The sequence below is a fragment of the Bos indicus genome, chromosome 18 (genome assembly GCF_029378745.1).
Source record: "Bos indicus isolate NIAB-ARS_2022 breed Sahiwal x Tharparkar chromosome 18, NIAB-ARS_B.indTharparkar_mat_pri_1.0, whole genome shotgun sequence".
NCBI lineage: Eukaryota > Metazoa > Chordata > Mammalia > Artiodactyla > Bovidae > Bos > Bos indicus.
This window is the reverse complement of record NC_091777.1, coordinates 54,420,841-54,707,250: the sequence shown is the minus strand read 5'-3', so window position 1 is coordinate 54,707,250 and position 286,410 is coordinate 54,420,841. Positions and strand designations below refer to the sequence as shown.

Sequence of the window (286,410 nt, the reverse complement as noted above, 5' to 3'; positions counted from 1 at the left end):
GTGATAACCAAGTAGACAGGAGACAAAGGAAGAGAAGTCAGGCAACTAAGCCATGGTGACCCCAGGGGACAAAGCATCAATCGAGAGGCAAAATAATGTTTTGTTTTATTTTTAACTGAGGTATAATTGACATGGGAGAAGGCAATGGCACCCCACTCCAGTACTGTTGCCCGGAAAATCCCATGGATGGAGGAGCCTGGTAGGCTGCAATCCATGGGGTCGCTAAGAGTCGGACACGACTGAGCGACTTCACTTTCACTTTCCAGTTTCATGCATTGGAGAAGGAAATGGCAACCCACTCCAGTGTTCTTGCCTGGAGAATCCCAGGGACGGAGAAGCCTGGTAGGCTGCAGTCCATGGGGTCGCACAGAGTCGGACACGACTGAAGCGACTTAGTAGTAGTAGTATAATTGACATACAACATTGGATTAGTTTAAAGTGTATACTTTTTTTTTAAAGCCTGGAAATCTATTTGTTAATTGTAATATGTGATCATTGTGTGTGCTTAGTCTCTAGTACAGGGATTGAACCCAGGAGAACTCCGCATCACAGGCGGAGACTCTTTAAGACTGAGTATATTCCACTGTGAGCATATACCACATTTTGCTTATCCATTCATCCATCAATAGACATTTGGTTTGTTTCTACTGTTTCGACTATAGTGAATAATGCAGCTGTGAACACTGGCATACAAATATCTCTTTGAGACACAGTTTTCATTTCTCTTGGGTAGATACCCATGGGGCAATTTGCTTTTTAGCAACACCTCATCAAAACAGCTGCCCAAACTGTGACAGAGTAACTTAAAGGGGGAGGAGAGCGGTTATTCAATACATCAGGCTCCTGGGTTTAAGGATTACATAATTACCTCCACCCAGGTGACTGCTCACCATTCACCAAGGCAGTGGTTCTCAATCCCACCTGTACATTAGGATTGTCTGGAGAGCTTTTTAGCGAAGACAGTGCCCAAACCCCACTTCAGAGACGGCTTAATTGGTTCAGGGTGGAGCTGAGACCTTGGGATTTTTACCAAATGCTCCCCAGATGATTCTAAAAGGCAGTCAGTGTGGAGAATTGTGGAACAAAGGTCTGTGTCTTGTTTCATTGTAGTCTGAATTCTTTTCCTCCTCTTCCTGTTAGAACTATGTAACTCTTATGGGGTATTTAAAAGACATGGGGGGGGAGGTATGTGTATGGCTGAGTCCCTTCACTGTTCACCCAAAGCTATCACAGCATTGTTAATCAGCCATACCCCAATATAAAATGAAGTTTTTTAAAACTTAAATTAAAAAAAAAAATAGATAAAGGACATGGGGAAGGGGTGGAATTCCCTGGCCGTCCCGTGGTTAGGACTCTGCACTTCCACTGCAGGGGGGCACAAATTCAATCCCTGGCTAGGGAAGATCCCACATGCCTGGTGGTTCAGCCATAAATAAATAAAAGACAACAGATGGAGAGAGAAATTAGGAGTTTGGGGTTAACATATACATGCTACCGAATATAAACTAGATAACTAACAAGGACTCCCTGTATAGTACAGGGAACTATACTCAGTATCTTGTAATAATCTGTAGAAGAAAAGATTCTGAAGAATATGTATGACTGAATCGCTTTGCTGTACACCTGAAACTGACACAGCATTGTTAGCCAACTATACTTCAGTTTTAAAAAATGACATCAGATTAAGCTCTGGGTATCTCTCATGGGTCTGTACAGCTTTTAATCACACTCTCTAAGCCATCTGTAGACACAGTTTCTGCTGTTTAGAGTAGAAACTATGACAGTCAAAGGATAAGTGGAGTCCTTAAAACAAATACGTTTTAATAAAAGTATACTATAACAAGGGGCTTCCCAGGGGGCACAGTGGTAAAGAATGCTCTCCTATTTCCAAGTAAGCTCACATTCATAGGTAGTAGGGATTGAGATGTGAACATACCTTCTTGGAGACACAATTTGCCCCGTAACACTTTGTACAGATGTAAATTCATCAGTCTGTATCATGTAACGTATGTACTGTATTATATTATGTGCACGCATGCTCACCTGCTCAATCGTGTCTGACTCTTCGTGACCCCATGGACTGTAGCCCGCCAGGCTTCTCTGTCCCTGGGGTTCTCCAGGCAAGAATACTGGAATGGGTTGCCATTTCCTTCTTCAGGGGATCTTCCCGACCCAGAAGTCAAACCTGAGACTCTTGCGTCTCCAGCATCGGCAGACAGATTCTTCACCACAGTGTGTGTGTTAATCCCAAGCTCCTAATTTAGCCCTCCTCTCCATTCCCTTTTGGTAACCATAAATTTGTTTTCTATGTGTGTATCTCTTTTTGTTTTGTAAATTAGTTCATTTGTATCACTTTTTACATACACATAAACTATTTATTTCAGATTCTTTTCCCTTACAGGTTATTACAAAATGATGAGCATAGGTCTTCTGCTATATGGTAAATCCTTGTCGGTTATCTGGCCATGACATTATAATTGTTTAATTTGGATAATGTATACATGACTTTCACATTATTCTTCCCTCTATTTTTGTGTATCTTTGAATTTTTCCAAAATAAAACTGTGGGTTTTTTCTTTTTTAAAACCTTGTTTTAAGTTCTAAATTCAAAGCTATTGCACTCTGCTGTGTTACTATTTTCCAATCAAAGGGGAAAATACCAAAGACAGGATCAAATAACCTCTGTGGGGAAAATGCCAAAGACAGGATCAAATAACCTCTGCGCAGGAAAGACGTTTAGAAGTCATGGAATGACTGGGCAGCAAAGGGCTATATCAAGTATCTTTTGGATAAGCCTTTGGAAATAAACACTTTTGCTGAGTTGCCTTGTGTTATTAAAGTGAACAAAGAATCCGTCTGCAATGCGGGAGACCTGGGTTCGGTCCCTGGGTAGGGAAGATCCCCTGGAGGAGGGCATGGCAACCCACTCCAGTATCCTTGCCTGGAGAATCCCATGGACAGAAGAGCCTGGCGGGCTACAGTCCATGGGGTCGCAAAGAGTCGGACAGGACTGAGTGACTAAACTCACACACATACGGCTTATAGGAAAATAAAGGAATCAAACTCTTTTTTAAAATTTCTTGATTTTTGGTGACACCATGTCTTCATTGCCCCATGCAGACTTTCTCCAGTTGAGGTCAGGAAGATCTCTTATCCTCTGTACCACCAGGAGAGTCTAAGTGAAACTTTTCTGAGTTGCAAAAACAGACCTAGAGCTTTGAATGATTTGTTAATATATTGATCTTGAAATTGACCTTAAAGATCCAGGGCATGTACTTATCTGCATTGGGTTAGGGAGTGTCCTGAGTGAAATTCATCTGAAATTCATATAACATAAAATATTTTGGACTGCCAAGGAATACCCAAATTAACCATTTTAAAGAGACCAATTTGGTGTGGGAGGGATAAATTGAAGGTTTGGGACTGAACATATATACACCACTATATTTAAAATAGAAAATCAACAAAGATCTATTATGTAGCACAAGGAATTCTGCTTAATACTCTGTAATAACCTAATTGGAAAAAGAATTTGAAAAAAATTTAAAATGTATATGTATAACTGAATACGACCAACCTAGATAGCATATTAAAAAGCAGAGACATTACTTTGCCAACAAAGGTCTGTCTAGTCAAGGCTATGGTTTCTCCAGTGGTCATGTATGGATGTGAGAGTTGGACTGTGAAGAAGGCTGAGCACCGAAGAATTGATGCTTTTGAACTGTGGTGTTGGAGAAGACTCTTGAGAGTCCCTTGGACTGCAAGGAGATCCAACCAGTCCATTCTGAAGGAGATCAGCCCTGGGATTTCTTTGGAAGGAATGATGCTAAAGCTGAAACTCCAATACTTTGGCCACCTCATGCGAAGAGTTGACTCACTGGAAAAGACTCTGATGCTGGGAGGGATGGGGGCAGGAGGAGAAGGGGACGACAGAGGATGAGATGGCTGGATGGCATCACTGACTCGATGGACGTGAGTGTGGGTGAACTCTGGAAGTTGGTGATGGACAGGGAAGCCTGGCGTGCTGCGATTCATGGGGTCGCAAAGAGTCGGACATGACTGAGCAACTGAACTGAACTGAACTGATAACTGAATAACTTTGTTGTATATCTGAAACCAACACAACATTGTAAATTAGCTATAGTTTAATCTAAAATACAAATTAAAAAAATAAAGTGACCAATTCAGTGACATTTAGTACAGCCACCACTGGAAACCACCACTTCTATTGAATTCCAAAACACTTGTCTTATTCCAAAAGTATTGGTATGCGTTTATCTCCAAGAGTCTACCATGACTTTGCTATGTACAAAATTGCTAAAGAACTGGAAAAGTTCAGCATGACAGCTTAATATAACTTAGCATAAACAGTTTTTCCCATTATCCACAAACTAATGTTGCAGAATATTCTATCATCCCCACCTCTACCTTCTAAATCTGGTAACAGCCCCCTCATTATTGTGATGCCTCAAAAGTCCACAAAAATTTCCAAAACGTCCCGAATGGAGCAATACTGTCACCTTGAGAACCAATTGACAAGCACAAATAATTTCCCTCCATAATTTCCAAAATGTCCTCTAGGGGGCGACATCATCTCCTTCAGTTCAGGTCAGTCTCTCAGTCGTGTAGGACTCGTGCGACCCCATGGACTGCAGCCAGGCTTCCCTGTCCATCACCAACTCCCGGAGTTTACTCAAAGTCATGTCCATTGTGTCCCATCTCATTCTCTGTTGTCCCCTTCTCCTCCCGTTTTCAATCTTTCCAAGCATCAGTGTCTTTTCCAATGAGTCGGTTCTTCGCATCAGGTGGCCAAAGTACCGGAGTTTCAGCTTCATCATCAGTCCTTCTAATTATTATTCGGGACTGATTTCCTTTAGGATTGACTGGTTGGATCTCCTTGCAGTCCAAGGGACTCTCTAGAGTCTTCTCCAACACCACAATTCAAAAGCATCAATTCTTTGGCACTCAGCTTACTTTATAGTCCGACCCTCACATCCATACATGACTACTAGAAAAACCATAGCCTTGACTAGATGGACCTTTGTTGGTAAAGTAATGTCTCTGCTTTTTAGTATGCTGTCTCGGTTGGTCATAGCTTGGTCCAAGGAGCAAGTATCTTTTAATTTCATTAAAAGATGGCTGCAGTCACCATCTGCAGTGATTTTGGAGCCCAAGAAAATAAAGTCTGTTACTGTTTCCACTGTTTCCTCATCTATTTGCCATGAAGTGATGGCAACCGGATGCCATGATCTTAGTTTTCTGAATGTTGAGTTTTAAGCCAATTTTTTCAGTCTCGTCTTTCACTTTCATCAAGAGGCTCTTTAATTCTTCTTCACTTTCTGCCATAAGGGCATACAGGCCCCTCCCTACCCGAAGGCAGAGAGGCAGTCTTGGACAGCCAGAGCTGGAAGGCAAGGGGCTGCTACAATCTCAGCCCCAGAGGGGGCATCATCTCCTTAAGAACTAGTTAGACACAGGTTCACTTCATAAAATGAACTTCTTTACCTCCAGCCTTCCCAATAAATCCAAGATCGGATTAGCAAGAAAGAATGTGGGAATAATGATTGGGTTGGCAGTCAGTAGGATCCAATACACCATAATGTCTCTCTTTGACCAATGGTCTCCTTTCTTCCCCAGGGTTTCCAGAAGTTGAAGCTGGAATTGCATCCACACTCTGTGATGTCTCCTCTCTACAGGACTGCTCACCTGTGGCACAAAGAACCCACCCTAAAGCCATCCCAGGAACTAGAAAAATCACATCCTTTTCCAGAATTATGATTTTCCAAGAATAACTGGTGGCTCATTCAGTAAAGAATCCACTTGCAATGCAGGAGACCCAGTTCAAGCCCTGGGTCAGGAAGATGCCCTGGAGAAGGAAATGGCAACCCACTCCAGTATTCTTGCCTGGGAAACTCCATGGACAGAGGAACCTGGTGGGCTACAGTCCATGGGGTTGCAAAGAATCGGACACAACTGAGCAACTAAACCACCAACACCAAATGGACAGTGAAACAGGTGCTATGGATTCATTGATTATAGATTTATGCACATTATAGAAGGTTCTGTCTCAGAAAAATACGGGCACCTGCCAGGTCAAAGATGTTTTGGCGATCCAGAAGAAGAGATATGTTGGAATGAATTCTTTTTTTTTTTGTCCCAAAACAAAGGGAAAGTTGCTAAAATTTGTATTTCCTCCCATCCCTACTACCAGAGAGCCAAAATGTTTGGGGGCCCTCTAGGAGTTTTGGCAGCAATTTGTATCATGTTTGGGAGACATCATCAAAGGAAATCCTAGGGCTTCTGGACCCCATGCAAGAGGTGGTTCTCTAGATGCTCCAAGATATAGTGCGTTGTTCTGTCGCTCAGTCTTGTCTGACACTTTGTGACCCCATGCACTGCAGCACACCATGCTTCCCTTCCTCCACTGTCCCCTAGAGTTTGCTCAAACTCATGTCCATTGAGTTGGTGATGCCATAAGGGAGTGGGAAATTTCCCTCTTCACCCTTCTTGAATTCTTGTGGCTAGATTCATAATAAAATTGACATAAGACAGATTAACAGGAGAAAAAGACCTGAAACCTAAGAAGTGGCCCAAACAGGCAGTAGACAAAACTTGTCTCTTTTAGTGGGTTTCCCTGGTGGCTTAGTGGTAAAGAGTCCGCCTGCCAATGCAGGAGACACAGGTTTGAGCCCTGATCTGGGAGGATTCCATGTGCCATAGAGCAACTAAGCCCATGCACCACAATTATTGAGCCTCTGCTCTAGAGCCTGGGAGCTGCAACTGCTGAGCCGGTGTGCCCTAGAGCCTGTGCTCCACAACAAGAGAGGTTATAGCCATGAGAAGCCAGCTCACTACAACCAAAGGAAGCCTCCAGTCAGTGAAACTTGAGAGAAGCCCACGCAGCAACAAAGACCCAGCACAGTCAAAAATAAATAAATTTTTTTTGTAAAAAACATATTTCTTGTAGGAAAAAAGACACAATAATTTGGCGAGAAATTGACAAGATAAACTTAGATTTGAGTGCTTTCTTAGTAAGGAATTTAAACAAAGTTTGGTTTTGGGTAGTAAGTTAGAAAAAAAAAGTTTTAATATATATTTTTATAACTGTTTTGGCCACACCATTTTAAGATTTTTTATTTTCATGTGGACCATTTTTAAAGTCTTTATTGAATTTGTTACAATATTGCTTCTATTTTTGCTTTTGGTTTTTTAGATCTGAGGCGTGTGCGATCCTTGCTCCCTGACCAGGGATCAATCCCGCATCACCTACTTACTATCCCCAATCTCCCTTGTGCCTTTATATGTACTTGTGGGATATATACTTTGGGGGTTATCAATAAAAAAATGAATTGATCAATCTAGGAAAGAAATGGAAAATTTTATTTGAGTCAAATGGAGTATTACAACCTCAGAAAGTTCTGAGACTGTTCCACCTGTTAGAGGCCAAAGCACTGTTATTTAGGTTTTTGAGACAGAGGACTATACACTAAATGATGTAGAAAGTTTGCACAATTCAAATCTGGGGTACAGAGTGGTGGGTCACGTGGTCCCTTACAAAATCAAGAAGATGTTATCTTTTAAAGAGTTGTCTTTTGATGCTGAGAGAATGTTTCTTTTTACGGTTGAGCAGATCTTTCTGTGGACCGGGGGAGGTTTGGTCGACTTCTAATGCAGATACACAAAGCACAGTACAGGGGAGAGTAAAAAAATAGGTTTAAATTTTTCTGATCTTGCAATTAAACATGAATTTTAACTCAGGGGTTAGAATTGCTGTATTTTGGTATAGGAGTACGTTCCTACACCAAATCAACTAGCCTGTATTTGATAACTGCTGGACAATGCCAAAGAATGCTCACACTATCGCACAATTGCACTCATCTCACACGCTAGTAAAGTAATGCTCAAAATTCTCCAAGCCAGGCTTCAGCAATATGTGAACCGTGAACTTCCTGATGTTCAAGCTGGTTTTAGAAAAGGCAGAGGAACCAGAGAGCAAATTGCCAACATCCACTGGATCATGGAAAAAGCAAGAGAGTTCCAGAAAAACATCTATTTCTGCTTTATTGACTATGCCAAAGCCTTTGACTGTGTGGATCACAATAAACTGTGGAAAATTCTGAAAGAGATGGGAATACCAGACCACCTCATCTGCCTCTTGAGAAATTTGTATTCAGGTCAGGAAGCAACAGTTAGAACTGGACATGGAACAACAGACTGGTTCCAAATAGGAAAAGGAGTTCGTCAAGGCTGTATATTGTCACCCTGTTTATTTAACTTATATGCAGAGTACATCATGAGAAACGCTGGACTGGAAGAAACACAAGCTGGAATCAAGATTGCCGGGAGAAATATCACTAACCTCAGATATGCAGATGACACCACCCTTATGGCAGAAAGTGAAGAGGAACTCAAAAGCCTCTTGATGAAAATGAAAGTGGAGAGTGAAAAGTTGGCTTAAAGCTCAACATTCAGAAAACGAAGATCATGGCATGCGGTCCCATCATTTCATGGGAAATAGATGGGGAAACAGTGGAAACAGTGTCAGACTTTATTTTTCTGGGCTCCAAAATCACTGCAGATGGTGACTGCAGCCATGAAATTAAAAGACGCTTACTCCTTGGAAGGAAAGTTATGACCAACCTAGATAGCATATTCAAAAGCAGAGACATTACTTTGCCAACAAAGGTCCGTCTAGTCAAGGCTATGGTTTTTCCAGTGGTCATGTATGGATGTGAGAGTTGGACTGTGAAGAAGGCTGAGTGCCGAAGAATTGATGCTTTTGAACTGTGGTGTTGGAGAAGACTATTGAGAGTCCCTTGGACTGCAAGGAGATCCAACCAGTCCATTCTGAAGGAGATCAGCCCTGGGATTTCTTTGGAAGGAATGACGCTAAAGCTGAAACTGCAGTACTTTGGCCACCTCATGTGAAGAGTTGACTCATTGGAAAAGACCCTGATGCTGGGAGGGATAGGGGGCAGGAGGAGAAGGGGACGACAGAGGATGAGATGGCTGGATGGCATCACTGACTCGATGGACGTGAGTGTGGGTGAACTCTGGGAGTTGGTGATGGACAGGGAGGCCTGGCGAGCTGCGATTCATGGGGTCGCAAAGAGTCAGATACGACTCAGCGACTGATCTGATCTGGGCTAGTTTTTAAAGTGCCTCGAGGGGAACGCCTGTGTTTCTACTCTACTAGAAACAGGATTCTCTGTCCTCTACTATCTCCTGGAGTTCGGTCAAACTCAAGTCCATTGAGTTGGTAATGCTATTTAACCATCTCATCCTTTGCCATGCTCTTCCAAACCCCATAGGCTAGGGATTTTTAGGAAGGTGTCGCTACATAGGAGTGTGTGTATTTGTGTGTGTATGTACTCAGTCGCTAAGTTGTGTCTGACTCTTTGCAATCCCATAGACTGTAGCCCACCAGGCTCCTCTGTCCATGGGATTTTTCTAGGCAAGAATACTGGAGTGGGTTGCCCTTTCCTACTCTAGGGGATCTTCCCTACCTGGGGATGGAAACTGAGTCTCCTGCATTGGCAGGTGAATTCTTTACTACCAAGCCACTTGGGAAGCCCCACTATGTAGGTATAATTGGTTAAATCATTGGCCATTGGGGATTAAGTTAATCTCCAGCCCCTCTTCCTTCTTCTAGGGATTGGGGAATGGAGTAAAAAGTGCAATCTCCTGATTGGTTCCCCTGACAACTAGCTTGGTGGCTTTCCAAAAGTCACTTCATTAACATAAACTATGGGAAATAGATGGGGAAACAGTGGAAACAGTGTCAGACATTTTTTTGGGCTCCAAAATCACTGCAGATGGTGACTGCAGCCATGAAATTAAACTTTCCTTGGAAGGAAAGTTATGACCAACCTAGATAGCATGTTCAAAAGCACAGACATTACTTTGCCAACAAAGGTCTGTCTAGTCAAGGCTATGGTTTTTCCAGTGGTCATGTATGGATGTGAGAGTTGGACTGTGAAGAAGGCTGAGCACCGAAGAATTGATGCTTTTGAACTGTGGTGTTGGAGAAGACTCTTGAGAGTCCCTTGGACTGCAAGGAGATCCAACCAGTCCATTCTGAAAGAGATCAGCCTTGGGATTTCTTTGGAAGGAATGATGCTAAAGCTGAAACTCCAGTACTTTGGCCACCTCATGCGAAGAGTTGACTCTGGAAAAGACTCTGATGCTGGGAGGGTTTGGGGACAGGAGGAGAAGGGGACGACAGAGGATGAGATGGCTGGATGGCATCACTGACTCGATGGACGTGAGTGTGGGTGAACTCTGGGAGTTGGTGATGAACAGGGAGGCCTGGCGTGCTGCGATTCATGGGGTTGCAAAGAGTCGGACACGACTGAGCGACTGAACTGAATTGACTGAAGGTGTGGTTAAAAGGGGCTTGTATGAACCTTTATCTATAACTCTTATCACTTTGGACATTCCTAGGGTTTTAGGAGCTCAGTGCAAGGTACTAGGACAAACACCAGACATGTATTTTTTGATATAAATCACAATATAGATGGTTAGACAATTCACAGTCCTATCAGCAGTTCCTGTGGCTCCACATTTGCACCAATACCTGGTTTAGTCACACACCACAATACTACACAGAAATGAGAATGAATGAACTTCAACAAAGGTCCGTCTAGTCAAGGCTACGGTTCTTCCAGTAGTCATGTAAGGATGTTGTAACAGTTGGACCATAAAGAAGGCTGAACACGGAAGAATTGATGCTTTTGAACTGTGGTGTTGGAGAAGACTCTTGAGAGTCCCTTGGACTGCAAGGAGATCCAACCAGAGGAGATCATTCCTGGGTGTTCATTGGTAGGACTGATGTTGAAGCTGAAACTTCAATACTTTGGCCACCTGATGCAGAGAGCTGACTCATGAAAAGACCCTGATGTTGGGAAAGATTGAGGGCAGGAGAAGGGGACAACAGAGGATAAGATGGTTGGATGGCATCACCGACTCAATGGACATGGGTTTGGGTCGACTCCGGGAGTTGGTGATGGACAGGGAGGCCTGGCGTGCTGCGGTTCATGGGGTCGCAGAGTTGGACATGATTGAGTGACTGAACTGAACTGACTGAACTTCAACTGCGTTTGTGTACTAAGTTGCTTCAGCCGTCTCCTATTCTTTGCAATCCTATGGACTGTAGCCTACCAGGCTCCTCTGTCCTTTGGATTCTCCAGGCAAGAATACTGGAGTGGGTTACCATTCCCTTCTCCAGGGGATCTTCCTGACCCAGGTATAGAACCCACATCTCTGATGTCTCCTGCATTGGCAGGCAGGTTCTTTACCACTAGTGCCACGTGGGACGCCCCGTTGTAACACACCAGTAAGCTAAATGACACACCCACAGGTGCTATGACAGTTCCAAAGCTGACTATAAAAGTTAAAAAGTGGCATCTTGGGATTTCCCTGGTGGTCCAATAGTTAAAGACCTTATTTCTAGCACAGGGGCCCCAGATTTGATCCCTGGTCAGGGACCTAAACTCCCACATGCTTCTCAGTTCAGTTCAGTTCAGTTCAGTCGCTCAGTCGTGTCCGACTCTTTGCAACCCCATGAATCGCAGCACGCCAGGCCTCCCTGTCCATCACCAACTCCCAGAGTTCACCCACACTCACATCCATCGAGTCAGTGATGCCATCCAGCCATCTCATCCTCTGTCGTCCCCTTCTCCTCCTGCCCCCAATCCCTCCCAGCATCAGAGTCTTTTCCAGTGAGTCAACTCTTCGCATGAGGTGGCCAAAGTACTGGAGTTTCAGCTTTAGCATCATTCCTTCCAAAGAAATCCCAAGGCTGATCTCTTTCAGAATGGACTGGTTGGATCTCCTTGCAGTCCAAGGGACTCTCAAGAGTCTTCTCCAACACCACAGTTCAAAAGCATCAATTCTTCGGTGCTCAGCCTTCTTCACAGTCCAACTCTCACATCCATACATGACCACAGGAAAAACCATAGCCTTGACTAGACGGACCTTTGTTGGCAAAGTAATGTCTCTGCTTTTCAATATGCTATCTAGGTTCTTCTGAGCACATCCCAAAAATAGAAAACAAAACCAAAATAAAGAAAAAAGTGGGCACCTTCCCTAAAACAGTAGGAATACTCCTCTCATTCATTAGCCTACGAAATTACCCACCCCTGTAAAAACTGACAACTCTCTACCCTGGTGCTGGTGTCACCTTCTGAGATGGCCCACACTGTGTAGAGTGTGTTTCTATCAAAATCCACTTTTTCCTATCACTTTTTCTCTCACTGAATTCTTTCTGCAATGAGACATCAAGAACATGAGCTTTATCAAGTTCTGAGACCAGGTGAGTGATCTCAGTTAAAAGACCACGGGTACAAGTTTGAATCTGAGTTACATGCCTTCATCAAGACCCACTTCCGTATTTTTCCTTTCCACTCTCTCAGCCCTGATCTAACTCTCCATGTGTTAAACAAAATTTTTTGGACAACTTAGTCACGAGCACGTGCCAATATTTTATTATAATCATGCATGCAAGGGAAAAAGTTCTCTTGAAGGCCAATTGAAACATTTTCTCTTGTAGGAGCATTTTTTATAGAAGAGAATTGTTAAGTAACCTTCTTAGACTACCGATTAGATCCAGGAAGAAAAGATGATCTGGTTAAAGATCAGCAGATTCTTGGCTGGCAGTCAGCTGACTTTTAACTGGGTGGGCCACTGATTTCCCAGAAGTTTCATTCCAACAAAACTCAATAGAAAATGGCTTAATCTTGTCACTTTATCAGGAATGCTAATTTCTCCCCTGAAAGAGAAAGTGAAATTGTTCAGTCATGTCCGACTCTTTGCTACCGCATGGACTGTAGCCTACAGGGCTCCTCCGTCCATGGGATTTTCCGGCAGAGGTACTGGGGTGGGTTGCCATTTCCTTCTCCAGAGGATCTTCCTGACTCATTGATCAAACCCAGGTCCACCTGCATTGCAGGCAGACGCTTTACCCTCTGAGCCACTAGAGACCGCAAATTACCCTCCTGAAGATCTTGTGGCCCAGACCTGGTTTGCAATATTTTAAAATTTTATAGTAAGATAAATATAGCAGGCGATCTGGCAGCCTCTGCCTCCAGATTCTCTCTTAATGCCACAAGGCTTTTCTTGTTCTTGGAATCTAACTGGTCCTTGCTTTGTCGGATTCTGAAAGAATCTATTTCCTCTGCCTAGAATTATCTGTTCTTGTCTCAGCTCAAACAACCTTGTCCGCCAATACAATAAGAGTCTTCATTTACTCTTTAACTTCCAGTTTCTTTCCCCTGTGGCATTATCGGTTTCTAAGCTCTATTAAGAAGAAACTATGTTCCATTCGCCCATCACAGGACTTCGACCTGTACAAGGTGCTCATAAAAGCATCCAACGAAGCTCCTCTCTTGTAAATAGCACTGAACAGAATTTTTGCAGGGGAGCAATGGAATGACAGCTGTGATTAAAACTTTGGTATGTTCCCTACGGCTAATCCTATAACCATGAGCCAATTAGCTAGATACTGAGGTTCAGTCTACATCCATCAAAGGGGCATAATGGTAGCTCCCCTTATAAGAGTTGTGAGGGTCAAAAGATTTTACGTTTTTATACTGTTGGAACCCGCTCAGCGTTCCCAAGTCTAGCTTTTGAGATCTTCTACCTACTAAGCTCAAGGTTCTTACATTCTCCCAAAGAATGACTAAGACCCGCCCTCCCGCACCGCCCAAGAATAACATTAGCGACAGAGGTCTCTAATGACGTCATCTCCGGGCCTGTTCAGCTTCATCCTCCGGAAACCTACAACTCCAGGCACCCGATCTCCAGCTTTCGGTTATTATTTTCTCTCCGTATCCCGAATTCCTTCTCTCCCATTCTCCCACCTAAGGCTTTCGACTCTTCCCGCCTCCCTTAAACCTAGCAATTTTAGGTTCTTCTCGCTTACTCTCGGGCGAATTCCTCAAAGTCTTTACTCTCGTCATTAATCGCTTCACCAGCCCCACACTTCAGCGCTTTCGGTCTATAAACCTTATTACCGCCGCCGGGCATCACTCGGCTCTTTCCGCCTCCTGCCACTCACCCTCGACACTGCCTTCGGTTCTTTCCGGATCACCTCAGATTCTTGTTATTTCCCAGTCCCGATTCGCTTCGGCTATTTCCGGCACCGAGCGTCTTCCCATTCTTTCCCTAGCCCCACCCCCATCGACAACTTCGGCTCTTCCCGCCTCTCGCGAATTTCAGCTCAGGTCCTTCCGGCTTTTTCCGCCTTGCCTCGGCCTTACTCTCTCCCTTCGGCTCTTTCCGCCGCTCATCGGAAGAGCTGTCTCTGCCTCTCTCCTCCACGTGACATGGCCTCCGCCTCCCAGTTTCCCCCTCCCACCTCGCGTTTCCTCCCGCCTCAGCCTCCTGGCTCGTCCAGGCCGGGCCGCCATTTTGTGTGAATTTCTGACAGCGGCGGGGGCCGGGCAGCTGGGGCACCTAGGCGGGCTGACAGACAGACAGTCCGCCCGTCTCTGCGGCCCGTTTCCTCTCCTTAAAACCTTTTTTTTTTTTTTAACCGCCCTCGCTCGCTCTCCTCTTCTCCCCTTTCCCCTCGCTTGCTCCATCGCGCGCGGCCCGCGCTAATTACACCGAACCACCCACCAGTGTCCGTGTCCCCCGGGTCTCCCACCCCCGGGCCCGCGGGGGTGCGTGTGTGTGTGTGTGTGTCGGGGGCGCCTCTCGCCCCGATGAGGGCCCCGCGCCCGTGAGCGAGTGACCCCGCGGCAGGCTGCGGAGTAAGCAGGCGGCGAGCGGCCCGCGGAGGCCTAGGCCGCACGGCCTACGCGGAGGTCGGCGCAGAGGTGATTCCGAAATTGAAAAAATATATACCCATTCCGATCAGGAGCCCTCAAGAGCTGAAGTGTGCCCCTCCCGCTACGCCCAAGCAGTCCTTTTTCGTGCATTAACATCCCCTCCCCCCCCCCCCCAAAGGAACTATGGAGGCCGCGCCCGGGACCCCCCCGCCGCCGCCATCAGAGTCGCCGCCGCCGCCATCGCCACCACCGCCATCAACGCCTTCGCCTCCTCTGTGTTCCCCCGACGCCTGCCTGGCTACCCCGCACCTCCTCCACCGCCTCCCGCTCCCTGACGACAGGTCAGGCCCCCGGCCCGGCTGGGGCGGCGTCCCCGGGGGGAGGTAGAGGAGGAGGAGGAAGGGGGGCGGCGGCCATGTTGGGCCGGGCCGCGGAGGAGGAGGAGGAGGAGGAGAAGAAGGAAGGGCGGGGTCGGTGGGTGTCTCTCGCTCGCTCGCTCTTTCTCGCTTGCTTTCTCTCCTGGCCTCATGCGTTTCCCCCCCCTCGCGGCGCTCGCCCGCTCTCCCTCGCTCTCGCTCTGTCTTTTTTGGGCGCCATGCTGAGGGGAAGGTGAGGAGGCGCCCCCCGGACCCCCTGCGCCCGCCCTGGGGAGGGGGCGCCGGGGGGGGTGCTTCGGAAGCCCACGGGGGTCCTGGCTGCCCCTGCGCCCGGAGCTGGCAGCCACGGGCCCGCCTGCCTGTCGCCTGGCTTCGGGGAAGGGAATGGGGGAGGGGCTCCCGGACCCTTTGAGGGCATCTGGAGCAACAGCCCCGCTCTTAGGGAGTTGGCGGGGTCTCCCAGCCCCCGGTAGTATCCTTTCTCCTGGGGGAGGTGTGCCCTGCCCTACTTGGAGAGGTACCCTAGCTTTCGTGGGAGACAGAAAGTGGGGGTTCGTTCATTTCTTTCTCCATCCTAATGGGGGGGTCCTTTTGGTTGGGGCTCTTTTACACTTTTTGGCGGGAGTTGTTGCCTAGCTATTCCCTAGGGGGGCAAAAATTGCAGGGGGGTGTTATCCCTTGCCCCTTTGGAAGCCCTTGCCTCTTTTGGGGGCGAAGACCCTTCCCCAAGCTATTTTTAAAGGGAGGGGTCCTTCTGCTTTTCGTAGGTAGGTGATGGCGTTTATTGGCGCGCGGGGTGGGGGGGTAAGCTGTTGAGGTTTGGTTTCCCTGCCTGGTAGAGGAGAGGAAGTTGGTCCCCTCTTTCTCATGGGGTTCCCTCCCTTTTCGGGCTATCATGGGGCGCCATCCCTTCCGGGAGGAAAAAAAAAAACGAGGTTTCCTTGTGCTTTGCCAAGTGGTGAAAGGGAGCGCCCCCCTCCCCTGTATTAAGTGCGAAATGGGCTCGCCCCATGCCCTTCTCTGGAGGGTGATAAAGGGGCCAGCCCGGCGCGTTTCAGCGCGAGGTTGGGGCCCCATTTCCCCTGCGCCAGCAGAAGGTTGGGGTGCGGGGTTCGCCCACTCTTCCCTGGTAGGGCAGAGGAAGAGGTGGCTAGAGAGTGGATTTGGAAATGGTAGCAGGGTTTCAGCCGGCTGGAGAGTCTCGGAGGGAGTGGGGGTGGGGAGAGGAAGAGGGCGCTGGACAGATGGCTGCCTGGTCGCAGCCCGTGGCTGGGGAGTCGCAGAGGACCCTCCCTTAGACTGGGGTCTTAGCTAGGGCTTTCCCCCGCCAGGCACCACGGCCCCTTCTCCCCACTCCCACCTCCCCTTTTCCCTTTCTCCTTCACAGACCATACTTTGCCTTTTAAAAGAAATGCCACCCACATTCAGAGACACAAGTGCAGCAGTTTGGTGAGCTTTTTACAAATTTTTTTTTGTTTTATTCTGTTTTGTTCTAATTAAATGTATCGTCCTGGGAATCGCAGCCCATCGCAGCCTGACTCCAGTTCAAGGAAATAAACAGATTAGCAAAGGTCTGTTCGCTAAGCCCACGTTGGGCTTCCGGGCCCCCTCTTGGGGCAGGTGCTTTACTCAAAGGTGCTTACACGCTTTATTCGACCTCTAAGGAGTTCTCTTATGTCAGAAGTGTATGTCTTACAATGGGTTGGGCTGGTAAGTAGCCTCTTTTATTGAGTAATTCAATTATCTCCCTCTTTTTGTCCCTTTCCTGCCTGCCTTCCTCCTCGCCTTTAGACCAAAGTGATGCTTGAGTGAGTGAATTTATATGTTCAAATCGGGATTCTAACCCTGTTGAGCCCTTTTAGACTTGCACATCCTTTCGATGTTTAGTTTTTTAAATTTGATGTACACAGTTTTCTCAAAAAAAAAAAAAAAGGTGCATTACTGTAACATGTCAAAAACCTGCCTAAGAGGCCCATGTGTTTCCAAGCCCTTGCTCTCCCTCTTGCCATTTCAGTCCATTGCTTTGTCTCCAGGCTTCATGTTTGAAGAAAGTGGATACTTCACATCCGTTTGTAGGAGACAAAGTTACTGAATTTGGTTTATGATACTTGTGTTCAAGTTAATGTTCTCCCTCCCCTTTTCCCAACCAACCCAAAAGATGGTGGTTCAAGTAGATCCTAGTTTCTCATATCTCTTATGGTGATGGACGTTTAAATTAAGCAAGTCATTTGTAAAGTACTGTTTAAGCACCAAATCTGTAAAGTGTGTCAAGCTTCAGTCTCCTCTCCCCATCTGCACTGTTCTTTGTTCGAAAGCACATGCCTGACCGTGAAAAGTTGATGCGAACGTGTTACACGCCCAGCCATGGTGGAGAGAACACTTCCTCCAGCCCCCAGTCCCCTCTCTCCTACATGTACAAAGAAAAAGCAACAGAAATGACTTGCATAACCAAACACTCCTTCTGATATGTTTTACAAGCATAAGTTCTGTTAAAAGACAAAACACGGTGAAGTTCCATTTTCCCTCTTGCCCACTTTTGGTCCCTGACATACTACTCTGTTAGAGAAAACTTTTTAACACACAGCCCTCTTCCCCTCCCAAAGATCCTGTTTCCTTTTTTCCGTTCTCAGGGGAAAAAAGTTCACTGACGTTTAGATGAGGAAACACGTAAACTGCAATTCAGTGGGCCACTTATTTTGTTCTTTCTCTCCATATGTTCACAACTAAAGTGCCGTGACGATCTTAGGTATGTAAAAGCCTTTGTGGGAGGAAGAAATGTCCACACGGTCCAGTATTCCTGCAAAAAAATGTCTGAAGCACAAACTGAACACACTTTCTAGTGCATAGGGTCAGCTGAAAATGAGCATTTATTTGAAGTTTCCCATTTGTGAAATTCCTCCTCCAGGAGTCAAGAGCAGAAACTGGATGCTAATAGATGACCCTACCAAGTGTCAAGGGCTACTCAAGTGTAGAAGGATGCTTTTTTTAAATTTTACTTTTGAAATGTGAAGAAAATTGGATTTCTTTTTTAAGTGAACTTTTTTAGCGGTCATTAATGTTAAAATCTCCTCAAACAGTGTGAAACGCTCAGGCACATCAACACAAGGGTTTGTTGTTTTTTCCTTCTCAAAGAAATCCTATCAAATCCAAGAAGCCCCAGTCATTATGTCAAACTGTATCTCAGTAGCGTTTTTGAAATGTCACAGTACTACCTTTTCCCCCCAAACTGATGTACCAGTGTTAAAATTCAAATTAATGGATGTTGCAAAAAAGAAAAAAAAAAAAGGGTGTCACTTAGAATCTCTGATTTAACAGGAGCTCTTACACACTTGTAATCTTTAAAATTTTTATATTCTCTGGGGGAGAGGTTTAATCTGAAAGCAAATAAAAAATCTCCCAGTAGAAACAAAAATCATCTGTGACCATGGAAACATGGTTATTCTGGTCATAAACTCCTTTATTTTTTTTTTAACTCCTCTCAAATTTGCTCTTCAAAAGAAAAAAAAAATGTGATTCCCCAAAAGGGCTTTCTAATTCACCTTCTACAACTGTCTCCCAGATAAGGTTTCAATTTGCTCTGAAGGTTTACATTTTTGAGTCTCAGACAAGCCAGAATTTTTTGAAAGTAGAGCTAGCTGTTTTAGAAAACCACCACTCTGACTTATCCTCAGCCAGGAAGGCTGATCCCAAGGGGACCTTGTTCTGCACCTGCAGAAATGAAGGCTTTCCCAGCTGTTGACTGGCAGGTTAGAGATGGATGTTGATTGACTTTGGATGTTCCCGTCCGGGTGAATGTGGAGAGTTTCCTATCGGGGCTTGTTGAATAAGGCCTCCACCTCCACTCTTTTCTCTTTGATCTTTTCCCTTCCCTGATGGGAGAAAATTGGGTGTCTCAGGGTTGCCTTACTTGTTCACTTATGTTACGTTCTTGTGGTTGTCAGGTCCCTAGAACATCCCATCGTGTAGGCCAGATCCAGTTACAGTAAATAGCCTCTGTGGTGAAAATTGCTAATGAAACTATTACCAAGCCTCTGTGGGTAGCTTGAGGCCAAACCATATTCCAGAGAACCTAATTTTGGTCCCTGTGGACCATATCTTCTAGGACCAGAGCAGCTGATTGTAACCCAGCTTAAGGGGTTAGAAGAAAATAATTCAGCACAAACAGTGAAGTGGCTGTGTCTGAGCACAGTGCTCACCTGTACCTTGGTAACGTAACTACTGACACAGTAGGAAGGGAAAAGAAAAAAAAGGATGATTTCTGAGATTTCTGGCAGTTGGTATTTAATAAGCTGATTGAAAGAACTGTAGGAGCAGTCTGCTCACTGGTGGAGGGAATCCTGTTAACACGGCTTGAGGTCCGTTTCAGAGTCAAAACCCAGTGAAAAGAGTGGAAAAGGCTTGGCTGTTTGGGTGGCATATAAGGTTAATTTGGGTAAGTTAAGGTGAAACTGGAAGTTGGGTATCATGGATTTGACCTTCCAGATTTATGGGCCAGGTTTTTGCTGCAGACTGTTTACTTTTGTTAGTTCACGAAGATGCAGTGTTGAAGACATTGTGCAAAGCTTTTACCTTGCTTTAGTAACGGTATGAGGTTACAAGGGCAGTTTCTTTTAATACATTTCTGACGTTGAATCAGTTGATGAGCAAGAGGAAGACACCGCTTTTGGATTGGTGTAGATGTAGTTAGGTCCCGTATTGGAATCATTTTCAGTAGTATGTCGGCTCTCTGCTCAGAGCGTAGTTTGCGTCTGCTGTCCACATTGCTGTAGGTTGAGGATCTTTCTCGTTTTTGTTACTTCTCATCTGTGTGAACTGGTGACTCAGCTCGCTATTTGTAAGGCAAGTGGTGACATCTTCTGAACATTGGAGGTGGCGACAGGATGTGAAGGAACAGCGTGGGTTTGGAGACGGATAAGCTTGTGTTCAGTGTGCAGTGGGCACTGAGGATAATGCCCTCCCCTCAGGGGCATTGTGGTCAGATGGGCATATGTAGGACACCCACACAATGCCTGGCATTCAGAGAATCTTGGCTTCTTTATCTTCCTGCTGTCCCTGCTAGAGAAGAACTCTAAATAGAATATACACTCTGGTGTGTAAACAGAAGTAGAGTAACGTCTGTGTCTTTGAAGGAAGTCAGTTTCTTACCTCTTAGGTTTCTTTATGGTCAACTCATTAAAATTGCAAGGAGCCCATTAGGGTTGCACCCGGGTGGGAGCAATCTTAAAAAGCATTTCTTACTTGCTCAGTGTCATTATTATAAGATGCTAAAACAGACATGGGCTTCTCTGGTGGCTTAGACAGTAAGGAATCTGCCTGCTACGCAAGAGATCTAGGTTCGATCCCTGGGTCAGGAAGATCTCCTGGAGAAGGGAATGGCTGCTCACCCCAGTATTCTTGAATTGAGCTCATACTGGCTACTTCCCCTATTCATCTTTTGCAGTTCAGGTCTGAGTTAAGGCTACAACTTTGGCCAGCCTCCTGAGAACAAGGGATCGAGAGGGCTATGGCAGCTCACCCACTGCTAACTAGTCACATCCCCCTAAGCAAGTCCTTCACCCTCACCAGAGTCTCTGAGAAAAATAGGCAAGGCCTGCCCCAGCTCCAAGGTTCTCCCACCCCTGATGGGAGATTTGGCCGAGCCAGTTCAGGTTCTATTCATTTATCAGCCAGGCTTGTCCCGTGCTTTTCTTGGAGCAGAACGGTGTTCACTCGCAGTGTTTAAGGAGTCCGTCTCTCCTCAGGACTTTATTTAGAGTTGGGCAAAGGTTGACACTGCCTTTTTAGCAGGCCTCATGTTACCTTCTCGTGTCTGCCCTGCCTTCTGTGGCTTCTGGCCACGGTGAACCATGGTTGCTGCGACTGCAGCTCCTGGTACCGGCTGCAGAGTAGATGCCTTGGAAATGAATTATAAGGTTAGGCTAAATGGCTAGATCCCAGGCAGAGCCATTAGAGAAACCTTGGCTCGGCAGCTAGCTGAATTTCAAGCTGGATCCTTTGTCCCTGTCAAGGGGTCCCAGAAACCCGACTCTGGAGCCATGAAGCTCCGTGGAGCCTGGATGCTGCCTGCTCCCTCCACACCAGGCTGGCCCTGTGCCCAGAGGCCAACCTGGACCTGGTACAGTATTTTTTAAACTGCAGCAGGCAGGCTTTAGTGGAATATGAAGTTCATTTATTGATTTGCCTCCTGTATTTGAGGGAAAAAAAATAAAGAGGATAGAAAAAGCAGAGTACTGCGAAGGTTAAATGTGGTTTTGTGGAAGTTTGTTTGTTGAGTTTTGTTGAAGCGTTCCTTTATCTCCGTGGTGGCTGCTTTTGCACTAAACAGCGGAGTAATTGGGACATAGACTGTATGACTTGCAAAGCCTGAAGTGTTTATTCCTTTGCTCTGTAAGAAAAAGTTTGCTGGCCTCTGCACTGGTTGTGGGCCTAGTGCCTGGAGGGCTTGCACATCAGCCACCGTTGCTTATTTTTGTGTGGGGGTGGGGAGTGGGAGGGAACTTTAAAGTCGTTGAGGGAGTCCTCTGTACTCCTGCCCCTCTATGACTTGCTGAGGGTTCCATCATTGCTGTGTTCCATACCCCGGCTTTTGAACCTTTTGAAGCAAAGGGATTTTCATTCATTAGGAGTAACTGGAGCCCTCTTGAAATCCAGCGTGAACGCGGATGGCAGCTAACCCATCCCTGCCGTGGCCCGACCCAAGGGAGCCTGGGCCCAGGCGCAAGTGTCATTTGGCTGAACGTCCGCTGCAGGTGGCTTGGATTATTGCCTTCTGCATTTTCCTAACAGACACTAGGGCTTAGGTTTCCTTGGGATTCCAGGCCCTGCCGTCGCTCAGGACACCAGAGCAGTCCCCGGAAGCGCAGCCTTTCCGCAGCCGAGGCGGGGCCCTGGCTGCAGCCCCGAGGCGACTGACTGGCAGCTGCTTTTATCTGCTGGGTTGATGTAGCAGTCACCTAGGGGCTCCTGTCCTTTACCCTCTGGCCTCTCTGGAAGCCCTCACCAAACACCTTGATGAATGAGTTTGTAATCAGAGGTCACCCCTCAGTGACCTGTTGATTACAGAGTTTTAAGTGATCCAGGTTGCTCCCTTGGAAATAGTCCAATGACTGTGCTGATGAAATTGACAAAGGGTGTGGATGGCTGAGATGGATGCCTGTTTGTGTGGACAGAATCCCAAGCACCCACCCCATCTATACCTGGCCCTGTTCTGAGCCTGTGGAAACCCAGGGATGACTATCAGTCTCTTCTCTGCCCTCCCAGAGCCCAGAGTTGACCAGAAGTTAACAAATAATTGTAAACAGAGAATTGTGTATATGAACAAGAAATCTGGGCATCCTAAGCCAGATCTCTTGTAAGAGGAAAATATTAATATGTTGTCTTGGCTAAATGGAATCAAATTGATTCCTCTGAAAAAAATTATCAACAACAAGTCTTAGTTCACAGGTATTGTGATTCAGCTTTCCTTTCTGGAATAACAGGAATCGGCTCTCTTTGGATGAGAGCCAGCATCTTTCCAGCTTTAAGCAGTCCAAAGCGTGGTTGGCCTGAGAAGGTGGCTAGAAAGAGAAGCATATTTCAGAGGTTCATCTGACAGGAAAAACTTGAATCAGAGAGATGCTTTTATCAAGAAGACTGTTTTCAGAGCAAGTGGGAGTAGGAGAATAGCTATTCAAGCCAAGAAAAGGATACTTTTGACTCAGATCCTTCCAGGAGGCTGGGTTTTTGCTCGCTCAGCTTGTTTTCAGCTCTACAGCAATGTTCTGCTTCAGAGGTTTGTGGATGCCACACACTTGGGGATGAAGCAGTCCTTCTGGAGGACTTTGGAGTTTTCTTTCCTTGGATTAATGTTGCTTTCTGTCCCTGTTGGGATAAATCCTGGTTTTTTTTTGCTAAGATTTCTTGGACCTTTCTGAGTACCTCTTACTCCTTAAACTATCCAGATTCTTTGGGTCATATTTTTGAATGTCCCAGTTCCGTTCGTTTGACGTGGGATGGCCTGGGGGGATGGGCTTATAGTGTCTTTTCATGTTGATAGATTTACTCCTGAGCCTGTATTTTGGGCCAGGTTGACGCTAAATCCTTGATTTACATGGTTTCGGGGGATTCTTCCCAGGAAGATGTATTAATACGTCCATCTCAGAGGTTCCTTTACTGCCTTCGCTTTGCAGTTGGAACAGGGCAGAGTGTTGAAGGAGCTTGTTTGGTGTCTTAGGGCCTCCCTTTGGCATTTTTTGCAGTACTGTTTGATTTGATCTATTTTCTGCACCTATGTTTTTTTTTCCAACTCAAGTTTCAACTTCAGGGTGGCAGTTGTTTGGTTAGTTGGTCTGTATAGTAAATTAGTCTCTTTTGGATAATTTCTAATTGTCTTAAGGGTTGAGGTTAAGAGCTGGCCATGGAGTCAGAAAGTCCTGAACTTGGATTCCCGTTCTGCTTCTTCCTGCTGTAACCCTGTGGGCATATTTCTTCCCATCTCTGAGCCTCAGTTTACTTGTCTGTAAAATGGGGATACTGAGTCACTACTGCATGTTTGTTCATGGGTTTCGGTGACAGGTTGTAGAGCTCAGCAGTGTGGTACTTGGCATGGAAATCACTGCTGCAGGATGTTAGTCATGAATAGTTCCTATGGCTCTTGGACTTTATGAGGCCCTGGGGTGCCCAGGGAGGTTTTGTAGTTGGGGAAACCACCGTCCAGAGGTGAGGGCTGGCGGAGGCCCTCCCTTGAACTCCAGCTCTTTGCTGGGGGGAAAGAACGTCTTGAGGACCTTGATGAGCTCTGTTCACTTGACTGAGAGGTTGTCCTCACCCAGGGCATCTTTTTTAATCTGCTCATGTTTTCTTAGGGACATTTTCTAACAAATCAGTATTTAAGAGACAAGGAAATAATATCATAGACTGCCATGTACCCGTCACCAGTTTCAACAATTCTAAACATCATTTTGCCAGTTTTGGTTCATCTCACTACCTCCCCCGTCCCCCTTGAGTAGTTTGAAGCACATCCCAGGTTTCATCTCATTTCACCCATACATTCTTCAGTATGAATCTTTAACTTAATTTTTTTTTTAAGATAACTACAAAACTTTAACCATGCTTAACAAAATTAACAGTAATTACGTAGTATCTCAGATACCCAATCTGGACTCAGAGTTCTCCAGTTTCCCCCACGCTGACTTGTTGGTGTGTTTCTCGAAGGGTCCTTGCACTGGGCAGGCTATCTCACTTCTGTTGAGAAGTGAGGGGTTCAGGGTGTGGCTCGGGTTTCTCATCTCCCAGGGCTGGTTGGTGCTTGCTGCTTGGGTGGGGTCTGTGATGTGGCCCTGTTGCCATGGAAATGCTGTGACATCACAGAGCCAGTTATGACCACTCCTGAGAATGTTGAGGGCCAGGCAAACCCAGTGCTTATTTGCTCCTGATTTGTGGTTGATGAACCTAGGTAGTAAGGACACTGAAAAACACGTGCAAGACCCAGAGGTTTATTTCCAGAATTTCCAGCCTCTGAAAATCCCTCAGTGAGGCTCCCTTCCCTGTGGCTGCTTCACCATGGCCTAAATCGAGGGAAGGTCTCCGGGGGCCTTCCTCAGGCAGGCGCCCTGAGTCAGTTTTGTAAAGGAAAAAGGCTCCATGCCTTTGCTCTTAGTAACCTACTGTCCCCCCGGGTCAGACTTGGGGATCCCGGACGTCTGCATTTAGGCCTGTCGTTAAACATTTGAAGAGGCGGAGCCTCCTCGTAATTTTGTAATTTTGTCCCTAGTTAATGGGTCATTCAGAGCCTACCCAGGCACTTTGTTGAGAGTTGGGGCAGTTAATGATCATGACCCTGACCTTCACATTAACCTAGCCGCCTCTTGTCAAGGGCCCTCATGATCTTCAGGTAATAGCCACTGCTCCCATGGGTTTTCATCTTTGTTGTTCTGTGCCAGTCTCTCCCCCCGCCCCTCTCTCTCATAAATCAGGTCATTGCATAAACCCAGGCCCCTCTAAGCTTCCATCCAGCTCTCTCATCTAGAGGATGTCCATGTTGCCAAACCTCATTTCTGTCGGGGACCTTTGTTCCCTTTTCCCGGGACTCAGTGCTCCCTGGGCCTCTTCCTCCTAGTCCTCCACTTGGTTACTTTGTTGGACCCCCTAGATGAGAGCTGAGGAAGGGGAGGTGTCGACCTGTCAGTGTCATTGTCAGAGGATGGTGCATGCGTAGACAGACCAAAGAAAGCAGGAGCTTGCTGGCCAGTGCTGTCCCTGAGGGGAGTTGGCTGTAGCTTCTGCACAGAGAAAGTGCTTTCATATAAGGATTGGCAACTGTTTAGGTTAGTCCGTCCCCATGGAGGTGCTCCTGCTGTGGTTCTTAATACCACTCGTTACTATGTGTCTAGTACTTACTCTTTGCCTTCCCGGGAGGGACATCAGGGGTTTTATACATGTTATCTCATTTAATCCTCACAACCCCCTGAGGGGGGTGCTACACTTACTCCATTCTGCAGGTGAGAAAACCAAGGCTCAGATTCCATACCAGAGCACACTCTAGGGAAGACTCAGAGCTGGCCAAGTTACTTGATCTGCAGAAGGAAGCAGGATGCCCATTCTCTAGACTGGCGGGGGTAGGGGGGTGGAGGGTGGTGAGGCCAGCCTCCTTTGAAGCGTGAGGTTTCTTTACTGTTTTTGCCAAGCCCATGATGTGTGGTGAACCTGTGGAGTTGGCCTGGTAGGCATTCCTTAGAATGGGCACCCAGATCTCTTCTTTGACCCAAAAAGAGGAATTGGCCATCACCAGCTCTGCAAGGGGAAACCTAAATGTCCTGGATGCTCAGTCCAAGAGGCACCAGGCAGAACTGACCCTACGCAGGGATTTGGCCTTTTTCCCCCCCGGTGCCCATCCGAGGTTGGTCTCCCAGCGTGGTTGATTGCTGGTCCCCAATGGCTCTGGCGGGCTGGCTGTTGTGCAGCCGTCCCAGCGTGTTGCCAGCCCAGGCCCTGGAAATCAAGCAGCCACTGCCCAGGCTGATGCTTTAGGCTTTCTCCTGCGTGCTTGTCTCAAGAGGGTTTGGCACGTCTAGATTGAAATGATTAGCGCAGTGGGGCTTCCCCCACTCTGCTTGGGGGATTATGTCACAGTCTATTAAGCATGCTCCCTCGGTATTTAATGCCACTCTGACACGGATTTTGCTGGCAGTCTGTTAAGTGGCACCACTTAAACCACGTTGCTGTTTTGTGGAGGCAGCCCTTGTGTGTGTCAGAATTTCTGCCTCCATCCCAGTTGGTTTGACCCCCCCCCCTTTTTTTTTTTCCTTCTGGTATAGAAGAAAATAGGCCCTGTATTCATGCAGGACATTTAGCTGGGAATCTCAGTGTTATCCAGGGCACCCCCTCAGGTGACCAGAGATGAGCCCAGTCCTTGGAAAAGCTGGAGAGCACAGCGTGGCCAGAGAGTGGGGAGAAAGAGCAGTGGGCAGTCAGGTGTCTGCATTCATTTCCACACCTCCTCTAGTATCCTGTTCCCCCTTCAGAAATGACCAGGAAATTTTTTTTTTAATGTTATTTGTTTTGCATCAGCTCCCAGGGAACAGAGTTTCAAGTATTTACTCCCCAGTTTGTAAAAAGTTGTAGATCTGCCTGGGGCTGTTAATGAGATGATACGGAAAAGCTGTCTTTGACTAAAAGAAGTCTTTGTAGAGTGGATTTGAATGCTGGAATTCCCGGCCTTGGATAAAGCCTGTGGAATGAAAAGGCATTATTGTGGAATCTCTCTTAAAGGTGGTTGAAGCTCTTGGAGTTGCTGGGATGGTCTTTGCCCCCCAGCGAGTGTGAGGTGTGTGTGACAGCGGGATGCAGGTGGAGGTCTCAGCTGACCCCGGGCAGGACTTGGCGCCTGCTGTGCCTGGGCGTCCTTGTCCACGAGTGTAGGGGTGGAGGAGTATCTGCAGGGGCCAGCCCCTCTGGCTCAGCTGCTGGCCCTGTATCCCAGAGGGCTCAGCTCCCCTGCCCTATGGACTCAGCTTCTTGTCATTTGTACCTTTCCCTGCAAGGGCAGCGTAGAACTGGGCTTGCTGAGACCCAGCACAGAGAAGATGCTCGGTATGCGTGGCGTCGGAGGAGGTGGTCAGTGAGCTGCTCCCGCTTCGCTTTCGATCCTCACCAAGCAAGGGAAGAGTGGGGAGCTAAGAACCAGTTTCTGACTTTTTCCATGTCACTTGTCTGTCTGGCCTCAACACGCCCTTTCACCTGCCGTCCCTTCGGTTTGTTCCTTCAGTTTGAAAACGAGAGGGTTGACGATGTCCCACTGTCCCTTGCACTCTGACAGGCCTTTGCTGGCTCCAGGGGGGCCTTTTGCTCTCTGCGACCTTTGACTTCTCATCCAGGCTTCTGGGCCCCCAGACAGTTCCTGTCTTCCCAGGTTCCCTCCCTCCTGCCCTGTGGTTCTGGGTGCTTATTTAACTTTTCCCTTTCCGGACTAAAGCGTGGAGAGTGGTGCTTTTGCTTTCCTTTTAGCTTTTCTTCACAGAGTACCAACCCCTTCCTCTCCAGTCTGTCTGTGGGCCTTCCCTAGTCCCGTAGCGTCTGTCTGTCTAGTCCTGTCTGTCCCTGTTTTTTTCTGCTGAGGTTTGGTGACCTGGCCCGTCCAGCCAGATTCTCAGCAGGGATGGGTTTGCTCTCTCCGTGTCCTGCAGGACTCCAGGTCTCTGCGGGAAGTTTGCCAAGCCCCTGAATAACAGCTTCCCCCTCAGCTCAGAGCTCGCCAGAACCAGTTTCCCCAGTCAGGTGGCGCCTTTACTGTGGGTGAGGCCGTTCCAGCAGAGTCGCCTCTTCCCAGGAGAGCTTTGCTCCCATGGAGCAACTCTCATGTGGGCCACACCCAAGCCAGGAGGTGGCTCACTTGTCAGGAATGCGGCCTTCTCCAGCCTTGACTTCCTGCGTGGCTGGCCCAGGACCGCCGGGCGGGTTCCGGGGTCACCTCACTCTATTGTTGAAACGTCAGTAGGAGTTTTTTGGTTCTGCGTTCTGTGTTTGAGAACTACCTTTGATCTCTGCCGACGGAGTAACTGTCGGCCTGGACCACTTGGGTTTTAAGCCGCCCCGACTCCTTTGAATTGAGAGTGAGAATTAATGGGAGGGTCCCCTTGATGGGTGGTGAGGCGGGCAGCACAGAGGTGCCCAAAGGGAGCCTTGCGTGTGTAAAGGCCCTGGAGGATCCTGAGAGGTCAGCCGTTGTTTCTCCACAAAGCCTCTTAGAACCTTTGAGGTTCCAGGGGCTGAGCTCCCTTGCTGAGCTTGTTCCCACACTGAGCTGGTCCCTTCTGAACACCAGGGGCCTTTTCTGCCGAGATTAGTTCCTTTTGGGGTTAGCCTTTTAGGTCCTGGGCCCTTCATGTTATTCTTTTTTATCTTTTCATTCTCTCTGTGGGTCTTAGTTAATGGAGTATTTTGTGCTCTCACACATACTTGGCAATCATCATGCATGATGAACTTCGAGAGATTTGGACTTTTTTTTACACTTGTTTATTTTTTTTAAACCAACTTCTGCATTTGTGAGAACTGTGTCTGTGGGTTTGGCTCCAAAAACTGGATTCTTTTTCCAGCTGCTCCTTTTCTTAACCTGATTTATCCCTTCACCCCCAACCCCACCCCATAGATATTTAGATGTTCAGAATGTCCTGTCGGCAGCATCTGTCCCACGCGGAGGGTTGTTTCTTAAAGTGCTGGAGATCAGGGTGACTTTCAACAGAAAGTCGTAGGACAGGGAGCCGGGGGCTGCTGTGGGTAAGGCGAGCCAGGTGGGAAACAAGGGGCCAGCGCAGGCTGGGGGGCCCTTCTGTGGGCACTGCTGCTCCTGTCATGCGGGGACCCCAGGGAGGGGTCTGGGACCCTCCCCCCTGCCGCCCAGCTCTTCACCTCTGGCCCAGAGCCGAGGAGCCGACGGAGCAGGGCCGGCCTGAGACCCGGGGACCCGAGCCTGTTCTCCACGGGCCCCCGTCCTCCGCCTCAAGAGACAGTAGAGAATGGCGTCGGTGCCGGGGGCTACGGGGTGGGGCAGGAGGCAGGCCTCGTGCCCTCAGTCCTGGGCCCTGCTGGCCCACGGACCCCGGGCCCCCCTCAGACCCTGTGCTCACTCAGCCATGGGGTTGGTTCGCAGGGAAGATGGTGAGTTGGAAGAAGGCGAGCTGGAAGATGACGGAGCCGAGGAGACGCAGGACACCTCTGGGGGCCCCGAGAGGAGCCGGAAGGAGAAGGGGGAGAAGCACCACAGTGACTCGGACGAGGAGAAGTCTCACCGGAGGCTGAAGCGGAAGCGCAAGAAAGAGCGGGAGAAGGAGAAGAGGAGGTCCAAGAAGAGGAGGAAATCCAAGCATAAAGTAGGTCCCGGAGGGTGCGCTGGGCCTGCTGGCGCCCAGCCCGGCCTAGTGCCCCGGGGCCCAAGCTCAGCTTGTCAGGCCACAGGGCACTCTTAATCAGGCTGGTTTTCCTTTCCCCAAACTGTTTAAAGACCTTTTCTGAAGAGTGGTAGCTCATGCTCCATTGCCGCTAGATGCCCCTAGGTGAGGCCTTCCGCGCGCAGCCTGGCTGGCACCCTACAGCAGCCAGGCACGTGGCTTGCCCGCCGCCAGAGCCCTGACCTTCTGCCCTGTCCCTGCAGCGCCACGCTTCTTCCAGCGATGACTTCTCGGACTTCTCCGATGACTCGGACTTCAGCCCCAGCGAGAAGGGGCACCGCAAATACCGAGAGTACAGCCCCCCCTACGCGCCGGTGAGTGCCCGCTGCCCCGGGGCCCGAGCTGGGGTCATTAGATCACCCACGTTTCCTGAGCACCGGCGCTGTGCTGGGCACTCATGCGTGGCCCTGTACACGGGTTTTAATTCCGCAGGATTAGGGGTTGGTTTTATCCCCCGCTTTCTAGGTGAGGACACTGAGACTTCGAGCACTTCAGCCAGGCTGAGGCTCCCGGGGCAGGAGCCAGGTTGAGCCCAGTTGGTGCTTCTCTAGGCCACCTCCGCAGTGGCCTTGGCAGGACTCATCGTGTCTGTCCCCTGTCTCTGAGAAAGATGTTGATTTGTCCCTGTCAGAGCTGACTTTAACTATTCTGAAATGACCTTTTGTAGAAAATGGGCAAGAGAGTGAAATGGTTATGGGAATAAATCACCTCAGATGTTGTAGGGTCTGAAGTTATATAGCACTGAGCTTAAGCATAAATTTAAATGATTTGCCCAGTTTGTGTATTGTTTTCCCCTGGCAAAACCAGTAAGAGATGAATCAGCATAGATATTTAAGGTTTTTATTGGGAGAAAAAAAAAATTTAAGTTCTTAAAAGTATCCGGTGTTCAGCATTACCCATCATAGCAGATACTGTAGATATTCGAACTGATGTTAATCTGCTCACGTAGGTTCAGACTTTAAACTTGAGGGCGGCAGGGAATCCAGGGAACACCACAAGCTTTGATGGGGAACTAGGGGTTAAGGCATTTTTAAGATCCACTTTTAGAGCCGTTTCAGTATTTAAAATTTTGCTGAATATAGTTGATTTACAGTGTGTTAATTTCTGCTGTGCAGCAGAGTGACTCAGTTACACACAAATTATATTCTTTTCATATTCTTTTCCATTATGGTTTGTCACAGGATGTTGAATAGAGTTTCCTGTGTTATACAGTAGGACCGTGTTGTTCTTAGAGCGGTTTTAGGTTTAGAGAAAATTGAGGAGCTAGGCCAGTCCCCTCCCCTCCCCACCCCACCCCACCCCCTGGTTCTCATGTCTTAGATCAGCGTGGTCCATTTGTTGTAATTGTTTAGGCACCATTGGTGTATCCTGTTATGTAGTCACCCAAGACTGTCATATAAAGTAGTTTGAATGCCCTTAAGTCCCTCTCTGCAGGCCCCTCACACTCACCAGTCTTTTTACTGTTGCTGTAGTTTTGCCAGTTCCAGAAAGTCATGTAATTGGACTTGTGTGCAGCTTTTCCAGATTGACTTCTTTCACTTCACAGGATGCCTTTATGGTCCTTCCGTGTCTTTTCATTGTTGGATACTCCACTGGAGTTGGATACTCCATCTGAATGTACCACAGTTTGCTTACCTGTTTTACCTACTTAAGGACACCTTGGTGGCCTCCATTTGTGCTATGTTTTTAAACTTCATCCAGTATCTGTCGGAACTAGCACAGTCGGAAAGCATCATTTTAAATGGTTTCTACCTGGGCCCCAAAAGTCAAAGTGAAAGTCACTCAGCTGTCTTTGACTCTTTGTGACCACATGGACTATACCCTGCCAGGCTCCTCTGTCCATGGAATTCTCCAGTCAAGAATACTGGAGTGGGTAGCCATTCCCTTCTCCAGGGGATCTTCCCAACCCAGGGATCGAATCCAGGTCTCCTGCATTGCTGGCAGATTCTTTACCAACTGAGCTACCAAGGAAGTCACTAGTTTGGGTCCCAAGCAGTCATTAATTGAATTCCAAGGTCCCAGGAGATTTCTGACTAGAGAGCGTCCCTCTTGCCTAGCAAGCCCCCTCCCCAAATGAGATTATTCTAGATCCCTGGGAAATACGCCCTTCTTTTCCCACTCGTTCTTCACGGGTCATGGGGCCTCTGTTTCTCAGCTGTCTTTACAACTATGGCTCTTCTGAAGAGCAGAGGCACCTGGGTCCACAGCCCAGCTCTCATTCAGGTGGAAGCCAGGAACCAGCGTGGCTCGGGGCTGGCCTCTCACCCCAGGGCCAGCAGGGACGCCCACACAGACGTGCCAGTTTGGGGGACAGCGGGGGTCTTGGCGGTCCGAACCGGAGGCCCCGGGACTCATGTCCTCTCCCCGTCAGTCCCACCAGCAGTACCCTCCGTCTCACACCACGCCCCTGCCCAAGAAGTCCTACTCCAAGATGGACAGCAAAGGCTACGGCATGTATGACGACTACGAGAACGAGCAGTATGGGGAGTATGAGGGGGACGAGGAGGAGGACATGGGCAAGGACGACTACGACGACTTCACCAAAGAGCTGAACCAGTACCGGCGCGCCAAGGAGGGCAGCAGCCGGGGCCGAGGTGAGACCCGCCGCTTCCCCTGGCCTGCTGGGCTGGGCCCCGTCCCTCGCAGCCTCAGGTCCGGGACCAGAGGAGGACTGTTGTTCAGGGCTGAGATGAGCATAGCGGGGGCTGGGCGGGGAGCTGCCCTCGAGCACCAGAGACGGGCTCTGCCCCCAGAGTAGAGGGTCTGTGCTGAGGCTGTGGCTGGGAGGGAGCCAGGCTGGCATGAGGCAAGGAGAGGGCTCTTGTGACTCAGGTTGCTTTTGGAGGGGGGCCTCCCCTCCCAGGGATCGAACCCAGGCCCGGCAGTGAAAGTGCTGAGTGCTAACCAACTACTGGACCCCTGGGGAATCCTCTGAAGCGTTGTTCTTTAAATTCATTTCCTGGTCAGTTCTGAAGAGATAGACAACTTTTCACACAGCTTGGGAGGGTCACGGGCTGACGCCTGTCTCCTGTCACCTGACAAGGTGTGACTGCAGCCCACGGGACTGCCACACCTCTGAACCTTGAACTGTGGCAGTTAGGAGGATGCGGGGGGGCCGTGCACCAGAGACACAGCCTGACCTCTCAGAACCATCTGCCAGTCATATTTCTCAGCCCCAGAGGGCTTCCAGAACTTTCAAGCTCAGCGGTTCTTAGTGCTGCTTGTTTAAGTGGCTAGTCATTCAGCAGTCTTTCTTGCACTTCTTTGTAGATAGGCCCCGTTCTTTGGGGAGACGCTGGACTGGCCTGTCCAACAGAAATACAATGCAAGCCACTGTCGAATTACAAATTTTCTAGTGGTCACACTAAAAACATAAAAGAAAGCATATGAAATAATTTTAAGAACACATTTTATGAGGCTTATATATTCTAAATCTTATTTTAACATGTAATCAAAATAGATGTGATTTTTTCATAAATATATATTACCTCTCTCTTGCTCTCTTTTAACTAAGTCTTTGAAATTCACTGTGCACTTTATACTCCCAGCATTTTCTTTTTTTCTTTCATTTAAAACCGTAAACGTGAACTTTTAAGCATTTAACAACATAAACTTTTAAGTGTAAAGTTATTACTACTAGTCCACAGAGTTTTAATATTTTGATCGTCTGGTTGGTTTAACAAAGAACCTAGCCAACTTTCCTCCTTGTAGGCTTTTTTTAAAGTACTGTACATATTTGCAATCACATTGTGCATAGATTCCTATTGAGTAATTTTCTCCTGTCAGGCCACAACAATGAACTGCAGATTCCTTGTTTGTAATGTAAATGATTGAATACATTTTGTTAATATGTTTTTATTCCTATATTTTGCTATTAAAAATTTTTATAACATTTCCAAGACAAAAAAAAGACAAGTTTATGCTTTGAAAAATTTATGTAATTAAAATTTCATGAAACTAATCTTTTTAGTTTAGGAGTTATTTGGATTTTGACACTGGGGTTGCACCAACAGCATCAGAAATGTAAGATGCTTAAAATTGTTACACTACTTCTGTTGATTGGGGGTTGGGTTTGAGAGTTCTTTGGTTTTATTAAAAAGCTTTTTTTTTTCCCCAAATTTAAAAGCCTTAAATGTACTGTAAGCCTCCGATTGTTGTACAGCTGGGTTGCGGGTGACTGCCCGTCTGTGTAGTGTTGCCTGGTTGCAACACAGTGGTTGGTCATGGAATAAAGGATGCATGGATCTGGAAAAAAAAAAAAAAAACCGTAAACGTTTACTGAAAATCAGTGCATGCAGGAGAGGGCAGTAGGTGTTGTGTGTCACAGCCTCTTAGTTTGGTCAGCCCCGTGTTGGGTGCTCGGTGGCCCCATGTGCCTGGTGCCCTCGTGTGGGAAAGTGCAGCAGTCAGGGTCGTGTGGGGAGCGTGCAGCAGCTGTGTGTCCATGGCGCTGAGCCAGCCCTGTCCAGAGGCCCAGGGACTGTGTCAGCCCAGAGCAGCTTGCAAGGCTTCTTGGAGGAGGAGGAGGAAGTGATTGACCTCGGGCGGACGGAGGTTGAGGTCTCCCTTGTTCACTGTCTCATCATCATGCAGGCAGCCGGGGCCGAGGCAGGGGCTACCGAGGCCGAGGCAGCCGCGGAGGGTCTCGAGGCCGAGGCATGGGCAGGGGCGGCCGAGGCAGGGGCAGAGGCTCCGTGGGAGGAGACCACCCGGAGGACGAAGAGGACTTCTACGAGGAGGAGATGGACGTAAGGCTTTCTCCAGCTCGGGGGCGGGGGGAGCGTGGCTGGTGGGCGCAGCCTCTGTTGGAGGCGGTCCCTGAGACTGCTGGGAAGAAGGCATTAGATGGCAGGTTTCTTTCTGTGTTTCCAAATGTTCCTTTGTTGTTTGAATAGAGAGAACCTTCCTGAGGTTCAGAACTGAAAGGGTTCCCAGGGCTGAGCTGTCAGAACATCCTCAGCCGCTCCTTTCTCTTGGCGCCTCCGTTCCCCATCCCTGAAGAAAGGGTTCCCCAGGGTGCTTTCGAAGCCTTTGTAGTCATCTGTTTACTCACCCCCTGCACACACAGGAGAGCTGCCATACTCATGTTCTGTCCCTGCCCGAGGTCTGGCCACGCTGCTGCTTGTTCCAGCTGCACCGCTGCCCCCTGGGAGCTGGGAGTGACGGGCTGGGAGTCCTGAGCGTACAGACCTCAGGGAAAGGACTAGGACCCAGATGCTGCCCAGGCTGGGGTGGGTGAAGAGGGGTGCAGGTGGGAGTCCCGGGGCCGCTCACTGGCTCTTCCCCAGCCTGGTGGTGTCCCGAGCGTACAAAAAGGCAGAAGGAGGTGGCATATATAGTTCAGGACATGGTTCCCTGTTCCCCGAATGATGCATTCCTGCTTTCCTCCTCTCGGGCTCCAGTATGGAGAGAGTGAGGAGCCGATGGGAGATGAGGACTACGACGACTACTCCAAGGAGCTGAGCCAGTACCGCCGGTCCAAGGACGGCCGAGGGCGAGGTAGGCAGGCGCCCCGAGGGGCGAGGTGGCAGGGAGGGCAGGGGCTCCCGCGGCAGCTGTGGGACTCAGGTCCTGGGCAGAGGCTGCGGACGGACGCCGTCTCTCTCCTCTGCAGGGTTAAGTCGAGGCCGCGGCCGGGGTTCCCGAGGTCGAGGGAAAGGGATGGGCCGGGGCCGCGGTCGAGGAGGCAGCCGAGGTGGGATGAACAAGGGCGGGATGAACGACGATGAAGACTTCTATGACGACGACATGGGCGTAAGTCGGCCCTCCGTCCCCTTGTGATGCTCTTACTCAAGGCTCCTTCTTGAAATTTTTTTTTTCTTTAAATGAGTTGTCTTCTGAGGCTGATCCCAACCCCTTGCTCCCATCAGCCGTTCCCATGGGTGAGCCTCTCAGCACTAATCAGCTCTCCTGGGTGATGCTCTTCGGGGGAGACCCTCTTGTTTTTAAAGCCACATCTTTGTAGCACCTGCAGTCACCTGCTCTCTGAGTTCTCCAGGAAGGCGCCGCCTCGGAGCGGATGCGTTCCTGCTGGTGTGTGGCACGCACATCCTCAGCTCCGAGCAGTGGGGCTCTAACCCACCCACCTGCACCCTGGATGGAACTGGCTGGCCGGTGCCCCTGTCAGCCCTGCCAGTCAGCCCCTCTCACCCTCGCAGTCCACTCTACCTGGCCTGCACAGGCCCCTCCCCGCCCTTCCTTTTAATTCTCCTTTCCATTCCCACTCTGTGTTCCCAACAGGATGGTGGTGGGAGCTACCGGAGGAGTGACCACGACAAGCCCCACCAGCAGTCTGACAAGAAAGGCAAAGTCATCTGCAAATACTTCGTGGAAGGGCGGTGCACGTGGGTAAGGGCAGTCCCAGGGCCAGGGTGCCTGGAGCTGGGACCAGGGGCCTCCTGGTCTCCTTTCATTCTGGAGGCCACACTCTCTGGGGCAGTGTTTGGGTGGGCTTGGAGTAGTTGAGAGATGCGTCGGGGGCCTGGAAATGATTGAAGAGCCAGGACGAGATTGGTGACACATCTGTGTTGTTTTGGTTGGGGGGATTTTTTGGCCAAATTTTCACCCAGTCCATGGAACCTCAAATGTTGGACCTGTTGGACCTGTCGCTAATGCAAAGGTGTAACATAGCCTGGTTGAGTTAGTGAACTTTAATGTTGGAGAGGGAGTCATCAAGGCAGAAGAGGTGGGAGTGGGAAGGGATCAGGCCCTCCTTGACCTTCACAGCAGAATGTTACGCCAAGAGATGTGCCAGTGACCTCAGGGTCCTGAAGGAAACAAGTATAATCCAGTGTCAGTTCAGCCAGCCAACTTTTTATTCAAATTCAGTGAGTGGGCAGATAATTGGCCAACATGTTCCCAGGGAATACTGTACCTATGTATCTGTGTCAAGAAAAAATGTTACTATGTTTTAAGCAAAGGTTTGCGTGTGTGCCTGTGTACGTGCATAAAGTTTTCCTTGTTAAGAGTTGCAGTTCATACTATTTTTAGAAACTTGAAATACATACAAACAAAAATGAATAGCTATTAGGAAGAGAAAGAGGAAGCAGGTATTCAACAGTTTCTTTCTTCTGTTCACCTGGATGTTTTGTTTGGATTGTATGGTTTGCAAATAGCCGAAAGCTCAACTCCACTGGCTGAAACCCATAGACATTTTGTCTCTCAGAACAGAGTGTGGGAATTCCCGGGCCGTCCAGTCCTAACAGGACTCTGTGCTTCCACTGCAGCAGGCACGGGTTTGATGCCTGGTTGGGGAACTGAGATCCTGTGTGCCATGTCATGTGACCAAAAATAAAAAGATCAAAGAGTCTGGGAGTGGGCACTACAGGGCAGGTACAGTGATCAGTGGCACCATGGGAGACCCAGGTTCCTTCCTGGCTTTTATGCTGGAGTCTTCAAGCATGTGGCTTTCGTCCTCGTGGTTGCTTAGTGGTTGCTGTGCCATCACCACGTCTAAGGGCTGGGAGGAAGAAAACTGTGTGAAGGAATTGTTGGGAAAAAAAATACCTTGGCAGTATTGTCTTCCCTGGGACTTTTATGTACATCTCATTGGGCAGAACTGCATAGGAAGCTGGGAAATAGAGTATTTTTAACTGAGCACAAACCAGCTTGGGGTTCTGTTAGGAAGAAAGAAGAGTGAAACTGAATACTGGCTGTTATGCAGCAAGCAGAAAGCAGTAAGTGGGTAAGACAGGGGAAGGCAGGAGGAGGGTTTAGAAGCAGTGAAGGCAGCAGAAGGGAGGAGGTGTGGGTGGGGGTAGCTGAGGACAAGGGGGAGGGGGCAGGGGCAGGAGAAAGGGGCACACACTTTGGCAGAAGTTTCAAGCTGGTGGGAAACTGCATTTATGGGTCAGAATAAATGCCCGGGGCTGTGTGGAGGGGCCTGTTCATTTTTGTCATCGGTCCCTCTGTGCTTCCCCAGTGACAGAGCAGTTCTTCCTTGGCGGACAGCTTACCTTTGACTGGTTCTCTTCCAGGGAGACCACTGTAATTTTAGCCACGACATCGAGCTACCAAAGAAGCGAGAACTGTGCAAGTTTTACATCACTGGGTTTTGTGCCAGAGCCGAGAACTGCCCCTACATGCATGATATCCTTTGGTGCCCACCTTCGAGTGCATGGAGGGTGTAGACCTTTTCTCCTTACTGGTGTTAACAGCTGGCCTTCATCGCACTCCCGCTTTATGCACCGACGAGGTGCCGAGAGCCCTCTGCTCGTCTCCATCTCTTTCAGCCCTCACCTTTGCCCTGCAACAGGTCTGCTCTTGCCATTCTGCAGATGAGTAAACTGAGGCGCGCATGTTATGTGTTCCCATACATATACAGTTGACCCTTGAGCGGCGTGGGTTTGAACTCTGCAGGTGCATTCATACGTGGATTGTTTTTGGTAGGATCTGCAGCTGGTTGGATCTTAAGACACAAAAATCTGAGTATAGTTTATATATAATCTATCCTCCATACTCTTGGTACAGATGGAAAACCAAGGGTGTGGAGGACAGATTATAAATTATACTCCTATATTTGACTGGGCAGAAGGTTGGTGCCCCAACCCCTATGTCATTCAAGGGTCAAGTATATTCTCGAGACCATGCCATTGCCCGCTGTCTTTCTGAGACTTTTCCAAATGGCTGTGTATCCGTGGGCAGATTATTGAACTTTCACCCTCTTCCTGTTGAATGAAGATCTGAGGACAGGGCCTCAAGGCCTGCGTGGTGGAGCAGGCTGCACTCCAGATGGGCATCTCATCTTGGCTCAGTTGCCAACCTGCTGTGCACAGCTGAACCAGTCACTGCACCTCTCGGGGCTTCAGTTTCCTCCTCTCTGAAACAGAGGGGCTTGGTTTCTGTCCTGGGGTGGGTTTCATGAGGTGAGGCATTCGCCTTAACTTGCCATGTACGTGATTTCCCGTGTAAGCTGTACCACACGACTGGGAACTGTATCAACGGCGACGACTGCATGTTCTCTCACGACCCCCTGACCGAGGAGACCCGAGAGCTCTTGGACAAGGTAATGCCTGGGCTGACGGGGACTGGGACAGCCAGGGGCTTGGCCTCCGTGCGGGACCAGGATGCCAGCTGCGTTGATCTGGAGCTGGGACGAGTTCAGGAGGGAGTGGGGACCGTATGCTCTGCAGGGAGGATGGGGGTGGTCACGTGTGTGTCTTCTCTCTGCCTGGGGCGGTGTTAACTGGGGAGCAGCTCCCTGAAAGGAATGTGGCCTGGTGTGTCTCCAAACATACCTTGTGATTTCCTAGCTGGCCTTCCAAGAGCCCAGGGAGCACGGAGAAGAAGTGAGGCTTCGGATGGCTTCTGTTTCGATGGAAAAGTCAAATGTTTTTTTCCAAGTCTTTTATGTAGTAGAAAAAGTACAGGGCATTGGGAGCTCTGAGGGCGGGGGACCCCCTCCAGTGAGGTATCAGGGCTTCCTTATCAGCCAGAGGACGCCTGAAACTCATTCTCATGTCCTTTGTCTCCCTGGGGAGTCAAGACTGAGGACTTTGGAGGCCCCGGTTCCTGTCCTTGGTTTCCTGACATCTATCATAGGGTGATGGGCTTCCCTGGTGCTCAGCTGGTAAAGAATCCATCTGCAGTGCGGGAGATCTGGGTTCAATCTCTGGGTTGGGAAGATCCCCTGGAGAAGGAAACAGCTACCCACTCCAGTATTCTGGCCGGGAGAATCCCATGGACCGTAGGTTGCAAAGAGTAGAATCGACTTTCACTTCACTCTGTCATCGGGTGAATGGGTGTGAGCAGGGTGATTGGGTGTGAGAAAATGTGTCCTCCCAGGTGAAGGCTTTCCCACCTTCTTTCTGGTTCCCAGGAGGTTTGAGGAGATGGGCTATTTTTTGATACTGGGAACAATCAGTGCCTTAGCCAGCTTCCAAGAATCCATCCATTGGTGACTTCACTGTTGAGATGGGGCCAAGGGCTGCCTGAGGGCCTCAGGGGAAGCCCTGAGCAAGCAGAGCAAGAGGACATCCACTCCTCCCTGGGAGAGCGTCAGGGAGAAGGTCCTTGTCTTTGGTGTACCTTTTGGCCTGTGAGCCTAGGAATAGGGTTTTGTAACTGGTAGCTGTCTAGAATCTGTGAGTCCTTCTCAGGGGAAGGAGTGGAAAAAGTAATGCTGGCTTCATTTCTCATTTGAAGAACTGAGTCATCTCTGACTGAGGACTGCCCCCTCCTGGAGATTCAGAGTTTGCACTCTAGACCAATGCTGTCCAAGAACACAGCAGAGCTACATACAAATTTTTCTAGTAGCCATGTTAGAAAAAAGTAAAAAGTAACAGATGATATTAATGTTACCAGTGTATTTTATTTAATCCAGTATATCCATGTCCAGAGTACCATTTCAGCAAGTAATAAACATATGAAAAAAAATTGCGATATTTTGTATTATTTTTTTTTAATATATATACTAAGTCTAAGGAATCTGGTGCTTACTTTCTACTTATAACCCCATTTCAAGCACCTGGTAGCCACATGTGACCAGTGACCACCATATTGGACAGCACAGCTCGAGACACTCTAATGAAAACCCAAAGCAAATCAGGGTGGCACATTTCCATTTCTGGCCATAAACATTCTGAGAGCATCAGTATCGTGCCCTGCCTCAAGTCAAATCTCAGTAGGTTAATAGTGTCGACACCACAGCTGGAGCATAGTCCCCGCTCACCACAATTGGAGAAAGCCCCATGCAGCAGTGACAACCCAGTGCAGCCAAAATGGATAATTTTTTTTTTTTTTAATGAGTGTTGAACCTGGAAAAACCATTCCATAATCGAATTTTGGTGGTCAGAAAGTAAAACTTCAACCTTTACGACGGGCCCAGGGTAATAACCCTGATAAAGGCGGAAGGTCAGCCGTCTCCTCCTCTCCTGGACAGAGTTGTAGCCCGACCCCCAGGGGTGCGACCTGAGGCTCCTGGGCCAGCCCTGGGGCCAGGCTGTGGTGCCACTGAGGCTGGGGCCTTCACCACCCTCTCCTCTGTGTTCTCTCTCCCTCCCTTCTCTGCAGCCTTGTTTTCTTACATCTCAGTGACATTTCTGTCTGTCCAGATACATCAGCGTCCAGCTGTCCACTCCAGGTTTGAGACACGCCTGCCTTTGGGACTGTTGGTAATGGTTCTGTGAGAGCGAGTGGCAAGAATTCTTCCACCTGAGATCCCTTGATTGGCATTATTTTGCCCCATTTGTTTTATCAGTTGCTCTCCTTTGTTCCTTGAGCCGCTTGAAAGTAAGTGGCACACACTATGGTTCTTACCATTAAATCTTTCCGTTATTGATTTATACACACACTTTCATAGGTTTGTCAAGGTATAGTTTGTATCCAGCTTAAAAAAAAAAAACACCTTTGAGTTTTGACAGATACAGAGTCATGTAACTACCTCACAGTCTAGCTAGAGAAAAGTCACTTTCACCCTCAAGACTCACCCTTTTGTAGTCAGCACCTCTCCCATCTCCAGCCCCTGGTAACCGCTGATCTGTTTACTGTCCCTGTAGTTTTGGCTTTCCAAGGAAGTCATATGAATAGATTTATATGGGATGTAGCTTCTAAGTGTGTGCGTGGTTTTGAATCTGGCTTCTCATCCACGTTGTTGCAAGTATTGGTGGTTCATCACTGTTAGTTCCTGAGTACTACCCCACTTTATGGATGATGGGAGACACTGTTTATCTAGTCACCAGTTGAACGTTTGATTTGTTTCTAGTTTGGGGCAGAAGCTTAGAATTTTTGACAGACACGAGCTTATTTCTTTGGCCTGATGAAATGGCCACATTTCTTGCCCCACACGTCTGTGTGTGTCTGCCGGTGTGGCAGTCCTTTTCCACTGACAGCACGCCTCTGAACTTGGGGAACCCGAGGATCATTCAGAATCAGTTCTGGTGGTGGGAGTGGGTTGTGGTGCCCAGGCAGGGCCTGGTGGTCTGGTGTGAGTGCCTCTTTGCTGCACAGAGGCCCAGGAGTCTAGACGTACCGAGGGACAGCCTGCATGGTTTGGGTTCAGGGTTTCACAGGGAGGGACAGCATCTCTTATGTGTCAGTGTCCGGGGCTCCAATGTGGTTCAGTGCCTGCCCTCAGGCTGCACTCGGGACCCAGGGCGGGTGGTGGGGACAGGGGTGAGCGCAAGGGGCTGTCTGTGTCCCCAGGTGGAGTCCAGCAGGGTGTTGTGGGGTCTGCACGAGGGGTGAGGGGGGGGAAGTCCTGTAGTGGAAGCCACGGTGAGGTAAGACTCCATCCCCAGCACAGGATGGGCACAGAAGCCCCAACTGCAGAGCGCAGTGGGGAAGCTAAAGGCACGGGGCCCCAGGAGGTGAGCATGGGAAAGGGGGCCCACCGCGCTGGGGATCAGCAGTACCTTCAGGAGGCTGTCCTGGGGGCCAGCACTGCGGTTCATTTAGTTGTTGAGTCCACTGTGTGGCCCTGTGTGCTGAGTTACCGTGCTTCAGGCCGGGGGCAGCAGTGAAAAGATCTCCATGGCCTCTGTCCCCAGCAGAGTGTTCCTGCTGAGTGCTGAGTGGTGAGGAGACACACAACCCTAGTCTTGGGGGTGAGGGGAGTGTGGCACATTCAGTGGCTGGCGGTGGTACCCCTCCCCGGGTCGAGAGGAAGCTCATCAAGTTTGTATCTGTTAAATGAAGCGTAACCTTGTTAGGTTTTGCCCACACCTGAGGGCACCGAGTTGCCCCTGTGAGGATCTAGCAGTGCAGGGCCCAGCGGCTCTGTAACCACAGGCCGCCCTGCCTGAGTGGGGAGGAGGCTGGGGCAGGGTCCTGTTTAGAGGTGCCGGGGCCCAGGCTCGAGGCCCCATTTGCACATTGGCCTTCCAAGAGACGCAGGCAGATCGGCGGTATCAACTTCGGCACAGGATCCCAATCCGTGGGATGTTCCACTTGAATCCAGACTTTCAAACTGTCCCTCTGCCCTGTAATAGGCCTTAGGTGGAACCTGGGGGTCTTGCCCTTGTGGAATTGGTAGTCATCGGGCCAGGAATATCAAGAGATACAACTAAATGTAAAATCTTTTTTTTTTTTTAATCTTAACAAAGCTTGGGTAGTGCTTTGGAGGGATCTGATGGTGTTCCCATAGTGAATACAGGAGACCAGGCCTGTCACTCTGAACTGACCTTTTAATAAGAGACCTCAGCAATTGGGGGGCATGGAGCCATATATGGAGGGAAAAATGAATGCCCAGACAGAGGCCCGGTCCAGTGAGGGCCCTGTTGCGGGGGGAAATGCTTAGCTGTCCGCGGGGCTGAAACACAGGGTTGGGTACTTAGGCTGGAGGAGTCCGCGCACCGCGAAGCCCTCCATAGACACCAGCCCTGCTATCTGGCCCTGCGGGTCCTCATAAGTGCTGGCGGTTTGATTGCAAGTGCGGTGAGGCGCTTAAAATCCAAACAGAACCATGAGCATTAGCTGTGAAATAGATGACACAGCTGCACCATGGGTGAACCTGGAAAACGTCACGATGCTCAGTGGAAGAAGCTAGCCACAAAAGGCCACATATTATAGGGCTTCGTCTATAGGAAATGTCCAGAATAGGCAAATACGTAGACAGGAGGTGGGTGGTTGCCAGGGGCTGGGGGAGGGGAGGTGGGGCGTGGCCTTTCCATGGGAGCGATGACTTCATGGGGGAGTGGCCTCTTGATGGGCGTGGCGTCTTCTGAGAAGGGAGTGGGGAGTGGCTGCTTGACAGGCGTGGCGTCTCCTGGGGGAGTGGCCGGGTGGTTGGCGTGGCATCTTCTGAGGGGAGAGAGGTGAGTGGCCGCTTGACAACATGGCGTCTTCTGGGGGAGTGGCCAGTTGGTTGGCGTGGCATCTTCTGAGGGGAGAGTGGTGAGTGGCTGCTTGACAACATGGCGTCTTTTGTGGGCGTGGTTTCTTGATGGGCATGGCGTCTTCTGGGGGATAGTGGTGAGTGGCCGCTTGACGGGCGTGGCGTCTTCTGTGGGAGTGGCCTTTTGATGGGTGTGGCATCTTCTGGGGGAGTGGCCGCTTGGTGGGCGTGGTGTCTTCTGAGGCGGGGAGTTGGGGGTGGCCGCTTGCTTGAGGGCGTGGCGTTTTCTCTGAGGTGACAGATCTTGATAATCGTGGCAATTGTACAACATTGAGAATGTACTTGATGTCTGAATTGTCGACCTGGAAATGGTGAAATAGTGCATGGTATGTTGCATATATTTTGCGGCAGAATAAGAATGGCTGCCCTATCAGCCGGTCACCAGGAGTGGATGCGTAGGTGGTACGGGGGCGATGATTTCTGTTCCCGAGAGGTTTCGTGGTCGGTGGCCTTATGCTATAAGGGTCTCGGGGGGCAGAAGCACTTTGCTTGGAGAATTCAGGTCTCAGCCCTGGAGGGTTACATTACCACCTGCCCCTCCCCATCATGACTCGCAGACGCCTTTGTCCTTGCTTGCAGATGCTGGCGGACGATGCGGAGGCGGGCGCCGAGGATGAGAAGGAGGTGGAGGAGCTGAAGAAGCAGGGCATCAACCCCCTGCCCAAGCCGCCCCCCGGCGTGGGCCTCCTGCCCACCCCGCCCCGCCCGCCCGGCCCCCCGGCCCCCACATCTCCGAATGGCCGGCCCATGCAGGGTGGCCCCCCGCCCCCACCCCCTCCCCCACCCCCGCCCCCCGGACCCCCTCAGATGCCCCTGCCAGCGCACGAGCCGCTGTCCCCACAGCAGCTGCAGCAGCAGCAGGACATGTACAATAAGAAGATCCCCTCCTTGTTTGAGATCGTGGTGCGGCCCACAGGGCAGCTGGCTGAGAAGCTGGGCGTAAGGTGAGTGCCCAGCTGGCCAGCATGTGGTATCTCTGGAGCCTTCAGAGCCTGGTCAGAGCCCTCCTCAGGCTGCAGGTCCCGCCTTTCTCTGCAGCCTCTCTCACAGGCACCATTGTCTCCTTCCAGGTTCCCTGGACCCGGAGGACCCCCTGGGCCAATGGGCCCTGGGCCCAACATGGGACCCCCAGGGCCGATGGGGGGCCCGATGCATCCTGACATGCACCCCGACATGCACCCAGATATGCACCCTGACATGCACCCCGACATGCACCCAGATATGCCGATGGGCCCCGGCATGAACCCCGGCCCACCCATGGGCCCCGGCGGCCCTCCTATGATGCCCTACGGTCCCGGAGACTCCCCGCATTCTGGAATGATGCCCCCCATCCCACCAGCCCAGAACTTCTATGAAAACTTCTACCAGCAGCAGGAGGGCATGGAGATGGAGCCGGGACTCATTGGGGACGCAGGTATGCGGGGCTCAGGGTGGGGGCCGACTGGGGCCTGCACAGTGGAATGTAGTCAGGAATATTGGGGTTTCCTTCCTTGGTCTGAGTCTTTGAAAACATAAATCCAACTCCATCTCTGTTCCATAAGTGGCTGAACCTTTTCAGTGATGTAGGATTCACCACCCTGTTGAGTCTGGGCGGGATGTTATCATCACTATAACTTAGTTTCTTGTAAGTTTGCTGGGTGTGTGTGGACTGGGAGTGTGGGAAGTTAGGGGGTGGATGCCAAATGGTGTAAACTTGATGGCTGAGGTGCCCTCCGCCAGTGGCCTGCTTCTGGTGGTTCTTGGCTTGGAGCTCCCTTTCGACTGTGCTCGTTCTGTTGCCACACTGACCATCTTCCTTCCTCTTTTCCTTCCTCTTTTCCTTCCTTTCTTGCTAAAATGAGAACATGTGTTGTTAACAACCTAAAGGTCCGGCTGTCAGGGTGCTTGGATGACAGTGCTGCTTGACAGGAGACGGTGTGTAGCCTCTAGGAGGATGGGAGGTGTCCAGGGGGCCAGGCGTGCTTCCAGGCCTGGGGTCAGAGCAGGCCTGGACGGCATTTCAGTGGTGAGAAGCAGACAGGAAACTTGTCAATAAGCATGCCACTCATGTTGGCGTCGGTCATTGCTGGAAGTAAAGTGGGGCGACGGGTGACGGGTGGAGGCGGGCTGGGGGCGGCTGTCCTCTGGTGTGACACCGCCTGTCCGAGGTGTAAGTGAGAAGCAAATGGGAGAGGGATGTGAAGCGGGAGGAAGGCTTGGCTTGGGGGGAGCCGCAGCAGGTAGAGGTTCCAGCCAGTCACCTTGTTGGTGGACTCCCCAGGTGTTCGTGTGGCTTGGGACAGGAGGACAGGGGAAAGAAGCACACGAGACTCTGTGGGCCATGGTGAGGTGTGCTCGGTGGAAGGATGGGGATAGCAGAGGAGCACGGGGGCCATGGGTGCTCATAGCATGGAGGGGAGTCTGGGAAGCTTGCAGGCTGCCCTGGAGTCACCCTGGGCAGATGTGAGGCAAGGGGCACCCAGGGTGACTGGGAGTCAGCAGGGCTGGGTGTGGAAGCACCATGGGGCCAAGGGGCCAAGGCAGCAGGGTTGGGTGGGGATGCCTGTGGGGGGCAGAGTCTTTGGGCAGGTGCCCCACGCTGTCCCTGGGGCTGGAGATGCTGCAGAGAGCCAGGTTGGGAGGAAGGAGGGCAGCACTTGCGCTTTGGCTGCCGAAAGCACAAGGTGCCCATTTAACACCACGTGGAGTCGACGACGGGCATCAGGGAGCTGACCAGGCTGGAGGTCGGGGTAGAGTTTACGCTGGCGTCTAGTATGTGGAGACATAAAAACAGGTGTGTGGGCAGGGCGCCAGGACAGTGACACGCTCTCACATGAGAAAAGCAGGTGACCCTGACCGAAAGGGTCTCCTCCCCCTTTAAACAATGGATGTGAGATGCATGAAGGTCCAGGTGGGGAAGCAAAAAGTCTGTCCAGCTGGTGATGATATCTCTGGCGTAATTGACTCAAATGCCCATATTGTGAAATCTACCCTTTTTGTGCCGTTCAGTTGCCTTTAATGGTATTCAGCGTTGTAAAACCATCAGCTACAGGGGGGCTGGGTGGGACTGTTGTTTAAGGAGTGAGGCTGTGGCCCAGAGCAGCCTGGCACACTGAGTTCCCATGTTCTGAACTTCAGAGGCTGGAAGAAAGTGGCTTTTCACATTTTGCTTTATACGATTACATAGGAAGTATTTCGGAGAAGGCAATGGCAACCGACTCCAGTACTCTTGCCTGGAAACTCCCATGGGCAGAGGAGCCTGGTAGGCTGCAGTCCATGGGGTCGTGAAGAGTCGGACACGACTGAGCGACTTCACTTTCCTGCATTGGAGAAGGCAATGGCAACCCACTCCAGTGTTCTTTCCTGGAGAATCCCAGGGACGGGGGAGCCTGGTGGGCTGCCGTCTTTGGGGTCACACAGAGTCAGACTCGAATGAAGCGACTTAGCAGCAGCAGCAGCAGCAGGAAGTGTTTATCTTTCTAAAAAGATTTAAGCGTTTGACTCCTGGAACTTTAGCTTAAATTACGGACTCCCTTTCTTGGTAGAGCTGGCCGCATTTCAGCTGCTCAGTAGGGGCGCTGCACTCAGTAGGTGCAGTTCGGGGCTATTTCATCATTGCAGAATGGCCTGTGGGCAGTGCTCACTGGACTCTGTCTCCAACACACACACACACACACACACACAGTCTCTAGGCGCTTCGTCACAGACCTCCACATGCTGTTCCCTTCATCCTTGGCTCTATCTTTAGCATTTGCGAAGGGAGGCGGCTAGTGCCGGACGCTGCCCACCCTTCAGGAGAGATGGCAAGCCCTTCCACCTGGTGCTTCCTAGATGCTGTGCTGGAGAAACACCCCCACCCATCCCGTTCCCTTAAACGTAGCAGCTGCCCAGAAACATTTGTGGAAGGAGAAGGAATCGCCGGCAGCCTCTGGGTGGACTTGTAGCCATAGCAACGTTTTGGTGTATTTTCTTCTTTTCTTTATGGGTCTTTGTTTACTGTGATTGAACTCATATTATGAGCTTACTGTGAGATTGAGTGTTTTTCTTTATTTATTTATTTAAAGAGACTATAAGATTAATGCTCATCAAAAGTATTTAAAACAGATGGGAAATGAGTGGAGTAAAAAAGTGAACGATGCCTCAACCCCCTCCCCCAATCTCATTCCCCCCGCTCTCATTCCCAGAGGGCCTGTTCTCCGTCTGTCTTTTCAAAGCCTTTTCTTTGCGTTTTATAAACATTCGTACGCCGTTCCGTCCTGTTCTCACCTCATGAGCATTTGCCCATGTCACTAAACCTCACCGTGAATCCCATTCTCAGTGGCTGCGTCCTAGTTGGGACCTCCCCCTCCCCCTTTGGCTGCTCCGTCCCCTACTGCTAGGGCCCCTCCCGGGAAGGGTAGGAGGGCGTGGGCTGTGCATTCTCACCCATCGCCATCAGGGGTGGTTTTCCAGCTGAGGGCACGGGTGGGTCGGAGTTGGTGCCGCACGGCCCTTCCCGACGTGAACGCTCGGTTCTTCCCTGCCACAGAGGACTACGGGCACTACGAAGAGCTGCCGGGGGAGCCTGGGGAGCACCTCTTCCCCGAGCACCCTCTGGAGCCAGACAGCTTCTCTGAGGGAGGGCCCCCAGGCCGGCCGAAGCCGGGCGCCGGTGTCCCCGACTTCCTGCCCTCGGCCCAGAGGGCCCTGTACCTGAGGATCCAGCAGAAGCAGCAGGAGGAGGAGAGAGCGAGGAGGCTGGCTGAGAGCAGCAAGCAGGACCGGGAGAATGAGGAAGGCACGTGTCCTCCCCCGGGGCAGGGCTCTCCCCGATGGGCGCGGGCCGTGGCCACCCTGTGGGGAGTGGTGGGGCGTGCCTAGGTCTGGGGTCTGCGTCAGACAGGAGCCTGTGGCCGGGAGGACCCCTGCGGACAAGGGCGAGACCCTGGTCCCGTGGAGGAGGGCAGTGGGCTGGTCCCTGGAGGAGACCGCACCCTCGCGGAGGAGGCTGGAGGGAGACACTCAGCCCCTGCTCCCCAGACTGTGTCCTTGGGAAGCCCAGAGATGAAAGCCAGTCACTGACCAAACCAGTAACAGTCCCCACCTCAGCTGCCGAGTCTTGTGGGGCTGAGTGGTGCCCTGGTGGCATCCGCCCTGGGGGGAATGGGGCAGACAGAAAAGGCATCTGGAGCGTGCAGCCAGGAGCCGGGGAGCAAGTGGGGCAGTGAGAACGGGACAGTCCCCTCCCCGGGGTCTCCGACTGCACCTGCCGAGGAGGCTGGACACGGGCCAGCTTCTGCGTCTGCTCACCTGGCCCCGCCTCTTAACAGCTGGTGACTGCCTGCCCTGGGGTGCGGGAGCACTGTGAGGGGTCTGGGAGCCCAAGCTCACTGAGAGCCCAGGCAGCGGCTGCTGCTCACGGGCACCCAGAGCAGGGTCTGCCGTGGCAGGGTCTGAGTCTACCCAGGTGAGAAGGCAGCGCCGGAGCCTGGGGCTCGGGAGTCTGAGCTCAGGCCTGGCTTTGTCCCCGATCTCGGGGTGCTGTGTCGGTGCCTCTGTTTTCTCATCTGTCAAATGGGCGTGGTGACAACGCTGTATCCTGGGTGGTTGTGGCAAATAAGGCAAAGTCCTTAGCTCGGTGCCGATACACAGGGAAGGGTCCGTCCACAATAGACAGAGACCTGCCAGGCTCCGTGCTTGGCCTGAGCTCCCTGGCTCTTCGTGCCATTCTGTGGTGGTGGGGAGGGTGAGCAGCAGGTGTTTTAAGCGAGAGAAATAGAGGTTCTGAGAGATAAGAGGTGGGGAGCAGGCTACTGTGGGATCCAAGAGGGCTGGTGGCGAGTATGGTGACCACTCACCATCTCCCTGCGCCTGTCTGCTCGCTCGCAGGTGACACTGGAAACTGGTACTCAAGCGATGAGGATGAAGGTGGGAGCAGTGTCACCTCCATCCTGAAGACGCTGAGGCAGCAGACGTCCAGCCGGCCCCAGGCTTCTGTTGGAGAGCTGAGCGGCAGTGGGCTGGGGGATCCCCGCCTCCAGAAGGGACACCCCACAGGAGGCCGACTGGCCGACCCCCGCCTCAGCCGGGACCCCAGGCTTTCTCGCCATGCCGAGGCTTCCAGTGGGTCAGGCCCAGGTGACACCGGACCCTCTGACCCGCGACTGGCTCGCTCCCTACCCAGCTCCAAGCCCGACGGTGGCTTGCATTCCAGCCCTGCCGGTCCCGGGGGCTCCAAGGGGTCTGGGCCACCCCCGGCGGAAGAAGAGGAAGGGGAGCGAGCCCTGCGGGAGAAGGCCGTCAACATTCCCCTGGAGCCGCTCCCTGGGCACCCGCTGCGGGACCCACGGTCACAGCTGCAGCAATTCAGCCACATCAAGAAGGACGTGACCCTGAGCCGGCCCAGCTTCGCCCGCACTGTGCTCTGGAGCCCTGAGGACCTGATCCCGCTGCCCCTGCCCAAGCAGGAGGCGGCGCCCCCCGTGCCCGCCGCCCTGCAGTCCCTGCCGGCGCTGGATCCCAGGCTACACCGCGCCACCGCCTCGGGGCCCCCCAACTCCCGGCAGCGCGCGGGCAACTCTGCAGATGCTGGTGCGGCCGGCTCCAGCCTGCCTGACTTTGAGCTCCTCTCGCGCATTCTCAAGACTGTCAACGTCACCGGCCCCTTGGCCACCCCTGGCTCCGGCGACAAGCCCAGTGACCCCCGAGTGCGGAAGACGCCTACCGACCCCCGGCTGCAGAAACCCACAGACTCCGCCACTGCCTCCTCCCGGGCAGCCAAACCTGGCCCCGCCGAGGTGCCCTCTCCAGCTGCCAGCCCCAGCGGGGAGTCCTCCCCGCCAGCCACCGCCCCCTACGACCCCCGTGTGCTGGCAGCCGGCGGCCTGGGCCAGGGCGGCGGGGGCGGCCAGAGCAGCGTGCTGAGCGGCATCAGCCTCTACGACCCCAGGACTCCCAACGCGGGGGGCAAAGCCGCGGAGCCGGCCGCCGACACGGGCGCCCAACCCAAGGGCCCTGAGGGCAACGGCAGGAGCTCTGCTGCCGCCAAGGCCAAGGAGCCCCCGTTTGTCCGCAAGTCCGCCCTGGAACAGCCCGAGTCCGGGAAGCCCGGGGCCGACGGGGCCACGGCCACGGACAGATACAACAGTTACAACCGGCCCCGGCCCAAGGCCGCCGCGGCCCCCGCTGCCGCTGTGGGTGCCCCATCAGCAGAGGGCAGCCTGCCCCAGCCCGGCGTGCACAACCTGCCCGTGCCCACCCTCTTCGGGACCGTGAAACCGGCACCCAAGACGGGCTCCGGAAGCCCATTTGCTGGCAACAGCCCAGCCCAAGAGGGTGAGCAGGACGCTGGGTCCCTGAAAGATGTGTTTAAAGGCTTCGACCCCACCGCCTCCCCTTTCTGCCAGTAGTGTTAAGCCGGAGTCCAGCGCTCCCCACACCCCACCCTTCCCAGGGCAATATTTAAGGGCAGTGACCAGAGTTGGGGCTTGGGGGGAGGGGGGAGGGGGTTTGGGTGTTCTTTCTTTTCTTTCTTCCTATTCTGTTTTCTTTTTTCCTCTCTCTATCTTGTTTTTTTTTTTAAGTAGTATCTTCTTTAAAACATATGAATTGTATATAACCATCTTTAACTTCTGGTCAGTGCTGCGGGGCTGCTAGGTGCCCGCCAACAAAACCTCCACGTGCATGTGAGCAGTCGTGAGTCCCCTGGGCCTCAGCCCAGCTGGCACTCCGCCTGGCCTGGCCGGGCCCAATTTTCAGGGACTCCCTTAAAGGCTGGGGCTCCAGTCTGGCGGCTGGGGGTCTGGTGGGTTTTCTGGGCAAAGCTGGGCCCCTCCTCCTGCTGCCACCCCCACCCCCCCCAACCCCACCCCCAGGACGAAGGGAGCAGCAGGCGTCAAGAAGGCACGAAGTGTTGCATGAACAAGAAGAGCTGGAGCCGAGATGGCGGGCAGGCCCCGCGGGGAAGCAGGTCTAGGCATTTCTGCGTCTCCTCTGCAGCGTGCAGGCCATGATGACCCGCTTCAGGGGCCAGTGGAAGCGAGGAAGTATCAAGAAAGAAGAGCCTTTGGAAGCTGCCTGGGCCAGGAGAAACAAAGTCCTTTCCCACTGCTGTCTCGTCTGGATTCACCTGCAGGGCCCCCCTGCCCCCGCCCCCCTCTGTCCAGAGTTCACCCGTGAACCCACGCCCGCCAGCCTGCGGCAGAAGACTCCGGGGTGAGAGATGGACCTGGAGTCGCCAGGGCTGGTGCGGGGCGGCGGCCCTGCAGACCGTGTGCTCTCCGTCAGTATTAGCCCCTGTCTTGTGGACATTCCTTTCTCCCCGCATGCCAGGCTCTGTCCTGGGCCCTGGAAGGCAGAGCCACGTGCCCAGTGTGCCGGCCCCAGCCCCTCTGGGGACAGCTCAAGGATCCGTGCGTGGCCGTGCCACCATGCTCCCGACGGAGGGAGCCGGGGTGGTGGTCGGCAAAGCATCGCCCTCTCTCCATACCCCTCATAGTGTACCTTCAGGGCCCATGGTTTTGGTGTGTTTGGTTTTCTTTCAAGCCAAAGGGGGCATGGGTTCAGAGGCATGTGCAGTGTTGGCTTTATGGCCACGTCCAGGAAGTGGGCCTGAGGACACGGTGGGAAGCTGGCCAGGGCCAGGAGGGTGACCGGTCCCCTGCTGTGAGCGGGGCAAGGACCCCACAGCCCGCGACCTGCTCTTCTCATCCATCCGGCTGAGCCGGGAAGGGAGCCGAAAGGGCTGCCCTGGGCTCCCCACCGCCCCCAGGACCCTGGCTGAGCTCCTGTCCTGTCCACAGAGCCCAGAAGAGGCCCACACCGTGACCTCAGGAGCTGGACACGGCCTGTGTTCCCACACATGCCCACTCTCTCCTGCCTCGCTCCTCATCCTGCCATCTCGGCCACCTCGCTTAAGGGCGCTGACTTCCTGCTAATAATGAGGAAGCCTGGTGTCCCAGCCAGCCAGAGGGTTGCCCCTCCCACCTCCCTGGGGTGGGAGGTTAAAGAAGGTCCCACACCCCCTCCCCAGAAAAGGAACAGTCATAGAGTCTGGTGCCAGAAGCAAGGGCTGGGGAGGCACCCCCACAGGGTCAGAGCACCATGATCAGGGGGATTTGGTTTGTCTTTGTGTCTTTTTCTGTTTTTTTTTTTTTAACAATCATTAATGAGATTTTTCTTCAGCCACCAGTGTTGGCTTCGAAGCAGAGGGCTGCAGCCCCTGGTGTTTGTAATATAAGAAAGAATACGCAGTGTGGCTGTGGTTGGGTGTTGGGTTGTTTGGTTTTTTTTTCCCCTCCTTTGAGAATTTTCTTTTGTAGAAGCAAAATGAAATACTTTTTTAAAACTGAAATCTGTGGATGAAATAGAAGCTGGAACCCTCCTCTTGGAACATTCAGCCTAAGAACCTCATGGGACTATGAATTCACCCAAAATTTTCATTTGCCATCAGGCCGAGCTTTTAAAGAAAAAAAATAAATTGTTCTCTAACCAGGATTGTAACAAAAGTGTAAATACTATTTCAGAGTTGAAAGTTGACGGTGCAAATATGTATATAACGTACTGTATTTTTACAATGATCGTCGCATGACTCTATTCCGCCCCCTTTTTGTACTCCATATCTGTCTTCCAGAAACACCACCTGTCCTTTCTCCTGTGGTCTCTTAATCCAATAATTGTATTACTGCCATTAAAGGATGCAGTTATTTTAAAAAAAAAAAACAACTAATCTACGGATCTTGTTTCTCTGTGCTGCCCCCAGCACCCTTTGCCCCAGAGATGACAAGGGGGTGGGGGGCGCAGCCTTGCAACCAGGGTCTGTCCTCAGTGGCCAGTCAGTCCCTGGGTGGCGGTCGCAGTGACGCTGTGGGGATGGCACCTCCAGACCGCCTCCGCTTCCCCCGGCTCCAGCTCTGGACACCGGCGACCCACGCAGATCACAGAAGAGGCCAGGGCTGACCTCAGGACCATGGGGCTGGCTTAAACAGGGGTCCTGACTGCTGTAGATTGAACATTTGTGTCGCCTCAAAATTCCCCTGTGGAAATCTGTTTGCCCAAGACAATGGGGTTTGGAGGTGGGGCCTTTGGGAGGTCAGGAGGATGAAGCCTTTGTGAAAGTTATTAGTGCCATTTAAAAAAAAACCCACAGAGTATCCTCACCCCTTCCATTGTGTGAAGGTGTGGCGTGAAGACAGCCATCCAGCAAGAGGGTGTTCGCCCAACACTGAGTCTGCTGCCGCTTGACCTTGGACTTCCAGCCTGCACAGCTGTGGGTTTTAGTGGACCCAGAGATTCCCCTCTTGCTAACCTGGGGTCATGCTCTGCGAGGGAGAGACGGGAGCAGGTCTTGGCCTGGAGGGTAGCCACGTCTTCTCGGGACTTAATTTGGTTTCTGTGTTTTGATGGGCCTCTCTCAGTTTTCCATGACTGCCATATAAATTATACAAGCCAAGTGGTTTAAATCAGAAACAGTGAAATAAAAAAAACAAAAAACAGGAACTTGATACCTTACAGTGCTGGGAGTCAGAAGTGTGACATAAGTCTCACTCAGCTAAAATCAAACTGTTGCGGGGCTTCCTGGAGGCTCAGTGGTAAAGACTCTGCTTGTCAACCCGGGAGATACCGGTTCCATCCCCAATCCAGGAAAATCCCACATGCCAAAGAGCAGCTCAGCCCATGCACCACAAATTATGAAGACTGTGCTCTAGAGCCCAGGAGTTGCAACTACTGAAGTCCAAGTGCCCTAGAGCCCCAGAACGTGTGCTGCACCACGAGAAAGGCCACTGCAATGAGAAGCCATGCACCGAAGCTAGAGAGGAGGCCCTGCTTGCTGCAACTAGAGAAGAGCCTATGCAGCAATGAAGAACCAGCACAGCCAAAAATAAATAAATCTGGGGTCCGATATTTGGAGTGTTTCTAATTCATTCACGTTGAGTATGGCCGATTTCACCTGTAACTCAGGACTCCCCCTCAGCTACCTTCGACAGGCAGGAACCCATCATCCCAGGTAAGAGGGTTGGTAGGGCGGGTCCAGGCTTGGTAAAGTCCAGGTGAACTCTGAATTCACCCAGGTTCAGCCCCTCTTCCACACTGCTGGTCTGGGACAGCAGCACCCCTTGTGATGGCAAGACAGCTAGAGGGGCTTCCAGCCTTTACCTCCTCATGCAGCCAAGCAAAGCAGCAGAAAAGAACCTTCCCGTGTATCTATGAGCCAGGTTCACAATTGAGAAAGGAGTATGACAAAGCTGTATACTGATTGTCACCTCGCTTATTTAAGTTACATGCAGAGCACATCATGCGAAATGCAGGGCAGGGTGAATCACAAGCTGGACTCAGGATTTCCAGGAGATGTATCTACAACCTCAGAAGGCAGATTTTACCACTCTCATGGCAGACAGCAAAGGAACTAAAGAGCCTCCTGATGAGGGTGAAAGAGGAGAAGTGAAAAAGCTGGCTTAAAACTCAACTAAAAGCAAAGATGATGGCATCCAGTCCCATCACTTCATGACTAATAGATGGGGAAAAAGTGGAAACAGTGACAGATGTTATTTTCTTGGGCTCCAAAATCACTACAGATGGTGACTGCAGCCATGAAATTAAAAGACACTCCTTGGGAGGAAAGCTATGACCAACCTAGACAGTGTATTAAAAAGCAGAGACATCACTTTGCTGACAAAGGTCCATCTAGTCAAACCTATGGTTTTTCCAGTAGTCGTGTGTGGCTGTGAGAGTTGGACTATAAAGAAGGCTGTGCACTGAAGAATTGATGCTTTCAAATTGTGATGCTAAAGGAGACTCTTGAGTGTCCCTTGGACTGCATGGTAATCAAACCAGTCAATCCTAAAGGAAATCAACCCGGAGTATTCAATGGAAGGACAGATGCTGAAGCTGAAGTTACAATATTTTGGCCACCTAATTCGAAGAGTTGACTCATTGGAAAAGACCCTGATGCTGGGAAGGGTTGAGGGCAGGAGGCGAGGGGGGCGACAGAGGATGAGATAGTTGGATGGCATCATCGAACCACTGGACATGACTTTGAGCAAACTCCAGGAGACAGTGAAGGAGCGGGAAGTGTGATGTGCTGCAGTCCATGGGATCGCAAAGAGTTGGACAGGACTTACCGAGTGAGCAACAAGGGGCAAGGAACTGCTTCCCAGAAGCCCCTCAGGCTTCCTCTCAATCACTTTGGCAGGCTCAGATTGTGTGCTCCTCCCTACCTTGGTCCACAGCAAGAGGGCAACAGAGGTCTCACGTCTGGTTCTTATACATCAAAGATCCAGCATCCTTGGCCAAGCACGTGGCTACTTGGAAGGTGAACGTGCTCATGGGGCTCATGCAGGGGGAAGACGGTGCAGGAGTTGGAAGCCGCAGTGGTGATACAGGCATCATTCAAGTCTTTAGGGCATGGACCTTCTCCAGACCAGATCCTGTCGTCGGCACCAGGCTCTAACAGGGATGACCCGTTGGCTGGAGTGAAGTCTGCAAAGAGAAGGCAGATGGCACCTGGGGCTTGGAAGGTTGGCAGGCCCTGGAGAGCCTTGAAGGCTGTGTTCCAGATACGGGCAGAGAAGAGCTTGTATTCAAGTTTCTGTTTAGTTGCTCCATCGTGTCCAACTTTTTGCAACCCCATGGACTGCAGCCCACCAGGCTCCTCTGCCCATGGGACTTCCCAAGCAAGAATACTGGAGTGGGTAGCTGTTCCCTTCTCCAGGAGATCTTTCCAACCCAGAGATCGAACCCAGGTCCCCTGCATTGCAGGCAGATTCTTCACTGCTGAGCCACCCAGGCCTCCCAGGTGACTCCCAGGTCTCAGTGGCTCATCCACGGGTCAGCAGGAGGCTCTGCTCGTCACAGTCACCCAGGGACCCACATTGGCTGAAGCACCACCCTTGGGAAAACTTGGCAATCGTGGGGGAAGTGGAGAAGAACCCACCAGCTCTTAAGTGCTTCTTCCCCACAGTCAAGGACTTCAATTCTGCTGTTTCCTTAGCTAAGCAAGTCCGGAAGCCAGCCTCACTTCAAGGGCATCAGTCAGTTCAGTTCAGTTGCTCTGTCATGTCCGACTCTTTGCGACCCCATGGACTGCAGCACACCAGGCTTCCCTGTACATCACCAACTCCCGGAGCTTGCTGCAAGTCATATCCATCCTGTTGGTGAGGCCATCTAACCATCTCATCCTCTGCCTTCCCCTTCTCCTCCTGTTTTCAATCTTTCCCAGCATCAGGGTCTTTTCCAATGAGTCAGTTCTTCGCATCAAGTGGCCAAAGTATTGGAGTTTCAGCTTCAGCATCAGTCCTTCCAATGAATATTCAGGACTGATTTCCTTTAGGATTGACTGGTTTGATCCCCTTGCTGTCCAAGGGACACTCAGGAGTCTTCTCCAACACCACAGTTCAAAAGCATCAGTTCTTTGGTGTTCAGCTTTCTTTATGGTCCAACTCTCACATCCATACATGACTACTGAAAAAACCATAGCTTTGACTAGACAGACCTTTGTCAGCAAAGTAATGTCTCTGCTTTTTAATATGCTGTCTAGGTTGGTCATAGCTTTTCTGCCAAGGAGCAAGCGTCTTTTAATTCCATGGCTGCAGTCACCATCTGCAGTGATTTTTGGAGCCCAAGAAAATAAAGTCTGACACTGTTCCCAGTTTCCCCATCTATTTGCCATGAAGTGATGGGGCCATAATCTTAGTTTTCTGAATGTGGAGTTTTAAGCCCGCTTTTTCAAGGGCATCAGGAGGTGCATTTCCACTGTGTGTCCAGTAGGCGGCGAGTTGGAAATCCTTGGAGACCCAGCATTCCTGTTTTCCACGTCAGCCCCAGCCCTCCAGCCCCAGTGCTCCCGGGCGTCCCTCATTGTTTGCAGGTGCCGTGCCACGGGCTACATCGCCAACTGCTGAGGTGTGGTGGCCTGGATCCCTCGCTGCAGGGAGCGTCGTTATCTTAAAATGTGAGTTGCTGCGTCTGGAAATAGGCCGCGGGTTTGCGTGGAGGCCACGCCTCTACTGCCTGCTCCAGCCAATGAGTGAGCTGACAGGGGCGGAGGGTGGGACCCAGGGAATGAGGGTTGGTTGGGCGGAGAGAGGGAGAAAACTGGCATCTCCTCTAAAGACCCTAATCCTATTGGATCAGGGCCCCACTTTATGGCTTTATTGAACCTTAATTACTTAAAAGTTAGGGCTTCAGCGTATCAATTTTTGGAAGACAATTCAGTTCATAGTACCCATTGTATGCCTTCTAGCATATCTCCAGTAGCTCAGTGAAAGGCAAAAACTTTCTCATTATTTCTTCTGGTGGTTACTCTGTTCCTCTCAAGATACGTCAACTTTAGGTACTTCTTGTCAACTTCCTGCTCCCTTCCCTCCCCCTTACTTTCAGGCTGCTCTTCGAATTTCAAATACCATGACATCTCTTTAGCTGAGTCTTATTCTGTCAACCAGCATTGCCCCCTAGAATGTTCCACAGTGATGAAAATGCTCTCTCTCCATGTCGTCCAATATGGCAGCCACTGGGCACATGTGGCCACTGAGCACTGGAACTGTGGCCAGTGAAACTGGGGCACTAAATTTTCTTTTTTGGTTAATATAAGTTAAGTTAGGGGCTTCACTGGTGGCTCAGTGGTAAAGAATCCACCTGCAATGCAGGAGACTCCAGTATTCTTGCCTGGAGAATTCCATGGACAGAGGAGCCTGGCAGGCTGCAGTCTGTGGGGTCACAAAAAGTCAGACACGACTGAGTGACTAACACACACACACACACATTCCACGCTAAACCCTCACTTTATATGGAAAGAAAACCAGACAGGAAACTAACTCACCTAGGGCCACCATCAGTCTTAGAACAGACAGCCAAAATCATTTTAAGGCCTCACATTCACCTGTACTAAAACAATAACCGCTAACACACACACACACACACACACACACACACACAGCACGTGAGTCAGTGTTGGCTCTGTGCTGGGTGGCTTTGCATGCATTGAAAAATTTTCACAGCTCCATGAAGTCGGTCTTATTATGTTCTCATTTCACAGATAAGGAAACTGAGACCCAGGAAGACTAAGCAACTTGTCCTAGATGGATAGCTGCTGCTGCTGCTACTGCTAAGTCACTTCAGTCATGTCCGACTCTGTGCAACCCCATAGACAGCAGCCCCGTCCCTGGGATTCTCCAGGCAAGAACACTGGAGTGGGTTGTCATTTCCTTCTCCAATGCATGAAAGTGAAAAGTGAAAGTGAAGTCACTCAGTCTTGTCCGACTCAGCGACCCCATGGACTGCAGCCTACCAGGCTCCTCCATCCATGGGATTTTCCAGGCAAGAGTACTGGAGTGGGAGATCGATAGCTACTGAGTGGCAAAGTCAGGCTCCAAATACAGACAGTCTGGCTTCAGAGTCATCTTGGGGAGAGAGCAGCTCCAAGGAAGAGATGCCAGGGTCATCAGAGAAATCCAGAGCAATGTTCTTCCTTTCCTCTTCATCAGTATCTGATCAGGAAAACTGAAACCACTCCAGGCATTTAAGCCAGAGGAAATATAGTTAGGGAATTGGACACCAAGAGGCTGGAAAGGCTGGAGGGTAAAAGAGGCATAATCGGGTTACCACTGATTAGTAGCTGCAGGAAGCTGCTAGAATTCCTAGAGTCGGCTTGACAAGAAAATGATGGGGTAGGGAGTTCCCTGGCGGTCAAGTGGTTGGGACTCCATGCTCTCACTGCAGAGGGCCTGGGTTCAATCCCTGATCAAGGAACTAAGATCCTGTACTGTGGTGTCACCTAGAGACTGCGACTGCTCTGTTGCCGAAGTAGGAACCAGGCTGGACCCCTGAACTCTCAGCTTGGCAGCTCTCTTTCAGGGCACTGCCAAAAGCAAGGGGGGAAAAGACTTCTGTGTGTGTGTGTGTGTGTGTGTGTGTGTGTGTGCCAAGTCACTTCAGTCACGTCCGTCTCCGTGTGACCCCACGGACTATAGCCCACCAGTCTCCTCTGTCCATAGAATTCTCCAGGCAAGAATACTGGAATGGATTGTCCCATTACCTCCTCCAGTTTTTATTTTTTACTGCCTTCCAACTGCCAGAAACCAATAGGAAATCAGCTGGCAAAGAGGCAGAGAAATCGTTTGCAGGCTTCTAGCCCCAGATGCAGAGAGGAAGGCATAGGAGCGAGCGTGGGTCTAAGATACACCGACTGTCTTCCTCATGTCCTGGGGCTGTCTTTGAGGGGTGCCGTGAAGACTTCTGCCGTGTGGGCTGCCACTCTTGCAGGGGACCCAGCCCTCACTCTGTTGTGTCCTCAGAGTCGCAACCCAACTATTGAGGAGGCTCAGCAGTGAAGAGGAGATGGGACAAGCTGGTAGAGGAGACGGGGAGATGACTCCTTACGCCTAAGCCCTGCTTAACCCTCCCTTTCTTCCCGGCACGTCCCAGGAATTATCAGAGTGGGCTCTGCGTCTTCCCTGGAAGGAACTCTACTTCACTCTTCCTGACACAGCTCACTTTATCCAGTCTTCTGTCTGTGTTTCTCATACACCTCATGGAGACCTGATGTGTCTTCATGAAGGGCCTTAAGACAAATAGCCAGTGCTCCATGCCAGTGGGCATCTAAGTGCCAAAAGCACAGACCGTATCTTGTGGGAGGTGAGCCCCAAAGGAAAGCCTGGAGAGGGAGTGAGTGGATGCATGGGTGTCCCGGAAGGACACAGCTCTCTGATCTCCCGGTAGGTGTACAGGACATAGGATTGCCTTGTACGGTCATGCAGGTTTCTCACTGAACAAGGACATCACAAGTAAAGGGGGCTCACTTACATGGAAATCATAGGTTTGTAAACTAATGACCATTTTCTAGCAAGTGGCAGAAAAGGTCTCTTGTTCTAACCAAATTAATGTAGCAGGCAATTTATCAGGTGAGTGGAGATTCCCCCAGTGGCTCAGTGGTAAAGAATCCCCCGTCCAATGCAAGAGACACAGGTGACTTGAGTTCAATCCCTGAGTTGGGAATATCCCTGGAGAAGGAAACGGCAACCCACTCCAGTATTCTCGCCTGGAGAATCCCATGGACAGAGGACCCTGGTGGGCTACAGTCCAAGGGGTTGCAAGGAGTTGGACATGACCGATCAACTGAGCGTGAGCATGGACACAGTAAAGGAGAGTCTTGATCCTTGGTAGGTTGGAGGCCAAGGAAGTGGGAGGGAAAGGAAGGGACTGTGTGAGGGAACCCCCAAGAATCCCAGAGGAAGACACCAAGGTGGAGGGAGGGGCAGTTTGCTGGCATAGACATGAGGTCAGAAAGGGGAGTTGCTTTCAGCAGAAAGATGGATGTACAACTCAGCGGGGTCTGAGAGGCAGGGAGAACAGAGGTCCCATCCAGAGCCTTCAAACCCCTCCATCTCATCTCCTCACATCCCTTACTCCAACAGCTGCTTCTCCAGAAGTGGACGGAAGGTCAGTGTCCACCCAGGGGCATCCAGGTTCGGAGAGGCATAGGACACTGAAGCTGTAGGGAACAGAAGAGCTCTGGGGACACTGGGAAGGGCCCCAGCTGCTCCTGTGGCTTGGCCGGCCCTGACAGTTCTGCTTTCAGAATGACGTTTCTTGGGAAACAGGTGAAGGTCCTCAACAGGCACAAACTTCCAGTTAGAAGATGAATGCATTCTGGGGACCTAATGCGTGGTGAGTCTGGGTAACAGCACTGTATCGTACACCTGAAGATTGCTAGGACGGTAGATTTTTTCTTTTAATATCTACTTATTTGGCTGCACCAGGTCTTAGTTGTGGCACACAGCATCTTTGATTTTTGTTGTGGCACACGGGATCTTTAGTTTCGGCATGTGGGATCTAGTTCCCTGACCAGAGATTGAACCTCAGGCCCTTCTGCGTTGGGAGTGAGGAATCTTAGCCACTGGACCACCAGGGGAGTCCCAAGACAGTAGATCTTAAATGGTCTCACCATACGTTAAAAAAAAAACAGTGGTACCCATGTGAAGTGAAGGAGGTGTTCAGTTCAGTTCAGTTCAGTTGAGTCGCTCAGTCGTGTCCGACTCTTTGTGACCCCATGAATCGCAGCACGCCAGGCCTCCCTTTCCATCACCAACTCCCGGAGTTCACTCAGACTCACGTCCATCGAGCTGGTGATGCCATCGAGCCATCTCATCCTCTGTCGTCCCCTTCTCCTCCTGCCCCCAATCCCTCCCAGCATCAGAGTCTTTTCCAGTGAGGCAACTCTAGCTAACCTTATAATGAGGTACTCACTTCTCAATATATATTGCATATCGAATCATCACTTTGTGCATCTTAAACACAAACGTATACACTAATTATATCTCAATAAAGCTGGGGAAAAGAAACCAAATGGCACTTCTGCCCTTCCACTCAGCCACCCCAGCTTACAAAAGCAATCTTCATGGTAAAATCTTTTGAAAAATCCCCCCAAAATGGGAAGAAGGAAATAAGTATTATCCAAAATCTCATAGGGGCTTTCCTGGCAGTCCAGTGTCTAAGATGCTGCACTTCCACTGCAGAGGGCATGGGGTTTGATCCCTGGTTAGGGAGCTAAGATCCTCCATGGCCAAAAGATAGGGGGGAAAAAAAAAAGATTACCCAGAATCTCATAAACCAAGTTATTCGGATTGTCACAGGGAGACCTGATCCTTCATGTAGAAAACCCTCACAACCCACCACCTCCTCTTCTCTGGGTTCATCTCTTCACTTTCTGGAATACATCCTTGAAGTTATTTTTACAAGGAAGAGAATACCTAGGTGTGGGAGGATATAATGTGGAGAGGTGCATTTAGTCAAGAAAAATACTATATACAAGCAGTAACCAATCAGGAAATTAACAGAAAAATCAGATAAGCTTCCCAAGAGCAATTAAAAAACCAGGAAGTAGCCAAATGAAGAATGCCAGAGAACTTTATGGAGATGTCAAATAAAAACAAATCTGGACTGAGAGAACTTTATTCAAAAAGCCCACTTGCAGTAAGGAGAATGCTCTGAGCTCAGAAATATGCAAGCTTCTCAGAATCGAACAGAAAAAGTCTTTACTTGTCTAGAGTAAGAGGGGTTCCCCATAAAGGGGAAGTTGATGAGTTGAGGAAAAGTAACCACCGTGGTTGGCAAAACACTCAGGAAGTGTGTCTTCTATGGGTCAGCGGTTCTCAGGAGAAGCTGACAAGGGGGCCAGTCCCACTCTTCAGTCCTCAGGAGGCGAGGGAAACTACATTTGAGGGTGAGTGGGAATGCAAAAGTAGGAAGTCAAGAAACACCTGGAGTAACAGGCAAATTTGGCCTTGGAATACGGATTGAAGCAGGGCAAAGACTAATAGAGTTTTGCCAAGAAAATGCACTGGTCATAACAAACACCCTCTTCCAACAACACAAGAGAAGACTCTATACATGGACATCACCAGATGGTCAACACCGAAATCAGATTGATTATATTCTTTGCAGCCAAAGATGGAGAAGCTCTATACAGTCAGCAAAAACAAGACCAGGAGCTGACTGTGGCTCAGACCATGAACTCCTTACTGCCAAATTCAGACTTAAATTGAAGAAAGTAGGGAAAACCACTAGACCATTCAGGTGTGACCTAAATCAAATCCCTTATGATTATACAGTGGAAGTGAGAAATAGATTTAAGGGCGTAGATCTGATAGATAGAGTGCCTGATGAACTATGGAATGAGGTTCGTGACATTGTACAGGAGACAGGGATCAAGACCATTCCCATAGAAAAGAAATGCAAAAAAGCAAAATGGCTGTCTGGGAAGGACTTACAAATAGCTGTGAAAAGAAGAGAAGCGAAAAGCAAAGGAGAAAAGGAAAGATATAAACATCTGAATGCAGAGTTCCAAAGAATAGCAAGAAGAGATAAGAAAGCCTTCTTCAGCGATCAGTGCAAAGAAATAGAGGAAAACAACAGAATGGGAAAGACTAGGGATCTCTTCAAGAAAATCAGAGATACCAAAGGAACATTTCATGCAAAGATGAGCTCGATAAAGGACAGAAATGGTATGGACCTAACAGAAGCAGAAGATATTAAGAAGAGATGGCAAGAATACACAGAAGAACTGTACAAAAAAGATCTTCACGACCCAGATAATCACGATGGTGTGATCACTGACCCAGAGCCAGACATTCTGGAATGTGAAGTCAAGTGGGCCTTAGAAAGCATCACTACGAACAAAGCTAGTGGAGGTGATGGAATTCCAGTTGAGCTATTCCAAATCCTGAAAGATAATGCTGTGAAAGTGCTGCACTCAATATGCCAGCAAATTTGGAAAACTCAGCAGTGGCCACAGGACTGAAAAAGGTCAGTTTTCATTCCAATCCCAAAGAAAGGCAATGCCAAAGAATGCTCAAACTACCACACAATTGCACTCATCTCACACGCTAGTAAAGTGATGCTCAAAATTCTCCAAGCCAGGCTTCAGCAATATGTGAACTGTGAACTTCCTGATATTCAAGCTGGTTTTAGAAAAGGCAGAGGAACCAGAGATCAAATTGCCAACATCCGCTGGATCATGGAAAAAGCAAGAGAGTTCCAGAAAAGCATCTATTTCTGCTTTATTGACTATGCCAAAGCCTTTGACTGTGTGGATCACAATAAACTGTGGAAAATTCTGAAAGAGATGGGAATACCAGACCACCTGATCTGCCTCTTGAGAAATTTGTATGCAGGTCAGGAAGCAACATGGAACAACAGACTGGTTCCAAATAGGAAAAGGAGTTCGTCAAGGCTGTATATTGTCACCCTGTTTATTGAACTTCTATGCAGAGTACATCATGAGAAACGCTGGACTGGAAGAAACACAAGCTGGAATCAAGATTGCCGGGAGAAATATCACTAACCTCAGATATGCAGATGACACCACCCTTATGGCAGAAAGTGAAGAGGAACTCAAAAGCCTCTTGATGAAAGTGAAAGTGGAGAGTGAAAAGTTGGCTTAAAGCTCAACATTCAGAAAATGAAGATCATGGCATCTGGTCCCACCACTTCATGGGAAATAGATGGGGAAACAGTGGAAACAGTGTCAGACTTTATTTTTCTGGGCTCCAAAATCACTGCAGATGGTGACTGCAGCCACGAAATTAAAAGACGCTTACTCCTTGGAAGGAAAGTTATGACCAACCTAGTTAGCATGTTCAAAAGCAGAGACATTACTTTGCCAACAAAGGTTCGTCTAGTTAAGGCTATGGTTTTTCCTGTGGTCACGTATGGATGTGAGAGTTGGACTGTGAAGAAGGCTGAGCACCGAAGAATTGATGCTTTTGAATTGTGGTGTTGGAGAAGACTCTTGACAGTCCCTTGGACTGCAAGGAGATCCAACCAGTCCATTCTGAAGGAGATCAGCCCTGGGATTTCTTTGGAAGGAATGATGCTGAAGCTGAAACTCCAGTACTTTGGCCACCTCATGCAAAGAGTTGACTCATTGGAAAAGACTCTGATGCTGGGAAGGATTGGGGGCAGGAGGAGAAGGGGACGACAGAGGATGAGATGGCTGGATGGCATCACTGACTCGATGGACGTGAGTCTCAGTGAACTCCAGGAGTTGGTGATGGACAGGGAGGCCTGGCATGCTGCGATTCATGGGGTCGCAGAGTCGGACACGACTGAGCGACTGATCTGATCTGATCTGGGGAGAAGAGAAGCCAGACTTAAGCTTGCTCAGAGCAAAACAGATGGTGAGGAATGAGCCATGAACACCTCATTGGACAAAATATTGAAATCTTGTTCAAGGACGACCTGAATAAATGGCTGATCTATGGGCTTCACAATATGCAGTTGTAATCCGCCTCCACATTCTGAAATGGGCTGCCACCAAAGCTTATTCTTTACCTCTTGTTTATCTCTTTGGTTTATTGAATTCACTATTGTGTCCAGAGATGTTGGAACAGTCCCTGACATCTAATCAGTTCTTGATACAAATATATTCTTTTAAAACAAATCTTAGGGATTCCCTGGTAGCTTGGGGGTAAAGAATCCACCTGCCAATGCAGGGGACATGGGTTTGATCCCACATGCTGCGGAGCAACTAAAACCAGGAGCCACAACTACTGAGTCTGTGCTCTAGAGCCTGGGAGCTGCAACTGCTGAGCCCACGTGCCCTAAGTTTGTGCTCGGCAACAAGAGAAGCCACCACAATGAGAAGCTTGAGCACCACAACTCAAGAAAAAGCCCGAGGAGCAGCAAAAACCCAGCACAGCCAAAAATAAATAAGTACAATTATTTTATTAAAAAATTTTAAGAGAATTCCCGGTGGTCCAGTGGTTAGGACTCTGCCGAGGAGGGTCCAGGTTCAATCCCTGGTCCAGGAACTAAATTCCTATAAGCCAAGTGATGCACCAAAAAAAAAAAAAAAATATATATATATATATATTTTTTTTTTTTTAGTGGAGCTATAATTGACATAGAATACTGTATGAGATTGTATTGTAACTATGATAATTTGACACACAGTGATCTGTACATACAATTACACATTGCAGTGTGATTACTACCACTATCTTGGAGCACCTCCATCGCATTATGTAATTATCATTTCTTTTCTTGTGGTGAATAAAAATATTAATATATTCACTGTAAAAGGCCACCAGTGCCTGGTCCCACCCTCCAATCCACAGGTCCTGGTGGCATGGCTCCAGAGTGGGGCTGGAGCATTAATGTTTGTCTTAACAAAGTTCCTGGACGATTCGTATTAGAACCACTGATCTAATCACAAGTGCAGAGGCCACTGGCCAGCTCTGTCTCTTTAAAAAGGATTTGTTTTCTCTTCTCTGACCCTTTCTGGTATTTAATTTCTCCCCCTCTCACAATCTGCCTAAACCATCTCACCAGCCAAGAATGTGAATAATGTGTTTCAAATATTTTCAGTTCCCATTTAAGCCCATTTAATGCTTGTTCACTGCCAGCAGGCAGACTATCTTTTAGACTATCAGCCTATTTGAACTCCCTCCCCAAGTTTAACCCCCAAGCTGCCTCTCCCTCCATAAAATCCAAGCTCTTCCCAGTGGGAGATGAAGGAGCAGAGGGCAAGAGGGGCCTGGCCCAGCAGGTCGTGTAGTCATGGTTTTAGTAGGGGGGCAATGGAAAGCTGTGGAAGGTCTTCCCCTTCATGGGAGGGTTTAAGCTGGAAGAGACATCACTAGATGCTCATTTAAAACATCTGGGGAATTCCCGGGTGGTCTAGTGGTTAAGACTCCCTGCTTCCAATGCAGCAGGCATGAGTTCAGTCCCTGATTGGGGAACTAAGATCCCACATGTGTGATGAGGGGAAAAAAAGGAATCCTACAGAAGTGAGTTAACTGGGTCGTTCAGGCTTGGGGTCTCCCATGACCTTGGGCTGGGGCCAGGATCACCCAAAGATTTGATGGGGGCTGGAGGGTTCACTTCCAATTAAATTCAATCGTGTGGCTGGCATGCTGTTGCTGGATGTTTGCAGGGAGCCTCAGTTCCTCTCCACGTGAGCCTCTCCGCAAAGCTGCTTGAGTATCCTCGAAATGCAGTAGCTGGTTTCCCACAGAAAAGGTGATTAGAGAGAACAAGGTGGAAGTCATAAAGGACCTAAAAGATCCAGTCTTGGAAGTCACACTGTCACTTCCACAGTATTCAACTGGTCACACAGACCAGCCCTGATGTGATGTGGGGAGTGACTGTATACAAAATGTGAAGATCATTGGGGTCATCTATTCTTTTAAATTTACTTGGCTGCAAGAGGTCCTAATTGTGGCAGGTGGGATCTCAACCTGCGTTGAGGGATCGAACCTGCGTCCCCTGCATTGCAACGCGGATTCTTAACCACTAGATCCCCACGGAGGTACTGTGTGTTTCTTTTCATTAGATGCACTTTGTAACCTGCATCTTGTGTTCAAAATAAATAATATTTTTAAATTAAAAAAATTATGCAGTGAGAAAATATTCAGTGCCACTGGTCAGTGTTCATTATTGACTGTTACCTGAAAAAAATTAAGTTGTCTAACGGCAATCTTTTACACCCGTCTAGAAAAAAGACGGGATAGGAATACAACAAAATATTACCAGTAACCGTTCATTGGTGGGATCAGTGATGAGTTTTACTTTCTCCTTTGGAGTCTTCGAGATTTTGCAAACGTTCTACATTAAGTACCACGAGTTTTGATTTTTTGGCCGTTAGAATTGTTATTAATAAAAACTACAAGTCCCGAAAGACATTGCGCCTCCAGCTTCTGAAGACAGGCCTTCCCTCGATGCAATGAACGCTGGGATTCGCAGTCCATCCCCGAAGCAAGGTGGGACGCACAATACCGGCACAGATGACAGAGGAGGGATCACCACCATTTCGACCAGTGAACAGTGCGTACTGGTCCTGAGTGGCGCGTGGACAACCAATAGATAGGCGGCTAAGCCTGAGTGACGTGTACTTCAGCCTACGGGCGGCCCATGGGGCGGGGCGGGGCTCGGCGACCGTAGTGCGAACCATGGGAGGCGGCTGGTGGTGGGCTCGAGCCGCCCGCCTTGCCCGACTCCGCTTCCGGGGGGCGCTGCTGCCGCCTCCGCGGCCCCGGAGCGGGGGCGCTAGGGGGTCCTTTGCCCCTGGCCATGGCCCCCGCGCTGGGGCTTCGCCGCCCCCCGTGTCCGAGCTGGACCGCGCAGACGCCTGGCTCCTCCGGAAGGCGCATGAGACAGGTCTGGGGCTGGAGCTGGGGTCAGCCTGGATGGGAGACGGGGTTCCGCCTAGCCAACCTGCCCGCGCGCACGAGTGGAGGATGGGGGTGGGATTTCTGCTGGAAACGGGGCTCGAGCTTAGAAGGGAGAAGGGCTTCCGTGTAAGCGCAGGGAAGCGGCTGGCCGTAGGAGCGCAGTCTGTGCGCACAGGAGAAGGGCTTGCGGATGGGACGGTGGGTCTGGTTTATGGGTTGCAGTAGAAATTGGAGAGGTTGGTCGGGCCAGGACAGGGAGGCTTATCCAACTGCGCTGTCTAGATGGGAGAGGCTTCCAAAGAGGGCTACGGGCGGGGGAGTTGAATGCAAGAGGGGGCCTGGTTGGAGGGGCCAGTTAGGGTTAGGGGACCACTCTGCATAAGGCGGGAGCGTAGAGCCCCACAGAAGAGGAGGGAAGTTCCGGATTGGAAGAGGGAACAACCAATAGAAGAAAACCTCTCGACTGATTGGAGGGCGTGGTGCCCTTGGCTTAGGGGGCGGGGCTTCATGTGGGCCTTGGAGGTCCTGATTGGAGAGGAGGTCAAGGTACAGGATGGGACAGGGGTTGGGGGGATTGTAACCCGACCAGTCCCGCTAGTGGCATACCAGGGACTTGAATGGATGTGAATGACATCGAGGAGGAGCATACCCACCAGCAGTGAGGTTTCAGAAAGCTGAAGGGGAGGCTGGAGAGAGGCCTGGGAAAGGGGGGGGGGGGGGGGTAACAATTTGTTGGGATGTGAGAAAGAAGTGGGGCGGGGCGAGCCCATGGGGGATACACGTGTGGCAACGACGTTGACCCACATGGCCTCTTGGGATCTTCCTGTCTTGATTTGTTGTTCAGTCGCTCAATCATGTCTGACTCTTTGCGACCCCATGGGACTGCCAGCGGGCCAGGCTTCCCTGTCCACCATCTCCCCAGGCTTGCTCAAACTCATGTCCATTGAGTCGGTGATACCATCCAACCATCTCGTCCTCTGTCACCCCCTTCTCTTCCTGCCCTCAATGTTTCCCAGCATCAGGTCCTCAGATTCAGGTTCTGAATTTTGATCCTAGATCCTCCTCAACTCATGTCTTGCATCTTTGGTGTTGCAAAGTTTGGGGTGGGGAGGGACTCGGAGATGGAGACGTGAGAGGGTTTGGGGCAGATAGACTTTGGTAGGTGGGCCGCCTGGACAAGGTGGGGATTTAGGGCCGCACAGGGTGGTAGGATGAAGAGGCACCCCTCGGTTGGACTATCCGGACTGGGGGGTTGAGGGCAGGGTTTGGGCTGACGCTGACTTTTCTGCCCTGCCGCCACCCCCAGCCTTCCTCTCGTGGTTCCGCAATGGCCTCCTGGCATCGGGCATCGGGGTCATCTCCTTCATGCAGAGCGACATGGGCCGGGAGGCTGCCTATGGTGAGTGTAGACCCCCTGCACCCTGAAAGTTAGACTCTGTCCTGCGCCACTCAGTCATCCCCCCATAGTAAATGAACCCCTCCTGCTTCCCCCACCAGAAGTGCCTCCTTCATTTGTGAGTGTCCTCCTCCCCACCTCATCCCTACCTCATTGGCACCGGACCCACCAGATGGGGTGGCTCAGGGCAGGGCTGTGGGTCCGTGCCCTTTCCAATTTGACTTCTCAGCAAAGATGTGGGTCCCTGTCTCAGCCCCTCATGCTGCCCCGACTCCCATCTTATCTTTGCTCTCAGACAGGCCTCCCCCCTCCAAGCCCTAGCCACCCCTTCTGATTCCCTCTCATGTCCCCAACCTTGGCTCTGTACTACCCTTCACCCTGCCCTTGAGTGCGCCCCATCACCTTTCTAATGCCACCAGGGCCCCAACCCCCCTGGGTCCCCAGGATCAGGCTCCCTGACCCCGGTCCCCCTCTCTGTCCCACAGGCTTCTTCCTGCTGGGCGGCCTATGCGTGGTGTGGGGCGGCGCCTCCTACGTGGTGGGCCTGGCGGCACTGCGGGGGCCCATGCAGCTCTCGGTGGGGGGCGCAGCCGCGGGCGTGGGGGCCGTGCTGGCTGCCGGCCTGCTCTGGGCTTGTGCTGTTGGCCTCTACATGGGCCAGCTGGAGCTGGATGTAGAACTGGTACCCGAGGATGACGGAACCACCGCGGCCGAAGGGCCTGATGAGGCAGGCCGGCCTCCACCTGAGTGAGCCACGGGGAATCGGCCGGGCGCTGGCCAGCCTGGCCCGGAGGACCAGGACATTAAAACCTGACCCTTCCCGCATTCCAGATTCCGAGTGGTGGTTTCTTTGGTGGGGATGCTGAGCCAAGGGGGAGGGGAGGGGAGGGGAGGGGCAAGGGGGGCACGTGGAGATAATTAAGGAGGAAGGAGAGAAGAGGAGCTCCGTGGCCACAGAGCGGGAGCAGATGTTTAATTCACAGGGGCTGAGAGCCCTGCCCCCTGTCCCCTTGGGGTCCCCACCCGTCCTCCCTGTCCGGCCACGTGGAGGGCTGTCCGAGTCCTCAATCCCCCTTCCGCTGCACCCTGGTGCCCAGGGCCCCCGGGTAGGGCAGGCCCAGGGCGGGGTAGAAGGCCTCTGGGAGGGCGGGGCCCGGGCCCAGCCTCTGCAGGTGTGGGTACGTCAGGCCCAGCTCAGCAGGGCCGTAGCGGATGGTGCCTGGTGCGCACAAGCCCCGCAGGACTGGGGGCAGGAAGCCGGTGTGCAGGAGGGAAGGCGGGGGGTCCCCAGGAGGCGCCAGGCCCCACGGCCCCACCAAATCCTGCTTCAGGGCCCCCGCCCGGATAACGGACGTGAACTCGGGCCTCGTTGGGGCCAGATGGCCCGACGGCTCCTCGTCCTCACTGTCTTCTGGGTCTTCTTTCTCCCCGGGGGCGGGCTCCATTTTGATAGGTTTGCCTCGGGGCTGGGGGGCCTCGTCCTCCTCCGGAGGGGCGGCCTGCTTTCCTTCCACTGGAGGCTCTGGCTCTGCAAGAGGAAAATTTGGAAGGGTGCTGTCCTACTCATCCCCAGCCCTCAGCCTTCCCATCTGTAGAATGGGGCCACGTTCCATGGTCCTCCGCTGGGGTGGTTTTGTCCCTTCAGGGACAGTTGGCCAAGTCTGGAGGCATTTTTGGTCGTCACAGCTGGGGAGAAGGATGCGCCTGGATCCGAGGGGGTGGATGTCAGGGATGCAGCTAAATACCATACAGTGTGGCAGGCTGGCCCCCACCACAAAGTGTGACCAGGCCCCAGAGGTCAGAGGCTCCGGTCTGGACCCAGGCCATCCAAGGGGACTTCCTGTGAGGATGAACGTGTTCATATCTGCACTGGCCACCTATGGCTACTGAGCTCTTCAAATGTAGGGAGTACGACTAAGGAAATGGAACTGAAACTACTTATGATTATTCTGTGCCACACCGTACGGCCTGTGGGGTTCACCAAGCGAGTATTAAACTCAGGCTCGTGGCAGTGAGAGCCGAGAGTCCTAACTCCTAGATCTCCAGGGAACTCCTGAGTTTGAACTGTACTTTTACTGTAAATAGCCTCCACACTGGACAGCACAGGTCCCGGAGGCTGCTCAGGGCCTCCCAGGGGCTGGGCTGGGAGGTGGGGCTCACCTGTGGGCTCTGGCTCCGGGCTGGATGCATCCTCACGGGCCACACTGGCTGGAAGCTGGAAGGCATCCAGAGGTGTCTGCTCCCCCTCAGCTTGGCTGGGAAAACACATGAAATTGGGAGCTAGGGGCCCAGGCCACCCAGCCTCTGGGGAAGGGAGCCTTCCTCCTGCCCACCAGTCTTTTTAGTAGACTTCCCCTCCCCCTCTGAGAGCAGGCACCTCCCCCCACTACAGTGACTGGGGACCCCCCCGCCCCCGCCACCGGAGGCACTTAGGCCTCATCATTGGATCCCAGACTCCAAGTTGGTGTCTAGACCAGCTTGGCTCTGTCTCCTGAGGCCAAACCTCTGCAGGATGTCACCATAAGTATCCCCTTGGGCACCGCATGCTCATCTGACCTCAGCATCCTCCTTCCAAACCTGCTGCTCCTCCCAGAGACCCAGTCCCAGGCCCCGCAAAGCCAGAGATGGCCTGGTGGCTGCCACCCCCTCCACCCGTGCTGCCTGGCATCTCCCTGTCCCTAGGCTTCCAGCCTGTCTTGTCCCACAGACAGACCTCCATCTTCATGGCAGCCAGAGGGTCCTTTCACAAAGCCGATATAACTGTGACTGCCTCCAGCTCTAAACCCTCTCACAGTTCCCCAGTGCCCCACCACCATCCTCAGCTTCGTTTCTGGGGACTCTACTCCAGCCCAGAGCGCTCGCTCCCTTTGGTTCCTCAGCTGGGTCAGCCGGGACTCTGAGCTTTGTCTGTGCTCGGCCCGGAATGTCCTCCCCACCTCTAGTTTCTTTCCATCAGTTGTTCTGTCCCTCTCCTGGATATTGCCTGCCATGGCCCCCCAGTGCCCCAGAATCCACCTAGGCCTGAGGCCACTTGGCATCTGTGTTTCTCCCTAGAAGAGACCATCACTTCCTCTCTGCCTCCTGCAAGGAAGGTCTCTTCTCCTCCAGGCCTTCACTCTCACTGGACTCCATTCCCCTTCATGTTTTTACCACCTCACCCCCCTAGACTTGTCTAGCAACCCTCCCTGAGAGCTCCCACCCAAAGGTGGGAAGAGCTGGCAGAATCTTCTGGAAGGAGTTCTGAGCTCCTCATGGGGAGAGGGGGTGGGCAACCCTCACCTGAGCACATAGCTGACCCAGAGCACATGGCGCTCTCCAGGGCTCTTCCCACTCACAGCCACGGTGGCCACGGACTGCAGCCACACGAAGCCCCCGGCACGCTGAAGCCAACGGTAGTAACCGGTCATCACTTGGCCCTTGTCCAGCACTGGGCCCAGCCCAGGGACCAGGAGAGACCGGAAGGGATGGGGTGGGGTGGGATGGACAGAGAGAGACAGGTGGACAGGGAGACAGGGGCAGAGAGGGGGCGGGTGATACGGAAACAGGAAGGGTGAGATGGTGGGGAAAAGAGAAAGGCAGAGCATGGAGAGGGAGACAGAGAGAACCCAAGTCAGAAAGACTGAGAGGGAATCTGGCATCGAGGCCCCTGGAGTTTGAAGGCTGGGTCAGAGAGACCCCAGTCCCCATAAATCCCACCCCCCGCCCAATTCCTGAGACTTTGCTCAGGGACGACTCCCTTGCTGCTCGTCCTGTGATGAGCTGGCAGCAGGAGAGACCATGGTCAGCCTCAAAGAAGGACTTCCAGGGAGCAGGGTGGTGGGGTGCTCAGGTCTAGGGTGAGGGGTTCTCACGGTCCAGGTGGCTTTGGCGGATCCTGGTTGCATCCTGTCCATGGACAAACTGGTAGCAGCTGCGGCCCACTAGCTCCGAGGGCCCCAGGTCCATGTGGTCACTGACCCTGAGGGCAGGACCAACAGAGAGGTGGGGAGAAGGGGTCCGCGACCATGGGATGGGGAGAAGGGGGCAGGGTTGGTTCTGGAGTCACTCAGCGCCCAAACCCTGGCTCTGGAGTACTCTGGGCTTCAGTTTTTCCCCCTTAAAATGGGCGGGAAAATATTTAAAATAATAGTGTACCCTTCTAGGGCGGCTATGGGCATTTGAGCAGATGGCATTCGTGGGTGTGGGGTGGCCCCGGACACTCCGGAGACCCCTGAATTGTGGAAACGATTTCGCTATTTATTGATAATTTCCCCCCCACTGCCTTGTGCGGGAAACAAAGTGGATAAGAGATGAGAGACCAGTGACGCAGAAAGAAAGAGGATCAAGAACAGCTGAGCTCTGCAGGAGGGTTCCGCGAACCGAGGACCTGGCCTGGGAACAGGACACGGCCCCGCCTCCATCCCAGAAGCCCCGCCCCAAGGCCCCGTGTCGTCCTCATAGGCCCCACCTCCATCCCTGTAGGCCCCGCCCCATCCCCGCAGGTCCCGCCTTCACTCCTCTTATAGGCGGTCCTCCGCCGCTTTCTCGCCTCCCGCGTCTCCCCAGGGCCGCAGCCTCCTGACCCCTGGCCTCTTTGACTCCCCGCCCCCCCCCCTCCCGTGCGCCCCCATCGGCCCACCTCTGACCCCAACCCCGGTACCTGCTCTCACAAGCAAGGATGGTGAGACCCAGGCTGAGTCGGAAGACGATCATGTGTCCGTGCAGCGGCAGCTCAGCCAGTGGAGCTGGCGGCAACGTGTGGCCGAGGGCCACGAGGCCCAGGGCACGGGCCCGAAGGCGGCCGGTCACGTGGATGACCTGTGTCGGGGGCGGGGGCAAGGCGGGGCCCTTGGGCGCGGGGACCACAACCTGGCCACAGAGCCTGGCTCTGACCGTCGTCCCCAGCCCCTGGGGCCCCCGGGAAATAGCTGGCAGGAACATAGGGTTGGGGAGGGGACACGGGAGACAGACGCTGGGCGCGGAGAGCTCACACCCACCTTGTACCCCGAGGCCTTGACATGCAGCCCTCTCTTGGTGAGGGTGGATTTCATGCGGATGAAGAAGGAGCGCTCCTGGACCCGGGAGGACCGGGATACCTCGGTGGGACTGGCCTCTGGGGCGGAAGGAAGGTTATGGGGTCCGGAAGCGGACACACACAGGCTTCCCCAGCCCTCTGCAGACAGAGGGTCATGACCACAATCACTCTGACACACCTGATGGTTCTACAAGCCTGCTGACACCTTAGAGTAAGCTCCCCTCCTTCTCACCGGCACCTCTTTCTAAAGCTCAGATCTGACCCTATACCTCTGCTCTGAACCTGCCATAGCTCCCTAGTACCCTTGGGAGAAAGCCCAGCTATTCACCATGGCCTAAGTCTGGCAAGCACTACCTTCTAATGACATCATTTCTAGCCACAACCTCCAGGTCTCAGTTCAGACATCTCCGCCTCCAGGAAGTCCTCCCTGACCCCCAGGCTGGGTCAGCTGCCCCTCTGGGGTCTCTCCTACCCCAGCCCTGCCCACTCTGGGCCATCACTGCCTGGGGACAGTTCAGTCTCCTCCACTGGACTGTGAGCCTCGGGAGGGTGGGGCTGGGGCTCTAGCCACCGCTGTGTCTCCAACCCTACCCAACAAAGGGCTGAGCACAGACTGGGGGCTCCGGCTATCGGAACAAATAAGCCTCACAAATACAGATTATTCTATAAACCCTGTGAAGCAGTCTTATAAATAGGCTTACACCCAAATAACCCTGTCTGGGCCTCAAACTCAGGTGTAAATATAATCACGCTTGCCAACAAGTCCCACATGTGTCACAAACATCTCCCAAGCTTGCAAACACTGCTGATAGTTGACGGGATTTTCCTTTAAAGCAAACCCCATACAAGAAAAGCCTATTTATGAGAAAGACAACCTCAGTCCCCCAATATCCTAGAGCTAAAAGGAACTTGCAGTGTAGTCTCCAACAACCTCCCTCCCCAACACGGAGTGGAATTTTCCACTGGAGAGAAGGGTTAGAAGCGCAGACCCTGAAGTCAGACAAACCTGGGCCAGAGTCCAGCTCGACCACTTACATCTGTGTGACCTGGGACACTTAACCTCTCTGTGCCCCAGGTTCCTCCTTTGTAACATGGAGATCATCAGTTTCTGCTTAGTGAGTTTGTGGTTGGGATTTAATAAAATTATGTCCTTAAGAGCAGGGCACGTGTAAATGTCCAATAAGCACGCGTTGTAAATAATAACCCACAAGCACCCGCCTCCACTCTGCAGTCAGAGGGGGTCTTTCTAAAGCTCCAGTCTTGGGGATTCAGGCATCTTTAGGGAGCTTAGGTAATTTTAGGGAGCCACGTCTTACTCCTTCAATTTAGATTCTGACTCATTCTACAAAAACTTGCTTTGCCACAACTCTTAACAAGAGTGTTTTTGTTTAAAGAAGACATATTTGGAGACATTGTACCCAGTGTCCCTCAGGCCTCTTTTTTGGGGGGCCCTGGGAATTACCGATCTCAGGCGTATCCGCAAGCGAAGAGGAAGATGAGGAGGAGGAGGAAGAGGAGGGGACGGAAGGTGGGGTTGGGGGTCCGGGGGTCGGGGCCCGCAGCCCCAGTTGCTCCAGCACCTCGGAGTGGTCCCCAGGATGGATGTAGTCGAAGACGCTGCTGCCCGTCAGCTCCACCTGCCGGCGAAGGAGGGGGCGTGCAGGGGACCGGTGAGGGGAGCGCCGTCGCTAGCCCGCCTTATAAGCAGGTGTGTCTCATGCCAGTCTTGTGTTTTCATTAGAAAAATAAAAATTACTTAAACTTTGTAAAAGGAGAATATAAATTTAGGCTCTTCCCGTGCCCTCTCACTTCAAACCCAGAGATTACTAAGGATTTTCTGCCCCTACCTCCAGTATGAAGAAGCTGGGGGGAGGGGACTTCCCCTGTTGTCCGGTAGCTAAGACTGCGCTCCCAATGCGGGGGCCCAGATTCGTTCCCTGGTCAGGGAACTAGAGCCCAGGTGCCACGACTAAGACCCAGTGCAACCAAATAAAATAAAAGAAGCTGAGGGGAGGGGGTTGGAACGGGGGTGTCATAGCCTCTGTTTACCCAGTTCCTGCTTACTCACTCTCACCCCCATACGGCAAACAACTGCGCCCTGAAATGACTCACAGGATGTCCCAGCAGAAATGGAAATCGACACAAGCAGTGGAATGGCTGTCAAACTCTTTAAAGTGTTAGAACCTTTTAATTAGATTTTTACATTCAGTTCAACCCGCAGATTTCTCGCAGCGGTCCCCTCATCTCCACGCGGTCCCCGAGCCGGCAGCCATCTTCTCCCTGTGTGCTCCTCCCCAGAGTCCTCCCTGGCTTTCTTCCCTTCAGTCCTCACACACATACCCCTCCATAAGGTACTCCTCGGACCATGGCCCTCCTCTGCTCAGAAACCTCCCATGCTCCCACTGCCCCCAGGTTTGGGGGTCGCATGCTTCCCTCTATTCTCATTAAGCACCCCCCACGCCACACACACACAAGCTTCCAGCCTTCCCTCTACTCTTATCCTTCCCTTCCTCTTGTCCATATTCCCCATTCAAGGTCTTCCTCTTCCAGGAACCTCCCTCCAACAACTCACTGAAGAGCTGCTCACAAAAGCCAAAAACCAATGCACTGAATTTTCTAAATTTGCCATTTGTCAAAATCTCTGTAAAAATGCTAAAAGTTGGCAGCAATTTGCATTGATTGGATTGGCAAGACCTAAGATGCCACAAGGAGCCAGGACTCCGGGGATGGGGCTTTGGGCTTCTCTTTGCCCTCCTTTCCCTCTCAGACACCAGCTTCAGGAGCTGGAGCAGAAACAGTGGGTTGAAATCAAGGCAAAATGCAAACCAGTCAACTCAGATGCCCCCCAAAATCCTCCAAGCTGGCAAAACCTGAGTCCTCCCAATACGAATGGCTGAAATCCTTTACAAGTGTCAAGAATAGGGCTTCCCTCGTGGCTCAGTGGTAAAGAATCTGCCTGCCAATGCAGGAGACTCAGGTTCGATCCCTGGTCCAAGAAGATCCCACATGCTGCAAAACAGGTAAGCCTGTGCACCACAACCTGTGCTAATAACCACAGGTTCACCACAACTATTGAGCCCAGGCTCTACAGCCTGAGGATCACAACAACTGAGCTCCACACACCCTAGACCCTCTGCTCCACAACAAGGGAAGCAATCGCCAGGAGAAGCCCATGCAGCACTGCTAGAGTAAGTAAGCCCCGCTCTCCACAACCAGGGGAGAGCCCAGACATGAAGAGCCAGCACGGCCAAAAACAATAAGTAAATAAAGTTATTTGTTAAAAGTGTTAAGAAGAAACACGTTTTGGTAAATATCAGTACATTTGGTGACCACTCACAGGCAAACTTACCTTTCTGCTGATTGGCTTTCTTCAAATCAACCTATTACTTTAAAAATCCTCCTCTGCATTTGGTGTCATGTTTTGTCCCAAGGAACACACTTTGGGACCCTAGGAGCCCATCCTTTTTTTTCATGCTGGTTTGGTGAGGCCAAGAGAGAGGAGGGCGGGCAAGGGAGATGGCAGCTGAGCTGGGCCAGGCAGCCTGCTGCGGGCCCCTTACCTGTGAGAGACCCAGATAAATGGAGACTGTCTCTGAGATGTAGAGGAACTTCCCTTCCTGGTTCAAGGCAAATACGAAGCCGTCCAGGGACTAGAGTGGGGAGAGAGGGGGGGGCGGTTTGTGGGTAGAGGAGGACACGGCATCTATAAGAGGTTCTGAAATCTGGATCTCTGCTTGCGATGGGTTAATCCGGGGTAAAGAGTTTCAGTGGCCCTAGGGAGGAGGAGGAAGAAAGGGGAGCCCCAGCAGCCTGCCTCCCAGTTCTGGGGCTCCCCCCAGGCTGAGGCTGGAGAGAAGAGTGCCTTTCTCCCAAGGCTGCCACCAGGTGGCAGCAAGGAGCAGCAGGCGGGGGAGGGGCCTCACCTGCAGGATGTGTCCGCCCAGGTGCTGCTCAAAGACTTCGGAGACCAGTGCCACGGGACCCCTGCGGCCTGGGGCTGGGGGGAGAGTGAGGGGTAAGGCTAGAGCCTACTGGTTTGACCCCTGACCTCTGGGAAGACCCCCAGGGAAGCAGGCTACATATCTCCCTCTCTCGTACCCAGTCATGAGGCACTGGGGGGCCTTGTCAGGGAGAGACCCAGGGTGTGAGAAGGGACAGACTGAGACACACAGAGACAGAGAGACACCAGGAGATACAGAAAGGGATTCATTCATTCATCCATTCAGTCCTCCAGCAAATGCCCTGAGCATCTGCCCTTCACTGGGCAGTGCTAGAGACAGAGTGGGTGGTGACCAGGACACCCATCCCTGCCCTCACAGGGTACTCAGTCAGGGCAGATATCAATGAGCAGGAAACTAACAAATACAGAACTATCATTTGTGACCAGTGCTAGGGAGAATTGAATAGGTGGCATGAAATAAAGAAAAATGGGGTAGGGCCTGTTGAAGGAGGGGCCTTTGAGCTCAGACCTGAAGGATGAGAATGCAGCAGAAAGGAACCAGAGAAAAAGAGACAGAGAGATAGGGACATAGAGAGACACTGAGAGACAAAGATACAAATAGATGGACAGAGATACAAAGGAATAGAGAAAGAGATAAGGACGTTACAACTCAACAACAAAAGGATGAGGAGTCCAGTTAAAAAATGGGCCAAGTCAGGAAACGCAAACAGGGGCTCTGTATCAACCTAGAGGGGTGGGATGGGAAGGGAGATGGGAGGGAGGTTCAAAAGGGAGGGGATATATCTACACCTATGGCTGATTCATGTTGAGGTTTGACAGAAAACAACAAAATTCTGTAAAGCAATTATCCTTTAATAATTAAAATTTTAAAAATGGGCCAAAGAGGAATTCCCTGGTAGTCCAGTGGTTTGGACTCAGCGCTTTCACTGCTGAGGGTGTGGGTTTGATGCCTGGTCAGGGAACTAAGATCTCGCAAGCTGCACAGCACAGCCAAAATCAAAATCGGGCAAAGGATTTGAATAGATGGTAATCCAAAGATGATACACAAACGGCCGATAAGCACATGAAAAGATGTTCAACATCATTAGTCATTAGCAAAATGCAAATGAAAACCACAATGAGAGACCATTTCACACCCACTAGGATGGCTAGAATTTAAAAAAAGAAAAAGAAAAGAAGTGTTGGCGAGGATGTGGGGAAATCGGAAGCCCTGTGTGTTGCTGGTGGGGATGGGAAACGATACTGCCAGTCTGGAAAAATAGTTTGGCGATTCCTCAATAAGTTAAATATAGAATTACTATTTGTTGTTTAGTTGCTCAGTCGTTTCAGTCTTTTGCGACCCCGGACTGTAGCCCTCCAGGCTCCTCTGTCCATGGGATTCCCCAGGCAAGAATATTGGAGTGGGTAGCCCTTTTCTTCCCCAAAGAATGACCATATAACCCAGAGATTGCACTCCTAGGTACATATCCCAAAGAACGGAAAACAGGTGCTCAAACAAATACTTGGACGTGAATGTTCATAGCAGCATTATTCCTAATAGCCAAAAGGTGGAAACAGTGCAAATGTCTACTAACTGCTGAATGAATAAGTAAAACGTGCTAAATTCATACAGTGGAATGTCATTCCGCCATAAAAACAAATGGAGTCCCGATCCACGCTGTAACAGAAAGCAACTTTGAGAACCATTATGCTGAGTGAAAGCAACCGAACACATGAGGCTACATAGTGTAGGATTCCATTTATATGAAACACCCAGCACAGGCATATCCAGGGACAAGAAGCTGATTAGTGGCCACCAGGGGCTGGAGGGAGGGGCGGGAGAAGCTGGGAGAGACTGTGAACCGCACAGGGCTTTAGGAGAGTGATGAGCATGAACCAGATAGACGCGCTGGCTGCACGCTGTACAACGGTGAATGTCATGTTACATACATTTTACCCCAATAAAATTTTTAAAAGAGAGAGAGAGCGATATATAGACACAGAAATTGAGATAAAGATAGACAAAGACAGAGAGATGTGATGAGATGGAAGGACAGGGACTTCCCCCGAGGTCTGGCGGATAAGACTTCCCATGTCCAACGCAGGCAGCATGGGTTCGATCCTTGGTTGGAGAGCTAGGATCCCGCAGGCCACCATCAGTACAGAACATTTTAAAAATAAAAATAAAGAGACGGAGAGACGGAGGGAAAGAAATGCACAGAGAGACATACGGGGAAAGTGGCAGGAAGATACAGGTGGTGAAGGAGACGGAGGCAGAGACACAGGCCGTCCATCCCCCCAAGAGTCAAGAGCAGAGGGCTCCAGACATCCAGGCTGGACCTTGCAGAGAACGACTCCCCAAGGGGCCTGTGCCCAGATCGGGGAGTCAGTGGCCTCAAGGGTCCCCAAGCACCCGGCTCCTGCTGGCCTGAGGATCCAGGTCTGGGGTCAGTCACTGTTGCCCCCTGTCTGTGTGCCCAGGGACCAGTGCCTTCACTTCTCTGGGCCTCAGTTTCTTCCTCTGTCAAATGGGTTTGCTAAGAGGACTGGCTGATCCGTTAGGGGATGTTGAGCATTCATTTCGCCTAGGGAACAGAGAGGGCCTACCAGGGGCGGGCACGCAGCAGGTGCTCCCGAAACAACCTGGGATCAGTATTAATAGCCTGATTACTATTGTGATTTCCAGACCATCAAAACACCAGGCGGCGGACCGCCACCCCCCTCCCCCCCAGTCAGGACGCAGCCCCCAAGCTCCACCCCAGCTTGGCCACGCCTCCTCCCTCAAGGAGCGACCCCCGACACCCTCACGGCTGTTCACACCCTTTTCCCACCCCCCCGCCCCCCGCCTGGAGTTCCAGGGACAATAACTGAGGGGTGGTGGTGATGATGGGGACCCCTCCCCCAAGATACAGCAGGAACCAGCCGGGTGACAGGCGGGAACAATGCTGGCTGCTAATTGTCGCAATTTTCCCCTGTCATTTTTGCTAATTCCTTCATTTTCCCTCTCACAGGATCAGCCCAGGTCAGACTGAACGGCTGCAATTAACAGCGTTAATGGGCACGTCGGGATGGGGGTGCGTGTAGTGGGGAGGGCTCAGCCACTCGCTCTTCCCCTATCCTGTCCCCTGGGTCTCTCCCCATCCCTGACTGAGGGGTCTTTGAGGGGTCTTATGGCTCCTAGCCCCATCCCGCCCCAAGTCCACCGACTCCCCGCTTCCTCCTTCTCCCCTCCCCTCCCCCGTCTCTCCCAGAAATACCTCAACCCCTGTCCCTCCCAGATCTGCTCCTCGTTCACGTCCAAACCCCAGCCATCATTCACTCTTTCAACAAACATTTGCTGCGTTTCCTATCAAGTCAGCCTCCCCTGGAATAAAACTGCCCCAGTTGTCATCTTCCCTCCAAACCAGAGGGGGCGCTGAGGGGCCGAGGGGAGAAGCTAAGGCCTCACCCGGGGGTCCCGCCCCCACCGCCCATCCTCAACTGCCCTGAGGGCTTTGCTGTCCTAGACTAGGGGGGATAAAGGGCTGGGACTTCAGGAACTTGTAGCAGTCTGAGAGAAGGAGCCCCGCTGCCTTCATCAGAGTGCCTTGCTCCTGGAAGCAAGCCTGAGGGGCTGGAGCAGGTGCATTCCTGCCTGTACTTTCCTTGGCTGCATCTGTGAAATGGGTCTAGGGCTGGAGTTGGGTGGGCTCATGCATGCACACGGCACAGCCAGCTGCTGCTGCTGCTCACTCAGTCGTGTCCCACTCTTGACCTCATGGACTGTAGTCTGCCAGGCTCCTCTGTCCATGGAATTTTCCCAGAAAGAATACTGGAGTGTGTTGCCATTTGCTTCTTCAAGGGATCTTCCCAATCCAGGGATCGAACTCGTGTCTCTTGTGTCTCCTGTATTAGCAGGTAGATTTTTCACCGCTGCACCACACGGGAAGCCCCCACCCAGCTCCATAGCTGCCCAGCAAATATTTAGTGGTCCCTCACTGCGTGCAGGGTCTATTCTAGGCTCAGCAAACACGGTGTTGTAGGGGAGAAACACAACAAACAAGAGAAGGGACTCCCTGGTGGGCCAGTAACTAAGACCCCGAGCTCCCAGTGCAGGGGGCCTGGGTACTATCCCTGGTCAAGGAACTAGATCCCACATGCTGCAGCTAAAAACTGGCACAGCCAAATAAATTAACAAATATTTTAAAAAATTAAACAAGAGAAATAAGAAATATGTAATAGCAGGTAACAATAAGTATTATGTAAAGAAAAAAGACAGAAAAGGGAGAAAGGGAGACAGGAAGTGCTGGGAGCAGGGGGTTGTAATTTTTTGTTTATTTGGCTTCACCGGGTCTTAGTTGTGGCATGTGGGCTTTTGTTGCAGCATGTGGGATCGGGTTCCCTGACCAGGGATTGAACCCAGGCCCCCTGCAATGGGAGTGCAGACTCTTAGCCACTGGACCACTAAGGAAGTCCCTTTTATTTTTAATAGTGTGGTTGGGGAAAGCCTGACTGAAAAGCCCACATTCTAAGGGAATGTGGGTTCCTGGTGGAAGCATAGCAGGTGCAAAGGCCCTGGGGTGGAAGCAGGCTTCTCTGAACAGCAAGGCGGCCAACGTGGGGCAAGGGCTTGAAGTCATTAGAGAGGTAGAAAGGTGACATTAGGGAGGTAGAGGGCAGGAGACCAGGTTTGTAGCTCACCTCCCGGGGCAGGAACTTTGTCCTGTTCTCTGCGATGTCCCCAGCCCCTAGAACACTGCCTGGCACAGTTGAATCAATGACAGTGAATGACTGATAGGAGATCAAAGATGTCTTCTCTTCAGACTCAGAGCCCCTAGGCTAGACTTCAACATTTGTGATCCCATTTTACAGATGGTAGTGTGAGGCCCAGAGAGAGGCCAAGCCCAGCAACCCAGAACCCATCCCTGGAGACCCACACATATGCCTAGTATGGTGATAGAGAAGGTGGGTGTCAGAGCCAGGCTACTTGAGTTTGAATCTCATCTGGGTCCCTTGTTGACTGTGTGACCTTGGGCAAACAGCATCACCTCTCTGGGTCTCAGTTTTCCAGTTCTATAAAACAGGGATCGAAACACTGCCTCCCTCTGAAGATTTCTAAGAGAATTAAGCAAGTGAATTTGGATTCAGTGCTCAACCCAGTGTCTGCGGCGTATATTATTACTAGTATTTTTGAGGAGAACGTGGGAGTCCCCCCTCCTTTAGAGAGCCTACATTGTGCTTTTCTCTGGCAACTAAGTCACTGGCCTCGGTTTCCCCATCTGAACTGTTGAAGCAGGTTCTTGGCCTCTTGCTGAAGACCCCGGGAGAACAGATGCCCCCATTTCTTAATTTTGGGGGGAGTCCACGCAGCTCCTCCCCGGCACACTGTCCTGCCCCACCTTCCCACCTACAGGCAAGGGGGTTGCTAAGGTCGGTGGTCTGCCCCCTCGAATAACCCATCCCGGCAAGCGGGGAAGGGGGAGTCCGGACGCCGGCGGGGCTCTCAGCGTCTCCCCCTCCCTTTCTCTCCCCGGGGCTTGGGGACAATAGACAAGATGTTTATCCCCCGCCGGCGCACATGTTGTTCGCGGTAATGACAGTAATCAGCGGCGCTAATGCCGCATTCTCTCCGCGCCAGTCAATTCGCCTAATTACCGCCTGGGAAGCCGGATTATTTAAATTTAAATGGTGATTTATTGCGAACTTAATCAATGCTATTTTCTCTCCCCCACCCTCCCCCCAGACCAGGGCAGGAGGGGAATTGGGGCCCCTCCAACCCCACCCTAAGGACAATCCATCTTGGGGTGGGGTGGGGGGCGCAGTTGCCTAGGATGCCCTGTCCCTGTTACCTGAGACCTCTGAAGAACACGATTCGCACACTTCTAGTAGTAAGAGTAAAGCAATAAAACATAAAATAGAAGTAATAACAATAACGTAACACTCTGTGTAATGAAGTCTGAATAATAATGAAAGTAGATATCTATCTATATATATATCTGTGTTTTACATGTTCTATATTTTAACATATTATAGATTGCATTTCCTTATCATGTCTTGGGGAGTAGGATGTCAGCCTGTCCAGGGCAGGGACTTTTTATCCAGTTTGTTTCCGGCTGGGTCCAGAGAGCTCAGAACAGTAGCAGGCACACAGCAGATGCTCAATAAACCTGCAGGTGCCCGTTGATAAAGGTTTCCCTGGTGGCTCAGCGGTAAAAAAAAAAAAAAAAAAAAAAATCCGCCTGCCAATGTAGGAGACGCAGTTCGATCTCTGTCTGGGTCGGGAATATCCCCTGGAGAAGGAAATGGCAACCGACTCCAGTATTCTTGCCTGGAGAATTCTATGGACAGAGGGAGCCTGGTGGGCTACAGTCCATGGGGTCGCAAAGAGTCAGACGCGACTGAGTGACTAAACACCAGCCACTGATAACAGTAAGTGCTACACACTGGCTGTTTACTCTGAACCAGGTGTGTTTACGGTCTTTATTACCTGGTAGACCTTTTTCTCTTCTCAGCCCTGGGGAGGGAAGGGTCTTCATCATGATTTCCATTTCACAAATGAGGCACAGAGAGGTGAGGCGACCTGCCCGGGTGTCACAATGCTGGGAAATGGCCAAGCGGGGACAGGGACCTCTGTCTTACTGAAGCTCGCCATCTTACCTGCCGTGTTATTCTGTCCCCCTCCCGCAACCCAGGCTGGGAATTCAGACGCCAGAGTCCTTGTGTTCCCTCTGGGGTCCCTCCGGTATGAGTGTGGGGTGTTTCTTGCTCATTAGCTGATGGGAGGCCCGGGCTGGGTCCTCTCTGTCCCACTCATGCAGCTGCGGGTCTCCTTTGTGAGAATCATGAATCATTTCCTCTAATAAAAATAATAGCCCTTACTAGTGGCATGACCCCTGGTATGGCCAGGGCAGAATTCATGAAACCGTCCCTACCTGGTGAGCCCATTTTACAGATGAATAAACTGAGGCCTGGACAGCAGAAGCCGTCTGATAGCAACACACAAAAGGTCTGACTCCAAATTCTGTACTCCTTTCCTTTAGGGTGGAGGAACCTGGCCACAGCTAGCACGCAGCTCAGACCCCGAGTCCCCTGCCCCGGGGGAGCGCGCCAGGACCCCGCCCCCGCGCATGCGCACTCACCTAGGCCCGCCGGCGGCCCCGAAGACCGCAGCCCCCAGGGCGGCGCCCCGAGCGCGGCAAAGCGGCGCAGGCGGAGGTAGGTGACGCTGAGGCGCACGATGGACGCCTTGTCCAGCTGGCTGGAGATGGCTCCGGGCAGAGGGAGTAGCTTGGCCAGCTCGAAGAACTCCAGGTTCTCCTTTCCGCGCCGCGAGCGCGCAGCGTTACGGGACTTCTCCTTGCGCTGCGCCTGCAGGCTGGGCGGGCGGCGCGGAGGGACCGTCAGCGGGGCCCGGGGACTCCGGGATCGGGGGCGGGGGCCTCGAGAACGAGGGGAACGGGACGTTGGAAGTGGGTTCAACACTCTGGAGGTCGGGACAGAGCCTGAGAATGACTTCTCTGCCCAGCCGTTGGGCAGGACTTGGGGGTGTAAATGCTGGCGGGGAGGAGGAAGGAGAGGGGAGCGGTAAGAATGTTGGGTAGGAGTCCCGAAAAAGGGGGCTAGGAACCGAACGCCCAGTGTACGGTGAGTTGCAGAACCTCGGTAGAACAACTCCGGGTGAGAAAGTCTAGCCCGAGGGGGCGGGGCGGAAGGTGAGTGTGAATTCTCTTCGGATCCCGCCTTGGGGCGGGGCCACGGCCCGAGGGGCGGGGCGAAGGTGAATGTGAATCCTTGTCGGATCCCGCCTTGGGGCGGGGCCACGGCCCGAGGGGCAGGGCTTTGCTCACCAGGGTCCCGGCGGGGCCTTGACCACGAACCCCGGCAGAAAGTCCCAAGGGACGCTGCCGCCGCGACCTCCCCCGCCACCGCTGGGGTAAGGAGCCGCCATCTCCGCGGGGACCCGCTCAGGCGGGCTCAGAGCGGCCTGCGGGACTCGAGAGCCGCGTCTCCTGCAGCGGGAAGGAGCGGGAGGCAATGCTCAGCGCCGAGGGGGCGCGTGGGACACCTGGTAGGCAAACCAAGGTCCGCGGGGTGGGGTGCAGGGTCCCGGCGAGGAGCTGCGCGGGAGGCGGCCTCAGTTTCTCCTACCCGGAGGCCAGGCTACACAGCCCGCAGCTCTCACCGTGCTGGGCTCCGGGCGAAGCTCACTCAGGGTGAGGACGTGCCCCGCCGCCGCCTCCCCCGCGCCGCCCGCCAGCGCGCCCGCCTCACGCCCGCGCCGGGCCGGCTCCCGCATACCAATAGGCGCACGCGGCGCGCATACGGATCCGACCGGCCCGCGAGCTGCGTGCCAAGCATGCCCAAGCCGGGCGGGGGGCGGGCGCCTCGCCGGGGCCCAGGCGAGACCGGCTCCAGCCCCCAGAGCCCTCTACCCCGGGGACCTGCTCCCACCACAAGCCCATCCCGGGAGTCTGGTTTTCGCATCTGCGGTACGCCTATTTCCCAGGCTCGGTTAAAGAGATAGGGGCGGGGGGGACAGAAACTAGGGACCCCACCCGATGCTCTCCCCAGGGACCACCCCTCAACCCCTGGGGGTGATGCCACGTGTCTAGGCCGCCAAATCTCCGCAACCACAACTTCCTCCCTGAAGACCCCTGATGCAGCGGCCAGCTCCTCAGCCCCAGGTAGCCCTCAGGATGGATCCAGAATTCTGAGCCCAGGTGTCCTGGTATTCAGATTCCCCAGAACCGGAAACATGTTTAATTAGGTCTTCATTCCTCCAGGGCTAGGCATTCAGGGTCCAGCCCCGCTCCCCACATCCACGCCACCCCCAAGCCTCCCCAGCCAGGTCCCCCAATGCCCTAGATCTTGGCGTTCAAATCCCCCAGCCCCCTATTTCTCCAGGACCCAATCTCCGTGCGCCCGAGACAGGCATTCCGATGCCCTAGCCCCCAGGACACTGGAGTCCGGGTCCCCTTCACCTCCAGGACTCAGGAGTTCCTGTCCTCTCATACCTGCCCCCTGGCATCCCCTACCTGCAAGACCCACCGCCTCGTTACCTGACCGCGAGGGCAGGCTCCGGGCGCGGCGTGGGGCCGGCCGGGCGGCGCAGAGGAGCGGCCCCATAGACCCCGGGGCGGGCCGGGCTCGGCGGGGCGCGCGGGCTGTGGCGCTAGGCTCTCCGCGCCCGCCGAGGCCTCGCAGACTTGGATGCGTGGAGACAGCGCCGGCGGGCGGGGGTGGGGCCTGCTGGAGCCCCGCCCACGGAGTCTCCGCCCTTCGGTCCTGCCCAGCGTCAGCCACTCTGCTCTTTTCCACGGTTGTTGTTCAGTGGCTTCGTCGTGTCCGACTGTTTGCGACCCCATGGACCGCAGCACGCCAGGCCTCCCTGTTCCTCACCATCTCCCGGAGTTTGCTCAAACTCATGTCCATTGAGTCGATGAGGCCATCCAACCATCTGGTCTTCTGTCTTCCTCTTCTGCCTTCAATCTTTCCCAGCATCAGGGTCTTTTCCAATGAGTCGGCTCTTCGCATCAGGTGGCCAAAGTATTGGAGCTTCAGCCTCAGTCTCAGTCCTTCCAATGAATATTCAGGTAGAGGGTTCCAAGCAAGGGAGTCCTGGGCTGCTCAGATGTCTGAGCCCCCTTAGCCCACGAGAACGGGAACCTCGAAGTTGGCTTCCCCACCTCAAGAGGGGAACACCGGAGTCCAGGCTCTATCTCTATATACCCCACTGGAAGAAACTATCACCCCATTTTCCCTAAAAGTACTCAGCATCCAGCAGCTCCTCAGGACAAGGAGGGCACCCTGCACCCGTCTCCAGTAGGGGTGGAGACCCAGACGTCAACGTCCCCTCTAGGGACACAAATCCAGGTGTTAGAGACCCTTTTCCAGGAGAGAACTTAAGAATGTCAGCGAGGCCATCTGGACAAGAAGGGGACCTTGGTCTCAACAACCGTCCCCCCCCCACCCCCCCTACCCCCACCTTATAAGACCAGGATTTGACATCTAGACCTCCCAGGGACTGGGACACAGGTGTCCGAGGAACTTCAGAGATCAGGATCCTGGGGTCTTAGTTCCACCACTGCTCCCACGGGAACCCTAATATTGGAGCTTCCCATTAGACCATAAATGGGAACTAAGGGATTATAGTACCTCCTGTAGAGGTCTGGAGACCCAGGTGACCGAGCCAGTTCTTTTCCACTCTGGTAGAAAATACAAAACCTCTCCCTCCCAAGCCCCTTCAGCAGCCTGGCGTGGGGGTTTCCAGGCGCTTAAGTGCTCCTAGGGGGCTTCCCAGGTGACTCAGTGGTAAAGAACCCGTCTGCCAATGCAGGAGACATGAGAGACTCGGGTTCAATCCCGGGGTTGGGAAGATCCTCTGGAGGAGAGTATGGCAACCCACTCCAGTATTCTTGCCTGGAGGATCCCATGGACAGAGGAGCCTGGCTGGCTATAGTCCATGCGGTCAAAAAGAGTGGACACAACTGAACATGTGAGCATGAAGCGCTCCTAGGAGACCACAGTGCAACTAACGAAGCTGGGCCGGGAGTCTCAGGAGAGGCGAGTGGGCAGGGCTGGCAGAGAGCTAGGGTCTTCCTCAGGTTGGACGGAGGAACCAAGGCATACACCTCTGCACCCTCATGTGCACAGGCTGATAGGGACACTCTGTTTTTAAAAAATTATTTTTAATATTCCTTTAAAGAAGGCTGAGCACCAAAGAGTTAATGCTTTCAAACTGTGGTGCTAGAGAAGACTCTTGAGAGTCCTTTGGACTGCAAGGGGATCAAACCAGTCAATCCTAAAGGAGATCAACCTTGAATAAGGTTGATCAATCTTGAATATTCATTGCAAGAACTGATGCTGAAGCTCCAATACTTTGGCCACCTGATGCAAAGAGCCAACTCATTGGAAAAGACCCTGATGCTGGGAAAGATTGAAGGCAGGAGGAGAAGGGGACGACAGAGAATGAGATGGTTGGATGGCATCATCAGCTCAAGGGACATGAATCTGGGCAAACTCTGAGAGATGGTGAAAGACGGGGAAGCCTGGCATGGTGCAGTCGTTAGGGTTGCAAAGAGTCAGACACAACTGAGTGCCTGGACAACAACTGAACAACAATACAAAATGTATTTATTTACTTTTGTCTGTGCCGGGTCTTCATCGCTGCACGCAGGCTTTCTCTAGTTGTGCTGAGCAGGGGCTTCTCTCTCTCTAGTTGCAGTGTGTGTACTTCTTGCGGTGGGTGGCTTCCCTTGCTGTGGAGTGCGGGCTCTGGAGCACAGGCTCGGTAGTTGTGGGGCACAGGATTAGTTGCTCCAAGATATGTGGGAGGCACTATAATCCCTTAGCGCTCATTTATGGGCTAATGGGAAACTCTGATGTCGGGGTTCCCATTGGAGCGGTGGTGGAGCTAAGATGCCAGGATCCTGGTCACTGAAGTTCCTTGGATACCTGTATCCCAGTCCTTGGGAGGTCTGGATGTTCAATCAGGATAACCACACTGAACAATTTGAGAGCTAATCTTTTATGTGTGACATGGGCACTCGTTCCTGAGACCATTTCAGCGGGTCTATGAGGTCAAATTTTCATACCGAGACATTTTCTGCCTTTCCACTTCCTTCTCCCATGCGTGTCCGGTGGTGGGGGAGGTTTCCAGAGGCTCCCTGGTCTGTGATATCACAGCAGACCCCAGGCATAGGCAACAGGAGTGTCCAGCTGGCTGGACTTCAAGGAGCTTTGCAAAAGTGTAAAATAATGACACTCCTTTCACTAAAATTTTTCTTAAAATAGGTTATTTATGTTAGCCTGTAATGCATTTATTATTGCTATTTAAAAATGCCTTTTGAATCCTTTTCAAGAATTTCCAGTTTTATTCTGATATGACTTACGAAACGGAAATAAAAGCTCTTTGGTCTTCCCTAAAAATGTAAGTGAAGTGAAGTGAAGTCGCTCAGTGGTGTCCGACTCTTTGCAATCCCATGGACTGTAGCCTACTAGGCTTCTTAGTCCATAGGATTTTCCAGGCAAGAGTACTGGAGTGGGTTGCCATTTCCTTCTCCAAGAATGTAAAGAGACCAAAAAGTCTGAAAACTGCGGAGTTAAGCCACTTAAAGCTGAGAATGTGTTACTGAGTTGCTTCAGTCCTTTCTGACTCTTTGCAACCCATGGACTATAGCCCACCAGGTTCCTCTGTCCATGGGATCCTCCAGGCAAGAATACTGGAGTGGGTTGCCATGCTCTCCTCCTCCAAAGGATCTCCCCAACCCAAGGATTGAACCCGCATCTCTAATGTCTCCTGTATTGGCAGGCTGGTTCTTTACCACTGGAGTCACCTGGAAAGCCCACAAACCGAGAATAGAGCCAGGCATTAAATCTGCAAGATATGACATGCCCATCCAAAGACACATTCACCCTCATGTGCCCTTGACTCCACTCAGAGTGACTGATAAACACAAACACCATTTGGGGTCTCAGTTTTCCCATCTGTGAAATGGGTGGGCTGTTTTGTGATATCCATGCCCTTCGGCAGCTCTGGTCATAGAGCTGGGAAGAAACAGGATCGCTTCTGGGACAGAGTATGCATCAGGTGGGACCCTGGGGGAGAGAGCTGGGACCCTCTAACTGGGAACCGAGACAGCTTTCATAAAAGACTTTTTTTGAAGCAGTCAGGGGTCAGAGGCTTTTCTGTGAATCTCCCAGGGTTTATTTTATTTCATTTAAAAATATTTATATTTATTTATTTGACTGAATGCAGTCCTAGTTGCTGCAAGCAGGATCTTCATGGCCATGTGTGGGCGTGGAGTGCAGGCATGTGGGATCTTAGTTCCCTGACCAGGGATCAAATCCGTGTCCCCTGCATTGCAAAGTGAATTCTTAACCACTGTACCACCAAGAAAGTCCCTGAAAGGACTCTTGACAGAGGTTTGGGGAAAATCTAGGACAGCTGTGCCACCCCCAGAGCAGGCAAAGCAATGAGCCATTACCACCTGGGGCCTGTTAGAGAATCTAGAGACAGTGGCAGTTGAGACCCTCTTGGTCTCATCCCTGACACGTCCTGCCCTAGCTTCTCTGTCTCTCAGCCACATTCAGCTCTCCTTGGCCTTCCTCAGCTTAGGAGATATTTCTCACCAAAACATGGAGACCTCTTCTGGGGTGGAAGAGATGGGAAAGAATAGTATGTGTCCTTGAGGTCCCAGTAATCAGGGGAAATCAAGGAGAGGGGTGAGGGCCCATGTGCTGCAACTACTGAAGCCCGCATGCCTAGAGCCTGTGCTCCTCTACAAGAGACGCTGTCGTGATGAGAAGCCCACACACCACGATGAAGAGTAGCCCCCGCTCACCACAGTTAGAGAAAGCTCACATGTAGCAACGAAGCCCCAGTGCAGCCAAAAAACTAATAATAAATAAGTAAATCTTAAAAAAAAAAGAGGCTCAAGGATTTTGGTAGGCCGTAAGAGCTTGGGTGTGTGCGTGTTTGTGTGTTTGGAGGGTTCCAGTGACTTCTCCTTAATCTCACTCTTCTCTACTAAGAGAGCAGAGTTTTAGGAAGGGGACTCAATGGGCTCATTGTAATTCTGATGCGACTTGTGTGACCTTGAGCAGTTTCCTTCACCTCTCTGTGTCTCACTCCCCTCATCGGTAAGATGGGGAGAGTATAACAATACTCCCCAAATAAATGAACTGCTCCCCCACATCCACAGGCGTCCCCCATTTCACCTTTGTGAAAGAAATAAGTACTAGAGGGAACACAGAAAGAACCTATTTTTTAAAAGTCTGAACACAGGCACAATACACAATCTATTACTTAAGGATGTGAGCCTGGGTGATGCAAGAATGATGAATAATAGATAATAAATCAAGAGAATGGTTAACCTGAGATTGAGGAGAGAGGTTGAGTCTGGGGGTGGAGGAGGAAGATGCTGTGGGCTGGAGAGGCGGGGGTCGAGGGGCAGCAGCGGAAGTCTTATTGTGGCTGGTGGGTACCCAGGTGACCACTTAATTACTGTTATTGTATGAACTTGGCAGGTTGCTTTGTGTAGTCTTTTGTTTGTACGATCTAGTTCATAATATAAAATGATAGGAAATGCGGAAGGGAGGTGGTGTGGGTTGAACTGTGCTCCCCACCCCCGCACAAAGCAAATGACTCTGCAGTAGTAAAGATACTGTAAACAATGTTAAAAGATGAGTACCAGGATGGACAAAAAATTAAGAGACAATGGATTGACATACATCATAAATAAAGAGCTCCTACCAATCAATAAGAAAAAAGGCAGATGACCCAATACAGAGAACTCAATGGGGAAAATGGTCAAGATGCACACAGGCAAACCACAAAAGAAATGTGTGTGACACATAAACATATGGGAAAGTGCTCAACTGTGATGATAATCAAGAAATTGAAGTAAAAAATGCAACAAGCTGTCCTTTGCCTGTAGACAGACTTGAAAAACCAAAATAGTGGTGGTGGGACTTCCCTGATCATCCAATAGTTAGGACTCAGCCCTTCAAATGTAGGGGCCCCAGGTTCAATCCCTGGTAAGGGTACTATGATCTCACATGCCCGGTACCACACAGCCAGAATATTAAAAAGTAAAAAATTACATAAAAATAAATAAAACCACTGTAGGTCTCCAGATTTAGTGAAAATGTGAGGAAATGGGTCCTTTTATAAAAAAACGGCAACTTGGTAAAGCGAGATTTAGTTTGCATCTTATAGATTTAAGAATTATTTAATTTTAAACCGTGTTTGCATTCAATGAGAATATTATATAAGTAAACATGATGCAGTTCTTCGATCCTAAAAATTTTATGAATACCCACTGTGTGCCAGGGGCTGGGAGACATCAGTGAACAAAACAAATAAGGTCCTTATGTGTGTATGTGGGGGGCAAGCAAGTAAACCAGCACAGAAAAAAGACGATTTCTGCTCATACTGAGAGCTGTGAGAGAAAGAAAAGAGTGAGGCAAGAGAAATAAAACTACCGGAGAGTGGTTATGGTGGCAGGAAGCCCTCTCAGGGGAAGTGACCTTTGCTGAGGTATGAGATGAATCTACGGGAAGACGGCTCCAGGCAGGAGGAATGGCAAGTGCGAAGGCCCTGCCGTGGGATGGAGGAACTAGGGAGGAAAGAAGAGCCTGACTGTGTCTGGCAGGGAGTGGGCGGAGCCAGCTGCAGTGGGCGGGGCCTTGCGGGGAGGAGTTTGGCTTCCAAGGGGCTCAGAGGGTGTTAGGTCGGGGAGGGGCCTGATCTGACTTTTTGTTTTTGGTGGCACCACAGGGCATGTACCCCCACCAGGAATCGACACCACGCTCCCTGCAGTGGAAGCGCTGGGGAGTCTCAACCACTGGACCACCAAGGAAAGTGTTGCAAGTGAAAGCGTTAGTCGTGTCTGACTCTTTGTGAGCCCACGGACTGTAGCCCACCAGGCTCCTCTGTCCATGGGATTCTCCAGACAAGGATACTGGAGTGGGTTGCCATTTCTGTCTCCAGGAGATCTTCCCGACCCAGGGATCAAACCCAGGTCTCCTGCATCGCAGAGATATTCTTTACCATCTGAGCCACCGGGGAAGTCCCTCTAATTCCTATTTCTAAAATTTGGACTGCTGGATGGAGAAGGAATTGTGAGGTGTGAAAGCAGAAGCCTGGAGCCCAGCTGAGGAGGCGACTGAAAAAGTTAGAGATGAGGTGATGGTGGTCCAACCAGGAGGCACAGAGGGTCGGGGGAAGTGGTGGGATTCTGGAGATATTTCAAAGGCCGGGCTGAGGGATTGGCTGGCGACCAGATGTGACGGTGACAGAAAGGGAGGAGGAGTCTGAAAATGCAGAGGTTTTGGCTCCAGGGCCTGGAGGATGGAGCTGCCCTTGAACCAGATGAGGCAGAAATGGCTGGGGGAGCAGGTGCTGGGTCTAAACTCCCGGGGGGTTGGCATTTGTCCAGGAGGTGGGTGAAACCCTGTCCTTGAGACCTCCTGGGACAGACCTGTGACTCGTGGAGTCGCTAACATACCCCAGGCGTTCACTTCCTGAGTCCTTCGACATGTCTAATCTTCATCTTTTCTGCTTTCACTTCTGCACTTCACAAACTTACTGTAGGAGTCCCTGGACCAGGCCCTGTTCAAGGCCAGGGCTCCAATAGTCAGGTTCTCAAGGAGCTGATTCCTCTGACCACCAGGGGGTGCTAGTGGGGCACCGCACCCCCAAAGAATGTAATGTATTCCTTGAACAGACAGTTTTGTACTGAGTTCTGAGAGTAAAACTCTTCATTCAAAGCACAGGCAGTGAACGATGAAGGGTCATTTGAGACTTGGGCAGCCCAACCTGTCCCCAGAGTTGTCCTGTTTTTGATTTTGAGCCAGCTAGCCAGCAAACATGTTTTGAGCACCTCCTGGGTGCCAGAAACTCCAAGGATCTAGCAGGGAAGAAACAGGCAGAGATTCTTGTCACTGGAGCTCACATCCAGGTGGGATGTCACAATAGATAAAACAAGAAAATATACACATCAGATGGAGCTAAATGCCAGAGAGAAATAAAGCAAAGGTATGTGCTACAGAAGGAAATGGCAACCCACTCCAGTGTTCTTGCCTGGAGAATCCCAGGGACGGGGGAGCCTGGTGGGTTGCCGTCTATGGGGTCAAACAGAGTCGGACACGACTGAAGCGACTTAGCAGCAACAGTGTGTGTTAGCTACTCAGTCGTGTCTGATTCTTTTCGAGTTCATGGTCTGTAGCCTGCCAGGTTCCTCTGTCCATAGAATTCTCCAGGCAAGAATACTGAAGTGGGTAGCCATTCCCTTCTGGAGGGGATCTTCCTGTCCCAAGGATCGAACCTGGTTCTCCTGCACTGCAGTCCGATTCTTTACCCTCTGAGCTACCAGGGAAGCCCCAGGTAGCCTAGTAGACTACTGACAATTATGGGAAGAATAAAGGAAGTGGGGAGGATTTCCTGGTGGTCCACTGGCTAAGACTCTGGGCTTCCAATGCAGGGGGCCGGGGTTTGATCCCTGGTCAGGGAACTAGATCCCACATGCCACAATGAAAGGTCCCACATGCCACAACAAAGATTGAAGGTCCCGAGCACCACAGCTAAGACCTGCTGTCATCAAATAAATGTTTAAAAATTTTCTTTTTAAAGTGGGGAATGAAAACACCACCCACCAACAGGATAAATGACCCCACATTAAATGTCACCCGGCCTGACACTTGGGTGTTCTCCCAGTTGCCTCCCATCTTCCAGCCCCGTCTTGCCCCCTTCAGGGCACCCAAGATGTCAGGGAAAGACTCTAGCCTCACAGAGGACATCCAGGCCTGACTGTCACCTGTTTATAGGTGCCGAAAGAAGACAGCAAGCCTCCGGGAACAGGGAGAGATGCTCGTTACAGCGCAGCTCACAGCGGGAGGGTCAGCATCGCTGGGCTGGTCCCCTGCTCCCCCAAGTGACACCGGGTGAGACCATGGTCCCAGGTGGAGGCTACCGAACTAAATGAGTGGCAAGCAGCAAACTAGCCGGTGTGCCCCCTGAGGGGGGCGGCCAGAGCCGGGGCTGGTGAGCCTGTGGTCCTGCCCACCAGGGAGGGAGGTGTGGGGACGCTCACGGAGGTGGGCTGACTGCTCTTCCTGTCCAAGGGCTGCTCCTGCCAGAGACGAAGGGACTCCTCCCCACGACTGACCCTGCAGAGGGGGACTCAGCAAGAAGCCGAGCATTGGCTGTGGAGGCAGCAGGTGAAGGCGGGGCAGTGACAGGACAGCGCTGCAATCATTTTTGGCTGCACCAGGCAACATGTGGGACCTTAGTTCTCCGACTAGGGATCAAACCCCTGCCCCACTCCCTGCAGGACAAACGTGGAGTCTTAACCACTGAACTGCCAGGGAAGTCCCTCCAATTATTCAACATGCTCGCTCCTTGCTGTGCCTGACTTTCCCATCGCCCACTTGGCTAACTTTATTCCAGCCCCAAGCTGCCCTTCAAGTTCATACCATAATACCAATGACCACAATGATAATAATAGGATCATGGGGAAGAGCTGTAGGGGGTTGAATGTTGCCCCTTCTACGGCCCCAAGAGATGTATGTCCGTGTCCTAACCCTGGGACTTGTGAACGTGACCTTACTTGGTGAAAGAGTCTTTGCAGGTGTAATTAAGGGCTCTGAGATGAGATCATCCTGGATTATCTGGAGAGGTCCTAACCCCACTGACAAGTGTCTTTATAAGAGACAGAAGAGGAGGGAATTCCCTGGTGGTCCAGTGGTTTGGACTCCCTTGCTTTTCGTTGCTGAAGGCTGGCTTGGGTTTGATTCCTGGTTCAGGAACTAAGATCCTGAAAGCCACCATGCAGCCAAAAAAAAAAAAAACAACAAAAAGCGACAGAAGAGGTGATGCACAGGAAAAATACAAGTACACAGGGAGAAAGAAGAGGAGGCCCTGTGAAGACAGAGGCCGAGACTGGAGGGATGCCAAGGAACATCTAAACGCTGGAAAACGAGAGGAACAGCTCTTCTCTAGAGACTTCAGAGGAGCAGGGCCCTGCTGACACCCTGATCTGGGGCTTCTGGCCAGTAGAACCGTGAAAGAATAAATTTCTGTTGCCAGCCCGTCTGCGGCCATTTGTTACAGCAGCCAGAAAAAGCGCCATGGGCTTTGGGGTTCAAACCCTGGCTCCCACTTACTAGCTTGTGCTGTTGGACATCCCTTTCATGCCTCAGTCTCCTCATCTGGAATGTGGGGATGATGATAATACCTGCTTCATAGAATACCTGCTTCATAGAATTTTCATGTGAAAATTGAGTTGGTACATGAAAGATTATTTTAAAAGGGCATGATACTTTGTAAGTATCCAAAAATGGTTAGCTTTTTTTTTTCTACACTGCAGGGCTTGCAGGATCTTAGTTCCCCGGTCAGGGATTGAACCCTGGTCCCCTGAAGTGAAAGCAAGGAGTCCTAATCACTGCACCATCAGGGAAGTCCCTGTAAGCGTTTATTAATTGCTTGGTCTTGCTGACATTTATGGCAACTGCGTGCTCTTTAATCCCCACCTTGGAGGCAGAGTTCCTGTGAGCGGTATCTCTGGAATCCCCAGTTACTTCTCCCTCTTCCTCAGCTCCTGCAAATAGGACCCAGTGGCTCCCCCACTGACCTCAGGACAAACTTGGAGCTTATCACCTCACCCCATGAGACTGTGTGGCCTGGCCCCCTGAGTGAATAAATGGAGGGAAGGTTGGGTGAAATGCCAGGAAGAGTAGCTCAGCCCTGAATCTCAGCCTGCTCCCGAGACACCTCCAGCCCCGTTCTCAGTTCAGTTCAGTCGGTCGTGTCTCACCCTCCTTTGAATAACGTCACCCTCTGGGCTTGCAACACTTCCCAGGCCAGACCACAGCTGGGCAGGGCGGCGCTCTGCTGACCCCTGGTGGCCGCAAGGAGTAACACTCCGCCTTCCCACTTCCGGGCGGTTGGCTTGGAGCTAGCGAGCGCCTAGTACATGCTCCGTGCTGGCTGCAGCTTCTGGAACAGATGCTGATTAGACTTTGTGTCAGCCCTGGAGTCCTCTCATCTCCAGGGGCAATCTTGAGCAGACAGTGCCATCTAGTCACCCTGACTTTTAAGATATTCGGATCTCTTCTTTCCACTTTCACTGTCTCATCCACCATCACTTTCGTCCCCACTCCAGGCTGTCTTACCGATTTCTCCTTTTGACTCAGGCTTCACAGCACTGTTACTGAATCTGTTTCTTTTTGCCTTAAGAAAGGGTTTTATTTTTGGCCGCACTGCCTGCGGAACTTTCCCAACGAGGGATTGAACCTATGCCTCCTGCATTAGAAAGGCAGAATCTTAACCACTAGACTACCAGGAAAGTCCTTTTTTTTTTTTTTTACTTAAAATTTTGGTCATCATGGATTTTGGGAGGCTGACTTTGATTTTTAAAACATGAATTGAAATAATTTTTTATCTTGATCTCTGATTTCTTGTCCCTTTAGGTTTTGTATCTGAGGCAAATGCCTGACTCACCTCATCCTGGTTTCTTGATGTCACGTCCCCAGGGAGGTCTTCCCGACCATCCCAAGTAACAGCTCTGCTCCCCCAAATTCACATCCTCCTTAATATCTTATCCGTGCCTGACATTAAGGCATACATTCATTTCTTGGACTGTTTTCTGTGTCTGTTCCACTAGGGGTCGGATCCCAGCTTTGTCCTTGGGGGACTGGCACGGAGTAAATAAACACTCAGGAAACGTGTGTTAAATGGGCAAATACAACGTAAAGGAGTAACACGGGAAAACGCTGTTGAAGAGGAGAACGCTTTTTTCTTTGAAAGCAAAGGAGTTCATCTTGGTCTGGGTGGGGGAGGGGTGACTTTCCCAAGGAAGAGTCCAGGGAACTGAAATCTAAAGGTTACAGAGGGAGTTAGCAAGGAAGGGTGCACAGAGTGTCTAGAGGGAATAGCACCTGTGGTAGGCAGGCCCCTGAGGAGTCAGAAGGCTGGACTGCAGCCTGCAGGGGGAGCCTCCCTGAGCGTTCGGTCAGGGCCCTCCCAGGACCCACTGGAGAGTTGGCTTCTGACGGTGCTGGGGAGCCCCAGGTGTCAAGAGAAGGGTGGCAGGGACAGATATGTTTTGAAAAGCTCACTCTGGCTGCCACAGAGAGATGGAAGGGAGGGGGTGAAACTGGAGGCTGGGAGACCAGGGAGAAGGTCAAGGAGGGGGCTAGTGAGATTCAATCAGGATGGTGGCAGGAAACGAGGAGGCAAGTGGTAGGGGTGAGAGCCACGTGGAAGGTGAAACAGAACTTCGGGCGGCTTGATGGGAGACAGTAATACCCTGTGGAGGTCTCCAGGGTCTCTGGCTTGTAGGGGGAGCGGGGGCGGGGATGGATAGATTTGGAGAAAGGGATTGGGAGTCTGGCTGTGGTTATGCACAGCAGAGTCAGCAAGCAGAGTGTCACAGGCAAGTGGGCAGGAATGTGGTTCTCAGAGCAGAGGTTTGCACTGCAGTTGGCTGAGCACCAAAGAATTGATGCTTTTGAACTGTGGTGTTGGAGAAGACTCTTGAGAGTCCCTTGGACTGCAAGGACTTTGGCTACCTGATGCGAAGAGCCAACTCATAGGAAAAGACCCTGATGTTGGGAACGATTGAAGGCAGAAGGGGATGACGAAGGCAGAAGATTGAAGAAGAAGGATGAGATGGTTGGATGGCATCACTGACTCGATGGACATAAATTTGAGCAAGCTCCAGGAGATGGTGAAGGACAGGGAGGCCCGGTGTGTTGCAGTCCATGGGGTCACAGACTTGGACACGACTGAACATCACCACCACGTAGGAGAGGCTGGCTTAGAGAGACCAAGGGCAAGGCTTCCCAGGTGGCACCAGTGGTAAAGAATCTGCCTGCCAATGCAGGAGACATGGGTTCTGTCCCTCGGTTTGGAACATACTGTGGAGGAGGAAATAGCAACCCACTCCGGTATTCTTGCCTGAAAAATCCCACAGAGACTGGCAGGCTATATATAGTCCATCAGGTCACAGAGTCGGACGCGACTGAGTGCGCACAAGCATAAGCAAAGGCAAGGTTGAAACCGACCATTGAATTCTGCAGACGGAAGTCCTGTCACGTTCGAGGCACCTGCTCGATGCCGAGAGGCATATTGGGAAGCCACAGGCCCTGCCCCCCAAAGCTCTCCACTTTGGGTGGATAGTGGCTGCGAGGTATTAAATATGCGAGTACATGGCACTTGAACATCAAAAACTAGAGACAAAGACGGGCTTATGACATCAGTGCACATATTGAGTGCTAACGGTATACTGTAGAAACTTTTTTTTTTTTAAAGCAAATGCTGGGACCATGCTTCCCCTGCAGGGGACACAGGTTCGATCCCCAGTGGGGGAGCTAAAATCTCGCCTGCTGTCTGGTGTGGCCAAAAAAATAAAGATCAAATGTTGAAGACTTTCTGGGAGTCACATAAATCGCCATAGCAGGTCAGTAGTTGTTGGGTCCATCAATGGGTAAAAAAGGGCCTGGGAAGAACTTCTAGAGGAAGACTGGCTTTGAAGGACAGGTGAGGATGTGATGGGCAGCACTGAGATTTGGGGGCGTGAGGTACAGAAGGCATTTCAGGCAGAGGAAACAGTGCAAACAAAGCCTTGGAAGTCAGAAGCAATCAAGTGCATCGGGAGAACGGGAATGACTCAGAGGCTGGAGTCTGGAGGACGGGGAGAGGAGGTGGGCTGGGGCCAGAGGGCGGGGCCCCTGGCTGGCCTGTGCTCAGGTGCCTGCTGGCTCCTGCTGACTGGCAGCGTGGGGCCGGAGCGCCGGGGCAGGAGTTGTGATCCAGGACCGTGCCTGCCTCAGGCAGGGGAGGGGAGAGGCATCTCTCAGGGTGCCTAGTCCCCACTACTGCCATAGGTAAAGCAGAGCCAGGTGTTCTGGGATAACTTCTTGGTTTAAAGACTGAGGGCTGGGAGGCCATTAAGGTGTGAGAGTGTCCGTCAGAGGCCAGGGGAGCCAGAATTAGGACCTGGGCCAGAACAGACGTGGTAGCTGAAGTGGTGGCATCTGGGAGGTGACCAAGGGGGCCGTGGAGGACGGGGCGAGGAGGGGACAGCATGGGGCAGAGCGAGCCTGAGTGGCTGAGGCATCTCTGAGGCACTGTCCTGAGAGGTTAACTTCCCTGGGTCACCTGGGAGTAAACCCTGGATCCCATCCCAGAGCCACCGGCGTGGCCTCGGCTCAGACGACAGGGAAAGGCATCTGCTGCAGACGCTGGTGCCTGGCCTGCTGGGCGCCCCCGTGGCCGCAGGACTCTGTGGGTGGTGCTTGGCCTGATGACCTAGAATAAACTGCGGGAGCAACCAGGGGCAAGAAGACCTGGGGAAAGCAGATCCCTGAGCTTGCGCTCAAGTTGTATCCAGCTCTTTATGATCCCACGGATTGGGGCCCACCAGGCTCTTCCGTCCATGGATTCTCCAGGCAAGAATACTAGAGTAGGCTGCCATTCCCTCCTCCACGGAATCTTCACGACTCAGGGAAGGCGAGCTCTTTACCGCTGTGCCATGAGGGAAGCCTGGATCACTCTGCTGGAAAGGAAAGCAAGGAGGCCAGAGCTGGCGGGGGCTCCTGGCAGCGGTCCTGGGGGTGGAGGGGGAAGGCGCCTGAAGCTCACATGGGCCTTGGCTCTGCTAGAGATGCCTTCTCCCCGGGGCGCTGGGGGAACCCTCGTGCCCCGTGGTCCCGAGGCCCCCGCGCTCCTCCTGATGGGCTGAGGCTGCAGCCAGTGTCCCCACGGGGCCTGCCTGGTGGGCGTGCGCCCAGGGGCCGGGGAAGGGGCCGCCTTCATCTCTCTCAGGTTTGGTTTTTTACAAGATTGATTTATTAACTATGATACAGATCACGTAAGGCCTTTTCAGTTTTGTACACCATTCCCATTGAGACAAGTACAATACTTTGTAGCAAATACATGATTTTAAAAAACAAAGCCAGACGGAGAACACCTCAGTCGGAGATGCTCAGCCTCTGTTGATGGCTGACCATGCACTAATCAGGTTGGAGCCTCAAAAAACCCACGATGTGTTTTAAAAAAAAAAGTCTGGAAATTAAGCAAACATTCCTAACGCCAACTAGAGGATGTCCTGGTTAAAGCCCCTAAAATACAGAGAAATAATTGTTATACTTTCTTTACATACAGTTCTCCACTTTTGCTGCGAAACAGAATTTTGGGCATACAGCCAGACTACTAACACATTTCAATACCATTAATGTTCCCCCTCCCCACCCTCAAGAAACTCAAAATATGTTAATCCAACACATATAAAGGTCGTTTAACGTGAAACACAAGTACCAGAAAAATGAGCTGGCGGCAGCACTGCTCCAAATTTTCAAACAAGTTTTATTCCCATACAATTCAGACTTTTTTTTAATGTACACAGGGAACATGATTCTTCTTAATGCAAACAATAATTTACGCCCTGTCTCGACTACACTGAGGTGTAACATCACTGCTGTTGGAGCTGGCCGAGGCAGGCTCTTGGGCAGGAGGCGCGGACAGTCACCTCGGAGCCTCGAGGAGTCCGCAGCCAGCAGCCGGTGGAAAGACGGCTCCGGGAGGAGATGACAGGACGTGGTGTAGGCCCCTCCCCGCCCCAGGCCTTCTGCCATGGGACCACCAGCAGATGTGACCTAGGTTTCCAGCACACACGAGTCGTCCTTTCACCTAAGCATGAACGCGTGGCTTGAACCTGCCAAGCAACAGGAGGGCAAGACCTGCGTCCAGCGTCTGCGGGACCTGGAGGCCCTGGGGGTGAGTGCCGTGGCTGTCCCCAGCGGCCAGCCCAAGTCCCTGGAGCCTCCTCCTCCTGGGAAGGCAGCCACTGGCCGAGCAGAACAGAGCCGACACCTGAGACAGCCCCCAGGCAGTGTGGATCTCCCTGCAGGAGGGGACGGGGGAGGGCGTGGGTGGAGAGGAGCTCGAATCACAAGTGCTGCGGCGACCTGGCTTGACCTCCCAGCCTGGGGACAGGCAGCCCGCCAGGGCCACCCCTCCACAGGCAACTGAGGCGTAGGGACGAGCGGAGGCGTGCTCTCCAGCCCCTTCTGGCCAGCGTGCTGGTCCGAGGAGGTCACCCTCTGCCCACCCTGGCCAAGATACAGCCTACCAGAAGAACCTCACCTGCAGCATGCGTTCAGCCTGGAGGAAAACCTGGGAATCAGCATTTTAGCATTCATCCTCGAAAGGTCAAGTGTTGGGAAGAACTCACAGAATGCAGGAACAAATGCACTGTGATAACCACATGCAACACAGCCAAGAACTGACGGCAAACTCACAGGCCGCGGCCCAACCCTGGGCCACGTCCTTCCGTGAAGCCGCCCTCCAGAGCCAGCCGAACACTCAGTCAGGGCTATTTACTTCTGGCCTCGAGTCTGCACCTTTGGGGTCTAAAGAACACTGGATGGGGAAGAGCTTCCAGGCGCCCCACTATTTCCTGCGAGGCAGCGAACAAGTCCCGTAACTCCACCAACAGGCTTTCCCATTTTGGCCAAGGCTAATTAACATCCGCCCCTCCCTCAATTCCTAGAGTTGTGGTGCCACTCACATGAGAATGACCTGTGAGAGAACTTTCTAGAGCTTAGCACACTAGATAAATGGGTGGGGTGGGCAGAGTTCCAGTTAAGGTCGGCCTGCCCCCGCACACACCCACTCTCCTTCATGGGTCCCCTTCCGAGTGCCCATTTGGTCCAAATACCAACCACTCCCAGCCCCCCCAACTAGCACTGCGCTGGTGGGAATGCCAACTCGCAACGATCGAGAAATGTCCTCCAAGCCCAAGCCAGCCTGAGAAGCAGAAAATGAGAAGTTAGCAAAGGAAACAGAGAGGAACCCCTGGAACTTCCTGTTCAATTGTGGCTCTCTGGGGAACGAGCCACCAGTCCCCACCTGCGCTTAAAGCCCTGGCAGGATTCTGGGTGCAGGCCTGAGGGGCCCCTGCAGCCGCCCGGGCTGGAGCAGGGGGCGCTGTGGGACCGGAGGCGACCCCGTGGAGCTGCGGAAGCCTGGTCTCCACTACTCCCACAAGGGTTAAGGGTGCAAAGCACAGGTGTCCACCGTTACGGTGCCCTTTCTTCTTCCAGAAGTCACTACCACTTAGAGAACCGCAGTCTCGGGGGGGTGGTGGGAAGGCAGGGCAGCTGGGGCTTGTGGAGTTCCTGGTGCAGAGCCAAGGTTGCAGGCGGCAGGGTGGTGCAGGGTGCCCACAGAGGTGGCCGCGTAGGCTGGGCAGTGGGAGGGAAGCAGCCTCTTCTGCTTTAGCTGACACACGGGACAGTGGTCCCAGGCCATTCTCAAGGCTTCCCTTCTACCCCCACCCAATACCTTGACGGGCTGCCTGGGAATAAGCGAGCATGACCTAGGAAAAGCCTGAGATTAATCAATGGAGTAACATGGACACCTGCCTGGGACTCAGCACTGGGGCAGCTGCAGGGCTAGAGAAGCAGGAGTCTGCTGACCTCAAGTCAAAACTAAGCAACGTCCCCCTCCAGCCAAGCCCCGAGCGAGAAAGCATCAGACACAGATCTGCCAAAAGAGAAGGTCTGGCATCCGACATTTACGTAAGACGTTCATGTACCTTAGGTTTTCTGACTTGTGTCCTTAAGGAGGTGGTAAGACGCGCAGGGGACATGTAGTTTTTCCAAGCACCTTATTTTGCCGTACAAGAACTAGAGACAGTGCGACATCCAGCTTATCCAGAGGAAGAGTCGGTGAGCACAGGGCCTGGCCCGCCCTCCAACAGCCAGTGGGAAGCGTCTGGGGCCAGGGGTGGCCAAGACTGTTCTGAGGCATCTCTTACTTTGTCAGGCGCCCTCAAACATACCACAGGTGCTGCTTCTTAAAGTGCAAAGAGACCCCCGGAGGACTGTGCGGCGGGCGGGCCTCCACCCCACGCCCCCATGCCCAGGGTACCTTAGTCAGGCTTCTTCACTGCGGAGGCATGGCCCAGCCACGGGATGGGGGCAGCCGTATCTGTAGCAGCCTTAGCAGGGTCGCTGTTTGGGGGTGGGTTGGGGCAAAGGGGGGCACGATGAGGAAGCTTCTCCCAGGGGCCAGTGGAAAGGCCAGGAAGGGCGGGGGAGGCCATGGAGGATGGTGACAGGCAGGCACGCTGCCTTGTCCTGACTGACCGCCTCTGTACTGGCAGCTCCTCTGGGCGCTGACGGCTGGGGAGCAGGAAGGCCGGCCCTGCCCGCACTGGCAGCCGTCACACCCTTGGAGTCCCCTGACATGGCTCACTTCCCACGGACAGCCCTACTGGCCCAGGAGGAAAATGATTCTACTTCAACACCAAACACATGGAACCAACCCCCACGTGCCTGCAGGCACCTCCCGCCACCCCACCCCCGCCCCGTGCAGGCGGGGCAGTGTCCCCGCAGCACCGCAGTGCTCCAAGGCAGACAGGTGCCAGGCGGGCCCCCAGTTCTTTCTGCCAAGGGGCTCGAGCCGTACACCTGGGGCGGGGGAGGGGGGTCTGGTGACGGGACGTAAGTGGGACCCCAACGGGCTCTCAGGCTGCCACCCCTGGGCACCCCGGTCTTGCTGTCAGACAGGTTGCCCTCCACGTGTGTGCCTCTTGGCAGAGGTGGGGAGAGAGCTTCATCTTGAGGTCTGTAGTTTTCTTCCTTTTTAAAAATTATTGGGGGAGGGATGTCTTTCCATTTTTCTTCCAGTGTTCCTTTGTTTTAAAGGGAATGGATCCCCAAAGCCTGTGAAGTGGGGCAGGGTGCATGGGGGCGGACGCTGCCCACGCTCCCTGGTCCAGGCGAAGCTGCCCTCCCTGTCCTGACCTGCCGGGCCAACGCCCCCAGACGGGACTGTACCTTAGGGTGGCAGAGCCGGCCTACATGTTCCCAAGGAGGCTGCCGGGCAGGCCGCACCCCCGAAGGGTGGGGAGCGCTGGGTGCAGCAGAGGGACGTGTCCTCGTGAGGGGCTGCTGGCCCTGCCCTGGGGCAGCCGGACCTCAGGATCTTCTCCTCCCGGCCAGTGCCAGGCTCTGCCCAGTGGGCGGTGGCCTTGAGGCTGGTGTGCACAGATGGTGGGGAGGGTCCAGGGAGTAGTGAGGGTGTGGAGGGCCCCTGCCTGCCTCGTTCAGTCCACAAAAGGGTTCATGCCACAGGGTAGGGCTCCCGCCACGGCCTGCGGCCAACCCCAGGTCTGCAGTGCTGGGCTCAGGGCACTGGCCGGCCCAGCCTGCGCCTTCTGTTGGCGGCTGCTAGTGCTGCGGGCTGGAGAAGGCGAGAGGAGAGGGGACCCTCCCCGCCCCGCCCCGCCCCGCAGGCCTGGTTCTGTTCAAGGCCCAGTGCCACCCCGTCAAGAGAGAAGACCTCGTCTCCTTCAGCCCGAGGCCTCGGGGGCTCACAGCGTGTGTTCAGCTTGAAGTTGGGAGGGGAGCAGCGGCTGCATTGGGGACTGGGGGGTGGGCGGAGGCGACTGGGGCGGCGACGGCTGACTTGTGATGGGCGTGGAGGTGAGGAAGGGCACGGTGGAGGCCAGGGCAGAGGGGGAGCTGGGCGTGGCACCAGGGGGCTCGCTGATTGGCCGGTTGTGGAAGAAGAAGGGGCACTGCTGGATGAAGAGCTCGATGATTGTCTGGTAGGTGCGCGTGGCCGTGAGGGCGTCCATGGTGCTGAAGTCCGGCCGCATCAGGGTGGGCCAGAAGCAGATGGACAGGTTCTCACTGGTCATGAGGTTCACCTTGTTGTTGTGGCTGACTCTGCGGGCGACACCAGACTGGGGGTCAGAGCTCCAGCGCGGGCCTGGCCGAGGCTCCCGCCACCTGTGCTCTTGGGCTCCGCCTCCCCGGCTGTTCTCCTGCCTCCACCCCCGCCCTGCAAGCTGAGAACCGAAGAGGCCCTAGGCCTGGGACTTGAGGCCCGAGCTCCCCTGGCCCCGTCCTCTGAGGCCCCCGAAGTGGGGGACACTGCTCTGGCTGTGCGGAAAGGCAGCGTGTCTGTCCCACAGCAGGGTTCACGTAACAACACCCTGTCGGGAGAGGAACAGGTCTGGCTGAAAACAACCCTACTCTGTGGGAGTAAAGGTGGGAACGGACCACAGCCACGTGCTTCCCTGGCTCCCGTTCACTCTTTCCCACAGGACACCTGTCTGGGCCCAGCACGTGGTCACACCGGTCAGGGAGCATGGATCCTGGAGAGCGAGCTTCAGGTGGGCTGGGGGCCGTACAGGCCTCTCTCAGACGGAAGCAGGACAGAGCCTGAGGAGGAGGAGCCAGCACCCAACAAGCTGAGGACAGAGCCCCGCTCAGCTTCTTCTCGCAGCCGACTGGCCCTGACTGGAGGGTTTCCAAGGAAGGGAAGACAAACAGCAAGCCCTGCAACGTACTTGTTCAGGTGAGAGATGACATATTTGAAGACTTCATGGTTCTCTTTTGGAAACTTCTTGAGTACCTCCTTAAGGGCGTGTAACTTCTGCTCCCGGTCATTGATTTCTGAGGAAAGAGAAAACCAAGACCAAGGCTGGTGGGCCTGGGGCTCAGACTAGCTGCTGGTCCTGGGCAGTGGGGGAAGGGCCGTGCTGCCTGCTCTGAAGGCAGCCCAACCCCATCCTCGCCCCACAAGCCATGCCCCGGGCGGGCACACCTGGCAGTGGCATGGGGCCAGGGCCAGCCCACCTCCACGCCCCAGGCCCCTGCTCCTGAAGGGGGACACTGTACGCCCAGAGCTTCCTGGCCCCCACCATCCAGAGACTCTTCCATGAAGGGCACCATTCTTTGCTCATCTGGTTGCCCCTGGAGACGGGCATCCCGATGCAGAGCGCCTGCTGCCTCCTGAGCAGATGGGTGGGCGCCGCCGCCTACCCGCACCAACAGTCTCGGGAAGGGGGGAGTCACGAGACCAGGGCTCTGTCCTTTCCCTAGAGTCAGGGACCCTCCGCGCATCTGCCCTTTGGAAGAGCTGGTGGCAACGGTGGGGAATTCTTAGAGTTCATCAAAAGGACTACATGTCCCCTAGTGTCCTGAGACAGGGAAAAGCTAGCCCAAATGAAACGCTTCATTCAAGCCAGGCCTGCTTCAGCAAGTCCTCACGATCCTAGGAGGCTGGGGCTCTTATCACCTCGCTTCCAGGATAAGGAATCTGAGGCTCAGGGAGGTGGCAGCAATCAGCCTTTCGGTCTAGGAATCAGACCCTGCCCAAATGGCTGCAGAGTCTGGGTGGGGACCACCGTGCTTCCCGGGGTCCTGGCGCCCCCTTCCGGAGTGGACCTGGCCTGCCCTGGAGGCGAGAGTCAGCCTGGGCTAGCAAGACGAGAATGGTCCGGGGCCGACCGGGTCAAGATCTGAGTGTGGCCACTTGTCAAAGCTGAGGCTCATCTCTAGGACCCCAGGGCTCGTGAAGATCACAGGAGGACCCCGTGAAGAGATGGTGCAGGTGGGTGGGGGGACAAGGCGTTCATTAACAAATACAGTGGCACCTAACTGCTTTGGGGCACAGGCTCCTGTGGGTGGATGAACGCTCCGGATCCTCTTCCACAGATACACCGTGTACAGGGCTGCCTACATCCCTGGAGCCTCCCAGACTCTCCAAACCCATTTGCTCTTCAGGAAGCCTGTGAAGGACTCCGGTAGAAAGTGACATGCCCCAGAGGGTCACTGCCCAGGCAAGCAGGTATGAGGAGCCTCAAGCTAGACTAGGAAGGACAGATGGAACGTCAACGGTGGCGGGAGCAGCGGGAGGAAGGGTCATGCCGTCTGGGTCCTGTCTGTGACACCAGCCAGCTGTGAGACTCGGGGACATGACTCTGAGTGGCCGTCTCCTTGTCTCTAAGAGGCTCAGGACAGCGCCTCCTTCACTTGGCGACACCACACCCTGCAATGCAGCGCTCACAGCCAGACACACACTCAGCACCTGGGAGCAAGGCTGAGACTCGGGGAGCCAGTGGGAGAGGGGCTGTAAAGACGGCCAGGACAGCCACTGAGAGCAGGAAACAGGCAAATGTTTAGACTTGAGTGTGGCTTGATAAAAACAGTGTTTTGGTAATCTAAAACCCACAGGAACTAATTATGTGCTGCCATTATCAGCTTCATTTCTCTGAACCCAAGATTTATTTTAAAAGCTCAACGTCAAGGGCACACGTTTTTTGTCTGGCCTTGAGTTTCAAAATCCTTCACTGTTAAAGTTTCAATAAAAAGGAAAGAAGTAAACTGCTCAGGGTGGGAGTGGGGCTGGGAGGATGAACAACTGTCCCGAGAACATGAGAAGTGTGCGGATGGCGCGGAGGCTCACTTAATAAACCGACTGTGCCCTCTTCCATATGCGAGCTTGGCACAGGCCACTCCTAGGTGCCTGCACGACAAACACACAGCTGTGTTTGTTTTAATCAAGCACTTGAGCAGCAGCACCTTCATGTAAGAGCCCGGCCTCATTCGTCCTTCCGGCTGGAAGCAGGAAACGGGGCCGATAATGTCACTGCCTGCCCAGGATGTCCCCTCTCCTTCCTATCCACTGGGCAACAGGACGGCCGCCCCTTCTTTCTCTTCCTCGCAGGGGTGGGGGAAGTGGATATTACAGCGCCTGATCAGATGGAAATTCGAGGACCACCCTCAGGCATACCAGCCTCCCTTCGCCTCCTGGCGCAGTGCCTCAGCAAGGTGCCTATGCAGGACCCAGATGGCCGCGCACCCTGGGAGCGTGGAGGGAGACGGACCGTCTTGCTCTCCCCGCTGGCCGCTCGGGGCAGGTGCTCTGAGAGCTGGGGAGCACTGAGACCCTGGCAGGAGGTGGGGAGGACGGCAAGGGGAGCCACGGGGGGGCCTCCCAGCGCAGGGCCGGGCCCTGTGTCTGCCCCGCGGAACACGGCCCCCGAGGACGGCCTTCTGGCCTGTCCTGACTTGCTTCCCGCGTGCAAGCGAAGCCCAGCAGTGCTGGGGGCCCGGCGGGGGCGCCACCTGGCGGTCTTTCCACAGCGCCAGCGGCGTGTCGCCCGAGGCTGCAATGTCGGGGGGGCAACGTTCTACGGGTGCTCTCTGGGCAGCTCCCACCCGAGGGCAGGTGGCGCCGGTGTGCCCGACACACTGCCTGAGAAAGCCCGCTCAAGAGGTGACAGCCAGGCCACGGGGCTGGTGAGGGGGAGGGGGCTCCCAGTTCCATCTCCAAGTTCAGCACCCCTGCTCTGATCAGCTGCCTGCCCCCAGGCTGGGAGCCCTCGCCAACCTCAGCAATCCTCTTCGAGAGGGGTGAGGGGCTCTGCAGGGCTCAGGCCTCCTCAGCTAACACATCGTAGTTCTGAAATTAGGTGTCTGTCAACTGAGACGGCATCAGGAGAGGCGTTCTGAGGTCAGTTGAATCAAGACAAAGTCTGGACAGAGACCAGGCAATGCGGAACTCAGGCCCCAATAACTCAGGAGGAAGGAGGGCAGAGCCAGGGGCCACCCCCTTCACGGTGTACAGATAAACCCAGGCTCCAAGAAATAAGCACAGTAGGTCCAAGGTCGCACGAACTGGTGTCAGGGGCCCAATCCCAGACACCGTTGGCGCCCTGGCTGTGTCACCCCACCGCCACCTCTGGCTGTCAGCCAGGCTCCTGGCTGGAATCTCAGCTCAGTCCTCGAGGAAAACCCCCGATGGATTCTGACCACCTGGCACATCCACACCATCAAGAAGGCAAACCACTGGCTTGGGTCCCCCTCTGTGACACAATCTGGCACCCCCGGCACCAAACCACTCGGGCCGAACTCTCTGCTGGGCCCAGAATGGAAGCGTCAGGGTGCCCTTCTCCTGGAGGTTGACCCTGCCTGTCCAATAACCTGTCCAGTGGTCTCTGACCCATCAGATGAGGGCAGGGCACCCGTGTCTGCCTGCTGCCGCCTGTCCCTGCCTCACACAGGGCCCGGCACACACTGGGGTGAGAGCGCCCAGGCTCTTAAGCCGCTATCTGCACAGACAAGCGGAAGCAGGACCCCGGCGTCAGCACGACCACGAGGCAGCACGTGAACACCGGCCTGATGAGCAGCCAGGCTGGCCCGTCCAGCGACCGCACAAGGCCGGCGTTTATGCATCTCCAGCCCTCAGCTGTCCGTCTGCAGCTGGAAAGAGTGAGACGGCACGCCGGCACCCGGAACCCTCTGGGGTCGTATATTTTGACCATCTCTTTTTCTTTTCCCTTGGTGGACTCTTATTTCCCTGAGCAGGGATCACACCCGGGCCCTTGGCAGAGAAGGCGTGGAGTCCTAACCACTGGACCGCTAGAGAGCCCTCGTCCCTTGGACGATTGATGAAGAATACTGGTCTCCGTAGACTATAATGTGCACACAGAACTCACAAGTTATGTGGGATAATGAGGCCCGGAGGGCAAGGATCCTTAAGCTCAGAGCCTCTTGGCCTGAGACAGAGTCAGGATGAGGGTCTCTGCCAGCACAAGAAGACAGAGGACAGGGGTGTGGGGGTGGTCGTGAGACAAAAAGGAGAGACTGTGGGGCAGGAATAAGTGATACTGTTTCTTGAAGGCTGGGCTGAACTGTGAGGACGAGATAGAACGGAGAATTCAAGGCCCCTCTCGCTGCCTTCTAAAATCTTGGTCCTCTCTGAAGCCAAGCTCAGCGGCCATCTCTTCCACTATGACCCAATTCCTTCCTCCCTCCTCTCTGCGCTTTCTGCCCTTCCAACTTGGCTTGCTTCTCGCCGTCTGGCAGAGAACTTAAATGAGCACTGGGGAGGCAGGAAAAATGTCTTGGCACAGAAGGTCACACCCGGCTTGCCACTCCCTGGCAGTGCGGGCTGTGGCTGCTAGTTACTTCTCAATCTCCCACATGGCATCTTGTATGTGGCAGGAAGATAACTGGTGAATAATTACAAAAGTCTCGTATTTGTAGCCACAATTCCAGCGCTACTCACACTGCTGGGAAATCCTGGAGTGTACACAACAATGTGATAGTGACCTTGGTATTTGCTATGACAGGATCTGAAACCATCTCCAAGCCCTGAACGCACACGGACACGACAGCGCTGAGGCAGGAAGTGGAAAGAGCTGGTCAAGTTGATGTTGCCATGGATACCCAGCCAGGCTGAGCCGAGCTACTCTAGGGGCTGAGAATCTTTGTTCCCGCATGTCCCTCACCATGAACTCTAGCACTGCCCGGTTGGTGTTAAGCTCTGATACACACAGCCCCACTGCTCACTCAACTCTGGCTGTGAGGTGCCATGTCAGTGAGAGACGCTCCTCTCCACCAGGTTCAAGATAACCGAGCTCCAGCTGACTAGCGTGGGGCACAGGAAACACACAATGGGAAGAGGAAGCGGAAAATCTCCACCCTCTTCCAGGCTGCAGGAGCAGCAAGCAGCGCCCTTCCTCAGAGTGGATGCCGGCGGAAGCTGCTGGAGGAAGGCAGCTGATTCCCCATCAGTGACACCTTCCTCTCCTGCCCCCTGCGACCCTCCAAAAACAAAAAGATGCCATGTCAGCAATTCCCGCACAAACAATGGAATTCTTTCTGCAGGGTGCTAGGATGCCACGAGCCTCTAGATGGCGCCAAGTCAAGACAAACGCTGCTGGCAACCTCCAGGCGCCCCGCAAGCTGGGTGCCAGCCTACACCTTCTCTTCCTACCTGCGGTCCAGGGAGGCTTGGCTGAGGGGCAAAGAAAGCTGGCTCTGGACAGAGGCCCCCATGCGCCTCACATCTGAGCCAGCCTGGAGCCTGCTAGAGAAGTGAGTGCTGGGAGGACCTCCATCTCTGGAAGGCAAAACCAGGGCAGAAGCTGGCACCTGTCCCCACGCCCTAACTCATCTGGGAGACCCAGCCCCTGTCCTGAGCGGGCAGATGGGCGAGCAGGCCAGGGGACACCATGACTGTTCTGCCAGGGCTTCTGCCTGTGGGCCTGGGTAAGATGGTGGCTGTGAAGCATCTCAAGCAGCTAAGAATGGTGTGCATAAACTACGAAGAGACTGCGGAAACAAACATCACGGGGAAGGCAGATCACAGCACAGCGACTCTGGGGCCCTCAGCCCTGCAGCAGCCAGATTCTGACGGGGACCCTCCCACCATTCAGGGCTGGGCTTCTATCAGCACCTGTGTTTCCCAAAGCCGCCAAGAGTCTACGACCATGACTTGAAGTCCTGCACGTCTGTGGCCCCCCCTCAGTTTTTGTCCACCCCATCAGCTTTGTGAGTAGACCGTGTGTGCTTAGAGCTCCGTCTTTGGAGTTGGGCAGCAGCAGGGTAAGACTAAGGCCCTCCGGTCTGAGGGACACAGCTCCCTCCCGCGGCTGCATAGCAGCAGCTGCCTCTGGCTAAAAAAGTCTAGAATTGTCAGTCCGTGAAAAACTGAGAGGTCAGGCCCCCTGCAGCACCACATGAAGTCCAGGGAAGGACGGCCAAGGGCAGGGTTCCCACAGTGGGAGAGGCCCCCAGAGAGGGGCAGGCCAGGGCAGAGAGAGTCCCTGGAGCGGGCAGGACCACTGAAAGCAGAGGCGCTCCTCTGCAGCCCCGAGCGTCCACTGCAGCTGTCCCCGTCCCTCCAGAGGCTCTCTGGCCCAGACCACGTGTGCACTTCTTTTCAGGAGAGCTGGGAGGAGACCGAGTCAGGAGGGAGAGGCCAGTGCAGCCTTCCACCGAACAGGTCCGTGACTCAGCCGTGCCTCCAGGCCTCTCCGAGTCTCACTTCATACATGCAGGCAGGGATGGCAACCTAGGACACTCAGGGCCAGGCAGGTCCAGTGTGAACAGGCAAAGGAGCGAGGCTCTGCCCCAAGTCCGGCATAAAAACCAGGCTCTCAACCATGGCGCTTTGGGGCAGTCTGCAATTTTCCTGACAGAACGAAGCACCTCTGGTCGACAAGGCCGGGGTCTAATTTGTGAGCCCCTCGGGTGTCATCTTGCTAGTTCTCTTTCCTATATCCTTCAGTCTCAGTTCCAAGAGCCAGAGCGTCAGCTCCCTGAGGGCAGGACCCGTTCTGGTGTTGCTGCACCGCCACCCCACGCCCCCGCCATTTGCCCAACAGAGTCAGCCTGGGGCACCGCCAGGGGCCCACGAGCCAGGCAGGCTGCTGGTACTCACTGTGGGCCTCCACCAGGTCAATCTGCATGTTGTACGGGACCAGGGGGTCTGGCAGTTCTGAGAAAAAGCTCTTCATGGCCCCCGCCACGGTGTTCACCGTGAAGTCCTTCTCTGCCAAATCCAGGTTGTGATCTGAAAGGAAGTTGGGAGAGTGAGGCCAGGCCAATCGAGGCTGTGCCAAAGCAAGGAACACTTGGCAGTGGGAACAAGCAAGAGAAACCTGGAGAACCAGGGGTGCTGCCGGGGGCTGGCCTGGAGCCTGGGCAGGGACTCAGGGGCATCACAGACTGGACAGAAGGTAGCACCCCTGGTACTGCTAAAAAAAAAAAAAAAAGTTCTGAGACTCACAGACACGCTGACACCCAACCTGCCCAGATCAGCCTCTGAGCAGAGGAGCTGCGCCTCCATTCTGCGGCCGAAGCCCCTTCGTCTGCCCTGGACATGCTGCTGCCTTTCCCCACATCCCCACTTGGGGAGACGGGAGGAGGCGTCCCCCTAAGGCCATGTCACTTTTCCTGGAAGGTTACAGAAATGGTACCAGCAACCCTGACTGCTGTCTCCACTCTGCTCCTTGTGGTGGTCAGGCAACCAGACTCACTTTCCTCCTGCTGGTCCTGTCCAGCTTATGATACCACCAACTCCTGTCTCTAATTTTTCTTTCCATACTTGACTGCATTTCTGATTTGTAGCAAATCATCTACCAATAGATCTCGACTGTTTCCGCTTGGGAGTATACCCTGGGCTGCAGATCCTGGCATATACACAAGTGTCTAACCTAGTGTGGGTCTGCCCTCATCCTGACCTTGTGCTTCCAATCCTTCAAGACTCACACGTTTCCCTTCCCGCTGGCAGCTAGTGGAGACTGTGGAGCTGGGTGCTGGGGATGGGGGCGGTGTCTGCTCCCACCACGCACTGGGCAGTGGCTTGGGCCTGCAGGCTTGCACAGGCCACCGGGCTGGATCTCCCGAGGCCCAGTCACATGCTAAGTCGGACCCCACTTTGATCTTCTGCTTACCTTCCTTTTTGGCCAGTGGCATCTGTCAAGTTTTACTCTTTGGCTCCTTTGCGTCTGACACTGGTGGGTGTGACCTCTCATCCCAGTGTGTGCAGCCCTAACTGAACTGGGTTAGGGTGGAACGGATGTGGCCATGTGGCCCTCAGCCTCTCAGATCTGACCTAGCTTAGCAGGCAGAGCGTTTTCAGCTTGGGGAGCCCCGGGCCCAAGGCTCAGTGCATCACAAGATGCTCCCCCTTGCTTTATTTCTCTCCTGCAGGACTCTGTGAGAAGCGCAGTTACGGTTGAGAGGCCCTGCCAACACAGGACTGTCATCTCAACCCAACCTTGAGTCACGCGCCCGCCATGACCTCTGCATGGCCCAGCCCTAGGGAAGCGAGGCCTGGGTCTCAGTGAATGAGACCCATGCCGGGGGCTGCGACAGTGCCTGTAGATGGTGGAGAGGGGAGCAGCCTGGCTGAAGCAGGTTTGCGGGGTGGATGCTTCTGTTTGCTGACAGGGGCCAAACACTCTCTCCTCCTCAGCCACCTAGCCAGCACCCTTGGCTTTGGGGCTGTGTGGCAGGAGCACCCCAGGGGGTTCCAATGGCAGTGTCGTCTGCCTTGAATGGCTGTGGCCTTACCTTGATCAAACTGTCTCTGCAGACTCTCCATCTCTGACTTGTTCCCGCTGACCCGGTAGATACCTTCAGTGCTCAGCCCTGGGGAGAAACAGGCAGGAGCCTTAGGAGCAGCAAGTGGAGAGCAGAGCAGGAGGGGGATGTGCTTGAGGGGAGAAGCAGGGGTCCATGAGGCCCCCCTGGCGCGAGGGCACTTGTCTTGCCTCGGTGCCTCAGCCCACTCCTGCCCTTTTTCTTTCTCACTTTGAAGTTTACAAATACTTGTTTTTTGTAAAAACTAAAATAATACAGAAACACATCAGACAAAGGTAACATCTGCCCACATTTTGATATATACCTTGGAATTTTAATTTTAATAAAACAGAGATAATACTACGTTTTAACCCACCCTTTTCACTTACAAACTATATTGTGAACCTAACCATTAAATATTCTTTTATAACATAATTTTCTTACTTTGTGAATTTTCTATTCATGTTTTTGTTCACTTTCAAACGGAGTGGTTCTCCTCATTTTGTACTTAATATTAATAAAATTAACTATGTTAATGTTATATAGCTTTACATTGTTTCCCTTTCATTATCTGTCTTCTAATTTTGTGTATTGAATTTTCTTTGACGTACATAATTCAAAAATGTTAGGTTTTCAAGACCAATCTGCTTCTTTATGATGTCTTCATTTGTTTTTATGGTTAGAGTGGGTTTTCCTGTTCCTTCTGGAACTTACTTGGTGCACAGTGTTAGGTAAGAGAAAAAAAAAGGATCAGTAAACTTCAACTAAATAACAATGTAGGAGGAGATACAGCTCCAAGGGAGATCGGCCCTCTCCACCCTCCGCACAGGAAGCGCTGTGCAGCTTGCAGCGGACTCCAGGCTGTCGGTCAACCGGGCTCTCTCTCTCCAGGGAGGAAAGTCCACTCTGCACCCCTGAGACCGTGGTCTAAAGGGCAATGGTCAAACCAGCCTGGGGTCCTTTCTGGAGCTCATGGCTTTGAGCGACCCTGACGAGCTGGCGGGGCGCTGTGGAAGCATCCTAGAGCCAGGGCGGCACGCCAGCGGGCAGTGCAGAGCGGACCAGGCCTCGAAGTCAGTTATTGCTGTGACTGACGCCGCTGGAGAGGCACCCGCTGGGCGAGATGAAAGCAGTCAGTCAGTTTCTGGGGCCCTAGATTGGTGGCAGGTGAACTCTGAAGATCATTGAAACAAAAGTCATCATTCCTTGGCCTAAAAGCTGTTAACTGCACATGGGCCCTTTCACCCCAGAGACAAGGGCATTAACGGACCAGCCTCAAGGACACCCTACGGTGCAACGACTTGCTACCAAGAAGCCCCATCACTGCACGCCTCCCTCTGGGAGTTAACATTTCTGGTGTGGTCGCCATGCTGTGCACTGGGCTACACGCTCCCCGCATCTACCACTCATTTAATGATGATGCCATCGAATCCTCAACCCTTTATTGTGGGAGCTACTGGATGAAGAGAGAACACAGATGAGGGAAGTGGGGTTTGGAAAGGGGAAGTCCTTGCCCTAAACTGCACAGCTGGTAAGAGGTGGCAGTATGGTCTCAGTCCAGGGCCCCCACACTATTCAGAAGGGGCTTCCTGTTTAACCCCCATCAGGCTGGCGTCCAGACCACAGCCCCCTCTGCCCCCACCCCCGGAGAAACACCACATCTCCGTGAAGCCCACAGGCCCTCAGTATTCTGGGCAGCTTTTGAGATGGTCCATGCCCTTCAGAGGTCAGAGGTCAGAGGTCAGCATGGCCCCTGCCCAGCATCCACAGTTAGTAATTCTACAGTAATTCTCTTTCCTCGGGGACTTTTCTACACTATTCTCAGATACTTAAACTTTCTACCTATTGCACATCTCAGGTAACCCACGTCACATGCTTCAACATGAAATCATCCACATTTTGACAAGCCCTGGGTATGTGTCAACAGATTCAAATCTTCACCTTCTAGGTTGACAAGAAATCACTATACTTTTCCCTTTATCTGAATATTAGCCCTCTTGAATACAAAGAAAACAACGGTACAAACGCGGGAGCCTCAAAAGTCCTGACGGACATGTCCACAGTGCCTGCGCCCCAGCGTGGAGAGGGGCTCTCTGAACGGCAGAGATAAGATCCTGATAGCCTCAGTCCACTTGCAATCTCTGGCAACCTGCGCACAGGAATCCTCAGTGCTGTCTCCTAACGGCCAGCTGCCTGGTATCACAGGGCTGGAAACACTGCAAATTAGCCACTGGAGACCATCTGAGGTGCAGGCCCGCTGCAAGGCCACTGGACGGGTGATCAGAAAGACGGGAGCACCCGAAGCACGAGGCCAGCTCCTCAGCACCAGCTAGTCAACACCTTAGTATCTCCTGTCATCTGGACACATGCTTCTGTTACGAAACCCCCTTTAAAACAGCAATTCTGCCACTGACCTATACAACAACATGGCATAATTGAGGAAAGGTATCATTTGCTTGGCCAGAACAATTGTTCGCAGCTATTCATTAGACATCAATAAAATAAAAACAGAAACCTTAGAGCAGACGGCCAACTGCCAGTGAAGCAGGGCAAGCGACACGGGTGAGAGCCTGGAGGCTGGGTAGAGTGAGGCAGCTCGCCGGGGACCCAAGGCCAGAGCAGGAGGAGGCCTAGGGCCTGGAGCAGACCCCTACAGAGATGCTGGATCCTGAGCAGGTGCACCCAGGACCCAGAGACCCACCCAGAGACGCTCCGGGGCTGGCTCCGGCTCACACCTGCCGGCAGAGAGTAGTGCCTCCTCGCCACAGGTCTGGTCCGCGGCCAGAGGTCCAACTCAGAAAGCTTCAGCTGTAAGCTCTGAGGCATCTCTACATACCAGGCATCTCCAAATACCCAGTGTCTCGGGAACATGCCCTGCTTCCTTCTTCTTTTTTAACTGAGCTCCACTGGTTTCTTAGGGAATCTTTTAATCTTGTGTGAATAAAACAAGAGAAAGTTCAGAACCACAGAGGTTGCTGTCTTCAAAAATCTAACAATTTCTATGAAGAACAGTCTTGTTCTAATGACTCTAGAGAAGAGAGCTACAACTAGAATGGGAATGACAGGAAGGCAAACCGTCTCTCAACACATAATCTTAGCTACAGCTGCCATTCATTATGAAGGGCCAGAGCTTTTGAACTCCCTCATTGGACAGCCATCTGTTTGGGATGCTGCTTTTTTTTTAGAAAGATTAATACCTGGTCTAAGAAGACAGTCAATAATGACGAACCATTTACTCAGTGCTTACTATATGTGAGGCACATAATGCCGAGTCCTTACCGTGCACTTCTACATGGGTTCTCACAACATCCCCTTCAGAGAGACTATTACTAATCTCATTTTACAGATGGCAATACAGAGGCTAAGAGGTAAAGTCATACTCGCAAGGTTAGAGAGCTAGTGAATTGCAATCTGAAGCCCATCTGCTTCTGGAGCCTGAGTTCTTTTACAGCGGTGTTTTAAATCACGCACTTTCAAATTTGAGCATGCAGCAGAATCAGGGCTCGTTATAATCTAGATTACAAGGCTGCTGCACCTCTGGGGTTTCAGATTCTGTTGGTTGGGGGCAGGACCCAAGAATCTGCACTGCTGACATGTTCCCAGGTGATGCTGCTGCTGCTGGTCAGGGAATCGTGCTCTAAGGACCCCTGTCACTCTAGAAGACGGGACAGGTCTCCAAGTCCCCCCGACTCTTAAAAAAAATCTATGATTCAAGAATATTTGGGGGGGGGATACACAAGGAAAAATAAATACCAGAGACTTCAGGAATGAAGCATTTCCAAAAAGTATTAAAATTAGCGCCTTTTATTCGTAAGCAAGGTTTTTACACATTATTTAAACCATGGCCACGTGTGATTTTTCAAAAGAGTATTAAAAAAGTAAAGGAAAAAAAAGCAAAGAGGCCTTATTTTTTTCTTTCAATATTTACTGAGCACCCAATCTGGCAGATGAGCTCCTTTACAGAGCTGCAAGCCGTGGTCCTCCTCAAAAGTATTTCACTGACAAAAGGCTAGTTCAGTTCAGTCGCTCAGTCGTGTCCAACTCTTTGTGACCCCGTGGACTGATGCACGCCAGGCTTCCCTGTCCATCACCAACTCCTGGATCCTACACAAACTCATGTCGGAGTCGGTGATGCCACACAACCTTCCAGAGGACCCACCCATGAGGCGTTCCCCACGGGCTAAAAACTGGCCTCTTTCACTCCTGACCTCCCCGTCCCGGCGGCTGAGGTGCCTGTGGCACGCTAGAGGCACCAGGAAAGCGGACAAGGGACTTGCAAGAGCTTGGAGACGGCGGGGAGACTCCACCTTCTGCTCTGGTATGTGTCCCATTTTCTGAAATGGGCAAACAACTCTTCGTTCCTGGATCCCAGTACTTCTGCTCAGCACCGGCGCTCTGGGCCCCAAGTCTTGCCATACGCCCCCCGGGCCAGGCTTTCAGCCCCGCTCACACACCCCAGGACTCAGTTCCTCCTGAGTTTCCTTTCTAGCAACAAATCAATACTTCCTCCAAGACAAACTCTGAGTTGTTTATTTTTCACTTTCTATATTTAGATATAAAACTCAGCACTTTAGTCCTTAAAAAAAAAAAAAAAAAATTAATCGGTGTTGCCAATGCTCTAAAATATCCCACAGCAGACAGGCTTTAACTACTAGAGGACAAGTCGACTTTTAAGGAAATGCGGCTAATAGACCATTCTCCTTTTCTTCCACGTGTCCAAGAGGTGAGCCTCGGGCAGGCTACATTTCAAGACCAGAGGGCTGCTGAGAACTCAGGGAGAGAAAGGAACCCCCCTCGAGCATCAAGTCCAAACTGCCTTGAAGAGGGCCGACCTCTCTAACAAGAGTAAGAAGCCCCCACTCTGGGTCAAAAGCCAACAGCACCCCTACACAGCCTGTCTCCTTTTGAGGCCCCACTGCAGCACCCCCACCACGGTGGAGGATGAAAGGGCTGCGGGGAGGCTGAGCATCTCGGTTGGGAGCCACTTACTAGCGGTGAGCCCCTGGGTGACTATGCTTCCATCGCCTTCTCTGCACCGTACAGCTGAGTGTAATGAAGTCTTGGCACAGGGCTAAGGGAGGAGCTATGGTCCTAACGATCTAAGTGGAAAAGCAAGCTGGCAAGTGGAGGACACCTGAGTTTCGCCATCGGGGAGATCCCGGATGCCGACTCTTAACTTCTGCTCCTCTATGACAGATTAACCTCACCTTCGGAGACTACTGCAAGGAATAAATAAGATAACTTATTTAAAGCCCACTGTATAATGCTTGCTTTTTTTTTTCCTTTACGTTTTAACAAGCTGCAACAGCAGCACCCGTCTGTAGGCATGGCCTGCTCTAAGGACGCAGCTGGCAGACAAATAATAAAAACACGCGTTGGCTTCTTTTTTACTTCAAATATTTTTCCTTTAAATACTTAAGTAGAATTTTTTTAATAGCACAAAGTTACACGTAGTTTCACTATATATTACAATTTTTTTTAATAGAGAAATTAAGATTTTTAGCTGAAGTTTCAATGTCTAGTATTTTTATTAATCATCTGTTTTATACACAGCAGTTGTATGCATGTCAGTCCCGATCTCCCAGTTCATCTCAGTCTCTCCTCCCCCTTGGTATCCACACATTTGTTCTTTACATCTGTGTCTCTGTTTCTACTGTGCAAATAGGTTCATCCGTACCATTTTTCTAGATTCAATATATGCATTAATATGCGACATCTGTTTTTGTCTTCCTGGTTTACTTCATTCTGCGTAACAGTCTCTATGCATGTGATCTCCGTTTTGATCCTGGCTCTCTCATAGCTGCTGGGCGACTGGGAAAAACCATTCGACCTCTCTAAGCCTCGGGTTCCTCATCAAAAATGGGGCTGTTTACGAATGACTATGCTTCATGGCAAACAGATGGGGAACCAGTGGAAACGGTGTCACATTTTATTTTTTCGGGCTCCAAAATCACTGCAGATGGTGACTGCAGCCATGAAATTAAAAGACGCTTATTCCTTGGAAGCAAAGTTATGACCAACCTAGACAGCATATTCAAAAGCAGAGACATTACTTTGTCAACAAAGGTCCGTCTAGTCAAGGCTATGGTTTTTCCAGTGGTCATGTATGGATGTGAAAGTTGGACTGTGAAGAAAGCTGAGTGCCGAAGAATTGATGCTTTTGAACTGTGGTGTTGGAGAAGACTCTTGAGAGTCCCTTGGACTGCAAGGAGATCCAACCAGTCCATTCTGAAGGAGATCAGCCCTGGGATTTCTTTGGAAGGACTGATGCTGAAGCTGAAACGCCAGTACTTTGGCCACCTCTTGCGAAGAGTTGACTCACTGGAAAAGACCCTGATGCTGGGAGGGATTGGGGGCAGGAGGAGACGGGGATGACAGAGGATGAGATGGCTGGATGGCATCACAGACTCGATGGACTTGAGTCTGGGTGAACTCTGGGAGTTGGTGATGGACAGGGAGGCCTGGCGTGCTGCGATTCATGGGGTCGCAAAGAGTTGGATACGACTGAGCGACTGAACTGAACTGAACTGAATTGAGATGTTGTGCATACTCAGATCACACGTATGAAGAGCAAGTAATACAAATGGCTGGCATACTGAAATAATGATGATGATAATAAAACAATATTTTTGCTGAGGGCTTACTATGTGCCAGGCACTTTCTTTAGCTCTTCACTAGAATCATCACGGTGAATCCACCCAGTAATTCTTTGAGGTAAATAGTATTATTTTTATCCCCATTTTACAGAGAGCAGATAGCAGCTCAGAGAGGCCAAGTCCAAGGCCAGAGAGCTGGGTGTGTGGAGGGTGTCAGCTCTGCACTGGCTCACTCAGTCTTGGCTGACTGTGCATTTAAATACTGGGCTCCTCCCTCCCATGTTAACTCCCTATTCCCTTATTCTTTAAATATCACATGTTGGCTTTATCCTGTAAGTGCTAGAAGGTTTTTCTGTTCCTCCCTTGTTTACTCACGCGCATTCATCTCCTCACTCACACCCACTCAGTGCTCTCATCTGTCAGCTGGAGAAGCAGAGAGAGCCAGAGAAGAGCTGCCTCCTCTCTGACCGACAGCAGCCAATGGACAGTGTCCGCGCTTTCTCCCTACGATGAAGTTCTACTATTGATCACAGTAGAGCAGCCCCACGAGGTCCCCTGCTGCCTTCCTGTTTTAGATGTGCCTGGAATGATTCTCTGGCTCTTCTATTCCTTGAACACTAAGGTCACTCTGGCCCCTCCAGTGCCCCTTTGTTAGCTGCCTTCCCTGGGTAATTCCCTCGTCAATCAAGATCTGTTTCTGGCAACGCCACCCCTCCTTTTTCCCCTCCTTTTTCCCCGACAGAATGTCACTAGCACTCTGTTATGACAGTCTGACCGGGTGTCAGCCCCACAACCGGGCACTGTGGCGTTATGAATTTCCAACGCCGTCGTATGTACACACAGCCGTGTCATTAATCTCGAGGCTGAGGAAGACGGGAGAGAAGAGACCTGGAGGGGAAAAGATGAAAATATCACACCAGGTCTGGGGCATCATATGGCTCTAGCATCTGGCTGATCCTTTGTAAGCTGCCCGGGCACTTACTGCCAGTCACTGTGAAGGAGGGCCTCTGGGCCCTGCTCCGAGCCCGCCAAGGGGCTTGGTCCCTATACCCCAATAGATGTGTTTCAGAAAACCACCGTGACGGGGTCAGCCTTAGGCCAGCCCAGAGTGGATACTGCTGGTTCTGGGCAGCCTAGGATGGAGGGGGAGAGGAGTGTGACCTAGAATTGAGGGGAGCAGAGTGGACTCGGCAAGGCAGCCACCGATATTCAAAGCCAGGAGCAGCTGGGAGCCCCAACTAAGAACGTGAGCCTCCTTCAGGCTCCAAGTGTGGCTCTGCCAGCACACTCAAGCCCAGTGGCATGCGGGACGGCAGTGTGACTCGGAGGCAAGCTAGTGCCACCACAGTGCAGAGCTGGGCTGAGGGTGAAGTGGGGGTCCTCACCGACTGAACACTGAGCTACCAGCAAAGAAACAGTTGCACTAACATACAGGCACACACAACACACCACCACCACCACCCCCTCCATGCAAACAGTGCCAGCGTCCACGCCACAGCAGGGCCCTGGCAGACTCCTCGCAAGCACCAACGAGGGCACAGGTGAACTTCTTTCGGGTTCCTGATTCTCACCAAGTCATGAAAGGTTCAAAGATGGCACCCATCACAGCCCAGCGGCCCTCCTTAGGTTAGAAGCCTATAACACTGGCAGAAAATCTGATCGCGGTCCCTGCCCTCCTACAATCCCTGCACTCTGTGTCCAGGATACGATACAAGGCTGTCCACACGTGGCCTGGAGGGCCCACACCACACCTGACTCTGCTGCCCGCCCCCCAACTCCAATCATGCTGGCCATTCAAGGCCTCCTAGTGTGATCCCTCCCAACTGCCTTGGAGACTTCCTCACTTCTGCCTCCACTTTTTTGACTGGCTAAACCCTGTTCCCTCAGAAGCCTCCCCTGACCCCCAGATTAAGTCAGTTAGGAGAATAAAACTGCTTATATTTATGCAACACACATACTGGGCCAGGCCCAGTGATTAGCATTTCACACACATGATCTCTGCAACCCTCACGGTGGCCCTGTGGGCTGTATCCTCCTATTACGACTACTCCCATAGGGGCTCAGAGCCTGGGTCTAACCACTGCACCCACTACCCGCATACTTTCTCTACATAGCACTGGGTACAACCTGAAAGTCACTGGACAGCTGTGTACATACAATGTACACAGTGCTGAGTGTCAGCCCCCTGAGGGGAGAAGGGGCATGTTTTTCAGTTACCCTTCTATGTACCTGGACTCGGCATAGGAACTCGTGCCTGGAGAAGGCATTCAGTAACTATCCAAAGAAAGGAGGGAAGGAGGGATACATGCCTGATAATAAAAGAGCAGTTTCTCTGGCTGAACAGAGGGAGGAAGTGGACTGAAGTTGTTTGTTCTCGACCAGCCTCGAGCTTCAAGGCATCCTGGCAGGCCCTCCTTGCTCATGGAATACAGGAAAGAGAAAGTCTGAGGCCTGGCCAGCACGGAGAAGGTGCGTCATAAACCAGGGTACCCAGCTCCTGCCTGCCTTTGTGGACGGGCCCTTCTGCCTCTACCACTGCCTAGAGAAGCTGAGGGGCTGAGTGATTCCCGCGCTCTCCAGTGTAAGCCGTCGGCTGTTCTGGGTGTGGTTTCCCCACCTGGCCGCTCACTTTTACAGATCAGGTCAGTGGCATGGCTTTGGCTGGGACCCCCACAAGAGGGCTGCACCTCTTCCTGGAAGCTAGACAGGAACCCCCGGCCCCCCGCCATGCACACACGCGCACCACTAGGGGGAGAAGGGGGAGCGAGAGAGCAGGTGCTGCTCCCAGGGCGGCCCTCCGCACAATCTGCTGGCACACAAGGCCTCGACTCGTCCCGTCGTCTCTCAGTGAAGGGCAGAGGGGCCTGTCCACTGAGGCGCACAGCTGAATGGAGGGAAAGGGTGGTGGGAACAGCCAGGCAAGGCAGGCCTGCTGGAACTGTCTCGGGGAGCTGGGCTTCCACCCAGATCAATTCTGTCTTGGATGGAAGGGCAGGACTACTCTGTGAAACAGGCTTTGCTTCTCTTTGGCTGCTTGGCTCCCCAGGCAGCTTGCCAGGGCATGCTGTTCCGATCAGGGCACTGGGTCCCGAGGAAATCCGCAAGCACTGCCGAGTCACAGCCACGTGAACTCTGCTTATCTGGAAGAGCCCAAAGTGGAGCTGACTGCCTGCCTTTATGGCAAGGAGGCATTTTTGGAATGCAAATGACTTGTGTTTAACTTATAAGCAAGGAGAAAACAGGAGGGTCGTGAGACACGGGCACATGGGAAATAGTCAAAAAAGGTGGAGAAAGCTTTGTTTTAAAACTATCTGGATAATGAGAAAGCAGCTAGCTAACAAACCCAGAATTATCGGGGGAGGGAAGGGATTAAGTAATACAGAACCCCCATAAAATCACAGCATATGAAACCACATACCTCATATTTTAGCACTTTCTCATCAATTCAAAGCAGCATAAATATGGCAATTACTCACATAAAGCCTGCTGGTGTGTTCAAGCTGTAACTGCACCTATCAAACTGTTACAGCGATAGATGGGAGGCTCTCTACTGAGATTAGCCGCCTTTTCTCCAAGACAGAATTACAGAGATCCAGGCTGACTTTAGGGAAACAACTAGATTTAACAGCTCTAGACTCGCCAATTCTCTTCCACGAGAGCTGGAGAAAGTGTCTGTGATAAATATGGAGGGAAATATGGAGGCTTTTTTAGGGCAGCTATTTCCCAAGTGGGAAGGAACTTGGTAAAATGTGAATCTATTCAGTCTGATGCTATAAAGCTCACAGCTTTACCTGCCTGAGCACAGACGGAAGGGCTGGAACGTGGGTCCTTTCCAATGATGGCTCTGGGTGGCCTCTGCCCAGAGGCCTCCAGGGTTTCTGTTTCCTCTCTTCTGTGAGACAAACACTGTCCTCTAAGTCACGGGAGAAAAGCTGAGAGAGTAAGGTGCCCTAGGGAGACAAAGAGCAGAGTGCTCCCCACCCAGACGAGAGGCACTGGCCCGGGGCTGGCCCCTCCTCCTGCTCCTTCCCAGCCTGAGGTCACTGGCCAGGCTAGCCCTCAGCGTCCACAGAGTGCAGAGGAAATCCACCGGCAAGGTCTTGAACGCAGGAACCCTGTGGGGAGGCGAGAGCAGCGGCAGTGTGGTATAAGACGAAATGCAACTTCCCAGGTGGTACAGTGGGTAAGAATCTGTCTGCCAGTGCAGAGAACACAGTTCAATTCCTGGTCTTGGAAGATCCCACATGCTGCGGAGCAACTAAGCCCGAGTGCCTAGAGCCTGTGCTCTGCAACTGAGCATTGCAACAAAGAGCAGCCCCTGCTCGCTGCAGCCAGAGAAAGTGGAGCAAAAAGCAACAAAGACCCAGTGCAGCCCGAGAAACCCCACAAGAAGCACCTATTTGGTCTCTGTCCCCGGTTCCTGATACAGAGCTCCTAAAACCCTTGGAATTTCCTGAGTGTTTTCTGCTATCCATAACAAGCCCCTTGTTACCTGAAACCTGAGTTTATCATAATGAGGTGACTTTTGAGGGGGGGAACCTATATGGCTTCAGGATGGGGGCTAGTCACCAGAAAGACCAAACCTTGATTATAAGAGTTAGAACTTTCAGCCCCACCCCCCACCTCCAGCAGGGTACTGGGGCTGGAGATTGAACTCAATCACCAAAGGTCAATAAGGAATCAATCATGCCTCTGTAACGGAACCTCTACATAAACCCTAAGCAGGGTTTGGAGAGCTTCCAGGCTGGTGAACACACCGAGGTGCTGGGGGGGTGGCATGCCCACGCACAACAACTCTGCAAGGAAGCAATCTGCATCTCCATCTCACCGCCGCGGAAACGGGGACTCTGAGAAGTGAAGGGAGGCGCTCAGGGCCACACCTGCCCCGCGGCCCACAGGTGCCGCTTTGGCCCCTCTCTGTGCAAGGCTCTGTGCCAAAGGCCAGGGCTAAATAAAGACCATTTCCCAATTAGATTAAGCAACCTGGGAGTTCCCCAGCAGCTGTAGGAAATCAGCTCCAGTAAGAGTTTGGCCTTTTGTCCTGCTGTCTCCTGTCAGGGCAGCACTGTAAGCTGCTCTGAGTTAGCTATAAAGCTGAAAATATATGCCCAGGACTTATCTCGAACACTTAGCAGCCATTTTCTGTTTACTGTTTGGTGGGGTTTTGGAGGCAGCTCCAGGAAAGCCCGGGTGGTGTCTTCTGAGGGACTGTGCTCCACCCAGGCAAGTGCACCCTGACACAGGTGTCTGGGCCTAGCGGGCACAGGGGGGACAGATGAGTGCTACGCCATCTCCCTGAGGGGACAGGCAAATCCGGGGGAGTTATTAAACTCCAGTACCCAGGAGGGTTGTCTATTTTCAATCCATAATATGGAGGTGAGACGCTGAAAACGTGATCACTCACCTAGAGCCAGACATCCTGGAATGTGAGGTCAAGTGGGCCTCAGGAAGCATCACTACGAACAAACTAGAGGAGGTGATGGAATTCCAACTGAGCCATTTCAAATTCTAAAAGATGATGCTGTGAAAGTGCTGCACTCAATATGCCAGCCAACTTGGAAAACTCAGCAGTGGCCACAGGACTGGAAAAGGTCAGTGTTCACTCCAATCCCAAGGAAAAGCAATGCCAAAGAATGCTCAAACTACCGCACAACTGCACTCATCTCACACACTAGCAAAGTGATGCTTAAAATTCTCCAAGCCAGGCTTCAACAGTACATGAACTGTGAACTTCCAGATGTTCAACTTGGATTTAGAAAAGGCAGGGGAACCAAAGATCAAATTGCCAACATCCGTTGGATCATCAAAAAAGCAAGAGTGTTCCAGAAAAGCATGTACTTCTGCTTTACTGACTACGCCAAAGCCTTTGACTGTGTGGATCACAACAAACTGTGGAAAATTCTTAAACAGATGGGAATACCAGACCACCTGACCTGCCTCTTGAGAAATCTGTATGCAGGTCAAGAAGCAACAGTTAGAACTGGACATGGAACAACAGACTAGTTCGGAATCATGAAAAGAGGATGTTGAGGCTGTATTCTGTCACCCTGCTGTTTAACTTACATGCAGAGTACATCATGAGAAACACTGGGCTGGATGAAGCACAAGCTGGGATCAAGATTGCGGGAGAAATATCAATAACCTCAGATATACAGATGACACCACCCTTATGGCAGAAAGTGAAGAACTAAAGAGCCTCTTGATGAAAGTGAAAGAGGACAGTGAGAAAGTTGGCTTAAAACTCAACATGCAGAAAACAAAGACCATGACATCTGGTCCCATCACTTCATGGCAAATAGATGGGGAAACAGTGGAAACAGTGGCTGACTATTTTTTGGGGCTCCAAAATCACTGCAGATGGTGACTGCAACCATGAAATTAAAAGACGCTTACTCCTTGGAAGAAAAGTTATGACCAACCTAGACAGCATATTAAAAAGCAGTGACATTACTTTGCCAACAAAGGTCCATCTAGTGAAAGCTATGGTTGTTCTAGTGGTCATGTATGGATGTGAGAGTTGGACTATAGAGAAAGCTGAGTGCAGAAGAATTGGTGCTTTTGAACTGTGGTGTTGGAGAAGACTCTTGAGAGAGTCCCTTGGAGATTGAGGAGATCCAACCAGTCCATCCTAAAGGAAATCAGTCCTGAATATTCATTGGAAGGACTGATGCTAAAGCTGAAACTCCAATACTTTGGCCACCTGATGTGAACAACTGACTCATTTGAAAAGACCCTGATTGATGCAGGGAAAGATTGAAGGTGGGAGAAGGGGAAGACAGAGGATGATATGGTTGGATGACAACACCGACTCAATGGACATGAGTTTGAGCAAGCTCTGGGAGCTGGTGATGGACAGAGAGGCCTGGTGCACTGCAGTCAAAAGGGTCGCAAAGAGTGGGACACGACTGAGCAACTGAACTGAACTGAATATACTATGGCTGCTACAGAGGTATTCCACTGGGCTGCACAGCCTTTAACCTTTTGGGAGGAGGAAACGCCTCTCACTTTGATCACTTGATGAAGACTGTAGCTTGTGGTCCAGCCCCACTACACATGCACGCACACACGTGCAATCTCTACACTGAATTTCAGGGGTTCGCAGACCTCCAAGAAGCCTACCCATAGTCTCCAGGTTATGCACCTCTAAGTAAAAATAAGCCTGCACAGTTGTTCAGGTCATAGATGCCAGGGGTTTGAGAATCTGCTCTCCCCCAAGCTCCCTGCTCCAACTGTCCCTCAGACAACAAATGCTTAAGCCAACTCCAAAGATGGCTCCTGTGGCAGCAGCAAAACCTTCTGCGTTTTGTTTCACATGGGCAAAGAAAAAGAGCAGTGAAAAAAGCAGCAGTGTAGACAGACTCACCAGTGAGAAATCTTTAAGGATCAAGCCTCAAGAATTCATCTTGTATCTACTGATTATTTCGTTATCTCCCCTAATCTATCACAGGGCAAAAGATGTCACTTATTCCTTCAACAGACACCAGGTGCCACAGTACGTCAGGTGCTATGCCAGGTGATGGCAAAGAAGAGACAGTCTCTGCTCTTGAGGTCCTCAGTGGAGAGCTGTGAAAACGACGTGAGCTAGTCTTGATCACTTCAGTGCTGCTCACCCTTTAAGTCCTAACAGGTCTACTTCCCCACCCTCTGATCTCAGCATTGCAGGAAAGATGGTGACAAGGACGACGCAGCGTGGTGACAGCAGCCACACCTCTCTCCCCTGGGGCAGCTGCGAGGGTGGGCATTCAGGGGAGGATTCCTGACAATGGAGGTAACCTCAGAAGCCTAACCCAACCCAACCCAAGAGGACTTGTAGCAAAGAGATCTAACAATGGCGTGAGCACATCTTTTTCAGAGGGCAAGGAGAGAAAATGGATTGCTTTTTTTGAGGCTGACAACACCCCACAACAATTCATTCAGCTGTTAGTTAGGACAGGATGGTCAAGCTCTCTGTCCTGTCTTTCTTTACACCCTTGAAGGGAGTCTTCCCTAACCATCTGCCTGTTGCTACTCAGATTAGCCTGGATGTAAATGTTCACTTAGTCATGGAGCCTCCAAGGCTGTCTCCGCCCTTGCTCCAGGTGGTTGGACACCGCCTCCCAGAGTGCATCCGGGAGAAGAGACATCACCAGGGAATGAGGAGTCTTTGTCAGAGCAGGTCTCTTTTCTAAGAACCTCTGAATTCAGATACACTGCAGGGGACTGAAAAATTTTAAGCACCAAATCGCCGGGGATAAAACATCTATCTGCCTAGCCTCCATTTATTATCATCAGCATTATTATTATAACAGCTTTTTTTGGGCGGGGGTGGGGGGGGGGGACATGCCACATGGCTTGCAGAATCTTAAGTTTCCTGGCCAGGGACCTGGTCACGGCAGTGAAAGCACTGAGCCCTGAGCACTGGGCTGCCAGGGAGTTCCTACAACAAGCTTTACTGAAATATAATTCACACACCACATGTCGCCCACTGAAAGTATACAATTCAATGATTGTTTGTAAATTTTACAGAACTGTGTAACCATTATCCACAATCACTTTTAGAACATTTTCATCAACCCCAAAAGAAACTTCAGATTCTCCCACCTGTAAGCCCCTGGCAACCACTAATCTACTTTCTGTGTCTGTACATCTGTCTACCCTGGACATTTCATATAAATGGGATCCTAAAATATTTGGTCTTTCGTGACTGGCTTCTTTCACGCAGTATACTGTTTTCAAAGGTCATCCCTGTCGTAATACGCATACGTACATCATTCTTTTTTATGGTGGAATAACATTCTACTGTACGGACAGACCATAGTTTGTTTACCCACTCACCTGCTGGGCATTTGGGCTGTCACCACTCTCTTTGCCTATAATGAATAAAGCTGTGTCTCCACGTTATTATGGTTATTACTGCTGCTGTTATTACTATTCTGGCCACACTTGTGCAGCAGGCGGGATTCCAGTTCCCAGACCAGAGACTGAACCCATGTCTCCTGCACTGGGAGCATGGAGTCTTAACTGCTGGACTTCTAGGCTAGTCCCTTACTTTTGAACTCTAAATTCTAGTCATTTACACACATGTCCCCCAACTCAGGAAAGGTGCCCCTGAACCTTCATGGCGAGCTGCACCCTTGGGACACCATGTCTCCCACCAGCCCCGGCTGCTGGCTCTCCCTCCCCTGCTCTGCTGGCGCACACCTCCCTTCCTTCGGAGCCCCTCTGTTTAAACACCCCACCTGAGAAGTTTCACAGGTTCCCGGACTGTTAGCAATACACCTCTACCCTTCACACTAAGGACGCAGGGAAACCCGGACTGTTAGCAATACACCTCTACCTTTCACACTAAGGACGCAGGGAAACTAGTTCCCACCGAGAGGCTGCCACTGTGCTCAAGACCCTACTATTTTATGCATCTTTTTATTTCTCCCTTTCTTTAGACACAATCCCATGTTTCCACTGAATGGCACTTTTGAGGAAAGAGGTCTTCTGAATGTCTCGACGCTATCCATGCATTCAGAATCATTTATGAGAGCCCTGTGTCCTTGGTTTGGAGGATACAATGATGAAGACCCAGTCCACTGCCTCAAGGAACTTAGGCTCTATTGAGGAAGGAGGACAGTCAGGGTCCAGTGTGGACGTGCTCACAGACCACTGCAGGGCACGGGGTGCTGGGCACTGGCTCAGAGGACAGGCCAGAGAAGGACTCCAGAGGGGACTCTTGGAAGGCACCAGCAAGTAAAGGCACTGCGGGTGAGAAACAGCACACCAGCTGAGGGCTGTTCCCACCTGTGCGGCTGAAGTTTATCACTGGGGATGAAAATGGCAAGAGGTGAGGCTAGATACCAGATTCTGCTGGCAATGGTATTCCATTTTACCCTGAAGGTAATGGAGAGCCACCGAAGAACTTGAGACAAGGGAGGTGGCGTGATCCCATTCATTTTAGGAAGATATTCGCAGCAGTGTGGATAAAGGGCTGAGCAGACCTGAGACCAGGAGAAAGCCCAATTACCAAGAGGCTATGATCATAAACCAGGAAGAGAATGAGACTAATAGCAGCAGCAGCAGAGGCCGGATTCAAGACCACTTAAGTGGGGACAACAACAGGGTCGACTACTTAGGCTGAGTGATGTGGGAGGTTACAAGGGAACGACCTCTCAGAGTTCCCGCAAATTCTTCAGATGAAAACCTCTGAACCCTGCCTTCCCACTGATGAGAACAAGGGCTAATAAACCTTCTCAGGGGCATCAAAATATTTTTTTCCCAATAAAATTTTAAACTGCACCTTATGGGTGAAGGACCCAGAAGTCCTAATGGCCTGCCCTCTGGTTTCCACACAGAAGCACATCCTTAGAATCCCAGGGAACCAGGACAGCGCGTCTGAAAACCCCGGGCCAAGCCTGAACGCTGAGCCTGATGTTCAAAGCTTCTAGGCAACACAGCTATGCGGCCAACGGCACCTTTCCCCTCTACACCTGAATCTCCTTCAGGCCACCGTCCCTACCCAGAAGGTTCTTTCCCATCCTTTCTTTGTTACAGAATCCAACTTTCTTTCAGGCCAAGCCCCCAGCCTTGACACTAACAAGCCATCTCAAGGGATTTTCTTTCAACCCAGACTCCACCTAAAGCTTAAGCATCACAGACTTGAGGCAAACTCATACCTTGAACATGAGTTCAATTCCTGGGTTGGGAAGATCCCCTGGAAAAGCAAACGGCACCCCACTGCAGTACTCTTGCCTGGAAAATTCCATGGACTGAGGAGCCCGGTAGGCTACAGTCCATGGGGTCGCAAAGAGTCAGACACGACTTAGAGACTTCACTTTCACGCCTTAAACTATTGATTTCCTTTTCCATGTAGCTGTTTTCGATGGGACTTGGCCTCAGGCTCAGGATCTCCTCAGCACTGAAATTACTCATTAGGCCCAGATACAGGCTGACAAACTAATTTATTATACTCAAACCACCTCATCAACCTTAGAAAGTGAAGACAAACAAATACAAAGACTATGAGTAAAATGAAGAGAAAAAATACAGAGATGTCATGATCTTGGATTCAAAGAGCATTTACTAGACAAAGATGTTCAACTACATATCAAACATAAACCAAATTAAAATCTCAACGGAATGGCTAAATACACTAAAGAAAAATAATTCAAAAAATCACTTAAGACACTTTGCCAAAAGAAAAAAAATAATAGCAAAACTAACTTTAAAAGATCCAAAAAAAAAATAGCACATAGAGGCTGGTTGGAAGGTTGCCCTGTAGACCCTGGTGGTTGTCAGGCATGCAGAAGAAGCCAGGCACTGGGGCTGGAGAAAAATGGAAGCTTTGCCGCCAATGACTTTCTTTACTGAGACCCCCGTGAGGGCAACATCAACTGTCTTATAATCTCTGAACCTGCAGCACCTAAGGGGGAACTGGCACATAAAAAGTTTTTTAATTTTTAGGACAGTGTGAGGCTACAGAATATTCTGGTAAAGAGCTGAAAATGATGAATTCTACCAGTTATTAGAACACATGATAAAATAAGAATTTAGGACATATGATTCTGGTATAAAAACAAGAAAGTGAAATCTGTAAAAAACAAACAAACAAAAACTTAGAAAAGAACCAATTTTTAGGATTTCACAGTTGATAAAGTAATTGTCACAAGGTACAGGGGAAGGATTAAAAGGTAGTACTACGATAACTGAATAAAAATTTAGCTCAATGCTTCAGATTCGAACAGGCTACCAAAGACTTACCAGGACTACGCATTTCTGCAAAAAGTTTGTGAGTCTTTTAAAGTCTCACCTTGGGCTCATGTTGCTTATGCCTGCCTATTCATTCCTTTCAAAGAATTCACATATTGAATAAATATGGGTAAAATCTTCTTCCACTAAATTCCAACAAGCCATGTCAACTCTTGTGCTGAATGGAAACTGCCCTGACAGTCATATATTACCCTAAATCCAGAGGATCAGTTAAGTCAGACAGAACTTGAAAATAATTCTGGCACACTTCTTCAATAGAGATTGACCGATGGTGCAAAGGAAGACAAAGAAAGATGCCACCCGTGCAAGTTCGCAAAATAAATTAGCAATTGAATCTTCTATTTATAGTAATCTCATCTCTGATGATATGACACGCGGCAGTATCTGGGCAACAGGATATCAGAGCAACAAATCACTATTTGAAATCACACCACCTGGGTGACAGCACACTAAATTCCATGTACAGTGGGGACAGGAAAATCACCAACACCGTCATATCCTTTCAGAAAGTAACAATCCAGGAAGACAAGGTAAAGATGTGAAAAGTGTAATCAAATTAAAGACACTACAAGATAAGCTATAAGGCAGATCTGAGGACAGTGACTGCAGCCATGAAATGAAAAGACGCCTGCTCCTTGGAAGAAAAGCTATGACGAACCTAGACAGCGTATTAAAAAGCAGAGACATTACTTTGCTGCCAAAGGTCCACACAGTCAAAGCTATGGTTTTTTCAGTAGTCATGTATGGATGTGAGCTGGACCACAAAGAAGGCTGAACGCCAAAGAATCGATGCTTTTGAACTGTGGTGTTGGAGAAGACTCTCGAGAGTCCCTTGGACTGCAAGGAGAGTAAACCAGTCAACCCTAAAGGAAACCAATCCTAAATATTCATTGGAAGGACTGACACTGAAGTTCCAATCCTTTGGGCACCTGATGCGAAGAGCCAACTCACCGGAAAAGACCCTGACGCCAGGAAAGATTGAAGGCAGGAGGGAAAGGGGATGGCAGAGGATGAGATGGTTGGATGGCACCACCAACTGAATGGACATGAGTTTGAGCAAACTCTGGGAGATGATGAAGGACAGGGAAGCCTGGCGTGCTGCAGTCCATGGGGTCGCAAAGAGTCAGACACGATTGGGCGAGTGAGTAACAACAAATAAGGTGCAACACAGTGCCTGCGAGGCAGAGCACACAGACAACATCGGCAGAGAAGCCCAGAAGAGGGAGAGGGAGGCCAGCAGGAGTCAGGAGGACCAGTCAGTGAGAAGGCGTGATGCAAACTTCATCTCTGGTAACAGACTGACTTGCTGAGGCCAGAGTGGAGGAGGGCAGAGGGTGAAGGCAAACAAAAGGGCTGAAAGCAACGAGGTGGGCTAGGGGCCTGGAGTGAGGTCCCACGTGGGAATTTTCTACTCAGAGTGCCCACTTACAGAAGGCCCCCTCTGGTTCAAAATCAGGGCTTTTCAATTTGGCGTCTCTTCAGTTTCATACCCAGAATGTCTTCCCGCAGCGCTGTATTTACCAGTGCCTCTTTAGAATAGATCAGGAACTGTCTTTAACACTTCCTCCACGTGTCACGGATGTTTAAGATTTAAGAGGCGGCGAGTCTGGACTTCGCTAAAGTTTGCACAAATCTCTTGGTATTGTCAGGACATGGCCTAGACCATGATAAGGCTATCTTATATTAAGAGGGCTGTGTAATTTAGCCACTATTTCTAACTCATGATCGAATGGGACATCCGACACAGATGTACTGCTAGCACTAGCAAAGTCAGTAGGTGTGTTCATGCCAGAATGCATCTTAATCTCCGATCAATGTCTCGATCACAAGGAAAATTTCTGACCACAGGAAATGCTTGAATAACCAGCTATGCTTTGACTCACAGAAGGTTTCCAGATACAATCTCCATAGCAAAATAAAGGACTCCTGGATGCTGAAAATCACCCATCTTGGGAGTCACACAGCATGCAAACAATTCCTTGGAATCCACCACTCTCCTAAAGCAGGCCAGGAAGGATAATACAGAAATCTGTTTCCTTTTTACTCTGAACAAACAATTTTACTGAAAAAGATACAACTATCTGAAATAGGGACTGGCCCGAAAACAACCAAAAATAAGCAGTGGAAAGGGCAGAGTAGGATGCAGTGAGAGGCCTCAAGGAACAGATTAGGATGCAGTGAGAGGCCTCAAGGAAAAGAAATGAGGGGCCAGCGGGAGGACAGAGAACTACAGACCTTTTGAGCTTATCGACTGGGTGTGTGAGGCCTGGCGCTAGGGTTTTCCCAAACAAAGCGATGTAAGCTGTAAGATCAGAAACTCCCATTTGACACCTCCGTTGGCTCTCAGACACACCATTATTCTTCAAGGGCCTGGAGGTGAGAGACGCTGTCACACGCTCACAGCCTTCCTGAGTGCTAACAGCATCGCTAGTCCAATCTTGGCAAGACAGGCTAGGGCTCCGGCTTCCAGGGAGAAGCTCTCAGAAGCCTCGGCTGCATCTGGCAGGAGAGGAAGGAAACTCTTCAACTCTTGGGGTCTCTTTGGTTTATAGAACCAAAGAGTTGGGCCAGATGCCTAAAAAACCAAAAAACTCTCTTTTATACATTAAAACTCTCATAATACACATTTGAAAATTTATAGAGAAATGTACAATGATAAACGTAAATGATAAAATGATTCAAAAAAAATCATCTTGTTCAACTGCCTACAATGTTGGTGAAGTTCATGAACGTGTGGAACAGCATCCAGACCAAGACACAGAGCATTTCCAGTCTTCCAGAAGCCCCCTCGTCGTCTCTATTCCTCACCAAGGATAACCACTGTGCTGCCTTACAAGAGCATAGGTAAGTTTCTCCTGTTTTTTTCTTTGTATAAACAGAATCATAGAGTATGTATTCTTTTGTCTCTGGCATCTTATATGTTCATGAAATTCACCAATATTGAGGAGAGCTGAATAAGATGATTTTTAAGGCATCTTGCAGTTCTAATGTATTACCATTTTAAACACACTGTGCTGCCCTTACACACTGAACAGTATTTTGGCAATACCCATCGAAACATAAAACGTCCACTTAGCGGACGTTTTACTAAGTGTATTTCTCCTTCAGATGTATTTGTACACCTGTATGTGTCTGAATACACCTGCCTATAGACAGATATCCACTGAAGTGCTGTTTAAATGTCCCTCAACAGCAAATAAATTATGATACATCCAGGCCAAGAAATCCTATGCAGTGAAAGGGAGGATGAGGAGGAAGCACAAGTGGAAGAGGAAAAGTAAGTCATAGCAGTAATTTATACTCACCAATATGGGAAAATGTGCCCAATATATTTTTCAGGTGGAAAAAAATAAGTTACAGAACAGCATGTTTTGTGCTGCTGCAACTGTGTATAAACACATTGTGCATGGGATGTTTGTTAAGTGTGTGTGTGTGTGTGTGTGTGTGTGCGTGCACAAAATAACTCTCTGCAAGACGACCTCTCAAACTCCTAATAGCAGGTAACTATGAGGAGTGAGAGGCAACTTTAACTTTTCCATTTCTAACAGTTTCTATATAATTTAGTTTTTTAAAGTAATATACATGTGTTGTTTGGAGAAGGCAATGGCACCCCACTCCAGTGCTCTTGCCTGGAGAATCCCATGGATGGAGGAGCCTGGTGGGCTGCAGTCCATGGGGTCGCTAAGAGTCGGACATGACTGAGCGACTTCCCTTTCACTTTTCCCTTTCATGCATTGGAGAAGGAAATGGCACCCCACTCCAGTGTTCTTGCCTGGAGAATCCCAGGGACGGGGGAGCCTGGTGGGCTGCCGTCTATGGGGTCGCACAGAGTCGGACACGACTGAAGCGACTTAGCAGCAGCAGCAGCAGCAGCAGCACATGTGTTGTTTAACTTCTTTTCATACAATATAGCAATTACATACCGAAGTAAATAGATAAAAAGCCTTATTTTTCAGCACTACCCCTATTGAAAATCTCTCTCCTCACCCAGAGGTGTCTGGGAGGAACTCCTGAAACCGCTGCTATTTTCAAACAGTTTCACATCAAGTCACAAGCATATACACATAGGTTCACTCTACCTGATCATGAGATCATACTACACACTCTATTTTGCAACTTGCTTTTCCCACCTTACAATCAATCTTGGACACACAATCCCATACTGGTTAGATAAACCTCATCTTTTTAACATCTGCCTAGAGCTCCCCTGTACAGATGCGTTATTCTATTAACAGACATCCTTGTACATATCTTTGAGGACACATGCAACCAGTTCCACAGGACAAATTCCCAGAAGGGCCCATGACTGGGGTAAAGAAAGTAACAGTTCTAAAATTTTAACAGATGGTGCCAAATTATCTTTTTAAAAGGTTATGACTATTTATATTCCCACCAACAGCACACAAGTACACCAAATTCTAAACATTCTTCCTTTGATTATATTTTTAACAAGGAGTACCTATCTTACAACAACAACAACAAGTGCCATAATAAAAAGGAATAGAAACCTTTAGGTTTAGGATCTAGCAAAAAACAAATAAGTCTTAAGTGTAACCTGTTTTAAAAGCTGGTCTCCCACCTGCCAGATTTACTTAGAAGGCCAAAGAAAGCACCTAACTTACTACTACGCATATATCCCCACCCACAAAGAACGCTGGCCCTGGACATTATGATTAGAAGCCATCAGGCCACCACACTTGCTGGCTGCCGAGGTCCATGCGACAATCAGACAAAAGAAGTACTGTTTGTGTTGCCATGAATTGTGTTTCTCTGCCCTGTCAAGACTTCCTTTTAAAATGATTTGGGTTTTGGCTCCCTGCTTCTAGGAAATGCCAAATGTTGTTAAGGGCTAGCATTTCAAAGCACAGACAACCAGGGCTGTTATGCTAGTTATAGGAAGGTAGGCAGATTTTTAAGTCAGCAAGGCCATCGTCATACACAGGCTGGTCTAACAAGCCTTCCATTTAAAAGCTGGGGATACTCGGGTCTTAAGACATAAATAATGAAGATTAAGAGCTTGAGTTCTGGAATTAGATAGATCTACATTTGAGCTGAATCTGCTACTTTTAAGTTTAAGCTACTTTTAGGCAAGTGACTTAATTTTTCTCAATACTAGCGCATCATTGCAACAGGAAACTAATAGCCTCTGCCTCATAAGACTGCGTGGGGATTAAGTAAGACCATGCAGAAGAGAAAAGAGCTCAGAACCTTCTTCCTCTGTAAAACCACTCAGGAAGTTCTCTGCAGAGCTGGGCACAGACATTCTGATCCACTGGGATGCTAAAAGAAAAATGCACAAACACCAGGAATTCTAAACGGAATACTTGCCAACTCTGCTGACAACTGACAGGCAGCATGGGCGTCCTCAGTGCTTCTCCCGTGCCCCACTCTCCTTTCCTGGGAACAAGGAAGAATAAGCTCCTTTGCTCTACTGTGGTTGGGTAAGGCCACGTGACCAGTTCTGACCAATGACTTCTGAGTACAAGTGAGGTGAGGCTGAAACATTTAATTGCTAGAATCAATCTCTCCAGAAGTTTCTTTCCCTTTGCACCTAGCATCATTCAAGAGGGTGCCTGCTCCATCGGCTGGGTCCTTGAGTGATGACAAGGCAAAGCACAGGAGCCAGAAAAAACATTATGAATGGGGGGGGGGGGGAAATCTTTGCTCTTTTAAGGCACTGAAATTTTAATCTGGCCACATCTGAATGATACATTATGGCCAGCGGAAAAGAAAAATTTAGCTAAAGAAATTACAGTAATAATTAAGGTTGGGGTGAAAAATAAAATCTGTTCTCTAGAAAGGATCTTTCTTTATGTAAATTAAAGAATGAAAACCTGTGAAATTCTCCATTGACCTAAGGAAGCCACGGAGGTCTGTGCAGCTCTTATCCACAGACTCACAAAAAGCTTCCTGTTTCGGTGATCGACTGGTCTGCATTTACTCCTGCCCCACACACTGTTGGATCATACGGGAGACATATCCTTCTTAAGTTTCCTGGCAGAGTGATAAACACACACACACACACGGATAACTGTGGACAGAGACCTAACTGAAATGCTAATAAAATCAGAGGGAGACAGAAATGGGCAATGGAGGGAAGGCAGGAAAGGGTCTAAACACATCCTTCTCTCTAAACCCTCAAGCAGCTCCCTGAACAAGATCAGGTTACCTTTAAGTGACAGAAGCAGCCAAGTCCCTACCAATGCTAGTGGAAGTTCTCATCAGTAAGCAAAAACTAAAGACTGTAAAAAAGTGAGTTTTTCAGAATGCTAAATTTACTAAAGTTAGAAGACTTGGTGATTTTCAAATGGCAGAATAGAGACTTGACCCCTTTCTCCACTAAAGAACCACACAAAAGCAACCAGAAGAATGAGAAACAGAAATAGCACGTCTTTGACAAAACTAGAGACTCTGTGACCCCAAACCCCAATACACGAGTAAGAACCATCAAATGCTGTGAAGGTCAAATAAGGGTGTGGGAAAGCGATGAGAGAGGACGCTTGTTGTTACAGATGTCGGACAAAGCGGGCGAGTCCTTTTCTAAAAAGTAAACGCTTCTTTCTAAGGCGGGCAAGACCAGCAAGCCATTGTTTCTAACAGTGGGAACTGGCTCAGGGATTGGTGACTGAGGCTTCCTCAGGCCCAGTCCAGCACGAAGAATCACACACACAAGTCAAACCTCCAGGAAGCAGTCTGTCGGGGGCAGGGTGACAAGAGCGAGACTGCCTGGGGCATCACAGCTGCCATTTCCAGACGTCTGGGGGCAAGGAAGGCTGGGAGGGTATTCAAGAAAACCCCCCGCTAGGCTAGCCCCTTCCCAAAGGAATTTTCTACAGATTGCTAGACTGGAAGGAATCACCCCATTCAAGGATGGAGGACAATTTTATAAAAGGATCTAGCACATACTGAACCATTTCAAAAATGGTTGATGGTAAACTTTGTTATGCATATTTTAATCACAATTTTAAACAAGGAACCAGCACAAGACTACTAGCAAAAATCAAACAAAACAAGAAAACCCGCAAGAAAAACCAATTGCAAAGAACATTCATCCAAAAATGCTGCCACTAGTAAATAAAAACATATTCCCATGAAATAAAAGACAAAGAAACAATGCAATCTCCTCTGTGAAACAATGTGTAAAGCAGAGATATACTTAGAAAAGATATGAGACAACAAAAAGTAGATAAAACATTTAAGCACAGAGCTAGGGAAGTAGGAGAGAAAAATAAATCTTTTTCCATTATAGAAACCAAAATCACACGGAAAAGGAAGGACACTGCTGAAAAAGCTGGAAGGGATGCACAGAAGTCAGGACGGCTTCAATCTACAGATTAAAGTGGCTCACTCTGCTCCAGGAAAAACTGACTTAATTCAATTAACAAGGTATGTCCTGGTAAAGTTATTAAACTTTAAAAAGAGACAGTGAAGAAAGGCAATCTTCAAGGCACTGAGGCGAAACACAGGCTGGCTTCAGACTGCTCCGCCACAGAGCCCACACTAGAAGATAGCAAAGCACGCCTAGAAAGGCCTCGAGGAAAGAAAGGCTAACCCCATTTTATACACAGCAAGACTGCCATTTAAATATAAAGACAATAAACATCTCTCAATGTTCAAGAGGAAAAACAAATCTCGACAGAATAACCGCATTTATGCACACTAATGTAAAAACTAGCAATCAGCAGCCCATTTAAAAATAATACTCTATAATCAAGGCATCTGTTTTTACTCTCACTTCTGACACCAAACGTGTGTGGGTTTTTTCACACCGACTAATTCTCCAGCTCTCCGGAGACCAGCTGGATGTCCAAAACAACTGAGTTCTGACACTAACTATGTCTGGAGTCAGGGCAGATCCCCAGGTTAAGGGTTCGGTCCCACAGGACCGGCCCCCACTTTGGGCACCAGTCACAAGTCCCGGGCCTCCTGTACTTCTGGCTGACAGACTGCAAGTCAGGAGTTCCATGATCCCCTTTTCAGGTTTGATAACTTGCCAAAACAGCTGGCAAATTCAAGAACACATTTTTGTTTAATAATATAGCTGGTTTATTAGCTATATTATATATATAATATATATATATAGAAGGATACAAGGAGTCCCAGGTGGCACCAATGGTAAAGAACTCGCCTGCCAATGCGGGAGACGGAAGAGATGTCAGTTTGATCCCTGGGTCAGGAAGGTCCCTGGAGTAGGACACAGCAACCCACTCCAGTATTCTTGCTTAGAGAATCCCATGGTCAGAGGAACCTGGTGGGCTACAGTTCGGGTGGCAAAGAGTTGGACACCACTGAAGTGACAGCATGTAAGGACATGAAGGAAACAACTCAGCAACGGGCAAGTGGGAAAGATGCGCAAGGCAAGGTGTGGGGAAAGAGGCACGGAGCCTCTATGCCCTCTCCGAGCACCCTCCCAACACCTCAACCAGAAAGCTCTTTGAACTCCATTATTTAGGGGTTTTTATAGAGGCTTCATTACATAGGTATGACGGCTTAAAGCACTGGCCACTGGTGAATGAACTCAGTCTCCAGCCACTTGCCTCTCCCCAGAGGCTGGCGGGGGTGGTGGGGCTAAAACGTCCAACCTTCTAATCATGCCTTGGTCTTTCCGGTGACCAGTCCCATCCTGAAGCTCTCTAGGGACCCTAAGTCACCAGTCATTTCATTAGCCGATAAAAGACACTCACCTGTCCAGAGATCCTGTGAGTCAGAACCTGAGAACAAAGACCAAATAATCTATTTCCCAGTATATCATACCAAGTATGATTCATTCTAGGACTGCTGGAGTGGGTCAACAGTAGAAAATTATTAATGTATCCCAAATAGATCAAAAGTGAAAAATTATGACTGCATCTTTATAAAAACTAAAAATAAACAAAAACTCTTAGTGAAAAAGGATGGATGGTAAGTTTTTAGGAAAAAAAAAAAAGATTATTTCATCCCAAAGGCAACAAGGAAGAAGGCAAGAATATCCACTATTACTAACTGGCATTATGTGATATTGTCCTGGAGGTACTATTGGCCAATATAATTAGTTCAAAGGAGGGTAAAATCAGAGGAATAAACATGAGGAAAAGAAGTCAAATGATAATTATTTACAAGTGCTATTACTTATTTACCTAAAAAAACCCCAGGAAGTTCTATGTCTTGACTGTGGTGAGCATTACAAAACTATACACATTCATCAAAATTCATTGGGTGTAAACTTAAAATTGGTGAGTTTTATTATATGTAAATCATATCTCAATAAACCCAAACGAATCATTTGAAACACCATTAAGAGCAATAAAATATTCAGTAAGGAGTCTGAATACAAAGTTAATATGCAGAAATCAAAAGTCTTTATCTATATAAACACATATATTAGTCCCTTTTTATACGTGTGCTCCCCCGAAAGAAAAGTCAAGAGCTACATGAAGTTTAAAATACTACTGAGAGACAAAAAAAAACCCATCATAAAAATAACATCATAAACATGTCAACAGTTAATGTATGATTTAATATGATCCCAGCAGGATTACAAAAGGGTTATTTTAAAAATTAAACAGATTCTGAAGTTCATACAGAAAATTAAACAAGCAAAAAAAAGCCAAGATAATTCCAAAGTGGCTACCTAGAAAACTCAGACACTAAAACAGTATAGCTCTGGGACAAAATGCATGTCTAGCTAGCTAGATCAGTGAGATGAGAGGGTTCAAAAAGATACTCCAGTACTAGAATTCGGTAGTGTGTATGTAATATATACAAGTGGCTTTCAAATCAGTAGAAGACAGAAGATGCAATAAATAACGCTGCATCCTCCACAAAACACATTTCAGATAAAACCATAAACAGCAGGGAAAAGCTACAGTGGACTGAAGCCAAAGCTGGCTGGCACGCTCTGTCCCCCCAGCACGCTGCGGGCGAGAGCACTAGTCCACCGAATCAGAGTCTGGGCGCTGCTGCAGGAGCAGCCTCGACTAAACCGACCACCTCTTAGCAGACACGACCGAGCGGCTGGACTGGAAAAGCTGTCAGACCGAAGTTGTGGTGAGTCTGCTCCCTACCTTTGGGAAGGCACAGCTGCCAATTATCTCTAACTTTTATGGCATTATCAGACGGTCCACCTCACATGGCTGCTGTAAAGATGAGATGAGATACGGCACCCAGCACATGCCTCTTCAAGAGGAACAGAAGGTCTTACTGCTACCTTTCAAATTGAGACCAACATGCCTCAAGGCAAGGATAGTTGCAAAGTTTCATCATTTAAAAACACTTCTGTGTGTCTCTTCTTTGATCTTCCATCGCACCATGCAGCACAGGCAAGGCAGATACTACCTCCATTCTGCACCGGAGAAATGAAGGGAGAGAGAGGAGAGAGGACTCCAGCCTGGCTCTGCGGGCTCGTGGTCTTGAACGTGGGCGTACCCCTCATTTCCTAACTCATGTTCTGTTCATTGTCTTCTGGATTCCTGAAGATGCTCACCAAACACCCTCATGGCCTGAATGAGTGAGCAGCAGATCCAGAACTTGAGTCAGATGTTCTGATGCCTGCCATCTGTCACCTTGTCATCATACAAAAATGGCCACCATGCCCGACTTCAGAAATCTGAAGTAATTGAGAAAGCCTACTTGGATGAATAAAACACCTAAGCTACAAATTTAATAGTTTAAGTCAGACTTTGGGGCGGGGTGGGGGGAAAGATGAAGGATGGTACCATCTGAACAGCAGTATTAGAAGGCCTGTTTCCAGAATAACCAAAAGTCATCTGTGATTAGTATGTTGAGAGCTATAAGAAAGTACTTCTCAAATGCTCAGATATAGTTGGTTAAACCTAAGAAAATTTTGAATATATCAAAATAAGTGTTTTCATCAGCGCCTGCATTTAACAGATGAGGCAACTAGGGCTGGGCCTGGGGAAGTAACCCGCCCCAGATCACAGACCCAGCGAGGTGGCAGGACCAAGCCTGGCACCCAAGCGGGCAGACTCCAGGGGGTTGTTCTTAACCACTCTGCTGTGTTCTCTCTCCTGTTAAACGAGGATTATAAGTGGGTGGCAGCACTAAGGCTCATTTATACTTTCTTCTTTAGATCCTTCGAGGATAAAATTATGACAGTAATAAAGCAATTTCCATTTTGTAAAAAGGACAACTGCTTTTTCCCTAAATGGTTTAAGGGGTTCCCCTATAATCTTGCTTATATTATTTAAATGCTGTGTCAGTCCTTCTCTTCAAAGATCACGCTAAAGATAGGGCTTCCTTACCCCAAACACAGGAAATATGAAATAGTGATGTTCAGATTAGGAAGATACCGTCAGCCTTACGTAACTGCCGCCAAGAAGGCTGTTAAAGGCTAGCTGTGTGCAGGGAAAGGACAACTCTTCACAATGAGGATGGAGGGAAATGATGCTGATGAAGAGCCTAGGACTGGGCCCCCTCAATGTTAACTACCCTCATCACAACTGCTGTTACAATAGCCACTACCACGTTCCCTCCCTCGGCCCATTTTCACATCTGCCACACGAGGCCACCTCACCACTAACACCCACACTTTCTGTACTGCCCCACAATCCTTCCCCTACTAGCTGTTACCACACAGATGGGGGCAGCTTAGAACTGAGGGGCTTCTTAGAACCCAAATCCTTATATTCAATTCAATTCAGATTGGCTGTTTTCACCTTGTTTTTCTTCCCCGAGTCTCAGACATTAAAACAACCACAACAACTACATGACCTACATTTTTCAAAGCTCAGAGGAATTCTGAATTTACTCAGATTTGGGGGTCCTTCACCCCCTTCATGGGTGATGAAGGAACACACGCTTTTCACAGAAAGCCCAGGATAGGAAGTGAAATACCTCATTACAGATTAAGTTTCCACAAAAACACTCTCTGGCTGCCACAACCCAAATGCCGGCTCCTGACAACCACAAAAGAAGAAAGAGTTTTTTGTTGTGGTTTTTCAAACACAAAACAGAAACACTGTAGGTGCAGTTATCAGAAGCTACACACTAGAAATGTCTCGTTTCAAACAAACTGCAGCTCACCTGAAAAGATAAATTGTGTGAGTTTGTTTTTACACTGCTGGGAGGCCACCGAATTTAAATAGACAAAGGAGTCCAGCCAAGAGGGAAAGAATGCAAACTGGGGTGAAATCACAAGGCCTTGTACCATCTCTGTTTGAAAAAGTGGATTCAATTGTCTGATACCCAAGTAATCTTACATTTCAAACAAACAAACCACCTGAGCACCTGATTCAATACAAAAGAGTGAACTGATCTTTTTAGACCAGGATTCTCAAGTGATGCTCTTCCATGTCTTCTTCCACCAGCTTCAGTCCTCCTGACTTTCTGTGGCCTCAGTTCCCACTCCTACTGACCCAATTGCTCTGCTTTGGTCAAGTGAACACAAAGATCCCTGCCCGTGGTCTCTGGAGAGCTAGGCCCCAAGGGGAGGCATAAATGAAGAAAGCCACCCCTTAAGGACCTCAGGGGCCGTGACGTCTGTCTGCATCAATCACCCTGCCACCTCTGGTCTTCTGCTTAGGCTACCACGACAAAACGTCTCAGCCTAGACAGTGCAAGACCAAGGTGCTGGCCAACCTGGTTTCTGGTGAGAGATCTCTCAAGCCTCCTCTTGTAAGGACACGAATCCTCTTAGACCAGGGCCCCACCCAATGACTTCAATTAACCTCGATACAGGGAAAACCAGCCGTAGCAGAGGCATGTCTAGAGAGGGAAGCTTAAGAAAGACCGGGGATCTGTCATGTGGGAGGGGAGACAACATATGAGGCAGCAGGAACAGTGATGAGGGGAGGCCTGGAGGCATGGAATTGCACAGCAGAAAGAGAGATGAGGCTGGAATGGCCTGCTAGGACCAGCAAGTGACCCATCTGCACGCCATTTCTGGCATTCTTCCAGTTCTGGCCTTAATCCAACCTCCCTGCCCTGGGCCCCGCTACATGCGAATTACATACACACCTCCACCCTTTCAGGTCTAAAGGTTTAGAGGAACCCATCAGCATTATGAGAGACTGGGCACATATGCAGAGAAAGGAAGCCCAGAATGGAGGAAGATTTGCAGAAAGGCAGCTAGATCAACTGCAACTTTTCAAGATCAAGTGCTTTTAAGTCTTCAAGGGTCAGAACTGGTCTCCACACAGTACCCAAGATTGTTTTATTAAACAAAGGCCAATTACTGTCCCTTCACTTAAAACCCTCCAATGGCTTCTTACCTCACTCAGAATAAAAGCCAAGGTCCTTAACCAGGAATGCTTCAGTCTCGGGAATTTTATACTTGATGTTCTGTCTGGAAGGTTCTTCCCTGGGTAACTGCATGTCTCCTTTCCTCACTGACTTCAGGCTCTCATCAAAAGGCACTCTCACCCAGCCCCCCTATCTAAAATTTTAACACTCAACCCGGACATTTCACATACCACTCTCCTGCTTCATTTTTTTCCCTCTCAAGCACTAGTCACGAAGATTCTTTATATTTTGTCAGTCACTGTCTCCCCCACCAGAATGCACTGCATGTTGCACGAGGGCAAGGATCTCCTATCTCTTTTGCCCAATACTGTATCATCAGCATCTTCAACAGTACACGGCACACAGTACAGACGGTGCTCGGTATCAATGTGCTGAACGAACGAGAAAGGACAGGATCCTCACGCACTCCAGTCCTCTGGCTCTCTGGAACCAGGCAGAGTAATAAATGCACAGTTATCTAACGAGTGAGGTAATACAGAGCTGAAGACGGCTCTGCAGAAAAAAAGATCCCCAAGTACACGTAACAGACGTCCTGACTGTAAGGGGTGAACACCTACAGAGGGATTAAAAACCCACCCAGAAACGACTGAAGGCCAAGCAAGAAGTCACTACTGAAAATTTCTCCACAAAATGACGAGGTCTCCCCTTTTCTGAGTGTTTAGGTTGTGCCAGGCCAAGTGCCTTACACACATGATCTCATTAAGTCCTTATAACCCTAATAAGGTGCATTAGCTGCATTTGACGGAGGGAGCACAGAGCTCAGAGATGTGAAGCGGTTTAACTAAGAAATGCAGCTGAGCTGGGCTTGCGAACCAGGTGTGACCAGTTCCAAAGTCCCTGCTTGACCGCTTGGCTCGTAAGCCCTTTGAAACTCAGAAAGGGGAGTGAGTCAAGGGGCTGCTCTTCCTGGAGGGAGAGGCCTGGGCTGGACCCGGAAGTGAGGTACCTCTGCAGAGGGGAGGGGAACAAAGCCCGGTGAAGGAGAGGGTTTGGCAAGCTGAGAGGCCCAGTGGGAGCGAGGACACACTGCAGCGTCAGAACTAAGAGCAGCAGCGACAAAAGCTATCTGACCACGTACAGCCTGCCAGGGACTGTTGTAAGGTTTTTTAACGTACTGAATGGCCTCAGTGATTCAAAGTAATATCATTATCCTCATCTTACAGTCAAGGAAACTGAGTCACAGAGAGGTTAAACACTAGTTCACAAGCAGCAAAACAGAGATTTGGACCCAGGCAGCCCGGCTCCAGGTTCTTACTGTACAGATTAGTCAGCAGAAAGAACAAAGGGGGAGAAGGCCATCAAAGCACACGCACCATGCACGTGCACATGCGCACAGTCTCCACAGGCACATGGCAAGTTCTCCCGGCTTCTCCATGGCCCGCCCCCAGTTACTAGTAACAGTTGCAATCTGTCCTCTCCCCAGCTCCACCCCCTGCCTTCATCTGCCCTGATGCGCTTGTTGCCAGGCTGTTTCCCAAAGGCCTCTGATCTAATGGCAAGCGTTTCTCCCCAAAGATGCTCCCCTCAATTAGTGGTGAAATTTAAATCTGCCATGCAGACAGCACTCTGCTCATTTATCCAGGCAAACGAGCTCAATAAGGAGGAAGGTCACAGCTCTAAGTATTTGTCAAAGAGCATTTTACAGAGGGCTTCCATTTGCACAGAGGAGCCATGGACCACCTCTGACCTGCAAACAAAGCAGACAAGCTGATCTTCAGCCCCGGCTGCAGGGCTCCACGCTCACCCCCAGAGACCCTGGGGGAAGAGCCTCACTTTCAGACTCTGCTTCACCCTTCCCCCCCCTCACAAACTGCCCTCGGGGTTCAACCTTTCACTCTCAGAGATTCACTGGAAGGTGTCAACAAGAACACCTACTTATCTGTGCCACAAATGGCTAAAACTGAATCTGAGCAATGCCCTGTGATGGCCTGTCAAGTAAAACCCACGGGGTTATCAGGATCTGCGCTAACCACAGTCTCAACTCAGAACCACAAGGAGAGCCCCAGCAAAGAGCTACACCACAAGGCACTGGAAGAATTCAAGATTCTTCCAGCCAGGCACACTCTGCAATAGGAGTGATCTAGCTGCTAAAGCAATGTATGACACAGCTTTGTGTACCCACACCCACCCCTGCCAGAACTACCCCCTACCCCTTAGAAGATGGGAAACACAAAGCCATAAATGGGTAGCAGAGATCCCCTTACGGCTGTAGCTCTCAGCCTCATTGACTTATTGCCTCTTCAAGAACTGATATGTGCGTCAAGACAGATTTTAAACCAACGTGTTCAACGTGCTAAAAGTAACGATTAAAAATGCCTCACCCCTGGGGATACAATTGCAGTACATGAGTGTACATACATGCACCAAATTTCACAGACAAGAATGTTCACGGCAGCACTATTCATAACAGCCCCAACTGGCAAGTGCCCAGATATCCATGAAGAACAGAATGAATAAGTCAGTAGTGGATGAGTCACATGATGGAACAGTATACAGCAATGAGAATGAGTGAGTCACGCAGTCATGGGTGAGTTTAGAGATCCACCCACAGATAAATCGCAGACATAATGCTGAGTCAAAGAAGCTAGGCCACAGCGATGCATCTGGGATGAGGCCATCAGTAAAGTATAAAAGCAGGCAGAACGACTCTGTAACCGTCAGAAGCCAGGGTAGTGGTGACCCTGCTAAGTTTTGAAGGGAGTTGGTCATCTTCAGTACCGGGTACTGGTTATACGGGTGTATGCAGTTAGTGGTTATTCATTGAGCTGTACTTAACAGGAGTGCCCTTTTCTTAATGGATACTATACTGTGCTGTTTGTTGCTGTTCAGTTGCTAAGTTGTATCCAACTCTTTGCAACCCCATGGACTGCTGCATGCCAGGCTTCCCTGTCCTTCACTATCTCCTGGAGTTTGCTCAAGCTCATGTCCATTGAGTCAGTGATATATACTTTAACGAAAAGTTTTTTTAAAACTGCTTATGGGGAATTCCCTGGTGGTTCGGTGATTAGGACCCCATGCTGCTACTGCAGAGGGCAAGGGTTCAATCCCTGGTTTGGGAACTAAGATCCCACAAGTCTATGTGGCTAGTAAATAAACAAACAACTAAATAAAAACACTTGATTCTGCCACCTCCTCCTTTCCCATTAAAAAAATTACAAATTAAAAACAAAAAAGAAAAAAACCACAACTGCATATAGCCACTGTCTAACCTCATCCATTACTGTTTGGGGAAGTGTACTGTTGGGCTTTCCACAACCACAGGAGCTCAGTAACAGGAGCCACAAAATGATGGCCAGCATGGACTGAGAACCGCGTACCAGGCACTATGCTAAGAACATCACAAACAGAAGTTCATTTCATTCTAAAAAATTCCCTTTCAAAGAGCTATTATTTTTACTCCCAATTTGAAGGAACTGGAATGAGGCTTAGACAGCTTAAGGTCAGCTACTGCTTGGGAAAGTCAGGACACCAGAGGTGACTCAAAAGCTCACGGACTTAACACTTGGCTACCTGAATGGGAAAGGGGTTCACGTTATAAACACAGAAACTGCACTATGCCCCCATTTTTCTTTTTCATGACACTAACCTTTTTATTGAGTCCAGGCCAACTGTCTTGTAAAATGTATCACACTCAGATTTTGTCTGATTATTTCCTCATGTTAAGATTCAGACCAAGTGTTTCTGGCAAGGAGGCGTACGATGTTAGGATGAACTGCTACTGGGGGTGCCAGCCCTGACCACCTTTTGATTAAGTGGTAACCCCCCACATCTCTCCATTATAAAGGTACATTTTCCCTTCACAATTAGTAATGCATTGGGTGGTATTTTGAGACCATGCAAACATCAAGTTCCCTCTGTACTTTTTCTCAGTGATTAACCATTGAGGCATAATTTATATATAATAAACTGTATACATTAAAAGTGTACAGCTTAAGGGACTTCCCTGGTGGTACAGTGGCTAAGAATCTGCCTTCTGATGCAGGGGACACGGGTTCGATCCCTGGTTGGGGAACTAAGATTCCACGTGTGGTAGGGCAACTAGACCCACACCACAGCTAGAGAGCCCGCGTGCTGCAATGAAGCGCCACAACCGGGACCCGAGGCAGCCCAAAGCATACAGTTTGCTAATTCTGAAAATCACATACGTGAGTAAGATCAGCACCACAATCCAGATATGCAACGGTTCCGTCACCCCCAGAAGGTTTCCCATGGCCCTTGGCAATCAGTTGTTCTTGTCACCCCCAGCTCCCAGGCAACCCGGATCCGCCCCGTCACTATAGATTAGCGTGCATTTTCCAGAGCCGTATAGAAATGGAACTATAATCTGTCATCTTTGGTCTGGCTTCCATCCCTCTCAGCATATAATGATCCTGAGGCCTGACAGTGTAGCCGGGTGTGGCAGTAATTCATCCCTTTTGGCCTCCGAGTAGTATTCCAGGGGGTGGATGAACCGGTTTGTTCATCCACCTGAACGGCAGCGGTGAGGGTTCTAGCTGCTCCCTGTCGCCACTTGGTCCTGTCAGTGTGTTAGTCTCCAGTGGCTTTAAAACCCAATCATGTTCCTTGCCTGAATTAATTATTCAGTCGTGTAATTATGCCTATCTCCTCCACCCCTGGATATCATGACGGCAACTTTAGTTCAACACAGTGCCTAGCATTAATTAATACAGTAATGGATTAATCCAATAAACATCTGCTGACTGAAGGGAATCTGCCATCCTCCACCACCATCACCACCACCACAAGATGGTAAGCTAAACATTTTTAAACCTATTAATGAATTATCAGGACATTTCTGTCTTTCTACAACCACTTGGGACTGTATCTGGATTTTTCCACTCCATCAGAAATGTCAAGCTTGACTATCAAGGAGTGCCCCTGGAAGTCAGACAGGAAAAAACCCTTTTGCATTACACAGCCTGCTACGTGCAGGAACTGAAACCCCAACGCAGGGTAGTGTGGCTCAATGCCAGAACTTCCCACAAAGAGCTTTTAAAAATAAATGTGAATTTCAGGGGCAATGTTGTGCCCAGGCAGGTGCTGCCTTGAAAGGCAGTGTCCCGGTGCTCTTACCAGATTTGGGGTAGGACTCCTCCCAGAGAGCAGGGGAAGAGAATATAAATGCTGCCGCCTTCTCTCCAGCCAAGCTAACCCTGCACTTTATTGATCCTGAGGTCCTCTCTGCAATGATAAAAGACCGTGCTGGCCCCTGACTGTACTTCCCAAGAGTCACCTTCCCTCATCTGGGTTCTTACAGCAAGAAAACAATCTCGAGTGAGATGAGATCACGGATGCCAAGTGCCCAGTACAGCACCTGGATCACAGCAAGCACTCAATGAATAAATGTGTCAGGAACAGAAGACGGGGAGAGTTAACACGATGGCAGACCATCTTTGGCATTATTATTTTACACAGCTGCAGGCTTCCTTGACTATATGGAGTTTCCCACTCCATACAGATCAAGAGAAATTAAGATGCATTAACCATACCAGGGCCTACCAATTATTTACATGGTTCAGTCTGAATACATTATAATTAAAGATGCAAAAGAGGGAGGGGCCTTCTGTCCAAATGAAACCGCTTCTCCCTCAGAACGATTCTTCTCAGCTGCCTGTGGAACTTGCTACAGGTGCTGGAGTGCTCACCTCTCAGTAAGAAAGCGATGAAGAAAAGGACCGCTGGATGCCAAGAAACTTTTGCCACTGTCACCCTGCCCCTTCTCCCACTGCCAAAAGAAAAAGATTAAAAGTCACAGACAGGGCAAGAAGATGTGATCTTACACATTATTCAAAGAACTCATTCCTAGAGAATGCTATTTTTAGTGAAACGGCCGACACATGAGGCTGAGGGCCTGGGGAGTCCGTGCCGCAGAGCACGGATGAGCAGGCACGCGGCTCTCAGTCTGCAGTGCACTAGCCCTTCCGGGACGGGGAGGGGTGACCCCTGGAAGCTCCCTTGGGGAGCATCTGTGCTGTGCGACGGGGCTGTTTCTCCCAACTTGGGGAAGGGAGCCTTGACTCAAAACTGGCCCAGAGACTCGGGATTTAAAACCTCAGTTTTGTGACCACCGTGAGATATAAAGACAGCATTCTTATCCGCAGAAACTAGTCTCAGGATGGTGAGCAGGCTCTCCAAGTGAGTTCTCACCCCAACTCCAGGGAGATAAACTGTCCAGAAGTGAATATTCCCACTCCCTGCCCGGCACAGAGACCTGAGGTCAGCTGGGCTGACGCGCCCCTGCACCGAGAAGTCACACTGCTATGGAAGGGAAGCGGGGACCCCACAGCCCCGACCAATTTCTCACATGGGTGAAAACTGGAAGAAAAAGTTCCCTACAAAAAAAAAAAAAGAAAAAAAAAGCCAGAAACATAAAGTCAGTCCGACCCGCAGCCAGCACCTCTGCCCACTGCCAGGCGGACCCCAGAAAGGCTGCAGGAGAAGGCACCTTTCCCAGCCCTCGATGCGACCAGAGCCGGGAGACAGAGCCTAACATCCCACAAGCACGGACAGGGGCTGGCCCTGGGCTGGGCTGGGCTAAAGGCACCTGCAGGTCATCTGAACACTCTTCTACCCCCTGGCCCTTTCTTGAACACGTTCCAATTTTAGAAAATATGGAACAAAGATAAATGAATTGGTCAGAAAGCTCAGGGAAAAAAACAGGTGCAAACCAGGACCAATCTCCACCCACATTACGAGCTGACCTAAGGATACGGAGGAGGCGCTCCAACAGAACCCTGGGAACGCAGGGGCAGCGCACCTGGAGGCGAGAAGGCAGCAGCCCTTTCTTCCTGGTTCGCATCTAGCAAGAGCAGCCAATTTTCTCACACAGTGCGGGATCGAGGCCCAGCAGTCCCAGGAAGATGAAACTGGCTGCAAAGCTCCTCCCCCCATATTCCCAGGGACCCGCGTGGGCCCAACTCTTGCCACCCTTTCTCCGGTCAAAGGTTAAAACACAGTCAGCTTGCAGATGAAATCTTAAAAGATGATGCACAAGAAACACAGTGTTAAACCAAAAAACAAGCTGTGGAACAGCAATGTGACCTCATGCTTTTAAACATTTGGGGGACAGTATTAGCAGAAAATATAATCCAACTATTAATGCAGATTACTTCTGGAGAGCTGGGATTATAAGGGACTTTCTGTTACATACCTACACAGTATCTATGTTTATAATAATTTTTTTATAGTGAGCAAGTGTATTGCTCTCATAATACTTTTTTTTTTTTTAATTCTGGCTGTGCTACACAGCTTGCAGGATCTTAGTTCCCTGACCAGGGAATGAACCCAAGCCCCCTGCCTTGGAAGTGTAGAATCTTAACCATTGAACCGCCAGGGAAGACCCAAAAAAATACTGTTAAGGTGAAGTGGTCCCAACTCATAACGGTCACACCAGTTCCTCCAGTGCAAGGCTCTGCCTGGGTTCCCACTGTGACGCTGGCTGTGACGCGGCAATTGAGTAGCAACAGAGACTCTGGGGTACGGAAGGCCTCCCTGTGGCTGGTGGAACACCAGCTCCCAGGCACTGCCCCTGAAAATCACGATGCAGTATTTTATTTGCCTGGATGAGCACAGTGTCGAGACACAGGAGATGGACACAGAAACGGGACACAATGACGTCTGACTCTGAACTGCACGGGCCAGCCCGACAAACAAGCTTCCTCTGGAATATCATCTGAATCGGCTGCAAGTGACTGCCTGGTATCCCATGTGGAAATGGGGTCGTATGGTAGTAATATCTACCATGAGTAAGGCGGGGTGGGGCGTGGTCAGGTGGCAGCACAGACCTCCCCTAAGGAAGTGCAAGTTCAAGACTTACAGACATGGCTGCCAGGGGAAGGATGGGGGAAGGATAGTTAGGGAGTTTGGGATGGACATTTACACAGTGCTGTATTTAAAATGGATAACCAGCAAGGACCTACTGTACAGCACAGGGAACTCTGCTCGATGTTATATGGCAGCCTGGATGGGAGGGGAGTTTGTGGGAGAATGGATACGTGTGTTATGTATGGCTGAGTCCCTTTGCTGTCTGGCTGAAACTATCACAACAGGGGTAATTAGCTACACTCTCATATAAAACAAAAAGTTAAAAGAAAGACTATAAGTTCAGTATAAATCAGTCCAAGCTGGGGGAAAAACCTGATCCATAATTTATTCATTCACCAAAATGTAAGCGAGTCCCTGCGCCCACTTTACAGCTGCGCTCTGTCCAGGGAGGGAGGGGGCAGTGCTGCTGCCCGCCACCCTGTCTGTGGTCTGGCCCTCGGCTCACGCAGGAGCCACGTGACGATGAGGCGGTGGCCCGTGGTGTCAGAAGGGGGCCGAGGACGCCGGAGAACCACAGACAGCACACCACAGAAGGGGGCAGTCCACATGGCAACTGTCTAGACTCTTCAGAAAGACTCAGCATTAAAAAAGGAAGGCAGTGAGAACTGTTCTCAACTAGAAGGGACTAAGGAGGCAATCGATAAATGCACTGTGAATACTGATAGGATTCTAGCACAAAAATTTCAGCTCTAAGAGGCAGTTTTAAGTCAACTGAGTACATCTGAGTCAACACAGACAGTGTAAGAAATGCTCCTGAATTAATGCTAATATTCTTAGAGAAGTCCTAGCGCCAAAGAAGTGATGCTTTTGAACTGTGGTATCGGAGAAGAGTCTTGAGTCCCCTGGATTGCAAGGAGATCAAACCAGTCAATCCTAAAGAAAATCAATCCTGAATACTCATTGGAAGGACTAATGATGAAGCTGAAGCTCCAATACTTTGGCCACCTGATGCGAAGAGCTCATTCATTGGAAAAGACCGATGCTGGGAAAGACTGAAGGCAGGAAGAGAAGGGGACAACAGAGGACGAGATGGTTGGATGGCATCACCGACTTGATGGACATGAGTTTGAGCAAGCTCTGGGAGTTGGTGACGGACAGGGAAGCCTAGGGTGCTGCAGTCCATGGGGTCACAGTCAGACACGACTGACTGAACAATTCTTAAAATTGATATTATTATTCCAGTTATGGGGGAAAAAGTTCTTAAGCTTAGGGATATATCCTGAGATTTTCTGGGAGCCAAGTGACATGGTGTCTGCAGCTCACTTTCAAATGGCTTAACAACATACAATTGTGGGGAGAAAGGGAAAAAAGTGGCAAAATGGTACCCACTGGTGAATACTGGGAGATTACTATTCTTTCCATGGGTTTTACCATGTTCAAATGTAACAGTTAGGGAGAAAAGAGAAGTCATAACTCGGTACAGCTGACCAGCAACAGGAAGACCAAACACTCCAGGTGAAGCTGAGCATGGCGAGCAGCCTGCACCGAGCACTCCGTGGGCCGGCGCCACACTCGCTGCCCGATGCACAAGACCCCCTGAGCCCCGGCAGCCAGGGGGCCGGTCCCGCCATCGCCTTCAGGTTACAGATGAGTGGACGGCAGAGCGGAGATCTAAATTCTATCTAACTGCAGATCTGAAGCGATGTATCGCTCTTCCCAAATGCCTCTCCTAGCCAATCTGTTTTAAGTACATCAGGGGAAAATGCTACAGGGGCCGGACAACAGAGGAATGGCTGAATTATCAGTGATACAGCCATTTAATGGAACACTGTACAGCAATTAAAAGTCGTATTTTCACAGGGTGTTTAATGACAGGGGAACATGCTCACAAAACAATGTCTGGTTTAAAAAACAATGCATCTCAAAAAATGGTCCTTTGATATAACTCTTAGTTACTGAGTCCTTTTTTCTGCAGGAAAACAGGAGTAGGTAGGCTGGTAAACTCAGGGCTCTTCAGCGTCATCTGAGTTACGCTACACAGTTTTTGGGAACTATAATACCACATAACCTGAATTATGTAAAATCAAACACCTATACACACACCACGTGATTCCCTGCTAGCTCAGCTGGTAAAGAATCTGCCTGCAATGCGGGAGACCCTGGTTCGATTCCTGGGTCGGGAAGATCTCCTGGAGAAGGGATAGGCTACCCACTCCAGTATTCTTGGGCTTCTCTGGTAGCTGAGACGGTAAAGAATCTGCTTGCGATGTGGGAGACTTGGGTTTGATCCCTGGGTTGAGACGATCTCCTGGACACGGGCATGGCAACCCACTCCAACATTCTTATCTGGAGAATCGCCATGGACAGAGGAGTCTGGAGAGCTACAGTCCACGGGTCACAAAGGGTCAGAGACGCCTGAGCGACTAAGCACACACACCCATGCAGAGAAACAAGACTATAAGGCAATACAACAAAACACCTGCAGTGGTTTTCATTAAATGGAAAATCAATGAATCTTCAAATTCTTTTTCACAGTTTCTGCCTTCTGTTGAATTTTTACAACAAACACGCTTAAATTTTAGAGAGTCAAAAACAAGTTCTTTTAGGAAACTGAGTACTCAAAAGACATCTGCTTCCAACACACATTAAGCTCACAGATACCACATCTAAATTTTTTCTTGAAATTCTATAAAAATAGAAATTAATGCTAATGAAAGGAAGCATGTGACTAGAATTTAAGGGGAGAAGGTAAGAAAGAAGAAAACAATGGAATTACGGTATTCTAGGCCAAAAACCAATCACTCCATCAACAACTAATGGACATTGTGTGCCGGGCTCTCGGAGTCCGGAGGAACAGAGAATCCTGTTCTCAGGACTGAAACATGCTGAGAAAAGCTACCAGGGAGGTTACACTCCAAGGGCTACTGGGGGTGGAAGAGTCTTGAGGAATGAGGACAAGTTCCAGAGGCAAGGAGGAATGTGGGACACATTTCAAACCACACAAAAGACATATGCAGGGCAGAGAAATGCAAAGAAATTCTGCTCTGGCCATACCCTTCTAATACACTGTGTATTCTTGTGAAACAATTTTAAAATCAATGCCTGCAGTGGTATAAAACAAAGAAGGGGGAGGGAGGGAGGGAAAGAGGAAAGGACTGAGGGAAGAAGGCAGGCAGACAACCACGGCAGGACTGTGTGCAGGAGGGAGGAGTCAGCATCTGGGAGGCAATGAGGAAGCAAGAAGAGGTTTACAGGAGAGGGACTGTCACAGAATTGGGATGGACCGAGGAGGGTGATGGTGGGGCAGGAGAAATGAAGTGGAGGAGACAGAGCCAAGAGGTGACGGAAGGGGAGCGACATACTTGGGAACTGATGCAATGAGTCCGAGAGGACGCTGAAGTTCCAAGCTCTAGGGTGTCAGAGTGAGCAATGGGGCATCTAATGGAGCTTTAAGAGAAGCAGAGGCTCAGTGGGGGCTGCTGGTGACCTGGGGACAGGGCCGAAGAGGTCACACCTGAAAGGACTCTCGGGTAAGAAAGAGTACTGAGAAGCGGTGGATGGAAGAAAAGCTAAGCCCAGTCTAAGAGTCGGGAGAAGCAAGATGGGAATGACAGATCAAGCCCACTGAGGTGCTGAGCTAGGGGGTGCTACCCTAGCGGACGACTTCAAGCATTTGTTGCTACCACAGGCGAGCCAGTCAAGGAGCCCAGTCCTAAGAGGCTCTACTGAAAAGGGAAGCTGACAGGAGAATCCTAACCAATAAGTGAAGAAGGAATTAGAGCGATCGTTGTCTCAGGGAAGAAGCATCAATGGATGCTAAAACTATGTGCATGTGTTAGTCGCTCAGTCGTGTCTGACTCTTTGCGACCCCACGGACTGCAGAGGACCCCAGGCTCCTCTGTCCACGGGATTCTCCAAGCGAGAATATTGGAGTGCGTTGCCATGGCCTCCTCCAGGGGATCTTCCCGACTCAGGGACTGAACCCGGGTTTCCTGCAATGACAGGTGGATTCTTTACCATCTGAGCCACCAAGAAAGGTGAAAACAAGAGGAGAAAACACAGTCTCAAAGCATCTCCCTACAAAGTACTTATTCAGGTAACGGGAGAAAGAGTAGCGTTACAGTGGAGAAGCTCAGCAGACAGCACCACCTTAACCAAGGGATCAAAGAGAAGATCTCCAGTGACGGGACACACTGACAGCACAGGCCACTTGGTACGAGGCCCCAAGAAGGACACAGCCTCGCTTCCCTGATGTTTCTTCCAAAAGGGTAAGCATGAACCTAATCATAAGGAAACATCCAAAAAAAAAAAAAAATCCAAGTTGAGGAAGCTCCTCCAAATGACCAATCTGTGTTTCTTAAAATCATCAAAAAAAAAAAAAATCATCAACACCATGAAACAGAGAAGGCAATGGCACCCCACTCCAGTACTCTTGCCTGGAAAATCCCATGGATGGAGAAGCCTGGTGGGCTGCAGTCCATGGGGTCGCTGAGGGTCGGACAGGACTGAGCGACTTCACTTTCACTTTTCACTTTCATGCATTGGAGAAGGAAATGGCAACCCACTCCAGTGTTCTTGCCTGGAGAATCCCAGGGACGGGGGAGGCTGGTGGGCTGCCGTCTATGGGGTCGCACACAGTCGGACACGACTGAAGTGACTTAGTAGTAGCAGTAAGACCATGAAAAACAGATCAACTGAACTGTTCTAGATTAAAGGAGACTAAAGAGACTCCATAATTAAATGTACTATGTGGTCTGAGATTAGCTTTTGGACCAAAAAAGGTTTTATCTTTTGCTATTAAAGGATGTTAATGTGGCAACTAATGAAATGAAACATTTATAGGTTAGATAGGTTAGTACTGGGTATTAACGTCATAATTTTGATAACTGCAGTACATAAAGAGAATGCTTTTAGGAAACACCCACTGAAGTGTTTAGTGTAAAGGTGTATCATGTCTGTAGCTTTCAACCATTTTAGGAAAAAGATACACAGTCATGCAGGGCAGGGACCTATGATACAGGCAGTGTGGTAAAATGTTAACATTTAAGGAACCTGGAATTGTAACTTTTAAACTTCTTACAGCTTAAATTTTGGTAACTTTCTTATAAATCTGAAATTACTTCAAAATAAAGTCAGGGAACAACCCCTCTAAATGATACAAACTATCTCTCTCAAGTGTTGGGTCAACAAGGAAAGGCTTGAATTACCCAAACCTGCTTCCTGCACACTTCCTCCTGCCCAAGGCAGAGGTGCAGGAAGAAGCTGATGTAAAACCAAGGTCAAGAAGAGAGACCCTGACAAAAGGCTCTGGGTACAGAAGGACGAAACTGCAGATCTGTCATAATTATGCAAGGTCAATCCTGGGGTGACTAAGGAAACCCTGGTAACAACTCAAAGTCTACAGAGCACTTAATCTGAAATCCAATTCCCCTGATTTGGCACAACCTGAGTAAATATTAACACCATCGTTCAGCTTAATATGCTACTGAAATTATCAGTAGGCTGTCCATACCACACAATACTTAATATCATTACAGGTAATATCGAAATTAGAAAGAACACATAGGGAGATTATAATCCCTACCTTGGTTTCAAATTAGTATAAGCCTATAATATTCTTGAGCTCAACTCCTAAAGCTCAAGAATCCACATAACCATGTACCCACTATACTTCTCCTCAAAAGCTCATCAGCTTTCACAGTATCCAGGAGAAAATCAAGGGAAACAAGGAAGCTCCAGGGGTTACAAAAGAAATGCCAAGGATGGGAGCTGCCTGGAGGTCCAATGGTTAGGGCTCTGTGCTTTCACTGCTGGGGACCGAGTTCAATCCCTGGTCAGGGAACTAAGATCTCATAAGTCATGCGACATGGCCAAAAAGAAAAAAAAAGCGTGTGGGGGGAGGAAGGGAGAAACGCCAAGGAGACACGTTATGTTAGAGGAGCTCTAAATGAACAAAATAAATGTTTTTTAACACAGGTAAAATTTTATCACTTCAAGAGCAACACAGAAAATCTTAAGACAGTCAGCATTTGTGATAACACCAAGGTGTCAAAGGAATTGGAAATGCAGCTGCTTGATAAGATGGTATATAAGGATTCATTTTTTTACTGCAGGAAAAAAACTCTATCAATATATGAATTTCAGGCACCTGACTGATGGCCAACTACACATTCCTTTTGTTCAACCAAAATGTGTTACTATTTGTGTCCAGAACAGCGTCAAGGTCACTGATAAATGAGCCCCTTTCCCTGCTGAGAGACCTAGAGGGACAGACAGGCCGCACGCCATGACAGGGGGCTGGGGGCACCGAGAGGGTATTCTAACCAGCTTCAACGGCGGTCCTGATGCCACGGCCGCTCTCCTCCCATGCACCCAAAGGCCTCACAGCTACACCAAGACGCAGGAGCCATAAGTCCGACAGCTGTCGGGATTACTCAGCACCTTCTCAGAAAGCGTCTCACGGAAACGAGACATGATTCCAGAATCTCCAGATGGCTTACCCTCTAGAAAGCAGCCTGCAGACAGTGAAAACTGTAGCTTCTCTGAGGCGACACTTACCTGTGGCTTCAATGTACTCGATACATCGCTCGATAAACACAGGAATCGGCTTCTCCGGAGTCACCACGGTTGTCAAGGGCACCCCAAAATAGGTACTCTCCCAGGTTGCCTTTGTGATCGATGGCCGGGGTTTGGGCTTTGGTTTCTGTCCAGGGAAGAGGGAAAAAACACACAAAAACAAAGTGAGCCTCAACACACAACCCAAACATCAGTAAGTTCCAGAGGGGAACTCACAGTGGTACGGAAACGGTTAGAAGAAAGACTTCAAGCGGGATAAAGAGACTCACCTACTCATCTCATTCCTCCAAGTATCACACAAGATGCTGGCAAGCTGCCAGGTAGTCACACCTTGAGTGCGAAACTGCATTATCAGAACAAAGGTGTTTATAAGAAGCAGGCCGTGTTTATTTAATAACAATGAAAGGACTGGCCAACATCCTTTATCAGGCGTGCAATGGAGTAAACAGGAAATATTCCAAACATTCCACACAGATAATAGATACTATACACTCAAAAGATGGCTAAAATCTTTTTAAAAGATTAAAAAGTGGAATTGAAAACTAGTAATTTCCTCCTTCCAGACAAGAGCGCACACATTCTACTGCAAGTTCCCAGGAAGAACCCGCTCTGATGCATCCGTCTGGGGTTACCTCCCAATGGCTTCTGCACTGGGAGAGGGTAAAACCAACTAATGAGACATGACAAATAAGGTAACTCTTCGTTCCTTCCTAGAAGTCACCTCCCTCATGTAGGAGGAGTAGCAGAAGCAGCGACAGCTACTGGAGAGCTTACTATGTACCAAGGAAGTTCCGGATACCGTTGCTCTTCAACCTTACGGCACTCCATCTCACCAAGGAAAATGTCTCACAGACACAGCGCGGAACCGACAGTGCGAGGGTTCAAACTCAGGAGGCTCTGTCTGCAAAGTCCGTGCTCACAAACATTACTGAGATATTTTGCTCCAAAATTATTCAAACCTTTTATTTTGAAGATCACATGAGGGAAAAAAAAATGCTCTAGACCAATGCTCAGTTTTCTAAAGCTACCTGAAATTTTGGCCTGTTATTAAGTGGCTGCTGCTATCTCCCCGTAGAGACTGCCTGAGGCAAACAGGCCCTGACTTCACACTTTTTATCAAAGAAGTATGGAAAAGAAAGTGACTTACAATTTATCTTCACGTGAAATAATTTAACCAACCTAGCCTCTCTCCAGCATCTTCTACTTACATGAAGTACAACATAACATAAAGGATTTAAGCTTCCAAATCTAACAGAATTTGGGTTTGAATCCCAAGTGACAGGTTCTATGTGGTCAAGTTGCTTAGCACCCGGGGAACAGTACCCTCCTCACAAGGTGGTCCTGAGGGTGACGTGATATGATGCACTGGAAGTGGCTCGGTGCCCAGAGGACACAGTCGCCCAAGAGTGTGAGCTGTTACTCAAAGAGAAGGACTGAGCGTTTTCCATCATTACACACAGCAGCAACCGGACAACAAGGAGTCAACTGAGGCTCTCTCTTAAGGCCGCAGCATTTAAACTATAAGCTGCAGAATCTGACACACAAGGAAGACCACCTGGATTTAAGTGGCGTTCTTTCGGCCAACCCCAATCAGGCAGAACCTGCCAGTCAAAACTACCGTAACAATACCATTGTTCTTCAGTAAAACCTTGAGGCTTCCAAATAAACTGTTGTTATGGAATGGAAAAAAAAAAACTCTAAGAGAGCTGCCAGGAAGCTATTTCTAATCACTGTAACGCCTCTGACCACAGTTCTAGTAAACAGACAGTAAATGTTAATGTCACACTTCCTCCACCCTCTCAATGCTCGAGCTGATGAAGTGTGTTCTAACAGTTTAAGTTAGCTAGAAAATTTAACTTCCATCACCTGAACACTTCTAAGTACCAAATTCTGGCTTAAATTCTTTATATGTATATTTCATTCCAGATTCACAATAGATCTGTGGGTATGGGTGTTTAAAACTCCATTTCACAGATGAAGAAGCTGAATCCCAGAACAATTCAGTTATTTGCCCCAGTCAGTTCTGACTACAAAACCTGCCCTCTTAACCACTATGGTTCATTACCTTCCCTGGAAAGTTCTTGGGATATGGAGAACAAACAGATGATTAAATAAATGACTGAGGGTACACTGACAATCTGAACTTCTAAAGGTAATAAAGTCTCACATAAACTATACCAGGGATGTTTAAGCTGCTCAAAGAAAGAATGGGGCATGATGACAGCTATTCAAACAGCTACCAGGACTATTTCATGGAAAGAGAGCAGATTATCTTGTACAGTCATGTTGGGAGAGATGAGACAAAGACAAAGAGGCAATTTTGGCCAGAGGAATTTAAAAAACAAACAACCCCCCCGCCCCAGCTGTTTAAAAAGGACAGGACTGCTCTGTCAATGTTCAAAGCAGAGGCTGCAACCAACGGGCAACACTCACTGTCGAGGAGACCCTGCCGTCAGATGGAAGGCTAGAGCGCTGCTCATACCCTCTCACCTCCGAGTCTAATGAGATCTAATCAAGCTCAGTGCTCAGCTTACAAATGGAGCTTGAGCTCTGGCCACAGTGTCAGCTCCCCTTGTTGAATGACCCGGATGTTCACTCTCATTCTAAGACTTAAACAAACTCTGCTTTACAGAACGCCAAAATAGTCCCTTGAAATAACTGAAGGCTCTCTAGAGTGTCACAAAACCAGGCAGGGATTCTTGCGCAACTAATTCCAAACCTTCTGAGGAAGGAAATCAAGACTGCGGTCCAGGCCAAGAGTCGGGCAGGACCGTTGCTATGGCAGGCAACACCGCAGGCATCTGAAGGGTTACTGGGCACATGTCGAGATGGAAATGCCATTCTTCTGAGTGGCCTGCCAGATGTCTCAGTCCCAGGTCAGACATGTGTCACTCATTAGGGCGTCGGCAGAGTGCTCTCAGCAGCAGGTCCTTGGAGAGAAGAAAATAACGCCATCCCAACAGCTATCTTCCTCTGGGCTTGTTCATTAGTGGGCTGGACTGAAAAAAGCAGCCAGCTAGAGGAAACCAAGCCCTGAGAATAAGCTACACATCTGCGTGTCTAAGTTTAGAGTCTGACTGGGTGCAAAATGGAAAAATAAGAGGAATTTATCAGGAGTGGCCGTGTGTTAGACACTCTGTATTAGGTGCTCTGCACTTATGTGAAAGCTCACAACCACCCTTCAAGGTAAGGGTTATTAGCCCCTTTCTACAGATGTGAAATCAGAGGCTCAGAGAGCAGCAGCACTGAGACAGCCAGGGTTCAGAGGCCAGTGACCTGCGAACGTCAAAGCCTCCTGTCCTGTCTCCTTTGTGACCTAGCTCCATGATGAAACGCCACAGACATAAACAAGGGACTGGGTCAGCTCAAAACCTCTTCACTTTGTCCTATGGACAAGCACTTTTTGAATAAATAACACAGTCCATTGTTCTTCATTTCACAGTTTCCTTAAAAAAACCTGTGAAGTTTTTTTTTTTTTAAGGAAAAAACTTTTTTCCTTAAGTTTCCTTAATGCCTGATTCTTAGGCCTGATACTAACCAAGTAGCAAAGAAAGAAATAAACCAACAGTTTCTGCCAGTGTCGCACTGGGGAGAAACAGTGGTTGGAATCTGCCCCCGGCTTCTGGCCTTTCCGAAACAAGTGCATAAAGGGGAAACTCCTGCTTATGGGACACTAAGCCCAGCCCACAGCTCCTCCAAGTTCACAGGGCAAGAAGATTAGAATGCCCGCCACACAGCAAGGAAAAGCCAAGAGAGGAGCCTTCTATCCGTCTGTAAGATGCTGGGTTCTAGAGCCACGTGCGCAGCTGACACTTGAATAAAAACCGTGTCCAATGAAGTGCAAGGCCAGTGTTTCTTCATAGCTTTTCAGTTTAGTTGAGATGAGGACCCTCTCCGTGGGCAGAGTATTTTTCTTCTTCTGACATCGTGCTGCTCTTCCTAGGATGTGAGGAACTGAGGTTCAGAAAGTCTTGTTCATACTGACAGTACTGCATCACAGACTCCCTTTCAAGAAACACATGAGGGAATCAATTCCCTGTGTCACCCTATGGGCACCGGACAAGGAACAGGCATCCATATGCACACAGGGCTGGCTTCCTAACAGGCTAAGTTCCTAGTACACAGGAATCCACGCGATTCTCCTTTTCTCAAAGAAACTTATTTAATTTCTCTTCAGCTGTGCTGGGCCTTCACTGCTGCACTGGGGCTCTCTGGCTGCGGGCGCAGGGGTTGCCCTTCGTTGCGGTGCACGAGCTCCTCTCACTGTAGCGGCCTCTTGTGCTGCAGAGCACGGGCTCTAGAGCTCAGGCTCAGCAGCTGCAGTGCATGGTTTAGTTCCTCTGCGGCACGTGGAATCTTCCCAGACGAGGGATCAAGCCCATGTCTCCTGCACTGGCAGGCAGATTCTTATCCGCTGCACCACCAGGGAAGCCCCTGTCTTTCCTTCTAAATGAATTATACCCAACGTCACTAGCAGCAGAGCTAACACTAAGACCAAAGTCCTCTCTCACCCTCGATGAATTTATAATCTAATTGGTATCAGAGAAGATATGTATCCAGAGCAAGCAGAGGTGCAGGAACAGCTATATAGTGATCCGAAACTGTCAACTTCAAATATTCTCTCCTGGTCTCCATAAATACCCTTGCTGCTGCTGCTGCTAAGTCGTTTCAATCGTGTCCGACTCTGTGCGACCCCAGAGACGGCAGCCCAACAGGCTCCCCCACCCCTGGGATTCTCCAGGCAAGAATACTGGAGTGGGCTGCCATTTTCTTCTCCAATAAATATCCTTATCCATGTCAAATTACTTATCCGGATTTTAAGGTCAGAAAATATGGTCACTGGAGTTGTAACACCTAACACAGCCTTCTAAATTCTTGGTAACCTACCTACCAAAGTAAATAAAAAACAGAATCCAGCCTGTGTTTTTTATTTTTGAGGAGGAATGTCATATACAGAACATAGTCTGGAACGGGGACAGTGTCCTCTGAATGGAGCAATTCTCCCCCTTGAGAGTGAAAGTGATACAATAAGCAAAGCCCGAGAGGATCACCCATATGGTTTGCCAAGCTGTACAATGGCCCACCCTGAACTGACTGTGAAGTGGGCGAAATCTTAGGAAAACCTAGAGATGCTGTAAATTACATTACTCCAGGTTTTCCCAAGTGTTCTCTTGCATTCCACATCCAACATTACAGCTTTCTGACTGGTGATGATTCTTGCATATTTCCAACACAGCTTCCAAAGGATTTTTTCAATTAAGTTATTCGTTCATGCCCCAAATGTATTTTTGGCTCTGCTGCTCCCGCTTCTGGCTCTGAAAAAAAATCTAAGCCCAAGTTTAACAGAAAACCCAAGGATGGAATTGTTATTACTGGCAAACCCTATTATGAAAGCCCAAATGCTTAGCCTTGTCTCCTTCAAACTTGGAGCACCTTCACTTAGGGATGAACCACAGAGCAGCATGAAGTCTCCCAGCAGCCCCAGCCCTCCCTCTTGCAAGAAGGGGAAGGAAAGAAAGGCACGCCAGGCACGCCATCCCCTCAAAGGCCCCAGACAAACTTATAGACCATAGCTTTTTGCGCCACATGGGCATGAATCTGGGTCAATCCCTGCTGAACAGCCAATGCAACAGGAGGCTAAGCAGAGAGGAGGGCCCACTAGTTTCCGGAAATGTTCATAAACATTCCTGCCCACTTCACCACTCACTCAATCTAGACTTCTCAGAGTTGTGGGGCTCAGTTTTTACCTGCTAGCCTCCTCTCAAATACTGGATAAAAAGTATTTAGAAGGCCTTTCTCTATGGAAGTAGAGGTGATTCCCTGACTCGAGCTGAAATAACCTGAATTTCTACAATGATGTATCAGTATCACCAGGCAGTAGAGGAGAACAAGTTGGCTCAGTGAAAGAGCAATCTTCTGTTCTTTGAAAAATAGATTGAGGTTGCCTATTGTCATTTTTTTTTTAAAGAACAGGTGTGCTAAGCTAAAGCAGATAGTTAAAGATAGCCTATTTTTGTCACCAAAAACAAACTACAGCAGTTCTTTGGGCTTAAAATAAACTGAGAACCGAGTGACACCAGTTCAAAACAATTTCTCAAAGTTCCAGTTGCTATTTCAGCGTCTCCATGCCTTTTTTGTCCTCTATTCAAGCAGACACTGAAGCTAGAAACAAACCATCACGCTGTTCTTAGGGGGCAGTGTGGGGAAATAGATGTTTCTAGATAATAACCAGAGTCCTTTGTCTGAAATGAACAAGTTGACTGGGCTGACTGAGTGCTCCAAATGTGTGCCTGGCTACTGAATATTACCATCTTTCTCGGAGGCTGGACTCTAAAAACCCACAGAAAACAGAAGTCAGAAGACTGGGGTTCCCAAATCTCAACTCCTCCACTTAGTAACCATACTAACCTGGGGGCACCAAATGAGCCTCAGTGTCCTCATCTCTAACACCTGGATTTTAAAAAATCACTCCCTTAAGACTGGCAAGAGAAACAGATGATGAAGACGTACCCCAATATTCATCACAGCGCTGTTTATAATAGCCAGGACATGGAAGCAACCTAGATATCCATCAGCAGATGAATGGATAAGAAAGCTGTGGTACATATACACAATGGAGTATTACTCAGCCATTAAAAAGAATACATTTGAATCAGTTCTAATGAGGTGGATGAAACTGGAGCCTATTATACAGAGTGAAGTAAGCCAGAAAGAAAAACACCAATACAGTATACTAACGCACATATATGGAATTTAGAAAGATGGTAACAATAACCGTATATACGAGACAGCAAAAGAGACACTGATGTATAGAACAGTCTTTTGGACTCTGTGGGAGAGGGAGAGGGTGGGATGATTTGGGAGAATGGCATTGAAACATGTATAATATCATATATGAAACGAGTCGCCAGTCCAGGTTCGATGCATGATACTGGATGCTTGGGGCTGGTGCACTGGGATGACCCAGAGGGATGGTATGGGGGAGGAGGGTTCAGGATGGGGAACACATGTATACCTGTGGCAGATTCATTTTGATATATGGCAAAACCAATACAATATTGTAAAGTTAAAAAATAAAATAAAATTAAACAAACAAAAAAAATGGTGTGAGAATGCCTGGCACTGGGCCTGGCATACAGGCGGTGTCCAGCAAGTATAGGGAAGTGTCTGCAGAGCCTATCACAGGGATCCAGTGTCTCTGATTTTCTGCCTGCTTCTCCCTCACTCTCTGCACGTGCCACATTTTCTCAGCTCCAAGTCCCACACCTTTTTCTCAAAACTTTACCCCAAGAAGCCTCCATGTTCACTGACTTTTGCCTGCTTTACCCCTTAAATCTCAGTTTTAGGACTCCCCTGGTGGTCCAGTGGTTAAGAATCTGTCAGCCAGTGCAGGGGACACAGGTTTGATCCCCGGTCCACGAAGATTCCACATGCCTGGGAGCCACCAAGCCTGTGCAACACAGCTACTGAGCCCACGCACCTGGAGCCCGTGCTCTGCAACAAGAGAAGCCACCACCACGAGGAGCCCACACACCACAATGAAGAGGAGCCCCCTCCTGCTGCAACTAGAAAAAGCCCTGCATGCGCCGAGCAAGACCCAGTACAGCCAAAAATAAATTATTACCAAAAAAAAGTCTCAGCTTTATGTATCGTTTCCTCAGGGAGCTTTCCTGGATAGCTTACCCTAGTTGAGGGTACAACTCCTTGCTATACAATCCCTTAGCACCCTGTACCGTCACTCTGGCCACATTCAAAACGTATGTAAACACATGGATAAAATCTGTCTTTCTCCGTTATGGTAAGCTAGACGAACACAAGCACAACTACCACCCGTGTGACACTCAGCGCAAGGCCAGGCATACAAGCGCTCAGGGAACGCCCGTGCATGGAGCTGAATGTTTCTTTCCTGAAAGAGTGAATGGACATGTGCTTTGGAGCAAGCGTGCAAGAGTGCTAAGTCGCTTCAGTCGTGTCCAACTCTTTGCAACCCTGTGGACTACAGCCCATCAGGCCCCTCTGTCCATGGAATTCTCTAGGCAAGAATACTGGAGTGGGTTGCTATGCCCTTCTCCAGGGGATCTTCCTGACCCAGGAATCAAATCTGCATCGCTTATATCTCATGCATTGGCAGGCGGGTTTTTTTTACCACTAGCGGCATGTGGGAGGCCCTTGGAGCAAGAGCATTTCTTTTCAAAGAAAAAATTCTTTCAGGAATCAGAAAATCCAAGGTCCAGTCGGCATCCCAACACCATTTTTAAGATCAAGGTATTCATCTGGCCTTAGAGAGCTCAGATAGGGCCAGCCTCTTCTGGAGCGCACACTGGGAGTCCTTCCCGGGTAGGTTACAAAGAGCTCATGTTTCACACCATTCAGCCTGTCAAAATGCAGCATCCCTCCCGGCGAGGGAGCAGTCCAACTCCCCAGCTGGTTTTTATTCACACTAGAAACTTTAACTCCGTTCTAGGCCTCACAAAATGAGAGCTGTGTCCACACAAAGCCACAACAACCAGCCAATTCACTGAATCCGATGAAATAAGCCAATTCACCGGGGGGGACACAAACTGTCAAACTGGTTACTTGGTGCCTTATAGACCAAACAATGCGTGATTGAATTGGTTTGCTTTTCAATAGGTTGTCTTGTCATGTGGTAGCTAGAGTGACTCAAAGATTTTCTTTATGATTCTGTTTTGTCTATTTTTTTAAAACACAAAATAAGAGCACACCAGATAGAAGGGTAAACAGCCAATAGCGTCTTCTCTTTAAATCCGTGGTCAAGCACATTGAATTCAGCAATGTGAGCCTGCCCAAACAGTACATTTTGTGGACCAAGGCGCTCCAGCCTGTTCTTTGGCTTTAAAATAAGACCCTGCTGCTCCTGATCTCATCTTTGCAAACGCACGGTGCTGGGAGACAGAGACCATGTGCAACGACAACTCTCTACGGACAAAGCATCTATTCATGGACCCCACTGAAGTGCAATCGTAGATTTTCAATTTCATTCAGCTGAGTGCGGAAGGCTCCCACTATGAGGGTGGGTTGCTAAATGGTTCAGCTGGGAAAAGGACCCGGAATGAGAGTGAGCTTCACAGTCTGCACTTCATTATTAGAAACGAAAGCCATTCCCTGAACTCCAACTCCAGTTTTACAGTAAAGAGCTAATCCAGAATATCAGCCAAGGGCACTGAGCAATTTTTCTTTCTCCACATGACACAGGTACTCGGAGCATAGCTTTTTTGGCTGTTGTTAGGCTTGTTGATAAGGTAAGGGCTGAGAAAGCAGCTAAGTGACATATAGGGTTAAAACTTAGAGAAAAGGGAGGGACAGTGTTGGGTCCCTAAAGCTCTCAGCTAGACCAGACCAGCGTTCTCCTGTCCTTGAATTCAACATGCGCATTTTCACCGTTAAGTCTTTCCTTTCCTCACAGCACTTCTTCAATTCTACTCATTCTTCAAGGTCAAGTTAAATAACGATGAATGCTCATCCAGCACGCAGTTCACTGTGTTTTCATGCACAGTCTCATTCCATTTCTCGCACCCTATGAGAGAAGTGCTACTGCGTTGGCTCCTCTTGCTGAAGGGACATGGGAGGTGAATCTCGTCCCCAAAGCCCCAGCAAAGACGAGGAGGAACTGGAGGAACTGGCATCTGATGGAGGCCCCCGGCTCCCAGAGCCCGGCTCCCCACCACCGCACACTGCATGACCTTAACCAGCCCCAGCACAGGATGCCTGCGCCCTCGCCCTCTGAGGCAGACCACCTATTTTCAGAAGCTGTGCGCGTCTCGCTGCCTCCCCTGGGTGCTGCGGCGTGGGTGAGAGCGACCTGTGCCATTTCCCCAGTGGTGTCTGGCGAGTGGGAGGGACTAAGCGTGTTGTTTCCCACTACCACCTGGCTCTCCCCTCACTTCAAATAAATACTGTACTGCTCTGTCATGCCAATAAAAGTCAGAGACCAGATGCCCCTGTGTAGGGGGATTTGGCACTCTCTGCCCCATGGGATCTTGCTTTTCCAGTAGAACAAGTGTCAGTCTGATTCCTTAACAACAGCAGATTTTAATAGAAGGTTTGTGTCCATCAGGAACAGAATCAAGACTCCGCTTCTCTCTGCATTAGGATGACAAAGCAGCGAGGCTCCTTTTAAGGCACCATTTTCCAAGGCAGGAAAAGACATTTTCACCTTTTACTCACTCTTTCCAAAGGATACTCCTAAATGACTTCTGGCACGCTATTGCTCTGGGGCCAGAGGTAATCGTTTCTGTTTGACTTGAAGAGGTGGGGCCCAGATAACCAGGAGGGACGGGAAGCCGGTCACTCCTTGCACGCTGACCCATATGAGGCAATTCTAGGTGAGGAGATGCACGTGACCAGCATGGAGGCGGCTATCTCAGAGGTCCCTGTAGCCAGCGGTTCTCTGCAGAGCCTACTCTTTAGAGCACAGCTTGTTTGGGGATGCGTTTTACAAGCATTATTTTCAACAGTATTATAAATGTAGCTAGAAGTCAGAAAAACAGTTCTAATTCACAGTGTGGTATTATGCCACCTCCCTAATTCCCAGGTGTGCAAACACCCCCACAATTAGAAGACTGTCAGCATTTCGATAAGCTGTGCCTGCAACAGTCTTCACTTGGAGGAGGAGAGGAAAGTCACAGTGTTCAAAATGTTTGGATTCCAGGATCATCAAACAGGAGAGCTCCGGGGAAACACTGGCAGGCTAGTCAGGCTACTTTCTGGCTTCTGACATAAGAACTGCTTTCCACTGGCCTGCCCACCACTAGCTTTTAGAGAACAAAATACTGATGGCAGATGAAGGTTGACAAAAGTAAAACCAAACATGGGGAGAGCAAACAGAAGACTGTCCACGCTGTTTATCAACCTTGAGCTCAGAATGGGAGGGGAACAGAACACACAGCGATACTGCCCTGCCCCTTCTGACACGCCATAGGTCAAGGCTCTGGACGCTCTGGCCATGGCGGCAGAGGGGCAGGCTGTATGCCGTCCGGGGACAGGCAGGGTGTGAACAGGCTTTCCCTGTGAGGGCCACGGCACAAGGTCCTCCATCTCCAAGGGCCCTCTCAGCCAATATGAGCCATAGAACTGGCCTCCAGATAGCATTCTACATCAGAATTGTCAGCTCTCAAAACAGCCTGGACTCAAGAGCCCTCTGGTTTGGTATATCTTGCAATGATGAAAGCTTGGGACAACCTTTCTTCCAAAGTTCCCTGAAACACTTTCAGATACATGACTTTGTTCTCTGCCATTTCACAGCAGGGAAAGGAGCAAAAACTTTCAATGAAGAGAAACCATCCTGTACACCAGCGGTCCCCAACCTTTTTGGCACCAGGGAGCGATACTGGGAAGGAGGGGGGGTGGTTTCCAGATGATTCACGCTCAGTACAGTCAGGGTGCACTTTGTTTCTAATCTAATGTCGCCGCAGATCTGACAGGAGGTACCAGCTGGCAGCCTGGACCCTGGGGCCCCCTGCATACACAATGCTGGGGGACGGCCTGTGTCTAAGCGTTCTGTCGTGGTGTCTCACTGACACCTCCTCCGAGAAATAAAGGGTGTTTCCCCTAACTAGGGGAAATAAAGTTGGGAAACGTCTTTTAGATCTCAAGGTCTAAGTCCACAAGGACAGAGCGCACTGCCCCTTACACGGCACTCCGCCTGCCGCTGCGCTGGGCTGTGTCCCCTGCGTCTGGCAGCAGGCCTGGCATTCCTACACACAGTCGGCCTTTCCCCCTTCCCACCCCACCTGTGGTCCCTGAATCAAATCTGCAAGCAGTAGCAACTCACTTAAAAGAGCTGGAGGGCACTTCCATTTTACAAACATGGGACAGGTTTATAACCTGCAGAGGCAAGATTATTTTTCATTTATGTAACTGAAGACCTTTCAATGATTTACGTGTTCAAGTAAAATAATCATCCAATTTTTCCCTACCTAAAATGCAGCAACCTTTACAGATCATCAAGGGGAAAAAGGAGTATTTAAGAGATGTATGGATGAAACGTTCCTTTCTCAGTCAAAGACTAAGGACCATGATGCTGGATTCTGGTGTTTCAGTGAAGAAAGGCCAAGCATGTCGTCACCAGCTCGCTGCTTGTCCGGATACTGACAAGTTCTACGTGATCTGCTCATTTCAGTAATTACCTAACTACTGTTTTGGACAAAGACTTCTCAGGTTATCCCTCCAAAAGTCCTTACCACTTGAGAGCTACCAGTAGTAGCTTTCTGAGATGCTGTTTACTTTTTTCCAACTTTTTATTTTGTATTAGGGTATAGCCAATTAGCAACGTTGTGACAGTTTCAGGTGAACAAGGAAGAAACTCAGCCACATACACATGCATCCATTCTCCCCCAAACTCCCCTTCCATCCAGGCTGCCACACGACCTTGAGCGGAGTTCCACAAGCTGCACCGGAGTCCTTATTGGTGATCCGTGTTAAATACAGCCGTGTGCAGGTGTAGATCCCAAACTCCCTAAATATCCCTTCTATCCTCCAACCGTAAGTTCCTTCCCTAAGTCTGTCTCTTTCTGTTTTGTAAGTTCATTTGTATCATTTCAACACTGCTTACTTTTTAAGGCAAGTCAAGGAGGAAACACACACACAGCGGTTTTTAGCCAGGGTAAGCTGTCCTTGAAAATCTCTGTCATCATCAATGAACTCTCCCCAAGATGCTGTACAAGTCACTCCAAGAGCTCTAAAGTCGTGTCTTACCTTAGTGTTTCTTCTTAGACTGCGAAGAATATTCCTCCTCCTCGGGTCTTCATCGGTCTCATATGGAATGACAGCGCTGTCTCCTTTATAACCCTGGGATGCCTGATCCTCCTCTTTCTTTCGGATGGGCCCAAGCTCGTCATCGCTCCCCACGCTGAAGCTGGTTCGGTAACTAGCAAACCTCCCCAGCCGGCTGCATCTCGTCCTGTACAGCACTGGCTTGCTCACCATGGATACCTTGCGGCCCCGCTCCAAGGAGCTGGTGTCCATTTCGCTGTCGGAACCGTTCCCGCTGCCGTTGGACTGGGCTTTGTTGATGTTCCGAATGGTGATGATCTTGCCCTGTGTGCTGTCGTGGGGCACCGAGTATATGTTTTCTTCTTCATTCCTTGGCTTGACCACAGCGTCCATGGGTTCAGCATAATCAGAAGGATCGAACCCGTCTGGAGGTAGCCAGGTGCTCGACGAGACGGACTTCCTCTGTGCATCTCTGTGGCCCTGGTCCAGGTAAGACAGGTCCCCCTTGGTGATCTCAAAATGCACAGGAGGCTTTGGTCTGACTGGCGGAGGCACCTTGTTGTTCAGTTTACTCTCAAAGTTGCTCATGATGAAGGACAGCCCATCATTTCCCTCCAGTTCCATAGAGAGCTTGGAATGGTCTTTGGACAGAGAGGGCAATGGTGTGTCTTCTCGAAACATGCTGTACGATGGGGTCTCGATGTCCTCCTCTGAGTCCTGCAGGTTGGAGTTGCAGAGGGGGGAGCCTGCCCGGGGGGAGTTAAACACCTCTTCGGTGGTGCTGCAGGCCTCGGCAGCATTGTCGTACATATGCGTAGCCTCAATGATGTTCTTTTTGTCCACCACATCTTTAAAAAAGGGGTGGAAGATCTCCAGTTTATGCTGGGGTTGGCTACAGGGGATACTCGTGAACCTCCCATCAATTTCTTGAGCGATCTCCTCCCCTTCGGTCAGCTGCTCCCGACTTAAGTCATTATCCAGGACATCTATAGCGCCGTCAGTGAGTGCAACCAGCTGAACAGGGATAATATCCTGCACTTCACAGAGAAAGGCACGTAACATAGCCAAGGAGGCCTTACGTTTGGCTGAGTAAAAAACAATGTACCCATGGACCAATCGGCTTTTTCGGACGCTAAATGAGGAATGGTATGAAAGAATAGACAGTTCGATGCGCTTCTTGTGTAGTCCGATTGGGAGTTCAAGTAAAACAGAGTTGTTGCTTCCACAGTGGGAAGATTTACAGGTTTGGGACTGAAGGACAGGAAAGAGTATGTCGTCTGCACTAAAAGGATCCCCACACATCAGACACATGACGATCCGCAGGTCGACGTCAGCCAGGTCTTTGATGCTAGCGGTAGAACTGACCAGGTTTAAGTTGCGCTTGGAGTCCAGGAGACCTTTCAAAACCTGACTGATCTGCTTCTCGTTGATGTTGCGCCCGTAACCGATGCCGGCGGAAGCAGGGTCAAGAAAGACACACTGAAGTTTGCTAGCAATCTGCTGACCCTGCTGTATTAAGCTGTGCAGGGTCTCTCCACTGGTGTCTCCTCTTTTGTTAACCAAAATTAAAGTCAGGGGGAGATGGGCTAAATGATTATCTCGCCGGCCAAGTGTGGACTCTCTGCTCTTCTCTATACTTTCTACCACATACGACAGAGACTCCTTTGAATTGTAAAGGCAGAGACAACCATGGGGCTGAAACGTTGGTGTTTGGAAAGAGTTCACAGGAAGCCTGACGTTCCCTTCTATTGGCCTCAGGGAGAGCTCATACATTTTCCCGTCTATTACATACTTGTCATCATTTGTACAAAGAGCTCGAATCTCATTGGCCAGCTCTCGGGCAAGGCCGTCCTTGCCCAAGATCACCAAGTTGATTCTATCAATGTTGGGGTCAGAGAGTGAATTCTTCTGATTCCGGTCAGACGGTCGGATAAACCGAGAACTCACCAAGTGCTCAATCTTAGCGTCCACGCAGGAGGGGCAGCTAGGACACGTCTCCTTGGTTGGGTGGTACACGAAATGAATGTGCTTCAGAATGAGGGCATCCCGCTCCGCTTGGAGCTTCTGCAACGCTTTAAACCGCTGTTCCTCCCCAAGCACATCCTGGATGACACCCATCTTCTCCTTGCTGGGCTTAGCATCCAGCTCCAGCTCATAAAACAACTCTGAATATTCCAGCAGCAGCTCCTGAAACTCTTCTTTCGCTTTGTCTATAATCTGCTTTTGGTGTTTGCCATAAATATCCATGTATACAGATTCCTCTAGCCACTGGTAGAAATCTTCGTTCATAATAAAACTGCGGGCCTCTTCCCAAGGCTTGCCAGGAGTGATGAAAGGAGAGGTCTCCAGGTTTTCTTTAAACGCCCTTCTCATCTCAGCTCGTTTCCTCTCGTTCCGTAGCTTCTCTAAGTGGGCCTCGTACAGCTGCTCTGCGGGGACGGTGTCCATTAAGTCAAAGGGAATCCGCTCATTCTCCATGTTGTCAATGTGGCTGGTGGCATCCCACGGCGTCTCCTCAAGCACAACAAACCACTTCAAGAATTCTGGCTTGGTTTCCAGCAGCTTTTTGGCTTTTATGCAGCTTAGGTGGTCTATTTCATCTAGGTTGGGGATAAGAGCTTCAAAAGCTAAGGGCAGGGCTGCCAGGTACAGCTTCCTCCTGCGCTCAATGTGCTCATGCTTGAGGCGATGGATGTGCTGGAGAAACAGCTTCTTGGCTTTCTGAGTCCCTTCCAGGTAGACATAGTCCTGGTACTCAGGAGAGGCCTGCATCTTTCGGCTGACGCTCAACCAGTTCTCGTTGTGGTTTTTCACGATGCGACTCACCAGCCACTCATATTTGTCTTTTGCTGTAGCTATCTGTTGGCTCTGCTGCTTGAGAGCTTCAAAGTACGGAATGATTTTTGTCTTTCCCCGACTCTTGTCAATGAGTTGCACTAAGGTGCTGAAAGCTAAGTCCACATTTACATTGGATCTTGCTGAGGTTTCCACAACCTGGAGGTTCTTTTTGCTTAAGGCAAAAGTATGCGCATCTCTAATGTACCGCTCAACACCCTCATCACACTTTGTCAGGACAACCACTATGGGCTTTTTTGTTTTTGCGAGCTGATTGTAGAGATTAGAGACGAACTTGAGCTGGTCATCAAAGTTCCTATTCATGCCCCTGCTAACATCAATACCAAGAAGAAAACCATCAATCAGCAGCTTTCCATCTGGCATTTGCTTCTGCTCAAAGTCCTGCTCCAGCCCCAGCTGGTCAGTGCAAAAGTACATGAGTTTTTCAGCTGATGCAAGCTTGGTTGCAGCGGCTCTCTTGATATACGGCTGCAGGGTCGTGCTCCGATGAGGCTGAAAAGTCTGATCATCAATGAATTCGGTCTGCTCCACAACGTGCATTTTACATTCCACACAATCCTCCAGGGAACGGCCGACTTCTCCCCAGTAGAGAAAGTGGTCATTATTGACCACTCGCCCACCAAAGTCACTGGTGCTAAGGACAGAGGTATGGTCCAAATGAAACTCATCTGCACTCGGGCGCACGAAGCGGTTGCACAAACAGGACTTCCCAATGCCGCACTGGCCCTTCTCCTTCTCCGTCCCAGACAATCCCACCACGCTGATGTTGTAGGTGGGAATGCGGACATCTTGCTTTCTTGCCATCATCATCGTCGACACATCCTGCCACAATCTGCCACTTCCAAGATCAGATTAGTGTTTTCCCGTGGACCCAAAGGCTTCCCCACATTATCAGTGGGGGCTGGCTGCCCACGAAGCAAAAGTGTCAGATCTCATAGTGTTTGTATACCAGTACGAGGTCAGTTTTTGCCACTTCTCATCGCCGAATAGCCAACATTTCCTCCTAGATGGGGGGAGAGAAAAAAAGAAAACCAATCAGTGTCATAATTTTGAACCCAATTTTAATCACCAAACGAGCAAAATCCAATTTCGTTCTTCAACAAACAAATAATTACAGTAAACATCAAGTATACCAGGCCTTAAGCTAGGTAAAGCCATAAGAGCAAGTAAAGACTGACATCTGTGTGCCTTCGAGAGGTACAGTATCATCTACTGGAGGAAGACGCCTCAGGAAGCAGCGTGCTGAGGAGTAAAACAAGGGCCTGCATGCTCCGCGGAGGGACAGCTGACTCCGGGGCTAGGGCAGGAGTGGCACAGCATGAGCCTGGAACAACGTGTTGTGACAGAAGGGAAGGATGCCTTGAAAGGATGACAGGGCACCTCATGAGGACGCAGCAACTGGTTTCAAGGGGTACCGACTGGTCAAATATGGGACACTCTGGACACCAAAATGATTAAGTACAAAAATGAATTACAATCCACTGCAAAAAACAGGAACCTGGGTTCATACTACTGCATCAGACAATTATCACTTAACGCTAATCTAGGGGGGGAATTTTGATTAGGAGCAGGATTTTGTACAGAAGTGAGGTTTCTCCTGACAGACTATTTAATACACGCAAAGGGAAGAAGAAAAACAAATGCTAATTACACACTGGAGATACTGGACAACACTCTGAGTAATGAAAAACGACCACCATCAAAGAGGCCAGAAGGACACCAGGGGCCTCCAGATGCGATGCCCCTGGAGAACACAACATCCCCGCGCAGTGTGGTGGCCTGGAATGCCTTACACCTCAGCCTAACCACAGGAAACGCCAAACACAAAATGAGCAAGATTCCATTAAGGTGATGGTGGTGGGGTCAGGGGGGAGTCCTGTTTAAAAAAAAAAAAAAAAAAATTCAGTGTCATACTAGACAAAGAATGGCTTTGTAAAGAAATATTCCAGACAACAGGAGGCTACAGAGACATTATAAGTAGGTGCGATTATCAGATCCTAGACTGAATTCTATATGGGGTGGGGGTGGAGGGGCTGGAGGAGGAAGGCTACATGGCACATCATTAGATCAATTGGTGACACTATACTATGACTGGATATGATTAAAAGTATTTTATCAGTGTCAATTTATGAAGTTTATAACTATCACGTGAGAGAAGAGCCCTTTTCTTAGGAAATGCACACTTAAGTATTAAGAGGGAAAAGACCATAATGGACATGACTGGTTCAAAAAAAAATTACATCTATATATTGAGAAAGAATAATGCAAATGAAGTAAAATATTAACAATAGGTGAACCTGGGTAAAATGCACAGGATATTCCTTTGTATTTTCATTTTTTAAAGTTTGTAATTACTTCCAAGTAAAAAGCTTTTTAAAAAAACAAATGGGGGGGGGCGGAGTGTGAATATGGGGCTTGTCTCCCTGACAAGAACATAAACTCTGTGAGGACGGAGCCCGTCACCCCACCTGCTCACTTCTGTGTCTTCAGGCTATGATGCCACGTTTGACACAAATACTTACTAAAGGAATGAATTAATAAATGACTCTTAGAGCATATTAAAGAGTCCCCAAACTCAGCCTTTTAGATTTAGGAAAGTCTTGCTGTAGGAAGTTCCACCTCAGATGAGATGTAGAGGGGATGAGATGTGCAAAGACTCCTCTCTCCCCAGGAAAGGGCGCAGGCCATGGGAGGATCAACTGAAACAGAGCATGTGGGGGGAGACAGGTGAGATGCATTAGCAGGTAAGAGCAGGGACCAGATGAAGCCACTTTCAAAGAGCTCCGATTCCTCCCCAAAGGCTACAGGGAGCCACAGAGCTTGGCTGAGAAGTGGCACCTTAAAGGACCTGAAGTCTGAAGAGTTGAAGTCATGAAAAGTTATGATAATGTCTTACGAAGTCTTCAGCAACCTTCCAGCTCAAATAAGGAAACCGCGTAATCTCTGGCCGCCTCTACATAAATGGTCTTCTGGCTGCTACAGTTTACACTGCACCGCAGTCTACTTACACAGGTAAATATGACCTTGTAACTGCCGAACCTGTAGCCAAAGAAACAGGCTCCTGAGACATTCCCAAAGAGAATATCTTAAAATAAACAGAGCAATTTTCTTTTGAATCTCATTTATGCTTGGTAGGAACCCAGCATTTCTAGAACCTTAATATACTTCTGTGAACCTGTCTCACAAGAAATGCCACAGGAAGTCAGACCACCCCATGTTACTCTGACTGATACAAGCGGGTAACAAATGGGACAGCACCCCTGTGATGATAACTTTGAAAGGTCAAAGACCTTTCCCAAACATCCATGTCTTCCTTTGATAAACCAGAAAGTCAAGCCCTCTATTGGAGACAAAATGTTGCTAGATGGCATGTAAAAACTGACCATTTTCAAAAGGGAAATCTCAGAGCCTGCAAGCAACAGCCTCCAGATAATCTAATGGCCTGCTCCTATAAGAGCTAAGCTCCAGACTTCAGCAGGAACAAGCATAGTATCTTTGGGAAAGAGAAAAACCCAGGCTCCCCACCCTCCACTTCCCTAGGTGATTGTTTACATAAGTAAAATTATAAGATGCTTATGAATATCTAACGCATGTTTACATACATCTCTGAAATACCTGAAAAGGAAAGATTTGTACAAAATCAAACTGCTTTTTGCACATCACTCAGTAGCACACATAATGAGGAGACTCAGGTTCAATAGAGCCTCAGGTAGGAATGCTGACGGAAGTTTAAAGAAGTCAAGGGTGCTCCCCTACCAGAGCCTTTCTCTATAATCCCTCATCTCAGGGTCTGGCAGGACTCAAGGTCACCCACTTGACCAGTCTTGAAATTCAACTTGGCGACACGGGTCCTACTTCAAGCAAATGCTACATGCAGCTGGCCAGTCATCCCACTTACGCTCTGGAAAGTGGGCTGAATAATCACAGGAAAACAAACCACAACCTGCTTGTAAACCTCAAGAAATAAAGACAGTGGCTCAGTCCTGAACTAAATTAAAAACTATAGTCCATTCAACGCCCTGTCACTTAACCATTTTTTAATGGCAGGATTTCTATTTAGCCCATTCAAGTCAAAGTCTCAGTTATCTGAATGATGCTAAAGAAAACACTCTCAACTCTCAAGAATGTAGCAACTGTTATTTTAAACCCAGAATACTGCTGGCTAAACTAAAAAAGCTGTAAGAAGTGAGAATTAGCTGGCACAGGAGTGGTTAATTTTTGGACATCTGGTAACTTTCCACTTGTTAGAAACCTAATAGTTTCCCTGGTCCAAGTATACTCTTCTTACACGTCTGTCTTTGATGTCTGAATAATACAGTTTTACTAGTTCCTCAATTGGACTGAATTACACGGTAAACAAAGACTGTTATAAATCTAAAAACGTCTCAACACTTGGTTTAAAGGAAATAACCTTAAGTGCCTGGTCACAAACACGTTCAACTTTTCTAAGAGGTGGGTAAAAAGAATTAGCTGAGTCACTAAATTTAATGATCTGAAGGCCACAAAGAAAGAGAAAGTAGAAGACAGGGTATGCTCAAGACTTCACAATGTCTTCAGAGTTTAAATCTGGGAACCAGTGTTCTTTGTGGGCAACTAAGCTACTCAAACAGCACAATCTGAACACCCATTGTAATAATTTGCCAATACTAATCCTTTCAAAACTGAAGAGTTAATGGCAGAGGAAGAAAAAAATATTCCTTTAAATAGTAACTCCTTGTATCTTTAAGCTTTACTGAGCTACTTGTATTGGAAAGATAAAAACACAGAACCTGACATTTAGCTTCACATAGGTCAACTACTTCAGAAAGGAAAACACTCCAAAGTATTTCCAATTCTTTGTCACGAATATATGCTGAACTAAAACAGAATGCCAACTCCTAAGAACTCTTAGAGCCCATCACCAAGCTTCCGGCGCTGTTTATGCGATTTGGTTAACCAAGACACTAGCTCCCCAAAGAGCACCTCAACTGGAAGGTAAGAGGAGGTGTTCTCGTTTTTAACATCTCTACAAAACACCCAGGGCAAGAAGTGGTAACATTCCCAAGATACCACATATTTCACAGGACACAGAAATGCCAGTGATCCAGCATTACCGTGACTGCTCCAGTTCACACTGTCAACAGCTCCGTCGGCGTGCGCTTCACCCTCCCATCCCCGACCTCACACTCCCTACCCCCCACCCAAGAAGAAATGCTTCTTGCTCTAATCTGGAATGCCCTGTAAAACACAGATCTACCACCACTATTCACAACCCAAACTACTCTACTTATGAAAAGAATAGAGGCATTTCGTTTCAAACAACCATATATTGAACACCACCAAAACTAATAATACAACACTGTATAATAATTATACGTTATACGATAATATAAGGAAATAATTTCATAGTGAGCCACTAGCAAAGTGGCTTGTTACCATAAGTCTTCTTAGTTCCAACAGGAGAAAGGATTGGAAATACACACTGTAATCTAACAGAAAGCAGAGCATTTTCTAAATGTCCTCAATACCGCATACTTCTCACCACATTAAATTTCTGAATGGATTTTCAAAGCTATGAATTACCATCAGCAGCTGGTTAAAATGTCTGTATTAAGGAGATACATGGACAGAGGGGAGACGGAGAACAAAAAGAGGGGATCTAACCAGGAAGCATTTTCCCTGTAAGAGAAATTCCTCAAGGAGAATTTTTCAGAGGAATTTACTTTCCAATCAGGCCAGAAAGGATGTGCTATAAAAGCTCCAGTAACAAGAAAACACTACTCTCTGGTTCACTGAGCCACTGAATTGAAACAAAGTAGTCTTTAAAAACCCAGTGTTTCTATTTTCATATTATTAAATGTTAAAGTAAAATTTCTTAATGTTTTAGTTGGGTTTTTCTTTACAAAAAGAAACTAAAAGAGTGAATGAATATTCATCTGTGAAATCCAGATAAATTTACAGAACCTTAAAGCTAGTGAAGTGCACAAATAATGTATCAGAGTATTTAACTATAAATAGGAATTATCATCCTATGAACCTGACAACAAAATGCAGACCACCAGAGTGAATCTTCACTTCCTCTGTGTGATTTCTGTCAACACCTGAAGTAATGCCCTTTTCTTTACTGCAGAAGTGTCTTTTGAAATGACTTCATCAAACTCAATAAGCACAACACGGTCTTTAAGGCTGAATGCAAGAGAAAGGTAGGCCACTTGACGGCCCGTTACAGAGCGCTGAATTCTCTCCTTCCTTCATAATATTCAGAGACCGTCACCATTTTTTTTTATTACTCTAGTCTCTAGTTCTTAGAATTGAGAACCTAACTGTCTACCAAGCAAATCAAATACATACTTGCATCTAAGAAATGTGATGGAACAAAGTAGAAAGAGGGCACTGCACTTGCTGGTGGGAATCTAATAATTTATTAGAGACACAATATTTTAAACTTAAATAACTAGACCACCGACAATAAATGGCATAGAGCACTTCTGCGGCTCCAGAAAAAGAAGAAGAGATCATTCAGATCTGGGGTAGACTGGGAATGGTGTCAGAGCAGAAGTAAAATCTGAACTGGTAGAGAAAAGACTGGCCGGGCTTGGAGAGACGGCCCAGGTGTTCTACAGACGTGAAAGGCATGAATGACGGTGACCAAAATGGACATACCGTTTGGCAAAGAGGTCTCCAAGCACGGAAAGTAGAAGAGGGCAGCGGGGCTCAGACAACGACAGACTGTATTTTCACCTGTGAGCCTCTCACGTGAAAATAATCTTTTATTCCACCAGTGTGATTTATTGTTGGTAACACTGTTACCTCGACTCCTCACCCAACAAATCAACACAGTCTAAGGAACTGATCATCTTATCAATACATGAAAGAAAACATCATTTGAATTCAGCATTATATTTCTACCGTTCAGGCCAATGCAAATTAAAATAGTATGACGGGGAAGGCGCAGAAAGCCAGATTTACAAAGGAAGCAGAGAGCACACGTTAGCCCAGAACAGCTCAGTGGTGCTCCCACCCTACAGTGCTCCACAGGCCTCGGGCCACACTGGCGACAGGCGCTGCACCTGGTCAGTGAGGGGTTTCCTCACGGCCACCACAACCCACCTACCCCAGGGCTCCGGGTACAGGCAATCTCTGAAATGGGTCATCTGCGTCTTTGGAAAGACTAAGTGTCTCAACAATCTGGTCTTGAAACATGTAATCTCATACAAAAGATGGGCTATTCTTGGAAACTGGGTATGCACACGCGCTTAGCTCTTACTATGCCCCCCGCAAACGCAACGGACAGCACCCTCCAGAGAGCACAATGCAGAAAACAAAGGGATCAAAAACAGTTTTCAAGGACTGATGATTCAGATGTCTGTTTTGAAAATAATCTGGCCCAAAGTTAATTTTTTAAAAGAACAGCTATGAAAGATTCTCTGATGTTACATATATAATTTTTTACCAATGTGCCTTAATGCTCCTCTTGACTCATTTCCCCCCACAAACCCTGGTAAAGATACCTCCACGTTCCAGGGTGTGCTATCTTACCATCAGAGCCGGCCCACATAGAATAAAGCAAACAGCCCATTTTCCACCATGACACAGTTCTCATGCAGAACTCTACAAGCCGGTCCCCAAAGAAACAAAATTTCTAAGCCCAGTTATTCACAGGATGAAATCAAATTCCCCTGATGAATGAAGGGAGTTGCTTTCAGCAAAAGCACTTCCTTAAACTTTATCCTCAGCAGCTTTTTCTCAGGTAATTCTGGAGTTCTGATCAGGCTCTGATCAAAGCCACTATAAACAAAGACAAAACCAAAGGCTGAGAAACCCTTCTCTCTGATGCAGCACAGTTTCTCCCAGTTACCTACACCACCACCACCACCAACATACAACTTCTAATAACCTGCAAATATACTCCACGCCGAAGGAAATGTAACACCGAGACCAAATGGAAACTGAGGTCACTCAAATCTGCCTTGGTATGACAGCCTATCTACCATAATAGAGTGAGCTGAGATTCTTACCAAACCAAGACACAAAAACACAGCCATGTCTTACCTTTGAATCCCCTGGCATTCAGGTCAATTTTACATTTAGATTTTGAAACGGTAAAGCTATAAATTTATCTCAGCAGTTGCTTCTGATCTATTCAGTTAAAAAAAAAAAAAAAAAAACTCAGCAGGAAAAAAGAAAAGTTTTTTGAAGGAACATTCTCCATAAAAACTTATCTGAATATACAAGAGTTGGGGCACCGTCCAGCCAAATGTGTCTTGCTGAGGGAGAAACAGGAATTTCTTCATTTGGGGAAAATAGGTCGAATTATCCAAGCCCAACAGTAAGCCTCACTATTCAATACCCCTGGTGGCAGTTTAAGATGACAGGAGGATTTCAGCCCATTATTCCTAATTATTCCTCGCTACTTATTTGCATGCTTCTATAAACTGCCAGTCCTAAAACAGACCACTGCTAGTAATAAGTTATGCACATGTATAAACTTTTTAAATAAGAACAGTTGGTTTTATTATTGTTATTTATCTTCTGTACTGAAGAACAATGGTCATACAGAAACAGAAAAGAACTTCTAAATCCACTAAATTTTAGTAGAGAACAATCAGAATTCACAGCTTAAAAAAACTTATTTAGGACTCACACTAACAAAACCAGTACTTATATTTCTCCTTCCCATTTTCTAGAAGCTTCAGTTACTTCTATACTTGCCTTGTTTCAAAACACAGTTAAAAGCAGAGGTCTGAGAGAAATGGAAAATGAATAGTTACAAGACAGAACATGGGAAGGAGCCTGGAATTAGCACAAAAATCATGCCTTAGGCTTAAATTCATCATTTTTGAAAATCTTCTAAATTGAGGTGTTTATCCCAATCTTCTAGAGGTGATGGACTTACGAATTAATATAACACAAAATGATTTTTTGAATGAAAAAATGTTACATGTAGGCACTATTAACAAACAGGCATTATGAAAAACATTATTTCTTATTTGAATATTTTTCACCTCACTATTTGAGGCTAGGAAAGGAGGTGTGAGAGAAAAAGGACACGAATGGAGCCTCTATTTCCTGACCTGGGTTGGTTGCATGGGTAGGGCATTCACTTCATAACTGTTCAAAGTGCACGTGCTTTATATAGTTTTCTTCACAGTTTTTTTTTTACAAAAGGATATAGTTTGGAGAAATGAAGAAACACAGGTTCACAGAGCTAGCAAGTAGAGCTGGAACGTGAACCCGGCCCTCTCTCCACCACCAGGATGCATCCTCCCCCATCTATACTAGGCCTCTCCTGGGGTCCTGTCAAACAGGTGACTCTAATCCTCACGCATCAGTGAGAAGAAGGGTTGAGGAGCAGTGCCCTGGAGGGCCCCAGATGCAACTGGCAGTTCTTCAGGGCCATGGAGAAGGCTGAACAGGTGGAACATCAGACCTCCCAGCATTTAAGCAGAGCAGCTCAATTTGATCTACTTTATATGCTAAGATTCCACATAAAAAGAAAAAAAATTTTCAACTTCCATAGTTATTAAAAAAAAAAAAAGTTCAAAAAACATTTTTAAAGCTCAAAAAACTTCATGGTTCAAAAACCAATCTAATGATCAGACATTTGGTGGTCTAATTCCCAAGATTCTACCAAAGGAACAAGGGTCAAAAAGAGTCTCTTGCCTGTCCCCAAAGGCTCCTTTTGTGAAACTCATTCAGGAAACTTAGGCAGAGGAACGACTACCGACACACAGAGAAAGGAAATAACGTGGCTAGTAAGGGATGCAGCCTCATCTGACAGGCCCAGGTCTGCCACCTCCCCCACCCCTAAATCCCTACGCCCAGGCCTGTCTCCCCACTCCACCACACTGTCCTGGCCGAAGAACTGGAACGGAGAGCATAAGGCATGGATGGTGGGAGAGGTGGGGGGCAAACCTGTGTGGTAGGCCCTGTCACAATAAGGAGAGTCTGGACTTCATCCTCTGAGGAAGCCCCAGGATTCTGAGCAAGAATGGCACAGTCAGTGCAGGTTGAAAGAGGGAATTCTGAAAGCAATCTTTGTACTCTCCGCCTCCCTCCATATCTCCCTCTGCTATTTTACCGTCACTCACCCTACTGGGTAAATGCTTTCCGTGTAAAGGCCACTTCAAACCTGGTCGTAATAAGCACCATGAAAAACAACTGCTCACGATGGAATTGCTGACACAGTGGCGGTGTAAGACGCCCCTTTGAAAAACCTTGTCAGGGCCCAGTCTTTGTAATTTAGTGGTGGCTCACAGGAAGTGCCTGAGAGCCAGATTCTTTCTGACTGTGCTCAAGGCCATAATTTCCTTCCCATACTTAAGCCGATGACCCTGTGTCTCACTGTCAAGGAAGCTGGCCAAGGGGAAAGGGCAGATAAATAAGAAGCAAAATCTGAAGAAAACTGGCCAAAAAAAATTCCTAAGATTCTTCTTGGGATTAACAACTAAGAGTTCGTCTAGATGAACTGATCTGCGCAGAGCTGCGGACAGCTGGCAGCTGACTCCTTCAGGTAAGACGCAGAAGCTATAGAAGAAAAGAGAAGCCGCAGAGGCTGCGGTCAGCCCAGCTCCAGGCGAGGCCTCCTGGACCTCACCCCCAGCCCAGGGCTGTTTCTACACTCTGCTCTCTGCCAGGGGCGGGTTAATCAAATCCTAGAATCAAGATGATCAGGAAGGGGACAAAAAGGAGCGTCCTCTAGTCAGCACCGCTTATCACAGCTACAACCTTTGTCCCTCACCGTAGCTCTATTTTCATGAGCTTCTGCTGGACGTTCCACATGGCACCTATTACTTCAAGATAAACGTCAAACTCTCAAAGTAACATGTCCTGTGGGGAGTTCAAAAATAACTAAGGAAACACTGTGGTCATGTGAGGAATTTAATAAACGGCATTTTCTATAAAATGCTAGCTTCGTGAGTTCCCCTTAGATAACACACCAGAAGAGTACCTAGTTCCTCCTTATCAACCACCATTCCTTGAAAGCCTTTGGCCAGTAACTTTCATGAGAGCCAATGAGTCATCTCTAACCAGCGCTGCAGCCTTCGGACTTCAGAAGGAAAACAGGTCCTGCCTACTCTTCCATGACGGCTGTCTTACCTACAAGAGGAAATCACCTGCTACTCAGAAAACCGTGTCTCTGAGTTCAAATTATCAAAACTATACTCACATTAGGTGACACTATACCCTTCTCAGTTGCCTGTGCATAGAAAGCTCACATTGCTCCATCCCAATGTAAACCTGCTGAGTGCCCCTCTCCCTGACTTCACCTCCCACTCCCCAGGTTACACGTGGCCCTGGGAACACAGCACAGCTACTTTCTTTGGAAAAGTCTTAAAATCGATGTACAACAAGTAGTTACTGATTTTTAACTCACACTTGAAAAAAACAAATAGAAAAATATAGCAACATTTTACAATCCTATCAGTAGACTGACTTTAACTATCTACAGCACCAGCTATGTTTAAATGAAAACGTTTATGACATGGCTATGTGACTACTACAATCGGTAGAAAGAAGAGAGGGTGTGGTGGTGAATAGATGCGACTCAGCTCAGCTCCTTCGCTTTCAGCATTCAGGGGGCTTTCTTCCCAAATCCTCAAGACCACTCACTTGCTCCTGCAATCCAACTGTTATTACGACTTTCTGCTCAGAAAACCCACCATTAAAAGAGCCTATCAAAGGCTTAATTTTGTTGTCCGCAACAGGATGATCCCTCTGACTACCAACTCCCCTAAAGAACACAGGAATCAGTAGGTAAACTTATATACAGCTTGTTTATACCAAAATGCTCTGCCAAATACACCGACCGGTCAGTTTTCCTCATTAAGGACCATCCTGAGTTACACTCAGATGAAGCGATGATACACACTTTTCTGAGTCCCTTCTGTCCAGTGAAGAATCGTGTACAAGAGGATGGCGGGACTTCTCTTGCTGTTGTCTCCCTTTGTTGGGGGGGCGGGGGGAGGGGGGCGCTGGCAGTGGGAAGGGGGTTGTAATAACTTAGTCCTTGAATTTATATATTCCTCCAATGTCTTATCTAAAACATAAGAGCAGACCATTTCAAAGATGATGATTCAAATCTATGTATCATGGTTTGTTAAGTCTTATAGTAACGAGTTTAAAAAAAAATTTTTTTAAGCTTCTGAATGCCATTTTCCATAGTATTAACAAAAGCTCAACTCAACCAGCTGAATCATGAGCACTAACAGTCTAGTCAGAAGCAATCAAAAGGCAATTGAGCTATAAAGGCGTATGTTCCACATTCCACACAGTCAAGGCTGTAGTGAGCTGATGGCCTGGACAGGGCTAGGATGTGTTCAATACAGCCTTCTCACACCCCTTCTGATTCCTCCTCCAAAGCCTGTATTTCTACAGGCGCAAACCTCACTCTATAAGCTAATACAGTAAGGCCAGTGTTGTCTGGAGTCACAAAGTTTTATATGTGCTTGCTTCTAATTAAAGATCATTCAATTTTAAGAACTTAATAAAAAGGCCATAAACCTATATCATTCCACAAGAATGCCAGGAATGCTAAGTACCTAAATAATACTCTTCCAAAGTGACCTTTATAAAGAGCTGCCTCTCCTACTTTGCCAACTACCACGTCAGGAGGCAGAAACATTCCTACCTATCACGGGCTACTCAACTCCATTCTAAACAGCAGAGGCAAGTGAAAAGGCCTTCTTCCAGTAACCAAAGAAACTCAAATTCCTACAGTGAGAAGTACTAGTACACACAGTCTTTAAAGTGGCAAAATCAGTTTAGAAAACCACTTACCATGCCTACAAATGATTCAGAAGAAATCTGAGAAAGGTAATATCAACATTTTAGTGGTAGAACACTTGGAGAGTAGCCAAGAGGCCTGGACTTTCTCCCCAACTAGGTCATTAAATCTCACAGAAGGGAGGGGAGGCGCACGCAGATACAAACTAGTTAAATGGCATCTCACAACCAAGCTATCTTGACAGCTTTTGTCTGTCAGCAGGCTCACTGGACAATGATGTTCTTCAAGGAGACAGGTAGGTCTCTTGGGGCAAATGATAACCTGAGTGCATGCAATTATAATCAGACTGATAACAATCAATTCCTACCCTTGGAAGAGACACTCGAATTCAACAGCTGAGAAAGAAAACTATACCCGCGGGCAGGGAAGCTAGATCCCCACAGCCTCAAGTGCCCTTCCCACTCTGCTCTCTGCAACCCAGTACTCTGTAGAGGGGCAGATTACCTTTTTAAGAGTACAGATCTGTCCCTGCTGACCTCCTGCTTACAACCCCTCAGAACGTCCCTCCCCCCTTCTAATAAAACCCCAGTCTTACCCATCCCTGTGGGATCTCATCCCCACCATTCTAGTTCTTTCTCACTAGACTCTACTGTGGCCTTTATTTAGTTCCCGAGATGCCCCTATTTACTTCTTCAACCACTCAACAAAAAATGCTGAGCCTTGTCCAGATTTGATGCATGAGACAGGGCTCTCAGGGCTGGTGTACTGGGATGACCCTGAGGGATGGGATGGGAAAGGAGGTGGGAGGGGGGTTCAGGATGGGGAACACATGTACACCCATGGCTGATTCATGTGAATGTATGGCAAAAACCACCACAATATTGTAAAGTAATTAGCCTCCAATTAAAATAAATAAATTAAAAAAAAAATACTGAGCCTTTGTCAATTACCTACTATTGTGCCAGGCACTACACTAGGCACTAGGGATATAGCAATGAACAAAAGAGCCGAAGATCCTTGCCCTCATGGAGTTCATATTCTAACAAAGGGAAAAAAGATCACAGAACAAAAAAGTGAGGGAGTTAATAAGGTGGGAGGCTGAGAGGAGAGGGCTCCAGGCAGAGTGAACAGGAAACGCAAAGCCTCTAAGGCTGAGCAATATTTTCCCTTTAAAGTGTGTGTTAAAATTGTTAACTCCAAGAAGAGGGGGACCAGCGTCCTATCCATCCCACTCCTCATTCAATTTCAGCACCGCATATAGTAGAGGGTTCAATCACTACTGGCTAAATGGGATAAGTGAATTCCTGTCTCAAGAAAAGGCCACAAAGTGTCACCTCAAGTTATCCAGGCCCCTGCAGAGGTTACACAGGTTGCAGATTTACTAATACAGTTTTTGATCATGATTAATGAAGTGCCACTTTGACAGAGATCCAGACCAACCTAGATAGCATACTGAAAAGCAGAGACATTACTTTGCCAACAAAGGTCCGTCTAGTCAAGGCTATGGTTTTTCCAGTGGTCATGTATGGATGTGAGAGTTGGACTGTGAAGAAAGCTGAGCACTGAAGAATTGATGCTTTTGAACTGTGGTGGTGGAGAAGACTCTTGAGAGTCCCTTGGACTGCAAGGAGATCCAACCAGTCCATTCTGAAGGAGATCAGCCCTGGGATTTCTTTGGAAGGAATGATGCTCAAGCTGAAACTCCAGTACTTTGGCCACCTCATGCAAAGAGTTGACTCATTGGAAAAGACTCTGATGTTGGGAGGGATTCGGGGCAGGAGGAGAAGGGGATGACAGAGGATGAGATGGCTGGATGGCATCACTGAGTCAATGGACGTGAGTCTGAGTGAACTCCGGGAGTTGGTGATGGACAGGGAGGCCTGACGTGCTGCAATTCATGAGGTCGCAAAGAGTCAGACACAACTAAGCGACTGAACTGAACTGAACTGATACAAGTTATGGAGAACCTTACTCACTAAAGGATCATCCCAGAGGGAAAAGCATATAAAGTAGAGAACAGAGACCTTCAATGATCATGAAGTAATTAACACCGTCAATTTATGTGGAAAAACTCAGAGACAATCAGAATTCATTTTTCACTCCCATGGCTGACTCCAATCCCCTGATATATATACCAGTTAAAAGTTTACCTGCCTTGGACTGCATTTTCCTCTCCAACACCACTACTGTGGCCTTAGTTGTATCCTTTTCATCACAAAGCTTGGAACTATCCCGTGCGTTTCCTCAGTGGTCTCTCCGAGGCTAAATCATTGCTCCATGTTAATTTTAAGACAATTCTGTCAGAATACTTCCTCCCCAATTTGACTCTAACCGACCTTTCCAACCTTGTTTCCAACTCTCCTTCAATAAGAATTTCAAGCTCCAGAGAAACTGTTCCCTGAACATGTCGTATGCATTCCCGCTTTCACACCTCTACCCAGGCTATACCCATTAAATGGAATGCCATTCCACTTCTCCATCTGTCTGAATGTTATCAGTTTAATTAAAATAATGCCTTCTCCGCTCAGGCCCACATGACATTCCTCATCCCCAAGCAGTGCATCCCTACTCACTGGCCACACCTGGCACTTCCTATACTGTTCTCTGTATCACCAGAACTGAAAGCCTGCAAAATACATTTCCCACACTCCTTTGCTAGCTAGCTTCCAGGTAAGATTCTGCCGGAGGCTGGACTGCTGGAAGAGGGATGCAACATTGTTTTTCCTGCTTCTGGCATATCTGCAGCAGCCGTCAGCAACTGCAGAGGACTGCAGGCAACTGCACACGCCACAGGCCCTGGCGGCACTGGTGGAGCACAGCCTCCGGGTTCCTGCTGAGCTGTGGCAACATGGCTCCCAGCGCATCTGTGAGCGCAGACGCCTGGACTCAGCCCCAAGGCAGCTTTCTGATCTCTGGCTAGGAACCCCCTGCTCCCTTGTGCTCCTCCACACATAGCTCCTTTCCTCTTTTCGCTCCTTCAGCCCTCCTACCACCTCTATAACATATCCCTTGCATTTTTTTAATTTTTAAAAAAATTTTATTGGCATACAGTTGCTTTACAATGTTGTGTTAGTTTCAACCGCTCAGCAAAGTGAAGTATATGTATTAGCTATACATATACATCGGAGAAGGCAATGGCACCCCACTCCGGTACTATTGCCTGGAAAATCCCATGGATGGAGGAGCCTGGTGGGCTGCAGTCCATGGGGTCGCTAAGAGTCCGACACGACTGAGCGACTTCACTTTCACTTTCCACTTTCATGCATTGGAGAAGGAAATGGCGACCCACTGCAGTGTTCTTGCCTAGAGAATCCCAGGGACGGGGGAGCCTGGTGGCCTGCAGTCCATGGGGTCACACAGAGTCGGACACGACTGAAGCGACTTCGCAGCAGTAGCAGCAGCATACATATACATACATCCCCTCTTTTTTGGATCTCCTTCCTATTTAGGTCACCACAGAGAACCGAGAACCACAGAATTTCCCATGCTATACAATAGGCTCTCATTAATTATCTATTTTATACACAGTATCAATAGTGTATATATGTCAGTCCCAATCTTCCAATTCCTTCCACCCCTCCTTTCCCCCTTGGTATCCACACGTTTGTCTGTGTCTCTATTTCTGCACAAATCTCTTGCATTTAAATCCCTCTCTCCTTGAAGTATCTAGAGTGATTTCTGCTTGGACCACCAATTACTGTGCACCTGACTGGACAACAGCTGATACAACAGCAGATAATGAGGAAATAATAATGGTAATAGCAACTAAACAAAAATCAAAGTATAAAACAGCAAAAGAATGAAGACCACCATTTTTTTTTAATTTCATAAAATGAAATCCTAGAAAATGTGTCCTAAGGGGTATTACACAACATCATTTTTGAGTTCTCAAGATTAACATGCTAGTTTATTCAGGTGTATATTTATAGTGTAGTTTAGCTGTGCCTTTTTTTTTTTTTTTAAAGGAAGTCAGTATTGCTTCTCTTTGACTCATTGAGTTTCTAGGGAATAGAATTATTCTGTGTGTTTGCTTCTGTTTTCCCAGAACCTCGCACACAGGAGGTACTTATTAGGTATCTGGTGTCTAAAACTGATGTCTGTTATGTAGTGTTGGAATTCAGAGAGACTGGGGATGAAGGCCAAGCAAACAGTCAGCCTAGTTCTAAGAAGCAACTTGAATGCAAATCTCATCTGAAGCACTCAACAAAGGATTCCAAAGCTCTTTCAAGTCCTGAAATGTAGCCACTAAGGAGGGGAGGTGAGGAATTCAACTAGCAGATGAGGCAGGATTTTTCACCTCTTCCTTGCTGAAGCCACCCTTGAACCTATATTTCTGATGAGGGTCTCTATTTTTTTTTTTTTTTTTGGTTAAACATCTATCCTGAAAACACCTTTCTTAGAAAGAAGAAGAACTGAATCAATCTAGAACAGATGCAAATCTCTGGCTCCTGAAAGTGTGTGTGTTTCCAACCTGCTCAGAGATCACTTAAACATCTCTAAGTCTTCTCTTAAATTCAAATTCAGGTATTATTTTAAACCTAAATAAGGCTAAGAAGGGCTGGAGAGTATAAACTTTTTAAAAGGCTAAAGAAAAACCCAGTAACTCCAGAGGTTAACAATTACGAAAACCATACCTATGGCGCTTCATCACATCATCTGGGGACCCAGATTTCCATTAACAACAACAAAAAAATGTTCCATGAAATGGAAACCTTAGAGAAGATATAACCTCCAACCAGAGCACAGAGAAGCTTGATTCTCACTGATTTCCAGGCTGCCTGATGCAACTGGGCCATCCAGCTGTTGTCATTTTCATTCTGCATCTGCCAACATACCTCACAGGTAAGTGCTTGAACGCTGTTAGCTAGTCCATTCCTACTTCTCACAACGCTACCACAGGAAACCATGCTGTACAACCCAAGAGAAGCATTTCCAAGTGTCAGGCACAATAAATTCAGAGACTGCAAAATGAAAAGGTCTGGTAAGATGGGGTTTGCTGAATGCTTCATAGATAATCAACTCTCAACAAACCGGAATAAACAAAAATATATCTAGCACTTAGCATAGAAAACCACACCTTTCTCTGATAAATAAGCCAGCACTTTTCAATGAAGGGCTTCAAGTATATCCCTTATTTAACATTTACTGAAGGCCTTCTTGGGGCCAGATGAGAAATGAGAGGACCATCAGAGCAGGAGTTCCACGCCAACGTAAAGTCTTCCCACTGCACAGTAAGTAAATGACCGGACAGAAGATGCCCTAGAACTGGCTTTAAACACACACACACACACACACACACACACACACACACACACACACACACGCCTACACTAGCTGTTTTCCCATTTAGTCATCTCTTTTATGTAAGTAATAATAGCAAATATTCATGAGTCAGGCACGGTACCAAATAAACAATATGCATATGTGATTTCATTTCATTTTTCACAATAACCCAAGTCAGGTATTATTATAATCCTCATTTTATAGATAAGGAAAAAAACAGGCTCTGAGAGGCCAAGTGACTCATTCTAGATCACCCAGGCTTCATGTGGCCCTAGCTGCCTGCTTCTAAAACCTAAGCCCATGGCTTAACCCCAATTCTGCCCTCAGCAAAGACAGAATGAACAAAACCAGTGGTGCAGCATGGGTTTTCTGGAGAAAACAGAAGCGACTCGCCCTATAATCCCAGGCCTCTTTCAGCAGAGCTCGCCATTGTAAGGGGGGCAGTCACTTATTTGCCTAAAGGCAAAACTTTAATAATACACTCCCCATAAAAATGTGTGTGTGCCTTATGCTGCTCAAAGTACTATTACATATCTTGTCTTGAAGCTTTTCAAACCCACCTGGGAAGGGGAAGTAGGTCAGGATTCAATATGCTGTCTCCTTAAAGGGCACATAGATGTCACCCAAGACACAGCAGAAACAGAGTGTCTCCTTTGGTTTTAACCACAAAGACCATTTCCAAAATGAAATTTGATGGAAAATGGTTGTCTTTAAAACTTAAGTAATTTGCAATTAAGAATTACTATGACTTCAGTAAACTGAGTATTAAATTGTGAAAAAACACAAACTTCTACCTTTCTCCAGTTCTCAAACAATAGAAGGAAAAAGATGCTTTAAGTTTCTGCCCTTAAATTTAACCTCATTTTTCCCCTCAACCCACTGCAAAAATTCAATTCTACTCATACAGAAAATACACCTGAAAAATCACCAAAAAAAGTAATATCGTGACTCCACTATTACAGAAATACTCCTTCAAGACTCTGGAAAAAGTATCTCTTACTGATCAGAGAGGAGTGTTCATATGGATCCTGAGGGGTTTGGCCACAAATAGAGACAATCATCAAATTAAATTCTATGGAAAGAAAGTCAGTCTCAAATTTAAAGAAATTAAAATACCTGTACTAAAAATGAGTGGGTAGGTAAAAATTCATCTTTTATCTCAATCCCAAGAACTCACAGAACAGGAGAGTAGACCTAACACAGGAGACAGGCAGAAGGGAGCGAAGTCTTTGCTTTTACCGAAAATGAAAAACACCAGAATACAGTGTGAACAAAGTCAATTCCATTTATAGTTTCAAGGAAAAAAGAATAAAAATAATTCAAAGAAGGAATCAGAAGTGACGCTTTATTCATAAATCAAAGCTACCTTAGGAATTTCACAGCACTGCTTAACACTCAAAAACTCTAACCTCAAGGTAGGAATCTCACCTTATCAGGTCAGTTTTGACAAAACTCACCAGATCTAAAAGGAAGCGTGACTTTACCCATGAGCTTCCGAGTTATGTAGAAAAATAATTTCCCTTGAAATCCACAGGCAATGGATTGCATCCTAATTGCATCATTTGCTCTTTGTTATAAGGGTTCTGGGGACAAGGGAGGTGTATTTTAAAATTTTCATCCTAATCACAAAATGGAAGCAGAATAACTGTATCTCCCATTTATGGTCAAAAAAAGCCCCAAATCAGTAAAGAAGTTCGGTTTTCCCCAACATGCAGCCTTCACCAGCATGAAACTGCATTTAAGAATTTAAGAGACAGCCAAAAACATTCATAAATAAATGTACTCCTCAGAGTTGGGGGAAGATGGTATTACAAATCTATGCCCCAATCCTGTTAAGGGATTCACTTATAACGGAAAGAATTAAGTGCCTGAATCTACTTAAACCCTGGGATCATTAGTTCATACTCCTACTGGTGCAAGAAGCTTCTACCAATCTTCCTATGCTAATGTGCTTACAATATGGCATGAAAACCTCACTGGGGATTGGCGAATGCAAAAATGCTGCCAGTGACCTTCATACACATTTTAAACATTTTTAATCTGTTTAAGTTATAACTCAAAGATGGGGGGGTGGAGGGTACTCAAAATAAATAAGAGCACTTTATATAATCTTCAAAGCACTTTCTCGTTTAATCCTCACAACAATCCCAAACAGGGACTGGTGCCCCATTCTCCAGATCACAGAATTTAAAGGCTGATGAAGGAATAGCCTACCCAATATCCCCTACTGGAATAGAAGCAGGGGTCTTGCCTGGTTGTTCCCTACGACACTCTCACAGCACCTGGCACACAGCAGATGCTCATCAATACCATCGCTATTACATACTCAAAAAGTCCAACCCACCTTCCAGGAAGATAACCCCAGTACAAAAATACCACCTGGCCAAGCTACAATGCTGGCTACTAGTTCCCCACACTCCTGCTTCCTAATTCAAGGTAGCCAGACTGTCACTGCAACTATAAAAAGGTTCCCCAAACTCTCTCCCAGAACTCAGAACTCACACTGGCATCTGATCATTTTTTTTTTGTTTGTTTTCAATCATTTTAACCTATGGGCTTCCCTTGTGGCTCAGATGGTAAAGAATCTCAGGAGACCCGGGTTTGATCCCTGTGTCGGGAAGATCCCCTGGAGAAGGAAGTGGCAACCCACTCCAGTATTTTTGCCTGGAGAATCCCATGGACAGAGGAGCCTATCACGGCTACAGGCCGTGGAGTCACAAACTTAGTTGCATCTTAGGCATCATTCTTCATTTTAGTTCCACAACCTTTTATTAAGTGCCTAACTCTAGGCAAAGAACTGTGCCTCGGATGGACAAAAGATGAGTGAGTGAGTGCTTTTAAGGGATTTATAAGCTGATGACAATTAAGAAAGGCAGCATCAGAAAGAGGCTCTGAAGCCCAGAGAATTGGACCAGCGAATTATAGAAGGGAGAGTCTAGACAGAGGGACCAGCATAAAATAATAAAACTTTAAAGCCTGTTCAGAAGAAAACAAGTGATCCAGTCTGATCGGAAGTTAGAGTACAGGGAGAGGAGGCTGAGCGATAACCTAGAATCAATCTGGGGAATATGCGGGCAAGAAGCTGGCATTTAATTACTCAGGGGGTTCCTCACTACTCCCTCTGACACCTCTCTTCCCTCCCTACTTGTCCCACTTCCTCCCAGCCTAAAAAATAAAAAAGAGCAGCACATAAAAGCTTTTGCATATTCACTATATAGCCTCATTACATTCTTTTTATGTGGAAAAGTTCTCAGTTCTTACTTTAATGGATAATTTCAGATCAAGGGTATTAACTGTGACTTAGGTCAATTAACTAATTCTTAATCATTTGACAGTTAAGGATCTCTTTGACAATCTGATGAAAATATGGACCCTCTCTCAGAAAATTGCACTTAACACAAAAAAATTCAGGAACCCAAATCCAGAACCTTTCCCTAGTAAAAATAACAGAATAAACAAGACCAACCAAAAAAAAAAAAAAAGGACATTACCACTGTTTCTAATACTAACCAGGAGTATCCAATTCTCCCTATTCACATATGCAGAATCTTTCTTTCGAATGACATAGTAATTTTCCTTACTCACTAAATAAAATGAGAGAATTTCTCCAGATTTACAATGCCCATCAGCCAATAATATATCTTCCACTTATTGGGCCCAGATATATGACAGGTCTTCTGTATAACAGTTGATATGCAGTATATAATAAAAAATCCTATATAATAGTTATCTCTGTATACACATGAGGAAACAGAAGCGCAGAGGGGTCAACTGACCCGATTCAAGGCTACTTAACTGAAAAATGGCAAAATCGGGCTTAGAACTCTGGCATTTTGACTTCCAAAGTCCATCTATATTGCTTCCCAGCAAAAAGGGCCTTGTCACCATGTTGATTATGGGGAGCAACCGGAAGACACTGCCCTCTCCTCGTAAGTAAACAGCCCAGCCCAAGGCTCCAGTCCAGTACTACACACCCTATGGCTGGCCAATAAACACCTGCTGAGTGACTAAGGGCAGTGAGAACCCTGTCCACAGAAGGGGAAATGATGTCAACAGACTTGAGTCCCACATGAATGCGTGTGTTACAGCATGGACCTCAGTCACTGTTTTATTTCCAGCTGGGCCTCTTCCGCTTGTCAATGAGCCTATGCACCTCAGCTATGTTACAGCCTCCCATGCAAAGGTTTGCAAAATACCAGTGAGGTAATGAAATAAATCAACAGTGAAATTTCAATGAAACAAAGCCAAGATAACCTTTCCCGCATGTTCCCATTCTACCCTGCACATCTTCCAAGACTGTGGCCATGACACTGCGTGATAGTTGTTCCCTTGAGACTCTCAGCTCCCATTTCAGAGCTCTTACACTGTGTATCTCTGAAAGCCTAGTTAAGGTCAGAGCCTAATCATTTTCATCTTTATATGACCACTGCTCAGCTACTCAGACCCGGGAAAGTAGTGCTCATATTTCAAATACAAAGCCATTTTTACTAAACAATGAGAGAAAAGATGAAGGCTTAAGAGCCATAACCCAAGCTTCCAAAAAGAAAATTGACACACGCCTCCCTTAGATGTTCAACAGTTGACTCCTCCAAATAACTATCAGGGAAAAACAAAATGCAGTGCTCCAACTAAAATGGTCAAACAAAAGAGAAACAAAATGAGGTCATGGGTCTCAGTGTTACTCTAAACTAGTGAGGGTTTTAATCTTTTTTGGGTCATGGATTCCTTTGAGAATTAAATGAAAGCTACAGATCCTCTCTCCACAGAAAATAAACAGAACAAATTCAGCACATACTCTTGACATTATCATGGCCACTCCCCCATTTCAATCACTTAAGGGTCCACAGACCCTTGAGTTCATAACTTTTCCTTAGAATCTGCATGTCTAATCCCTGTTGTGCTAGAAAAGTGAAGTTGCTCAGTCGTGTCTGACTCTTTGTGACCCCATGGACTGTAGCCTACCAGACTCCTCCATCCAAGGGATTTTCCAGGCAAGAGTACTGGAGTGGGTTGCCATTTCCTCCTCCAGGGGATCTTCCCAACCCAGGGATCAAACCAAGGTCTCCAGAATTGCAGGCAGATGCTTCACTGTCTGAGCCACCAGGGAAGCCACCAGGGAAGTTGTGCTAGAGGCAACCTAAATTCATCAACCTTTTGTTCGTTAGATGTCATACCAACATAAAGGCAACTGAAGACAGAGGCAACAGCTTACACTGGCACTGTCTCACTGACCATCACGACGGAGGGCCCTGCTCATCTCACTACCCGAGTCACGTTATTACACCACAGCAATAAACTGTGAGATAAGCACGCTATTCTCCTCCAAATAGAATGTAAGAAATTCAAGAGCAGGGTCCGTATCTGACAGTCTTAACTATCTAGATAATGGTTTACTTAAAGAACAGATTCAAAATAACCTACACGTTATTTATCGTAAAGTGAGATATAAATTAATGTACTACAGGAAAAGATAACTTGGTACATAACTAGCAGATTTTAGAACAAAATATTTTCCTAAGTTGGACTCCTGGGAGCTTGAAATAAAAGACTAAGTTTGTTAAACAAGGACTTTCTCATCTCCATAGTCCTGATTTTTCTTTCTGGCAGGGATCTAGCCATCTATGGTATACATGCCAGCATACAGCCAACTATAGCCACCATTCCCTAAGGGAGCGAGGGAAACTGCCTCACTGAAGAGGTCTGAGGGGGTGTGGGCAGGTGTCTTGCTTCTCGCTGTAAAGATATTTATTCAAGAAATATTTCCTGAACATCAATGATGCCTATATTCCTGGGTCATACCAGCCCCTGTCTTTTTAAGGTGTTTAAAATGTAGCTGGATAAAGAGAAAAGAAAAGAGGCAATTAGAATACAGAATGGTAAGTACCACATTAGGAATAAATTCAGGCAAGAGGCTGACCACTGCAGGTCAGGGGCAGCTTTCTGAGAAAAGTAAAATCTAAGGCAGATCTAAAGAATTAACAGGAATTAGTTAAGTGGGTTGTTTTGGGGGAGGGGGTGTTTTTAGGAGTTGTTTTTATTATTTTATTTTTGGTTGGGTTGGGGGTAGCAGGAAAACATACCATAAAAGAGAAAACAGTACATAAAGAGTCAGAAGCAAGGATCTCTGGGAGAGCTGCAGTCATCCGACATGGCTGCAACACTGAGTTTAAGGAGGGAAGTGGGAGAGAAGCAGAGCTCCCAGAGGGCCCTTATATAATCTAAATTTATACAGACCCCACCCCCTTAATGAAGTCACAGCCCTAAATGCTCATGCTCTTCCGGGCTTCTTAAAAAAAAAAAAAAAACTTAGTTTGGAATAATTTTAGACTTACAGAAAAGCTTCAGATATTACAGAGTTCTCATATGCCCTTGCCCAGCTTCCCCTAATGTTAATATAACCAAGGTACACGTGTCAAAACAAAGAAATCATCTTTGGTACAAAAAAATTAAATTGCAGACTTTATTTGGATTTCAGTTTTCCATTAATTCTCTTTTCTGTTCCAGGATTCAATGCCATATTCCATTAATTCAAAGACTTTTGTAAAATTCCTTCCTTTCCTTCTGAGCACCACAGTTTGCCATTTTTCATCACTCTCTCTTATCTATGCCTCCCTATGCCAGAACATCACCAGCCCACTTAGAATGTAAATACAACATCGTTTCAGAACAGAAGTTCTCAAAAACAAATGATTTAGAGAAAACTATTAGGGATTCAAAGAAATGTAATGAAAACTAAATCAGTGACAGCTTTACATGGGCAAGAAGCACATCCCATCCTCGCCTTTACAAACAGAACTTGGCCTACGGTGCTGCTTCCACTATGAAAGACCAAAGAAATTCTAGCAGATCCACTTCTGCTTCTTTAGTCTTGCTACCAAGTCATGAATCCTTTAACCTCTTTCTCTAAAGAGCCCAACCACCCCAAGTAGCCAAGCCAAAACACCTAAACATCCAATTTATCCTTAAAACAAAATGCCAGCAAAATCATGTGGAAAGTGGAAGTGGAAAGATGAATAATCTTCATAAAGCTACCTGACCAATGTTAGTCATACTTCTATTAAACTTATGACCCATTCTATTACATTTATTCTAAGCCTGCATCTCCTAAAATTCCTAAACCTACAACAACCCTAATTAATGTCAATTCATAGAAGGATGAATCCTGTGCAAAAATCACTGAAATGTCAATGAAAACTGGCAATTTTTTATACAACTAAAACACAATTTGTAAAAATGGCTATCCCTAGGAAGTAGTATTTAAGGAATATTTTAACTTCCCTTGTGTATTTCAGCCACTGAGGGCTATTGATCAAACGTTCGTCAAACACATAAGCATGGATGGCCCTGTGTCAGAATTAAAAGTAGAAAAAGAAAACCCTCTCCCTTGTGGAGGCTACTGTCTACATCTGCACTCCCTGATACTTTTCTATTTAAAGTTTAATCAAAATTAAGTGAAATTAAAAATTCAGTTTCCTGGTCCCCCTGGTTACACGTCAAGTAGACACATGGGGCTAGTATCTGTTGTAAAGGACTGAGCTGACTAGACGGGGCTGATCTAAACGACAACCTGACGCGAATTCAGACCTTGGAAGCAGAGAAGGACCGGGGAAGGTTTCTGGGGAGACAGGCATCTGACGTGGCTACTGAAGTGAGCACTCCAGGCTGGCTGATGACACACAACACATGCCACTGGCCCTGCCCTTGAGCATCGCGCAATATCAGAATCTCCAGGGCTATTCCCCCAAAACCAAAAGCAAAGTGTTTCAAGACGGCATTACGGAAAGAATTGAGTAATAACAAGCTTTGGCTGTAGTTTGCTAAGAGAAGCTTTGGTGAAAAAACTGGATTATAAAGTCCAATTAGGACCTCACTAAAAAGGAGTGGGAAACAGAAATGAAATTAACTGCTAGATCATTCTGGAAATCTTTAACAGGTAAGCTAAACTAGGGATCAAGGGGACAAACAAAAGAACGCACTATGCTCATCCAAATACCCTTCAGTGGGAGAAACATTTCCCAATAATCAAGGTCAACAATTAAGGTGAAACTGCAGAGACAGAGGAAACAGCACACACACAAAACCAGTCCAGCAAAACTGAAGTGCAACTGGGCACTTTCTAAAAGGCAGGCATTTTCCTCTCTTCTCTCTGAATCTACCTGCATTACCTAAACACAAGATGCCTCAGTTCCCTCATCGGTAAAATGGGCACAGGGATAGTACCAGCACCTATTTCTGAGAGTTGTTAGGTGGATTCCTTGAGTTAACACATGTAAAATGCATAAGACAGTGCTTAGGATACAGAAGACTAAGGAAGTACGGCTATTATTAGTGCAGGAGTCTCTGAGGACCTAGTTCACTTGGTGAAGGGTAAAAGGATTTCCCCAGGAGTGAGCTCACAGGGGAAAGGGATTTTGTACTGACTGTCATGTCAGGTGGGGGCTTTTGAAAAGTCCAATCTGTCCCAAGCTGAGTGAGCTACACAGACATCTTCCAACCATGTCCTATGGGCCATCAAAATACCCAAAGCCATGGGGGACTGCTGCCAGAACTTCAGCAAGCTTTAGGATCTAGCCACGGACCCCTGATATCAGGACTCAGGGTATCAAAATGTTTTTCAAAAACCCATCTTGGCTTACCAGCAACTACCCTAGAGACCGTGCTGCACAACAAGAGAAGCAACCGCAATGAGAAGCCCCCACTCACCGCGACTAGAGAGAAGCCCGCGCAGCAACAGCAACGAGGACCCGACACCGCCAAGAATAGATGTTTTTTAAAAAAAGAAGAAGTAGGAGACGGGAATTCCCTGGCGGTCTAGTGTTTAAGACTCAGCGCTTTCACTGCGGTGGCCCGGGTTCAATCACTGGTCAGGGAACTAAGATCCCACAAGCCATTCAGCCAAAAAAGAAGAACTTTTCTACTTCTAGGAATTTCACCTCCAGGAATAATCTCACTTGTGCAAATTATTTTCAAGTTTCCCCTACGGCACTGATTGCAAAACAAAGAACTGGAAACAAATCCAATGTCCATCACTAGGAGATTAGCTAATTATAGTGTATCTGTATGGTGGAGTACCATGAGCTGTTGAAAAAGAACAAGGAAGCTTCCTTTGTGTTAACACTGACCATCTCCCAAAATATTAAGTGAAAAAAAGGAAGACGCAGAACAGTAATTACAGTATGCTTCTGTTGGAATGCATATATCATTTCTATTTGCTTGTTTATGTGTGCAAAAAGCAACTCTGGAAGGAAAAAAAAACCCTGGTAGAAAACTGATGTCTCCAAAGATAACAACTGTATGGCTGGGCTGGGGGGTGGCGCAGGGATAAGGAAACAGAGGTGTTCTGTGGCTGCTGACTCAGAACTGCACAAACATATCACTACACGAAGCAAGGGATGTGTCTAACGTCACCAGCAAAGTGCTAAAGGAACAGAGCTGAGGAAAACCCCTGGAAGAAAGGCCTCAGAATAGTGGACACTTGAGAGGATGTGGAAGGGTGAGCAGGAAATTCACCAATCGGAGGAAAGGTAAAGGAACTCTCTAGAGGAACCAGCTTCACCAAAATCAGAGGCAGAGAAAGAACAGAGCGTGTTCTGGAGACCAGGAGTGACCAGGCTGGGAAGGCAGGATGGGCCAAACCATAGAGGAATACACAAGACCACACCAGTGATCTGGACTTAACCTTACAGGCCACGGAAAAGCACTCGAGTTTTAAAGAGGGGGAGCGACAGTCAGGTTCTGCTTAGTGTCTCCAGCGGCTTGCTGAGAATAAACGAGGGAAGAATGGAGAGACGGACACCTCCGTAGGACATTTCTGCAATCGAGCCTGACACCCTACTTCTTGGAATTCCCAGTGGCACAAAGCACAAGGGATTTCGCTTACCTGGCTTAATACTTAACCAACCATCTGAGAGTGATGGTCTCTATCAACTGAACACTTACTACATGCCAAACATTCTTCTTAAGTTCCCCTGGTTTCTCACAACCCTGTGAGATAGCAATTAGCATCTTTATTTTACACAAGAAAAAGAAGGCTCAGAGAAGTCAAAGAGCTTATTTAAGGTGACAATAAATGGACAAACTAGGACAGGAATCTACTCAATGCCTGTCTACATACAACTGGTGCTGGCCTGTGGTAGTTTTCCCCAGTCTATGTAAAAATGAGAATTAGAAACATACACTTATGTATGTCCGCGTAAAGCTGCCAACTTCCTTGAAAAAGGCTACCTTTTGGGAATTCTTGGTGGTCCAGTGGATAGAGGTCCACGCTTCCACTGCAGGGAGACCAGGGTTTGATCCCTGGTCGGGGAACTAAGATCCTGCAAGCCAGAAGTGCGCCTCCCGACAAAAAAGGAAAATGGCAATCTTTTACTCTGATAGTGGACCCTTTTATTTTAACAGAATATAGTGAGTAGTTCCCCTCTGCCCCGTTTTTAAAATATCCTCCTTGGCGAAACTAAAAATTGGTAAATTAACACTTTTTCTGCCCCACCACCATATTGTCAACTGACCTGTAAAAGTCAAGAGCACGGCACAAATAATGACATTACAAGCATCTACCGTGGCCAGGCGCTGTTTCACTTGCACAGTGAGCCTGTGAGCAGACACTGCTCCCCCTTCTTACGGACAAGGCGCCTGAAGGCAACAACGTGAGGGGGCAGAGCTGCCAGGGGGCGGGACTGGGGTGTAGGGTGCAGGACTGGGGCGCAGGGGCGGGACTGGGGTGCAGGGGCGGGACTGGGGTCAGCACGGGGGGAGCAACCGCAGCTTCAGTCCTAACGCTGCTCTGCGGCCTGTGACCTACAGCACCGGGATGGGTGAGACCCTGGGAAGACCCGAAAACCGGCTGCTGCCGTCGTTAACGACAAGATGCCCAATCAACAGCACTGCTGCTCCACGGATCCAAAAACGTCTCCAGGCTCTCGTGAGGCATCTAACGTGCTGGCTTACCTAAGCAGCTTCATTAATCACACTGCTCCTTTTCATCCTCCCAGAAAACTGAAAGGCTGTCCAACGTGACAGAATGTCCACATCCACTGCTGTCATTTAGCACTCAAAAAAAAAAAAGAAAAAATCTGGACACAAAAAGCCTCTGCAGCAGGCAGAACAGTACTGAGGCCCATTTTACACATAAGAACTCGAGATAAATGACGTCCAAGGTCAAAAGCTGCTAAGAAGCAAAACGCAAAGAAAGGGTTCTTTACGTCACTAGAGGAAACCCAAGAGTCTAAGCACTGAAAGGCTTCAGAGGCTTTATTTCTCCTGGTTTCTCTCATTAGTCCTATCTTTAATTCAACAAATACCGTGCTCCTATTGACGTGTTTGTTCTAGGATAAAAGCGATGGGTTCACAGGATAAATGGGAGAACAAAACGAAAAGTCCTGTGGCGCTTCTGAGCCGTTTTCCAATTTCTTCCTGATACCTGTCAACCCCCCACTACAAACGCACATCAGGTCTTCAGCGCTCTCCCCGGTGAAACAAAGAAGGGCGAGTAAAAGAACAGGTACACATGTGTGCAAATGTCTTGTTGGTAACAACAATACAAAGAAGGTGAAAACTTAAATTTCCGAATTATTCCTTATTCAAAACAAAACATGAACTCAGACCACTTTCTTTCTCATAATAAGATGACATCTACCTCCCTGGTCAACACATTCTTGTGTTTGAATGTTCAGTCACACTTAATTCCTTAAGGCAAGATCAAAAAAAAAAAAAAATCAGGCCACTGGTCTTCTAAATTTTTTACTTTCTGGTAATTTTTTACTTTCTAGTACAGAAACAGGGTGTTCCTTGTGTTACCTATAAGGGAAAAACTGCTTTTGTTTTATAAACGGTGTGTCAACTCTCAGAGAGAAGGCTTGTTCTGTACAGCTGGTACTCTACATGGCATAGATCCTCCCCTGAACGCTGGCTGAACGTGGAGGAAAAAGGAAAAATACTTCTCTCCCTACACCTCTATCCTCTGGAGCTACAAAGAATTAGTATGTTTCCCTTCTTTTCCTTTTCTGCTGTACAGTCCTTAATTTATTTTAATAGTAAAGTTAATCAAATGTGAAATAATTTAACTCTTAAAGATTTTTGGTCCATAAAAGGGAAGACATAACTAGCTCCATGTCCATTCCTGATTGTGACCAAGAAAGAAAAAAGCGATACACTATGGCTCCTTTAAAATAAGCACGGTTGAGGGCAGGGGGATATCATGCTGAAGAGAACAGAGCTTCCCTGGTGGCTCAGATGGTAAAGAGTCTGCCTGCAATGCTGGAGACCTTGATTAGCTCCTTGGGTCAAGAAGATCTCTTGGAGGAGGAAATGGCAACCCACTCCAGTATTCTTACCTGGGGAATTCCATGGACAGAGAAGCCTGGCAGGCTATAGTTCATGGGGTTGCAAAGAGGTGGACACGACTGAGTGACTAGGGTACAGCTATCAGTAAGGAAGTAAGACTTTTATTCTTCTCATCTCTGGGGTGAAATCAGTTCTGTAAAGTATATGGCACACCAGAGAAAGTGCTAGAATGTAAAGGCTCCAAGCAAAGGCTCTGAACCAGACTGCTGACCTGTCAGCCTGGTGGCCTTAAGCGCCCTTAGGGAGCCTCAGTCCCTGCACTGCTGTACCACCCACCTCAGGGCAAGGATTATGGTGAGGAGGATGTGAGGGAACACACCGGAATCTCCTGGCACTCAAGAAGCAACTGCTGCTATTGCGTGGTAATACTGCCATGCATGCATGTGTGCTGAGTTGCTTCAGTCATGTCCAACTCTTTGTGACCCTATGGACCGTAGTCCGCCAGGCTCCTCTGTTCACAGGATTTCCCAGGCAAGAATACTGGCGTGGGTTGCCATTTCCTCCTCCAGGGGATCCTCCTGACCTGGGGATCAAACCCGCATCTCTTGCCTTGGCAGGTGGGTTCTTCAACACCAGTGCCACCCAGGAAGGCTACACTGCTGTCATTAATTCAACTACTGCTCTAAGAAGTGTGACTGCCTTTACCTTCAAAGGCACTAAACTCCAACAGATCTCATGATTACTAAGTTCCTGCTTTTCAGCTCAATTTTTCCTTCATGTTTTCAAGAAAAAACCAAACATAATACAACCACACTGCAAAAAAATATTTTTAATATTTTTTCTCTGAATCAAAAATAGCAAATCATTTTAGAAAAGTTGGGAAAACTCAGAAAAAAATCAATCACTCAAATTTCTGCAACAGAGACAAATACTAATAGCATGTAGGCATATTTCTTCCACTTTTTCCCATATATATTTTAAAATAACTGGAATCATACTGTTTATAGTTCTATATCCTGCTTTTTTCTCATACTTAACTTCATTTTGTGTGTACTTTCCCATGTCAAGAATTCTCCAAAATCATCTTTTTTTATGACTCCAGACTTTTCCATAAAGTGACCATTCCCATAAAGTTAAAACATTTAGATTGTTTCTTTTTTTCCCCAATACACACCACTATAATTAACATATTCATATCAAATTCTGGTCCTCATCTCCAGTTCTTGGTCCATACAGATACCTATAACCAGACCAAGGACTGTATCTCTTGCCAAACTGTTTTCCAGAAAGTTTGCCCCAGTCTGCCTGACAGTCCCATCATGAAGTCAGAGCAGTGACCATACCTATTTTAATTCCAAGTAAACAGAGACCCCAAAAATCTGCAATTGTAACACAAATAGAAAATATCTGTAAGTATAAGATGCTTCTGACACTTGTAATTTGTATGAGATCACTATTAACCCATTCGTCATCAGGTATGTGACTTTGAACAAACTTGTAAAAGTTAAAAATATGATCCCACACATTCACATTTGTGAAATCCTGAGAAGTACCTTATAGATAGAGACTCTCAAATTTATTACCAGTTTTCAATTTATTAAGAACTGTGTGGGAGAAAATAAAATTAAAAAAGAAGAACTGAATAGGGGGAAAAAAACATATGTGAAAAAGAAAATTATGCCCCAGCATATGAAAAAGGAATCTGTATAACATGTATGTAAGAAAATACATCTTCCTTGTATACACATCAAACTATAACTACTTTAGCCAAAGTGGCCATTTTTAAGCCTTTGTGTCTACTGACCGACACCAGGCAGATGCCAGCAGCCCTGAGGCCCTTTTCCTCATTTACCAAAGGTTTTATCTGCATTCTTCAACTGGCTGACCAAAGTGGAATAAATTCCCTATATGTCAGCAGCATTAAAGTATTCAATGTTATCAGTCCATTTAAAATAGTATTACAAAAGAGGCACCCACCAGTCTTCCACCTACAAACTTAATAAGCATTTTTGAAAACTAAAGACCTAGTGATACTTTTAATCACCAAGCATTTAGGTACACTATTCCCAGTGAAACAATTCCCTTGAAGTGAAAGCCATTCTGGCTGAAGATGTTGATTTCAAGAATCTAATAATCTTGTATTAATGCAGTGCTGACTTTCATTTGTACACAATCAATTTGGTACTGAACAAAGAATCCTTTTTAATTGCCCGTGGCAATTAACAGTAATCATTTTCCTTTATCTTACTCTCAAGTAGAGCAGGCCGAAATACAGAAGCCTTGGTTTTGACCTTTCTATCTCTAAATGGAGATAGGAAGAAGTACCACACAACAATAGTATTTTACACTTCAGGAGGCTACTAGCTGTAGCTGGGAAACATTCTTGCACCCCAACATTGTTTAAGAACTTTTTGAACTGCGATTTTTAAAAAAATATATTATAGGGAGCTCCATACAAATAAGTCAAGGGGCAAAGTATATTTTTATTTATACATTTCTAGCTGCACAGAGAGTTTTCTCAGAATAAAATCTCTCAGTTAGGAGCTATTCAGACACTTTTCTACTTGCCAAAGAAAAGACAGATTTAAGGCCACTCCATAACCAAACATTTCTACCTTATTTCTGTTAGATAAATTTACTTATAGTTTTGCTACCTCAGGTTTTAATCCAGGTCAGAAATAAAATGCTCAACTTCTTCAATACTGACTACAAAGATAAGCTGGTACATGTGGCTGTGGATTCCTTTTAAAATACTGGAATATGGAACCTGATGTGTGCTGAGTCTCTGAATATGAGAATCTTTCAGTTTACTATGGGACTGCCTCCGGAACAGCAGAAATTAGTAAGAATAGTCTATTCAACATTTACTTCCCTCACCACACCCCATATTACATATATAGTTAATTGTTTATAACTGACTACAATTCCTTAAGGAATTGAACTACAGCTTATTCTTATAGCCCAGAGAGGCAAGGCAGTCTAATAAAATAAAGACAGATTTTACAGTCAGACAGATATGGATTCGTAACATGAGCTTACCATAAATTAGCTCATATATTAGTTGCGTAGCCCTGGTCAAGACATTTATGATATGTGTGCATGTGTGTGGCTGTGTGTGTATGTATAGGGATTAAATGCTGAGCAGGAGGGCATGTCAAAAACGTCGGGGAGATGTGTGCACTAACCTTAACGGCCACTTTTAGGCTTGAAACTCTTAAGCGGCAGACATGCCCCCCAAAAAAGGAAAAAGTCTTTGGCACCAGCGTGGTTTCAGTTAGCAGTAGTGAGGGCCTACTACACATAAAGTATTTAGGTATGACTGGAAATAATGGAAACCAACTGATATAATCCCTTCATTTTTCTCATGAAGAAACTGCAGCCCAGAAGTGAAATGACTTGGCCACAATCACACAGCTGGTAAGCAGCAGAGCCAGGGCTAGGACCCAAGTTTCTTCATGATGAAGTCAACATTCTTTACCATAGGAAGCTGTCTCTCAATTATTCAAGTTTGATTACCAATCACAAGTATTACAATAGTGACCAGCAAGAGAACAGTTTCCAAAAAAGAATGCAGACACTAAGAAAGCAGAAACAGTCTGAAGTACCTATAGATGCAGATGCAACATCACAGCTGCTGCAAATTTCATAAGATGACAATGTGTCCATTTCAACAAAGGAAGATAAAGCAGACAGGCAAGTCTGGCCACTTTTGACTAAAACAAATATTACTTTCCTGTGAGGATGCTTCATGGCTGGTTCTCTGCGAGTACATCAAAGTAATGGTGTCTCTTAACATTAGCAAAGCAAAGCAATGAAGGTGAGGCTGACAGATGCCAAATACTATTTTCAAGAACTCTTCATAGACGAAGTCTGATAAAGTGTTGTATCAAAAATTAAATAGAAATAAATTTGGGGGAAGATGAACATGAAAGATTTGTTTGCATTTCTTAATACCAGCAATTCAAGTGCTATTCAAACCACTGCTATTTGAGAGCCTAGGTCAACAATGACTCAGCTTGAAAAATTTCATACTGTTTTTTAGGAGGTATATGGTTTTAGTTATGTAGTTAATACAATCTGGATGCTCCTTTCTCCCGAAATTATAAACTATCTTCATGTGAATGGCTGAAAAAGAGGCAAGTGTTTATTTTATACTTGAAAAAACATACAACAGGGGACTTCTCTGGTGGTCCAGTGGCTAAGATTCCAAGCTCTGAATGCAGGGGGCCAGAGGTTCAATTCCTGCTCAGGGAACTAGATCCCATATGTCGTGACTAAGACCCAATGCACCCAAATAAATAAACAAAAACAAATAAATATTTTAAAAAAAAGAAAAGAAAAAGCATACAACAGAGGTAATGCAGTTCATTTTACTGCATCCCCTGGGGAAAGAGGCCCCTGTCCCACCACTGCCTGGCCCATTCTGGGTCACAGGATTTGATGGGGGGAGGACGGGGTGGGTGGTGGGGGGGGGGGTTAAGAGTAGTACCAAGAGGCTAATCTCAAGTGTCCTGTCATCTGTGATCCAGAACAAGAATCTACAATTAGAGCTTGATGGCACACAAGACTTCAGGCTGGGAATGAGAAGCCCAGAGAGGTAAAGCATTTTGTCCAAGAGTCCATCTAATTAGGTTAGAGCCTAGACCAGGTCTCCTACCTGTATGTCCAACACTCTTTCAGCTACGACAGGAAGCCTTGTCATTATGCCCCTTGCAAGCTTTCCATTCCCCCAACTATAACGGAGGAGGCTAGACTAGGCACTGATCTTCAAACTGCTGTTTCAAAGCCAAGGGATTTCTGCTGGTCACTTTCCCTCTTCAAACGGAGACTCTCCAAGTTTATTTCATATAGTGTGAAAAAGAAATTTTCAGTGACTGAACTAGATGGTCAATGAACTATCACAGGGACTGGGTATATTAACACACTGTTTAGACTGTCAGTGGATGAATGACAATAGTTAGAGTACATTACCACCAAAAGGCCTACAAGAGGCCCAACCCCTCTCAGAAGAGCACAGCAGATGGAGGAGGGGAAAGCAGGCAAGACTAGAGGGAAACAACCAAGCTCACCTTTTCGATCTCCAACTGTATTGGCCCAATGCATTTCCTCCTTATATACAGACTGACCACACCTATGAGGCTGTAGGTCACAGTCACCTATACAACCCTCACTCTCCCCAGACTGTCCTTTGTCAGAAAGTCACCTTCAGGTCCATGGATATGCACAAGGATAACTCCTTCCATGTGTCCAGTATCAAGAAAAATGACTATTTTTTGGTATGTGGCCACATGCCTTACAGCATATGAAATCTTAGATCCCCACCAGGGGTCTGCACCCCTCTGCAGTGGAAGTGTGGAATCCCAACCCCTGGACTGCCAGGGAATTCCAGGAATGACTATTTTCTGATCCTTTTATTGTCCTAAATCTTTGGCCTTCATCATGGCAAGAAAAAAGGGGCAACATATAAGGGAGGGCGGACGTAGCCAAAAGTAAAGGCTAGTATAAAAAATGAAGACAGAATTCTAATCAGGCCAGTAATAAAGATTTTCTAACCAGGGCAAGAACCCTTGAAGACACATTACTAGGTTGAAAACAGTCATCTACTGCCTTCCCCTACTCCACACCCCACCCCCAACTGGCACATTAAATGCTCCAGAAGGCCAAGGCTGTCACCTCAGATTTCTGCAGCACCCAATTCCATCATGAAAACAAATGTTGATACAGGGGTTGGAGCCTCTGTCCCCATCAGAGAAATCTGACAATCTCTGGAACATCAGTTCCCAGTCTCAGAAGAAAAACAGCTCTTTGTCCTTCTGTCTCCTCTCCTCCTATTATGTAAACTTAGGCTTTGGGCACGCAGAAACTTCCTATGCTGCCAGTGATGTGAAAAACCTGGAACACAAATTTAAGCAGTACTGAATACACAGTTGTTTTTATTCTTAATTAGCTGTCACTTGCACATTAGGAATAAAAACCAAAACAACTATTTATACCAACATAGGCAACATAAACAGAGAAGGCAGTGGCACCCCACTCCAGTACTCTTGCCTGGAAAATCCCATGGACGGAGAAGCCTGGTGGGCTGCCATCTATGGGGTCGCACAGAGTCAGACACGACTGAGTAACTTCACTTTCACTTTTCACTTTCCTGCATTGGAGAAGGAAATGGCAACCCACTCCAGTGTTCTTGCCTGGAGAATCCCAGGGACGGGGGAGCCTGGTGGGCTGCTGTCTCTGGGGTCGCACACAGTCGGACATGACTGAAGCGACTTACCAGCAGCAGTGGCAGCAGCAGGCAACATAAAAACTCAAATAAATTCAGAGAATTCATCAGAATTCTTTTCATCAAATGAACAGAAATGAACAAAAATGAACCAAAACCTTAAAGTCAATAATGGTGAAAACAAATGTCAAAGATAATTTACCAGATTCTGCTTGTCACAAAATTTAAAGTCCTGAGAACTTAGGCGAAAGGAGCCATAAGGATCTACTGTTCATTCCCTCTCACTGTCTCATATACAAATGCCCTAATGTTTGATGAGTCAGTGGTCTAATTCTGTAGATGACAACGAATGGTTTTTATTTCACATGTATTCATACAGAACTATTTCTAAATTTAAGTGGTGAAGTAAACAAAGTTTGATCATAGCTCAGTTAAGAAAGTCCTTCCAGTAAATGCTCCTTCACAGCTGGATGGCTGCTTTAATATGCAATTGCCCTAGGCCACAGGGGGGAAAAAATAATCAGGCTTTTGATCTACTTAAGAAATAAAATAAATAAACCTAGAACATGCAAAAGGTTCCCTCTCCCAAGTTAAGGAAGGAGAATGCTTGGACGGTTTTCTGTGAAACCACCTCTTCCTCTGGATGAATTTCCTATATTCCACCTCCAACAGAAGATCACTGGAGAAAACAGCTCAGGGAAAGGCAGCAAAGGCACATTTTTCAGGTAATAAACCAAAAACCCAATCATATCAGCCCGTTCCTGGCACTCATTTCTCTATCAAATCAGGGCAGTCAAAAGGCCTGGGAGTGTCAGGGCCCACCCACATACTCCTGGTTCACCAATGAGTTCCCTCCTTCTCCCCAAGCATGGAGCTACCTAGAGAAATTCAGCTTCTGCAGCTGGAAGCGCCTGCAATACCAGAGGGCAGAAATCTGAGTGACACTTGGCACTCTTTGTTTCAACAAACAACCGCAAAGAGCTTTCCAAAGCCAGGCCCTCACCATTTTGAAGACTAGGAAGCTGAATCCTTCCTGGGGCAGAGGTGAAAAAGAAACAAGCCCACCTTCCTTCAACCCTTCCCAAAGGTCACACAGCAAACCAAAGGCCATCAAGGAAGCCAAGCAAGACTGGCAGCTTCTGCAGACCCAGAACAGTAAACACCAAGCGTGGTCATAACCCCTGTGGGGCTGGGGAGAAGTTGAGAACTGGCATTTCTCCAGCTAAAGGCGAAACAAAAATAGGACTTGTCAGCTGGAAAACACAAACAAACAAAAAAACACACTCCTAATTTCTCCCCAAAGATGCTGGCTTGGAGGTGAAAGGGGGAGAGGGTACAACTGCCTCTTTATGATAGCTGAGAGGAGGAGGGAGGGAAAGTGAGAGAGAGAAGACAGACCTGTGAGCAGCTGCATTCTCCTTTTCCAAAGGACACAAAACTGCAAAGCCTCAGGACTCAAAGGGGCGGGGAAGCAAAATGGGAGTGGGAAAGAAAAGTGGGGCAATGGAAAGAGAACTACCTCCACCATCACTACGCTTGGTAAAAGTGGGGGAAATAGGGGCGACACTCCGCGACTCGAGAGAGCAGTAGTTAATCAACCAACCCCAGCTATTTACCCAGATCTCACAGGATCCCTGGAGATAAAACCCTCAGAGTGCTGAGCGAATCTTAAGTCTAAATGTGAACATAAGCATCCTAGGCCCAACCCAGTCCCTTCCTCCCCAAAGCTGTGAGATGGAGACTAGAGAAAGGCATACCTGAAGAGGTGAAGTAACCCGGTGGGGAATAGGCAGGTCAAGAGGGGAGCTGGGAGAAGCAAATCTGATAGGAACTACAAGGGAAGAGAAGCAGTCTAGCAAGATACAACAGGAAAGAAAAGATGAGGGAGAAAACCAGGCAATGAAGACCAGAACTGCGAAAGGGATCACAAAAGGGACGGAGACTCTAGACAAGAACTGAGACAGCTTCAAGAGGAAGCTGGGCTGGGGGGAGTGACATGTAGGAAGGCTTGGGGAAACATCTCTATACTGAGCAGACCCAGAGAAAGGAGACTCAAAAAAGGAGGTAAGAGGCAAGGCAAAAGGGGGAGGACCCATTCAAGAAAGGAGAGAGCTGTGATTGAGGGTTGAATCAAAATGGGGTGGGGGGAGAAGAACAGGGGGAAAACTTAGAATTGAGAGGCAACAGAGAGGCGAGGCAGTCATAAGATGACCAGAGTTAAAGAGGACCACTCCAAGAGGAGACAGCAGTAGGAAAATTAAAATGGGTCCAAAACATAGGTGGACAACTGTGGACAGCTCCCAAAGGGGCAGAGCTGGGAGGAAAACATTAGAGAGGATGGGGTGGAATTGAACAAGTGCCAAGAGCAGGTGCAAAAAGGATCTGGGGCAGCTCTGGGGTGCAGAATGGGAAGCGAAGGGGGGTGATGGATCAGAGAGAAATTCCCAGTCTTCCAGTAAGGGCCAAAATGGAAAGGACCGGCCTTGGAGAAACAGGCTGGAAGCAGGTCTTCAGCAAAGAAGAAATGAAGGGGAGACAGGGCAAAGGAAGCGGGAACAAATGAATGCAACGGCTCAGAAGAGGGCCAATAAGGCGGTGGGGGAGAGAAGAAACCTCAACCGGGGACTGCAGGGCGTCAGGCTGCGGCGAGGCTGAGTTAGGGAGAAAGGTCAGAGAACTGAACGGCAGGAACGAGAGAGCTGCAGGGTCAGAGAAGGGGGTGGAGGCTACTTCAATCAAGGCCAAGTCAGAAAGCAAGCAGGCTGGAGGGCACCGCAAGATCGGAAACTGGACGAGGGGCAGAGTGGGGAGGCAAAAAGGTCTGGAAGAGAGGCAAGGATCTGAATGGCAAAAAATGGAGTAAGATCGGAGGGGAGGAGGCGAGCATGGCGCGTCGGAGTCCAAGAGGGGGCAGGGGACTGCATCGAGATCGGCAGGGGTCAGAGTCCAGGGGTATCCCGTGGGGAGCGGGCCGGGGGGAGGCGGCAGGTTTTGTCAGTGGGCAGTAGGGCCCAAGAGGGACGTGGAATTAAGCCCAAGGAGAAGACCTGGGGGCAGTAGTGCCAAGACGAACAGGGTCTCGAATGAATCACCGAGGAGGTGGAACCGCAGGTCCTAGACGGACAGCTCCTGGGGGTGCAGCAGCGGAGGGGAACAGGACATGGTCAAAGAAGGGGACGGACCCAGGGTGGTGAGAGCGGAATCGGAGAAGGCAGAAGGGTCACTAATCTGAACGTGGGGGTCCCGAATTCAGGGATGCGGAAGGGTCCCAAGAGCACTGCAGAGTCTAGGGGTGGGGGTGGGGGGGCGAAGGGCATTACTGAGGGGCGGAAGAGAGAAGGCGGAGGCGCAGAATTGGGAGCAGAGTGGCTTGAAGCCGGGGGGTGGGGGGAGCCGAGGCAGACACGGAGATCTCAACGGATTGGAGGGTGGGGGCAGACGCGGCGACAGCAGGGCTGCGGCCGGCAGGGCCAAGTCCGAAGGGCAGGCGGGCCCCGGCGGGCCGGGCCGCAGCGCGAGGCGGCGGGGCCGGCTGAGCCCGGGGGGCTGGGGGGCCGCTCCCTCCCCTCCCCCTCCGGCTCCTCCATTGTTCGCGGGCTCCGGGCCCCGCCGTCCCCGCCTCCCCCTGGACCCCGCAGCGGGGCGGCGCCCGGCCTCGCCGCCCGGGCCCGCGAGCTCGCGCACTCACCAGCTGGGCGCCCTCAGCGCGGCCCTGGCCTTCGGGATCCCGGCAGCGGCGACGGCGGCCCCGGCGCCATGTTCTGCTGCTCCTCGTCCAGCGGCGGCTGAGGCGGCGGCGGCGGCGGCAGCTCCGGCGGCGGGGGGCCGGGCGGACCCTCCCTCGCGGGCTCCCTCCTCCGCCTCCTCCACCTCCTCCTCCCGCCGCTCCGCTGCTCTCCCTCGGGGCGGGGGGGGCGGGGAGGGGAAGGGGGGAGGGGCGGGAACCAGGGGGAGGGCGGACCAGCCTCTCTCGCTCGCTCGCTCCCTCCCTCCCTCCCTCGCAATGGCGGCGGCGGCGCCTCCTTCCTGCGGCCGCTGCTCCCGCGCGCGCTCACCCTCGCTACCGCGCGTGCGTGGCGCGGGGACCGTTGCAGGGGGATAACGGCCCCTGAAGCGCGCGCCGCGAGGGTATAACCGGCGCGTGGCGGGGAGAAGCGAGAGCGCGTGCGCGCCCGAGGGACTCACTGCCACCGCAGCGGCCGCGTCCAGGGAACGGGCGCGGAGGGCGCAGTGCGCGTGCGCTCTCCCCCCACCCCCCCCACACACACACACACACACACAAAATGCCGCTACTGCGGTGGCTGCAGCGCCAGACAGAGCGCGAGGAGACCTGCGACTGGGCAGAGGGCTGGGGTGAACAAGAGCGCGTGCGCGGGAAGGGCTGCCAGCCTCTGCGGCTACTCGCGCGAGGCGGAGGGAGTGGTCCTCGAGAGGCGCGCGCACCCTTGCGCGCACAAGAAGCAACTAAAACCCTTCTCGCGTCGGCTCTTGGAGAAAGCGGGAGGGGAGAGGCATGGCTGGGCTTTGGGGGCGGGGGCGAAGGGCGCGATCCCGCTCGCGCGGGACCTGACCAGCCAATAAGAGGCAAGGGGAGGTGGGTTTGCCGCGCGAGCGCAGCCCCCGGGATAACGGAGGAGGAGAGAAGGATCGACGTAACGTGGGGCGGTGGGGCGGGGCTGAGGAGAAGGGAGTGCACCCAGTGGGGAGTTGATTGGGGGACACGGGGAGGCGTGGCCCGCCCCAGCCCAATAGGAGCCTCGAAATTCGTCGTTCCGGAAGAAGGGGCGGGGCTGCGAAGCGCGTGCTCTATTCCCTGGCAGCGAAGAAAATTTGCAGGCAACGCGCGCATTATTACAAATTGCTTTGGGTTCCGTGATCGCCAAATCTCGGGAGACGGGAGAGGGCCTGGTCCCGCATACATCCCTGGCCTCCAAGTCAGCATTGTGCCAATGACTGCAAATCAAATGTCAGTTTGGGCGCCCAGAGGGGAAATAGTAGTGATGGGAAGGGGCACCGCTGTAACCCCTGAGTTCCTTCCTCTAAACTGAAGAGGGGTTCCTCTGGGAGCCCTCCGGAAGTACGGATCGTGGAAGATGAGTGTTCTGGGAACCCAGTCAATATTTAAGGAATGCATGAAGAAAAGCTATGTTTCTTATTGCATTTTTCGTTTTCTTTGCTCAGTCTCTTCATCTTAAAAGTGGAATGATAATCTTATCTCTTAGTAAGATTTGTTGGGAGAATTAAATGAATTATACTTGTAAAGCGCTGAAAATCATGCCTTGCTCTTATAAACATTGATAAAATTACATGCGCTCAAATTTTGGTTTTTGGTGGGGTTTTTTTTTTTTTGGAGGTCTTATTGCTTTTTAAAAATTTAAGTATAGTTAATTTACAATGTTGTGCTAGATGCGCTCAAATTTTAAAGCATCCCACTAAATAAAGATTTTCTGATTATTGGAAGTTTGTTTTGTAGCATTGTGGGTGAAACAAATCCAGTGCCTGGGCCAGATTTTCTCTACATGTCACTGCAAGCCCTAATTTGTAAGCGATTTTGAAATCTATCACTTGAGAAAACCAGAAAAACCTGGGGAGAAGGGACATCGGATTCCCCTACCTCAAATTAATATGTGCTTATAACTCCAATGCAGTGTTCTAGGTCCTTTGAATATTGGGAAATTTTTGAACTGGCAGCACCTAGAGAAGAGAAAAGCCTGGGCTCACTCTGGATCCAGATGCCCCTCTCCCCTTCTTTTGGAGCCTATCAACTCTGCCTTATTCAAGTCTTGTTTGAGGTCACTTCCTCTGGGTGGCCTCCCAGGTTTGACCTGACCCCTCATACTTTATAAAAATGGGCACTTTATGCTAGGCAACATTCCAAAGCACTTCAAACATATTAACTCACTTAATCCTCACACCTTACAAGTAGGTTGGGGTTATTATTCTACTAAACTAAGGCACAGAGAGGTTACACAGCTAGTGAGTGGCAAATGTGAGATTTAAACTCAGACAACAGGGGTCAGATAGTCACACACTTTGTTCTTTTTCATAGCACTCCATCAGGGGTTAAAGTTCTGTACTGGCATCACCATATTATGTAGGAACCCTTCGAAGCCAGGAACTCTGGCTAGATCCTCAGTCTGAAAGATGACCCACACTAAATACTTGCTAATGAATAAATGAATTAATCCAATGGTGAACAAAGGGAGTGATGGCTGGCATTCAGGGCATGGTAGCCAAGACACAATCCTTGTTTTATAACTAACTCTAATCCTCTTTCAGATACTAGTTCAGATGTCCCCTCTTCCAAGAGGCCCTCCCACAGGCTGTTTCCAAATTGGGAAAGGAGTAGTCAAGGTTGTATATTGTCACCCTGCTTATTTAACTTATATGCAGACTACATCATGCAAAATGCTGGCTGGATGAAGCACAAGCTGGAATTAGGATTGGCAGGAGAAATACCAATAACCTCAGATATTCAGATGATACCACCCTTATGGCAGAAAGCGAAGAGGAACTGAAGAGTCTCTTGATGAAAGTGAAAAAGAGGAGAGTGGAAAAAGCTGGCTTGAAACTCAACATTCAAAAAACTAAGATCATGGCATCAGGTCACATCACTTCATGGCAAATAGATGGGGAAACACTGGTAGAGAGAGACTTTATTTTCTTGGGCTCTGAAATCACTGCAGATGGTGACTGCAGCCATTAAATTAAAAGATGCTTTCTCCTTGGAAGAAAAGCTATGACAAACTTTGACAGCATATTAAAAAGCAGAGACATTGGAGAAGGAAATGGCAACCCACTCCAGTACTCTTGGCTGGAGAATACCTTGGACAGAGGAGCCTGGTGGGCTACAGTCCATGGGGTCACAGAGTCAGACACAGCTGAGTGACTGACACATACACAAAGTTGAGATGCTTGATGATGCAAGGGTACACTTTATCTACTCTCCCATCAGCTGCAGGAAGCAGGATGGGGCAGGCAGCACCTGGGAGGCAGGATGGCCCGCCCCCTCCCCCATCCCTCCTGGAAGTCTTGGGGCCTCAGTGCCTGCAACAACTGGCCTTGGGCAAATAAAAGACTAAGTTGTTTACTGAAAAAAAAAAAAAAAAAGAAAGAGATATTACTTTGCCAACAAAGGTCCATCTAGTCAAAGCTATGGTTTTTCCAGTAGTCGTGTATGGATGTGCAAGTTGGATCATAAAGAAAGCCGAGCGCCGAATAATGATGCTTTTGAACTGTGGTGTTGGAGAAGTCTCTCTTTTTTTCCTTTTTTTTTTAAAATATAAATTTATTTGATTGGAGGCTAATTACTTTACAATATTGTATTGGTTTTGCCATATATCAACATGAATCCACCACGGGTGTACATGTCTTCCCCATCCTGAACCCCCCTCCCACCTCCCTCCCCGTACCTTCCCTCTGGGTCATCCTAGTGCACCAGCCCCAAGCATCCTGTATCCTGCATCGAACATGGACTGGCGATTCGTCTCTTATATGATATTATACATGTTTCAATGCCATCATCCCACCCTCTCCCTCTCCCACAGAGTCCAAAAGACTGTTCTATACATCTGTGTCTCTTTTGCTGTCTCGCATACCGGGTTATCATTACCATCTTTCTAAATTCCATATATATGCGTTAGTATACTGTATTGGTGTTTTTCTTTCTGGCTTACTTCACTCTGTATAATAGGCTCTAGTTTGAGAAGTCTCTTGAGGGTCCCTTGGACTGCAAGGAGATCAAACCAGTCAATCCTAGAGGAAATCAGTCTTGAATATTCATTGGAAGGACTGATGCTGAAGCTGAAGCTCCAATACTTTGGCCCCCTGGATGTGAAGAACTGACTCATTAGAAAAGACCCTGATGCTGGGAAATATTGAAGGCAGGAGGAGAAGGGGATGACAGAGGATGAGATAGTTGGGTGGCTGAGTTTGAGCAGTCTCTGGGAGTTGGTGATGGACAGGGTAAACTGGCATGCTGTATGTAGTCCATGGGGTCGCAAAGAGTCAGACACGACTGAGCGACTGAACTAGGCTTCCACAGCACCTTTGGGTCCTCCAACCAAGCCCTGACCACCCTGGGTTTCCCATATACTGATAGGTCTTTCCCACCAAACTGTGAGCCCCATGAGGACGGGACTCAATTGAGGCTGTCTCAATTGATGCTAATGTTCCTAGCACCTGTCCAGGCACAAGGCAGGGGCTCAGGCAGTGTTTCCCTGGATGAACGAAGGGAACTATCAAGGAGGGCCTTCCCAGCTCTGCATTTCTTTCCAATGTACAAGAGAGCGGGTGTTAGCTGAGCAAGCCAACTACCGGAAGCAGGTTTCCCTGGGGGCAGCCGCCTCCCGCGCACCCAGCTAACCTCCACTTCGGGATAAATAGGTAAGTGAGAAAACAATTAGCTGACAGAGGTGCCGCCTGTCAACTCAGGCCGTTGTCAAGTTGTCAAAATTTCCCCAGCATGGCCCTAGAGGCCCAAATAGCTGGGACTGGATTTCCCACTAATCGTGGAGCTGGAGTAGGTCAGAAGAAGGACCTGAGAATCTAGATCCGCATTCAAGAGATGCACAGATAGAAAAGTCTGCAAAAGAGTTTTGCGCAGAGGGTGTAAATGCCAGGGCATATTCTCTCTCCATTCGAGTCTGAAAGAACCAAAGGGCGGGGACGAGGTCTCAGATTGACCAAATAGTCAGTGAGCTCACAGCGCCGCCTACAAACCGAACTGGGGAAGCTGCAGCTAGCTGATGCTACTGGGGATGTCCGAGAGGGGTGAACTCTTCTGCCATTGGCCGGAAGAACAGCCAATAACGAGGAAGGATCAGGAAGAGGGGAGGCATGGGATCACTGCAAAATCCCAGCATGGTGGGTACAAGATAAACGTCTGATGGAAAGATCGATGATGAACCTCCCAATTTCTATCAGCTTTACAATGGAGGGAATTCCCTGGCGCTCTCAATCCCTAATAAGGGAACTAAGATCCCACAAGCCATTCCGCTGGACCAAAAAAATAAAATAAAATAAGTTTTTAAAACTTAAAAAAATAAATTTAAAAAGAGACAGATCCTGGACTTTCCTGTCAGTCCAGTGGTTAAGACTCCACGCTTCCACTACAGGGGGCACCGGTTCGATCTCTGGTCAGAGAACTAAGATACCACATGCCACACAGCGTGGCCAAAAAGTAGAAAGAAAAGATTGATCCTATTTTTTTCTTTTTAAAAAGTCTTTCTCGGGCCGCCTCGGAGTGCGCGCCAGGCGCGAGTTGGGCGGGCGAATCGCGGACACCCGCGGGCCCACCGGCCGCGAGCGGGGCTTCTCGGGCCCGGTTGGCCGGGCGAAATTTAAAAATAAATAAATAAATAAATAAATAATAAAAAGTCTTTCTCTTTTAATTAACTAATTTATTTATTTTAGTCCTGAGGCCTAGCATGTTCCAGACCAGCACACCCTGCAGGGAAAATCCTGATATCTCTACCAGGAAAGTCCTGATGGATCCTGTATTTTAAAATGGAAATATAACACGCATGGAACAACAGACTGGTTCCAAATAGGAAAGGGAATACGTCAAGGCTGTATATTGTCACCCTGCTTATTTAACTTATACTCAGAGTACATCATGAGAAACGCTGGGCTGGATGAAGAACAACCTGGAATCAAGATTGCCTGGAGACTATCAATAACCTCAGATATGCAGATGACACCACCCTTATGGCAGAAAGTGAAGAAGAACTAAAGAGCCTCTCAATGAAAGTGAAAGAGGAGAGTGAAAAAGTTGGCTTAAAGCTCAACATTCAGAAAACTAACATGGCATCCGATCCCATCACTTCATGGCAAATAGAGGGGGAAACAGTGGAAACAGTGGCTGACTTTATTTTGGGGGGCTCCAAAATCACTGCGGATGGTGACTGCAGCCATGAAATTAAAAGACGCTTACTCCTTGGAAGGAAAGTTATGACCAACCTAGATAGCATATTAAAAAGCAGAGACATTACTTTGTCAACAAAGGTCCATCTAGTCAAGACTATGGTTTTTCCAGTGGTCATGTACGGATGTGAGAGTTGGACTATAAAGAAAGCTGAGCACAGAAGAATTGATGCTTTTGAACTGTGGTGTTGCAGAAGACTTGAGAGTCCCTTGGACTACAAGGAGATCCAACCAGTCCATCCTAAAGGAAATCAGTGCTGGATGTTCATTGGAAGGACTGATGTTGAAGCTAAAACTCCAATACTTTGGCCACCTGATGCGAAGAGCTGACTCATTTGAAAAGACCCTGATGTTGGGAAAGATTAAAGGCAGGAGGAGAAGGGGATGACAAAGGATGAGATGGTTGGATGGCACCACCAACTCAATGGACATGAGTTTGGGTGGACTCTGGGAGTTAGTGATGGACAGGGAGTCCTGGCATGCTGTAGTTCATGGGCTTGCAGAGTTGGACACGACTGAGCAACTGAACTGAACTGATAACACGCATACTAAGAAGAACACAAATCACAAGTGTACAGTTCAATGAATATTCCAAAAGAACACACGCCTATAACCAGAAACCAGGTAAAAAGAAACAGAATATGACCAATCTCTGAGAAGACCTCCCTCCGTGTCCCTCTCCAGTCATTGATTTCTATGTCTTTTTTTAGTTTTGCCTGTTTTAATATTTTACATAAAGTGAATTAAGTGACCCTCTTTTGATCAACATAGTTTGTTGGGTTTACCCATACTATTTTAAATAAATGGAGATTGTTCGTTCTTGGTGCTGTGTAGTATTCCACAGAATGAAGGCTCCAGTATGTATTTGCTTCCCCGGTAGCTCAGCTAGTAAAGAATCCACCTGCCAATGCAGGAGACACAAGAGACATGGGTTCAAACCCTGGGTCAGGAAGATCTCCTGGAGAAGGAAATGGCAACCTACTCCAGTATTCTTGACTGGAAAATTCCATGGGCAGAGGTGCCTGGCGGGCCATACAGTCCATGGGGTCGCAGAGTCAGACATGACTGAGCACGAGCACATGTGCATGCGCGCACGCACACACACACACACACACAAAATGTACTTACTCATTCTACTGTTGGTGAGTAGTTTCCACTTTTTGGCTATTATGAATAGTGCTACTATGGACAGTCTAGAACATATCTTTTGGTAAATATGTGTACTCATTCCTGCTAGGTATGTACTGAAGAGTGGAATTTCGAGTCACAGGGTATACATGAGTACTCCAACCAGTTTCCCAAAGTGGATGTTATTTATATTCCTAGAGACATTTAGAAAAACTTCAGCTGCTCCATGTTTTCCCAAACACTTGATACTGTCCAATCTTTTTAATGTTGGCCATTCTAATGACTGTGTAGTGGTATGTCATTGTGATCTTAATTTGTCTTTCCCCAGTGATTAATGAACATCATTTCATATATACACGAACCTTCTTAATAGTAGCTTTTGTGAAATGCTATTCAAATCGTTGCCCGTTTTACTGTTGCTGTAAACTCTTAATTATTTTTAATACCTAATAATACATGAATTTCTCATCCTTGAAAAAAATACTCCAGCTAAGATGGAAGCTCCTTGGACAACCCAACCCCATCCTCTTGCCTCTCCCGAAATGTGTTTTCTTCTCAACTTCTCTCTATATTTGCCTGAATGCAAGTATTTTGTTGTGACTACATATGCACTAGTTGATTCTCCCCCATCAATGTCCATTTTGTCTCTTTCCAATTTTTCTCTATGACAAGCATGTTGTAATGGGATTGAAAGGAGAGGATCCTTCTAGGCTCTAAAGAGGAAGTGCTGGGGCTGGCCCTTTCTGTCTATGGCTATAGAAAATAGATAGGGACTTCCCAGGCGGCCCAGTGGTTAAGACTGCATGCTTCCACTGCAGGGGGTGCTCGTTCAACCCTTGGTTGGGGAACTAGGATGTCAGATGCTGTGAGGTACAGTCAAAAAAAAAAGATTAAAAAATAGAATATAGATATATATTCTAGATAGATTTGTCTCTATTTATAGAATACATAGATATATTGTCAGATATCTGTTATATATATTATAATATATACATATATATATATATATATATATATATATATATATATATATATTATGTGCTTGTGATTAGTCATTCAGTTGTGTCCGGCTCTTTGCAACCCCATGGACTATAGCCCACCAGGCCCCTCTGTCCATGGGATTTTCCAGGCAAGAATACTGGAGCAGGTTACCATTTCCTTCTCCAGGGGATCTTCCTGACCCAGGGATCGAACCCAAATCTCAGGTGTCTTCTGCATTGCAGGTGGATTCTTTACTGACTGAGCCATCAGGGAAGCCCCCATATATTGTTATATATATATAAATGTATACATATGTATACGTATGTATATATACATATATATGTATACATATATATATACATACATACACACGTATTATACAGATATAGACAGACTCACATGCCAAACCACCCAAGCCATGAGATTCTTGAGAGCAGAGACAAAGTCTGTTCCCTGCCTGCACACTCTACCTGGCTTTGTCCCTAATGCCTCATCTGGGCCAGGTGCTTCTACTTGAAGCAACTGTGGTAGCGGGGCCTCCGAGACGGACCCCACTGATTCTCACTGGTATTCAGGTCCCCTTTTACATTGGATAGGGCAGTTCCGTGTACTGATAAGATATTGTGGAAATCACAGGGTGTGACTTTGAGGCCAGGTCATAAAAAATAGGGCAGCTATTGACCTGCCCCTTCTTGGCTCATTCACTCTGGGGGAAAACCACTGTCACGTGAGGACACTCACGTGTCCTAGTGGAGAGGGCCACCTGGCGAGGAACTGAGGCCTCCTGCCAACAGCCAGCATCAATCAGCCAATGCTGTTAGGGAGCCCCTGGGAGGGAGATCCTTCAGTGCCAATCGAGTCTTCAAATGACTGCAAACCCAGCTGACATCGTGACTGCAACCTTGGGAGAGGCACCGCCCGGAATCACCTAGGTAAGCAGCTTCCAAATTCCCAATCCATGGAAGATAAGAAATATTTATCGTTGTTTGCTAAGCAATTTGTTATTTGCATATGTCATTTAAGTCTATATGCATAAGTCTATCGCATATGTCTATTTCCTCTGCTAGACCATGAATGCTGTTGGGGTGAGGACAGTGTCTGTTTTCTTTTCTTTCTTTTTTCTTTTATTATGGCAATATCCAAGCATAAAGTTTGAAAGCCTTACACAGTTCAGTTCAGTTCAGTTGCTCAGTCGCGTCCGACTCTTTGCGACCCCATGAACGGCAGCATGCCAGGCCTCCCTGTCCATCACCACCTCCCAGAGTTCACCCAAACCTATGTCCATTGTGTCGGAGATGCCATCCAACCATCTCCTCCTCTGTTGTCCCCTTCTCCTCTTGCCCTCAATCTTTCCCAGCATCAGGGTCTTTTCAAATGAGTCAGCTCTCTGCATCAGGTGGCCAAAGTATTGGAGTTTCAGTTTCAACATCAGTCCCTCCAATGAACACCCAGGACTGATCTCTTTTAGGATCGACTGGTTGGATCTCTTTGCAGTCCAAGGGACTCTCAAGAGTCATCTGCAACACCACAGTTCAAAAGCATCAATTCTTCTGTGCTCAGCTTTCTTTATAGTCCAACTCTCACATCCATACATGACTACTGGGAAAACCATAGCCTTGACTAGGTGGACCTTTGTTGACAAAGTAATGTCTCTGCTTTTTAATATGCTGTCTAGGTTGGTCATAACTTTCCTTCCAAGAAGCTTTACACAGTGTATACCCATATACTCAGCGTCTAGAGTCTATAATTTTGGTTATTTTTCACCTCTCTATCTTTTAATCTCTCTATCCACTAATCTAACTTCTTTTTCTGATGTATTTTAAGGTTAACTTCAGAGACTTTCCTGGCAGTTCAGTGGTTAAGAATCTTTTTTTTTTTTTTTTTTTTAGGACCCCCAACCCTCAGTGGTTAAGAATCTGCGCTTGCACTGTGGGGGTCTACAGTTCCGATTCCTGGTCTGAGAACTAAGATCCCACATGCTGTGCAGCACAGCCAAAATACAAAAAACAAAACAGTATGCATATCATCAACTAGGGTTCAATATTTTTGACTTTTTTTGTTCAGTTAAAAAACATTTTGGGGTGGGGGCGCAGTCCATGGAAACCCCTTAGGTAAATTTTATGTAATATGAAATGCACAAATCCTGTGTATTGTTTGTTGATTTTTGGCGTGAATCTACATCTATGTAACTAAAACCTCTTTCAAGATATAGAATATTACTATGCCAAATCCAGCATAACCCTTGCCTCCTAGCCCCCTGTCCACAGAGATAATCACTGCTCCTGGTTTTACATCATGGATCAGTTTTACCAACTTTAGTCTTCATGGTTATTCAAACAAATTACATACTCATTCCTGTAAAACTTCTACTTAGCCTTAAGGGTGTCTGTTTCCCTGATTCCTATTCATTCATTCAGGAAACTTGTCAAACACCAGACTTGTGCCAGGCACTTAGCTGAGTGCTAGAGATCAGGCCTGGGACTAAGGGGAGGCAAGCCAGCTGCTCACTTTCAGGCTCTTGCAAGGATGGGGTCAACATCTAAGATTGAGTGCCTTTTAAAATTTTGTACCCTGGGCACATTGCTTACTTTATCCTGGTCCCAACCCTGTAGGTGATAGAGGAGTGCAAGAACTGAAAATGATCTACCTCTTTTTGCCCCTACAGTTACTCAACACCTATGTGTTGCTAATGCTAAGTCACTTCAGTCATGTCCGACTCTGTGCGACCCCATAGACGGCAGCCCACCAAGCTCCCCCATTCCTGGGATTCTCCAGGCAAGAACACTGGAGTGGGTTGCCATTTCCTTCTCCAATGCATGAAAGTGAAAAGTAAAAGTGAAGTAGCTCAGTTGTGTCCGACTCTTCGAGACCCCATGGACTGCAGCCTACCAGGTTCCTCTGTCCATGGGATTTTCCAGGCAAGAGTACTGGAGTGGGGTGCCATTGCCTTCTCCGACCTATGTGTTAGTTCTTCTGCTAAAACCACACTTTTAATTTACATCCAGGGTATGTTTTGGTTTTATTATGGCAAGTCTGCCCTCAGTAGCAATACCTTTATCGAGTGCTTACTATGTGCCACCGTGTTCTAGTAAGAGGTTCCCAACAGCCGAGCCATATAAGAAGACAGGTGTACCTGTGAATAGGAAGCAAGAAGACCCCTATTACCTGATATAAACAGTGAACATTCATGATTTTAACTCATATTTATTGAACGCTTACCATGTGTCGAGCACTGTGCTAAGTACTTGGGAAACTGGCCGAAGCTTTAAAACCACCCCACTGAGGTGACCCCTTGATCACTTTCTCTTTAACAGAGGAAGAAATTGAGTTAAAAGGTGAAATTGCTCGCCCAAAGTCACAGAGCTAGGGAATGTGACGGTAGGATTTGCACACAGTTCTGACTTCCAAAATGATGCTATTAAATCATTCTCTGTCTCCCAGAGAAAACACTCAACACATTTTAAACAGAGCACTAGGTAAGCACGAAAACATAATTACATTTCCCAACGCTGTTTTATTTAAGACAGTTATTCCCATCATGTCCTTCTCGCCTAGGCTGGGAGGTGGAGGGAGGGCTGATGGAACTACTTTTCCCAGGATGCAACTCTCGTCTCGCTGGCTGTCAAGCATGTCGGGAACTGTAGTCCTCCGAGAAGATAATAACCCATGGCTCCCAACATGCATTTGGAGCCTGAACCTTGCCGTAGGAAAAGTCCAGTCGCGCGGCATGCTGGGAAGCGGGACAGGCTCTTTTCCCGGCTTGCCTCCCGGACGAGCAAGCCTATTTTTTTCAGGACTACAATTCCCAGCGGGCTGTGCGCGAGAGGGCGGGTGAGTTCTTCTGCCGGAAGTCCGCTCTACCCTTGGGTCCCCCAACAGCTGCCGGAGCCGGAGCCACCCAGAAGCCGCGGGACAGGGGCCGCTGGGGTCCGGACGGGGGTCGCCATGGTAACGAGGGCGCGCCTACGCTGGGGAAGGGCGAAGGGTGGGTCCACGTGCAGGTACTCCGGGCTCGGTGGGATATTGACAAGCCGCCCCTGCTGCGGTGCGATGGTCTGGGCCGGGCGCGGGCTCTCGGGATTGGGGTCGATCCAAAGGCCGGCGAAGGAGGCAACTGGGGGTGGTTCTGGGCGCGAGTGTGTTACTGGGGTTATCGAGGCTAGGGGGAGCTTTTGAAGACCAGGTGCCAGGGGAGAGGGCTGTGCGGGAGGGAGACATTCGAGATGGTTGGAGGGTTTTGAAACGGGGAAACAGCTCACGAGGCAGGATCTCAGAAGCGGGGAGAAGGAACTGGAGGGGGCGTCCCAAGCGGAGGGCTTTCGGGAGTGCGTCAGGAGAGCTGGAGAAGAATGGGAGACGTTGGGATAGGAGAGAGGGGGTCTCTTGGGGCAGGAAGCTGATGTTGCAGGCGGAGAGTGGGTGTTGGAACTGGGTGGGATACTGCTGGTGTGAGAGAGTCTCAAGGGTAAGAGACTGGACCCTGGAGACAGGAAGTACTGTAGGGAATAGGGCTTTAGAGTTAGGAAAAGTGTACTGTAAGAGGGAAGAAGGCTTGGAGTAGGCAGTGAATACTACACATGAATGGGGAGCAATAGAACAGGTCTCTGCAAGAGGAGGGGTCTCAGAGGGTAGGGAGTAAGCATGGAAGTGAGAAGTGGGGAGGGGGTTTGGGGAACAAGGACTGGGCATTGGAGCTGGCACCAGTCCCCAGGGATGGGGCACCCTGACAGAGAGCCGTGAAACTGGGAAAGCAGGAGTCAAAAGAGAGCAACTCCAGCGGGGCCGGGGGAACTTGGAGGTAGAGAAGGCTGGGGGTGGGGGGCGGGCACTGAGAGGGGACATCAGAGGGGTGAGAATATAGAAAGGATGGGACTTCTCAGTGTGGATTCCCTGAGATGGAGAGACTCTAGTTGGGAGGAGAAACAGGAAGAGGTGTATGAGGGAATTCAGGAGTCAGAGACAGAGCTCTCCCTTAGTTCTGTAGCCCTGCTCCCGTCTCTCCTCCCTATCTCCTCCATCTATCTCTGGCTCTGGCCCCCAGGCTGTGGCTGCCTGGTGTGAGTCCCACCCCCACCCCCCACCACAAGTCCTTTGCCTGCCTGCCAGGACCCCTGCCTTGCTAGGAAGTGGTTTTCCCTGGCTCAGCAGAAGGGGTTCTTCGAAGGAGAGTGTAATATCCTGTTCCCGTCCAGCTCAGATGAGTTGGGGGAGGAGAGATGGAGTGTGTAGAGAATGAGGCTTACGAAAGAGAGCGGCCTCTCATGACCCAGTGGAGGCTTCCACAAGTCAGGATAAGGGGATTCAGAGCAAAGCCTTTGGATTCCCAGCTCTGCTTTCTGGCTGTGAGACTTCCATTCTCTGAGCCTCGATTTCTTCATCTATAAACCGGACATGAGCACACAGAACTGGGCTCAAAGACAGGCTTCCTAGCTGCATGCACTTGGCCCATGATTTTCTTAAAGTCAAATGACAATGAATTATATCACTAAGAACTGATATTTGTATAACGCTTAGTATGTGCTAGTCACTGTTTTATCCCTGTTGTGCTCATGAACTCGTGCAGTGGTCTCATGAGGGAGGTGCTCTCATTATGCCCATTGCGTGGACAGTGAAACTGAGGTCCAAAGAGGTCAAGTAACTTGCCTACAGACTCACAGCCAACAGTGCCAGGATTCATTCGGGCTCTAGAGTCTGTGTTTTTAGGCACTTGGTCAAATGCGTCAGTCATGATAGTTAATTTTATTGAACACTCAGTATGTAAATGGGACTTTACAAAACGCTTCCGAGATCAACTTGTTCGATGTTCACAGTAGCCCTGTGACAGTTGAGCTGGCTTTTCAAAATCTTAAAAACACCTCAGGTCTCCCACGCATCACTGATGGTAATTGCAGCTGATACCTGGCTTGCCTGTTAGTGCCAGCCACTGACTAAATTTATAAACTTATTTAACCTTCAAAACATCCTGACAAGGTGAGTCTTCTAAGGAAAACTGGTTTCACCATGGGGAAACTGAGGCGTAGAAGGGCGGATCTTTTGTCCAAGGTCAGGGAGACAAGACTTGGTGGAGCTTGGGACTCAGTGCCCTAGAAACGACTGCAGAGTTGGCCAGTGGACGAGAGATCACTCCACGGGGTGTTGGAGGGACCTGGGACCGGAGCATGTGGCCAGGTCAGCCTGGCTGGGCTCAGGGGAGTGGCCGAGACCCTTGGAAGGCAGGCAGCTGGGACACGTGGACCCTATCTTCCCCATGGGGCAGGGTGGGGCTGTTGGGCAGGGCCGCCCTGCACTGGCTCGCCCACCCCACCTCTCTCCCTGCCTCCTCCTCTTGCCATCCCCAGATCCGCTTCATCCTCATCCAGAACCGAGCAGGCAAGACGCGCCTGGCCAAGTGGTACATGCAGTTCGATGATGACGAGAAACAGAAGCTGATCGAGGAGGTGCACGCCGTGGTCACTGTCCGAGACGCCAAACACACCAACTTTGTGGAGGTGACAGCTACCCCCACCCCCGCCAGTGCCTCCCACACTCCCCTGCTTTCTTTTGATGGCCCCCTTCCCAGCCTCAGATGGCAATAACCCCTCAGACTCTCCTTCCTCCCCCCTCATTCATTTATCAACTTGCCTGCCGTCTTCTTTCCTTTTTGAGGAGGGTGGGTTACTTTTCAGGGTGAACATTTTCAGACATACAGGTTAGTACAATGAGAAGTCAACTGAAAATTCCCCCAGATTTCATCAGTATTAAGAGTTTGCATTTTTTTTTCTCTTTTTCTCTCTTCTTATTTTTTTTGGCCAAATAACCTTTTTTTTTTTTTTCCTGGTGCCTTTTAAAAACTCACTACAAAAATGCTCAAACACATAAGCATAGAGAATGGTATAACGAACCATCCCTGGCTGGCGTGTTTTCAATTACGCTAGAGAGATCATGGGGGGATCCCCTGGCGGTCTGGAGGGTAGGATTGCATGCTGTCACTGCCAAAGGTGCGGGTTCAGTCCCTGGTTGAGGAACTAAGATTGCGTAAGCCATGTATTGCAGTCAAAAAAAAGGTATAGAGATAATGACATTACATCTCTAAATATGACAGGGTACATCTCAGAAAATAAAGACACTGCCTTCCATGACCACAGTATCATCAGGCCTGATCAAAGGAGTCATATTTCCTTACTAATATTAGTCTCAAGCCAATCAATATTTAAATTTCCCCCAGGTCATCAGAGGGCTTCCCAGGTGGCCCTAGTGGTAAAGAACCCACCTGCCAATGCAGGAGACATAAGAGATGCAAGCTCGATCCCTAGGTGAGGAAGATCCCCTGGAGGAGGGCATGGCAACCTGCTCCAGCATTCTTGCCTGAAGAATCCCATGGACTGAGGAGCCTGGCATGCTACGGTCCATGGGTCACAAAGAGTCAAACACGACTGAAGCAACTTAGCATCAAAACTGATTGTCCAGAGCCAGTCAAGGATCTTGGCATTGGTTTTGGGCTCTTTATTGAGATGCTTCTAGCTTTAATTCCCACGGTATTAGCCTGTTAGAGACCAGGCTGATTGTCCTGTCTGTGTGTGTTTATGCGCGCTTAGTCATGTCTGACTCTCTGTGACCCTGTTGACTGTGGCCCGCCAGGCTCCTCTGTCCATGTAGAGTTCAACAGATATTTATTGGCAGCTCACTATGTGCCGAGTACTGTTCTAGGCACTGGTGATACAGCAGGAAATGAAACAGACCCAGTCCCTTCTCTCAGAGAGCTGACCGCTGAAGTTTTTAGTTTTAGTCGATGGGAGGTTGTTATTATAATGAAGATATAGTGTATCAGGTATGATAGATGCTAGGGAGAAAGAGGAAGCAGCTGTGGGGGATGGAATGGCTGGGATGTATACAGTGGGGGGTGGGGAGTGGAACGTAGGTTTAATTGGTTTGATCAGGAAGTCTTCATTGAACAGGGGACATTTGAACCCAGACCTGAAGGAATGGAGAAGTGGAAGGAGATGATATCTGAGAAAGGAATGTTCCAAGCCCAGGGAACAACAAGTGCAAAGACCCTGAGGCAGCAGGGCGTACAAGGGCATTCCTGAAATAGCAAGAAAGCCAGTGTATCTGAGGTGGGGTAAGCCAGGGAGGAAGGTGGGAGCAGATGAGATTGAAGATGTAACAGAAGCAGGAGGTTCGGGGCCTTGTGACCAGTCATGAGGACTTGGGCCCTTACATGAGGCTTTTGAGCTGAGGAGGGAGGTAGGCTAGCTTAGGCTTTAGGGATCCCTCTCTAAGGGGCAGGAGCAGAACCAGGGGACTGCTCAGGAGATGACCACTGCGGCCCAGGTGAGACATGCTGGTGACTTTCACAGTCATGGAAACAGTGGGGGTGGCGAGAAGCATTTTGAAAGGAGAGCCAACTGAAGGGCCGAGGATTGGAGGAGGTGTGGGAAAGAGAATGGAGCCACCAGTAGGGGGTGCTGTCATTTCTCCAGATGGGCTGACTTAGCAAAGAACAGGTGGAGGGGAAGATCAGCAGTAGGGTGTCCATTCCCAACCCAGTGGAGATGTGGGGGGCGGGATGATGAAGGGAGGGGAGCCGGAGCATAAGGGATGTCGGCTCTCCCGGGGCACCATGCTGCTGGCGCAGGGCCGGCCCCATGCTGAGTGCTGGAAACGACAGCAGCTGAGGGACCCGGAGTGGGCAGGGAGGCGGATTAGGAGGAGCCAGAAAGGTTTGATGCCAGGTGAGAATGTCACAGGGCGGCCGGACCATCTTAGGTCCCTCCCGACCCAGGCCCGCTCCAGACTGGAGCCCTATGCAGGGCATCACTGGTGACACAGCGGTGACAGGAAGGACCCAGGCAGACGACAGCAGGAAAGAAAAGAAGAGCGCCATTCAGGGTCAGAGCCAGCCAAGGCCACACCGGCGGTGACAGTCAGTGGGTAACTTCTCCAGCTCAAGTCTTTCTGCCCTCGTGGCTTCTTGTCTCGATCCCGCCCCTCCAGAGCAGGGACCTTCAATCATTTGATCATGTATCTTTTTTTTTTTTTTAAGTAGAGTTAACATCCTGATATATTTTTACTAATCCATGGATTATGTGCAGGAGCTACTGTAATAATATTGGGCTTCCCTGGTGACTCAGCGGTAAAGAATCTGCCTGCCAATGTAGGAGATGTGGGTTCGATCGCTGGGCAGAGAATATCCCCTGGAAAAGGAAATGGCAACCTGCTCCAGTATTCTTGCCTGGGAAATCCCACGGACAGAAGAGCCCGGCGGGCTGCAGTCCCTGGGGTCTCAAAAGAATCGGACACACTTAGGGACTAAAGGACTAAACAACAGCTCAAAAGTATGCTGCTGCTGCTGCTAAGTCGCTTCAGTCGTATCTGACTCTGTGCAACCCCATAGATGACAGCCCACTAGGCTCCTCTGTCCCTGGGATTCTCCAGGCAAGAATACTGGAGTGGGTTGCCATTTCCTTCTCCAGTGCATGAAAGTTAAAAGTGAAAGTGAAGTCGCTCAGTTGTGCCCGACTCTTAGCGACCCCATGGACTGCAGCCTACCAGGCTCCTCCGTCCTTGGGATTTTCCAGGCAAGAGTATTGGAGTGGGTTGACATTGCCTTCTCTGAAAAAGTATGCTGCTGCTGCTGCTGCTGCTAAGTCGCTTCAGTCGTGTCTGACTCTGTGCGACCCCATAGATGGAAGCTCACCGGGCTTCCCCGTCCCCGGGATTCTCCAGGCAAGAACACTGGAGTGGGTTGCAATTTCCTTCTCCAATGCATGAAAGTGAAAAGTGAAAGGGAAGTCAGTCAGTCGTGTCCAACTCTTCCCGCCCCTATGGACTGCAGCCTACCAGGCTCCTCCGCCCATGGGATTTTCCAGGCAAGAGTACTGGAGTGGGTTGCTATTGCCTTCTCCACAAAAGTATCAGTTCAGTCAGTTCAGTTCAGTCGGTCAGTCGTGTCCAACTCTTTGCGACTCCATGAATCGCAGCACACCAGGCCTCCCTGTCCATCACCAACTCCTGGAGTTCACTCAAACTCATGTCCATCAAGTCGGTGATGCCATCTAGCCATCTCATCCTCTGTCCCCTTCGCCTACCTCCAATCCCTTCCAGCATCAGTCTTTTCCAATGAGTCAACTCTTCGCATGAGGTGGCCAAAGTATTGGAGTTTCAGCTTTAGCGTCAGTCCTTCCAATGAACACCCAGGACTGATCTCCTTTAGAATGGACTGGTTGGATCTCCTTGCAGTCCAAGGGACTCTCCAGAGTCTTCTCCAACACCACAGTTCAAAAGCATCAATTCTTTGGCGCTCAGCTTTCTTCACAGTCCAACTTACATCCATACATGACCACTAGAAAAACCATAGCCTTGACTAGACGGGCCTTTGTTGGCAAAGTAATATCTCTACTTTTGAATATGCTATCTAGGTTGGTCATAACTTCCCTTCCAAGGAGTAAGCATCTTTTAATTTCATGGCTGAAATCACCATCTGCAGTGATTTTGGAGCCCCCAAAAATAAAGTCTGACACTGTTTCCACTGTTTCCCCATCTATTTCCCATGAAGTGATGGACCAAATGCCATGATCTTCGTTTTCTGAATGTTGAGCTTTAAGCCAACTTTTTCACTGTCCTCTTTCACTTGCATCAAGAGGCTTTTTAGTTCCTCTTCACTTTCTGCCATAAGGGTGGTGTCATCTGCACATCTGAGGTTATTGATATTTCTCCAGGCAATCTTGATTCCAGCTTGTACTTCTTCCAGCCCAGTGTTTCTCATGATGTACTCTGCATATAAGTTAAATAAGCAGGGTGACAATATACAGCCTTGACGACCTCCTTTTCCTATTTGAAACCAGTCTGTTGTTCCATGTCCAGTTCTAACTGTTGCTTCTGACCTGCATACAGGTTTCTCAAGAGGCAGGTCAGGTGGTCTGGTATTCCCATCTCTTTCAGAATTTTCCACAGTTTATTGTGATCCACACAGTCAAAGGCTTTGGCATAGTATTAAGCAGAAATAGATGTTTTTCTGAAACTCTCTTGCTTTTTCCATGATCCAGCGGATGTTGGCAATTTGATCTCTGGTTCCTCTGCCTTGTCTAAAACCAGCTTGAACATCAGGAAGTTCATGGTTCATATATTGCTGAAGCCTGGCTTGGAGAATTTTGAGCATTACTTTACTAGCGTGTGAGATGAGTGCAATTGTACTATAGTTTGAGCATTCTTTGGCATTGCCTTTTTTGGGGATTGGAATGAAAACTGCCGTTTTCCAGTCCTGTGGCCACTGCTGAGTTTTCCAAATTTGCTGGCATATTGAGTGCAGCACTTTCACAGCATCATCTTTCAAGATTTGAAATAGCTCAACTGGAATTCCATCACTTCCACTAGCTTTGTTCGTAGTGATGCTTTCTAAGGCCCACTTGACTTCACATTCCAGGATGTCTGGCTCTAGGTGAGTGATCACACCATTGTGATTATCTTGAAGATCAAAAGTATAGGCATTCACAAAGATAAGCTAGGGGGGTAAAAAATGAAGAAAAATCAGGGCTTGAGTTGACTTTTGAAGTAGCCAGCAGATGGCGCCACACACACAACACTGGCCTGGATTTTTCAGATGCTTTGCCAGCTAGTACATCATGGATCTCTGTCTATGGCTTTATCTACTTACACATGGTATAAAATTAGAGTCTGCGTCCCTGGCTCATGAATATTTATTCCTGGGTTGTATTTATGTGTTATGGTAGGAATATTTATATTACGGTTCAGTTAAGGGCAGGACTAGGATTGTCTTGGTTACAGGAGGCAGTGAGCCTGGACTGCTCAGCACAAAGCCTGCCACACAGCATGTACTCAGGCAGTGTTTGTGGAAGAATTTGCTAGCTTAGTTCCAGGATGAGGAGTTTGACTCCTTCCAGAGGCAACAGCAAGTCACAGAAAGGGGGAGATGGATACCCTGGAGCACCCCCACCTCTCGGCTCTGGGCTTTTGCCCGATACTATTCCCTCTGCCTAAAGCACTCCTGCCTGATCACTCCTGCTCATCCTCCAGATTTCAGTGCAGATGCCCCCTCTTCCAGGAAGCCCTCCCGGACTGCAAGGGTGGGTCAGCCTCTTGTCCCCTCTGAGCACCCACAGCCCCTCGCTGCCCACTTAGGGGGTAACTAAGGATGACGCTCCATTGGACTGTGAGCCCGAGGCAGGGAGAGCCAGGCCACCCCTCTGTCCCCAGCGCAGAGTCAGGCAACAGAGCAGGGCCTCCGGGACCACGTGTGGAACGCAGGACTGCACGTGTTGGTGCCATCCTGCCCAGTATGCGGGGTCCTGGGCACGCCCTGCCGCTGACCGCCTGCTTCTCTGCCCCGCAGTTCCGGAATTTCAAGATCATTTACCGACGCTATGCCGGCCTCTACTTCTGCATCTGCGTGGACGTCAACGACAACAACCTGGCCTACCTGGAGGCCATCCACAACTTTGTGGAGGTGCACGGGCCGGGGGCCAGGAGGGCGGTGGGCGCCATCTGGATGCCCTCTGTTAGGGTGCGGGGCCCTCAGCCTGCGGGAGGGGACACTGTCTTTCTCTGCCCACCTTGATGTTTCCTCCGGTCTCTGTTTCCCTTCAGTTTCTCTCTGCCTTGTTTCTTTATTTACTTATTTATTTTGCCTGCACCGGGTCCTAGTCGCAGTGCTTGGGATCTTCGCTCTTCATTGCTGCACGCAGGATCCCTAGTTGTGGCGTGTGGCCACTGATTCCCTGACCAGGGATCGAACCCGGGCCCCCTGCCTTGGGAGCACGGCGTCTTAGCCACGGGACCAGGGCAGTCCCCTCGGCCTTGATGTTGTGCCACCTCTTTCTGACGCCTCTGCTCCTGTCTGTGCGTGTGTGTGTCTCTCCTTGCCCGTCTCGCACCACCTCTGTCTTCTTCTCCTAGGTCTTAAATGAATATTTCCACAACGTCTGTGAACTGGACCTGGTATTCAACTTCTACAAGGTGGGCTCCTGGGGAAGATGAGGAGGAGGGAGCCAGAGGAGGGGGTCTGTGAGGGGCCAGAAGCCCACAGCCACCCTGGTGCCTCCGCTGGGGTCTGTTTGCTGGTTCTTGGGCATCAGAATTTCCCTGCTCCCCGGGGGTCCCCTCCACTGCTCACCCCAGAGTCTCCCCACGCCCTCCCTTCCCTCAGGTTTACACGGTCGTGGATGAGATGTTCCTGGCCGGCGAGATCCGTGAGACCAGCCAGACGAAGGTGCTCAAACAGTTGCTGATGTTGCAGTCCCTGGAGTGAGGGCGGCCGGCCCCTCCCACCCCGGTCCCTTCCCCTTTCCGGGCCCAGGGTCCACCCCAGCGGCCCCCTCCCTCAGCTGCCCAGGAGGAAGGCACCCAGCTGGGTCTGGGCCACCAGGGAGGAGGCCACACCCCACAGCCTCAGGGCCCCAGCTGTAGGCGGAGGCCACCTCCCGTGTACCGAGTAACCGTGCTGTCCTCGTGTGATGCCGTGAGCGTGTGCGTGGAGCCCCCAATAAACCTGTGGTCCCCGCCTGGCCTCATCTCCTTGCGCCTCTGCCTGTCCTCCCTGGGAACCACAGGCAGCTCCAGGGGCCCTGCTGTTGGTGCATCGGGTAGTCGGTCAACAAGCACAGCTCGGGCTGAGTGAGGGAGCGATGGGGGGGCAGGGGCATTCATACCTGCTGCTGCCCGCAGACGGCCCCAGGGGACTGGGAAGGGTGACAGATTTAGACACTGAGCTCTCACTCCTAAAATAATAACACTCAGAGCCAATGCCGACATCTCTCAGGCCGTTCTAAGCCATGACATGTACCTTTGTTAACCCTCACGAGAGGTTGCAGAAGGGATGGTTAGAGGGGCTCACTCAGCTCAGACAGTCACAGAGTGAGTCTGCAGCTGAACCAGGTTTTTTTGTTTTTTTTTTTTTAATTGTTTATTTTTGGCTGTGCTAGGTCTTCGTGGCTACGCAGGGACTTGCAGCGAGTGGGGGGGCACCAGCTTCTCACTGCAGTGGCCTCTCTTGCTGTGGGGCTCAGGCTCAGTCGTCATGATACAGCGTTAGTTGCCCCGTGGCACGTGGGATCTTCCCAGACCAGGGATCGAACCTGTGTCCCCTGCGTTGGCAGGTGGATTCTTAACCACTAGACCACCAGGGAAGTCCTGAACCAGGGTGGTTTTGAACCCAGGCAGGCGGCTCCAGAGTGCTAGTTCTCAGACACGAGGCCCGAGGTGCAGGCTTGGGCCCCACGTTCAGTGGTTCCCAGCCGCGGCACTGCCAGCCCTCAGGTCTTCACTGTGTGAGGCTGTCCCGGGCGTGGCCTGCCTGCCCGCTGCCGTCTGCCAGGTGCCAGCACCAAGTGGCCCTCAGCCCTTCTGGCAACAGGAAACACTCTTGCATGTTTTCTTTGTTTTTGGCCACCTCGCTCAGCTTGCAGGATCCTAGTTCCCCGACCAGGAATTAAACTCAGGACCGTGACGGTGAAAGCGCCAAGTCCTAACCACCGGATCACCAGGGAATCCCCCGAGCATGTTTCTAGTGCCCTCTGGAGTGGCTGTGCCCCCTCCCCCCATGCCCATTGAGAACAGAGTGGTGGCCGCCAGCTGCAGCCCTGGCCGGCACCCTTGGCAGAGCTGAGAATGCCAGGCATGCGGCATCCGCTCCTACTAATGTGATCCAGCTTCGTGTCATCCTACCCCCTGCAGGGGACGGGCTTGTCCCAGCTCAGTCAGAGGCACACTGTACAACCTCAGGGTCAGTCACTTAAGCCCTCTTGCCTCTGTTTCTTCATCTAGCAAGTGGGTCGACTATAGTTTTTACTCTCATGGAGTGTCCCTGAGGAGTAAATGAATGAATGCTGGGTAGTACCTAGCATTGGTCGGCATGCATTCACTGCACAGACATTAAGTGCCTTCTGTGTGCACAGCCCTATGAGAGACAAGATGCCTGTAGACATGGACAGTGAGCACATAATCATCCTCATTTCACTTGGGACACTGAGGCTTGGGGAGGTGAATTCTTTTTATAGATAAATTGTTCCAACAGTGTATTTGTTTCTTGTTGCTGCTGTAATGTTATCACAAGCTGAGTGGCTTAAACCAACAGGACTCTGAACACTCGTGAGGAGTGAGACCATGGGTGGGGGCCAGCCAGCTGAGGCTTGGATCTGCAGCTGGGTGATACAGGGTGGGAGGTGAGGTCATTTCCACGTGCCACAACGGAAGACCCAGCACAGCCTACATAAATGAATAATAAAATTAAAAATATTCTCCAGAACATTTCATCACCCCCAAAAGAAACCCGTACACTTAGCTATCACCCCTTAATCCCTCCATCCCCTCCTCCCCTCACCCCAGCCCTGAGTCAACCTGCTGCTGTTGCTGCTAAGTCACTTCAGTCATGTCCGACTCTGTGCGACCCCATAGATGGCAGCCCACCAGGCTCCCCCATCCCTGGGATTCTCAAGGCAAGAACACTGGAGTGGGTTGCCATTTCCTTCTCCAAAGCATGAGAGTGAAAAGTGAAAGTGAAGTCGCTCAGTCGTGTCCAACTCTTAGCAACCTCATGGACTGCAGCACCCTGGAATCAGAGAAAAAAGCGTGCTCAGGGAAAGAGAGTATTCACACATTAAAGGCTGTTGAGATCACCACAGCTCTATGAGAATGGCTCATTAAATACACCAAATGCAAAGGAACTTACCTGGTGGTGCAGTGGTTAAGACTCCGAGCTCCCAATGCAGGGGGCCCGGATTCGATCCCTGGTCAGGAAACTAGATCCCACATGCCACAACAAAGTGTTTGCATGCCACAACAAAGACCTGGCATAGTTAAATAAAAAATAAATATTTAAAAAGAATTCAGAGTGTGCCAGGCAAGCTTGCAGAGCTCTTGTACATTGCTGCTTGGAATGGAGAAAGGGGCGGGTGCTCTGGAAGGATCTGGCAGGTTCTTAAAAAGTTAAACATTACATTTACTTTATGACTCAGCAATCCCACTCCTATTTGTTTACCCAAGGGAAATAAAAACTGATGTACAAAATTTCTACATGAACCCAAGTTAAATGAAGACATAGATTCATGCAGAAACTTGTCCGTGAGTGTTCATAGCAGCATTATTCACCTTAGCCAAAAGATGGAGACAACCCAGAGACTTGTCAATGGATGAAGGGATAAATAAGATACTCTGTGTCTACATGGATTATTATTAATTGTGTAAAAAGAATGAAACATTGGTATGTACTGCAGTATGGATGAACTCTGAAAATGTATGATGACTGAGAGAAGACAGTGGTAAAAGACCACATATCACACGATTCTGTATCATATGAAATTTCCAGAACAGTCCATGTTTTGTTTTGTTTTGAAATTCCTGTGTGTGTTTATTTATTTATTTTTGGCTGCACTGGCTCTTCGTAGCTATGTGTGGGTTTTTCCAGGTGCAGTGAGCAGGGGCCACCCTCTGGTTGTAGTACAGGGGCTTCTCATCGCAATGGCTTCTCTTGTTGCAGAGCACAGGCTCTAGAGTGAGGGCTCGGCAGTTGTGGCTCACGGGTTTAGTTGCCCTGTGGCATGTGGGATCTTCCTCGACTAGGGGTCAAACCTGTATCCCCTGCATTGGCAGGTGGATTTTCATCCACTGGACCACCAGGGAAGTCCTAAGCCAATCCATGTAGACAAGAGCAGATTAATGATTGAGAATGGTTGAGGTATTGGTATTTGGGGGTTGATAGCTAGAAGGTCTTGCCTGGAAAATCCCATGGGCGGAGGAGCCTGGTAGGCTGCAGTCCATGGGGTCGAGAAGAGTCAGACGTGACTGAGCGAATTCCCTTTCACTTTTCACTTTCATGCATTGGAGAAGGCAATGGCACCCCACTCCAGTACTCTTGCCTGAGAAATCCAGTGGACAGAGGAGCCTGGTAGGCTGCAGTCCATGGGGTCGCTAAGAGTCGGACACGACTGAGCAACTTCACTTTCACTTCACTTTCCTGCATTGGAGAAGGAAATGGCAACCCACTCCAGTGTTCTTGCCTGGAGAATCCCAGGGATGGAGAAGCCTGATGGGCTGCTGTCTATGGGGTTGCACAGAGTCGGACACGACTGAAGTGACTTAGCAGCAGCAGCAGCAGCAGCAGCAATGCTGCTAATGACTGAATAAATAAATTTCACCTTGCAGTGGCAAACAGAAAAACAAAACCCCAACCCCCGCCCCCCCCCCCCAGGTGTTATTGTTACACTGGCTTTATTCTTAACCACCCAAAACTGGAAACAATACAAATGTCCTCCAACCAGTAAATAGATAATAATCTGTGGTCCCTCCAGGCGATGGATGGATATTCTTCAGCATGGGCAAAGAACAAGCAGCTGATACAATTCTACAAGGTGGATAAATCTCAAATCTCACATCTTTTTGCTGAGGAAGAGAATCCAGACCCAGAAGGGTACACGCCTCTGTGAAATTATTATTTTTGGTTTTGTTTTTTTGGCAGAGCCACACAACAGGAAGGATCCTCGTTCCCGACCAGGGACTGAACCCATGCCCCCTGCATTGGAGCATGGAATCTCAACCACCGGGCTGCCAGGGAAGTCTTTTTTATTTTTTTTAAACAGCACTGCAAGTCTAATGTGATCTCAGTTCCCCGGGGAGGGATTGAACCCAGGCCACAGCAATGAAAGCCCGGAATCCTAACCATTAGGGTAACTAGGGAACTCCCACAATGTTGTTATAAGAATGAAGTGACTGAGGACAGACAGATCAGGGATTGCCAGGGGCTGGTAGGTGAGCTGGGGACTAAACCACAGAGGAGCACCAGAGGACTTCTGAGGGCGATGGAATTCTTCCATGTCTCCATTGTGACCGTGGACTGTCTGACCTTCTGCCTTGATCAAAGCTCATGGACCTGTCCATTAAAAAGGATGAGTTTTAGAGACGTCCCTGGCGGTCTTGAGAAACCTATGTGCAGGTCAGGAAGCAACAATTAGAACTGGACATGGAACAACAGACTGGTTCCAAATAAGAAAAGGAGTACGTGAAGGCTGTATATTGTCACCCTGCTTATTTAACTTCTATGCAGAGTACATCATGAGAAACGCTGGGCTGGAAGAAGCACAAGCTGGAATCAAGATTTCTGGGAGAAAGATCAAGAACCTCAGACATACAGATGACACCACCCTTATGGCAGAAAGTGAAGAAGAACTCAAAAGCCTCTTGATGCAAGTGAAAGAGGAGAGTGAAAAAGTTGGCTTAAAGCTCAGCATTCAGAAAACGAAGATCATGGCATCTGGTCCCATCACTTCATGGGAAATAGATGGGGAAACAGTGGAAACAGTGTCAGACTTTATTTTGGGGGGGCTCCAAAATCACTGCAGATGGTGACTGCAGCCATGAAATTAAAAGACGCTTACTTCTTGGAAGAAAAGTTATGACCAACCTAGATAGCATATTGAAAAACAGAGACATTACTTTGCCAACAAAGGTCTGTCTAGTCAAGGCTATGGTTTTTCCAGTGGTCACGTATGGATGTGAGAGTTGGACTGTGAAGAAGGCTGAGCGCCGAAGAATTGATGCTTTTGAACTGTGGTGTTGGAGAAGACTCTTGAGAGTCCCTTGGACTGCAAGGAGATCCAACCAGTCCATTCTGAAGGAGATCGGCCCTGGGATTTCTTTGGAGGGTATGACGCTGAAGCTGAAACTCCAGTACTTTGGCCACCTCATGCGAAGAGTTGACTCTTTGGAAAAGACTCTGATGTTGGGAGGGATTGGGGGCAGAAGGAGAAGGAGATGACAGAGGATGAGATGGCTGGATGGCATCACTGACTCGATGGACGTGAGTGTGAGTGAACTCCGGGAGTAGGTGATGGACAGGGAGGCCTGGCGTGCTGCGATTCATGGGGTCGCAAAGAGTCAGACACGACTGAGTGACTGAACTGAACTGAACCGGTGGTCTGGTGGCTAAGAGCACACTCCCAATGCAGGGGGCCCAGATTCCATCCCTGATCAGGGAACTAGATACACGTGTCACAACTAAAGATCGCTCATGCCTCGACCAAGACCTGGCTTCTGCTGCTGCTGCTAAGTCTCGTCAGTCGTGTCCGACTCTGTTCGACCCCATAGACATGAAAGTGAAAAGTGAAAGTGAAAGTGAAGACGCTCAGTCACGTCCGACTCTTAGCAACCCCATGGACCGCAACCTACCAGGCTCCTCCATCCATGGGATTCTCCTGGCAAGAGAACTGGAGTGGGTTGCCATTGTCTTCTCCCAAGACCTGGAACAGCCAAATAAATATATTTTTAAAAAGGGTGAATTTTGTATGCACATTATACCCCCATCATCCAACAAAATTGCTCCTGAAGTCTAAATGTTGATCAACTGAAGAATGGATAAACAAGACCTGGAATTTCCCTACAAAGGAATATAAATTAGCCAGCCATTGAAAGGAGGTGCCAATGCATGCTTACAGCACAGATGAACCTTGAAAGCGTAATGCCAAGTGAAAGAAGCCAGACGCAAGAGGCTGGTTGTTGCCATGTGGAAATGTGGACCTAGTGTGGCTGCATCTGATTTTTCAAGGGACATTGACAGTCTAGAGGGTTTTGTGTTTCGTTTGTTTGTTTTGTTTTTTTGGGGGTGGGAGGCCATGCCACTTGGCGGGTGGGATGTTAGTTCCCCGACCAAGGATCGAACCTGTGCCCCCTGCATTGGCACTGTGGGGTCTTAACCACCAGACTGCCAAGGAAGTCCCTACAGGTGTTTTTTTTTTTTTAATTAAAAAATTTTTAACTGAAGTATAATTGATTTATAACAACCTAGAGTCTTTTAATTTGAATGTGAAGTCCTCTCTGTTTTACTGTTTGCTTAAAAAAAAAATTTTTTTTTAATGCACTACGTGAAAGAAAACACATCCAGTGGTCAGACTGGTCAGAGCCACGTGTTTGCTGTCCCTGTGCGAGTGAACTAAAGCAGAAGCCAGACTCAGCCCTGGGCTTTTGAGGAAGTCTAGTGTTTAACTGGAACACAAAGAGGAACTTGAGAAACGTCATCAAAGCAAGCTGCTGAAGTGTTATTGCGCGGCCTGCTCCTCAGCCCCGTAGGTTCCAGGATTTTTAGACATCCTCCCACTTAATCATTAGAACAAGGCTGCCCAGTAACTATTAGTGTTATCACTGCTGTTGCCAGGAAGAGCTTCTCTATGCAGATAAGGAAATTCTGGTTCCCAGAGGGAAGACCACTTGCCCAAAGACACACAATGAGATGAGACTGGAATGCTGGAGGCAGGATGCTTCTGTTCTTTTTAAGGGGACAGATGTTTGCGAGGGATCCCCCCAAAAGGTAAGAAAGGAAGTGGGAAACAATTTATGAGGTGCAGTGAGAATGTAATTCCACTCAGTAGCCACCCCACCCCTCGCAAAAAAAAAAAAACACAAAACTTTCCATACTTATGAAACTGATTATCAAGTTTATGTAGTGTTATGGTACAAGGAGATCCAACCAGTCCATTCTGAAGGAGATCATATTTCTTTGGAAGGAATGATGCTAAAGCTGAAATTCCAGTACTTTGGCCACCTCATGCAAAGAGTTGACTCATTGGAAAAGACTCTGATGCTGGGAGGGATTGGGGGCAGGAGGAGGAGAAGGGGACGACAGAGGATGAGATGGCTGGATGACATCACCGACTCGATGGGTGTGAGTCTGAATGAACTCCAGGAGTAGGTGATGGACAGGGAGGCCTGGCGTGCTGCGATTCATGGGGTCGCAAAGAGTCGGATACGACTGAGGGACTGAAGTGAACTGAACTGAACTGATGGGTTGGATTGTGTCCCCCCTTCAAAAACTAAGTCCTCCCCACCGACACTTCAGAATATAACTTCATTTTTAGATTTTGGGGGTTTTTGGTTTCTTTTCTCTTGTTTTTTCCCAACTGAGGAGAAGGGGACAACAGAGGATGAGATGGTTGGATGGCATCACCAACACAATAGACATGAGTCTGAGCAAACCCTGGGAGATAGTGAAGGACAGGGAAGCCTAGTGTGCTGCAGTCCATGGGGTCTCAAAGATTTGGACACAACTGAGTGACTGAACAACCACGACAGTGGCAGGCAGGGTCTTCATTACCCAACCAGAGATGGAACCCATGCCCTCTTGCAGTGGAAGAAGAATTCTTAACCACTGGACCACCAGGGAAGTCCTGGACATCAGGTCTTTACAGAGGTGATTAAGTTAAGATGAGGCCATTAGGGTGGGCCCTGATCCAACAGGACAGGTGTCCTTTAAGAAGGGAAGATTTGGGGAGTTCCCTGGCGGTCCAGTGGTTAGGACTCAGCACTTTCACTGCTGTGACCCGGTTCAGGGAACTAAGATCCTGCAAGCCCTGTGTACGGCCGGAAAAAAAAAGAAGGGGAGATAGGCTGAGAGGAAAGACGAAGTGAAGAGACGCAAGGGAAAGATGGCTGTCTACAAGCCAAGGAGAAAGGCTTGAAACAGATTCTCCTTTCCAGCCCTCATAGGAATTACTATTACTATTATTATTATTTTTGCCACATTGTACAGTTTGTTGAAATTCCCCAACCAGGGATCACATTAGGCATCCCTGTCCATCACCAGCTCCCAGAGCTTGCTCAAACTCCTGTCCATGGTGTCGGTGATGCCATCCAACCATCTCATTCTCTGTCGACCCCTTCTTCTCCTGCCCTCAATCTTTCCCAGCATCAGGGTCTTTTCCAACGAGTCAGTTCTTCGCATTAGGTGGCCAAAGTGCCCCCTGCAGTGGAAGTGTGGAGTCTCAACCACTGGACCACCAGAGACATCCGATCCTGCTTCATCTTGATCTTGAACTTCTAACCTCCAGAACCATGAGTCAACACATTTCTGTTGTGTAAGCTCCCAGTTTGTGGGCGTTCCCTCAAGCAGCCCTAGGTAACAAATTCATGTTGGGAAACATAGAGACAAGAAAAGGCAAAATGATCTTGAAGAGGAAGGAATACAAGAGGGCTGGCCTCAGCAGTCATCCAGATAAGTATTATTCAACCTTAGCAACTAAGGGATCATGGTATTTACATAGGATTAGATGAGCAGATTAACCAAAACATACAGAGAGCCCAGAAACAGACCCACACATCTGGAGAGATGTGATACAGAAAAGAGGTTGCCTTGCAGGTCATGGGGGGCAGAGTGTGGCTTATCCATATGGGACGGGAGATCCAATCTCTACCTGGCATCATACACAAAAGTCATCCCCAGTAGGTTGCAAGACAAAATGCTTAGAGGAAAACATGGGAGAATAGTTTTATGACCTTGAGGTTAAGAAGGATTGCTGCATTTAGACTAGTCGTAATTATGGGACTTCCCAGACAATCCAGCGGTGAGGGTTCTGTGCTTCGCCTGGAGAGGGCACGGGTTCCAACCCCGGTCAGGGAACTAATATTCCACATACCATGTGGTCCAAAAAATTGTAATTGGTTCAGGTTTTAAAGAATGCTTTCCTATATTTCAAAATTTATGCCTACTCAATCTTGATTCCCCCAACTACCTTGTTCCCTTCCTTGGAGTCAACTGGTATAACTAATTACTTGTTATCTTGCTGATATACCTTATGCCTGGAGAAGCAATATAAACACACACACACACACCCTCTCCCTCTCTCTTAATGCAAACAATGGCATGTTGATCACACAGTTTCTTCACCTTGGAGACGATTCCCAAGGAGTATATAAAAAACCTTTGTTACTCCTTTTTATGGCAGTGAGTGAGGTAGAGAAAGATTTCTTAGGATACCAAAAGTACTAACCGTTGATTTTACATTAAAAGTAAAATCTCTGGGCGTCAAAAGATCCCATCAACAAAATGGAAAGATGAGCTGCAAGTTGTGAGAAGATGTTTGCAACACATATAACTGACGAAGGGTGTCATATCCACAGTGTGTAAAGAACTCCTACAAATCAGCAAGAAAAACGCAAATAAGGACTTCCCTGGTGCTCCAGAGGTTACGGCTCTGCCTGGCAGTGAAGGGAACGCTGGTTCAATCCCCGATCTGGGAAGATCCCACATGCCCGTGCGTCACAGCTACTGAGCCGGAGCTCTAGAGGGAGGCAACCGAGACCATACGCTGCAGTGACTGAAGCCTGAGCACCTAGAACCCGGGCTCTGCAGCAAGAGAAGCCACACCAATGAGAAGCCTATGCACTGCAAGTAAAGAGCAGCCCCGACTCCCTGCAACTAGAGAAACGCCATGCGCAGCGGCGAAGACCCACCACAGCCAAAAATCAATCAATCAGTCTTTTAAGCAGTAGGTTACTATAAAAGAAAAGAGAAAAAGACAAAGAGAGATTTCCTTGAAGGGGTCCAGTGCTTCCAGTGCAGGGGATGTGGGTTTGATCCCAGGTCAGGGAACTAAGGGAACTAAGATCCCACTTGCTACGGAGAGTGGTCAAAAAATAAGAAGAAATCGAAAGGGGAAAATGTGCAAAAGAGGGAGGAGAAAACAGTTTCAGAAGTCCTGAAAGAGGGGGAAGGGGACAGGTCATGTGCATGGGGTGGGAGACTGGATCTCTGTCTCTAGCTACACACACACACACACACACATACACGCGTGCACACACACACACACGCACACACACACACGCAGACACACGAAACAGCTGCAGTGTGGGCCATTAGTAGTAGCTATCAGTGACCTGAGTGAAGACAGGCCTGGCAGAAAGAAGAAGGAGTCTCAGTGACCTGGCTGAGAGTGAATTCAAGGTGGAGATGGGAGAGCTTATTTCTCTCTAGCCCAGAGAAGGGAGAGGCTGGCCCAGCCCAGAGGGAGAGGGTTAGGGTGGAAAATTGGCTCCGTGCCTGACACTTGCCTGAGGAGTCTTGTCCAGGTTGGGTCAGCCTTGCCTTGCCTTCCCTGTGATGCAATCCAATACTTGGCTGACAACATCCTCTTAAACTGACTTAGTACAGGTCAGGCACGTTCCCAGGTGCGGCTGTGTGCTAGGTGCTTTGAGTACCCTATTTCCTTCCACAACATAGAAACTCCATCTTTCCAGCTGCTCCAGCTGGAGGGACTATGAAGGGATTCATGCCCCTTCTCTGCTTCTCACAGCCCACATCTGAGCCAGCAGGAAGTCCCGTTGGGTTGACCTTCAATGTGTATCCAAAGTCTGACTGGCAAACTGCACACTGGCCCAGCTGCCAGCATCTCCCACCTGGACGGTTGCATTCACTTCCTCATTGTTTCTGCCTTTGCCTCCAACAGAAAGGTCTTTCCTGGCCTGCTAGCTGAATCCTTTTACAGGAAGTGAATGTTGTCACTTCCCTCTTCAAATTCCTCCTGTGGCTTCCGCCTCACTCAGCTGGACCCACGAGGCCCCCATCCCATTTCTAAGCTCATTTCCCTCCTTCTTCCCCTTGCTCTCTCTATCCCAGACACTGGCCTCGTTGCTCTGCTCTGACCTTCCCAGGCCCAGGTCTGCCTCAGGGCCTTTGCACTTGCTGTTTCTCTGCCTGGGACCCCCTCTTCCCCAGACTTCCGTGTGGCTCATTTCCTCACCTCCTTCAGGTCTCTGCTCAGACATCATCTCCTCAGTTGGGCCTTCCTGACCTCACCAAAGAAAATAGCTATCTTTCTCTTCCTCCATGGTATCACTATTTATCTCAGAACCTATTTTATTTCTTGATTTCTTCCTAGTACATTTATTATTAATACCACTTAACATAACAGATAGATAGATAGACAGGTCATCACTAGAGTGTCAGTTCCATAAGGCAAGGATAGTTTTTCTCAGGTCTTAGTTGCAGCAGACAGAATGTTTTCAGTTGGGGCATATGGGATCTAGTTCCTTGACCAGAGATTGAACCTGGTTCCCCTGCATTGAGAGCATGGAGTCTTGGCCACTGGACCACCAGGGAAGCCCCAGGATAGGTATCGTGTTCACTGCTCTACTCCAAGCCTAGATATTCAGTAATTATGCTTAATAGCTGCTCAATAAATAGTAAGTAAATGAATAAACAGACTGTTGTAAAAGGTGGGTACTCTGATTATGTCATTTTGCTGATGAGAAGACTGAAGGTGAAGTCATCCATCCATGAACTGCCCACTTGTTGAGTTATTGTGGCAGGTCAGCCCTGGACGTTCAGGTTCTCAAAGAAAGTCAGGATTGTCTCCTTGGCAGGTGAGGGGCCCCAGGTTCAGAGACATGAAATCACTTAGCTGGAGCCACACAGCCAAGAAGTTCCGAGATGGAAGGAGTTCTGTCTGCAGCCAGGGCCATCCTCTCACCTTTATAGGCTGGAGAGTCTCCGTGCCAAAGCCTTTATCAAAAGATCAAGCACCCTCGGGACTTCCCCAATGGTTCAGTGGTTTAGACTTTGCGCTTCCCATGCTGGGGGCATGGGTTCAATCCCTGGTAGGGGAACGAAGATCCCATGTGCTGCATGGTGTGCCCATAATATTACAAAATAAAATAAAACAGAATCACACAGCAGGACTTCCCTAGCGGTCCAGTGGTTAAGAATCTGCCTGCCAGTGCAGGGGACACGGGTTTGATCCCTGGCCTGGGAAGATTCCACATGCTGAGGGGCAACTAAGATCACACTCCCCAACTACTGAAGCCCGCATGCTCCAGAGCCTGTACTTCACATCAAGAGAAGCCACCACAATGAAAAGCCCTCACACCGCAACCAGAGAAAGCCCTCGCGGCAACAGAAGTCCAGTGCAGCCAAAAATAAAATGAAATGCATAAGTAAAATTTTAAAAAGAATCACACAGCTCAAAAAATAAAGGAAAAAAAAAAAGATCAAGTGTCCTTATGTCACCACCTATTGTTTTGAGTGTTTGCTTTTCATCATCAAGTACTTGGCTCACCCTGGGCCCTCTCTATGCCATCCAGTACCCACCCTTGTGTTTTTTTTTGAAGCAAATCCCAGAAGCTATATCATCTATGGCACATTCCTTGAGTCCAGGCCACCTTAGAATTCCCAAATCTTCCAGCACAAGAATCCTGAAATGACAGACCGATCAGCCTCCAGACGTGACACCACAAGCTCCTCGCTGCTGACTGTGGAACTGAGGAGAGTTGTGACCAATGCTGAGGCCACTGAAGCCAGATGGTCCAGGTTCAAAGCCAGCTTCCCCACTCCCTGGCTGCAGCAGCCCTGGGGACCACACCTCAGTTTTCTCAACCGTCAAGTGGGGGCACAATAATAACATCCCTACTACGCAGGGCTGTTGCAGGGGTTAAACAAGTAAATATGCACCAACACTTAGAACCAGCACTTGGATCAAATATTTGTCTTTGAAGCTTCAAATGCTTGAGCTATAAAACTCCCAGCAATCATCCAAAACAAACACCACAGCACAATTTCCTGTGACTAAACCAGTATTTTGGTACATGTTTTGAAAAACACCAAAATGCTATTAGTAACACAGATATTTTAGTTTGAAGAAAAAAAAAAGGTACTTGAGCTCCAACTTCTTTGCTTTCACACCAAAGAGCCAAGACCGATCCATCAACTGATGAATGGATAAACAAAATGTTGTGGATCCATACAATGCAGTAGTATTCAGCCTTGAAAAAAGGATGAAGTTCTGATCTATTCTACCACATTGAAAAAGTAACTCTAAGTGAAAGACGCCGTGGGTTTCCCTGGTGGCTCAGTGGTAAAGGATCTGCCTGGAAATGGAGGAGACACGGGTTCGACCCTTGGTCCGGGAAGATCCCACATGCCACCGAGCAGCTAAGCCCATGCGCCACAACTATTGAGCCTGTGCTCTAGAGTCCAGGAGCTGAAGCTACTGAGCCCAGGTGCCCACAACCACAGAAGCCCACTCGCCCTAGAGCCCGAGTGCCACAACTGGAGAGTGGTCCCTGCTCTCGGCAACTAGAGAAAAGCCTTTGTAGCAGCAAAGACCCAGCACAGCCAAAAAATTAAAAATAAATAACTTTTTTTAAAAAGAAGCCATACACAAAGACCATATAGCACATAGCCTATGATTCCTTTCTTTCTGTTTTCTTTTTTCTGGTGGCTGTGTCTTGTGTCTTGTGGGATCTTATTTCCCCCAATTAGGGATTGAACCCTCAGCCTCTGCCCTGCAGTCAAAGTGCAGGCTTCTAACCACTGGACCCCAGGGAATACCCCATGACTCCCCTGTAGGCGAATCCATAGAGACAGGAATTTGATTGATTGGTGGTTACTAAGGGCTGAGAAGGATGGAGGGAAAGGGACCTGATGGCCAAGGAGTGTGAGGTTTCTTTGGCGGGTAAAGAAATGTTCTAAAATGGATTGTGGTGATGATTGTGTAACTCTGTGAGTATAATAAGAATCATTCAACTGTACACTTGAAAAGGATCCCCCAATGATATAGGCTACGTGATTCCACGTATATAACATTCTTGACGTCACTGCTGCTGCTAAGTCACTTCAGTCTTGTCCGACTCTGTGCGACCCCATAGATGGCAGCCCACCAAGCTCTGCCGTCCCTGGGATTCTCCAGGCAAGAACACTGGAGTGGGTTGCCATTTCCTTCTCCAATGCATGAAAGTGAAAAGTAAAAGTGAAGTCGCTCAGTCCTGTCTGACTCTTTGCGACCCCATGGACTGCAGCCTACCAGGCTCCTCCGTCGATGGGATTTTCCAGGCAAGAGCGCTGGAGTGGGGTGCCGTTGCCTTCTCCAAGAAATGGACAACAGATCAGTGTTCCCCAGGGGTTAAGGGGGATGGGTGGGTGGGGAGGGGGGCGTGAGAGTAGAGAAAGTGGGCGTAGCTATAAGAGAGCACCAGGCGTGAGCTGGGGCGGGAAACGTCGACCTCATCAGTGTCAACATCCGGGATGTCTTACTGAACAGCCAGTCCTCATTGTCTGCGGATTTCCTATTTGTGAAAGCAAATACAGAAAAACCCTAAAATCAGTAGGATTTCGAGGTCGCTTCCAGGCATGCGCAGAGCGGCCCAAGAAATTGAGTCGCCCGACACGCGCATTCCCAGGCGAGGTCGAACGAGGCGAGCCTCACTCTGCCCGCTCGGTTCAGCTCTCAGACTGTAAACAAGGGTCCCTTTCACGGTCTGTTTGGTGCCACGTTTTTCACATTTTTCTGCTTTTTGTTGGTGATGTTGCTGTTTAAAATGGCTCCCAAACCCTAGGGCTGAAGTGTTGCACAGGATTCCCCTATAAGCCAGAAAGCTGTGATGTGCCTTGCGGAGAAAATGCAAAAGAGTTTTAGAATGTATTTGTTCTATAAGCTTCCTTTAGGCGCCACTGTAGTGCTGTGGTCTGAGCTCGGTGTGAGCGAATCAACAGTGTACATTACAGAAAGTATCTTTAAACAGGAAGACGCATAAAACCAAGTTACATATTGACGGGTTCAGAGTGTCGTCACCAGAAACTTCTGGGGACTCTAACCCCGTGTTCCCCTAGGATCGGTGGTTCAGTATTCGTGAATTCAGTGTTTGTGGTCACATTACAGAACATAACTGCCTTCAGTAAGGGCCTTCTCTGATGGCTCTTTGGGTAAAGAGTGCGCTTGCAATACAGGAGACACAGAAGATGTGGGTTCCATCCCTGGGTGGGGGATATCCTCTGGAGGAGGAAATGCCAACCCACTCCAGTATTCTTGCCTAAAAAATCCCATGGACAGCAGAGCCTGGTAGGCTATAGTCATTTCTAAAGGGTCATGAAGCATCAGACATGACTGAGCACCCGGCTTCAGTAAGGAGAATCAACTAGTATGTAGTTTTATAAAATGGGGGAAAACGGGTAAAAGGCACACAAGGATCTCTTTGTATTATTGCTTCAAACTTCACGGGAATTTACAATTATCTCAAAAGAAAAAGTTTAATTTAAAAAAGAGAGAGAATGCAATGCTTGGCCCCTCTGATGAGCCAGGGCAAGTGACCTTTATTAGTAAGATACTTGTAAGACTTTTTACAGCAAGGCATGTGGTCAGAAAGCTTTCTTACAGAGTGAACTCGGTTCCTCTGAAATTATGAAATAGTCTGCAATTCTCTGGGTTGCAAATGTCTGATTACCAAGAAATTCTGAAGCCCAAAATACCACTACTTTGGTGATTAAAAATAGCATGCTATGGGACTTCACTGGTTGTCCAATAGTTAAGACTCTGCACTTCCACTGAAGAGGGTGTGGATTTATTCCCTGTAGGGCATCTGGTCCCATCACTTCATGGGAAATGGATGGGGAAACAGTATCAGATTTTATTTTTTTGGGTTCCAAAATCACTGCAGATGGTGACTGCAGTCATGAAATTAAATGACGCTTACTCCTTGGAAGGAAAGTTATGACCAAGCTAGATAGCATATTGAAAAACAGAGACATTACTTTGCTAAAAAAGGTCTGTCTAGTCAAGGCTATGGTTTTTCCAGTGGTCATGTATGGATGTGAGAGTCAGACTGTGAAGAAAGCTGAGCACCGAAGGATTGATGATTTTGAACTGTGGTGTTGGAGAAGACTCTTGAGAGTCCCTTGGACTGCATGGAGATCCAACCAGTCCATTCTGAAGGAGATCAGCCCTGGGATTTCTTTGGAGGGAATGATGCTGAAGCTGAAACTCCAGTACTTTGGCCACCTCATGCGAAGAGTTGACTCTTTGGAAAAGACTCTGATGTTGGGAGGGATTGGGGGCAGGAGGACAAGGGGACGACAGAGAATGAGATGGCTGGATGGCATCACTGACTCGATGGACGTGAGTATGAGTGAACTCCGGGAGTTGGTGATGGACAGGGAGGCCTGGCGGGCTGCGATTCATGGGGTCGCAAAGAGTCAGACACGACTGAGGGACTGAACTGAACTGAACTGAGGGAAACTAAGATCCCACATTCTGTGCAGCTGGACCCGCAAAAAAAGCATGCTAGCCTGTAATACTGAAAGCAGCTTTTGTAATCACTACATCACATACATACAAACACACCCTGGTTGACTTTGGAGATTTACTTATCTTTTCACTGAGTGCTTCCTGCATGTCCACCCTGTGCTAGGCAATGATGGGGACCCAGCAGTGACCAAGGTATTCCCAGTCCTGCCTTCATGCGACTGATGATCCAGTGGTGGAAACAAACCCTTCCCAGACTGGGCAGGACTGGGAGAGGGGAGCTCAGGATCCACTGAGGGATCCCAGAGTGGGTATTGCATCTAAGGTGGAAGGAAAAATCAAAGAGGGCTTCCTGGAGGATGGGGGACATTTGAGCCGTACTAGCAAGGATTACAATGGCACCCCACTCCAGTACTCTTGCCTGGAAAATCCCATGGAAAGAAGAGCCTGGTAGGCTGCAGTCCATGGGGTTGCTAAGAGTCAGACACGACTGAGCGACTTCACTTTCACTTTTCACTTTCATGCATTGGAGGAGGAAATGGCAACCCACTCCAGTGTTCTTGCCTGGAGAATCCCAGGGACAGCGGGGCCTGGTGGGCTGCCGTCTATGGGGTTGCACAGAGTCGGACACGACTGAAGTGACTTAGCAGCAGCAAGGATTACAGACGCTAGTAAAGTAATGCTCACAATTCTCCAAGCCAGGCTTTAGCAATACGTGAACCATTAACTTCCAGATGTTCAAGCTGGTTTTAGAAAAGGCAGAGGAACCAGAGATCAAATTGCCAACATCCGGTGGATCATCAAAAAAGCAAGAGAGTTCCAGAAAAACATCTATTTCTGCTTTATTGACTATGCCAAAGCCTTTGACTGTGTGGATCACAATAAACTGTGGAAAATTCTGAAAGAGATGGGAATACCAGACCACCTGACCTGCCTCTTGAGATACCTGTATGCAGGTCAGGAAGCAACAATTAGAACTGGACATGGAACAACAGACTGGTTCCAAATAGGAAAAGGAGTCCATCAAGGCTGTATATTGTCACCCTGCTTATTTAACTTCTATGCAGAGGACATCATGAGAAACGCTGGACTGGAAGAAACACAAGCTGGAATCAAGATTGCCTGGAGAAATATCAATAACCTCAGATATGCAGATGACACCACCCTTATGGCAGAAAGTGAAGAGGAACTAAAGAGCCTCATGATGAAAGTGAAAGAGGACAGTGAAAAGTTGGCTTAAAGCTCAACATTCAGAAAACTAATATCATAGCATCCGGTCCCATCACTTCTTGGGAAATAGATGGGGAAACAGTGGAAACAGTGTCAGACTTTATTTTGGGGGGGCTCCAAAATCACTGCAGATGGTGATTGCAGCCATGAAATTAAAACGCTTACTCCTTGGAAAGAAGGTTATGACCAACCTAGATAGCATATTCAAAAGCAGAGACATTACTTTGCCAACAAAGGTCCGTCTAGTCAAGGCTATGGTTTTTCCAGTGGTCATGTATGGATGTGAGAGTTGGACTGTGAAGAAAGCTGAGTGCTGAAGAATTGATGCTTTTGAACTGTGGTGTTGGAGAAGACTCTTGAGAGTCCCTTGTACTGCACGGAGATCCAACCAGTCCAATCTAAAGGAGATCAGTCCTGGGTGTTCATTGGAAGGACTGATGCTAAAGCTGAAACTCCAATACTTTGGTCACCTCATGAGAAGAGTTGACTCATTGGAAAAGACTCTGATGCTGGGAGGGATTGGGGGCAGGAGGAGAAAGGAACGACAGAGGATGAGATGGCTGAATGGCATCACCGACTCAATGGACATGGGTTTGGGTGAACTCCGGGAGTTGGTGATGGACAGGGAGGTCTGGTGTGCTGCAGTTCATGGGCTTGCAAAGAGTCGGACACGACTGAGTGAACTGAACTGAGCAAGGATTTAAAAAAAAAAAAAAAAGACCAACCAAAAGGAAGCAGTGTAAGGAAGGAGTTTCAGGAGCGGGATGCAAATGTGCAATGGCCAGGAAGAAAAAGGCACATGGCATATGGGACTACCCTAGTGGTCCAGTGGTTAAAACACTGTGCTTCCAATGCAAGGGGTCCGAGTTTGATCCCTAGTCAGGGAACTAGAACCTGCCTACCAAAACAAAGATCCCGAGTGCTTCAACTAAGATTCAGCACAGCTGGGAAGAAAAAAAAGGCACATGGCATAATCTGGGGGAAATGACTGTATTTCTTTGTGGCTGCAACATTATGAAAACAATAATAGCAAAAACTTTAAAAAGCACCTACTACTTTCTAAGCTTGGTTCTAAGTACTTTGCGTGAGCTAATTCATTCATGCCTCACCATCACACTATGAGCAGGGCCAGTTTATAGCTGCAACAGAGGCACGGGGAAGGGTAAGCCGTCTGTGGCTTCGGGTTCCTTAAGAGCTTGTGGTCACGCTGTTTGCTAGATCTTAGTCCCTCAGAGACTCAAGTGGGGCTGGAGATTGGCAGGAGACCTCACTGGCTGTTGGCTGGACCTGTGGGCTTCTCCTGAGAGTCCTTATGACTTGTGTTAAATTAATTAACAAGGAAGACTTTAGACTGCTGCTGCTGCTGCTGCTAAGTCGCTTCAGTCATGTCCGACTCTGTGCGACCCCATAGACAGTAGCCCACCAGGCTCTGCCATCCCTGGGATTCTCCAAGCAAGAACACTGGAGTGGGTTGCCATTTCCTTCTCCAATGCGTGAAAGTGAAAAGTGAAAGCGAAGTCACTCAGTCGTGTCCGACTCTTCGGGACCCCATGGACCACAGCCCACCAGGCTCCTCCATCCATGGGATTCTCCAGGCAAGAGTACTGGAGTGGGGTGCCATTGCCTTCTAGGGTGGCTCAAATACCTTAGCAGCCTACGTATGTGAACCCAAACATAAGCCCATAAATGCCTCAAGGTAACGTCAACTGAAGAAAAACACACAACATAAAAAGTGTGACTTAGGTTTTATTGGGGGGCCTTACTGAATGAAGACGAAGCCCAAGAGACAGCCTCTCAGACAGCTCTGATGAACTGCTCTGAAGAGGTAAGGGAGGAGCCAGAATATATAAGAATTTTGGCTAGAAAAAGGAAACCTAACATGTACCCATAAGATTACTGCTAGTGACAAAAACCAGACATGTCAAGTTAATGATTTTATTGCTTTTCTAACTATGGGAAGATGCAAGAGTTTGGGATCATTGAAATTATTCCTTAGATGTGAATCTTAACTATCTAGGGCCAATATTTTGTTTTTCTCCATCCTGAATTCCCCTCAGGGCTCATGGGGGTGGCGACAGTGGTTGATGGCTTGATGGTAGGCAACATTCATTATTTATTCAAATGGCAGGCAATATCTTTTGCCGAAAGTAAGAATCAAAATACAAGGACAACCAATCACAACCAATGAATCTTTCCCAAATAAAGCAAATGCTTAAGCTAAAGCCAATCAAATAATTTTCTTGCTTTGTTTCCGGATCTTCTCCTCAGAAATCTTTCCCGAGCTCCTGACAGCGTAGTGCTCCTCAGTTCAGTTCAGTTCAGTCGCTCAGTCGTGTCCGACTCTTTGCGACCCCATGAATCCCAGCACGCCAGGCCTCCCTGTCCATCACCAACTCCCAGAGTGCACTCAGACTCACGTCCATCGAGTCAGTGATGCCATCCAGCCATCTCATTCTCTATCGTCCCCTTCTCCTCCTGCCTTCAATCCCTCCCAGCATCAGAGTCTTTTCCAATGAGTCAACTCTTCACATGAGGTGGCCAAAGTACTGGAGTTTCAGCTTTAGCATCATTCCTTCCAAAGAACACCCAGGACTGATCTCCTTTAGATTGGACTGGTTGGATCTCCATGCAGTCCAAGGGACTCTCAAGAGTCTTCTCCAACACCACAGTTCAAAAGCATCAATTCTTTGGCGCTCAGCTTTCTTCTCAGTCCAACTCTCACATCCACACAGGACCACTGGAAAAACCATAGCCTTGACTAGACAGACCTTTGTTGGCCAAGTAATGTCTCTGCTTTTGAATATGCTATCTAGGTTGGTCATAACTTTCCTTCCAAGGAGTAAGCGTCTTTTAATTTCATGGCTGCAATTACCATCTGCAGTGATTTTGAAGCCCCAAAAATAAAGTCTGACACTGTTTCCACTGTTTCCCCATCTATTTCCCAAGAAGTGATGGGACCGGATGCCATGATGTTAGTTTTCTGAATGTTGAGCTTTAAGCCAACTTTTTCACTCTCTTCTTTCACTTTCATCAACTGCTTCCAATTTGGTACTGCCTGCTTGGAATTAATTTTTGCTCGATTAAACTGTTAAAAAAATTTATATGCCTCAGTTTATCTCTTAACACACGGCAGCTGGATTCCTCCAGGGCAAGTGATGAGAGAGAACCCAATATGGAAACCGAAATCTTTTTATAATCCAATCCAGGAAGTGACATGCCTTTGGTTCTGCTATATTCTATTCATGGAAAGTTGAGTTACTAAATTCAACTCTCACTCAAAGAGAGGGCAATTGAGCTCCTTGACTTGAAGGGAGGATATTATGCTATAATAAGACATGTATTTGATCTTTGTCCCTGATTCTGGCACAGAGACCCTAAATCCCTTGGAATTTCCTGAGCAATAGAAGTGTCTTTTATTATCCATAAGGAGCCCCTTTGATCATCCCTGAGTTTATGCTAATGTGGTAACATCATGAGTCACTTCATAGTCTACGGATGTAGCTGCTCACCAGAAAAATCAACTGATTAGGGTCTTGGAACTTTCAGCTCCACTTGCCCACGTCTTGAAAGTTGGAGGGAAAGTGGATTGGAGATGAAAGTTTTATAAAAATTATTCCCCCTAGACTACTTTCCATTTTATTTATTTATTTATTTATTTATATTTTTAAACTCTTTGGCCACACCCTGTGGCATGTAGGATCTTAATTCTTTGACCAGGGATTGAACCCATGTCCCCTGCAGTGGAAGTCTGAAGTTTGAACCACTGGACCACCAGGGAAGTCCCCTCCATTTTAATTTAAGTGAATTTTCTATCAGTTCTTTTTTTTTTTCTTTTTAATCACAAATACCATCATTTACAGTTTTTGTTTTTAAATGTATGTATTTTTAATTGAAGAATGATTGCTTTACAATACTGTGGTGGTTTCTGCCATGTATCACCATGAACCAGCCTAGGTATACATACAAATGTCCCCTCCCTCTTGAACCTCCCTCCCACCTTATCCCAGCTGCCTGGGTTGTCACAGAGCCCCGTGTGGGTGCCCTGAGTCACACAGCACGGTCCCACTGGCCATCTGTTTTACATATGGCAGTGCATATGTGTCCATGCTACCCTCTCCATCCATCCGTCCTGCCCTCTCCTTCCCTCACCTTGTGTCCACAATTCTGTTCTCTGTGTCTGCATCTCCATACTTTAAGGTCTTTGTTTGCTTTCCTTTAAATTTTTAAAAAATATTTATTTATTTATTTGGCTGTGCAGGGTCTTAGTTGTAGCATGTACGTCTTCAGTTTCACTGTCTAGGAGAAGTGAGTAGTAGTAATATTAGTGGGGCATTGTATGGAGCCTAAAACAGTAAGGAAGTTCTCTGTGATTTCAGTTATTGGTTCGGTTTTAATCGTTCTATCTCTGTGTCTCTGTGGATGTACCTTCTGAAAGATTTTGTTTGCATCATGACCAGAGACTGTACTTGAAGATGAATTTCAATGGTTAATTTCACTTCCAAGGTTGGTGGGTAGGATTTCTCTCGAGAGAGCAGAAAAAAATAGTTGCCGTTCCTTTTATTTCACACTGTTCTTCCTCCAAGAACCATGTGATGAATGGCATCTCGCTTTTAGATTCTGAAAGTCTCAGCAAGGATTTTCGCTTGTGAAAACAAAATTTTGTTGAACAGGGACAGATGTATAACCTTGAATAAGTGACTTTTCTGTCACAAACATTTACTAACTGTAGCAGTTTATTAACTTCAGGGATGTGTTGATATCCTCCCATAAAGCTCCTCTGAAATGTTCTATTTTCTTCATTGCAAATCAGTCCTCGTTTCCATAAAAACTCATTTTAAAATTATTTGTTTAGGGCTTTCCTGGTGGCTCAGATGGTAAAGAATCTGTCTGCAAAGCGGGAGATCCAGGTTCCATCCCTGGGTCTGGAAGATCCCCTGGAGAAGGGAATGGCAACCCACTCCAGTATTCTTACTTGGGAAATCCCATGGACAGAGGAGGCTGGCGGGCTACAGTCCATGGAATCACAAAGAGCTGAATACGACTTAGGGACTAAACAACAACAGTTTATTTATTTATCTTTATTTTGGCTGTGCTGGGTCTTCATTGCTGTGTGGGGTTTTCTCTAGCTGTGGAGAACAGGGGCTACCCTCTAGCTGAGGTGAGCATGCTTCTCACTGTGGTGGTTTCTCTTGTTGTGGCGCACAGACTCTAGGGCACGAAGGCATCAGTAGTTGGGGCTCCCGGCTTCTAGAGCACAGGCTCAATAGTTGTGGTGCACGGGCTTCTTGCTTCTTGAAACGTGGGATCCTTCTCAGATCAGGGGTCGAACCCGTGTCTCATACATTGGCAGGTGGATTCTTTACCACTGAGCCAGCAGGGAAACCCCCTAAAAACTCTTGAACAACAAGATCTGATGAGCTTCCAGGTTGGTAAACACACCCACGTGCTTAGAAATGGCATATTCCAGTTATGTGGGGCCACAAGCACCTGTGCTTGAAACTGTTCAGGACCTCGCCCTGTTCATCTCTTCGCCTGGCTGTCCTTCTGTATCCTTTTTAATATTCTTTGTAATAAACTGGTGAAAAGTGAAAGAGTTAGTCGCTCAGTCGTGTCCGACTCTTTGCAACTCCATGGACTCTAGTCCGCCAGGCTCCTCTCTCCATGAGATTTCCCAGGCGAGAATACTGGAATGGGTTGCCATTCTCTTCTCCAGGGGATCTTCCTGACTCAGGGATGGAACCCAGGTCTCCTGCATTGCAGGCAGATTCTTTACCATCTGAACCACCAAACTGGCCCATGCGAGTAAACGTTTCCCTGAGCTTCAAGAGTCATGCTAACAAATGATCCAACAGAGGAAGGAGTTGATTTATAGCTGTTTGGTCAGAAGCACTAATGACCACCTGGACTTGTGACTGGGTACGGTCTAGTGGGACTGAGCCCTTAACCTGTGGGATTAGAGCTTATCTCCAAGTAAATAAAGGACCCGTCTACCTAGTACCTCTTTAGAAAACCTTCAGGTAGTCAGAATTGAGTTGGATTGGTGGTGGTGGTTGGTTTAGTCACTCAGTCATGTCCAACTCTTGTGACACCATGGACTTTAGTCCTCCAGGCTCCTCTGTCCATGGGATTCTCCAGGCAAGAATACTGGAGTGGGTTGCCATGCCCTCCTCCAGGGGATCTTTCCTGCCCAGGGCAGATTCTTTACTGTCTGTGCCACCAGAGAAGTTAAATTTTTAGAACACCATATAAAAAGATGAGAAAGAAAGAGGGGAAGGCCTAGAAGCTCTTCAGTCCAAAGAGAGAAGCAGACCCAGGATGGGGTGACTTGGGAGGGATTATATATATAATATATATAAATATTACTTAAATAGAAGTATAGTATATAGAAATACAAAAACATACTGTATATAGGATTATTGTGTGTAAGAATATTATGTATATGTGAATATATTTAGAAATGTTCTACATATGGAAATATTTATATAGGAATTTTATATAGAGAAACATATGAAGGGATATATTAATATAAATATATTTATGAATGATATGTGGGAATAGTATATATATAAGCAAGTATAAATATTATATTTAAGAATATTTTATGTACCATCACCTTATATAGGTAGTTACAGCTAAAGAATATACATGGGGGAAAAAAAGAATATACATGGTAATATGATATATAGAAAACTTTTATTAATGCACAAATACTATATATATTTACTACTATATGTAAAAATACGTGTATTACATATAAGTACTACATATAGAAACATATATGGGAGTATTATATATATATAGGAAGATTAGAGTTATTTAGGAATATTAATACATGAAAGTATGAATATATATTTGTATATAAGTCTTCCCAGGTGGCTCAGCAGTAAAGAATCCATCTGCCAATCCTAGAGATGCAGGAGATTCGGGTTCGATCCTTGGGTTGGGAAAATCCCCTGGAGTGGGAAATGGCAACCCATCCCAGTACTCTTGCCTGGAAAATTCCAGGGACAAAGGAGCCTGGCGGGCCACAATCTGCAGGGTCACAAAGAGTCGGATACCACTGAGCGACTGTGCACACATACACACATACGTATAGAAAGTTTAGCAATTAAGAGCCCAGGGAAGTTTTAGGAGCCAGATGACCTGGGTTCAAATCCCAACTCCATCACTTAATAGCCCATAACTTTGGGCAAGTGCTTGAACCATTCCGAGACTCAGTTTTCCCATCTGTAAAATGGGGATGGTGACAGTCGCACATCGTAGAGTTTATGAGGAGTCAATGCTTAGAAGAGAGCCTGGCACATACTTGATAAACCAATCCACGGGGGACTGTTGTTTCCTCACAGAGATGTTGCTCACATCTCTGCAGCTTCCTTTTCTTGCTTTATGCCACAAGAAATCCCTCCAAGTCAGTGGTTTTCACTCTGGCTATCACTTGGAGAAGCTTTTACAAAATACTGATGCCCTGGCCCCCAGGGACTCTGATTTGGCTGTTTTGCAGTGTGGTCTGAAGATCATGGTTTTTAAACAACTGGTGGACCCCTGGACCAAGTCCGCCAGAATGGGTTCTTTGGAATGATTGTATAAGAATTCACAGAGTGGCCCTCCCTAGTTGTCCAGTGGTTAAGAATCCGCCTGCAAATGCAGGGGACGCAGGTTCAGTTCCTGGCCTGGGAAGATGCCACGGAGCATGCCATGGAGCAACTAAGGCCCTGAACCACATCTACTGAAACCTGTGTTCTGGAGCCTGGGAGCCACAATTAGCTGGCCCATGCTCTGCAACAAGAGAAGCCACTACAATGAGAAACTGATGCACTGCAACACAAGAAAGAATAGCCCTTGCTTGCTGCAATTAGAGAAAGCCCGCAGGCAACAATGAAGATAAATAAAAATAAATAATAAACAAAAATTTTTTCAAAAGATTTCACAGAGTGAGGAGACTATCATTTATTCACCCCCAGAATAAGTTTCATCTTTGATTCTCAGCTTCTAACTACTGTGTTGTTTTCTGTTAGTCAATCAGTCATGTCTGATTCTTTGCGACCCCATGGACTGCAGCACGCCAGGCTTCCTGTCCTTTGCTGTCTCCTGGAATTGCTCAAACTCATGTCCATTGAGTAGGTGATGCCATCCAACCATTTCATCCTCTGTCACCCCCTTCTCCTCCTGCCCTCAATCTTTCCCAACATCAGGGTCTTTTCCAACTAGTCAGCTCTTTGCATCAGGTGGCCAGAGTATTGGAGCTTCAGCTTCTGCATCAGTCCTTCCAATGAATATTCAGGGTTGATTTCCTTTAGGATTGACTGGTTTCTCCTTGCTGTCCAAGGGACTCTCAAGAGTCTTCTCCAGCACCACAGTTCGAAAGCATCAGTTCTTTGGTGTTCAGCCTTCTTTATGGTCCAGCTCTCACATCCTGCAGTGAGCACCCAGCATATAAGCCCCTACCTCCTGGAGGTTTGATTTCTATGGCATGCTTTCTCAGCAGTAGGGTTGTTAGGTCAAGGGTAAAATGCATTTTTTTAAGAACTTTTTTTTTGATATGGACAATATTAAAAGTCTTTATTGAATTTGTTACGATATTGCTTCTATTTTATGTTTTGTTTTTTGGCTGCAAGGCATCTGGGAGCCTGGATCTCTGATCCGGCATATTGGATCTCAGTTCCTTGACCAGGGATTAAACCTGTATCCCCAAATCCATGTATCCCTGCACTGGAACCACAGAGTCTTAAACACTGGGCTGCCGAGGAAGTCCCAGGAAGACACATTGAAAAAAAAAATTTATTGGGAATTCTTTGGTGATTCAGTGGTTATAGGACCCAGCAATTTCTCTTCTGGGGCCCAGGTTCGATGGCTAGTGGGAGAACTAGGATCCAAAGAGTCATGCAGTAGATCCAGGGTAGAAACCAGATTGCATGAGGAGGGGGTGAGGTGGGGAAGGGAGATTTGGAAGAATCCTGGAAGGCTTCTTACAGGAAGAACTAAGGCTGGTAAACGAAGGAATCCCAGGCCAGTAAAGGTCTTCCAGATAATAACATTCCCCAGGATGTGAGCCTGGCTGTTTCCTTGGATGTGGAAGCCAGATCCCATCCTCTGGCCCAAAGGGATGGAGACATTGTCACCATGACAACCCCACATCCTCAGGACAGCAAGGTCTGTTCCAGCCAGATGCCCTTTGGGTGGAATTAGAGTGATGGGGATAAAAATAGCAGCTTTCAGTTCAGTTCAGTTGCTCAGTCGTGTCCGACTCTTTGTGACCCATGGACTGTACACCACGCCTCCCTGTCCATCACCAACCCCCAGAGTTTACTCAAACTCATGTCCTTCGAGTCAGTGATGCCATCCAGCCATCTCATCCTCTGTCGTCCCCTTCTCCTCCTGCCCTCAACCTTTCCCAGCATCAGGGTCTTTTCAAATGAGTCAGCTCTTCGCATCAGGTGGCCAAAGTACTGGAGTTTCACCTTCAACATCAGTCCTTCCGATGAACACCCAGGACTGATCTCCTTTAGGATGGACTGGTTGGATCACCTAGCAGTCCAAGGGACTCTTAAGAGTCTTCTCCAACACCACAGCTCACCTGTCATTTTGAAGCTCAGCAGTCACTCTACCACCTGCTGTGCTGGCTGGTTGCAACCAATGGTGACCCCAAGCTGTCCGGCCCTCAGTCCGCTAGCTTCTGTCACTCTTTCCTGTCCTAATTCTTGGGCTTTTCCGAATGCCCAGAGATGACTGTTTCAGCATATTTGCTCTTCAGTGCCTTGACCTCTTCTCCCCCAAAGATCTTGCCTTGCACTCTCTCTCAGCTCCTCCCTCCCTCTTCCGATCAGAGAAGACAACTTGTTACAACCAAGAACCTCTGTTTGCTCCCTCTGCAGTCTCAGCTTCAAACATCCTGCACCAGCCCCACCACGTGGAACTTTCCTGCTCACCCATCTGTTGTTATTGTTTTAGTCACTAAGTTGCAGCCAACTCTTTTGCAATCCCATGGACTGTAGCCCGCCAGGCTCCTCTGTCCATCGGATTTCCCCAGGCAAGAATATTGGAGTGGACTGCCATTTCCCAACCCAGGGATCGAACCTGAGTCTCCTACATTGGCAGGCAGATTCTTTAACAATGAGCCACCAGGGAAGCCCTACCCAACTCCGAAATTCCTTCAACTTTCCCAGGACCTCCATTCCATTAATGTGATCCTTTTCAGCTGTCTCCGTTCCCTTGATGACTACTATGCCCTCACCCAGCGTAGAGCCTGTGGCTGGTCATTGCAGATTCTCTCGACCGCCCTCAACGCTTGGTTCCTCTGACTCATCAGTCTCAAGGAGAAGACCACCACCCACAGACACCCAGCAATTCTCCCCCTATGGTGGGCTGTCCCTGTAAACATCTTAGTGGGTCTACGCTTACTTCAGGACCATGAACCTCTAGGGGGCGCTCATGTTGTCCAGCAACTCTTAGATCCCTACGCCACTGGCTTTTCCAGTACCTTTAAGTACTTTTTTAAAAAATTGTTGTTAAAAATACATAAAATAAAATTTTACCATTTTATGCTGGACAGGGTGTGGAGAAAAGAGAATCCTCCTATACTGTTGGTATAAATGTAAACCGATGCAGCCACTATCGGAGAAGGCAAAGGCACCCCACTCCAGTGTTCTTGCCTGGAGAATCCCAGGGACGGGGGAGCCTGGTGGGCTGCCATCTATGGGGTCGCACAGAGTCGGACACGACTGAAGTGACTTAGCAGCAGCAGCCACTATGGAAAACAGTATGGAGGTTCTAAAAATAGGGTTACCATTTGATCCAGTATTCCCATTCCTGGGCATATATCTGGAGAAATGAAAACTCTAGTTTGAAAAGATACATGCACACCAGTGTTCATAGCAGCACTGTTTACAATAGCCAGGACATGTAAGCAGATGAATGGATAAATAAAATGTGATATATATAGAAATATATATGTGTGTATAGAATGGAATACTACTCAGCCATAAAAAAGAATGAATAATGCCATTTGCAGCAACATGGATGGATCTAGAGATTATCATACTAAGTGAAGTAAGTCAGAGAAAGACAGATATATCACTTCTACATGGAATCTAAAAAAATAATACAAATGAACTTATTTTTGAAACAAATGGACTTACATAGAAAACTAAATTTTGGTTACCAAAGGAGAAAATTAGGAATTTGGGATTAACAGATACATACTACTTGATGTAAAATAGAAAACAACAAGAATTTTTACTGAGTAGCACAGGGAAACTATGTTCAATATCTTTAATAACCTATAAAGGAAAAGAATCTGAAAAAAAAATCTGTATGTATATCTGAGTCACTTTGCTGTACACTTGAAACTAACACAATATTGTAAATTGATCACTTGTTGTTGTTTATTAAGTCGTGTCCGACTCTTTACAATCCAATGGACTGCAGTACACCAGGCTTCCCTATCCGTCACTATCTCCTGGAGTTTACTCAAATTCATGTGCATTGAGTCCATGATGCTATGTAACCATCTCACCCTCTGCTGCTCTCTTCACCTTTTGCCTTCAATCTTTCTCAGCATCAGGGTCTTTTCCGATGAGTTGGCTCTTTGCATCAGGTGGCCAAAGTATTGGAGCTTCAGCTTCAGCTTCAGCATCAGTCCTTCTAATGAATATTCAGGATTGATTTCCTTTAGGATTGACTGGTTTGATCTCCTTGCAGTCCAAGGGACTCTCAAGAGTCTTCTTCAGCATCAATTCTTTGGTGCTCAGCTTTCTTTATAGTCCAACTCTTATATCCGTACATGACTACTGGGAAAACCAGCTGAGCTGTTTTTAAATCCTAAAAGATGATGCTGTTAAAGCACTGCACTCAATATGTCAGCAAGTTTGGAAAACTCAGCAGTGGCCACAGACTGGAAAAGGTCAGTTTGCATTCCAATCCCAAAGAAGGGTAGTGCCAAATAATGTTTGAGCTCCTGAACAATTGCATTCATTTTGCATGCTAGCAAGGTTATGCACAAAATCAATCATACTTCAGTTTTTTTTAAAAATTACCATTTTAGCATGTACAATTTAGTATCATTAAGCATGTTCATAATGTAATGCTACCATCACCACTCTCCATTTCCACAGCTTTTTCATCATCCCCAAAAGACGCCCTGTGCCCATTAAGCAATAACTCCCCACTCCCTCCTCCTAGCTCCTGATAACCTTTCTTCTCCTGTCTCTGTGAATGTACCTATTCTAGGTACTTCATATAAGTGAACCAGTACAATATTTGTCCTTTTGTGTCTGGCTTATTCCATTTAGCAAAAGATTTTCGAGGTTCATCTGTGTTGTAACGTGTGTCAGAATTTCACTTCATTTCCTTCCCATTGAGGTATTTTATCTGTATGTTTTGTTATAGCTCTAGAAAAAAGAATCTGAGGACTGTCCCTCCTGTGTGTTTTTGTCTCGCTTCCTCTTGGTCCCAGATGCCAGCTGCGGTGATCAGAACAATGAAACTAAACTAACGGGACAGGCTTGTGAGGTTCACAGCAAGTGACCCTGCTCTGTGATCATCAATGGTTTCAAATTTGCCAATGTAATCACGCTTCATCGTCACTATTAAAAGCTGGAAAATGACTTTGGAACATAGCCTAACAAGAACTTGGCATCTGCCTCTCATTTTGGCCTTGTTGATGCTCTCGAGAACTTTATCCTGGTCATTCATGCCAGCACAACGGTGGCACATAAAGATGGCAGCTTAATAATTCTCCATTGTGTAGACATACTGTGTTTTGTTCATCCCCTCATTTTTTGATGTCAGTTGGTTTGCTTCCTAGACTTTACAATTTTTTTAATTGACTAATCCGTTTTCTTTTTTGGCCGCACTGTGTCTTTGTCGCTGCGCTCAGGCTTTCTCCAGCGGCAGCGGGTAGGGGCTACCCTCTAGTTGCGGTGTATGGGCTTCTCATGGCGGTGGCCTCTCTCGTGGAACACGAGCCCTAGGGACCACAGTCTTCAGCAGTTGCGGCTCCGGGGCTCCAGAGCACTGTCTCACTACTTGTGGAACATGGGCTTCGTTGCTCCGAGGCGTGTCGGATCCTCCTGGAACCAGGGAGCAAATCCTTGTCTCTTGCATTGGCAGGCAGATTCTTTACCCTGAGCCCCCAGGGAAGCACCCCCCAACAGGCCTTTCGAGTCTTCTGAATTCAGCACCCCAATCAGATCTTATCCATTTGAATTAATAAATGACAATATTTTAAAAATTAGCCCAGCACCTGGCATGAAATGAGTCAGCAACTGGAAGTTATGTGTTTATGACCATGGGGAAACAAATGGGCCCTTTGGCTGGCTCCACGTGCTCCTTCCTCCTCAACCCCCGCCCCCCCCACCTCATTCTCCATTCTGGAACACTCCTGCCTGGGAAACTGCATCGCCTCTGAGCCTCCCCGATGCTGGCCCAGCCCAAGGCCAGCTCTAGAGATGTTTGATCTGACCACTTCAGAGCCTTCATCTTGGGCCTGCAGCCCATCAGAGGTGGCTAGAACTGGGAATCCTCCCCACATGGGCCTTTGAGGATAAGATGAAAGAGGCTGGGGATCCTCCCCAGAGAATCCTTTGAGGATGGGATGAAAGAGGCTGGGCTGGGTCAGGAAGAGGCGTAAGCAGAAGGGAGGTCAGGAAGCAGAGAAGGCAGGCCTTCCTGGTGATGACCAGGGCATTTACTGAGCACCTGCTGTGTACTCAGGCTTGTGCTGGGTAGTGCTGGAGACACAGTTGTGACTGGCTCTACTTCACAGGGTAGAGAGGGATACAGGTCTGTGACCAGGGAACTACAACCTAGAGTGAACAGGATTAGGGTGAGGGAGCCTGATGCAGTCAAGGAGGGCTTCCAGGAGGAGGGGACACCCAGCTCCTTGCAGAGTCTCTGACATCCCTCATGAAAACCTACCTTTCTGGCTGCCTCTGATGACACTTTCCATCACTCCCTCAAATCTAGCCACACTGGCCTTCTTTCTGATTCCACAACTCTCCGAGCTCATTCTCATTCCTCTGAGCCATCGCACTTGCTGTTCCCTCCTCCTGATTCTCTCTTCCCAGTTCTTCACCAGGTGAACTCCTTCTCCTCATTCAGACTGCAGACGACTTACTCTTGTAGTTTTTAGTTCTTTTAAAGAATTCTCTTGTTTCTGGTTCCTACTGACTCCTTTGTTTCCTGCCCTTCCCAGCTAGGATGTGGCCTCTCCTTAACACTTGCTCCCTGACCCCTGGCAGGGTGCCTGACAAACCCTTGATGCCTGGTAAATCTCTGTGACATGAAGGAAGGAAGCTAAGACCTCCGGGCTAAACCAGGGTCCAGGGAAGAGGCAGGGGAAAGGAGTTCCAGGCGGAGGGAACAGAAGGGACAAAGGCACTGAGCCTTTGGAGAGGCAGTTGGTGTTTCAGAGGCGCTGAGGAGGTGGTGTGTGGCTGGAGGGAGGCTCCAGATGAGGGAAGCAGGGAAGCGGGAGGAAGAGGCGGGGAGAGGAGCAGGGAGCGGGAGGAGAGAGGAGGAGGTCCGAGGATGAGTGGGAAGGCTGAGGGAGAGCAAGAGAGAGGAGTTTGTATCCGCTGACGCTGACCGGGTGGGGAAAGTGGACTCTTACGGGGATCTTTTCATGTAGAGGCGGAGCTGCCTTTTTTTGGGAGACCCGCCTGTCTGGCTTGCAAAAACCCCAGGCTTGAGGGACAGGGCTGGCCTCCCAGAGCCTTCTAAGGGCTTCGTGGAGAACATTCCACAGTCGGACCTTCTGGAACAGGCCATGAAGGCTTGGCAGCCGCATCCGGCCCCCGCTCCCGGGTCACTGCCCTGGCCTCCTCCTGGCTCAGGCTTGCTCTCCTGGGTATCCCAGCTCACACGGCAGCCTGTGGCAGTACTTTTAATAGAACACTTGAAAAAAAATATTAATAGGTAATTAAAGGCACATGGCACAGATTTCCAAAGGCACACAAGGGATACAGCGAAACCTTTCTCGTCTCCGTTCCCCCGGAGCGCTTCCTGCGAGGCTCTGGGGCCGGCAGTCCCTTGGATTTTCTCCCAGAGACTGTCTGTCATATGTAAGTACAGCTAGGGGAATATTATTCAGGTTATTTACACCATTCTGCAGCTTATTTAAAAAAAATTTTTTTTATTCATTTTTAAAAAACTGACCTAGAGTTGATTTACAATGTTGTGTTAATTTCTGGAAACAAAGTGATTTAGATATATATGTGTGTGTGTATTTTCAGATCGTTTTTCATTTTAGGTTATTGTTGCTGTTATTGTTCAGTTGCCAAGTCGTGTCTGACTGCACGACCCCGTGGACTGCAGTACACCAGGCTTTCCTGTCCTTCACCATCTCCCAGAGTTTGCCCAGGTTATAGGTTATTACAAGAGATTGAACAGAGTTCCCTGTGCTATATACAATAGGTCCTAGTTTATCTAGTTTATATATGGTAGCTCGTACCTGTTAATCCCAAACTCCTAATTCATCCCTCCCCCCTTTCCCCTTTGGTAAGCATAAATTTGTTTGCTGTGTCTGATTCTGTTTTTTAAATAAGTTAATCTGTATTTTTTTTTTTTGGCCACAGTGAGGCTTGTGGGATCTTAGTTCCCCAAGCAGGGATCCGACCAAGACCTCAGCAGTGAAACTACTGAATCCTGCCCACTGGTGGTTAGTCTTGTTGTCCAGTTGCTAACTTGTGTCCACTGGACCACAGGGAATTCCCCAACTGTATGATTATTTTTAGATTCCACATATAAGTGATATATGATATTTTTCTTTCTCTGTCTGACTTCACTTCGTATGATACACTCTAGATCCATCCACGTTGCTGCAGATAGCATTACTTCATTCTTTTTTTATGGCTGAGTAGTATTCTATTCTGTCTATGTACCACATCTTCTTTACCCATTCATCTGTTGATGGATACTCAGGTGGCTTCCATGTCTTGGCCATCGTAAATAGTCTATGCTTCATTTTTTTACCTAAGTGTATACTTATTTATTCAATAAATATTTATTGAGCACCCTATATGCCAGGCACTCTTCTAGGCACTGGAGTTAGATCAGAGAAGAAAACAGACAGAACCCCCTGCCTTCAAGGAGCTAATATTCTAGTGGGGGAGACAGTCAATGAATAAAATGACAAGAACTTTTTTTTTTGGCTTCAGGGTCATGGGGGGTCTTAGCACTCCATGTGTGATCTTAATTCCCAGACCAGGGATTGAAGCCACGCCCCCTTCATTGGAAGTGTGAAGTCTTAACCATTGGATCACACGGAAGCCCTGGCAGGTATTAATACATTTTAACATTACATAGTAGGTTGGATGGCACAGTCAGTGCTGTTGCTAGAACATAAGGCAAGCAAAGAAGGTGGAATGTTGAGGAGGCTGGAAGGTTTCTATTTTTTTAACAGGGTGGTCAGAAAAGGCCTCGATAAATGTGGCATTTGAGTAAAGGCCTGGAGGAGGGGAGGAAGCGAGTCATGTGTGTTATGTGAGTGGGAGAAGGGTAACAGCAAGTGCAAAGGCCCTGAGGTAGGTGTGAGCCGGAAGTGTTCCAGATCCATCCTGGAAAGGAGAAGTAACGGGGAGGGCATGTGTATCTGTGGGGGGTGCGATAGAGTCCTGCAGAGCCTTGTCTGTAAATTGACTTTGCTGTTTCATCTTGGAACTGTTCCGTGGTGTGTGGGTGCCAACTTGTAACAGTTTGTGAGGGCTGATTGCTAAACTTCCGGGAATTGTGCAAGCCTGTCATTAAGGATAGCTTTCACCAAAACTTAAATTATAAAAATTTACAACTCGGTAAGTTTGTACATTGCCTGGGAAATCCACTGGACAGAGGAGAAAGGCGGGCTACAGTCCATGGGGTGGCAAAGAGTCGAACATGACCTAACAACTAAACAACTCAAAAAATTCTGTTATGCACAACGATAAGTAGGCACAATTTATCGCTTCTTAACTGTTATCCTAAAGGAAATCAATCCTGAATATTCATTGGAAGGACTGATGCTGAAGCTGAAGCTCCAGTACTTTGGCCACCTGATGCAAAGAGCCAACTCATTAGAAAAGACCCTGATGCTGAGAAAGATTGAAGGCAGGAGGAGAAGGGGACAACAGAGGATGAGATGGTTGGATGGCATCACCGACTCAATGGACGTGAGTTTGAGCAAGCTCCAGGAGATGGTGAAGGACAGGGAAGCCTGGCGTGCTTCTGACTATGGGGTCACAAAGTATGAAAATCTCACATCATGGTGAGCTATTGAGGAGATCTTCCAAGTTCTGCCTTCAGTGAGGCCACGTTGGTAGCTTACAATCAGCTGTGATGGAAGTATTAACACTTCCGTATGTGCCTGTGTGCCAAGTCACTTCAGTCCTGTCTGACTCTGCAACCCAATGGACTGTAGCCCGCCAGGCTCTTCTGTCCGTGGGGATTCTCTGGGCAAGAAAAATGGAGTGGGTTGCCATGCCCTCCACCAGCGGATCTTCCCGACCCAAGGATCAAACCCACTTCTCTTATGTCTCCTGCCTTGGCAGACAGGTTCTTTACCACTAGTGCCACAGACACTGGCAAACGCTACATGTCAGGACTGTTTCTTCCCCCAGAGACCTGGCAGTTAAACATTTACCAGCCCACCAACCTAATGCATAGAGATGTGGCTCATTCTTTTGTAAAGCTGCATAGTACTCCAATGCACAGATGGGCCATGGCGTAGCTTGCTGCTACCTTCCTGACGGTTGTTTGACTAGCATCCAGTCTCTTAGGCACACAAACAGTGTTGATTTCCCGCCTGTGTGCCTGTAACGGTAGGATCAACTCCTTGAGGAACTGCTGTGTCAGAGGCCATGGGACCTTCTAATGTGAATGCCTCTTGCCTAATACATCTCCATGGAGGCTGTACCAATATCCACAGCCTCCAGCAAATGGGTCAGAGTTCAGAGGCTTCTTCTAAGGACGCAGATTTGATTGTGTCACTCTGCTGTTTAAATCCTTAAATGACTTCTGCTGCTCCCAGGACAAAGCCTTCAGGTTTTTACCAAGGTCTAGGCCCCTCATCATCAGGCCTTGTCCTTTTCTTTCTGCAAGTGGAGGGTGGCACGATGACCCCCCTGTGACCACTCGTAAATTCCACATTGCAGTCACCTTGATCATCTGCTGTTTGTCCCCGGAAATGGGCCATGTTCCCACCTACTCTTGTTTGTTCATGCCTGTACCTTCCCTGGGAATTACTTCCCAGCATCTTAATCACCTGGCTAACTCCCACTGCATCATTCTGTCCCTTTAGAAAAAAAAATCATTTATTTTAGTTTTGGCCATGCTGCATCTTACTTCCCCAACCAGGGATTGAACTTATGCCCCCTGCAGTGGAAGCTCAAAGTCCTAACCACTGGACCGCCAGGGAAGTCCCAATTATGTCCCTTTTTGTTTCAAAAGGCTGAAAACCCCAAGGTAACTGTCTTCTGCAAAATCGGGAATTGATCAGCTCATCTGAGTAAAGGAATCACCAAGTCGGGTTTCAGGAGTTTCAATGATTCCATGAAGCCAGTCTTGGCCTGTCAGATCTGTTCTCTTCAACACTGGGACTTTTTGGCACCCCTGCCTTCAGAAAGGTGGCTCAGCAGGTAGAGAATCCACTTGCAGTGAGGGAGATGCAGAAAATGTGGATTCAATCTCTGAGTCAGGAAGATCCCCTGGAAGAGGGTATGGCAGCCCACTCCAGTATTCTTGCCTGGAGAATCCCATGAACAGGAGCCTGGCGGGCTACAGTCCATGGGGTCGCAAAAGAGTTGGACACAACTGAACTGATTGAGCACTCACGCACGCACGCCTTTAGAAAACTCCCTCATGGTCAGAGGAGGCAAAGAATTAGAGGTGGAAAAGAAGGTTCTAGGCAGAGAAAACAGCCCAGAACTGGTGTTCGTAAAGCCAGATCCTGACTGGGTATGGTGGATAACCTGATAGGTTCATAACATCCTGCCGGGTGAACTCCAAGGAGAAGACAAATTCTTGCCCCCATGCTAAATTCTTCAACTGAGGGGACTTCCCTGGTGATCTAGGGGCTAAGACTTCACATTACCAGTGCAGGGGGCCTGGGTTCAATCCCTCATCAGGGAGCTAGATCTCGAATGCTGCAACTAAAGATCCCAGATGCGTGTGTGCTCAGTTGCTTCAGTCGTGTCCGACTCTTTACCACCCTATGAACTGGAGCCCGCCAAGCTCCTCTGTCCATGGGGATTCTCCAGGCAGGAATACTGGAGTGGGTTGCCAAGCCCTCCTCCAGGGGATCTTCCCGACCCAGGGATCGAACCCCAGTCTCTTACATCTCCTGCATTGTCAGGCGGGCTCTTCACCACTAGCGCCACCTGGGAAGCCCCAACTGAGACCCAGCACAGCCAAATAAAGAAATAAATATATGTTTTGAGAAAAATAAATAAATTCTTCAACGGAGAGGCAGGAAGAGCTGCTTGGGTTCCGGAGGTAGAAAACCTGGGTTCAAATCCTGGGGTGATGAAAAATATTCAGAACCAGGTCGGGGTGATGGTTACACACCACTGGGAGTGTGCTCATGGTCACTGAACCGGACACTTGAAAATGGTTGGCAGGGTCACTGCCACGTTATGTCTCCTTTACCACAGTATAAAAGTAATGAGGCGGACGATGCAAAAAAAAAAAAAAATAGAATAAAAACACAAAGAGGAAAAAAAGCCTGACTTACCACTTATCAACCATACCCCTTCTCTGCTGTTCAGTCGCTCAGTCGTGTCCGGCTCCTTTTGACTCCATAAACTGGAGCACACCATACTTCTCTGTACTCTTGTTCATTGGACTATAAAATGAAGACAATAATAGGCCCCCCCCACCACCACACCTGCTTATTTAGAGCCTCAGGTAAATTAACACATGTACAGTCTTTGGGGTAGTATCTGGAATCTAGTTAAATGTTCAACAAATATTAGTTTTGATGGTTAAATCAAAATATTGGGTGGATGGCCCTGTGAAATAGGCCAGATGCAAAATGTTACTGCTTTAGCTTGTTCGGGCTGCTACTCTGACAAAAAGCACAGATAGGGTGGCTTATGAACAACATAGATGTATTTCTCAGGACTTCCTTGGCAGTCCAGTGGTTAAGACTCTGCTCTTTCAATGCAAGGGGCATGTGTTTGAATTCCCTTAGTTCCTGGCAAGGTCCGGGAACTAAGATCCCACAAGCTGAGTGGTGTGGCCAAGAAAATTTATTTTTTGAAAATGTATTTCTCACAGTTCTGGAGGCTGCAAGTCCTCAATTAGGGTAAATGGTTGGCTGAGGCTCTTCTAGGTTATAGACTTCTCACTGCATCCTCCTCACATGGGCAGAAGGGCTGAGGCATCTCTCTGGAGCCTCTTTTTAAGGGCGATAATCCCAACCTTAGGGTACCACCCTCAGGACCTAATGATCTCCCAAAGGTCCTACCTCCTAACACCGTCATCTTGGGGGTTACATTTTTTTTCTTTATATGTATCTATATTTTTAGCTTCTTTTCCTTTATGGGTTATTACATGATACTGAGTATAGTAGGCACTTGTTGGTTATCTGTTTTATGCATGTGTGTGTGCGTGCACACTGTGGTTTCCCTCATATACAGGTGGCGTCAGTGGTAATGAATCCATCTGCAATGCAGGAGACGCAGGTTTGATCCCTGGGTTGGGAAGATCCCCTGGAGGAAGGCATGGCAACCCACTCCAGTACTCTTGCCTGGAGAATCGCATGGACAGAGGAGCCTGGTGGGCTGCAGTCCATGGGGTTGCAGAGTTGAGCACAACTGATTGAGCATGCACGCATACATACGTTAATCACAAACTCCTAATTTATTCTTCCCCCCTTCCTCTTTGGTAACCATCAGTTTTGTTTTGTTTTTTCCTATGTCTGTGGGTCTATTTCTGTTTTGTATATAAGTTCATTTGTATTATTTAAGATTCCACAGGTAAGTGATATCATATGATCTTTGTCTTTATCTGACTTCACTTAGTACAATAATTTCTAGGTCCATCCGTGTTGCTGCAAATGGCATGATTTCATTCTTTTTTTTTTTAATCCCTGAGTATTATTTCTTGTATAAATATACCGCATCTTCTTTATCCATTTCTCTGTTGATGGACATTTAGGTGGTTTCCATGTCTTGGCTATTGTGAATAGGGCTGCAAGGTAGATTTCAACATATGAAATTGGGTGGGGGGAGGGGATGCAAATACTCAGACTATCACAGTCACATGTAGGATTCCATTTGTCTGAAAACATCCAGAATACGCAAATCCTTAGAGACAGAAAGTAGACTAGTGGTTGCCAGGATCCGGTGGGAGGGGGTGCAGGATGACTGCTGGATGGGTGTGGGGTTTCCTTTGGGAAGGTGATGAGAATGACTCGAAATTACCTAGTGGCGATGGTTGTGCAATGTTGTGAAGTTACTAAATGCCACTGTGTCATACACTTTAAAATGGTTGATTTTTATGTGAATTTTACCTCAAACATTTTTTTCCATTAGTACTTTGGGAAAAAAAAAAATGGAATGTATCTTGATGTCCTTCTCAGGCTGCGAAGCCTTGAGACTTCGTTGTCCTGGATGGACTGGGCGCTTCTCTCTTCCAGGGACTGATAAACCACCCCTACACAGGGCCTTAGCTGGCTTGGCTTACAACTCATCCCCTGAGTCTTGCAATAACTAGCTGTGGGTCTTTGGAACTCAGCTTCCGTGTCTGTACCAAGAGGGACTTGGACCCATTGGTTTCTCTTTTTTTTTTTGGCCATGCTGTGAGGCTTTCAAGGGCTTCCTAGGTGGCTCAGTGATAAAGAGTCCCCCTGCCAAAGCAGGAGACACTGGTCTGATCCCTGGGTTGGGAAGATCCCCTGGAGAAGGAAATGGCAACTGACGCCAATATTTTGGCCTGGAAAATCTCATGGACTGAGGAGCCTGGCAGGCTACGGTCCACGGGGTTGCAAAGAGTCAGACACGATTGAGTGACTGAGCACGCATGCACGCACACATGTGAGGCTTGTAGGATCTTAGTTCCCCAACCAGGGATTGAACCTGGGCTATGGCAGTGAAAGCGCTGAATCCTAACCACTGGACCTTCAGGGAATTCCCCAGACCCGCTGGTTTCCAACGTGTCCTCAGATTTCACAGGCCCAGGCATTACTTGAGCCCAATACCGAAGCTGAAGCTCCAACCCTTTGGCCACCTGATGCGAAGAGTCAACTCACTGGAAAAGACCTCGATGCTGGGAAGGACTGAGGGCTGGAAGAAGAGGGGGTGACAGAGGATGAGATGGTTGGATGGCATCACCGACTCAATGGATGTGAGTTTGAGCAAACTCTGGGTGATGGTGAGAGACAGGGAAGCCTGGCGTGCTACACTTCGTGGGGTTGCAAAGAGTCAGACATGACTTAGTGACTGAACAACAACAACAACGAGGTGGTACCCCTTCACCCTACCCTTCCCCCCTAAATGCAGACTCTCTCCCAGCTCTAGGATTTTGTTCAGGGCCGGGGAATCAGCATTCAGACACCCACCCCTGTACTGGACTGCAGACTCTAACTCCTCTCGAAATCAGGCCACCTGCTCCTCACTCCTCTCAGAAAGGGAGACCGGGGCTCCTGGGACTTTTCTCCCGGGATCCAGCTGGCTGCACACAGTGATGGGAGGGACTGGCACTCCAGGTCTCTAGCCCCAGGCAGTCAGAGGTGGCCATTGTCTGCAGACTCACAATGTCCTGGTCCTTCGGGCTGGCCGCCTTCAGAGATGGAGCCCACACAGTCACAGGAACAAACTGTGTGGTTATCCGCCCTCAGAACTGGTTCCTGACAGGGCCTCATCTTTTACAGCCCCAGGGCAGCCTAGTGTCCCCTCAGCCTGCCACCGTCTGTGGCTTGGCTTGCCTCTGACCGGGGCTCTCTAAAGAGAAAAGCTAATAATCACAGTAATAAAAGCCTCCCCAACATACTGCCTCTTAATACATCGTCCAGACCCATGCAAAGGGCTTTGGTCATGCCATTTGTTCGTTTCTTGTTTTTTTGGTTTTGTTTTTTGTTTGTGCTCTGCTGGATGTGGGATCTTCATTCCCTGGCCAGGGATTGAACTTGTACCCCCTCCAGGGGCAGCACAGTCTTAACCACTGGACTGCCAGGAAAGTGCCCTCTCACATTCTCTTACACCACTGGGGTGGAAACGCCATTCATCCTGTTTTAGACCAGAGGATCTGAGGCTCAGAGGTGGAATCCTTAGTCCAAGGTCAGCTAAGGAGTGGGCAGGCTCATCTCTCTGGCCCTGCCCCCTCTGCCTTTGATCATTTGATGTTGTTGGTCAGTCACGACGTCGAGTCTGACTCTTTATGACCCCATGGACTGCAGCACTCCAGGCTTCCTTGTACTTCACTGTCCCCCAGAGTTTGCTCAGACTCGTGTCCACTGGGTCGATGATGCCATCCAACCATCTTGTCCTCTGCCGTCCCCTTCTCTTCCTGCCCTCAATCTTTCCCAGCATCAGGGTCTTTGTCAATGAGTCCATCATCATAGCCTATCTCCCTGGAAGCATCAAATATCTTTCTCTGCTGGTCACCTGAGCTCCTGGACACCTGTGGAGTCCCAGGGCAGGGCCTGGAGTGGTGGCAGGGTCGACTTCCTTGGAAAACAGCTCCCATGGCCTTGGCTGATCTGGACGAAGGGCACTGTCCAACTCTCCCAGCTCTGGGCCTCGAGAAACCTGAGTTACATGTTGCACACAAGCTGCAGGGGCCGGACAGCCTACAGCTGGGGGAGGTGGGGCAGAGCAACCCAGACAAGCCCGCTTTTAAATAAATAACTAGAGAGGTAGGAAAGGAAGGTCTGGGCCAGTCTCCAGTACCCCCAGTTGCAGCTTCCCAGCCAGGCCAGAAAGCATGAAGTCCCCACGATTCTTGGCCCTGATAGACCCAAGGGTTCTGCTTCCTCGTTTCCTTCCTGTTTCTTAAAGACTCAACCCATACTCCCAAAGTCCCTACTGTGTGCCTGGCCCCACGAAGGGCGATGCCTGGGGGGATTCAGCAGTGGTTGAGAAGGTCCCCATCCCCAGTCCAAGGGAGGGCACAGACTCATCCCCAGAGAGTGACCAACCAGAGTGGGCAGGGCTGGATGGGGGAGTCCAAGGCGCTGGTGGGGACTAGAGGGACACCTGAGCCGGCCTCAGGGTCATGGAGACTCCAGGGATGCCTCAGGGGAAATCTGAAGATCTTAGTTACTTGAAGAGAAAAGCATGTGAGAAAAAGAGGTGAGGAAATAGGTCTAAAAATTTAAGGAGGGAGATCACGTGGGGCTCCTTCGGCCACCGGTTTTCAAGCTGTTTTGAATTAGAGACACCATAAAGTGTTTATTTTGCACGCAACACAGTATGTGTATGAACAAGTATGCACACACATGCATAAATTAAAATTTCACGAAACAGTAATGACTTGTACACTATGTTCTATTTGACCTTTTTTTCACTTTTTTAATCGAAGTATAATTCCTTTACAATGTTGTATTAGCTTCTGCTGTACAACGAAGTGAATCAGCTATATGTACGCATGTATCCCCTCCCTCTCGAACCTCCCTCCCACACCCCTCCTCTATTTGACATTTTGAAAAATTAACTGCTTGGAACCCACTACTTTATTTCATGCCCTATTAATAGGTTAACACTGGGGTTTGAAAATATAGATGTCCAGGCTGTGCTTAGAACACCTGGACTCCAATCAAAGGAGGAGAATTCTAGAATCAGCAGGCGTGATGTCTTAGGTCAGCTCAAGGATTCTCCCATCCTCCTATCCCTCTGGGAACGTGGTGTGATTGTACTTACCTCCCTTTGGAAGGTAGCCTTGAAGCCCAGGAATCTGCATTTTAACAGACAATAGGAGCTGTGAGACTTGGGAAATTTAAGAAACAGTGATGTAGTGATAAACTCCGAGAGGACAGGGCAGAATCTGCTTTGGCCATTTGCACAGACCCCAGAAGGTGCTTAGAAAACATGTGTTCAAGGAATGATTTTAACTTCAGTCTTTTTATTTCTGTCTACCTGATCTAAGGCTTCCCTGGTGACTCAGTGGTAAAGAATCTGCCTTCAGTGCAGGAGCCACAGGAGATGTGGGTCCAATCCCTGGGCCAGGAAGATCCTTGGAGGAGGGCATGGCAACCCACTCCAGTATTCTTGCCTGGAGAATCCCACGGACAGAGGGTCGCAAAGAGTCAGACGTGATTGATAGCACTTCTCTCCAGCTTCAGTTCTCAGTGATTTCCTGCTTCCACTCTGCCGGATGGAACTCTTCTTGGTTTCATAAATTTCCCATCTCCAGGTCTTCGCCCTTTCTGTCTCCTCTGCCTGTTTCCTTTTCCTCCTCTCTTCACTGTATGGCTCTGACATCCTTCCAAATGCAGCTCATATGTCCCCTCTTGCAGGAAGCCTTCCCTGACTCCATTTCCCAAGCTGGGTTTCCCCTCTGAGCTCCTCCATTCCAGCCTTACTCACTCTGGGTCATCACTGTCTGTCTATCCCACTGGATTCTGAACCCCAGGAGAATAGGAACTAGGCTCGTTTCAGCCACTGATGGGTCCCCAGTGCCACCCAGAACAGGGCACCCAGTAGGTACTCAGAAAAGGTCCAGTGAGTGCATGAACGCAAATCTGAAGTAGGAGGAGAGGCCTGATCACAGGCTTGATGGAGAAGCCTGAAGCCCTGGAGTTTACTCAATCCCTCCTGAGGTCAGACACCTAGTCCTCTAGGGAGGATGAAGTTCAGAACTATGCCCATTCCACAGGCAACAAACTGAGACCAAAAAGGACCTTCTTGTTCTCATCCCAGCCTTCTCCTGGACCCTCTCACCTCCTTCTCAGAGTCTTTTTTTTTTTTTCCTAATGATGAAATCTGAATCTGGGTAGGAGGTTTGGCTGAATAGCAAGAAAGCTGGCCGAGACCAGTTGTCTGTTTTTCTCTCCGAGCCTGAGGAGGACAAGGGGTGGGACATTCCTGGCCAATCCTGAACCAAATCCTCAAACCCTGCCCTCATGGCTGGGACCCACTCTGTACTTCCTGAAGGTTCTGGGATTCCAGGATCCCTTGAGTTCTGGAGCCTTCTCCCTTCCTCCCCTCCCTGTCTGGCAGCCCTGTAGGTGGCCAGTGACTAGACCAAGCCTGGCCCACGCTCATGTTGCCCAGCTGGCCTGGGTTGCTTCTCCATTGCCAGGGGCTCTAATTACCAGGAAGGCTGCCAGCAGCTTGCTGGTTCCCAGCCTGGCCACCTGGTGCTGGGTCCCACCTGGGACCTCTCAGGCTCTTTTGCTCTGTGGTCCCTGGGGCCTGAACATTCCTGGGCAGAAGCACCAGTCCGTGAGTCTGCGGGAACTCACGGAGAGCCTTTTTTTTACTTTCACCCTTAGGTATAATGTCGATATCAAAAAGTCTTCGGAGCTTAAAATACCATGAGGCTATGATTTGCCAGACACCAAGCCAAACATTTTATACACATGAACTTGGTTCACCCTCCGTGACCTTGGAGGCAGATGCTACCCTTTAAGCCCATTTCACAGTCATGCAAACTAAGGCTGGAGGATTGAGTGACTTGCTGGAGGTCATTCAGCTACTAAGCCATGAGACACGAAGATGATGGTTTCGTGGTGCCGTGCTGGACTACAAAGCCACAGACTTCCTTCCTGTAAGTTTCCATTCTGAGCAGTTTCTGTGAATTCTTGCAGAGATAGTCAATGCAGAGGAAACATTTATATATATTTTTTTAAATTTACTTTATTTTATATATTTTACTTATTTTTAATAAATTTTTATTTTAGTTATTTATTTTAACTTTATTTAATTACCTATCAATAATTACCTTAAATGTAAAGGGTTGAATGCCCCAACCAAAAGACAAAGACTGGCTGAATGGATACAAAAACAAGACCCCTATATATGTTGTCTACATATTTTATTTTTATAAATATTTTAATTATTTTTACAGATTCTTAACCACTGGACCACCAAGGAAGTCCCTATATACATATTATTATATGTATACATATATTTTTTGTTATATAGATTGTTTTTTTCCCCCACAGATGGTAGGGTGCCCTGTCTTATATACTCGTCCTGCATCTTACCTTTATTTCCTTAGCAATATTTCTTGACCACCTGATTTGGTACTGAAAGCTGCCCTCCACCCAGATCCCCGTCTGTCTCACTCTATCTGGTGCCTCTCACTGGGTCAGGAGGGCTTCCCAGGTGGCACTGTATAAAGAGTCTGCCTGCCAGAGCCAGAAACTCGGGCTCCACCCCTGGGTGGGGAAGATCCCCTGGAGGAGGGCATGGCAACCCACTCCAGCATTCTTGCCTGAAGAATCCCATGGACTGAGGAGCCTGGCAGGCTACAGTCCCTGCGGTCGCAAAGAGTTGGACACGACTTAGTGATTAAACAATAACAACAACAAAATGTTCCATTCAGTGGATACGGTTTGTTGAATGATTGAAGGAATGAATTACTGAATAGACAGATGCCTGGCTAAAGAGCTTGGACTTTGTCCTGAGAGAAGCCACTGGGGTGACTAGATTAGATCTGTGCTTTTGAACATTCTAGGCTCTTCTCATGTACTTGTCCCTTTATTCTTTCCCTGGATTTGGTCCAACCCCTCCCTATTCCAACTGGGATGCCTCCTCTTCCAGGCAGCCCTCCTTGACCCCTAGTCCGGGTCAAGCATCCCGTCTGGGCTCCTTCAACCCAGCTCTGCTCGCTCTGTGTTGTCACAATCGGAGGGTGTGTTTGTCACCTCCTCTGGACTGTGATTCTCCAGAGGATAGGGTTACGACTATCTTGGTCATTCTTGGATCCCTGGCACCACCTATCATAGGGCCCAAAGCTGTGATCAGAATAGATGATGGTCCCTGGAAGGAAATAGCTCTGCTTGGGATGGGGATCAACTGTAGGATAGCTGAGGTGTCAGATAAGGGTTGAGGACAAATCTCAGTTCAAATCTGGGCAGTTCAAATCTCCTGCCCAGGTAGGGGTGGGGCCACAACAAACCTCATTATCCTGTCTGCTTCCAAGTCACTAAAACGGGATTGATCTTAAAGATTAGTGAAGATCTGAAAATGTTTGATAGCATTCACACAAGGGCAGAAACCCCTCTTGCTGCCTTAGAGGTTTGGACCAGGTTTGATCCCTGCTCAGGGAACTAGATCTCACGTGCCACAGCAAGAGCCCAGGTGCCGCAACCAAAGATTCTGCATGTTGCAACTCAAAGATCCCGCTTGCCGTGATGAAAAGTTTCCACGGGTCACAGTGAAGATCAAAAATTCCACGTGCGGAAGCTAAGACCCAGGGCAGCCAAAGAAGTTAGTTAAATAAGTATTTAAAAAAGAGAGATTTCTTCCCAGATTGTCCCAGTGGGCTCCTTCTTGTCATTCAGATTTCATGGCAAATGTCACCTCCTCAGAGTGGTCCATCCTGTACTGTTCTTGCTGTATCTGCTGGGCAATGAACGGTTTCTCTTTCTCCAGATCTTATTCCCACCTGAAAACCCAAGTTCATTTCCTCATCTCCCCTTGCTAGAACGCTAGTGAGGAGTTTTGTATGAGTTATTATTTTTAAATTTTACTTAGAAAGTTTTTATCAAAGGATGGTTGATTTACAATGTTGTGCTAGTTTCTGATCTCTAACAGTGATTCAGATATATATATGATTCATATATATATATATATATGTATATGATTCAGATGCGTATATATATATATATAGTTTTCTTTTCAATTATAGGTTATTGTAAGATATTGAGGGAATTCCCTGGTGGTCCAATGGTTAGGACTCATGTTTCACTGCCAGGGCCTGGATTCAACCTCTGGTTGGGGAACTAAGATCTTGCAAGCCACATGGCATGGCTCCCCCCCAAAAAAAATAATGAATATATTTCCTGGGCTTTATTTTTAATTTTTTCCTTACTGTGGAATCCCCAGCACCTTGAATGGCACTTGGCCCCTAGTAATGGCCCGAGGAGTATTTGTGGAATGAACAGAGTGCTGAGGAATTGTCCCCTCGTGTTTTGCGTCAGGGGTCTCTGTGTACACCATCAAATTCACACTCACAGTGACTCTAGGACAAATGTGGAAACTGATGCTTAGCTGATAAGTGGTGGAGCCAGGACTCAAACCAGTCTGTGTGGCTTTAGGGCCCACGTTCTGTGTCTAGCAGAGCGCCAAGCATGTGGGAGTTTAACGTGAGTGTCGAATGAATACAGCTTTAGACTCGGAGGGTTGGGTGATGGACGGGGGCCTTCTGAAGTAGGAGGCGTGGAATCTGGGAGAATTTAGGAGGGAGAGCATCCAAGAGACCCAGGAAGGAGGTCTATATGGCCACTTGTGCCTGGGTGGTGGGCTGTTCAGGTTCTGGGCAAATTCTCTGCTCGGTTTGGCCCCTTCAGTTCCTGCCAGATGTCATCATAAGCTCTCAAAGCTCCTGTCCAGGCAGGTGGAGGGCTAGGGCTGGCTGAGACCAAGTGACCAGGAGGAATAATTTACCACCAGGGGCAAACACCATCTGGAGCTGGTTGGGGACTCCCAAACCATGTTCTTCAATAATAATGACAATAACAACAATAGGGTCTTCCTTGGTGGTCCAGTGGCTAAGATTCTGCATTCTCAACGCAAGGGGCCCAGGTTCAAATCCTGGTCAGGGAACTGGGATCCCACACGCCACAAGGAAGATCAAAGATCCCGTATGCCATAACTAAGACCTGGTGCAGCCAAATAAATAACATAAATGCCAAAATATTTTAATAACATAATAATACTTATTTATTTATTGCTTCTGGGAAGAAAAGCTATGACAAATGTAGACAGTGTATTGAGAAGCAGA

General features: G+C 48.7%; 5 protein-coding genes and 1 long non-coding RNA gene across 13 annotated transcripts; 3 read left to right on the top strand and 3 right to left on the bottom strand.

The window, feature by feature from the left end:
- Positions 1–12,462: 12,462 nt before the first annotated feature.
- On the bottom strand, positions 12,463–14,296 carry LOC139177154 (uncharacterized). Its single transcript, XR_011561634.1, has 2 exons — positions 14,057–14,296; positions 12,463–12,769 (listed from the first exon to the last, which is right to left on the bottom strand). It is a non-coding gene; the product is annotated as an uncharacterized lncRNA (long non-coding RNA).
- On the top strand, positions 13,767–54,260 carry ZC3H4 (zinc finger CCCH-type containing 4). Of its 8 annotated transcripts, none has more exons than XM_070771318.1 (15): positions 13,767–13,809; positions 14,950–15,112; positions 29,274–29,493; positions 29,775–29,885; positions 31,943–32,165; positions 34,165–34,319; positions 34,974–35,070; positions 35,186–35,325; positions 35,812–35,919; positions 37,548–37,659; positions 38,466–38,575; positions 43,982–44,346; positions 44,473–44,816; positions 47,910–48,158; positions 49,250–54,260. In XM_070771318.1, exons 2-15 carry the CDS (start codon positions 14,955–14,957, stop codon positions 50,767–50,769), a joined length of 3,912 nt encoding a protein of 1,303 aa, XP_070627419.1. In that variant the 5' UTR covers positions 13,767–13,809; positions 14,950–14,954; the 3' UTR covers positions 50,770–54,260. The 8 variants fall into 8 exon arrangements, with proteins under 8 accessions (XP_070627419.1, XP_019834997.2, XP_019834998.2 ...); XM_019979438.2 differs by lacking the exon at positions 13,767–13,809 and adding an exon at positions 14,689–14,819; XM_019979439.2 differs by lacking the exon at positions 13,767–13,809 and adding an exon at positions 16,536–16,597 and having other exon boundaries at positions 14,986–15,112.
- A 13,511-nt stretch (positions 54,261–67,771) lies between these two features.
- On the top strand, positions 67,772–70,246 carry TMEM160 (transmembrane protein 160). The gene is made up of 3 exons (XM_019980181.2): positions 67,772–68,011; positions 69,332–69,424; positions 69,907–70,246. Exons 1-3 carry the CDS (start codon positions 67,804–67,806, stop codon positions 70,170–70,172), a joined length of 567 nt encoding a protein of 188 aa, XP_019835740.2. The 5' UTR covers positions 67,772–67,803; the 3' UTR covers positions 70,173–70,246.
- Positions 70,247–70,369: 123 nt separating this feature from the next.
- NPAS1 (neuronal PAS domain protein 1) lies at positions 70,370–86,357 on the bottom strand. The gene is made up of 11 exons (XM_019978678.2): positions 86,202–86,357; positions 85,494–85,729; positions 78,359–78,432; positions 77,996–78,085; positions 75,898–76,072; positions 74,398–74,513; positions 74,061–74,218; positions 73,273–73,379; positions 72,701–72,848; positions 71,582–71,676; positions 70,370–70,949 (listed from the first exon to the last, which is right to left on the bottom strand). Exons 1-11 carry the CDS (start codon positions 86,300–86,302, stop codon positions 70,486–70,488), a joined length of 1,764 nt encoding a protein of 587 aa, XP_019834237.2. The 5' UTR covers positions 86,303–86,357; the 3' UTR covers positions 70,370–70,485.
- Positions 86,358–102,203: 15,846 nt separating this feature from the next.
- On the bottom strand, positions 102,204–217,409 carry ARHGAP35 (Rho GTPase activating protein 35). Its single transcript, XM_070771316.1, has 7 exons — positions 217,215–217,409; positions 174,159–178,035; positions 161,427–161,571; positions 115,528–115,605; positions 113,891–114,022; positions 107,223–107,328; positions 102,204–106,596 (listed from the first exon to the last, which is right to left on the bottom strand). Exons 2-7 carry the CDS (start codon positions 177,840–177,842, stop codon positions 106,239–106,241), a joined length of 4,503 nt encoding a protein of 1,500 aa, XP_070627417.1. The 5' UTR covers positions 177,843–178,035; positions 217,215–217,409; the 3' UTR covers positions 102,204–106,238.
- Positions 217,410–229,247: 11,838 nt separating this feature from the next.
- AP2S1 (adaptor related protein complex 2 subunit sigma 1) lies at positions 229,248–239,062 on the top strand. Its single transcript, XM_019980074.2, has 5 exons — positions 229,248–229,507; positions 231,898–232,047; positions 237,888–238,001; positions 238,451–238,510; positions 238,701–239,062. The coding sequence occupies exons 1-5, from the start codon at positions 229,505–229,507 to the stop codon at positions 238,800–238,802; spliced, it is 429 nt and encodes a 142-aa protein (XP_019835633.2). The 5' UTR covers positions 229,248–229,504; the 3' UTR covers positions 238,803–239,062.
- The last annotated feature ends 47,348 nt before the right edge of the window (positions 239,063–286,410 follow it).

Excerpts from the sequence above, each read along its gene's own strand:
- ZC3H4 (XM_019979441.2), top strand. The coding sequence starts at position 15,187 with ATGTTGGGCCGGGCCGCGGAGGAGGAGGAGGAGGAGGAGAAGAAGGAA. Across the intron at positions 15,381-29,273 it reads GGCGCCATGCTGAGGGGAAG|GGAAGATGGTGAGTTGGAAG; the intron begins GTGAGGAGGCGC and ends GTTGGTTCGCAG. Across the intron at positions 29,494-29,774 it reads GGAGGAAATCCAAGCATAAA|CGCCACGCTTCTTCCAGCGA; the intron begins GTAGGTCCCGGA and ends CTGTCCCTGCAG.
- TMEM160 (XM_019980181.2), top strand. The coding sequence starts at position 67,804 with ATGGGAGGCGGCTGGTGGTGGGCTCGAGCCGCCCGCCTTGCCCGACTC. Across the intron at positions 68,012-69,331 it reads CCGGAAGGCGCATGAGACAG|CCTTCCTCTCGTGGTTCCGC; the intron begins GTCTGGGGCTGG and ends CGCCACCCCCAG. Across the intron at positions 69,425-69,906 it reads GGGCCGGGAGGCTGCCTATG|GCTTCTTCCTGCTGGGCGGC; the intron begins GTGAGTGTAGAC and ends TCTGTCCCACAG.
- NPAS1 (XM_019978678.2), bottom strand. The coding sequence starts at position 86,302 with ATGGCGGCTCCTTACCCCAGCGGTGGCGGGGGAGGTCGCGGCGGCAGC. Across the intron at positions 73,380-74,060 it reads ATCCTTGCTTGTGAGAGCAG|GGTCAGTGACCACATGGACC; the intron begins GTACCGGGGTTG and ends TCCTGCCCTCAG. Across the intron at positions 70,950-71,581 it reads CCCGGAGCCAGAGCCCACAG|AGCCAGAGCCTCCAGTGGAA; the intron begins GTGAGCCCCACC and ends TTCCTCTTGCAG.
- ARHGAP35 (XM_070771316.1), bottom strand. The coding sequence starts at position 177,842 with ATGATGATGGCAAGAAAGCAAGATGTCCGCATTCCCACCTACAACATC. Across the intron at positions 107,329-113,890 it reads TGACCTGGTGGAGGCCCACA|AAATCAATGACCGGGAGCAG; the intron begins GTGAGTACCAGC and ends CTCTTTCCTCAG. Across the intron at positions 106,597-107,222 it reads GTCATCTCTCACCTGAACAA|AGTCAGCCACAACAACAAGG; the intron begins GTACGTTGCAGG and ends TGTCGCCCGCAG.
- AP2S1 (XM_019980074.2), top strand. Across the intron at positions 232,048-237,887 it reads AACACACCAACTTTGTGGAG|TTCCGGAATTTCAAGATCAT; the intron begins GTGACAGCTACC and ends TCTGCCCCGCAG. Across the intron at positions 238,002-238,450 it reads CCATCCACAACTTTGTGGAG|GTCTTAAATGAATATTTCCA; the intron begins GTGCACGGGCCG and ends TTCTTCTCCTAG.